The sequence below is a fragment of the Heloderma suspectum genome, chromosome 2 (genome assembly GCF_057233095.1).
Source record: "Heloderma suspectum isolate Gila_16-S chromosome 2, 16-S_ref, whole genome shotgun sequence".
In the NCBI taxonomy this organism is placed as follows: domain Eukaryota; kingdom Metazoa; phylum Chordata; class Lepidosauria; order Squamata; family Helodermatidae; genus Heloderma; species Heloderma suspectum.
In genome coordinates, this window is record NC_139459.1 from 173,833,225 (window position 1) to 174,058,855 (window position 225,631).

General features: G+C 47.9%; 8 protein-coding genes and 2 long non-coding RNA genes across 18 annotated transcripts; 4 read left to right on the forward strand and 6 right to left on the reverse strand.

The window, feature by feature from the left end:
* Window positions 1-5,649: 5,649 nt before the first annotated feature.
* Window positions 5,650-20,776, forward strand: LOC146353302 (uncharacterized). The gene is made up of 4 exons (XR_014788033.1): window positions 5,650-6,283; window positions 11,091-11,162; window positions 15,144-15,275; window positions 18,117-20,776. It is a non-coding gene; the product is annotated as an uncharacterized LOC146353302 (long non-coding RNA).
* Window positions 10,743-20,704, reverse strand: CDK20 (cyclin dependent kinase 20). 2 transcript variants are annotated; one of them, XM_084836179.1, is made up of 9 exons: window positions 20,531-20,704; window positions 18,331-18,413; window positions 18,090-18,203; window positions 16,146-16,334; window positions 15,872-15,993; window positions 15,539-15,601; window positions 13,855-13,978; window positions 13,563-13,718; window positions 10,743-11,855 (listed from the first exon to the last, which is right to left on the reverse strand). In XM_084836179.1, exons 1-9 carry the CDS (start codon window positions 20,595-20,597, stop codon window positions 11,667-11,669), a joined length of 1,107 nt encoding a protein of 368 aa, XP_084692305.1. In that variant the 5' UTR covers window positions 20,598-20,704; the 3' UTR covers window positions 10,743-11,666. The 2 variants fall into 2 exon arrangements, with proteins under 2 accessions (XP_084692305.1, XP_084692307.1); XM_084836181.1 differs by having other exon boundaries at window positions 18,331-18,482.
* A 1,863-nt stretch (window positions 20,777-22,639) lies between the features above and the next one.
* On the forward strand, window positions 22,640-33,342 carry LOC146353304 (chemokine-like protein TAFA-1). The gene is made up of 6 exons (XM_084829713.1): window positions 22,640-22,712; window positions 26,569-26,719; window positions 30,035-30,189; window positions 31,059-31,199; window positions 31,946-32,070; window positions 32,276-33,342. The coding sequence occupies exons 1-6, from the start codon at window positions 22,640-22,642 to the stop codon at window positions 32,291-32,293; spliced, it is 663 nt and encodes a 220-aa protein (XP_084685839.1). The 3' UTR covers window positions 32,294-33,342.
* Window positions 33,343-33,520: 178 nt separating this feature from the next.
* On the reverse strand, window positions 33,521-43,936 carry TIMM17B (translocase of inner mitochondrial membrane 17B). Its single transcript, XM_084836186.1, has 6 exons — window positions 43,889-43,936; window positions 38,199-38,298; window positions 36,363-36,426; window positions 35,759-35,887; window positions 35,537-35,647; window positions 33,521-34,033 (listed from the first exon to the last, which is right to left on the reverse strand). Exons 1-6 carry the CDS (start codon window positions 43,912-43,914, stop codon window positions 33,945-33,947), a joined length of 519 nt encoding a protein of 172 aa, XP_084692312.1. The 5' UTR covers window positions 43,915-43,936; the 3' UTR covers window positions 33,521-33,944.
* An 83-nt stretch (window positions 43,937-44,019) lies between these two features.
* PQBP1 (polyglutamine binding protein 1) lies at window positions 44,020-52,875 on the forward strand. 4 transcript variants are annotated; one of them, XM_084836185.1, is made up of 7 exons: window positions 44,020-44,500; window positions 46,022-46,148; window positions 46,539-46,650; window positions 48,086-48,195; window positions 50,915-51,025; window positions 51,205-51,265; window positions 52,200-52,875. In XM_084836185.1, the coding sequence occupies exons 2-7, from the start codon at window positions 46,082-46,084 to the stop codon at window positions 52,354-52,356; spliced, it is 618 nt and encodes a 205-aa protein (XP_084692311.1). In that variant the 5' UTR covers window positions 44,020-44,500; window positions 46,022-46,081; the 3' UTR covers window positions 52,357-52,875. The 4 variants fall into 4 exon arrangements, with proteins under 4 accessions (XP_084692311.1, XP_084692310.1, XP_084692309.1 ...); XM_084836184.1 differs by lacking the exon at window positions 44,020-44,500 and adding an exon at window positions 44,626-44,755; XM_084836183.1 differs by lacking the exon at window positions 44,020-44,500 and adding an exon at window positions 44,626-44,656.
* Window positions 49,216-68,742, reverse strand: SLC35A2 (solute carrier family 35 member A2). 3 transcript variants are annotated; one of them, XM_084836177.1, is made up of 5 exons: window positions 68,632-68,742; window positions 66,664-66,846; window positions 65,652-65,803; window positions 63,760-64,481; window positions 49,216-54,997 (listed from the first exon to the last, which is right to left on the reverse strand). In XM_084836177.1, exons 1-5 carry the CDS (start codon window positions 68,684-68,686, stop codon window positions 54,970-54,972), a joined length of 1,140 nt encoding a protein of 379 aa, XP_084692303.1. In that variant the 5' UTR covers window positions 68,687-68,742; the 3' UTR covers window positions 49,216-54,969. The 3 variants fall into 3 exon arrangements, 2 of the variants coding, with proteins under 2 accessions (XP_084692303.1, XP_084692304.1); XM_084836178.1 differs by having other exon boundaries at window positions 66,664-67,527; XR_014788032.1 differs by lacking the exon at window positions 49,216-54,997 and adding an exon at window positions 55,016-62,167 and having other exon boundaries at window positions 62,368-64,481.
* A 6,274-nt stretch (window positions 68,743-75,016) lies between these two features.
* On the reverse strand, window positions 75,017-86,706 carry PIM2 (Pim-2 proto-oncogene, serine/threonine kinase). The gene is made up of 6 exons (XM_084836190.1): window positions 86,471-86,706; window positions 81,499-81,605; window positions 80,262-80,312; window positions 79,174-79,546; window positions 77,694-77,870; window positions 75,017-76,823 (listed from the first exon to the last, which is right to left on the reverse strand). Exons 1-6 carry the CDS (start codon window positions 86,508-86,510, stop codon window positions 76,663-76,665), a joined length of 909 nt encoding a protein of 302 aa, XP_084692316.1. The 5' UTR covers window positions 86,511-86,706; the 3' UTR covers window positions 75,017-76,662.
* A 109-nt stretch (window positions 86,707-86,815) lies between these two features.
* Window positions 86,816-102,633, forward strand: LOC146353309 (uncharacterized). Of its 2 annotated transcripts, none has more exons than XR_014788034.1 (4): window positions 86,816-87,069; window positions 95,766-95,980; window positions 100,702-100,788; window positions 102,422-102,633. It is a non-coding gene; the product is annotated as an uncharacterized LOC146353309 (long non-coding RNA). The 2 variants fall into 2 exon arrangements; XR_014788035.1 differs by lacking the exon at window positions 86,816-87,069 and adding an exon at window positions 87,427-87,724.
* Window positions 95,150-145,763, reverse strand: OTUD5 (OTU deubiquitinase 5). Of its 2 annotated transcripts, none has more exons than XM_084836188.1 (9): window positions 145,007-145,763; window positions 135,735-135,828; window positions 105,095-105,159; window positions 104,163-104,319; window positions 103,831-103,979; window positions 101,799-101,984; window positions 101,399-101,609; window positions 99,523-99,636; window positions 95,150-97,673 (listed from the first exon to the last, which is right to left on the reverse strand). In XM_084836188.1, the coding sequence occupies exons 1-9, from the start codon at window positions 145,586-145,588 to the stop codon at window positions 97,552-97,554; spliced, it is 1,680 nt and encodes a 559-aa protein (XP_084692314.1). In that variant the 5' UTR covers window positions 145,589-145,763; the 3' UTR covers window positions 95,150-97,551. The 2 variants fall into 2 exon arrangements, with proteins under 2 accessions (XP_084692314.1, XP_084692313.1); XM_084836187.1 differs by having other exon boundaries at window positions 135,735-135,825; window positions 145,007-145,688.
* Window positions 145,764-158,150: 12,387 nt separating this feature from the next.
* On the reverse strand, window positions 158,151-217,970 carry KCND1 (potassium voltage-gated channel subfamily D member 1). Its single transcript, XM_084832213.1, has 7 exons — window positions 217,610-217,970; window positions 214,685-216,505; window positions 177,257-177,419; window positions 177,045-177,128; window positions 173,969-174,064; window positions 169,177-169,424; window positions 158,151-159,904 (listed from the first exon to the last, which is right to left on the reverse strand). Exons 2-7 carry the CDS (start codon window positions 215,797-215,799, stop codon window positions 159,688-159,690), a joined length of 1,923 nt encoding a protein of 640 aa, XP_084688339.1. The 5' UTR covers window positions 215,800-216,505; window positions 217,610-217,970; the 3' UTR covers window positions 158,151-159,687.
* Between the last annotated feature and the right edge of the window lie 7,661 nt (window positions 217,971-225,631).

Here is a 225,631-nt window from a genome sequence, read left to right on the forward strand (position 1 = left end):
TGGGAGCTGGGGGTTGCGCCAAAGGCCTGGCAGACAAGATGGGCTTTGAGGAGGGATCGGAAGTAAGAGGGGAGGCAGGCATCACGCAGGGTTTCTGGATGGGAGCTCCAAGCATAAAGGGCAGCAAGGGAGAAAGGGCAGAGCCTTTTGAGGGAGCTTGAGACATTCAGTCTGCTGAGGCTGCTGGAGCAAAGATCATAGCCGGGGATGCATTGTGATATAAGAACAGCGAGATATGGGGTGAGGAGGCCATGGAGGGCTTTGAAGGTAAGGATGTGAAGCTTGTGCTCATCTGGCAAAGTGACTATTCAGAGCATATAAAGGGGAGATTACTAAAACGTGAAATCAGAAGTTCTCCGGAATCCAAATTTGGAACGTAGAGAAAAGAAAGGGCTCTTCTTATTTATTGATTTGTTTATTACATGTCTAATCCACCCAACAATTTATGTTCTTTGGGCAGATTACAAACAGTAACCCTGTGGCCATGCATGCTCCTTCTTGGCATATAAAGCAATAATGTCTCTCGTGCCAGCACTTAGAGGGCCAAGAAGGACCACTCCCCTTTGATGCAATGGTATTCCTGGTCTGTGATAATCTGATTGTCTCCTGCCTCAAAGCGAAGTAATCCTACTACCTCATGAGTCAGAGGGGACCAAAAGACCACCCAGTTCAACCACAAATGATGCAAGCCCCTCACAAGCCAAGTCATACATTCCAGACCAAAGGCAGAGCCCAGTTGCACCACAGAAGCACACCTGCACTGTCAATCAATTCAGATGACTCAGGCAAGTGAGTCAAGTTACATTCTGCAGTAAAAGGCCAACACCCGCACCGCACAAATAAAATTCAGTGTCTCTAGTCAACCTGATCCAGGGAAAATCCCTTCCTTTTCCAAGTATGGATAGCATTCAGACCTTGAGCAAAAAACTATCTGGCATCATCGAGAAGAACATTTTATTGGGTGCAACCCTATATACTGTGACTATTGCCTCTGATGCACCAAAGGAATTTATATGCGTGGGGGGGGGGAAGAGTGAGCAATGAGAAGGAACCGCTTCTTGAACCCAATGCCACAAATGAGGCATTAACATGGAAATTTGAAATAAATATTTTGTAAAGGCGTTTTGGGGAGAAAGATATATCATTTTAAAGTGCGTGTGGTGGGGAAGTGAGTTCTGGCCTGTGAAATTTAAAGAAATCTCCATAATGATTTCTAAATTTACATATATAGCTATAAATTAACATATGCAGATTTTAGGTCGATTTGTGTTTTATAGGCCTGGGCCCCAAATCTAGTCTAGCAACATCCCTTTTGGAGAGGTTAATGGAAATTGAATAGGCAGTGGGGGGCGGGGTTCCTTTGATAAAAGAAACTGCAATGAGTGGAAAAGAATTACTTGAAGGGCCACCTGGCTTCATATGTACCTTTTGTTGTTGTTGAGTTGTTCAGTCGTGTCCGACTCTTCGTGACCCCATGGACCATAGCACGCCAGGCCTTCCTGTCCTCCGCTCTCTCCCGGAGCGTGCTCAAGTCCATATTCATTGCATCGGTGATGCTATCTAGCCATCTCATCCTCTGCCGTCCCCTTCTCCTTTTGCCTTCAATCTTTCCCAGCATCAGGGTCTTTTCCGGTGACTTTTCTCTTCGCATTAGGTGGCCAGAATATTTGAGCTTCAGCTTCAGTATCTGCCCTTCCAATGAGCAGTCAGGGTTGATTTCCTTTAGGATGGACTGATTTGACCTCCTTGCAGTCTTCTCCAGCACCACAGTTCGAAAGCATTGATTCTTCGGCGCTCAGCCTTCCTTATAGTCCAGCTCTCACAGCCATATGTTGCTATTGGGAAAAACATAGCTTTGATTATATGGACCTTTGTCAGCAAGGTGATGTCTCTGCTTCTTGCTATGCTGTCTAGGTTTGCCATAGCTTTCCTCCCAAGGAGCAAGCATCTTTTAATTTCATGGCTACAGTCACCGTCTGCGGTGAACTTGGAGCCCAAGAAAATAAAATCTGTCACTGCTTCCATTTCTTCTAGGGCTGGGCGAAAGTCCCTTACCTGTCCTCGAAGCTTGCTTGGCGGTGGGGGGGAGGCGCTTCGCTTCTCCCCCCGAAGTTCATGCGAGGGGGGGGAGGCGCCCCGCCTCGCCCAGCCAAAATTCAGGCCAGGGGGGAGGCGCCCCATCCCTCGCCAGCGAAATTCAGGCCAGGTAGAAGCGCCCCGTCTACCCGGCTGCGAAAAAAAAGTAAAAAAAAACCAAAACACCCCCGTGATAGGCTACGTAACGATTTACGTAGCCTATCACGGCTAGATTTCCAAAGTCAGCCGTGATAGGCTACGTAAATCGTCACGTAGCCTATCACGGGTGACTTTGGGGGAAAAAAAAAAGCGCGTACGCAAATGGCGGCCCTCATGGGGTGCCGCCATTTGCGTTCCTTATTTGGTCCCTGTAGTCTACGTAAAGATTTACGTAGACTACGGTGAAAATAAAGGCAACGCTATTTGCGTTAATCGTTACGTAGCCTATCACGGGGGTGTTTTTTTTTTAAATTTCACTTGTAATGGCGGCGGCAGCAACCGGTCGAAAGACCGGCTGCCACCCCCGCCCCTGACGAAAACCTGCCGAACCGCCGCCGGGACCCGCTGCCGGGAGGGACATTCATCAAAGGTAAGTCCCATCCCGGGGGGGGGCAGGGGGGCGGAGAATTTCACCGCCGATTTCGGGGGGCCGAATGCGTTGGCAGTTGGCCCCCCGAAGTTTTGGGGAGAAATTCTCCCCCATCCCTAATTTCTTCCCCTTCTATATGCCAGGAAGTGATGGGGCCAGATGCCATGATCTTAGTTTTTTTAATGTTGAGTTTCAAACCAGCTTTTGCACTCTCCACTTTCACCCTCAACTAGAGGCTCTTTAGATCCTCTTCACTTTCTGCCATTAGGGTGGTATCGTCTGCGTATCGGAGGTTGTTGATAATTCTCCCGGCAATCTTAATTCCAACCTGTGATTCATCCAACCCGGCATTTCTCATGATGTACTCTGCATATAAGTTAAATAAGCAGGGCGACAATATGCAGCCTTGTCGTACTCCTTTCCCAATTTTGAATCAGTCGGTTGTTCCATGTCCGGTTCTTACTGTTGCTTCTTGACCCTCATACAGGTTTCTCAGGAGACAGGTAAGGTGGTCTGGTACTCCCATCTCTTTCAGAATTTGCCAGAGTTTGTTGTGATCCACACAATCAAAGGCTTTAGCGTAGTCAATGAAGCAGAAATAGACATTTTTCTGGAATTCACTTGTTTTCTCCATGATCCAGCAAATGTTGGCGATTTGATCTCTAGTTCCTCTGCCTCTTCGAAACCCAGCTTGTACTTACGGTTGTTCTTGGTTCACATGCTGCTGAAGCCTAGCTTGTAGGATTTTGAGCATAACCTTGCTGGCATATGAAATGAGCACAATTGTGCGGTAGTTTGAACACTCTTTGGCATTGCCCTTCTTTGGAATTGGAATGTAAACTGGCCTTTTCCAGTCTTGTGGCCACTGCTGAGTGTTCCAGATTGTTGACATATTGAGTGCAGCACTTTAATAGCATCATCTTTTAGGATTTTAAATAGCTCAGCTGGAATACTGTCATCTCCGCTAGCTTTGTTGTTAGTAATGCTTCCTAAGGCCCACTTGACTTCACTCTCTAGGATGTCCGGCTCAAGTTCAGTGACCGCACTATCATGGCTATCAGGGACATTATGATCTTTCCTGTATAGTTCTTCTGTGTATTCTTTCCACCTCTTCTTAATCTTATCTGCTTCTGTTAGGTCCCTGCCTTCTTTGTCCTTTATCATGCCCGTCTTTGCACAAAACGTTCCCTTGAGATCTCCGATTTTCTTGAAAAGATCTCTAGTCTTTCCCATTCTATTGTTTTCCTCAATTTCTTTGCATTGTTCATTTAAGAAGGCCTTCTTGTCTCTCCTTGCTGTTCTCTGGAAATCTGCATTCCGTTGGATATATCTTCCCCTTTCTCCCTTGCTTTTCGCTTACCTTCTTTCCTCAGCTACTTGTAAACCCTCATCAGATAGCCACTTTGCTTTCTTGCATTTCTTTTTCTTTGGGATGGATTTAGTTGCTGCTTCCTGAACAATGTTATGGATCTCCGTCCATAGTTCCTCAGGCACTCTGTCTATCATGTCTAATCCCTGAAATCTATTCCTCACCTCCACTGTATATTCATAAGGGATATGATTTAGGTCATACCTGAATGGTTTAGTGGTTTTCCCTACGTTCTTCAATTTAAGCTGAATTTTTGCAAGAAGAAGCTCATGATCTGAGCCACAGTCAGCTCCAGGTCTTGTTTTTACTGACTGTATAGAGCTTCTCCATCTTTGGCTGCAAAGGACATAATCAATCTGATTTCGATATTGACCATCTGCTGATGTCCATGTGTAGAGTCACCTCTTGTGCTGTTGGAAAAGCGTGTTTGCTATGATCAGTGTGTTCTCTTGGCAAAACTCTATTAGCCTTTGTCCTGCTTCATTTTGTACACCAAGGCTATGCTTGCCTGTTATCCTGGTGATTTCTTGACTTCCTACTTTAGCATTCCAATCCCCTATGATGAAAAGGACATCTTTTTTTGGTGTTAGTTCTAGAAGATGTTGTAGGTCTTCATAGAACCAATCAACCTCAGCTTCTTCGGCCTCAGTGGTTGGGGCATAGACTTGAATTACTGTGATGTTGAATGGTTTGCCTTGGATTCGTACTGAGATCATTCTATCATTTTTGAGATTGTACCCCAGGACTGCTTTTCCCACCCTTTTGTTGACTATGAGTGCTACTCCATTTCTTCTAAGGGATTCTTGCCCACAGTAGTAGATATAATGGTCACCTGAATTAAATTCGCCCATGCCTGTCCATTTTAGTTCGCTGATTCCCAAGATGTCGATGTTCAGTCTTGCCATCTCATGTTTGACCACCTCCAGCTTACCTTGATTCATTGATCTGACATTCCAGGTTCCTAAACAATCTTGTTCTTTACAGCATCAGATTTTCTTTTCACCACCAGACACATCCACAGCTGAGTGTCCTTTCGGCTTTGGCCCAGCTGCTTCACTCTTTCTGGCGCTACTTGGAAATACCCTCTGCTCTTCCCCAGTAGTATATTGGACACCTTCCAACCTGAGGGGCTCATCTTCCGGCATCATATCTTTTAGCCTTGTGATACGTTCCATGGGGTTTTCTTGGTACATTAAGATCTGCAGTGGAAGGCCTCCTGCAGGCACCCCCACTATCTGAGGTGAGGCAGGTGGCTATCACAGAGAGGGCCTTCTTAGTGGTGGCATCCCAATTGTGGAACGCTGTCCCCAGAGAGGTCCAGCACTTACTTGATTGTCCATTTGGTGTCAAGCAAAGACCTATATATTTCCTTGTTCTTTTAAGACACCATTTTAGTCTTGCTGACTGTTTTATGTGGCTTTTATGATTGTGTGGCCTTTTACTTTGTTGCATTTATATTTTAATTGTTTATTCTTTCTTGTGAACTGCCTTGAGAATATGAGGTAACAGCGGTATATGTTTTTTAAAAGCAACAATAACTATTGTTGTTGTCCTCCTTTGTTTCCTCAAGCCGCCCTCCATATTCATCACATAGGGCTTTTAACCTTTCAGATGAGACGGAAGAGCTGTGTTTGAACCAGGCCACCGGAAATGGCAGCTCATATGTCTCCATGTCTGCCTCCTCTTGAAGATCTGCTGGAGACTAAGCTCTCCTCCACGTCCCTTCAACATCTGAGTTAAAATTGTTTGGCATGCAGGAGATGAGGAAAGCCTTCTTGGTGGCCGCCCCTTGGCTGAGAGACTCCGTGCCTAAGGAAGCCTGCCTCCTCTCCTTGATGGCCTTCTACTCTATCATGAACATTGTTTTATTTCAGCAGGCATTTGGCTTGCTGAGATGTTGATTAGGAACATGGGAAGGTGCCTTATAGCGAGGCAGACCATTAATCCATCTAGTTCAATATTGCCTGTGGCTAGACACTGTGCCACTCTGGCTTTCTTGGGCAGGGATAGGTCATCTGTTGACATGGCTGGGGAGAGACACCCCCCATGCAGGGCCAGGAATCAAGGGTGATAAGCACAAGTGAAGCTGGATTTGGGCTCCACTTGCTCTCTCTCCTTCCTTCTGTGCCAAGGTCATTAGCTTCTCTCCAGTCCTTTATCATGACAAATGTTAATTAAAACAGCACCACGGTCAATGGGTGCTCCCAGACAGACGGCTCGGAACACTACCAAGCAGAAGGCATTATGAGGTTAGTCCCTCTTTAATTGTGTGTGTGCGTGTGTGGAAAGAAAGAGAGACAGAGGATTCGTACAAATGGAAGACAAGTGCCTGGACTCTCCCTTAAAATTCCATGAATGAGGCAGGGCCATTTCACAGCAAAAGCCTCCTCTGGAAGCACCCAGTGTCTTCATGCCAATCATTATGTCTCCACCCGCCTAGCTTGACTTTTAAATGAAGAAGCCCCATTGATTTCAACAGGACTTGGGCAAGATTAACTCGCTCTGGATCAGAGTCATCATCCCTTCCCTCTTTCTGTTGTTTTCTCTTGCAGTTGTGCCACGACTCCTGTGTTTAAGTTTTTACATAATAGAAGGGCTACCTTTTAGACGACCAGTGGCAGCGACAGGGGGAAAAAAGTGTGGGTTACAGAAGAGGCAGAGTACATTTGGTGTGTGTGTGTGGGGGGGGTAAGCTTTGTATCAGAAGTTAGATTTGGGAAAGAGAAAAAACAGTATATTTCACATTAATGATCCCATCCTAAGCATATTTCCTGTGAACTAAGCCCTATTGAGTTTAATGGTTTTAACTTTCAAATAAACAGACTTTGGATTGCACGTTATTTTAATATCATTTGTGATCCCATTATAATTCGTATGTGAAAAGTGCCTTTCCCTTAAGTAAACGCAGGGATCCAACAATGGAGGAGTGTATTGGGGGGAGGCCAAGAACTGTTTGTAAGGGAGGGGGATGCTCCCCCCGCCCATACCGCCTATGTAGACGACAACATTCAGTCTGTGAGACACACCACTCTGTGACAACCAGAAAACGATAAATAAGGTGCAGAGACCAGGAGGAAGACCCTTGGATGATAATTAGCATGTGGATGCCAACACCAGCCAAAACAAAACCATGAGAAGAGTTGCAATGAATGACTGCAAGCAAGAAAGAGAAACCGTCCAGGAATGCCCTGCCTCTGCCCGCCTGGCGCCCTCAGGCCCCACCCATTGTGCTAGAAACAAGCAGCTAGTCCATGATGAAGCACAATGGGGAGGGAGAGATAAAGTTATCTCCAGGGGCCAGGCAGCAGCGCTGGTGGTGGAAAAGGCTGTGGGGCCTGTCATATGCCCTTTCTCTGCACAGCGGCAGCTGGGCAGCCTCAGTTAGGATCCCAGATGCTTCTTAAGGAGGAAAAACTTTTTGCCCCCATGGCTGAGGAAACTTGAAAAGTTGTTGCCACAATCTAGGAGCACACTAGTGCGCACATCATAGGGACTCCAATGTGTGCATGGAACTTTTTTGGGGGGTGCATACGCATCACACACACACACACTCACTCACTCACTCACTCACTCTGTCTTGTTGTTTGCTGTGACTGAGAAGATGCTTTACAACCACACTGTGGATCCCCTCTTGTGTGCACAGGCTGTCCTGCAATATGGAATCGGATCCATGGAGCTCCTGTACGTACAAGGCTCTGCACACATGTGGAGCTCTGTGCAAAGATGAGAGCCCCACAGAGGTCCCGATTGTAGCCAATATTCACTGAAGGCTCAGAGTCTAGACAGGGCCCTGGGAAGAGGTTCTAATGGGGTCAGGGCATTTGATTCTTCTCTGTTCCAAGCCCTTCTCCGCAGATTCCGTAGCCCCTTTTCTTTGATTGTTTCATGATGCCCTGTTTTGCAGTTAGGCCCAACTGAGCCCACGGAGTGCCGATGCCTCAGATAAATTGTTGCTGCTTCCGTCGAATGAAACTTGCTTCTGAAACGTCGAACGCAAATGACTACGTAGATCAAATCATCAAACCACATTCTTTTGAGTAACTTGCACATTCCTCCTCTCCCCCCCCCCCCCCCGATGAACTGGCAGATTTTGAGTTACTGGGTTGGGGAAGGCCATTTTCACCTCCAGTAGGATGGGCAAAGTTGAGCTGACCCCAAGCCCAGTCAAAAGAAAAAAGCCTGAACCTCTCCAGGGGGAGCTAAGAGAATGTCAGAAAATTGTTTGGAAGAGTGATCTCATAAACTCTGGCATGGGCCCAAGCCGTTGGGAAGAAGCAGAAGCTCAAGGAGTACATTCAGGCAATCTACTGGTGAACCAGTAACCAATTTCTGGTGGGCCACCTAGTGCAAGGGCGCAGAAGCTCAGGCCCGGGGGCCAAATCCAGCTTTCCGGAGGTTCCCCAGATGGTCCCCCCTTTTCCCCCAAACCGCCAATTATTTCACGATTTCCCAGCTTTTGCACAGCACCCCCCCCCTCCATTCTAAAAGGTTGAAATGACTCACTTTAAGCTAAAATAGGCTGGTACTTTTTGGTAATTCGGCCCTGCCTACTACTAAAATGCAGCCCCCAAGAGCTTCTCCAAAATGGAAGCTGGCTTTCAGGCTGAAAGAGGCTCCACACCCCTGACCTCCTGCTGGCTGGATTCTTGCAAGCAACAACAAAATGCTGGTGCTTCCAGACGAGGCTTTTATTGTGCAATTGCCCTGCCTCAAACATGGAATGTTAAGGGGAGTACAGACACTGTCTTCTGTGGGAGTACAGAAGGAAGGGAGGGAGGGAGTACAGAACCCTCTTCTGTTTTCCCACCACTTCTTCTGCCTTTTTTCATACCACAAAAAATCCACGAAGGAACATAAGAAGAGCCCTGCTGGGTCAGACCAAGGGTCCATTTAAGTCCAGCACTCTGTTCACACCGTAGCCAGCCAGCTGTTGACTGGGAACCCACAAGCAGGGCATGGGTGCAACAGCACCCTCCCACCCATGTTCCCCAGAAACTGGCGTACACAGGCTCACTGCCTCTGGTACGGGAGGTAGCACATGGCCCTCAAGGAGAGAAAGACGGAAGAGCTGCGGATTGTCTTTTGAGTGACAGCGCTAAGAGGGGCCCCCCCCCCAATACTTGGGATTTCTTAACAGATATTTATTACGCTTTTAACTGTTGAGAAATTCTGTGTATGAACCCTTCCTTTGTACATGTAAAGAAATCAAAGTCTACTAAAGAAAATAAAAGGAGGCCACAGCAATCAGCCCATCCCCACTCCCCTTTGCGGGCCCTAACACGGCCACTCCAAACAAAACAAATCTGGGTGGGGGGGAGCAGGGTGAAGTGGTAAATGGTTCTACGAGGGAACCTCTTTCAGCCCGAGGGCTGAATCCAATTTCTGAGAAGCTCTCAGGGGCCACATTCCAGTGTCAAGTGGGGCCAGAAATACAAAAATGACCAGCATATTGTAGCTTAAAGGTCTTCCTGCCAGTAAGCAAGCCACAGGAGAGGCATTTCAACCTTTCAGAATGAGGAAGAAACTGCACAAAAGCCAGAAAACCACCAAATGATTGGGGGAAAGCAGCTGGGGCCAGAAGAAGGGGTGTGGTGGGCTGGGGAAGCATGGAAGACCAGATTTACTCCCCCCTCGGCCACCCCTGGGCCTGAGGCTCCCCACTCCTGTACTGGGGGAGGCACATTAGTGCCCATTTTATACTAACCAAGAGGGTGAAGCGGCAAATCCAATCCAAACGTGCACAGATTCCTGACTTCAGCTAGCAGCTTTTCTGCACCACTTTAGAACAAGGGTGGGCAGAGTAGCAGGATGTACTTTGATTTTTTTTTTTCTAGAACCCTGAGATCCACCAGCTGTAAACAGATGCAAAATAGTGGCTCAGGTGGGCAGCCATACATTACAGAACAGAGTGCCTCTGAGCACATGCTCAGCCAGGAATTTATGAATGGTACTGTAACCAAGTAAACAAGTCCTTCAAACACAGAAATCCACTCTTATCCCCCCCGCCAAACATTCGTTTTTTGGCAATCTAATTGGGGGAGGGGGCAGGATTTTCAGATTTTGCTATTGTTAAAACAATTGGCAGGCATAAACTCTTGCCAATCTACTGCAAAATATGCAGGGATCTACAGGAGATCCTGACCTACCTTCTGCCAATCCCTGCTTTAGAAGATGCCCACATCACATGCGAGATCATTTCATGCACAGGAATTGCACCTGAACAAGAACCCTTGAACTACCCGTTGCATTTGCAATCAGGGAAGCCAAAGAGCAGTGAGGACAGATTTCGTTCTCAATGCATAAAGTGCGTGATTAGGAATTAAATAAGGATTTTGCAATAGCAACTGCGAACCTGGAATTTGGGGGCATGAGGAAGTCATTATCCTGTTGGAAGAGTGAGAACATCTACTCCCTTCCCCTCTCCCCCGCAAAATCTCTGCCCCATCAGCAACAGAGCTTACACGTAGCGCAGAGCTCTAAACCAGGGATGTTGAACCTCTTTCGGATCAAGGGCTGAATCCCGCTTTGGAGAAGCTCTTGGGTTCCACATTCCAGTGGTGAGTGAGGCCAAAGGCGAAAGGGGTGGGGCCAAAACATAAAAAAGTACCAGCACATTGTAGCTCACGGCTCCTACTGCCAGCAACTGAGCCTTACAAGAGGCATTTCAACCTTTTAGAATGAGGAAAAAAACTGTATGAAAGTCAGGAAACCACCCAGTGATCAGTGGTTGAGGGAAAGGGGGTGAGGAGAAGGAAAAGGGGCGTGGCCATCTGGGAAACCCTGGGGGGGGTGGATTGGGAGCACAGTCAGGACGGTTTTGGCCCACGGTTGTGCATCCCTGTTCTGAGCCATGCCAAAACTGGGAAGCCTTCAGCACAGAATTTGATAAGAGCGGCATCAACACACAAGAATGCCCTTAACGGCAAACACCTCCCCACTAGATACCATATTCCTGACAAAGCTAGCCTTGGTCCCCCGAGTTCAGAGCGTCAGATCCAAGAAAGAGGTCAGGAGTTTGGTTCACTGTCATGACTGTTTAATTACAAAACCTCACAGAGCTGCTGCATGACTGCGCCACCGCCAAACATCCGATGAGCTGCAGAGAGCGAAGACAGCCCCAAAGCCCTGGTAGGAAAGGCGCAAAACGGTGGGGGTAGAAGCTGGCAAGGGGGGCCTCCCCAGCACCTTTTTGCACCTGCTTCAGAGGAATGAGGAACTGGCTCCCCAGGATACCTTTTGTCTCGTTGTGCTGTCAATGGGCAGCAAGCGTGGCCATGTCTCTTTAGCAGGGTCAAGGGAGACTTTGGGCTGGAGCAGCTCCCCTTATCGCTACTGCTGTGGCAGCAGCTACACCTGCACCAGTTCTCTTTTTTGCCATCCCCGGCACACCCGCTCAGCTCACTAGCTCCCCTTCGGGCGGCGGTGGGCAACTTGTGGCCCTCCGGAGGTTTTGGCTACAGCTCCTCTCATCCCTCACCACTGGCTATGCTGGATAGGGCTGCTAGGAGTTGTAGGCCAAAACATCTGGAGGGCCGCAAATGGCCCGCCCTTGCCTTAGGGCATCAGCTAGCCCTCCTGACCGGGAAGAGCACAAAAGCTGGAGCCTCATCGAGAGCCGGAGAGATGCCCCCATCACACGTCAATCACATACGGTGCCACAAGCTCCAGGTCCACAGTAGACTCTTCCAGCGGCTGCTCCACATGGAAGTCACGCTGGTGCTGGGGCCCCTGACAGGCCTTCTTGCCCCCACGCTGGGGAATGGGCAGCTCCGAGTGGTGGGCCGGCAGCGGGGGGGTGAAGAAATATGGGTGCAACAGCGCCTGGAGAGGAAAAAGGAAGTGGAATGGTCTTACTGGATCAGGCCGAGGGCTCAGTATCCTGTCTTCAGCAGTGGCCAGCTAGAGGCCTCTGAAAGCTCACAGGCAGGAAGGCGATGTTAGTTTTCCCTTTGTTGTCCCCCAGCACATGGTATTCAGAGGTATATCATGTCTATACATGTCAGTTGGACAGCATCCTGTACAAACATTGTGTATACGTCTTTCTTCCTCACACGTGCGTGCACATAGAACCATTTCCTATTATCTCAGCTTCAATTCCCAATTGACAATTGTGTGTGTAAATAAATAGTCACACTCAAACAAGGAGTAAGTTGCCTTTTCTCTCGCTCCCCCTCTCACACGCATGCACAAACACACACGCGCGCCTGCACTTGAAGTCATAAATGTCCACTGTCAAACAGCAACACAGCCTGGAGCACCCCCTGGTGGCAGTCTAGCGCATCAGACTCTTCCATTCCATTCTGAGTTAAGAACATAAAAGTCATGCTTGATCAAAGTCCAGAATTCTCTTCACATAGTTTCAAGAACCTTTCAATGTGATCTGCTCATTGCAGGGGTAGGCAACCCAGTGTCCTCCAGCTGCTTGGGATTATGACTTTCATAAGCCCCTGTCAGCATGGCCCAATGATCAGGGTGATGGGAGTTGTATTCCAAAACATCTGGAGAGCACCACAGTGCCTACCCCTGGCCTACTGTGACCCACAGCAGTATGCAGGTGTTTAAAAGGGGGATGCCTGCAATCTAATTTTTAATCAGCCTTCAGAGCCCTTATCCAGCACACCTGAATTGCACTTGGTTCGACAAACGGGACCGCCTTCTGTTAGTGTGCGGAAGTCCCCTGCACACCTTGCCCATTTCCCCAACTATGGCTTCCCTACTTTGTGCTAAGCTAAACCATGGGAGAGGGAGAGGAAGGGTGTCCCCAACTGGCCAAGCACAAAGGAACCATGAGGCACGGGCAACCCAAGGGCAGGCACCAACACTACCCTTGCATCTATCTATAGCGCAGATCAATTTTGCAGCTGATGTTAACCAACCCATGAGAATGGTGCTCGCTCCTTAGCTCAGGTCTGCACAACTTGCAGCCTGCCATGGGTTCCATAACCCCCTGCATGTGCTGCTTGCCTGGAAATGCAAGAACAGGTGATTTAACAAACCGCTGGTGGGGTGTCAGACATGGGATGCCGTGGGGCTAGGAGCGTCACACGTTGCCCGCCTTAACGAGTAAATAGCATTTGAGCCAGGGGTGTTGAACCTCAGGCCTGCAGGCCAAACACGGCCCATCTGGGTTCCCTAAAAGGCCAAGCCCACTCGCCTTTGCCCCACCTCCTTTCCTCCAACCGCCTGATGGTTTCCCAGCTTTTGCACGTTTTCCCCAATTCCAAAAGGCTGAAATGCATCCCCTACAGCTTAGGTACCAGCAGTAAGGGCTTTAAGGTAAAACAGGCTAGCATTTTGGCCCCGTCCCCACTGGAATGCACGCGTGCATGAACAAGCTTCTTCAAAACGGAACCCAGCCTTGGGCCGACACAGGTTCAGCCCCGCTGATTTAAGCAATCTGATTGAACTATGTGTCCATATGACTGCCAACCGTCACAGTGTGCCCCTCTGCCTCCTGAGGCCATTCTGGTGTCCGCAAGGCCAGTCTATGAACCTCCGCCGGTTCCCCCTCCATACTCTGCCCCTTACCTGTGCTGCCTGCACCCGCTGCTTGGACGGGTAGACCAGGAACTGCTTCAGGAGCTGCACGGCTTGCGGGGAGGCATCAGGCGCCACCTGCTCCAGAGGAATGGGCAGCTTCTCTTTGAAGGAGATCTTGTTGTAATCGGGCAGCTCCGTGATCTCCTGTCCCAACAAAAGGGAACCAGGATTGAAAGTGGGAAAATGGCTCTTGGCTTCTTCACGTGTAAAGTCCCCCTTCCTCCCACAGACAAAGGCAGGTCCCAGGCCCTGCGGCCCACCTAATCAGTACTAGACCCACCGGCCAGATCTTCTGGTTAGGTGTCCCAAGCACTCGGAGGACGCAACACAGCTGCTCAATGTCGTTCTCTCCAGGAAAGAGCGGGGAATTGTTGAGAAGTTCCGCAAAGATGCAGCCCACAGCCCTGGTTGAAGGAGAGAGGGTGGGTAGCAGAACCAGGGGACAAGGGTCCAAGGGGGAGGTGAAACATCGGAGCCCCAGAATCTAGCCAAGCCCTTGTTTGGAGGTTCTACACTCCGAATTCAAAACTGGCGTGGAAGTGGATCTTGTGTTGTGGCTTCCCCAGAGAACAGCAGAGGGTGCTAAGAAATCTAGGCTCCTTTTCCAGGAATACTAGGTTGAGAGCTTTGGCAGTCAAACAGGCTTCATGCTGGCTTGCAGCAAGGGTGGGCAGAAGGTAGATCTCCAGATGTTTTGGACTTCAACTCCTAGAAGCCTCTGCCAGCATGGCCAGTGGTGAGGAATGCTGGGAGTTGAAATCCCAAATGTCTAGAGATCTGCTTTCTGCCCACCTCTGGATAGCATAGATGCCCTCAGAGAAGTAAAGTGATCGTTTCCAGTGCAAACAACATTTCCAAGGATCTAGGCATGTCTACTTTACAAACCGAGAGTGGCTTCAGTGTTGTGGCTTCCCCCACACCATTGAATGTATCTTGAAAACAGTCGGCATGCTCACAGAACCACATCTCCCAGGGTGCCTTGCAGGGAAGCTACTGTGGTGAAACCAGTTTACCTTGGTAGAGTACATTTGCCCCAAGGCTCTTCTCGGGCTCCAATAAAACTTTTGCTTGCTCTTTGCAAAAGAGGCTGATCCCCACACTGGCCCAAATTCATACATGTCTAGGGAGCCTATGACGCCCAGGAATGGGAGAAGAGTGTGGTTAGCTGCCAAGTGTTTGCATGTTCAGAGTCCCAAGCTCTGGTGGTGGGCAGGGCCAACGGGGCAGGACCAAAATGACAAACCATACCAACATACCGTAGGTTAAAGCTCTTCCTGCTAGTAACGAACCCTTCAGGGAGGCATTTCAACCTTATAGAATGGCGGGGGGAAGCTGTGCAAAAGTTGGAAAACCACCAAATGATTGACAGCTGGGGGAAAGGAGAAGGGTGTGTGGCCATCCGGCAAATCCCAGAGGGTCGGATTTGGCCCCCTGGTGGGCTGAATTTGGCCCACGGGCCTGAGGTTTAACATCTCTGCACTACTGCAAGCCCCATACTGCACTATTACTGGTTACACCCAGGAAACCTATTGCAATTGCTTATGAACTGCACGACTCACTACTTTTCAGGTCTTCCCAGAAAGGCTGCAAGTCTGTCTTGCAGGCCACCTGAGCAACAGCCTTGACCCCAGGAGGCTCTTCACAGCTGGGTGCTGGACTGCAGAGTCTTTTACAGAGGAGTTGACATCTCACTTCTCCGAGGTAACGTTGCTCTCCCAGAGAAAAGCAGAGTCACAGAATGCTGGTAATACCCCCCCCCCCCCCCGGCCAACCCATGTACTTAAGTATACATGGAATCCAGAACCACTGGGGGAATCTAGGTGTTTTTGTCCGAGCTCTGTGCTAATCACTGCTATTTCCAATGGGGTGGGATGAATCTCTTAGAAGGGAGATCCATAAAATAGCACGGGGTGGATGGGAGAATCCAAACCCTTAACAGCAAAAGACATGACAAAAATGCTCACCACAGATCCACACCTTCGTCATACTTCCGAGCGCCATACAGGAGTTCGGGGGCCCGATACCACCTAGTGGCGAAGATCATGCAAGTCATACCTTTGAGGATATCCCAATCCATTCAGCCCTGGCTCCAACCACCTACGGGGCTCAACCTTTCTCACACCACCTGAATCACAGTTCCTGGCAATCTCCTGCCCTGATGCCAGTGGACACCACAGCCTTCTAACATCGATGCCACCCCTCAAGAGACTTGGAATAAAGTGTGGGGGTTTGGGGGTGGGGGTTCTCCCTTCCTTGGCTTAATGCACCACCTGCACCCCTTGCCCACCCCTATTCACCTGGTGGCCACTTGGTGGCTATACAGCCTCTCTCCATCGCTGGTGAATACCCTGGCCAGGCCAAAGTCAGCAATTTTCAGTTGGCCCGTGGAGCTGATCAGCAAATTTGCCGGCTTCAGATCCTGAAAACGACAGACGGCAATTCAAACATATCTGCAGGTATGGAGGAAGAATCAAGGGGTGAAGACAGGCGGCGCCAGCAGGTCAGAGGAGGCGAGAGGGGGGTCTCGGGGAGGAGGGCATGATCTCGTGGTCAGACTGGAGCAGGCCTCACCCGGTGCATGATGGAGTTGGCATGGCAGAAGGCCACCCCCTTGAGCAGCATGAGCATGTAGCCCTTCACTTGGGCCTCCAGGAGAGGCTGTTCGGAGTTGCGAATCACCTCCGACAGGTCAGACAGCATGTACTCGAACACCAGCACAAACCCCGTGCCGTGGGGGAAGACATCCTTCAGCTTCACCACCTGGGAAGAGAGAAGACGCAGCCTGGCATGAGCCTTGTAACCTCTAAATGGGGAGTAGCAAAGAGGCCGACTTACAAATCAAGAAGTCCCTGGTTCAAATCCCAGCTCCGCCACATACGAAGCAGGTCGCCTTAGCTCAAGGATGTAGAACCGCAGGCCATATCCGGTACTCCTCGGGGCCATATCTGGCACTCCGGGATTCCCCAGAAGGCCCTGGCCTCACCCCACTTTCTCCCAACCACCAATGGTTTGCTTTGTCTCCCTGATGCGACCCCCCCCCCCCATTTCTACTGGCAGAGAGAGCTTTAAGCTACAATATGCTGGTGTTTTGGCCCCACCCTTTTTTGCCTCCAGCCCCGCCCACCACTAGAATGTGGCCCCCAAAGCTTCTCCAAAATGGAATTTGGCCCTTCTGCCTTAGGTGAGCCACTGTCCAGCATCAGCCCTCCTACCATCGCCAATATCACAGGGTTGTTTTACCACAAGATAATGTACGTAATACACTTGAAGGTTTATTATCAGCCCCCTTTAAAATGATTGATGGTTTCCAAAATAAACCCTGAAATTTTACAACTGGAATAACTTCTGCACACTGGCCAAATGTGGCTTAATTTAAATGTTTTGTCCAATTTGGTTTTGGACAGCTCCTGTTCTTTCATTGCAGAGTTTGGAACAGAGGGGAGCAGTTCACTGACAAGCGTGGGGCCAGGGCAGGATGAGTGTCAAAACTTAATGGCTCCAGTGCACACATGGAGAAAGCTGCTCACATGAAACTCCACATGTCCAAGGGAGCCCCGTGACATGCTTGTTTGAATGATGGGCGAGTCTACAGGAAGAAATCCAAGCTCTTGAACCCAGAAATTTCCCCGCCCCACTTCATTCCCCAACAGTCACTATTTCTCCTATTTTTAGGGGAAACTGCTAGCATGTTTGCAGGTTTTGCTGTAGAATAGAAACTGGATTAAAAAAAAATGGTTCAGAGCTTTTCAGGAATAATGCATAAGCTGCATGGTTGTGACTGTACTACAAAGTATAGTCTCTAATGTGGAATCCAAGGAAATTTGAGCTTTTAAAAAAGTTTCTAGCCCTCATGTTTACAAAGAAATAGCTTAAAACAGAGAGGTTCTGGGTGAACTTTCTGCTGATGTAGGAGAGGGGCACCTTCCTTCATCATAGCCATCAACCACTGCCTATTGACATCCACCATTTTCCATTTCCCTATCTTTATAAAACCTATTCCTGTCATTGTATCTCTTCTTTTTCCAGGTCTGGAGAGAATCCCATACAGTTCAACAAATGTTTTAAAATGTAAACATGCAAACTGCAAACCCCACACAAACTCAAGCAGATGCATGCAGTTGTGTCCACTTCTACACAATTAGATTTGCATCATATTGTGCTAGTGTTGCATTCCAAAACCCCCGGGCTTAAAAAAAAATGTATATGAAAGGATTGTAACTTCAGCCATTTAACACAGCTTGTTTCCAAGGCTTAACAAAACCTTCTCCAAACCACAGCTTCATCTCCCCTCAATCTCATGCAGGGATGAGCAACTTGTGGCCTTCCAAATGTTTTGGCTTACAACTCCCATCATCCACTGGCTATGCTGGCTAGGGCTGATGAGAGATATAGGCCAAAAATCTGAAGGGCCACAAGTTGCTGACCCCTGATCTAATGCAACTCATCTCCCCCCCCACCCCACCCCCACACTCTCTCTCTCTCTCTCTCTCTCTCTCTCTTCAACAGAGGACTCACATGCTGATTTTCCTCAATCTCTTGCAGGGCTTTGATCTCCCGAAGTGCTTGGTTGGGGATCCCATCCTCCAGCTTGCGGAGAGCCACCTTCTTCAGGGCTACTGTCTCTCCAGTCTACAGAGGAAAAGGGTACAGTGAAAACCAGAAGTAGGTGTTCTCACCCTCCACTTCCCTCCCCCAGAACATAAGAAACCAGGAGCTTACAGCGACAGCCTCCAGTAGCAAGAGGGATCCCACTTACTTCTATGTTCTTAGCTTTGAAAACAATGCCATGGGCCCCTTCTCCAATGCGGCCTAGGATGCTATATTGGTCCATGGTGGCCCCTATGAGCGGGAACGGAATCACAGGACGTTCTCAGTGGTGTGACTCGTCTTGGAGCCCATGCATGATTACTATGAAACAGTATGGAACACAAGAGTTCAGCTTTCATCATGGATGCTACACTCCTCCAAGGCGGCAGGTTTCTATAGCTGTGTATGCACTACCCATTTAAACTGATTTGAAACTGGAGTAACTGTCATGGCTCCCAGCAAACGAACTGTAGGCTCTATGAAGGAATGCAAACAAGACATTCATAATGTCATCACCAAATGACAATTGCTAGATTATTTGCAGGAAGCTGTAACAGTTAGATCTGTTTTAAAAACCCTCTGAATAAAGGGGTGGGGGGAATCAGCACTAAAGCTCACTGTGGGATACAGACTACAGTAATAGAAATACACTATAATGCAGGGGTGGAGAACATGTGGCCCTCCAGATGGGGTCAGATTACAACTCCTACTATGCTGGCTGGGGCTGATAGGAGTTAGAGTCCAGTATCATGGTGAGGGCCACAGGTTCCCCACCCCAGTATAATGCATTGCACCCTTTCTCCATCATGGGCTCCAACAGGATTCTTGCATATCATATCGAGGCTGCAGTCCTATGCTCACCTACCTGAAAGTGGGTCCCATTGAACCCAATGGAGCTTACTTCTGAGTAGACATGTACAGGATTGCAGTGTAAGATACTGAAGGGGGCAAAATTGGGCCTTAATGGATTTCTTTAAGGTTCGTACATATTCCTTTTTCAGATATAAAAAAAGAATGCAAACAAAACAAAAAAACAAAAAAGAAGCCAAGACACAAAACCTCAGTTAACTGGGAACAAAAGAACAGAGTTACAAACAGTATACAGGAAAATATATTAGTGTAGGATGGAAGCAGCATTTCCTGATGGCAATTTAGCATAAAAGTGAAATTCAAGACAAAACTATAATGAACTATTCTTTCCTCAAGAATGGAGATAAATGCATGCCTTTTTGCTGAACATTTGCCTTGTTTGCAATAAAGGACACAATGTAGAACCATCACTCCCCCACCCCCTCCCGGAAAAAAAAGTCTCTGTGAGTTCTTCCTACTACATCCTTGGTGAGAGAAGTTATTTTATTGATAATCAGGGCTTTGTCTGAGCCATGATACAGCTCTGAAACACATTGCATAAAAGGGTACAAGCCTTTCTTCACACAGGATGTACTAAAATGTAAAGTGTAATACCTGTATTAGGCCAACCAAAAAGATGACAAAAATGTGCAAGCTTCTGAGATCTCCAGATCTCTTCATCAGGCAAGATGTTACTAAAAGCAGGGGGTGGGGGGGAGATGGGGAAGAGAAAACCCCTGACTTGATGGTGAAGTCACAGTGTTTGCATGTTCAGAGTCCCAAGATGGGGGTTGGGGGTGGGGAGAGGAGTCTACAAGTCTTGCGATGGTTACAAGGGTGGACCTGGAACTGCCCTTAGGGCTGCTGAGAACAGCTGGACTTTATATTTCCGAAATAGGTGATCCAATATTTCCCCTCCCTTGTTCCCAGTAACCCTAGGGCCAACTCCCCCAGTTCTAGTATTATGAAAGAGGGAGGGGGGGCATCTCTGCCCACTTTTTCAATTGTTGTTGTTGTTGTTGTTCAGTCGTTCAGTCGTGTCCGACTCTTCGTGACCCCCTGGACCATAGCACGCCAGGCCTTCCTGTCCTGCGCTCTCTCCCGGAGCGTGCTCAAGTCCATATTCATTGCATCGGTGATGCTATCCAGCCATCTCATCCTCTGCCGTCCCCTTCTCCTTTGGCCTTCAGTCTTTCCCAGCATCAGGGTCTTTTCATCATTTTATACCCCTCTGCCATGTCCCCCCATTAGCCACCCTTCCCCACGCCCTTAACTACAAAGGCTCCAATGATTCGCCTTTCCTCGCACACAAGGCTCTCCATCCTCTGATAATTTCGGATGCCCTTTTCTGAACCTTTTCCCAATAAAGAAAAGAGCTACATCTGTTGAATTTCTACCCACCGCACAGCTGTTAAAGGCACAGAGCCTCTTGTAAGGAGGAAAAAGGTGGCAACTCTAGCAGGAACAGTCAAAGGGCACCCCCCATCGCCTGAACCCCAATCTTACTCCACCATACGCACTCAGGATCCTGGGAGACGCGCACTCAGTGCTGCTCAGCTCTTCAAAGGGCTCCCGGCACAGCTCCATCCAGCCCGCATTTCCTCCGGCTGGGCGCCTTTAAATATTGGCAAGTCGCGCCTGAGAAGAGCCCATGGAACGCAACCGAATGCTACCGCCTCTTCCCATCATGCACCGCTCTCTTGGCCGCCGCCGCCGCCTCCAGAATCTAGGGTCGAGTCTTAATGGTCCCGCAAGCCATGACTTCAGGTTCTCTATTGCAGTTTGTACAATCCTCCATGCGCGGGCCTAACTCGGTGGAAATGAGGAGGCAGACTTAAGAGACACCTTCTCGTTACCTCGCTTTTGAAAAAAACGAAGCTACGCCAGGATGACGTCTTTTCCTAGCACCGTTTGCAGAATGCCTACGTGACAAGCAATTTCTAGAGGGGCAGTGCCCCCTGTTAGTCTGTTGCAACAAAAACAGCGAAGAGTCTTGTGGCACCTTAAAAGACTCAGGCTACAATCCTGTACACATGTACTTGGGAATAAGCCCCACTGGACCCCATAGGACTTACTTCTGAGTAGACATGCATAAGACTGGACTATAACAGGTTTATTATGGCATATGCTTTCAAGAGGCAGTGGTGAGAGAAGCTTCCCCTATCAAAAGTCCACCTGTCGTCTAGGTTTCAAACTTTAATACCTAGAGCAGGGGTCCCTAACCTTTTGGGGTCAGTAGGAACATTTGGAATTTTTTGAGTGTTGTGTGTGCTCTCACAAAATGGCTGCCACAGGGTGTTTTTGTTGTTGTTCAGTCGTGTCCGACTCTTCGTGACCCCATGGACCATAGCACGCCAGGCCTTCCTGTCCTGCGCTCTCTCCCGGAGCGTGCTCAAGTCCATATTCATTGCATCAGTGATGCTATCTAGCCATCTCATCCTCTGCCGTCCCCTTCTCCTTTTGCCTTCAGTCTTTCCCAGCATCAGGGTCTTTTCCAGAGAGTTTTCTCTTCGCATTAGGTGGCCAAAATATTTGAGCTTCAGCTTCAGTATCTGTCCTTCCAATGAGCAGTCAGGGTTGATTTCCTTGAGGATGGACTGATTTGACCTCCTTGCAGTCCAGGGGACTCGTAAGAGTCTTCTCCAGCACCACAGTTCGAAAGCATCAATTCTTCGGCGCTCAGCCTTCCTTACAGTCCAGCTCTCACAGCCATACGTTGCTACTGGGAAAACCACAGCTTTGATTATACAAATCTTTGTCTGCAAGGTGGTGTCTCTGCTTCTTACTATGCTGTCTAGGTTTGCCATAGCTTTCCTCCCAAGGAGCAAGCGTCTTTTAATTTCATGGCTACAGTCACCATCTGGCCATCCATAAAATGGCTGCCATGGTGGGCATGGCCAGTCAGAAAACACATTTCCCAGAAAGCAAACCAGTGAGACTAAAAGATGCGTAACTTTCCGAAGAGCCTAAGTACAAGGCAGAGGCGAGGGCTGAGCTCCAAAACACAAAGCCTCTCTGTTGAACCCAAATGAAGATGGTGCTGGAGAGCTGGACTTTGCTCTGAAGCATGCCAACCTTGCAGGGTTTTTTTTTTAAAAAAAAAATAACATCTTAAGGAAATAAAATAAAAATCAGGAGGGGCAGGAAGCCTGGCCAACACCAAGAGAGATGTCCATGGGTGCATTGGTCCCCATGAGCACCATGTTGGGGACGCCAGCCCTAGAAGAACAGGCATGTAACTGGCATGCCCCCCTCTTGTCCTGGTGCTCTGAAAACATCACATCTCTATTCCCAGCCTTCCCAAAAGGCAACGTAGAAAAATTGCTATATAGAATTGAAAAATGATATCCGGGCCAAATAAAAAGCTCTCATACCTTTAACAGCTGTGCGATAATAGGCAGAATTCCCCCAGTTGCAACATTTCCCATTATGGAGACACTGCAACGAAAAAGACCCTTTGACCCAAACCTGTTTTATTTAAAGGTTGCCTTCCCCAACCTGGTGCCCTCCAGATGTATTAGACTACAACCTCCAGCATCCCCTGGACAACATGGCTGGAGGGCAGCAGCTGGGGAAGGGCGGTTTACATTCTTTTCCTCGTAGCTACTTCTGCCCTTCTTGGCTCACGCATGGCGGATGCCAATCGGAACCGGAAGTGGTGGCTGCGCGGGGAGCTTTTTAAATATCTCTTTGGGCTTGGCGGTACGCTTGCCTTATACTGGCCTCGTTGCCTAGCAACCCATCTCCAACGCTTCCCCGATGCTGCAGGTCAGCCTGTCTGTCATCTGAACAGGCTTCTGCCCTTAAAGGGACCAGCGATAGTTTATAAACCTGATGGCAGGTCCTGGGCCTGTCTCTGTTTTCGGTGGGTGTGAGCTGCTTTGGGAGGCAATAATTCTCTGGACAGCAGGATAAACATTCAGTAAAAATAAATATCCCCATGTGGGAAAGAGCCACCGAACTCCTCAGTTCACTTTGAAAGTGTGGCTGTGGGTTGCCCCACTTCCCCCCCAGCTGCCTGGCAGGGTTCCCTCTGGCCTTTAACACCTTTCTCAACGCATAGTAGTTCAACTGGTGATGTTTTCCCCGTTTCTCCACCTCCATGCTAGGTGTGCTTCACCTATTACATATCTGCCTGTCAGATATTAGAGCAACAGCAGCCCTGTCCGAAAGAAAAGTGGCAGCCGTAGGGTTGACTTGGGGAACTTAACATGCAACAGCGAAGGAACTCCTCTTCCCCCTAGAGGTCCATCAAAATCAGAGCTTGAATACATTGTTTGAGTTGACATTCATCAACCAGTTGTAAGCAGGCACAGTATGCGATTTTAATTTCTGCATAATTTCTATGTTAATTTGAATATGTTCTCCTTTCTCTCACTTCTTATACTGTGATTTAAAAAAAAAAAAACTAAACCTCCTCACTGGAGGACAATTCCTTGCACTAGTTCTGGGACTGGTGTAAAGTTGCACCATTGACGGGGTTGTGGCCTGGAGAAGTAAAGGATATGGAGTAAGTGTGGTCCTCCCCTGAGTCAGCCCCTCCCACCTAAAACTCTGCCACATTTTAGCTGTTGTTCCAGGGTATCTTTGCCACTAGAACAGCTGCACTGGAAGAGTGTTCCACGTGTGTACCTGAGCTGTTCCGCTGCTGTAACAAGCCCAAACAAAAATCTTTTTTCCCTCCCTTCTTGGACATGTCCCTGACCAGGGAACATCTCTATAGGTACAGAAATCTGCATTACTACAACCACCTATCGTTTGGTGGCTTCCCAGCTTTAGTGTGATTTCTTACCCATGCTAAAAGGTTAAAATGCCTCTCCCAAGGCTTGGTTACTGGCAATAACAGCTTTAAGATAAAATATGCTTGTATTTTTGGCCCCACCCCTTTTGCCTTTGGCCCCACCCACCACTAGAATGCAGCCCCTGAGAGCTTCTGGGAAATGGAATTTGGCCCTCTGGCTGAAAGAAGTTCTGCACCCCTGATGTATAGCCTGCCATTTCTGTAACCAGCCTTCATACATCTGTTATTAGAAGACAAGACTTCCGCACTTTTGAGGTGGCAGTTTTACCTTCTAATCCCAGATGGGCAGGGGCTGGCTGTTGTTATTCAGTGAAATTCTGCCCTCTACCTATCTGCTCAGAGGCGAAATATTCATTGTTATTGCCTCAAGTCATGTATTCAAAAACAGGTTGAGGGGCTGAAAGAACAGAGCGCAAATTCAACTGTGGCTAAGACAAGCCAGCTTCCCCTGGGCTTTTTGAAGCCATGACACTTATCTATTTCTGGCTCCCACACCAGGAAGAGTTTGTGGTTTTCAGCAATCAGCCTGTTTTCTTCATGAGACACACACTTCACAAGCCCTCATTAAGCAAATGAACTGCCTTTGTGTATTCGGCTGTGGCCTAGTTTATAAACGGTGCATCGCCCCTCCCCTTTCTCTCACTGTTCTCACTTCAGAAATGTTGGGTCAGGAGCAGACCTCAATTTGAGCTAAGAGGACTCACACACTCATCCTCTCACACCCTCATTTTTAATTGATGCCAGGGCCTCTGCTGACAATTATGATTTATATTGTGGCCATCAGTGGAAATGACAACTTACAGCAGAAGCAAAAAGACAGGCTCCATACCCCTTAAAAAATAATTCATGCAGAAATAGGTTACAAACTACCACCATGCATTCTATGTGCAGAAGTTGACCAGATGGGCAGTTGAATCTTATGTCAACACTGATAATGGTAAAATGACCTCCACCACACCTGGGAGCAGCAGACACAGCTCTGTCCTCCAACCTTGCCACTGGTCACTACCCCTCAGCTCTGCCTAATGATAGGGCTGGCCCTGGGTAGACTAAAGGAAGGGGATCCACAGTTGCTCATCTCCCTTCATCACTAACTTCTGCAACCTCCACCCCACACTGGAAGGGGGAACGGCACTGACTGGCACATTGGGGGGGGATCATGGCTGAGATGGAACAAAACAGAGGAATGTTTGGCAGCACTGGGCGTTGGGGCACAGGATGGGAAAACTAAGAGATGTGAGCAATGATATATTAGAAATTACAGCTTTGTACTCATATGTCCCATGATGTAACTGCATAGGCATATCGCAGTCCTGCACATGTGCATTCATACAGAACAAATCAAGAGTATGTCATGTTATATTTTAAAACATAGGGTAAGCTTCTTGTCCTCATTGCCCTAGAACAGAGGTGAGTGAGGAAGCTCTGGCCCATGAGCTTCTTTTGCAGGCCCCGCCCTTTCTCCCTTCAGCTCTGTGTAGAAACCCCCACTCTTATCTCCAATCAGTGATTGGAGATAAGAGCTGGGATTTCCTTGTTGAGTTCTGAAGGCAGCCTTTTTCAGCCCAGTGCAGGGAAACTCAGATAGGAGCTTTAAAGGCATTTAAACTTCAAATAACCTGCTCTTTAAATTTAAAAGGCATTTAAAGAGCAAGGGGGTGGATCTGCCTTTCTATCAGTGCAAGGGCAGTGCTTGCATAACAGGACTTCTGCATCCTCTCCTCTCCCACTGCACCCTCCAGAACTGCTCCTGTGGACACTCTGAGACAGATTTGGAGGGCATGCTGGTGGGATGAGGGCTGCTACAGCAGGAGGAGGGGACAGAGAAGTTCCATTCTACAAGTGGTATCTGGATCCAACCCAAGGTATTTAAAGCAGTCCTGCAAGGAGAAGGTGTGGAAACACAAGAGGCTTGTGTTTTAAAAGTCTCTTTCTGTGGCTTATGTCTGAACCCCATTTCTGTGGCTTACTCCTGAGTAGACATGCATAGAACTAAGCTTTGGCTTGTATGTCTGAAAGCTGTTGCTTACTCATGGGTAGACACACAAAGTACGGCACTGTCTAGGAAAAACAAATGTAACCTTGAAAATGTGTGCCACCGGCCCTGGCACAGCAAAATGGCTGCAAGCACAAATTAGATGCCTTTCTGGTCAGCACGGAGTATTCCAATGGGTTCTTTTAACTTGGGAGACTCTAGCAGAGTTTATGCTTTGGGATATCAAACTAAAACAGCTACAGAGATCTGTGGTTGCCTGCCTGCCTGCCTGCCTGCCAAATATAATCTTTTGTGGCTCCAACATTTAACACGTCATCCCAAAGTGAGAAACAGTGAAGGCAAGAAAAAAGAAACTGGCAAAGTTCTATCCTGGGCTCATCTCCCAGGGAGAGCGGGGCTGGGATGCCAAGTCTGTAGGAGGAGGCCTTGCGTGGGTGTGTTAGGAGGGCTGTTTGGACACGGAGTATACGGGAAAAGCACAAAGAGAGCCAGTCTGGATAACTAACACACACACACCCTTGTACACCCAGATCAGTCAAACTCAGAAGCTGAAGAATAGGCAGATTCAAAAGCTCACACAAATACTGAGACATCTGCTGGGTTACAGAAGGAGGGCCAGGAGCCAGGACGTTTGGTTCCATCCCCAAATGTGGATGGGAGAGCAGTTTAATTGCTAGATTATAAGGGGTGGGGGTGGGGTGTGATCAGGGCAGATCAAAGCTGCCAGAACTGTTACTTTGGTTCCAGGACTTTGTGCTCAGTGCTTCTCCATCCGCCCTCCCACCAAAACCCTCCCCTGAGTAAGGGAACAGACAGTCAGAACAAAGAGGAAGATGCTTCAGGACTCGAGGAATCCCTCCATGGCTGGGACAGAGAGGTGAGAAAACTTCAGCACTACGGACAGGGTCACAGGTAAGACTCTTCTTTGCACTCTATGAGAAATAGGGGGTTTGAGAGGTTGGGGAACTGGCTCAGAAGGGGACCAAGGGAAGCTACTTCAGTTTTTCAAGACTTTGGCACCAGAGGACATCTGTCAGTATCTCGGTAACAGAAACAGAAGGCAAATAAAAAATATGCACCTCTTACTGAAGGTACTAGTCATTTTCTATATTATTAAAATTTTCAAAACTAAAATGCCATATAGTGTGGTTACTTTTGCTCCCAACACCTAGCGTTAAAGGAGCTCTCAAAAGTCTGAAAGCTTATGTTTTAGTAAGCGATCTCTTCACCTATTCTATCCCTCTCAACTCTTTGGTACTTGCATCCATCTTCATTTGGGGTGTATCAATCCTATGCAGAGTGGTGGATGGACAGGGTATTGAGTTGGATGAAGAACCAGGATCAAACCTGATACCCCTAGTGCACAGGCACAAAGGTTTCTGGTTAGGACTGAGGGCACAATCCTAACCAGAACTTCACAGGCTTGTTGGGCATTGATGAAAGGAGAGGACAGAGCTATATGGAAGCACATCATGGATCTCTGGGATAATGCAAAATATAAAGTATTTAAAACATTTCTAACTATTATTTCTATAGCACCATTTACGTCCATGATGTTTTACTGAGTAACATCATTTTAAAAAAAAAGATCCCTGGTCCAAGGAGCTTACAGTGCAAGTCTTGACTTTAGGGGAAACAGTAGAGTGGGAGGAGGGGAAAACAGATGGGGAAAGGTAAGAGTAACGGGATGCATTTTCCTCACAAAATTGCGCATGATTTTACTTTGATGGTAACTAGTTTGTTCCCGATTCATTCTCATGCTGATTGCACCAATTCCTCTTTCTGCCTGACATGCAAGGCATAGCTATCCCACAGCTCCTTGCAGAAAGTAATGGAACATGGTTGGACACTGGATTATGCACAATAAAGACATATAATTGCTCTAATTGCTGGAACTTTTGCATTCTACAGTAATCAGGCAGTTTTGTATGGTCTAATTTTCTTTTCTTTTCACAAATCCCCATAATCCATCAATGTGTTTTTTAATATTTACAAAGCAAAGTTCAGGATCTCTTAAGTAACAACTAATGTGTGTCAAGTGATCCTGAGCATGCACAGTTGCTTAAGATTTGCTTTAATTATCCTTTACTATTTAAAAGGAAAAGGTTACAGAATCCAAACATATATTCATAAATAGGAGGGGGGGAAATAAGTCAATGAAGTCATAAGAAAAAAGGAAAAGAGGGATCTAATTTAAAATTTAAACAATACAAATCTGTGCTTGAAGATGTAGAACTACTTAATCTATAGTCGAAAGCCTGCATTCTTGATTTAGAACATAAGTGTATTACGAATCAGAGAAGTGTGAATATTACAAATAGTAGAGGCTGTATTCATAGCGGCAAAGTACTAGTGCAAAATACTCTATTGCTCACTATCAGAGCAGAAAAGACCAAGGAAGCATTGTCTAGTCTTGTCTTCTTAGTGGGGGCAGCTAAAGGGTAAAAAACAAGGATGTTTGGCAACAATCCCTCTTAGTAAGGTTGATTTGCATTTGGCAGCATCCCAACAGTTGAAAACAAGGGGCTAAGTACCCCCTCTGTGGTCTGCTGCAAAAATCCTGGGCAATGATTGGAGCATTAACCTTGCTGCATCTGCCCCATGGGTGCCAAGGGAGTCACAACATCCCCATTCCCTTGCTGTGTGGGAAGCCTCTAAGGAATGGGAGATTGGTGGACCACACCCTGGGAATGTCTCAGGCTGCATTACTCTCCCCTCTCATGTACTTCCAGGACAGACCTGAAATCTGCTGGAGAGCAATGAGTCCTGGACTGGTTTCCTTAAAAAAATTTTTAAAAGCGGGGGAAGCATTTGTGTAAGAAACTCAAGCATACACTATCTCATGTGATGAGTTTTGCATATGTGGGTTGTTTTTTTACTGCACAGACAAATGGCAGAAAGCCACCAACTACTTCCCATAATACACGTGTGCGTGCACTTACAATGGTGCACAAGTGATCTATTTGTCCCTACATAGACATGCTATCCAGGTAGGAATTCACATGGGCCCTCTGAGTTATCAAAATCGGGTTTGTCTTTTCTGATGGGGCATATGGAGTTATCAGGGGAAATGTGAGATCTTCCTTCACATGCGTACATATTCATTCATTCCTGTGAGGATGGGGACAGAAAATAAAAGTACTGCCATGTTCATAAACCTCCAACACCAGTGTACTCTGGAAAGGATTTTGTTTTTAGGCATCTAAGCAAGCGTCTCATGTCTGTGTGGTCATGTTTCCCTAGAGCCCAAGACACGGAGACCTGTCAGCCAAGCTTTTAGGGAGCTAATTCAGACTTTCAGAATGACCACTTAATACAGTCCAGAAGGGGCTTTACCACTTCCAAATGCAAGTGGAGGAAATGGCATGTTGGAATGGCCCCTTGCATTAAAAACTCCTCTGCTCACAGCAAATTAGCTCAAGACTACATGATACTGACACATCCAGGAAAGTGTCCTCTTCCAACTGGCATCGAGTCATGTCCAGCTCAAAACCTTTTCTAGGTACAGCCCACCATATCACTAATAGCAAAAATAGGTACAAAACAAGGAACCAGAGCTATGCACCCTATAAGGGGTTTCCTCTACCAAACAGCACTCGGGCGTGTATGGTTTGGAGTGGCCCAAAGCTTGTTATGGGATGGAGAGCCCCAGTTCCTTATTTTCTACCTATTTGGCAGCATAATTGGCATGGGACAGCATGCTTAACAGTGTCCTGCACACTTTTAAAGCTTTGGGCCAGACATGACACAATGCTATCTTGTACAGGACTCTCTCCTGGACATGTGGGTCTATCATTTAAGGTGGCACAGAACTTATTATGGGATTCACACCTCCATTTCTTTATTTGCAATTCTCATCTGGGATCGCCATGCTTTAACATGCATTGCTCAAAAATGAAAGTTTTGATTTGAGAGAATTGTTTATCTTGAAGGGGATGGTCTCCCAGTCGTTAAAATATATGATATAGGGTAGTCATAAGCTTAGTTTGGGGTGCAGGGGCATATCACAGGCTAGTCCTTTTTCAGTTTACTGACAAAGCTGTTTCAGAGTTTTGTACACATAAGGGACTGGGAACTAGTAACCAACATTAGCATCACCTATGAGATCTTTCTCCCCAGTGGAGCAGCTCTTTTTTTTTTGTAGAGGATGAATGAGCACTAGGAGGTAAATTAACAGGATTTTATCCCCATCTCTCTCTTCCCACCCCTTCTTGCTCCCCTCTACAGACATACCACAATGTGCCATTCTGCAGCACTAATCTTAATTTGTGCCACCCTTCTGTGTCAAGGCATCGGTGCTCAGGAGTTCCCCATTCACACGCAACAGCACCATCATGATCAGTACTGGTACCAGACTGCACTGGATCAAATCCCAGTGATCAGTAAGTTGCTTCTCTTCTATGGAAAGGGTTTTGAGCACACAAGCAAAACGTACCTCATTAAGCTGACCTAAGCTGAAGTCCAGCCACATTACTAGGAAAGGGCAGGCCATACATTTGCTGTTTGACACCACTGTGCTTTGCTTACTGGGCAGTTCCAGTACAGATAATTATAACATACATACACACACATATATATATATATATACACGCACGCGCACACACACACACACCCCTCAGTGGTAACAGCACCTGTTTTGCATGCAAAAGGTCCCGAGTTCAATCCTCAGCATCTCCAGGCAGGGCTAGGAAAGAATTATGCCTGCAACACTGGAGAGCCATTTCTGCCAGCCAGTGTCAACAGTACTAGGCTATATGGACCAAGGGTCTGACTCATATAGCGGCTTCCAACAGTCCTATGTAAACTCCTATATACTTCTTGTAGGTCCTCTGTTCTCAAAGTGTGAGCAAGGCCTTCCTTCAGAGGAGCAAGCAGTTGTCAGAATAAAAGCAAGCCTTTCCTTGGGGGTCCCACAGGGCAGGACTGCTTACACTGAAACACCACACAAATGGGAGTACACACAAAATACAGTATTGGGAACAGATCTCAGGCAGCCGATGCTCAGATGTGGTGGGGAAAGATGCTACAGTTTGCTTGTAGTGGCCACCTGCCAATGAGGGAGACAGAGCATGGGGGAGGACCAGAAGGTGCCATTGCGGCGCTGGGGCCAGAAATGTTGCTCTCGCAGACCTTAGAAGTAGCTGACAAAAGTGGAGCACGCAGAACCTTGATGCTGGGTTCCAAAAGAAAAAGGGGGTCTCGATGGCTTCCTCCTCTCCAGCCTCTCCTCTCTACTTGCTCCCCACCCAAGGTGGAGGCACTTGCAAGGTGATTGCTGTCCGCCGCTGCTGCAACCGCAACCACATTGAAGAGCGGTCCCAAACCATCCAGTGTTCCTGCCTCCCAGGGAAAGTAGCTGGGACAACCCGCGGCAAACCTTCTTGCGTAGACAGTAAGTGGTGGGAGCTCAGGCCACCTCCTTGCAACCCCCCAGGAAAGAGGGAAATCCAAGAGGATCAAGGAAGAGCCAGGAACCAAGACACCTGGGGAGGGAAGAGAATGGAGGAGATATTGGAGAGGGGATGAGAATACTGAAGAAGTGTGAAGGTGCCCATTTCCTTTTAGAGGGACAGATCAGGATGCTGGTGGGGGTAAAGATAATCAAGCAAGAGAATGCAGGGAAGGAAGATTAAAGAGGTTGAAACTACAGGTCATTTTATGAGAGATGAGGATACAGGGGCAGTAAGAGAAACTGAACTTTGTAGAGAGTCCCTTGGGCAAGATGCAAGGGAATAAGGGATGGCTACTGAAAGCCAGTATTTGCTTTAATGGTATGCTTAAGGCATGCTATTTTTATACTCTAATCGGCCTCAAGTCTTTAGGAAAGAGCAGGATACAAATCTTACTTTAAAATAGCCTGGTTCACACATGGCATCAGATTGTACAGCCTGTGGCCCAGGAAGAAGTTCAGGGTCCTTGCACCTGCTCCTGGCCTATAACGTCCCCCATCCCAAAGGGTCTGGATGGACTGCAGAGGCTATCCACTTTGAGACCAAATGAAACATGAACCCCCACGCTCCAGAAACCTAGTGAAGCGCCTAAACCATTTGATTCCCCACGTGGGGCAAGCTAAAGAAGGCAGTGAATAGCCAAAAAAACAAGCAGCAGCAGAGACAGATGCTTATCTCTTCTCTGCAGCCTCCATCGTAACAGGGAAGTGGTGGTGCGACATGGAGCCCTGCCTGGCCGACGAGGAGTGCAAAGCGTTGCCAGACAATTCAGGCTGGATGTGCTCCCAAGGAAATCGTGTCAAAACTACCAAGGTACTATAGCCCCTCACATCCCCTCACCCTGCCCCCCAGGTGAAGCCCATGTTAGGCAAATATGTACACTGCCTCGTTTACTGCCTCCCAGCTGCCTACCCCACTTTACAGGCCTGTGCTCTGTTTTATTAAGCAGCTCTCGTGGACAGCTGGATGAGGCCTACTCCAATCTCAATTTGACAACTTGTGTTGGTTTCCTTTCCAGATCCATCCCAGGCACTGAAGCTTGAAGCCCATCTCCCAAGTGGCCAAGGCAGATATCTAATCATGGGCAAGGGCTTTGCTATGAGTGCTTGCTCCCACACTCAGGGAGGATGATGCAGCAGGCAAAGGACATGGAGAAAGCCACAATGCTCAAATGACTGCTATGGGGAAGATCTAGTGACCCAGGCTTGGGCTTGGATGCCTTTTCAAAGGGAGCTGCTGCTCTTGTGGGTAGCTGGGAAATGGAATCAAAGACCTGCCACTTTTATCGGAGGAAAGGCTCAAGTCTATTCCGCTTCATTAGCAGCATGTCAGCTCAAGCCCTTCTGTCCATCCAGCAATGCCTCCTCATACGAGGCACGCATCTGCTCGCACTCTCCCACCCCACCCAGCTGCTTTGGCAGACATCTAAACTGTCCAGGACAGAAGCCAAATAGCCAGTTTGTATTTACACCTGCAACACATAATACATACAATCTTTCTTTTAAAAGATCTTAAAATACAAGTAACCCAAAGATCAGGGGATTTGTAGTCTGGAAAGTAGGCTGTATCGGGCCCAGCTCTATGAAGCAGGTCAGCACCCCATTCTAATAAGCATCACAGCAAATGCACTTTAAAAGAAAAGTAGGATTTTTTTTTAAAACAAATCCCAGGTTAATAGGCTTTTGTACTAACAACGGGGGCAGATAGCCCACTGGGACCCAGCATCCTAAGCACATAAAAGTGCAACCAAAGTTCTCTTTGAGGATCAGAGGCAGTTTAGCTTACATGTGGTAGGTGACATCAACCTGGATGAACTTCCGATCATTCTGCACCCACAGGATGCTGGGTGGAAACTGCACGTGGACAAGAGGCTCCATAACTCACTCTCTCTGCCCCTCCAACCTGCCTTGGTAAGAAACTTTAAAGATGCTGGAGGTAGGTGTGCCACATTATCAGGATAAACCTTGGCTCCAGGGCAGGCCTGCACAACCTGTGACCCTCCAAGACAAATGCTGCCCACCAATCATGTTATTACTGTGGCCTGCAGGGCTGTATTTGGCTTAGTAGTTCAAGAACCATGAAGGTCTGGCTTAGGGCAAAAAGATACAGATCACCAGATATCCCCATCTCAGGGACACATTTCTGTGCTTCTTGCTACACTGGCATAGCTTCTGCTGGCTACAATCGCACCTCCTTACCTAACATACAAGGCCTGTGAAAGCAAGGGACAGACTGCTTTGCCTACCGATTTTTGCATGCTAACCAGGGAGGGACTCTCCAACATAACAGAGAAAGCAGGAGGAAACCCCACCACCACCACCACCAAACCAGAAAGCCAGGAAAACAGCCCTTCTGAAGTCTTTTATCACAGTCAATTCATCACCACCACACCCCGAGAACCTACATGCTGAGAAATGTCATCCGAGGATCTGGAATCGTTCACCCTGGGTAGGCTCTGGCTTCCCCAGATCATGTAGAACTAATTCTGGGGCACATCATTCCACGACCCGAAGCCCCCCACAGAGAGGTAGATATTACAGCCCACCCACCCATTTACGAAAATTCGAGGAATCAAATCCCTTGCATGCTGTTTGTTTGTGCTGTTGGGTGATGGTATTGAGTAGCTTCAAGGGGAAATTCCTGCCCCATCCCTGCAAAAACAGAAGGATCCCTGGGCCCAAAGGGCTTCACTGATAGTGTCCATAGCTTGGGTATCCTGGAGGTGGTGAGCCATCCTTGGGAGGCAGCTGACTGGGATCTTCTCCAAAGGGGTTGGCTAACAAGTAAAGAAGAATGAACAGTTAGTGACAAGCTGAAGATGGGGGTGCAATCACTTATGGGGCTTGAGCAGTTGAGTACACCTCTTTTGGAGGATGGAAAACAGCGGAGCATGCTGCCAGGAGGAGAGATGTGGGTTTCGGTGAGGGTGACTCATTAAATAAAGTGAAAAATCCCAACTTTTGTTGCAAGAAAATTCAGAACAGGTTGAAATGCAAACCTGTAAAAAAAAAAGAAGGGGTGGGTGCCAGACGTTGTGGGAAGGGAGTGCAACTTCTACATGCATTTATAGAACCACTAGCAAAATGCCCAAGGCTACGAAACAAGTGGTGGGTGTGGAAGGTCTTGATTTTGCAGTGGGGGTGAGGAATGACAAGCACCCATGCCCATTATAGCACCAACCTCACTGTAAAGGCTGGAGGCAGGGTTTGCCTCACAGCAACACTGTCTGTCACCAAAGGTGGCCTTTTATGTTCCTCTGTATGACAGAATGGCAGCCACAAACTTGCAAGGGAAAAATTAAAGGGGTGCAGAGGCAGGAGTTGAGTTAGAGGTGCTCTCTGCCCCTGATAAAAGAGAATCTGGGAAGCTCATCAGGCTTTGCTTTATCCCTGGTGGGTTCCCAACTTAATCTTATTTATTTTGCCCTACAGAACTCAGTGCAAGCTATTGAGAACTTGGTCCACCCCTTAATGTGTATGGAAACCAGGGGGAGACTTGTGTATGATTGTGATGCTAGAACAGCCTTCCCCAACCTGGTGTGCTCCAGATGTTTTGGCCTACAATTCCCATCACCCCGATAATTGGCTATGTTGACTGAGGCTGATGGGAGTTGTAGTCCAACACATCTGGGGGGCACCAGGTTGGGGAAAGCTGTGGCAGAATGCAATGGAATCCTGGGAACATCCTTTTAAGAAGACAAGACTGGAAAGGTAGGACCCCCGCTCCCCCTGCCAGCCCCAAAGCAGGATCCCACCAATTCCCACCCACCACAAAGGGATCAGTCCGCATAATCCTCACTACCACTGAGCCATAAGCAGACAACAGGGGCGGATAAGAAGCTCTGTGTCAGTGTGCCTGCCCAGCAAAGAAGCCCTCCAAATGCATCCTTCTTGGACAGGGTGGGGAACCTCTTTCAGCCCGAGAGTCGAACTCAATTCTGGAGAAGCTCTCGGGGGCCGCATTCCAGTGGTGGGTGGGTCCAAAGACAAAACAAGTAGGGCCAAAAATACCAGCATATTGTAGCTTAAAGCTCTTACTTAAGGAGAGGCATTTCAACCTTTTAGAGTAAGAACTGCAAAGAAGTCAAGAAAACACTAAACTATCAGTGGTTGGGGAAAGGGGCCGTGACCATCTGGGGAGCCCTGTAGGGATGGATTGGGACCCCAAAAGGGCTGGATTTGGCCCAAGCCTACTGTTTCCCCACCCCTGTTCTAGGAGAATTCTCGGTGCCCTGGCCTTCTGCCTTGCGGGCACCCCAAGACCTGACATTAGAACTTACGATTCTGGAACTGCTGGGCTGTGTACCTGGTCAGCAAAATCCCAACGCCTTCTATTAGGGCAAGCAAGATGCCTCCCATCATAGCTGAGCCTACCATGGCTAATGGACCACCTAAGGGGGAAAAACAGCCAGTTACAAACCCCTGGTTCAGCATTCGGCCACAGAAGATGAAGTGAAAGGGCAGCGATGCTATGTTTTGCAAGGTGAAGGACTACCACTTACTGCGTGACGCTAGCACAGCCCCAGTGAGTGCCCCACTGGTGATGGAGTTCCAAGGATCCTCCTTGCCCCGCATCTTCACCAGGCCGCAGTCAATGGTGGAGAACAGCCCGCCCCACACTGCAAAGCTGCCTGTGTGGAGAATGAGGGAGAGCATTCGCAGTCACCAGCTGAACACAGAGCTGTTCATAATTGGCACCAAAAGAGCTTTTAACATTCTGCTCCAAGCAAACCCAACTCCTTGGTTTATATCGTATCAATTTATTCTGTGCACAGGCTGAACTGGATTGATACAGGGCAGAATCTGAAACCCGTTGGCAAAGAACGTGGCTGCGTTAGGGGGAGAAATTTTACCCTGAGTAAGTTAGGCTGAAAGATAAGAGACTGGTCCAGTGTCACCCAGTGAGTTTCCAAGGCAGAGAGGGGACTTGAACTTGGTCTTCCTAGTCCTCATTCAACACTTTAACCACAACTCTGGCTCTCCTTGAAAATGAAACGAATTCCCAACTCCCTCACCCCACAATGTGATCCATCTATGGATACACACACACACACACACACACACACACACACACACCCCGCTCAAGAGCCAGGACCTTTCTCTTACCTCCAATCTGTGGCGCTCTGACTCTGATCGCATTCATGCTGCCTTTGAACCGATGTCTGACACCCTAGACAAGAAGAAACCACAGGCTCCTCTACTCAGACAGGGGCATTCAGAAAGTCAAATCACTGCAGATGGAGGGAGAAAACCTCATCCTGAAGAACTCCCAGTTTAGGATACAGAAGGTTGCAAAGAGAAGAAACAGAAGAGAGCCAAGACAGCCCAACACAACAGTATCATGATCTCCAAGCCCTGTGACACCCCTCCCACACACATACACACTACTGGGGAGCCAGAAACCACAGCAATCCATGGAAGGTAGATAGGCTTAGAGTGTCTCTGCCAGTTTTCCACCAAAACCACCTGATCTCAGTTTCAGCTGCCCAGTGCAATAATTTCCCCCTTTACCCCAGGTTCCCCTTTCCTGTGTTTCATGCCAGGAATGGCTATCCTATGCTAAGTGCCCCTGCCAAATGAATTGGAACAGGTAACTACCAGGGAGAAGGCATCTTCAGCAGTGGCATCCAAGTTATGAAACAGCCTTCCCAGAGAGGCTCACCTGGTGCCATCCCTGCAGTCTTTTCAGCACCAGGTGAAGACATTTTATGCAGGCCTATTAAAGTAATTCAGGCCTCTCAGTTTTAAAGCCAGTGTTTTTCTTTTGGAATTGCTGCAAATTTTACTTCTTGTATTTTGTGTTGATTTTGATTTTAGAGCTTTATGTTCTGTTTTGTATCTAAATTGTTTTTATGATTGTTTATGAGTGGCATACAAATGCTGTAAATAAGTAAAAAATGAATAAATATCCCCTACCCCATGCAGCAAGCAAAGGGCAGTGGAAAGATGCTAGTGTTAGCAAGGATCATCTACGGTTTTGCAGGACGACTGAAGTAGTTATGGTGAGTCCTGAAACCCATACCATGAGCCTTTTGACACTAGTCCTGTTGAGATGCAGATTTCTGCAATTAGCTGTGTATTTAAAGTAGGGGTTAGCAACTTGTGGCCGTCCAGATGTTTTGGCTTACAACTCTCATCAGCCCTAGCCAGCATAGCCAATGGTGAAGAATGGTGGGAGTAGCAGGCCACAAGTTGCCCACCCCTGATTTAAAGTTTCTCTTTCCCCAACATATGAATCTGGGATATAAAACATGGTCCAAGAAGAGCACGCTTAGGGCCAAACTAGATGAGACATTAGGAAATCAGTGACTGGATCTCCTGTGTTTCTCCTGCCCCCCGCTCAAAGTTAAAGTTATCCCTCCAAGCAGGGATAAGCTTGGAGCTGGCTGGGAAGGAAGGTGTTCCACTCAGAGTCCAGAGCCCAGCTCTGGAAAATGCTGGTAGTTGCCAGAACTACAAATATAGCGGCCACTTTTGTGGAATCCTGCCTCCTGCCCATATCTTTTCTTACCTAATGTCTGGCCCCCACTGACAATCAGAAATGTTGCAATTAGATCACCCTCCATCTCAAGTGAGCAAGCCCACAGGCAAAAGCTACAGAAAAAGTAAAAAATCCCCAGTATCATTGACTACCCTAACTTAAGGTAAAATTCCTTCAAGGCCCCCTATATGCACTAGCACCTTCACAACTACTTTTATTATTTCTAAAGCATTTGCAAAACAAAATGTTGCACAATACATACAAATTAAAGACAAGCCCTGCCCCCACGGTTACAACACAATGGACAGCGAAAGGGAAGGGACATAAGTATGGAACAATTTTAGGATGGATCCATTAACAGGAGCCAATCTGAACTAGGGTTCTTCTGCAGTCCACCCACCACACATCCAGTCACTTACAGCTCAAAGGAAAGAGAAGGGGAGAGAAGTGTTGGGACTCACCACTGGAGCATTGCGGAAGCCCTTGACAGCCTGGAAGACGCCCCCGCCAATCATCCCCATGGTGAAGGCGCCACCGCAGTCATCCACAATCCTCCACGGGCTGCCAGACGGATAGAGAAGGGAAGTTAGTGCCGGTTGCTCCTGCAGAAATCCCTGGAAATGGTGAGCCAAGAACAGGCTCACCAGTAATATGGGGGCAGGGGGGAGAGGTGTTGTGTCAAAAAGGGCCTTAAGAGATCTTAGGGAAAAAACGTAATTACTTCAGAGATACGGTAATCCATGCCCCTGAACTTTTAATGGTTTGGTTCCCATTCTTGGAATATGCCAGCATGGTCTATCTCAGCTTTCTCCAAACTAGTGACCTCCAGATGTGTTGCGATTACAACTTCCACTGAGCCAAGCTAGCTGGCTGGAAATGGTGGGAATTGTAGTTCAATGTCTGGAGGCCACCAGGCTAAGTATGGCTAGTCTATCCTACGGCCAATAAATACAATTCAATAAATCTAAATAAGAGTTTTTTGTTACATTTTTAGTTACCTCACTTTAAAAAGACCCAAGATGACTTGCAACAAAATTATTAAAACATACAAAACCTATAATAGCAAAAAATAATTTCTACTAAAAATACTAAAACGTAAGAAAACTAAACATCAGTACACCACAACCAAAACAACTGATGCATAAAAATCCCATCATATGCCTCCAAATGCCTGAGAGTAAAGTCTTGACCTGGCACTTTAAAGATGACAAGGTTGGTGACAGGCGGGCCTCACTGGGGAGACTGTTCCACAGTTGGGAATGACCACTGAAAAGCTTCCTCCCCCTTGCTGCCATCCTCCAGACTTCCTTTGGGGGAAGCACACTTACCATCTTTGATGCAACTCTGATCTATTTTTTTCTACTGTTTAAATGTATCTTTGCAATTTGATTTCAAGGAGGATGGAGGAGGGTTTGAAAGGATTTTATTTTGCTTCTTTGCTTGTGAGAAGTATTGTTTACATGAAAATAAATAAATAAATCTTAAAATAATAATAATAATAATAATAATGCCACACACAAACCCCGGCAACCAGAATACAGTGAGGATCAGGTAAGCAGGTGATGAGAACATATTTGAAATAGTCAGTCAAATCATTTTTTTCTTTACAAACTGCACAGACACTAGAAGCAGCTCCACACTTAAAAGAAATTGCATTCTCTATGGGTATATTGGTGTTGCACATATAGCTCCCCAACATATGCACACAAGCACTGAAGGGGCTTCATGTATTTGCTGGAGGAAACACCAGTGTTACAACTGCCACATAAAGTGTGGTGTGAGCCACTCTGACTGAAGGGAACTAGGTGTTCTGACATAGCGAAAACTATGGCCATGAAGACATCCAGCAACTATCTCAATCAGGAGCTGACCAGCAAGCTCCTGAATGAGAGTTTGCATGGAGATGGAGGTTTACAAACTCCAGGCTAAAGACGCTCAAAAAGGCTCAAACAATTAAGCAGAAGATTCAGTGCATGGAGACAGCAGAAAGCCAGATGTGCAGGAAATGGGATGCACTTGGGTTAAGTAGTTCTGGGCGCAAAATACCCACTCACTCAGCCACAAAGCTCACAGGGGGAATCTCATGTCAGTTTATTATCTCTCAGCATTGTTGATGAGGAGCTCTGTTAAATTCAAAACTTGCTTGCTTCTTTGTACTTTTCTGTTGGGCCTCCTACAGTGGAACCCTATACATGTCTACTCAGAAGTAAGTCCCACTGAGCACAATGGGGTTTACACCCTTCATGGATCACTGCCTTGTTGTGGCGAAGGGGCTTGCGTAACTCAGTGAAGCCATAAGCTATGCCGTGCAGGGCCACCCAAGACGGACAGGTCATGGCAGAGAGTTCTGACAAAATGTGGTCCACTGGAGAAGGAAATGGCAACCCACTCCAGTATTCTTGCCAAGAAAACGCCATGGAACGTATCACAAGGCTAAAAGATATGACGCCGGAAGATGAGCCCCTCAGGTCGGAAGGTGTCCAATATGCTACTGGGGAAGAGCAGAGGGTATTTCCAAGTAGTGCCAGAAAGAGTGAAGCGGCTGGGCCAAAGCCGAAAGGACACTCAGCTGTGGATGTGTCTGGTGGTGAAAAGAAAATCCGATGCTGTAAAGAACAATATTGTTTAGGAACCTGGAATGTCAGATCAATGAATCAAGGTAAGCTGGAGGTGGTCAAACATGAGATGGCAAGATTGAACATCAACATCTTGGGAATCAGCGAACTCAAACGGACAGGCATGGGCGAATTTAATTCAGGTGACCATCATATCTACTATTGTGGGCAAGAATCCCTTAGAAGAAATGGAGTAGCACTCATAGTCAACAAAAGGGTGGGAAAAGCAGTACTGGGGTACAGGGGTACAATCTTACTAAAAAGTACTGGGGTACAATCTTAAAAATGATAGAATGATCTCAGTACGAATCCAAGGCAAACCATTCAACATCACAGTAATTCAAGTCTATGCCCCAACCACTGAGGCCGAAGAAGCTGAGGTTGATCGGTTCTATGAAGACCTACAACACCTTCTAGAACTAACACCAAAAAAAGATGTCCTTTTCATCATAGGGGATTGGAATGCTAAAGTAGGAAGTCAAGAAATCACCGGGATAACAGGCAGGCATGGCCTTGGTGTACAAAACGAAGCAGGACAAAAGCTAATAGAGTTTTGCCAAGAGAACATGCTGATCATAGCAAACACTCTTTTCTAACAGCACAAGAGGCGACTCTACACATGGAGATCACCAGATGGTCAATATCGAAATCAGATTGATTATGTACTTTGCAGCCAAAGATGGAGAAGCTCCATACAGTCAGTAAAAACAAGACCTGGAGCTGACTGTGGCTCAGATCATGAGCTGCTTCTTGCAAAATTTCAGCTTAAATTGAAGAACATAGGGAAAACCACTAAACCGTTCAGGTATGACCTAAATCATATCCCTTATGAATATACAGTGGAGGTGACGAATAGATTTCAGGGATTAGACCTGATAGACAGAGTGCCTGAGGAACTATGGATGGAGGTCCGTAACATTGTTCAGGAGGCAGCAACGAAATCCATCCCAAAGAAAAAGAAATGCAAGAAAGCAAAGTGGCTGTCTGATGAGGCTTTACAAGTAGCTCACGAAAGAAGGGCAGTGAAAAGCAAGGGAGAAAGGGGAAGATATATCCAACTGAATGCAGAGTTCCAGAGAATAGCAAGGAGAGACAAGAAGGCCTTCTTAAATGAACAATGCAAAGAAATCGAGGAAAACAACAGAATGGGAAAGACTAGAGATCTCTTCAAGAAAATTGGAGATCTCAAGGGAACGTTTTGTGCAAAGACGGGCATGATAAAGGACAAAGAAGGCAGGGACCTAACAGAAGCAGATGAGATTAAGAAGAGGTGGCAAGAATACACAGAAGAACTATACAGGAAAGATCTGAATGTCCCTGATAGCCATGATAGTGCGGTCACTGAACTTGAGCCGGACATCCTAGAGAGTGAAGTCAAGTGGGCCTTAGGAAGCATTAGTAACAACAAAGCTAGCAGAGATGACAGTCTTCCAGCTGAGCTATTTAAAATCCTAAAAGATGATGCTGTTAAAGTGCTGCATTCAATATGCCAACAAATCTGGAACACTCAACAGTGGCCACAAGACTGGAAAAGGTCAGTTTACATTCCAATTCCAAAGAAGGGCAATGCCAAAGAGTGTTCAAACTACCGCACAATTGCGCTCATTTCACATGCCAGCAAGGTGATGCTCAAAATCCTACAAGCTAGGCTTCAGCAGTATGCGAACCGAGAACTACCGGAAGTACAAGCTGGGTTTCGAAGAGGCAGAGGAACTAGAGATCAAATCGCCAACATTCGCTGCATCATGGAGAAAGCAAGAGAAATCCAGAAAAACGTCTATTTCTGCTTCATTGACTATGCTAAAGCCTTTGATTGTGTGGATCACAACAAACTCTGGCAAATTCTTAAAGTGATGGGAGTACCAGACCACCTTACCTGTCTCCTGAGAAACCTGTACGAGGGTCAAGAAGCAACAGTAAGAACCAGAGCTGGAACAACCGATTGGTTCAAAATTGGGAAAGGAGTACGACAAGGCTGCATATTGTCGCCCTGCTTATTTAACTTATATGCAGAGTACATCATGAGAAATGCCGGGTTGGATGAATCAGAGGTCGGAATTAAGATTGCTGGGAGAATTATCAACAACCTCCGATATGCGGACGATACCACCCTAATGGCAGAAAGCGAAGAGGATCTCAAGAGCCTCTTGTTGAGAGTGAAAGAGGAGAGTGCAAAAGCTGGTTTGAAACTCAACATTAAAAAAACTAAGATCATGGCATCTGGCCCCATCACTTCCTGGCATATAGAAGGGGAAGAAATGGAAGCAGTGACAGATTTTACTTTCTTGGGCTCCAAGATCACCACAGACGGTGACTGTAGCTATGAAATTAAAAGACGCTTGCTCCTTGGGAGGAAAGCTATGGCAAACCTAGACAGCATAGTAAGAAGCAGAGACATCACCTTGCCGACAAAGGTCCGTCTAATCAAAGCTATGGTTTTCCCAGTAGTAATGTATGGCTGTGAGAGCTGGACTATAAGGAAGGCTGAGCGCCGAAGAATTGATGCTTTCGAACTGTGGTGCTGGAGAAGACTCTTACGAGTCCCCTGGACTGCGAGGAGGTCAAATCAGTCCATCCTAAAGGAAATCAACCCTGAGTGCTCATTGGAAGGACAGATACTGAAGCTGAAGCTCCAATATTTTGGCCACCTAATGCGAAGAGAAAACTCCCTGGAAAAGACCCTGATGCTGGGAAAGACTGAAGGCAAAAGGAGAAGGGGACGGCAGAGGATGAGATGGCTAGATAGCATCACGGATGCAATGAATATGAACTTGAGCACGCTCCGGGAGAGAGCGCAGGACAGGAAGGCCTGGCGTGCTATGGTCCATGGGGTCACGAGGAGTCGGACACGACTGAACGACTGAACAACAACAACAAGTAGACATAGGACTGCAGCCATACAAAGCCATTCTACTCCTGTTTTGTTTGTTTTTCCTTAGGGGAGGGGGAGAGAAGGGCAAGGTTGAAAAAAGCCAGCGTGGCATAGCAGCAACCATCAGACTTAGACTGGAGAGACCCAGGTTCAAATCCTGTTTCAGCCACCAAGCTCAACGGTCAGACTTGGGGCCAGTTGCTCCCCCTCAACCGACCTTACCCTACCCCACAGGGTTGCCGTGGCAGTGATAAAATGGGATAAACCAGCCTTCCCCAACCTGGCGCCCTCCAGATTTTCGGACCACAACTGCCAGCATGCTAGCTGAAGGGACGCTGGGAGCTGTAGTCCAACGCATCTGGGGGGCACCAGGTTGGGGAAGGCTGCAGGTTGGGAAGGCTGGCCGATAACCCCTCCCCATTCATGTCGGCCTGAATCCTTGGAGGGCAGGGCGAGATACAAACGTGCCACTGAATTACTTAGCCAGGCAGCCGGTGCATTAGCACGAGGGCCGCCCCTCCCGCCACAGAGGGGGCCTGGCATTAACCTCGCCCCGCCCAGAGCCCCGGAGAAGCGAACGCCGGTTAGCACCGGCCACGGCCAACCCCTCCCCGTGAGGCCAGGGCGGGGAACCCCAGCCAGTCCCTCCGCCCTCCCCGGTTACCAGGGCTCCCGGGCATATTCCTCCATAGCGCTCAGCCGCAGGCTCCACGGGTCATGTGACGGGGGGAAACGATCGGCCCGGGTCACGTGCTGAACGGTGATTGGCCGTCTGGAGGCACGTGAAAGGGGCTCAGCGAGCCCTTGTTTTAAACCCAAACGGAAGGGCCTTATGTGGTTTCTTCCCATCCTAGAGATAGTAAAGATGTAGAGCGGACACGCGTTCCGGCTAAAAGAAACAAAAGCAAGCAGTGATTAGGAGTAAAGTGCCCCTTGGCAACCCGTGGGGGAAACCTTTGATACTCTGCCTTAAGAGCTACGGGGAGGAAACCTGCTTCGTTCCAGGCCCGAAGTTCAAATAAGGACTTTGGCAGTCTCAAAATCTAAACCTTTCCTATCTCTATGGTTCTTCTAACGCTGCGGTTCCCCCCCCCCCCCGCCTTAGCCATAAATTGGCCAATCGAGACGCAAGGGGAGGCGCGAGTCTCCTCGATTTGTGTAATTCCTATCGGAAAAGCAAACTCGTCTCTGATTGGCTAAGAGTAGTTTAAGGGGTGGAGCCACTTGAGATACCTTGCTTGGGATTGGTGTCCCCCCCCCCCAACAATCGAATACGGTAAGGAGGGGGAGGGTGTGTGGAAAGTGTTCTGTTAGGCTATGATTGTGGATTGGTTGAAAGGTGTCACGTGCGAGTGTGATGGGGGCGCGGCTTGATAATTCTGCGGGGACGGTGGCTTCGAAGGATCAACCGGCCTGCGTTGAGTCGGGTAAGGTAAATGTTGGGTGGGGTGCTTGGTAGATAAGGTATTCCAAAGCGGGAGGGAAGGAAGGAAAGAAAGAGCGAGCCTTGGCAGAGAGAGGGAGAGTGTAGGTGTGGCCTCCTTCAAGCGATGAGAAGTTAAGGCTAGGGGATATCTTCGCAGCGGGGATATGGAGACGAGCCCTCAGTGCGTCGATAAATGTTTTGTAATCCCTGCGCATAGAAATCTAGCCTGTCAGGGAGGCTAGGCAGGAGCCCTTCTCCCTGATATGCTAGCTTTTTGTGTGCAAGGAGCTTTCCTGGGGTGTGGAGGACGAGCATTTGGCCCCCACGTCTAGCCCAGAGACAGGTTTACCAGCTTGGTGAGAATTAGACCTAGGAAATTACCAAGGTACAAGCTAGCTGAACCAATGAAATTATAATGGAGTTACGCACATGACCTCTAATGAACTACATCTAGCAGCGTTTAACCACGTGTGTATGTGTGTGCCCAGTTTATACCTGGCTTGTCTTTCTCAGCAGACACTCAATGGCAGGTAGCATCGAACAGCAAAAACACAATGAAAAAAAATTGAATGAAAAGTGTACTTTAGCAAATAATACTAAATCCAGCTCAAGCTAATTAAAATAAGATCAGAGCCCTTGTTAAACATGAATTGTAATATGCCTTCTGAAATAATATTTAGCATTACGGGGCTGCTAGGCAGTGCACAGGGCACAAAAGAAGATGAAGGCCTTGCTTGTTGGGCTTGTGATTGCATTTGATGGACAAGACAGGGAAGCGGTTGGAGCTAAGTACTAGTGATGTGAGAACAGGCTTAAGAGAACCGAGAGGCAATGGAGGTGGTTGTAGACCCAAGGGGCTGGAAGAAGGAGAAACCACTTAACAAAATTGGCAAAAGAAGGTTAAGAGGAATGGCAATGAGAAAGGAGAACAGGAGAAAGTACAGATCCTAACAGCAATGAGGGGAGACTAAGAAGATTGGCCTGTAGGCAAACGCATAGACAACCATCTTTGCAGACAATTTTCTTCTGCATGTCTTCCCCAAGACTCTTTCCTGTACTCATGCACACAAGCTCATATTAGTTGCTAAGTTCTCCAAGAAAGCATGTCAAGAAGCTGCAGCTGCCACCCAGCTCCAAGTGTGTTGGTGGATGGCACTGCAAGGTGGGAGTCAGAAATGCTGTTAAAGGCTTTGTGTGGAACTGTGGAGGGAGACTTATAGAGACATACCGTCAGGAAGAGAATGAATGAGGAAAGGCCATGGAAATGGTGGCAGGCTTACTTCTAGAAAGTAGGAAGGAGGTCCTACTCAATGCTCAGATCTAGTGACCAGAACAAAATGTAATGTGTGATGTTCTTCCCCCTCTGCTAAGGACCAGGGAAGTGGGTGTGGAGGAGAGCTTTGTCCATCTGCCCCAGGTTGAAGTGCCCTGATGCCACTGCCAGTGGCGCTTCAGTCCCGCCTGGCCAGGCGAGGCCTGCTGAAACATGTAGAGCCTGGTAAGTACAGAAATGTCCTTTGGTCGCAAGAAGGTGCTTGTAAAGGCAATGCTCTGTCTAGGCGTAACCCAAGGATGCCCAATCTACAGTCCAGACCATCCTCTCCCAGCCTGGCACCCTCCAGATGTGTTGGACTGCAATGCCCATTACTCCCCAGCCAGCATGGCCAATGTTGGTCCAGACAGTAATCTGGTTGTTAGAGGAAAAAAATCAGACAGTTTCAGCAAAGGAAGGGGGGCTCATTGCTACATATTTGCAGGAAGACAAAAACCCCTGAAGATGGAATTGTATTTCCAAAATACATTGGGTGGAATAAATGTTTCAGGCACTTTGGGAATTATTTCTTTATTGTCTTTTGGCCTATTTCTCACTGGTCATCTTTTCCATCAGAGCCAGAGGAGGAAATCATCGCAGAAGATTATGACGATGACCACATTGATTATGAAGCCACTAGGATGGAGAACCTGCCACCAAACTGGTACAAAGTCATCGACCCCGTCTGGTAAGTGCATAGAGGATGTCCGGAGCTCAGTGTCCCTGCCTCCCACAAAAGATTGTGCGGCTGATTGTGTTTCCATTGGGACCTTTCTAGTCTGGGCTTGCAGGGTGGGTGCTTGTCTTCAGTAATGTGGAAGCACCAAAGTTAGGAAAAGAAGCCAAGATGAAGCTGACTTTTGTTAGGCTACTGCTTCTGGCTCTAGCAACAGGCCTTTGCTGAGCCCAAAGGAGGAAAGGTTTTGGGCTGCTCAGAATCTCCCGCAGTGGCCGGAGGACAATGTGGGAACCACACTGCGAGGATGAGTAAGGGAACCACGGTGCTCTGTGTGGTTCCACGGTCGTGTATGTTGTGATTCACTTACTCCTCCTTGCAGTGTACTTCCCCTCCCCACCCTCGGTGATCATGTGAATGGGCTGTCTGTCTTTCAGCATGTTTCAAGGGAAGGAACAGGAAGCACGGAAAATCCAGGGAGCCCGTTTCTTTAACATTGTTGATGCTAAGTGGACTTACCAGTGCCTGGATGGGAGACCACTGAGAATCCATTTAAGGGCACAATCCTATGTGTGTTTAGACAGAATGCTGGGAGTTGTAGGACTTTTTTCCTGTCTCAGCACATACGATTGTACCCTAAGCCACTTAAAGCGTGCATGCGTATCTATGTAACAAGCCAAGGTAGAGGTCAACTAAATAATAACAAGCCAAGATGGAGGTCAACTAAATAATAAAGCAAGAACACTGACTTCCAGAAGGTACATTTGTCCAGGGACACAATTGGAGGTTGTGCGAGCATTCAACTCCCCATCTCACCCCCACTGGCTGCTCCCAATGGCCTGGGAAATCCTAGCTCAACAGCCATGACAGTCGCTGGGGACAACTAACAGTATGGCTGTGGCCCTTACGTGAGCACTGCAGAGGCGTATGGCTGCTGTTGGAGGCAGAATGCTGGATCTGATGGACTCTTCGCCTGATCACTAGTTGGCCATATTTAGTTTGGAGAAGAGACTGTTACAAGGCAATACAATAGCTATCTTTAAATATTTGAAGGGCGGTCATGTGGATGATGGAGCAATTTTTTTTCTTGCTCCAGAGGATACGACCTGAACCAATGGGTTTAAATTGCAAGGGAAAACATTTTGACTGAAAATGTTGTGACTAAACATTTTGGAAAGACTTCCTGATGGGACGAGCTGTTTGACTGGCTGCTTTGGGAGGGAGCGGCCTCCCTTTCGTTAGAGCAGAAGCTGGATGGTCACTTATCAGGGATGTCAATGCAGTGGATTTCCTTCATAGATTGACCTTTGAGATCTCTTTGGTTGATTCTGTGATCCAGCAAGATCACAGGCATGGATGGCTACACTGAGGATGAGGTAGCTCTTGGTCTGGAAATGCTGGCTTCGGCTATGGATGCAAATGAATGAAAATCCTCTTATCTTCATAGCGGCCTCCCTTACTACTGGAACATGGAGACTGATCTGGTTTCGTGGCTCTCGCCCAATGATCCCAGCTCTGTGGTGACTAAAGCAGCCAAGAAACTGAAGAACAATTTTGGTGAGGTTGTGTGCGTTTGCATTTGGGTGGCATGTGCCAGTTGGAGCGAGTTGTAGTCAGGGAGAAGGGAACCATTGCTGGGGCAGGGTTGGAAGTCTAGCTTTCTGGACAGGATAGAAGACTTGGTTCTAAGTGAGCTGGTCTTCGGTGGCTAGAGTTAATGCATGTCTGAGCCTATCAAGCATATTTTATATTTGTCTCCATTATCTGCATTGAGCCATACAAAGGGATAAGATGAGCTATACTTTTTGTTTGGAACAATAGTAGACTGGTGTGGGCAAATTGTGGCCCTCCGGATGTTTTGGCCTACAATTTCCATCAGCCCTAGCCAGCATAATGGTGAGGGATGGTGGGAGTTAATGGGTGAGTTCACACGTCACGCTAACCCATGGGGGTTGGCGAGCCACGCAGGGTGGGTTGTTTTACGCACAACCCACCGTGGGTGGCTAGCACACCCACCACACGATAGGTCGAAGAATCCACTGTGGGTGGGTTGTTTGCTGTTAGTTCCCCTCCCTCCCCCAGTCTGCATCCCAGGGAACTTGATTGCAGACAAGATGGGTCTGCCGCCAAGTCCCTCTTCCTGACTCCAATCGCTATTGGGGTTGGGTCCCTTTTTTATGTTCCCGGTCTTGTTTTTGCACAAAAATGGGACAGAAATATTTCCTGCACTCCCCCATAACTGGGGAATGCCCGCAAAGGGGGGCTCTTTTTTAAACGTGCCCTGTGCAGAAAATTGGGGGGGGGGAATCCAAGCCCCCCAAGGTCTGTGTTGCCCCAACATTCCAGGGAGGGGGCTTGGATTTGGCCCACCCACCCCTGATTTTTCTCACAGGGCACCTTTAAAAATCCATTGGAAGCCTATGGAGATCGTTGCCTGTAGGCTTCCATTGGATTTTCAAAGCGCCCCTCCCAAAAATTGGATGCGGGGGGATCCCCCAGCCATGGATACCCCCCATCCAATTTCCAGGAGGGACACTATTTATTTTATTTCCCCAGCCCCATTTTGCGCAAAACAAGGCTGCGGACATCTTTAAAAGCCAAAAATTGGCGTGGGGGGGAATCCAAGCCCCCCTGCAAGGACTGTGGGGGCAACACAGTCCTTGGATGGCTTGGATTTTGCCCCCGTGCCCCTGATTTTCTGCACAGGGCACCTTTAAAAAATAAAAAGAGCCCCCATTTGTGCACATTCCCCAGTTATGGGGAAATGCAGGAAATATTTCTCTGTCCCATTTTTGTGCAACATCCAGCAACATAAAATGGGACCAGAGGTTCACTGCCTCTGCTTTGCTGCTGTCAGCTGTCAAAATTGACAGCTGTCAAAACCAAGACAGAGACAGCCATCCCTATGGGGAGTGGATGCCCAAGGGGGGGGGGCACCTTGGGATGCCCCCCCACCCCAGCATGAAGGAGGATCCCTCTGGTAAGTTGGTGTTTAAGACTCATTCTCTGTTCCCCCAGCCTGCAGGGTAGGGGAATGGAGAACGGGTCTTAAACAGTGACTTACTGAAGGGCTCCCTGTTTGTGCCGGGGTGAGTCAGCACCCTAGGGGGCTCCCCCAACTGGGTATCCACTCCTCCCACACCTCCTTTCTCCAAAAAAGGCATTTCCCCCAGTGCGGGGGAAGGATCCTTCTCGCAGTTTGCCTTTTAAAAAGGATCCTTCCCCCACACTGGGGGTAAAGGCCATTTTCTCGGTGTGGGCAAATAGGGAGCCCCATTTGCGGACTTGGGAAAAATTACCATGGGAAGCGCAAGGAAGTTTCCTGGTCCTATTTTTACGCAAAAACAGGACTGGGAATATTTAAAGAAAACAAGGGACCCGACCCCAGTCACAATCGAAGCTGGGAAAGGGTGTATGGGCAGCGGCTTGGGAGTGATCACGGCCCCACTGGACAAGAGCATCCGGAGTTTGTGCTGCTCTTGCCAAGCGGCTCACTGCCCTTTACCCCCAGTGGGCTGGCAGACGTCATGCCAAGTCATCATGGGAAAAACAACACACTCTGCAGACCGTGGCTTCTCAGAATGGGTGGTTTGGGGGGGAAGCAAGCCGCTGTGGGTGGCAAAAACAGTTTACAGATGACGCGTTAACCCATCATGGGTTGCTGCAGAAAACAACCACTTGTGGGTTAGCATGTTGTTTGAACCCAGTCCAAGGGCCCCACAAGTTGCCCACCCCTCCAGTAGACCTTAAGACGGATTTGGGGTTGAGGATGGCTAGAAGGGTGGCTCCTGGGCATTCTGGTAGCTGCAAGGCATTGATCTGTGTGCTGTCTTTGCATTTAAAAACAAATGGTTGGCTGGTTCTCCTCTTCGTAAGACCTTGGGGGAAGAAATCAGACCGGGTCGTTGGCTGACAAAAGGTTCTTGATCTGAAGACTTTCAAGGTGTGCCGGGTACCAATCTGCCAGTGCCAGGGCAACTTGTAACCCTCCACTTGCTGGTGGACTGCAGCTCCCATCAGCCCTACCCAACAGAGCCAGTGGTGAGGGATGATGGGAGTTGCAGGCCATCAACATCCAGAAGGCTGCCCATGCCCTGTCCCTGGCCTGGGCTCTGGCAATTCTCAAGACCAGCGACAAATCTCAGTCTGTGCTTTCACCATGTTAACAAGAAGAAAAAAAAGCCCGTGTGAATCTGCTCCAAGTCAGTTGGGTTGAGGCGAAGCGGAAGGCCGGGATTTGAGCATTGTACTGCCAACTTGCACGTATCTCCTCCAGACGCTGAGGAAAAAAACGAGCGCCCACACGAGAAGGTGGAGCGTGATGAGGTGAAGGAACGTCGCTACCACCGACGGGAGGAGCTGGCCCCCTACCCCAAGAGCAAGAAATGTAAGTGCAGCTCCCTTTCCATGACGGGAGGATGCTCCCAGCCTGCTCAGAGCCCATCGGCTGCTCTTTGGGCATGCCCTGTCTTTGAGGTGGGGTTTCTGAGCCCCCGTTGTAGCGGGGAGGGGAAGTTTGAGTGATGGCAAAGAAGTCCTGCCAGTCGTCTCATCTGTCCCCCACAGCGAGCCGGAAGGATGAAGAACTTGATCCCATGGACCCCAGCGCTTACTCCGATGCTCCCCGGTGAGTCTCCTCTGAAGGGAAGGGTGGAAAGCTCAGCACTGCGGCTTCAGGCTACCTCCTCAAGCTGGGTGCCGCAGTGGGGAAAAGGACTAGAGGGTGGTCTGGAAGGTCACAGGCACAGGTAGGTGTCTCCAGTTCATCGATAAGAGCTTATGCTTTGAATGCGTATGGTCTCGGGTTCAACCCCTGACACCTCAAGGTAAAGAATCCCCACTAGCAGGAAAGGTCCTTCCCTGTGGTCAGGCCGTTCCCCGCCGCTCAGAGAAAACTACATTGGGCGAGATGGCTCAGTGGGCTGACTTCTTCCATGGCAGCTTCACATGTTCATATAGTCTAGGGGTGGGGGAACGTGTGGCCTTCTGGATGTTGTTGGACTGCAATTCCCATCAGCCCTAGCAAGCATAGCCTGTGGTGAAGGATGGTGGGTTGTAGTCCATCATCTGCCACATGTCCCCCATCCCCGATATTTGCAGTGTCTGCCAGACCTAACAGTGACATGTGTTCAGGGACCTCAGCCTATCTTGTCCTTCCTCGATTTTAGTGGGCCTTCTGAGATTTTAGCAAGCATGGGTGGTACACTTTCAAGCACACCTTTACAACCATCAGGGGCTAGAAACAGGTGTGTTCTTAAAACGACAGCTCAGGTTGTTTTGAAGTTGACCCTTGCCCCCCAGATCTCATTCTGTTCTGTAAAATTGTATCACACACGCAGGCCTGAGTGTTGCTCGTTGTTCGTAGAATTTGGGACATTTGGCGGCACCTCGAGGTGTCTTACAGTCCAGGAGCTGACAAGTAGAGGGATGGATGTCTTGCCATCCAGGCAGGGACGGCTAGGAGAAGCTCAAGCCAAATATGTATGAAGTTAGACTAAGGAAGAGGCAACAGGCAGGCGTGTTGGGGCCAATATTGTTTTTAACACCCTCTCTTACTCAAGGGGGACCTGGTCCACCGGGCTGCCCAAGCGCAATGAGGCCAAGACTGGTGCGGATACCACAGCAGCCGGCCCGCTATTCCAGCAGCGCCCTTACCCAAGCCCTGGTGCTGTTCTGCGGGCTAATGCTGAAGCTTCCCGGGCTAAGCAGCAGGACTGAGACCCCCATTCCTCCCTTCCCCTAATGTATTTGTTAATAAAGCTAGCAAAAACACGTTCGGAGTAGCTGTGCTTTGTGTTGTAATAATTGAATTCATCATGGACTGAAGAAGCTCTACAGCAGTACCTGTCTCTTGTGAGTGCGGCCTGCAGGAGGCACTGTGGCACTGCAAGAGAAGACAATGGAAAGGGTAGCAAGGGATACCATTGTGTTTTGTCCCCTGTGCTCTTTTGCTGACTTCCTACAGCTGCCTCCATTTCCTCCTGCAATTCTCCTCTTCCCCGTCACATTTCCAGCCCCCCCAAAGCTGCTGTGCTGGTGTCTTTCTAGAGCAGCCGCAAGGGCGTCTTTCCCTCAGCAATGGTGTCTTTCTAGAGCTATAAGTGATGAACTGAGCCCTGCTTTTCTCAGGTCCCTCTATCTGAGCATCATTGGGCCAACAGACCCACAAGGAAAAGAGCTTCTGCTGGCTCATACTTGTGCTGATCCCATCCTTGAATGTTTTTTGTTCTAGACAAGGCTGGGAGAAAAACCTCTGCCCCACGGTGTCCACGTCCGCACTCTGTCCACATCAAAAGGCTTAGGTAGCCTTGGAATAGCCATCCCCAAACTGGTGCCCTCCAGTTTCCGTCAGTCCTAGCCAGCATAGCCAAAGGTCTGGAATCTTGGGGGTTGTCATCCAAAGGAATCCTGGGCATTGTAGTGCAGAGCCCCAGGTTGGGGAAGGCTGCCTCAGCAAATGTACATCTCCGCTGCCAGATCCATTTGCCTGGCGCCAGGCATGGAATTGCAGCTACTTGGCCCCGAGTAAATGACCACTCTGGGCCCAGCCAGTTTGCTTACAAATCTGTATTAGTTTCTGCAGTAATAAATACGTGTGGGAAAAGCAGCACAGTGAGTCTTTATGATATAATACACTGGCTCCAAGCACAGAACTCTTTAAGCAATGTCCCTAGAATAAAATTAATACTGAGCGTGATGCTACAGCCCTGCATGGCAAAGGGGAAAAGCTAGGCCTGTAGGTCCTACATAAGGGATAACACAGGGCACCCTCCCTCCTCATAGAGTGTGAGGGGAGAACTAGGCAGAGATGGTGAGGGAGGAGAAGCAGGAACGTTAATACCCTAGGGTCACACGCCACACCTAGGGTCTTCTCACTGACACTGAAAGAGAGTCAAAGTCTGCCCCCTCCCATCTCCTACAAGGCCTGGATTTACTCAGGCCAAGCAATGCATGGGCCATGCTTTCAAATACTTAGCTGCAGACGGCAGTCCAAGCAGTAGAGCGAGGGCAGGGATGGGGAATGTGTGGTCCTACAGATGTTTTGGCCTACAACTCCCAGCATGCCTTACTGTTGGCTATGCTGACTAGGGCTGATGGGAGGTTGCAGTCCAACCCCATCTGGAAGTCCACATGTTCTCTGCCCTTCAGGAAGGGCTTAGTTTGATCATTTTGGCTTTGAGCTCAACATGGGAAGCAAAGTCTAAGTCAAGGTTTTGGCACAAAGTTAAATCTGGTGATGTTCTCTGTGCTTCAAAGGAAAATAAAGCCATTTGGCATGAGACCCCATGCACAAGAGCCAGGCGCAATCGTCCTATAGGCACACTGCATGGTTCCCAGCCCCGGGGCTGGTTCACACCTGGATATATTCTTCACATGATGAGTGCAACATCAAACATCAACTTGGATTCGTGAATGAGCCACCACAGATACCATTCATACCTTCTCTAAACACAATGCTGTTCAGTGTCACCCTTGCCTGTCACAAAGCATACGCCGTAATAAAGTGTAACAGATGTGTGTGTGAACCTGCCTTTGATGACTGGCATCTGCAGCTTTGATCGGAGAGCATTGTGTTTGAGATTATGTGAAGTCTTGTCCGTGGCATTACATCTGTGATGGCTACACCAATTGTAAATAGCCATGTTGGTCGGGGAGAGGGGGCGGGAATCCCCTTTATCAGGACCAACCAAAATGTTGAAAGTTGTGAGCAAGCTCCCCAGTTTACCAGAAGTCTTAGCCAGGTGGATATTAAACAAATGGAAGCAGGGGGAAATGGTCCTGGTGTTGCCACCAAATGCTGCTGCTTGTAACAATCTTAAGATGGAGTGCAGGAGGAGTTCTGCAGCTCTAATTGGAGCAGTCTCTTGCTAGGTCCATGTTAGAGTTCAGGATGTACCCAAGGCTACCGGGACAAAGAATCAATCATGGCCATTCCCCCATTTTTGAAGATGTAAAATCTAGAAGTAATTGGGGTCCTCTGTGATGGTCCAATCACATGTGGCAAGTCATTGCTTGATGTCATAACAACCATCACGGTTGAATTGTGCATATGTGAATGAGGCTTTAAAGAAAAGCCCATTTGAATGGAAAGGGCATGGCTTTACGAATCCATGCTGGTTTGTCACCTGGCATTGTCAAATACACCAGGCCACCAAAAAGTTGCCATCACAAGGCTGGTCCTGCTGTCCTTGTAAATACAACGAAGCCACGAATTCTTCAGCCACTTGGAAGCATAGAGGCAGAATCAGAACCAGGCTCTCTTCAGCCTGGGGTGGTGGTGCCAGAGCCAAAACACTACCCAAGGTCTTGCAGGTTGTTTCCTCGGATGCTTTAAGAGCCTTTTTCTTTCGCCGAGATCCTGGAAGAAAGTAGGAAAAAACAAAATGGTTGACTGTCGAGAGGAATGGGACTGGGGGATTGGTCACCTGCCAGGAAATGCCAACTGCCTCTAAGCTGATTGGTTATATATCAAGAGACTTTGTTTAGAATTAAAATGCAGCCTCCAGCCCGGGTTGAGCACACCTGCTGATAATACAGGTCTCTGGGCCTGAATGTGGGTGACAGACCACCACCCAGCCCTGAGAGCCAGGGTGGTGTAGGATTTAGTGACTTTGGACAGATACTATCTCTCAGCCTAACCTACCTCACAGGTTTGTTGTGAAGATAGGGGGAAGAACTATCTACCACAACCTTGAGCTCCTTGGAGGAAAGGTGGTTATAAATGTAAGAACTACTACTACCAAGAAGAAAGAAAGAAAGAAAGAAAGAAAGGAAGGAAGGAAGGAAGGAAGAAAAAGAGAGTGAGCTGTTGTTCTGAAACACAGAGCCAGTGAGAATTCTGCTTGGCATTTGCAGACCGCAATCCTTGCCAGAAATCAGGAATCAAGATAATAAAAGTACGTATTATTTCTCTGGATTAATGAATCCAGGCATCCCAACCTAACCCCAGTTTCATTAACCCCATGGATTAGAATCCCAATTAGATTAGATCTTCCACTATACCAATAAGCAAGCATGGATATACTGGAACAATCCCCTCTCCCATTTTGCCAGTCTTTAACCATGCTATAGGATGGTTAAAGTGGGTTAAGGGGTCCCTCATCTTTGTTATGTGATCATGGGTATGTGCCTAAACAAAAGCAGGGGTACATGTTGTTCTGTGATTGTGGAATTTGGTGTTGGGTGCAGAATCTAGCACTCTCAGAACTGCAGCTTTCATTAAGAAAAGAAAAGAAAAAAAAGAGAAGAGAAGAGAAGAGAAGAGAAGAGAAGAGAAGAGAAGAGAAGAGAAGAAGCAGAAAGTTCCTAGCCCTTATGGATGCAAGGATAGGCTTGACAATGGGTTGGATCCAGATTTAATCATAGAGTAGACCCACTGAAATCAATGGGACGTAGGTTAGCCATGACTCCCATTGATTTCAGTGGGTCTCCTCTAAGTATGATTCGTCTGGATCCAACCCAGTGTGTGGGCAATGCATTGCCTAGTAGTGAAGTTTCAAGCGCAACAACAGGCATTGAGCAAGACTTCCCGTAAGTAAGACTGGAGTTGCAGTGCCTGGGTAACTCTTTGTCCCTTTCCATGGCTACAACAAACAGAATGCATTATGCAACAAAGGCAAACTCATGCAACGTTTGTTTAATATGAATAAGGTTTGCGGGTAACAGATTTCAGCGGTGCTTAATGCAAACTATTAAAGCATGGAGCCCTGTGCAGAAACACATGGGTAGCTGTGTGGAAGGTACCTGTTTTCGCACAGAGGGCCACTGGAATGGCCTAATTTTTGAGCTTGCACCAGGCTTGGTCCACCGTACATAAACTTCTCTATAATCATGAGAGCTAGAAACACCCTTCATTCTCTGTTGAAATGGGAGATTCTGGTGGATAACAACAACAATAAAGGATAAGCGTGCCATTAGACTGATTTAGGGCAGTCCAACCCACCTGGAGGGCACCAGGTTCGGGAAGGCCGGACTATATCATAAACTTTGCACAAATGGTACAGTCCATGACGAGGAGTGTTTCACAATGCCCCACGCAATGCGGTATCACCCATTTCTACATATTGCTTCTTACCTCTCCAGGTTACTGGCATAAACACACCAAACTAGTAATAATGGCTTTTAAAAAGGAAGCCCAAGAACAAATGTTCGATTTGACCAGATGGTTACGATAAGGCAGCCAGTGTCTGGGGCACTGATCCTTGCAATGCTGCACCTACCCACTGCTCACCTCTTTTTCTCCCTGCTGCCAGTTCTATAAATGCAGCGGAATGAACAGTTACAGGTCTGTACTGCTTCAGACTGAGGGGGGGAATTATTTTTGAATAATTCATTATTCCATGTAATACGCCCCCTGCAAGTAGAAAACTAGCACATTGGGGAGAAAGATCTGGCTCAAGTGCTCTCCTTGCTGTGCTGGCTTTTTACTTTCAGGGAGTTTTCCCTTGTTGTAGTAGTTAATATAAGACAGTGTTAACAAAAATGTGCATCCCTCAATTGGGAGTCTGAACAGACTGTAATCGGTACAATCTGGAATTCTGCCACCTCATTCTACATAATATATGGAACAACTCTGTTATGAGCTCCTTCCCTTCTCCATCAAAAGAGGGGAGCAGCATCAGCTCTGCCTTCATTGGCACTAAATCCCAGCCTCTGGATCAGGATTTGCAAACAGGTGTGGTTCAGACTGAAACTATCCTCAGTGATCCTGGCCTTTTCCTGTCCCATCCACCTCTGGAAGAGGTGGGCAGCCATATCCCAAAGCCCTGGACAGGCCCCACCCACCCTTTTAAAAGAGCAGTAGTTTAATCCAAGCTGGTGCCCTCCAGATGTTTTGGCCCACAACTCCCATTCACCCCAGTCAGCAGGGCCAATGGTCAGGGATGATGCAAGTTGTAGACCAAAACATCTTGAGTATAGGAAAGGCTGGGTTAGTCCCATGTTAGATTTAGGCGATTAAGTACATCTGGATTGTTCAACACATACAACCCCTTCCCTTAGAACCGCCAAGATAGCAGCCATGCTGCATCCCTTTGCATTGAGTGTGTGAGTAAATATGGAGGAGACTGCCTTTGAAAAGAGCAACTTGTGGCCTTCCAGATGTTTTGGCCTCCAACTCCCATCAGCCCTACGCAGCATAGCCAATGGTGAGGGATGATGGGAGCTGAAGGCCAAAAACTCTGCAGGGTCACAAGTTGCCCACCCCTGCTCTATATCTGTCTATTTCTGCCCAGGAGGACTGAGGCAGCCACACCCTCCTTCTGAAGCATCCACACCGTCTCTTTCAAGCAACTTAGGGCAGAAATAACTGCAAACAACTGCTGGATCAGTCACAGCAGCAGTGCACGTGTTTTTAACCAAAACTACCAGTGCTCAAATGTGAAACCTCCTAAGGTAAGACAAACAGACAGTAAATTAGCAGTGTGATCTCAAGCACAAGGCAGCAGAAAGGTGAAATCCCTGCTGGGGGTGGGGAGGGGGGAGGAATCAGAACCTGAAAACAGGCTGCAGACTCAGCCCCATCTCTTCACATGCAGAAGGCCCTGCTAGCCCAGCAGGATCCTGCACAGCACCTGCCCTATTTAGGCAAATAAGAATCAACATAGGAGGGCATCCCTGCAACATTCAGCTCTAGCTTGGCAATGGAAGTTAGATTTGGCTCAGAGATCTCCAGCTGCTGATCCACGGCCTATACAGTCAAGCCAGAGTTAAACAGGGAAGGAGAAAGGGTTAATACCACCATCGGCAGTTCTGAATACTCTGGAGCCAAAAGAAATCTGCAGCCTCTCAATTATGAGCGAAAAGAAATCAATTCTGCAACAATGATCAACTATGCAATCCACGTTTAAATTAAATTAAAGCGCCTCAACTGTTTTTAAAGCAGAGAGAAGCAATTTATAAAGACTAGAATAAATACACCAATTAAGCAAATGTGCATAGTTTTGCTTATTTTCCACGATTTATTGACCTTCTGCTACTAGTCCTATGGAGGAGTAGAGTTATTAGAGGCCACAGACACTTGGCTCCGTGGATCTTTGAAAATTCTGGCCAGCTCGCTCTGTTTTTTAAAATTTCATGCACTGTTGCCCACACCTTTTAGAGCTTTAGCAATCATAAAGACTAAAACCTTACTTTAAAAAAAAAAGTTGGGGGGAGGCAGCTGTAATTCTTGGGATGGTGGATTCTGCAACCAACAACCTTTTTTGTATTTACACAGTGCTGTTGTATTTACATTGCCATGAGCACGGGAGGGAATTAGTAACTATTTTGTACCACAGCAAATTATTTCTGGGCCTTGGGACCAGACTGTGTGTATAATATTCACATTCCAAACCAGGAAAGCTCATATTCTGCACACAAGATATATCAGTATTCATCTCTCCTTTTGCAGAATTTATCCTGACTTTAAGGCTGAAGGTGTCAAAGAATCTGGCATTTAGGATGCAATCCTATCCCCACTTACCTGGGAGTAAGCTCCATTGAACTCAATGGGACTTACTTCTGAATAGACATGTATAGGATTACATTATTAGGTAAAGACTGCAACAGATATGACTAGGAATGAGACTGGAGATAGAGAAAAGCATCACGTCTGACAGCCTTCTCCAACCTAGCATCCTCCAAATGTTTCGGACTACAACTCCCATCAATTGGCCATGCTAACTGGTGCTGATGGGAGCTGTCATTCAAAACAACTGGACGGTGTCAGGTTGGGAAAGGATGAAATAAGAAGCTGTCTCAAGGAACTTATCACTAGAAGTCCCCTTTCATCTCTAGACACGGCCCATCATGCACTTCTAGACTTTTGCCTCCACCATGAGGGCTAGAAACTCATTTAAAAATAAAAAAAATAAAAAGCTGAGGTCATAATATCAAATACTACACAAGCAGCTACTGTGTATACGTGTGGCTAGTACACTTATTGTCAAAATGCACACATCCCCGATGCTTGAAAACCCAGAAATAATATGGCCAGAGTTTAAAATGCTTGAAGACTGGGCCAGGTAGGTGTGCATGCGCAGTGCAATCTGTTTTTGCTTTTCTGCCATGGTTGCTAGCAAAGCTCATACTGACAACAGCTGGAAAACAAGGCATGAGATGCTGATGCTTCTCTGCTAAGGAGATGTCTTCCCACAATTGGAAATAAGAGCAGCAATTTCAAACATCCATGCTTTGTGCATTATCTCCCCCCTCCCACTAAGGGGATTTGGCTCCAGCTCCCATTTTGCTCTTGGCCTTTCCCAACTGAAGCAGCCAGCCTGGACAGGCAGCTTCAAGTTAATCTATTCATTGCACGTAGGCTTAGACCACACAAAACAGCAAAGGAATTGGTAGTCTGCGCTTTTGCCTCTGTTTTGTAGATTGTTTTATTTGACTGATTAGGTGGCAGCTTGTTTTAATGTGTGATTGTGAATTGCCATGGGGGGTGGGGGGGGCATGAGGGTCTGAAAATATCTCAATAACCACTGTTACTGGACTTTTCGCCCTTAATTCCTATATATACAAAACTAGTCGGAGCTGCTTTATATCAAGTCAGACCAGCTCACTCCATATTGTCTATACTGGCAGTAGCTCTCCAAACTTTCAGACAGGGTCTTTCACAGCCCTACCTGGAGATCCCAGAGATTGAACCTGGGACCTCCGACATGCAAAACATATGCTCTGCCGCTGAGCTACAATCCTTCCCTGGCAGAAGGCTAGGCTACAACTCGTGACATCTCGTTTTCTATGAGCAGGGAGTCCCTGACATAAGAACACTCAACCACACAATTCTGCTGTCTGCAGCCTGAAGTGGTAGAGCCTGGGCTGCAGACAGAATTCGACATTGGGCCCGGCAAAGTATGCAATTTGCATTCAGCCCCGAGGACTGTGCATCCTGAGGATCTAACAGAGCTCTAGATTGCGCTCTCTGCAATAACATCCCCTTCAGTATTTCACAGGTCGTAACAGAGGCACGCTTGGTAACTCACCTGTTTGTTTTTTCGCAAGGACCTGTCAGTTCTCCCTTCTCCTCCCCTATTAAACGTTGCTTCAGGTTCTCTCCTCCCTACAGCACCTTCTTAAGAATGACTAACGGTGCAATCCTATGCATGTTTAGACCAAAAAACCATCCTACAACTCCTGCCATTCCCCAGTCATTATTCCCCAGCATGGCTGGCTGGGGAACGCCGAGTCTCATAGGATTTTTTTCCTGTCTAAACATGCATAGGATTGCATTCTTAGTAAACTGACCAGAGCAGTTTCCTTTGCTGAGAATCTGGCCGTACTTGTCAAATAGCTGCAGCTCAAACATCCAGCAACGCTGTAGGAATAGGCAGCTGTGGATGGGGAGGGGGCAGGGGAGGGATTTTGTGCTTGTAGGTGTGCGTTTAGATGTATGAGCTCTCAGGACAAGACGTGCCATCTGCCATCATGTCGTACTCCCAGGTTTCTTTTTAAATAAAATGTTGCTAACATCAAAACCTCTGCTCTAGGGCTACAATTTGTGTTCGATTAAATACACCTCGATTAAAAGGGTAGCCTCAATTAATGTGGCAGATTAAAAAATACACACACAATCCAATGCCTTTTAATTGAAGTATGCGCAAAAACCTAAGATGGTAGGCCCCATCTTAGAAAAGGCATTCCTTCTTTTCTCACAGACACGAAGCAAGGGATGTCTCTACTAAGATGGGGCCTGCTGCACTATGCACCATCCTAAAAACAAATGGTGCCTTCCCCCCCTTCAGAACAATTCTTTTAATATGCAAATGCATTTACATTTACTTGAGCAACCAATGAATCTGCATTTATTTAATCAGTGGACAGTCCAATGTATTCTGAGTACTCCATGTGATGGAGGAAAAGCAGTTTGAACCCAGCCCGCAGCAACTCCCTTTATTATTCCTTTTTGTGTTGCAAAGATAGAATCCCCCTCTGAATGCAGGGGTTTAATTTAGGGTCTTGGCTCAACATACAGTCTGCCTGCCTGGCTGCCTTGAACCCAAACTTGCAAGCAGGGAAAATCCCCCTCTCCTGCCGCAACCCAGCCACCTCCCAGTGTTAATATGGGTTAGCATGCAGTGAGTGAGACAAAGACCTGTCCTTCCCGAGGCTTCCTCAATCATTAAGCAATAAGGCTAAATAAATACACTCTCTTTATTAATCTGTGGTTTATGTACATTGGCAAACAGTACAGGCTTTCTTTTCTTTTTTTCCTTAAAAAAGCAGGATTCATAGAAAATGATCAGCAATCTAAAAACCGTATATACATATACACATACACACCCCGTGTTACTTTTGATTATCTTCCCACCCCATCCCAACACAAAACCCAACCCGCGCTCCTAACACCCAAAGCCCCTCTTTAGAGTTAGTGCCCCTCCCCTCCGCACAACACACAGCCCCAGTCAGCACAGAATCCACCATGGTTTTGAAAAAGGCAGGCCAAATCCCACCGACCCTCACCCTGCCATTAATAGGCAAACTGAGGCCCTAACTTGCCTGCCCACCTTTAGGCTCAAGCCTGCACAAGGTGTGACCCACCAAGCTGAATACAGCGCAGCAGCCATGCATGGCAGCTCACAAGGGGGTTTCTACATTGGCCACCTATTTAGAGCTGCAGTGTCAGGGAGATTTACAAGGACCTGGCAGGCCACAAATACATGGCTGCATTCAGCTTGGTGGGTCATCATGCATGGTGCGTGCATGCAAGGTGGACAGGAATCCTGGCTGCAATTTAGACCCCACCACCACCCGTTTCCACCCTGCAGCATATTTGAAAGAAATGGAATGGTGCTGGTTCTCAGCTTCTTGACACCCCAGGAGATGCCATTTGGTTCCAGAGGGGGAGGCCTCAAGTCTTGGTTTCCTAGTACCTCCACTCAGCAGCAGCATTAAGATGGTTGTTTAAAGATTTCCTGCCTCATTTAGATCTCCAGTTGATGCAAGCCTATTTGCTTATACACCGACCGTACCTGGTGGCCCTACCTGAACATCCTGTTTCTTCACGATTGTTGCTATTTCAAGCTAAGTGTGTCCCTTATGTTAAGTGAGACAATCAGCTTGCAATTCAATTCTGCGACGTCCTCCTCAACCCCACAGTGAAATCTTAATTAGTAACGAGTCATTCCTGTTCCCCCTCTGTTTGTCCAGGAATCCTCAAAACACTATAGACACCACGTATGCCTAGAAACCAGCTCCCATCCCAGTATGACTCAATAGTTCCTGCAACCTACCCAGAACTGAACCAGGACTCCCAGCAGTCTGCATTCTCATGACCAGCTTCTCTACCCAGCAGTCCCATTATCCCCACCCCAGGGCTGGTTCTGCCACACAGTCCTACCTAACACTCAAACCCCTTCTCATATAATTCTCATCTGCCACAGTAGATAAATTGGAGAAATCCCCGATGACCAGCTGAAAACAAGCAAATTCCTACCACTTCCAGAAGGATGGTATTTAAAAAAAAACGCACTCCAAACCCAGAACATTTGTATGTTCCAAAATGGCAGATGAGGTCTCCTTCCACCTTTCTCTGCTTATGTACAGCTGAGAACTTGGCAACAAGTACGCCCCTTTCTGCGGCCATATTTGATCCATCATTAAAAGTGTTCATATAAAAATACACTTCGTTGTAAATTTTCTCCCTGCTGGCCAAAGAGGAGGGAGCTTTATGGGTCTCAGGGTAAAGGACACAGGTGACAGGTTGCCCCTTAGCTGCTTCTGCTGGGGAAGGAACTGTCCTCAAACAGGAACAGTGGAGAAATAGACATAAAATTTAAGAGTCAGAGAGAATATGGGCCACTTGAGTTGGCAATGACAGAAGCAGGTTTGGGGGTGGGGGGCAGTAAATGAGTTATACACTGCAGGGCCAGTCAACAAGAGGAGACCAATTAATTAGGTTACCAAAAGGGTATTGAATGGGCAGGGGGCGGGTGGAAGGAAGGAAAGAGAATATGCCCGGGCCAGCATGAGGTCAAGAAAAAAGGGACAAGAAGGTGACAGGAAGGATCAGAGAAAACATGGGGCGGGAGAGAATCAGAGGTGGAAAAAGTAGAAATTGTAGTGTTGTGGAGACTTCACAAGAAACAGCTGACAGGTATGAAGGATGTGGTCTGTTCTCAATTGACCAGCACTGACTTGGACAGGAAGCCATCTGTAGTCACGGAAGGAAGTTCCTTGCTCTGTGCAGCATGGCCCTGCTGCTGTGTAACCGTCCCCACTAGGGACCGGCTGGCCAAAGATCCCTTGGGCAAGCTGTATAGATAGACCGCCCCTATGACCAGCCCTGCTCCTAGCGCAAAGAGCAGGTTGAGGTGGAAGTCAAAGAGGTAGATGGACGCCACGGTGGACACCACGATGGAGAAGGATGTGGCAAAGCCCTTGAGGATGTTGTCGGCATATTTCACAACTACAGCCACCAGGAGGCCGCCAAAGGCCTGGTTCAGGATCACTGCCCACACCAGCGGGGTGTAGCCAAAGAAGAATCCATGCTGAGACACGGCTGCCCCCTCTGCAGACCACATGCCCAGCAGCCCCAGCAAGGTCCCGAAGATGCCCAGCTGGACGTTACGGAGCCAGACCGAGGCCGCACTTCCCTTGAGGATCTTTTCAAAATAGACCCCAGCAAAGCCAGACGAAAGGCATGACACCACCACAGCCACAAGCCCCACGATGTAGCTTTGTTGCATGCCCTCGCCCCCGGGGATGGGTCTGCCCCCCGCCTGCTGCTGCTCCACCTGGACAATGGCTACACCGGCAAAAAGGAGCAGGAGGGACAGCCACTGGAGACGGGAGAGGCTCTTGCGGAGCATCAGCACAGAGAAGACAGCAGTAGTGAGGATCTTCAGTTGGTAGGTGACCTGAGAAAGGCAGCGCAGTTTAGTAAGCACCCCAGCAGGCTATGTGATGGGAGATGGCCAGCCAGGGCGGGGCCCACAGCTTTGGCCCTACCCCCATCCTCCGGTTAGCTACACAGGTTCACATCCTTGCCACTGAAAACAGGTTACTGCATCAGAAGCAGGAGTGCGGTCTAGCACCGCAATCCCATTTCAGAGCACATCTTGTTCTTGGTGTGCCAAATTAGGATAAGCTCTCAAATGGTGTGGCATTGACTTAAAGAATCCATAACAAACCCACTTTAACCCCTTAACCTCGCCCAGAGGAGAAAAAAAGACAACTGAAGTGGTCAAGGATCAGAAGCACGCAGCCAAGACTGTGTGCACCCCATGATTCCAACAGAAGTGGGGGAAAGTCCAGAAGGTGGTATCGAATGGACAATTTAGCTTTCTGATCATCTCAACTTTCATTTTAATAAAGGGAGCAGATTTCTAACCCTTATGATAGAGAATGTGGACAATTCCTGCTAAGATCTTAGAACCCAAAAGGGCAGCTTGCTCTTCCCCCCGACTAACAGAACCAGAATAAATTATGAAGAATTTAAACATTGCAGAACTATGCACAGCAAGCAAAAAATGGTTGATTTGCTTGATTTGCATAATTTATAGATGACATACTTTCTGTGCACAGAACACACATCACCCCTGTATGCATCCCTCTTAAAAGACAACATATTCCTGCCCCTTAACTGATTTTGTCAAGTTAGCTGCATAAGTCCTTCCCAGGGTTCCTCTGTCTGCCAGAGAAAAGGGTGACTACTTCCTCTCCAATGAACAACTCTCTACTGAAAACACTTCCAACATAGGGATAGGGGTGTGTTGTCAATGAAAGCTTGTGAAATAAATCAGTACGTATGGAAAACACGGCAGAAGACATTTCAGAACACCTTCATGTGACTTCACCAACAGCGGCTGTAGGAGTTTTAGGGAATTATTGGAGCCCAACTCAGGATACCCCATCATTTGACATGTGAAGGGGGTGGGGGGAAAGTATGGGACGTGTGCACCTTTCAGTATTAAAGGAATGAAAAAACTGAAAGGGGACACTCTCTCATGAATAATGTGCATGGGCATGTCTAAGACTGCCTGGGTAAACACCACCTTAGAAGCACAGACCCAGAGCTGGTGTCTCACCTGGAAGGTGGCTGCAGGCAGGTTGGAGATGGCCACATACTGGAGGTTGTTTTGGAGGGTGTAAATGAGAGAAGGCACTGCTAGTTTGAGCGTGTCCAGGTACTGCACCACAATGGAGTCATACAGGGAAGCAGCAAACTGTTTCAAATTACCTGGAAAAGGAGAGACAGACAGACAACCAGGTTACCGACTACGATGGCAACTAGTTTTTAGCAAGGGCCTTATTTTTAACTGAGGAGGCGTTGGAAGGGCCAGCAGAGCACACACAGAATCTCTCTCAAACGGTTCTTTAACCCTTTCCTCTCTAGCGCGAACAGCAATGGCAGCATGGCCAGATCCCTCTCATTGTTACACACTCAGCCACTTACTCCTATCTGCCTGTGCCTTGGTGAACACACAGGAGCAAAGGTCCAGATAGACAGAGCTGCTGCTACTGTTCATACTGAAAGGGTGTGAAAGAGTCATTTTGCCAGTGTCTTGGGCTCAGGAAAAAGCAGCTGAGGTTCATAACGGGAAAGGGAAACCTCTTGAGAGTTACCTTCCAATCAATCCCTTTATAAAGGAATTTATGTTAGCAGACAGCACACATCTTAAAGCAATCAGTTCTGTAAGTACATTGTATGTTGTGTGACCAAAGATTTCCTTTTGTTTTAAATCTGCGGCCTGTTTGTTTCAGTGCATGACTCAGTTTTTATGTCTTGATAGAGAGGGAATATTGTTCTTATTTGTTCTCACCATTGTAATATATATTTATTTAACAAACATATTGCGTGTTCATGTTTATGGCAATAGCATTCAAATCATAGTAAGCCACATCCCGATATAAAGGGCAATAAGTTAAAGAAATGGCTAAACGTAAGAGAAATTCAAGATTTTCAAGCTAGCCACTAGACCTCATAAAGGCAAACACTCAAAGATCAATCCTGCAAGCCTTCTGGTGAACATAGAACAATGCACTCAGAACAGAGTGTTTCTGGCAGGGTCTTCATTCCCAGAGGCACAGCATCCCCACCTTTCTTCTGAATGAAGATGAGCAGCAGGCAGGTGACCCCCTTAAGGATTTCAGCCATGACCACAGCTGAAGTGGCAAAGAATCGGTCCCCAGGCAGTGTACGCACATAGCGGATGCTGAGGATAAGAGAAGCATTCTGCACCACCAAGACGGCTAAGCTGATGTACTTCAACTGTCGGTTACCTGGGAAAGGAAGAATTTGGAATCAGCTAAATATCTCAGCCTTCAGAAGCAAGCTGCAACCCAGCCTTGAATGAACTAGACATGAGACCAGGGAAACATCACCTCTTCCAGCAACAGAGCAGAGGATGTCTGAGGAACAACATGACAATTCCCACACAATGGATTCAGCAGGGTTCCATGGATCAGAAACCACTAAGATAGACATCAGTAACTGAATTCAATTCAACCCCAATGCCAAGCACAACAACAGGTAGTGAGTTTTAGGATGGACACAAGGCCAACATTTATGAGAGCTTATATTTTCCTGGACCACCTGTTACTGGAGGCACACCCAGTAGCCTTGTTGCTTGATGCCAAGTGGGAATAATAAAGCTTCTTCCCAATCTAATTGGCAAATAGAATTACTACAAGAGATTGAAATAAACACCCAGGCTGACCCATCATGTGCATAGAACCTTCTTAGCTACTGATCCAGTTTTCAGAACTCCAGTGATATGGAAAACAACACTGTCCAGGATTTCTATCTCACCGTCCTGACGTTTGAACAGGATCCTAGCATCCTGCTCTGTTTGGCTCTGCAAACTTGCACTTACCATTGCAGGCACTCACCAAACAGGAAGTGGGGACAGCCACATCTTTTTGAACTACATTCTATTCCTAGGAATAGTAGCCACCTGTTACCTAGAACAGAAAGCCAGGCTACAAGATGCTGAATGCAAACAAAACAGAGAAAATGCTTACAGTAAATAGCTGTGCAGGCATTCTCCAACTCAGAGCCAGGATTCAGCTTCTATCTCTGAGATTCTAACAGGGGCCTTTCTCCACACTAGTTTCGAAATTTACCTACCTTTGGATTGTAGAAGCAGATATTAAGAACAGCAGCCTGACTCTACCATATCAAAGACTGATTTAGATTTAATGACAGCAACCAGCCTCTCACACTGGCTAGCCAAGTGCTCTGGGAAGCTTACATGGCTGGCACGGCAATGACTGTGATCTCCTAAAGTCTATCCCCAACATCTGGTAATTAAAGATATACTGCCTCTGAAAACAGAGGCACCTCTTTTACCATGTAACAAATAACAGTTGGTAGACCTATCCCTCAACTTTGGGTTGTTGTTTTTTTTAAAAAACAACAACAACACTAAGCTAGTGGCTATCACTGCATGCTCTGCTTTGTATCTGATGGGTTTGTGAGTGTACAATAAACTTCGATTTGAGAAGGCCATCAACACTTTTAATAGCAATAAGTTCTGTTATCATGAATTACACTGGAGATTACCACCAACATGGGGATGTAACGCCAATCTCTGGCTCGCCAAAGCTACCTAGGATTTCCTCCCAAAGTTTTGTTGCTCTCGTTTGCAAAAATCAAGGAGGCACATAATGTAGGGGGCCCGGAGCGAGGAGGCAGGCTTTCCTGCAGGCGTCCACAGCCGTGTCACCACGGCGTCAGTGAACCCGACTGAAGCAGCTAGGGCTCCGTCTCCACCCGCGACGCGCACGCAGCACGATTCCCGTGTGGCTCGCCTGACACCCGCGCTAAAAAAACAGGCTCCGCTATGGGGCTGGTTGTCACGGGCACGGGGCCCCAAGAAACCCCCTGCGCAGGAGGCGGCCACGCGGTGCGTGGACGTGCAGCGGGGAGGGGGGCGCTGAAGCGCGCCCGCCTGAAAGTACGCGGGAGTTGGCGCCTGCACGAGCAGAGCGCCCCCGAGCAGGGGAACTTTCTCCTGACCCAGCCCCACCGCAGGCTGCGGTGCCCCCGCTCCCTTCAGCGCTCACCTCCTGCAGCCACCGGGCTCCCGCCGTCGCTCCCCGGGCCCCCAGCTGCTGCCATGGTGGCAACCGCCGGGCAACGGAGCTTCCCCGCCGCAGCCGACACTTCCGCATCCCGGTTGCCAACTCGCTTCCGCTTCCGAGGGAAGCGCTGGGAGCCATAGAGACGGAGCGGAACGCACGGCGGCGCACGTCAGAGCGGGCAAAGCGCCTCTGTCCCATAGAGACTTCGCTCCCTAGATCGTCAGAGGCTTAGCGGAGGAGGGTGGGACCATAGGGAAGCGCGGGAACCGCGATAGACTAAAACGAGGGTAGACTGGCACCCGCGGCCCCACCTCCGGGTGGATACAGACTCTTCACTTCGACGCTTTTGCTAAAAGGAGCGGCAGTGCATCTTCGTGCAAGTCAACGGAAGCCAATATTCCAGTAAAGATAAGGCTGAACTTTAAGACAATTGCAAAATAAATTACTTTCTGATAGAACAGTCAGACTTATTTATTTATTTATTATTTAATTTATTACTCGCCCATCTGGCTGGTCACCCAGCAACTCTGAGCGATGTACAACATACAATAAAAAAATAAAATTCTACAATAAAAACATTTTTTAAAATACCCTAACCCACCCCAAATGCCTGCCTGAACAGCCACGTTTTTAATGCACGACGGAAGCTCGTTAAAGAGGGGGCATGACGGAGTTCCCTGGGGAGGGAGTTCCACAGAGTGGGGGCCACCACAGAAAAGGCCCTCTCCCTCGTCCCCACCAGTCTAGCTGTCCTGGCTGATGGGACAGAGAGAAGGCCATCCGAGGCTGATCTTGTTAAGCGGCCTGTCTGGTGCTGCTGGAGGCGCTCCTTAAGATAGGCTGGGCCGGAACCATATCGGGTTTTAAAGGTCAAAACCAACACCTTGAATTTGGCCCGGAAAACAACTGGTAACCAGTGCAACTCCTTCAGCACTGGAATGGTGTGATCTCACCGGCGGCTGCCTTTAATCAGGCGCGCCGCCGCATTCTAGTGTAAGAAACATACTAAAAGTTGCAGTATCCAACCTGTGCAAAACGGGTTTTTGCTTTACCGCTTCTTCATGGAAATGGCTGAAAAGTCATAGTCACTTGACAATATAACAGCTGCTTCTAGCCTCCTTTCCCAACCCGTGCCCTCCATATATATTGGACTATAACCCCCATCATCCCCAGCCAGCCTGGCCATTGGTGCAAGGTTGTGGAAGGTTGTGGGCTCAGAGGGAAATTAGCTTTTCAAACATCTGAAGCAGAAGCAGGCAACTTGTCCCCCCCGCAGATGTTTTGGCCAACAACTCCCAGCATCCTTCACTATTGGCTATGCTAGCTTGGGCTGATAGCAGTTGTAGGCCAAAACATCTGGAGGGCCACAGGCTGCTCACCCCTGATCTAAACATTCAAACATTTGATAGAGGCATTTGTATCTCTTTAGTATCAGCACAATAATCATGAAATAAAAAACATGCCTTAATACTTCTAAACCAAACCTTGTAAATTTCTTTGCCATACCAGCACTAGCACCTGTTGATGTTAACAGTCACTGTCATAATCTCGCATAGGGCTGCATCCAGCCCAACACTTTGGGCAGAAGTCACAGTCAAGCATGGTACCCCCATGCTGATAATAGCCAACTTGGGTAGAAATTAATAGGGAACTGGGGGAAAGACCACGATGTGGGCCAGGCCATCCCAAATATGTAAAACTGTTTTATGTTCAAAACAAGTGCTGGGCCAGATGCAATTCTATGCCATCTCATCGAGTGCACAGTCCTGACGGTGCAGGTGTATGATTTGAGATGGCCCAAAGCTTATCATGGGGTGTATATCCCCAGTTCCTTATTCATTTCTGTATACATTGGCTATTATTGGCACAGGGACTGTATATCTGCTAGTATCTTGCACAAAACAAAGCATTGGGCTGGATGCAATTCTATGCCACCTCATAGAGTACACTCCCCTGGAGGTTTTGTTGCATGATTAATAAACCAGCCACGGTTTAATAAATTCGACCTTATTGGGATTTGTCTTTAAAAAAATGTTTTAACTGTTTTAACCTGATGTTTTATACTGTTGCCTTTGTTGTCCACCGCTCCAGAATCTTCTGATGTGGAACAGTATATAAATATTGTAAATAAATAAATAAATTTGGGGTGGTGCAGAGCATATCATGGGGTGCACACACCCCAGTTCCTTATTCCTTATACATTGGCTGTTTTGGCATGGGGGCACCATGCTTGACAGTGTTTTACACTGTCAGCGGGTCACTTCCTGTTTGGCTGGAGCATGGCTCCTCAGAGCTTGGGAAGAGGCCTCAGCAGCCACCTGGGGCTTCTGAAGACCCCATAGGAGGGTGGCCTGCAGTGCCTGGAGTTGCCGCCCCTTTCTGCCCTGTAAAAAGGCTAGTCTGACAACAGGGGTTGAAAAAAAAACACCACATTTTGCATTGAACTAGAATAGACATTGCAACTTTTAGTATGTTGTTTCTTATGCTGGTCTGATTGTTGCCTCAAAAATATTTTCTTTTTGAATTGTTTTAAAGTGTGCATGTATTTTTCACTGCCTTTACTGGACTACCAAGGCTTCTGCATGGAACTGAGCACTGAGGGAAGTGATTTCAAGACTCTGGATAAACTTTGTGTTATAGTGTAGAGTAGTTGTAAAATACTCTCAAGCTCAGCACCACCTCTAGACTGCAATGTTAACAGTGGACTACATCACAAGGTTGTTGTAAGCCACTTTCAGCCACAGTTCTCAAACTTTCTATATGAGGAAGCAACAGGCATTTGAAAGAACAGTGTAATATCTTTGCTGTTCTACTTTTGGGGGGGGGGGCAGCAGCAGGGTAACAACACACTGCTTCTAATCACAGCTGTGATAAAGGCCAGGATTTCTCTGTTGTCCCCGATGACATTTTTAACCCTTCTAGCAAGGGAAAATAATAGTATCAAAAATAACCTGGAAGGGTGGTCTCGAGACAAAGGAATCATAGATGTTTTTTACTTCTTTTCATTAAAAAGTACTTTATTTCCAAGAGTCTTGTGGTATCCTAAAAATGTGTAGCACTGTCCTATAGGAATCCCACTGCAGTCCTATACACCTGGGAATAAGTGCCCTTGAACTCAAGAGGGCTTACTTCTGAATAGACCTGCATAGGATTGCACTGCTATTCATCAACTGTGACATAAGCTTTCATGGACTAGTCCAGGGGTGGGAAGCTTGTGGCCTTCCAGATGTTTTGGCTTACAACTCCCATCACCCCTAGCCAGCATAGCCAGTCATGATGGATCATGGAAGTTCGAGGCCAACACATCTGGAGGGCCACAAATTGCCCACCCCTGGACTAGAGCCTCCTTTGCCAGATACATGAAAATATAAATGCATGACACTTGGTTGTTTTTTTCCTTCTACAGGCTAACACAGCGAGCCCTGTGGAATGTGTTAATGATAGTAATTAGCATTTATATAGTACCACACATACATTATTTCAGTAATCCTGAAAACAGCCCTGTAATTTACAGCACAATGCAATGCATGTTTACTCAGAAATGAGTCCCATGGGGTTCCACAGGGTTTTATCCCCAGTCACATATTACGTCCATATCGCAGGTGCGGGGAGAGTGGAGGCTGAGAAATGCAGAGCTTTACAATAGCCTTAGACTGTAAGGGAACATTTGCTGAAATTTACACTGTAAAGTACTGGGCATGCTGGCTGGGGTTGATGGGAGCTGTAGTCCAAGACATTGGGAGGTCGCCAGGTTTGGGAAAGCTGATGTATATCGATAGTCCTATAATAATAGATCAGTTGTTTCCAGTCATTCCCTTCCTTACCTGGCTTTGGAACAAGGCCTCTTCCTTGAAGCTTGGCTTTCTGCCTGTTCCAAAGCCACCTGTCACCCAGTTCCCCGGCCCTGCTACTAATGTCTATGACTGAATCTTCCTACACAAGGTGTTGCAAGTGGGAAGGGCAGGTACACAAATATGAAGGCACGAAGAGGCATACAGGTGGATGGCGCAGGCTTGTCTGGGCATGGCAGGTAAGTGTATACAAGGGAGGGAAAGTCAACAGTAGAGTGATGCGGGCGGGAGTCATGCGTCACTCCACTCCTTGATCCTGGTTGGCATTCCCGGACTGACATCCCTGAGGGTGGGATTTACAGGAACTTGTCCTGCTGTGTTCATAAGCCAAGCATTCTCCCCTGGATTGGAATGTTCTGTTTCTAGCGAAGGGAGTGGCAGGTGTAGATTAACTTCCTCCCTCTAGGAGTTGAGTCTAATGCGGGGGTAGGGAACCTGTGGTCTTCCAGATGTTGTTGAACTCCAGCTCCCATTGGCCCCAGGCAGCATGGCCAGTGGTCAAGGATGATGGGAGTTGGAATCCAACATCTGGGAGGCCACACGTCACGTCCCCCCCGCCCGGTCTAGTGCAGCCAAAAAGGATGGAAAGGAAGGGGAACATGCCTCAGTCCCAAACAAACACCCCTCCTCCCTCTATATCTATATGATGTATGTGTATGTGTATAAACAATAGATCCCTAGTAACAAGCTTAGTGGAGATATTAGCATGGATAATTGCCACCTACTTGGAACATGTGAGACTGTGCAAAGTATCTTTTGCATCTGTGATCACTGAGAGGGGCTTACAATAAATGCTAGCAACTCTCATAAAAGTAAGAAGCTCAAGGGACTTGAAGGTATGTGGGCCCAAGTTTTACCATCTTTTTCATTGTTTCTTTTTTACTCACCTTTGTTGTTGCAGGTTGAAATTCCTTAGTGTTATATTGTATACTAAGTGTACTGTGATTTTAAATATTTGTTTGTAAACCACTTAGAGATTTTATATTAAACAGTATACACGTTGTACAAATAATAAAGTGCACTATTGGGTGAGATTCAAATTTCCTAGGAATATTGAGAAGACGCTGCTATAGCACAATCCTATATACATCTATTCAGAAGTGAGTCCCATTGACTTCAGTGAGGCTTATTCCCAGGCAAGCGGGTATAAAAGTTGCAGTTTTATCGTACCTGAACTTCTAACAAGGTGACATGGACAGAGACAGTTCTCTGTTATTCCTGGTATATTAATCCTAAGGACTATGCTTATAACCGGCTTTTAAACAACGAAAAATTAAGGAAGCTTAAAATAAAAGAATAGGATACATGGCAAAACCAGTATAAAGCATCCATTCAAATTGGAAGTCATTGTAGAAATACACAAAAACAGGAGGCAACACTTAATGCCAACTAGAATGCTAATGGCCTAAGGCTCCAATGCGTGGCAGACTAAAAACAGGGCAGCAATGTGGATCTCCTTTTGGAGGGAATTCCACAGAATTCCTACAAAAAGGGTCAGCCCGCATATTACACAGCAACAAATCCAGCATATATTCAACAGGAAGCTGTAGCCAAGCTGTATTCTACATGCGTTTGTCACCAAATTTCCACTTAATATTTTCAGGCAAACCCCTTAAAAGTGTTGTGCGAAGATGATGCCTGGGTCTCTCTAGTTCTCAACTTTGTTTATTAAAAAAAACTTTGGTTTAAAGTAGGGGTGGGGAACGAATGCCCCCACAGATGTTCTCCGACTCCCACCAGCCCTAACCAGCATAGCCAGTGGTCAGGTATGATGGGAGCTGCAGTCCAACAACATCTGGAGGGCCACCCATTCCCTGCTGCTGGCTGAAAAGAAGTTGTAGTGCTGACAGATTTACTAATGTGCCAAAATGCATGGAAATTGAAATTTACGGGATCCAAGCTTAACTTCTGCATCATGTAAGCAGTCAGCACATCCTACGATATCACATATTGTGCTTGCTTACAACTTAGCCTTTCAGCCCCAATTCTGTTCGTCCAGAAACTGGAGGACCATTGAAGCTCAGGACGTTATGCGGGCCGTTGCCACTTAACTGCACAATGACCCTTTGCTTTCATTTGGGTTATAGAGAGAGTCTGTGGTATATGCAACAAAATGTTGCAGTGTGGAATGCTCCTCTTCTGGGTTCCTGCCAGCCATCCTTTCCACAATACTCCCTTCTATTGTCCCTCCCGCTGAATTTCCATTCCCTCCCACAACAGTCAGCCAGCATTCTGTGCCCACTCAGCATGTTCAGTCCTCAATAGGCTGTTGCATTGGGGGGGGGGTGCGTGCTTAGGGTGATTCCCCCCCCAATATTTTTTTTTTGTACTTCTGCAATTGGGGCTTATCTGGGCCTGCTCATAACTCCCTCTTGTGTATGGATGGTGACATTTGGGCTACATAAAGATCAGCACTCAAGAGAATGATTTTGCTATTAGGATGATTGCATATGTTAGTAGTGAAAGGCTGTATGTGGGGGCAGGAAAGGTTGATAGAGGGAGGACACAGAGCATTTCCAGACAAGGCTTTTATTATGCAACTGCATCACGGAATTTTACAGGGGCTCTGGACGACACCATCTTCCATTTGTAACCCTCCTGTTTTCCCACCCACCTCTATTTTTCTTACCAGAAAAAAACCATTAAACAAGACAGAACAGTTTAGTGCTGGGGTCTCCAACATGGTGCCTCCGTGTCTGACCTATCTGGCTTAACTTTACAGGCACGCTTGTGCCTCTGCATCGCATCTACCCATCACACATCTGATCACGTAGGTTAGAGAACAAAAGCCGAACACTCTGTCCCCACTTCAAGCACCATTAAAGCCATTTGTCTCCAAAACCATTTTGATACACAGTACTAGGAGGCAGCTGCTTCAAGCAGCAAATTTAGGGTGGGAGACAGACAGGTTAGGATTTTCTACCTCAGGTGCCAAAATGTGTTAGGCCAGCCCTGACAGCCTTCAGAAAGCAAGCCACTCTGGCCACCGTTCGTGTCATCTGAATGTCGTTAAAATAGGATAGACCACCATGGGAGAAATGTAACGTACGTTCTAACCAATTTAGGTTTGACTTTGATATTGGCTGTGTGCACACGTAACACTAAACCATGGTTTATATTAACCATGGTTTGTTGCTTTAACCATTAACTGTTTTACAGGTGAACAAACCAACCACAACTTTCCCTACTTCTGGTTTGTTTCTCTCCTGCCCACTTTCCCAACCATCAGAGCAGTTTTATTTTCAGCTGATGTTGCTGAGCACCTCTGTCTCAGGGTGCACAAACAACCCAGGGATAAGCGATGGTTCTGGGTTCAAACGTCACAAGCCATGGTTTAAACAAGCCAGACTTCATAAGCCAACAACAAACCATTGCTTCTGTTTGTTGTTTATAGCTGATTAACAAACCATGATTTGTTGCAGGGATGGGTGCAGAAACAATGACAAGCCAAATTCCAACAAACTTCATTATGGCTTACCATTATGTACAAATCTTAGATGTAAATGTACTGAGGCAGATGTAAATGTAAAAAATGTAAATGTACGGAGGAAGAACAATTCTTCAACCTTAGAGGGAGCGGGGGGGGGGGGGGGAGAGAGAATGAATCAGGAACCAGGATTCAGTTTCATAAGGTTGTATTTTTTTTATTAAATAGATATCCATGCAGATTTTCCTGCTGGATGGAATTTCTCTTCACAAAACTTCCTTTAAAAAAGGACACATACGCACATACACACACACACACACACACACACACACACAGATTCAGCCTGCTGGTTAACCCCAGAAGGTTTGGAAATAGTTGCGGGGGAGGTAGAGATCCACCCCATATTCCTTTTCTTCCCAGAGGCTGGGGACACCCTGGCAAATAGCAATACACAAGTATTTACATTTATGGAGATGTCTGGTCCCTGGGCAGGCCAGAATTCAAACATCATTTGGGTAGTTGAGAGCACTTCCAGCTCAGAGGTCTGGATCCCCTCCTGTGATTAGTTCAGTTTGTAGAAGGGGGGGGGGGACAACCTGTAGAACCAGGTTAACTCTTTCTCAGCCAGTGACTGAGCCTGGCTGGTTGAGGTTCCATCGGTACCATCAGCACCGCTGCCACCGCCCCCATTGCTGAAGGGGAGGAGGCAACAAAAAAAACCCAAGGTTCAGTCTCTCAGCTGCTGTTGCAAGCTGTAGCCCTGGAGGATGCTGTGTTCTGCAGTTCTTCAGGCTGAAGGGGGTCAAGTTTTAGCCACGGATGCAAGAGCACTTGCTCCAGCGTTGGCCGCTCAGAAGGCTCTGGAGATAAGCACCACTGGATGAGATCTCTGCAGTCTGGGATGCAAGAGTCAAAGTTAGAAAGAATCCAGAAGTCCTGGCTCCAAAACCATTCCCCCCATTCTCTGTTAGGCTTTTCTAATCTGAATTCAGAATTACAGTGACTCAGTACTGGGTAAAGAACATACCATCTTGAGAAACTCAGCTTTCCCTTATAAAAAGGCACAAAAGTTGCTAGTCCTTAAGACAGCATTCTCCAACCTGGTGTCCTCCAAATGTTTTGGACTACAGTTCCCAGCATTCCTGACCATTGGCCATGCTGGCTTGGGCTGTTGGGAGCTGAAGTCCAAAACATCTGGAGGCCACCAGATTTGGGAAGGCTGCTTTAAGGCTTGGTGCAGCCTCAGAATGAAGGGGAGCCGGGGAGCCTGAGCAGCATGGCTGCTACATCTGTGTGGCTGCTTACTGCAGATGTTACTGGAACAGTATGGGAAGCACACTGGTTCCAACGTGGGCAGGCTAATGTACGAACTGGTAAAATTCAACTCTCTTGTTCTCCCCAGTTTAATAATACTATGTACTGATTCTTACTTGGGGCACGCCCAAAACATTTTGCTGCCTGAGGCAAAGGACAAGATGGCACCCCTTCCCATTCCATGGACAGAAGTCAGCTGGATTGGCAGCTGAATCTTCCTTCGATACTGCCAAGGGAACAGCATCCTCCACCACACCCCAAGGCAGCAGGCTAGCTTAGGGGGTGCAGGGCTGGCTGCATGGCCCACAGCCCTCTCCTCCAACACTTTGCTGCCGCCTCCCAGTATCTGCCGCCTGAGGTGAATGCCTCACTTTGCCTAATGGTAGAGCCAGCCCTGCCCATACAGGCTACCCAGGAAGACAAGCAGCAGAGAACCACAGGCGGATGCTCACCAGCAGAGACAGGGGTGCGGAACTCCACGCTGGCAGCCACGATCTCATCGTCCCGTTCAAAGGGGATGTCACCACACATCATGTCATACAGCAGGATTCCCAGGGACCAGATAGTGGCTGGGAGAGCATGGTACTGCTGGGATTCCACCCACTCCGGTGGGCTGTACACACGTGTGCCTGAGAAAGAGAGGTGGGGGGAACAAACAGGTTACTATCAACATGTAACATCTTAAAGGAGTATTTTCCCCAAAAAGTCAAATAGCACCTACAAACAGCTTAGACCACTTTTCTAGAAAGAAAGCGGTCACAGCGGTGTACAAATTAAACCCAGAAAACTAGAAACAGTACATTAAAAGTCAATTCAGCAGCAAGTAAACACCAACAAAGCAGCAAGAGATCAGGGAACAAATAACCAGAACCCAGTTTTAAAACATAACATTGCCAATAATGTGCTGAAAAACAGGAAAGTCTCTGCTGTTCCCTAAAATTCACAGAAGATTTGGCTAGGCAGGCCTTTCTAGGCAATTCATACTATAATTGTGGTGCCATGACTGAGAAGGCCCTGCTTTGAGCACCTGTGGATCATCCTCATGCAAGGCCTCCTGAAAGATCTTCATGTGGAGTTCAGATGGGAATTCATAGAATCATAGAATGGTAGGGTTGGAAGGGGCCTACTAGGCCATCGAGTCCAACCCCCTGCTCAATGCAGGAGTTGGCTGCTGTGTGTCTGTGTGTGTTTTTTAAAAGCAACAGCTAGCCTTGCTCAGATTATTTTGGGCCTGAAAGAACATAGCCAACATGTAAAGCAAGCTCAGAAGCAGACTGGAAGCTAGAGACACTGAGCCAGAATGGGAGTGCTAGGCACCAGATAACCACAAAACTCGGGGTGTCCGGGTGTCCTACTTTACAGAGGATAGTCCTCTATTGGAAGGCTGCCCAGTCCAAGTCCGGTTTAGAGATAAAGAACCATAAGAAGGGAGAGGCCTTGAGGCTGCCTGTCCACAGTTAGCACCTAGTTAGTGGAACGAGCAAGGCCGAAGTCTTCCCCACTAGAGTGAGATGGATTTTGTTTCTATTTTAATGACAGCCATTAATCCTAAATCTGCATCTATACACCAAAAATAGCACATGTGAATTTTATGGAAGTCTCCGGCCTCTTTCGTCCCCTTTTTTGATGATACATTTCCTCTGTTTCGGTAATGAGTACATGGCACCCTTCTTCCAGACCAGGGTCCCAACTGTCTCCAAGGGGATCTGAGCAGCCTTTGAGCTTTGCAACATCAGGGGAGGCCAAAGCACGATCCAAGGTGCCCAGGGAGCTTTTGGAGCAGCGTGGGTCTTTGAACCTGGTTCCTCCTTCGCCCGACCCACTTTCAAACACCGCACCGGTTCTCAGCAGTGCCACCTCTCGGCTTACTGCCCCTGGAACCAGCAGCCCTCTCTTCCCTGGGAGAAAACACTCGGCTCTCTCGACACTCACCGTCAAACTCTGTGTAGACAGAATCCCTCAGCAGGGCCCCAGAACCAAAGTCAATGAGCTTGAGGTTGCCCGTGCGCACATCAACCAGGATGTTCTCGTCCTTGATGTCCCGGTGGACCACTCCCTGGGCATGGCAGTGGCACACCGCTTCCACCACCTGGCGGAAGAATCGCCGGCTGAGCTTCTCGGGCAGGGGGCCCCGCTCCGTCACGTAGTCAAAGAGGTCCTGGCAGTGCTCTGGCCTCTCCAGCACCAGGAAGAAGCCCTCGGGGGCTTCATACCAATCCAAGAGCCGGACCACGCTGCGGTGCCCAGCTCCCGAGCACACCAGCTTCATCAGCGCCACCTCGAGAGGAGCCAGCGTCCCATTAGGCTGCAGAGGAAGACGGGGAAGGGCTCAGCGCAAGGAGCTCAGGGCAGCACCCACATCGGAAAGGAGCAAAGAGTGAAAGCTCGAGGGGGGGAGGCATCGCCCCAAGGCCTGCGCCATTGAGGGCCCCTTCTAGAACCAGGCCGGAATAAAACCCGCATCTATACAGCCATCTCAGACTGGGGCAAAACCCTTGTGGCTTCCTCTAAAACACAGATGGGAAACAAGGGGCCCTCTGGAGGTTTGTTGGACTCTAGCTCCCCTCGGCCCCAACCAACATGGCCCGGGAAGATGGGAGTTGTAGTCCATCATTCTCTTGAGGGCTACAGGTTCCCCACCCCTACTGCTCTAAAGAATCCAGGGCATTGTGCTCAAAATTTCTTCACAGGACCGGCCCTACCACAAGGCAGCGTGCGGCAACCACCTCAGGCAGCAAACATTGTCTGCCGTGAAAGGGCTGCAAATTATTCATTATTTTATTGTTGTAGTTTTACTGCCATGGAAGGGGAGAGGAGCTTGTGGAATTTTCTGCCACAAATGCTGAAATAATTAGATCAGCCTTGGGCATTATCCACCTTGATTTGGGTGGGATGGGGGTGGGGGCACCATTTGCTGTTGTGCTTCAGAGAGCAAAATGTCTTGAACCAGCCCTGTTACTCAGGGGGTGAAACAGATAAATTACTGGAGTACAGAGGGGAAGATTGAGCTTCAGACTCACCAGCTCTGCCCACTCAGCAACCCTGTTCCTGGCAACATGTTTGATTGCAACCTGTTGAGCAAAAGACAGAGAAATAAGAGCCTAAATCACGGTAGTGATATGAAGCCAAATCAGGGCCAGCTTTTCCCTAGATGCTGCCATCTGTTCCTCTCAGCCCTCCTATCTGCCCCAGTAAAGGACACGCTGTTACATACTTGTGTTTTAACATGTACCCATAAAACATTTAATGTGTACCTATTAAAAACAAGATGGGCATACGCATGTGCCAGTCAAATAAAAATTAAAAGATGGCAACCTCTCTTGTTTTGGGCAACACGAACATGAACAGGGCAAGCGGATGCAAAGGCAGACTGTGGGGCCCTGGCCTCTTTTCAAGAGCTGTGTGCAGAAAAGGGCATCTGAGCAGTTCCACCATCCTTTACCCCTGCAGAACGAGCAGCACTTGCCAATCTTCTCTAAGAAGATTCATGATCCAGCCCTTCCACACAAAAATCCACCCCTGATCTCTCACCCAGCTTTCTTAATTTCAGCAGGATAATGGAGTGGGGAGTCATTTGGTTGTTGCCAAACAACTGGAAATCAGACATCCTTGCCGACCCAGAGATCTACCGGTAGATCCTGATCTACCTTCTGCCCACCCCCAGTCTGGAGCACTCCTTGTGGTCTGAACCCTCCTTTCCTAGCCCCCCCCCCTCCTTCCCTGGCTCTGTTATTTATTTTAAGCCCTTGCCTGCTCATCTCACTGTCCTTCCTTAGCTTAAGAGAAGCTCAGCCAATGGTGGCCAGAGGCCCTCTCCCAGCCCTTCCATGACACCAGGGCAGTTCAACCAATCACTGCCAGAGGCTTCATTGCCATCACCACTGCCACCACAAAAAACTCCCCAAGGGCATTACAATAGAGATCTGGGAGCTCTGCGATCCTTGGGTTTATACTCCCCCCAGCCCCCATACACACATACACAGTGGCAAACCCAACACTTGCTCAGTGGAGGCTGGGGATTCCTATTTCAGTGGGGCTCTGCATCTGCTCCGAGTTTCAGTCGCAACCAGTAAGAACCCTAAAAGAGCTATCCAATGTGCAGGGTTCAGCACCTTGGATAGCTCCTTTAGAGTTTTGGCTGAAACCCAGAGCGGATTCACAGCCCCACTGAAATAGGAGCCACCAGCCTCCGCTGCACTTGCTGCCACGTGGCCTGTGCAGTGGCCCTGTGGCAACCACCCCATCGCACTGTCTCACCTGTAGTCCATCAGCAATCCTGTGCCCAGCATACACCGTGCCAAAGCCGCCCTTGCCCAACAAGCCCCCTCGCTTATACAGAGCTTCAAACGATTCTTTGTCTTTGCCTGGAACAAGCAGAGCAGAAACAACAACGTTACTTCGGGAGGACTTGCGTGAAGACACGGCCACGGTTCATCACCGGTTAGTTATCAAATTAGTGTTTCAAGCTCCCTCTTGTAGCTCTGTGTGTATTATCTATCTGTGCACATCTTCTCAATGTGGTAAAACACAATTGATTTGAATAACACACAATTGAAGCGTGTTGCGAGCCATGAATATTTTACCACTTTGGAACTATGGCTGTGTGCACGCATTTCTAATAAGCACACGTCTCACACACACAAACTGCTTGCCCAATAGCTGTATTTCTATCACAGCAACTCAGTTCACACTTTGCATCACATGAAGGTTCACTGCAAATCAGTTTCAGCTATCCAACAGCAGGGGGAGGCAACTTGTAGGCCAGAAAAAACATCTGGAGAGGCACAACTCCTATGATCCCTCACTGCTGGCTATACTGACTAGGGATGATGCAGGTTGTAGGCCAAATATTTGGAGGCCCACAAGCTGCCTGCCCCTGTCCTAGAGGCACTGGAGCAAGCTGGAAAAGCTAGCGAAATTGACCAGGGAAAGCAACATTTTCTAAGGTTTTATTTATTTATCCTCAGCCTGCAAGGGCTGGTACACAGGAAATGTGAGTCAATGGCAAAGCCACCCAGATCCTTGTAGTGACTCACAGAAACGACATCTGCTCTCCCTCCCTGCAGGAACCAGCTTCCCCTGGTGTTCCTGGTTAAATATCTCTCTCAGCCCAGCTTTAGAATAAACAGAGGAGGACAAAGATACCCGGGTGCATTGTTGACATATTGTTTTTATGAATGGAGGTTCTTTGCCTTTAACAGCCGAGTCACAGGCAGAAGTCAACATGTTGCTCTCTCCAGAAAGGAAATGCAGGAGTGGAGGAAGACTGCATCTGCTTTTGTTATTATTCAGAACTGGGCTACTTTTATTGGGAAAACCAAACCACTTCTCATCATCTGATTTGACAGGTGTCTTCCGATTCTTGTAAGATTAAATACATTGTTAGCCATGAAATAGTAGCACTGGCCTTAAAGACCTGTTTAGACAGGCTGTTTTATGGTGTTTTTAAAAAATTTATTAAAAATTATACAACATGTTACAAACTCATCACATAAAAATATAAAATGCAATGCACGCTCACAGAAAATAATCAGATTTCAGCTTTGGAGCTTGAAGATATTCTATGGTACCAAGAAGTTCAATAAACTAAATCTCTCCAAAAGGACTTCTGGGTCTCCAGGGACATGTATTTAGGGATACTTCTATTCACAAGCGCAAAGAAGGGAGACCAAATTTCAGTAAAACAGTCCCTTTTGCCAAGTCATCAAAGTCATCAGCTCTGATTCAGCGGAATCTCTGCCAGAGCTATTTGCTTCATTAGCCAACCTTGTAAAGTAAAACCTGCAGCTGACTTCCAATGCTGAGTAATTTCTAAACGGGCCAGTGCTAACAAGATCTTTCAACAAGTCCTTATAGATTATTTTTCTACCAACATTGTCATAAATCGATAATAAAGGAAGTAGTGGGTCAGGACTAACAGGTTGAGATATAATGTCTGAGATTATTCCAAAAATCTGAGACCGGAACACATAGACCCTGAGCATTCCCACCACATGGGCATCCAAGAGCCTGCAGTGTTGCAACTTCACCAACAATTAGGAGATAAAGTGGGGTACCTACGATGCAATCTAAGTGGGGCATATAGTAACACCTATGGACAGCTTTAACTGCATTCTCTCTGAGCCTGGCAGAAATGGTGCGGAATGGGAAATGTGACCACAGCACTTTCCAGCTTGCATCAGATACTGAAGACACCAAATCTGCCTCCCAAACAGATTTTACACCACACAGGTCCCATGCGGCAGAACGAAGCATCATAGAGTATAGTTTTGGTAGGATCCCATTCCCGAACTCTTGATTGAACACACAGTTCTTCAGATTCCATCAGGGCACAGGAAGTCTCCCCTTTAGCAACTACATGTCTAGAAAGGGACAGTCTCCAAAATTTTTGTAGCCAAGAGGGACGAATCTCCTCCAGGCAGTCAAGCAATTCCCTTTCTGTAATTGGCTGCCCTCCAACCACCAGGTCTCTCATCCAGTATGTAGACCGCATCTGCTTGAGGCATAGATCCTTTATTTATTTATTTATTTATTTATTTATTGCATTTATACCCCGCCTTTCTCCCTCTCGCAAGGAACTCAAGGCGGCTTACATTATCCTCCTCCTCACCGTTGTATCCTCACAAATTATCCTCTGTCCATCATTGACAGATAGGGGCAATTTTAAATTGTAAAGCTACCATTTACCTGTAGCAGAGCACCAACATATTTGCTCATCTGACCAGATGCTAAAACAACAACAACAACAACTAGAGAGGGCTGTCACCTCCCCACACCTCTCCATTTCAAAGCTTATGACAGGAATGTAACTAGTGAGCTTCAGTTTCCTGGCACAGAGAGGAGGAAAACACCACCTGCTGAACTTTTTCCCACTACATAAATGTTAAAGGCACAGGTGTCTTGCCAGGAAAAAAAAAGAATCAGCAATTGTAACCAAGAATACCCATGTTTCTCTTCTTTACCCTGAAACCCACACCATAGTCAGCTTTGTAAGTTAGCCATTCTTGTTAAGCCACCATCGCTTTGTTAGGCAGACTGAAGGTTGATAGTAGTCTAGGATGAATAGTTGATGTTTCACCTATGGGAGCTAATGGTGAGGAGCCGGTCTCTTGATGGCTAGGAGCCTCTCTTTGTTTTTGAATGAGATACCCACCAGGGCTTGGAGGTGATAGCCCTCCAGCTGAGGGGAGGGGAAAAGGTGTAGGGTGTGTGTGTGAGTGAGTGAGTGAGTGAATGAATGAATGAATGAATGGCAATTGGCAGTTTTGAAGAGAAAATTGAGAGTTTCTAGCTTGACTGAAATAAAACTAGGTATTGAGTATCTCCCTTGCAGGAATGCCTATTTGCCTCCACCCATACAAACAGAGCATATGTTTGTAAATTAAGCAATTATTGCAAAGTTGCCACAAGTCTCTGCCCTCTCATCTAATAGAAAAGTAAATCCAGTTGTGCACCAATTGCTCACCCAATCTCCCACTCTTTGGGGGTGGGAAACAGGGAGCACCCTAACACTTTTTGAACCGACTGGCATATGTGCACTCCGTCCAGGAGAGGGCAGCACAGAGTCGCACTCGCCATTTCCCCGAAACCAGTTCCAAGCCTTTAAAGCGCACCGCTTTATCGGACAACTATAACTGTCCTGCCCTCTGTATCCTTTCACCACCCCCATGTTGTATGCATGGCATGCGGGAGTCCTGTGATCCCTGCGTAGCAAGATAGTTACACCCAACGTGAGTAGATGCAACAGAGAAACAGGGCTCCCGGGCCTCAAAAACATAATTTTAAACGAGTGTTCAAAAGAGATTTTCAACAGGTGCAGTTCCTCAGGTCAGTGTTGCAAAGGCAAAAAATCTGGGCAATCTGTTTTGCTCATGGAGCCGTACTGCCTCTTATGTTTCCGTCGTCTTTCTTAGAAGAGAACTCACGTTAGTAAGCCCCCCGCACATTATACATCACCATTGCACAGCAGCCAAAACCCAGAAATCACCTCAGCTGCACCACCTATTTCAGTGCCGGTCAAAGCCAGGGTGGCTGGTTGTAAGAGAAAATAGGGAGGGTGTGTGTGTAATCATGGTGTAAAAAGGGGGGCGGGCTTTGAGTAGGAGCGCCGTCTACCGCTTTAGGGCAAGCGGTGTGCGCGCCCGCGCAGACAAGAGCGAGCGATTGACTCTCACAAGCATGAACAGGGTGATCAGAAGCAAAAGGGAAGACTCCCGTAATATCATTATTACTCATTCATACTAAGCATAAACAGGGGGATCACAAGCAAATGAGAAGACTCCTGCATTATTTTTTATTATTATTAATTTACGAGGTATCCAATATTGTTGCACCCCTAATAGCTGAGTAGAAGTGGAAAAGTCCAACAGGTGCAGCTTACACTGACACGACAGAAAACTGACACCTTTGGGGGTTTCCCCCCTCTTCCCAGCCGTTCGAAATAACAAGGAGGCGGCAGTCACAGCTGGCCACCCTGTTTTGACTTAACCCTTCCTAAAAGCGAACCGCGTTGCCACTGTTTTGTTTTTACTCGGCCCGAGCTTCTTGTGCCTTTAAAAGCATCCCTGCACGCAAAACGTTGCGCGCGGGGAGCGTTTCCTGACGTGCGGAGGCAGCGATGAGAAACTCCTCGCGTGGCCACGATTCTGGGCGTTTAAAAGCACCTGAGCAGAAACTCTTCATAAGCGCACTCCATTCCGGCGCGCCGTAGAGTACACTTCAAAGGACAGAGCTGTGTCCAACGTTAGTCCTACTTAGAGTAGGTCCATTGAAACGACGGCGATTTATGTACTACACTTCTTTCAGGATATAAATCCTACCCAGGCAGCTTCCAAGTAACAAAAACAAGAAACTTACAAGGACAACCATTAACTATCTTTTAAAAAGAAAAGTTCGGCTAACATTGGATGCAACATTGGATACATTCAGGCGCGCGTCTAAATACATGCGTTGTGTCCAGCGTTAGCCGAACTTTTTTTCTTAATAAAAGAACATCTAAATATAGATATTTAGACGAAACATCTGGGAGACGCAACCTTTGAGCAAAGCAAGCGATCTGATGGCTGGAAAAACGGGCATCGCACCAGCAACCAAGCTCAGAAGCCGGGACTACCGGAACTTCTGCCTGGAGCATCTCCCCCGTCGCACACCCAAGTTTGTTGCTGCGTCCTCCGAGAAGCCCCCGCGCGCCGCGAGAAGGAGAAAAGCCCGACCACCCTCCCCAGCTTACCGGCCCGGCTCCACGCCACTTCGCTCCGTTCGGGGACCATCTTCCTCCTCCCCAAGGCTGGATAGGGCGAGCCCCTCGGTTCGGATCTGGAGCCAGGCGAGAGGCCTGCTCAGAGCCGGCGAGGCGCGGGCGAGCCCCGGCGCTGCATAGTTGCCCTCTGCTATCAACAGCGAGAGGATCCCAGCCCCCGCCGGCAACCTCTTCTCCTCTGCCAGCCCGCTGCACGCTCCTTCTGCGCCCAGCTCCGGACCGATCAGGTAACCCAGGTCATTTGCATCGCTCCGCCCACAACCCATCAACGGCGGCGGCTTTATGCAAACGACGAGACAGATATAGCCAGAGGAGGAAGTGGAAGGCTGGGAGATCCCCCCGCCGTCGCCGATTGGGAAGGTCTTGCGCAATATTTTCACGCTCGTTACGTTGCGGAAACCGAGCTGCGCACCCACTCGGGTCAGGGCAACGTGAAACCCAGTTGGCTCCGATCCAGCTGGCATGAGCCACGATGAGGGGCATCGCTCGATCCACTTGCTGCATCTTGGCTTCCGAGCGACGTTCGGCTGGATTCTAGAGCAAGCCTTCCCCAAGCTAGTGCCCTCCAGGTGTGTTGGACTGCAACTCCCATTGTCCCTGAGCCAGCATAGCCACTGGCTGAGGATCATGGGCACGCCTGGAGGGCACCAGAGGTTGGGTGAAGCTGCTCTAGAAAAAAACAACATTTTTTCCTGGTGTGTATTCAACCAAAAGAACAAATAACCCTTTTGAATCATCTGGCTAGACCCAGGTGCTTGCAAACTTGATTCTTTCTTGGTTGTCTAAGCATCAAACACCAGAGTGCTGCTTCTTTTCTGTCTCCCCCCCCCCCCCCGCCATAATAATATTTGTTATTCTTATTATTTTTTACTTTTATATCCTGCCTTTTTTCCTCTTGGGAGGAACCCAAGGCAGCTTACATAGTCATTCTCTTCTCCATTTTATCTTCCCAACAACCCTGTGAGGTAGGTTGGGCTGAGAGTCAGGGACTGGCCCAAAGTAACCCAGTGAGCGTGATGGCTGAGTGGGGATTAGAACCCTGGTCTCTTGAGTCCCAGTCCAACACTCTAACCACTTGCAACACACCAGCTCTGGGTAGTAAATGTTACTGAACGTGCTGAACTGAAACTATTCAATAATAACAGTCAGATCTACTTTGAGATGGAATGCTCTCCTGAGTATTAAATTTAAAACAAGGAAACCCACTGACATCTACGTGAAAAGGTGAGTCATGACTTAGTTCCCATTGAAGTCAAAGGGACTTGAGTGCAACGCCTTAGTCTGGCTCAAACCCAGACTTCAGCCTAATGCTTCAGCCATGTGCATTACGGAGGGCAGGGGTGGCTTGGGCAGGGACCCTGAGTGGGAGCATTATGAATACACAAGTGTGTCCCTATTTTTATCTGCGAAAGGTTGGAGACCGCAACTAACGCAACCATCTTGCGGCACCAGATCTGTTGGAGCAGCATAAAGATTTCATGGACTGCGGTCTGCTCCAGCTTTCCCGAATCTGGTGCTCTCCAGGTATTTTCAGCTACAACTCCCAGCATTCCTGATCATTGGCTGTGCAGGCTGGGGCTGATGGGAGTTGAAGTCAGAAACATCTGGAGGGCACCCGATGCAGGCTTGGAAGGGCCAGCTGCACACAACAGGAGTGAATAAATGGTTCATGGAGTGGCTGCTGCATGAAGGGAAAATTAGGATTCAGTAAGGACTTGTGGAGAATTTGACGGGTGAGGCAACAGCGGGGTGTTCAAGGGAACTGCTCCATGAAGGAGCAGATGCATTGCTCTGAGCAAGGCCTGTGATGTTTCAGCAGCAAATGCTGAGCTGTACTAAGCATGTGGGTTCACTAAGTGCTGGAAGCTTGTCCTTCAGGTTTGGCTGCTTGCATGCCCCTGCTGCGCAGGTGAGTGACTCAGTCCCGAAGGATCTGGTCCGACTGGCTTTGCATCAGGACCAACGCAAAGAAGTGGCGGATTCCTTTCCAGGCCTTTTCCTCATGCCTCCCATCTCCACCCCAGGAAAAGGAGATGGGGCAGGAGATGATTAACCTTTGGGACTCACTGCTGTGGGAATTGTTTGCCGAGAAAATGTCAAAATGAAGAGCTGGAGGCTGTTATGACAAAAAGCTCTGTCCTGCGCTTTCTACTGACAGTGAAAGGAACGTTGAGCTCTGGCTAAGATTCCACAGGCCTGACCTATACTCTTCTTGCCACAGCTGGGGGTTTTAAGACTGGGCTTTCCCCCCATTTCTCCCTAATGCATCCTATCTTCAGCATTAACTTGCAGGCTCGGCTTCCCATTATTTTATTATGATTTTTTTTTTTTTTTACTGAATCGTCTTGCAGAGCAAGCTTTTGATCTCCCACCCTGGCTGCTTATAAATGTAATCAAAATCCAGATGTCGTCATCGTCTCAACTTGTGATCTTGTTTACATGAACAAGGAACTAGGCTTGCCTGTGGCCACCGTTGCGTCTAGAGCAGGGGTGGGCAACCTACGGTCCTTGATCAGTGGAGGCCGGTGGCTCTGATTTCGGTGATGCTGTGAATCCACTCTGGGTTTCAGTCAGAACCAGCCAGAACTCTAAAGGAGCTATCAAAGGTGCTGGACCTATTTTGGGTGCTGAACCCACCGAAATCAGAGCCACCAGCCTCCACTGCTTGAGATGTAGGCCTCTAACTCCCTGGAGTGCAACATCTGGAGGGATGTCAGTTGCCCACACCTGGTCTAGAGAGTGGCCAGTGGACCAATGGCACTTGCGCCTTAGGGCTATGGACTGTGACACAGTTCAGGGTACTGGGGCTGTTGGATACTTTACTTTAAAAATGCAAAGCTTCTAATTCAGCACCAAGAAATGCTGGAGTCTGTGATCTGTATAAACTGCAGAAATTAGTCATGGTAGAGGGATATGGATCTGTAAAGAGTAGCAGGGCACCAATCCAATTCCTGCCACAACATAGCTGTGACAGAGCAGCAATATGTTGCATTAGATCAGGGGTCGCCAACCTTTTGTGGTTGGTGGGCACATCTGGAATTTTGAGAGTTTCATGGGCGCTCTTGCAAAATGGCTGCCATGGGATGGGGGCTTGCCCATTCATAAGATGGCCTCCAGGGTGGGCATGGGCAGATACAAAACCCTCATTTCCCAGAAGGCAAACAGGTGAGACTAAAAGAAAAATAACTTGCCTGAGAACCTCAGTACAAGGTAGAGGTGGGGATCCGAGTTCCAAAACACAAAACCATTCTTTTGAAACCAAATGAAGATGGCACTTTGCAGCATGCCAGCCTCCCAATAATGGCGGGGGGGGGAGGAATTTTTTAAAAAATAAAATAAAGATCAGCAGCAGGAGGGCACCAAGGGAGGTATTGTGGCCATCACACTGGAGACCCCAGCACTGCATGCAGGCCTACCCAAGGCAAGTGGAGGTGACCTGCCTCAGGTGGCAGATTATGGTGTACTGTTAAAGGGTGGCAAACGAAAGCTATAATCAATGGATTATTCTATGTTTACCACCACATGGGCTGCTGTTTGGAGTTTTTGCCTTGGGCCCCAAAATGGCTTGGGGCTGCCTGGTTTGATAGGACAACTGTTCTCAATCCATGTTTGGGCAAAGACTGGGGCTTCTTGGAAATCTATCAGGGGAACCTCAATAAGGTATTAACATTCAAAGCCCTAAATTGCTTAGCGCCAGGTTACCTGAAGAATCATCTCCTCCCATATGTACCTGCCTGGACCCTAAGATCATCTTCAGCAGCTCTTCTCTGAGAGCTCCTGCCAAAGGAAGTGAGGCAGGTGGCTACCAGGAAAAGACCCTTTCTGCTGTGGCACCCTGGTTGTGGAATGAGCTTCCCAGAGAGGTTCACCTGGCACCTACATTGTGCTCTTTCTGGAGCCAGGTGAAGACCTTCTTAGGGCACAATCCTATGTTGACAGTTGGCAGCCTCTGAAGTCAGAGGCTGCCAAGTATCCTACTGCAGGGGGGCTGGAGCATGGAGGTGATCCTCGCCTCTGTGCTCTGTCCACCCTATATTTTTGCTAGATGGGTGATTTTGCCTATCTAGCCGTGGCACTTTGGAGGGGGAGGGAAGGAGGCTGGGGTGAACATAGGAAGCTGCGCAAAGCAGCTTCCCTGGTCTCCTCCCCTGGGACCACCCCTTTTCCCTGTCCCCCGCTCAGGTTTCTGAGCACGGAGACATAGCTGGCACAGTTCTCTCCATGGGGTAGGGGAAGGGGGCCGGGAGCGCAGTCAGAAGCCTGTCCTATGTCTAGGAGACATAGGATTGCTCCCTTATTTTCCCAAGCATCTTGGTCTTTTAGTTCTGTTGTTTTAAATTTGTTATTGTATTTTAAATCTCTGCATTGCTGCTAGTTTTTTTTTAACTTTTAGATTGTAGTTTTAAACTTTTAAATTCCATATTGTATTTTATGCTGTATTTTGTGGTTTGACTTGTTGTGAACTGCCCAGAGAGCAGCTATTGGCGGGAGGTGGGGGGATAGAAATGCAATCAATTAATTAAAGGGGAGACGACATCCTAGTCAGACGGCAGGCCCACTTCTGTTCTTGCTAGCCACAGCCTGAGTGCGGTGTTTGATGTGTTCCCAGGTGCCAACTCAATTCATATGAGGCAACCATGAGGTGCAACCCAGGTCTAGCCCGTGTTTTTCATGGATAGGGAGCGGACGCCCTCTAGAAAAGGCCCCAGGCCTCTCTGCAGTCTGCAGGGGACTCTGTAAGAGACAGAGACAGTGTGGGAAGTCTTCTCTGCAGGTTTAAAAACCACCAAGGGGCACAAGGAAACCAGTTCAGCTGCCTGGGTGTAGCTGATCAGGGTGGGCAGACTTCAGGTTTGTTGAATCTACTTTGTTTCTGCTAGATCCACCAACCAGAGCCAAGCGCAAAACACACACTTAGAATGACAGAAAAGGGTGCTTCTGAGTCAAGGAATTTTTCTAGTACCAGAACTGAAGTGTGCTCCCAGTCCTTTAACATAAAAGTCCAGTGCTAGCTATCCCACACTTCCTTAATTTTGCCATGCCTAATTTAGGTGGGGAAAGTCATGTTCCTGCTGTTAAACAAACGGGAGAGAGGACCCCTTGCTGATCTAACGCAAGTCACCCAGAGATCTACCAATAGATCCCAATCTATCTTCTGCCGGCCTGCATAGCAGATGGCCAACAATAAGCCTGTGAATTGCGCTAGCAAGCAGAGGAGCTGTGGCTCAGTGGACGAGCGCCTGTTTTGCATGCAGAAGGTCCCAGGTTCGATTCCTGGAATCTCCAAGTAGGGCGAGGAAAGAATCCTGCTTGAACCCCTAGAGAGCTGCTACCAGTCGGTGTCGGAAGTACTGGGCTAGATGGACCAATGGTCTTGACTCAGTGTAAGGCAGCTTCCCAAGTTCCTCTACGCCTTTGTCTGGAAGTATTCTTACTGAATCCAGAATTAATGGTAGGTCAAATAGGATTGGTTAAAGGACCTGAGCAGGGCCAGTGTCAAGGACAGGCTTGGTCGGGCACCTGCCAGGGGCCCACTTCCTAGCAGGGGCCCCTGCCAAGAGCCCCCTGGACTTGCTCCTCCTCTTCACCCTTGCAGCCTGCTTGTTCGCCTGCCTCTCGCTCTGGCCTGGACAACGGTGGTGGCGAGGAGGAGCAGGAGATGCCGCTGCCTGCTTGCTCCCTGGCTCTCTGCCTGTCAAACAAGCGAGGGGCAGCAGTGAGGAGAAAGCGCAGCTGGTGACCATGGCGGCGAGGAGGGAGCCTCACTGTGGGAGGGGGCCTTGCCCACGGACTGAGCTGGCGCTGGCCCAGAGCACCTCCTAATCCATCACAGTTACCTAGTCTGAAACTGGACAAGACAGAACTAGAATGTTACCATGGTCAGGAGGTAGTTGCATCCTAACTCTGGGGGATACTTCCATTCCTTTCCTGAAAATGGCCTTCTCCCATCTCAGGGTCTCTTTCTGCCATCGTCTTTTGTGGTGTGTGGCACGTGCCCCTCCACCACAGATGTTCTGTGTCAGCAGGGTGGAGACCTGCTACAGTTATTTCCCATCACTCCAGCCTCATTGTTCTGGTTTCCCCAAGACCTGGAAGCACACTGGTGTTGGGAGGAGCAGAGCTGTGAGACCCTCCTCCACGGCCCCGGTCCATTGATGTTATCAAAGTGGTATGGGGGGGTGCCATTCCGGAGGGGTTCTACCCCTCAAAAATTAATGTGGGACGGGGCCCTGGGATCGGCAGGAAAAAAGTCGCAATGCAACCTCTTGACATCAAGAGGATGGGATGGGATAGGGTGAGGCATTCACCCACATACTGCTGAATGGTATAAAGGAACCCAGTTGTACCTTGTATTGTTCAAGCAGAGAGGAACTTTACATTCGACTGGGCAAAAGGCCACACTGCAGGGTAAGCTTACACATAGCAGAATGAAGTAGTGGAATCCTGAGTGGCTGTGTGGACCATACCAGTGCAGGCTGAAGGGTTTGGGTTTCGTTTTTTCCCTGTTTTTGATCATTTTTCTATGTACCAAGCTGCCTGAAAAAACAAAACTAGCACACTAGGACAAATGTTCTACTCCCTTTGGTGCTAGTTTTCTGCTTGCAGTTTTTGTTTTTTTAAAACACAGGGAAGCATCCCCTCCCCGCTATCCTGAAACAGTCTGTTCTACCGCCTCATGCTCTTTCTGCTACATGTATAGACCAGGCCGGACACACAGCTGTAGCATGTTCTGGCCCAGCCCCAGTTCTGGAAAATGGCTGTAGGTGCATCTCTAAAACAGGATTGCTCATCGACCTAGAAACAGCAGGGTTGTATCCAATGTTAGTCAGTTATAACTAAGTCCCATTCATTTCATTGTGCTTGCTCTAAACAAGACTAACACTGGATACCTCAGCATGTCCCCCTGACCACTCTGCTCCCGTTTTCCTCTGAAATGCAGTTGTCCAAGTCAGGACTTTCAGCTGTAATTCAAGGCGTTTGACAAAAGTGGGGCACCAAAAATTCAGGAAGGACAGCCAGTGGCATACACACACACCCATCGTTGGGGGCTCATATGTAATGGAACAAACCAAAATCCTTTCAAACTGAAGGATCACCTTTAATACCTGGATGAAAATCCTTTGCAGTCAATGACTGCCTGAAGTCTGGAACCCACGGACATGGCCCAATGCTGAGTTTCCTCCCTCGAGATGCTTTGCCAGGCCTTTACTGCAGCTGCCTTCAGCTGCTGCTTGTTTGTGGGTCTTTCTGCCTTCAGTCTTGTCTTCCCTAAGTGAAAAGCATGCTCTATTGGGTGGGGATCAGGTGGCTGACGTGGCCATTGAAGAACATCCCACTTCTTTGCCTTCAGAAACTCTGGGGTAACGATGGGGGGGGGGTGTATGCCACTGGCTGTCCTTCCTGAATGGTTAGTGCCTCACTTTTGCCACACCCCTTGAATTACAGCTGAAAGTCCTGACTTTGCTCCCATCTGGGTGTGTTTCCTTTCAACTTCAATGTGGTGGTGTACAGAGGCCAACTGCCAAAACAGTTGTCCTTGTTCCAATATTTCTGGACCTGACTGTATTTGGGGGCTTGGGGTGGGTGGGAACTCTTTGGATGTTAGTGCATATTATTTCCCTTACTTCAAAATATGGTAAGCCAGCCCTGCTGTGTTTGCAGCCCCTTCTGCTCATGCTTGTGAGTGCTGCCCAGACAGCAGAACTGAACTTATTTGGCAAATGTAGAGACAATCAGAGATCCCTAACTTTTTTTGGATCAGTGGGCACATTTTGAAATTTGAGTCATGGGCACTCTCAGAAATTCTCTGCTATGTTGGGGGAGAGGGGGAAGCTTGCTCGTTCATAAAATGGCTGCCATGGTGAATGAGGCCAGTCATAAAACACTCATCTCCCAGAAGACAAACTGGTAAGTCTGAAGCAAAAGTAAACTGCCCAAGAACTTAAGTACAAGGTAGAGTTAGGGTTTGAGTTCCAAAACACAGAAGCACTCTATTAAACCCAAATGAAGATGGCACTGGAGGGTAGCACATTGCTTTACATCATGCCAGCCTCCCAGTTAATTTTTTTAAAATTAAAACAAATCTTAAGATATAAAGTAAAAAGCAGGAGGGGCAGTGATCTGAGGGGGGGACGACACAGAGAGGTGTCTGTAGGTACATTGGTGCCCATGGGCACCAAGTTGAATACCCAGGCAATAGGTCAACTGGCTCTAGAAACTGCTTGATGTCTATGGCTTGGCTCCTGTAAAGTCTCTTCAATGCTTCTGGAAAACTGGACTGTTGGTTATAGGACAGACTTTCCCAAGGATCTGGACTGGCCCAGCAATGAAATAGATGCAGTACAAGATTTGTCTCAAGAGCGAGCTAGCTTGGAAATGGTGTACGGCTGGTGTTTCCTACACCTGAATATTCAGTGCTACCTATTAGCTAGTCACACAGTTGAACACACATATCTAACTCCTTGTATCAGAAACGAGATTGAAGGCCATTCCTGGCTGCCACGTGTCAGTTAAAACCCTGTTCTCCCCTAGAGGTTGTAAGCCAGCCATTCTAATGATGGGTCACAGAAACCTTCAGAGTCTCAGCAGGAGAAAAGCAGTAGACAGCGGAGATAAAGTGGCAAGTGAGGAATGAGGTCCAGATCAAAGGACAGATCAACCAGAGATAGTGTATATTTGTCCAACTCGTCTTCTCTCCCTCCACCTCCCTGCCCCAATACATAACCGAAGTCCCATGAGCAGCAGGGACATGGGCTTATTGCATGACTGCCATCTGAACCTGATTTCAAAAGCATAGAGGCCATCAGGCTGCTAAGAACCTTAGATTTCTTTTTAAAGTAAGTCGGCAGCTCTCCTGGCAGTGATTTCAAAAGCTGAAAAGCATCAATGAGACTTCAGGTGGCTACGGTACAACCCAATTATTCTGGTACAACCCAGTTATTACAACCTCTGACCTTCCCAGCTGCCTGTGCAATCCTCTGTGAGGTGTGGCCAAAGGAACGGTTACCAGTGATGCCAAGTGTGCATATCCTCCATTTAATGTATCTCGAATCTGATTGCTTTACTAGATCAAACAAAGTAATATTTACATGATTTACTCTGCTTTTACCAATCTTGCAGAATTTGGTATTTCTTGTCAAGGAATTTTAGTTATGGACTGGCAGTAAACCAGCACCTGGGTGGGACGCAGGGTACTTCTGAAAGGGCCCCATGCAGCATTCAGTTCCGAACAGATGATAACCAGTGGCTGTTTTCACACTTAAAGGTGATCCTGGGATTCGACCACAAGGGACACACGAGAAAGCAATGAAGAGCTGCACTATTCCCCTCCAGTGGTCTAGTTTCCTTGAAACTAGAAAGCACAGCAAATCTATCATTCGAAGAAACAGGCTTGGACGTTTCGTTCTCATGGACTACAAGTCACCTGTTCCAACTTCTGTTTCTCCATCTGTACAGGGGAGCCACTCATCCATCCCACAGGTGAAAAGTGGGGAGAGGGAGAGAGAGAGAAGTAAAGTGCAGGTGGTCAACTCTGCCCATACTTTATTTCAGGCACCAAATACCACTTTTAAACCAGTCATCCATGGAGTCTCCTGGATCAGTTTTTCCTAAAGCAGCAGACTACCCCCTCTCCTCCCCCCTTTTCAAAGGTGCCACTTTTGAGCCACAGAAGGGGCAGGGATTTCAGCAAATTCCACCTTTCCATGGATTTTGGACTCCTGTGTGAAGATGCAGGAGTAGCTGAGCACATTGTGCCCTTACATGAAAGTGGCAGTCAGAAACATCTGTTCAGACCCCAGGCTTAGAGAGTAAATATGGCCACGATGGGTTAACTATAGCAGTAGCGAGGAAGACACCACACCTGGAAAAGGGCAGGTTACCAGAGATCCTTACTTTCTCAGAGTCATAGACCTTGAAGTCAGCCCACCAGCGTCAGGCCAACAGTCCAGGACCTGACCCTGTTTCCACTGGCCCTTGCCCTGGGATTCAAGGTGTACTTTTGCCATGAGAGAGCCTGGCACCTTCCCACCACTGTTGCCGCTGCCGCCATCTGTCAAGAGTCCATTTTGTTACCCACACTGCCTCGGCACGACTCTACTAAGGCCAGGCCCCGTCCTATGGAAGTACTGACAGTGAATGGCGAGCGATACTACCCTCCCCCTGCTGCTAGGCACAGGGTATAAAGCAGAAGAGGCAGCAACAGGAGAGACAAAGAAGGCCAACGAGCACAGTACTAGGGAGACCACAGAGATGGGCAAACTGTCGGAGCCAGGGGAGTGGTGATACCTGCTGGGGCGTCAGGAGAAGAGCCACATGTGAACAAACCGGAAATTACACACGGGTGAAAAGAGAGAGAGGCAATCACATGGAGAAAGGAGAGACAGTAATTCAGGTGGTTCTATAAACGGGCAAGAGGCAGAGCGGTTCCTCAGAGATGAAGCTGGAGCAATCCAAATGGCTGCAGGCTCAGGGACCGCTCCAGTGAAGTCCCTTCAGGCAGAAGGCAGGGCACCAGGGTGAAGAGGGCAGGGAAAACAGTAGCGCACTGTCAATCTCTCTCTCCATGTCTGAAAATGACTCTGCCCCAGCATCCAGGATGAGGGAAGCTGGCAGGCCGTACAGCCAACTCTGCTTCTGCAGAAGCTGTTAAGCTTCTTTCCGGTCCCCTAAATCCAACCTCAGGCCACCTTCCCTCGTCCCCCATATGCAAACAGTACCCCCACTCCTATCCCAAAGTGGGGAGGGCTCACTGAGGACCAGATCAATTATTTCTTTTAATAATGAAAGAACGGCTGGTGAAGGGGGAAGCCCAGCATGCCCCAGTTTGTGCGTGTCCCAGCTCCTTGCAGGAGGTCCTGTCCCTCTCTTGCTTCTCCCCCAACACACTGGGGGTCAGAGGCAGAGAGCCAAAGTCAGGGAGCAAAAGGACAGCCGAAGGAGCGTTGATCAGCAGCAGCGGAGGAGGGGAGGGGTCCCAGGTATTATCATCCTTCCTGCCAAAACATGCACCTAAGGGGTGTCAGATGAGCACAGGAGCTGCGAGCGAGTTATCAACTCTTGTCGGAACCACTGTCTCTGTGCAGGGCGCTCTTCTTCATGCTTTCCAAGTACTCCTGTTGCGACACCGCCAGCACCGAAGCCAGGATCTCGTCGTCATCCCAGTCGCTCAGGCCTGGCGGAGGAGACAAGAGGGTGAAGGGGTCATTGATGGAGCCTCAGGTTCCTCTCGAGCAGAGGGACCCTTGGCCCACCAGATGCTGTCAGGCTCCATCAGCCCCAGCCAGCACAGGGATGATGGGAGTTGAGGCCAACAACATCTAGAAGGTCACAGGTTCCACACCCCTGCTCTGTCCTCTCACATCAGCCATTCTCCTTCCTCCCCACGCCCTGAGCCCTTTTCACGCTGCTGCCCTGCCATGCTCAGCCTCTCCCACCACTTCAGTTCCATCTCCTGCCCAGGCTGCACCACCACAGTGCCCTGTGCGCCAAACTGGACTGCAATATGGCTGCTTTCACATCAACTACCTCTACACCTGCAACAAGACGCCACAAGAAAAGTCGAAACAAGTATTAACATTCAAAGCCCTAAACAGCTTGGGACCGGGTTATCTGAAGGATCACCTCCTTCCATATGTGCCTGCCCAGACCCTAAGGACCTCAGGGTCTTTCTCTGGGAGCCCCTGCCAAAGGAAGTGAGGCGGGTGGCTACCAGGAAGAAGGCCTTTTCTGTTGTGGCCCCCAGCTGTGGAATGAGTTCCCTAGACAGGTTCACCTGGCGCCTACATTGTTCTCATTCCAGTGCCAGGTCAAGACCTTTTTATCCTCCAAGTATTTTAGCTTCCTAATCTTTTAGCTCTGGTGTTTTAAACCTGTATTTTAAATCTCTGCATTGCTGCTAGGTTTTATTATGGTTGTACTGTTATATTGTGGTTTTAAGCTTTCGTATTTTATATTGTTTTATGCTGCACTCTGTGGTTTTAATTTTTGTGAACCTCCCAGAGAGCTTCGGCTATTTGGAAGAACAGAAATGAAATAAATAAGTACATAAGTAAATAAGTAAGAAATAAATAAATAAATAAATACATAAATACATAAATTTCGGTTGGGTGAAGACTTCCCAAATGCAAAGCGCCAAACATTCCAGTTTCAGAATTTGTAGGCTTGGGACTCTGGCACCCAACCCAGTTCATACAAAAATCCACCCCCACCTGCCCCAACCAGCCTTCCCATTCTGGAACTTGAAATACGTCGTTGGAAATTCCAAATTACAATTTCACATAATTTAAGAAGCAAATTGAGAATGAAACTCCTTTCTGTTCCACCTACAGGGCCCTATTATCCATGGTCCTTCTCACAATGTTTCCGTTCTTTCCTTCGTCTTCCTCATGTCCATTGCCTACAGCAAGAGATGAGTTCAGCCAGCCTTCCCCAACCTAGCGCCCTCCAGATGTTCTAGACTACAATCCCATCATCCCTGACCATTGGCCATGCTGGCTGGGACTGATGGGAGTTGTAGTCCAAAACATGTGGAGGGCATCATGCTGAGGCAGGCTGAATTAGGAGATGCATATTAGGCTACAAGAGGCTTTAAGTAATCTCTTTCGCATAAAGGGGTCAACTCTCTCCTAAGACAGCATGCAAGCGACATAGAAAAGTTGAGAATCAGTTGCCCTGAAAATCTGCATGGCTGCAATCATGCCATATTATATGGAGTATGCCATCAATTGTGGAATCTAGGTGTTCGAGCAGAATCTCAAGGAGTAGAGCATAAATCTTTAAAATAAGTTTCTAGTCCACTTGATTGTAGATAAAAACTTGGAAGTGTGTTGGCAGGCAACAACTGGCCCACTTGAGACCAGCTACTGAATTTAGGATTCTGCACTGGAGAAGCGAAGAGACTTCAGCTATAGCACAGAAGTACCTGAAAAGCTGGCTCTAACCTCAGAATAGTTGATGGGCTGGAACCAGCTCTGTGAGATTCCTCCCATGTCCTGGCTCTTGGCACATGGGAGGGCACTTACCGAATGCTGTGGGTGACATTTGTTGCATTATTGCCCGGCACTCCAGGGCTGGATACAATGACACTAAGGGAGGGGTTGCTCGGCCACCACCTGCAGAAAGCTGGCTGCTTGTACCTGTGTAGAGGTGGATATTTAGGGGGGAAGGGTTAGATATGCCAAAATATGCTCAGGCTAATTCACATTTCAGGATTCAGAATCTGTTATCTATCACAGGAGACCATCTGAAGACTTGTAAGTTTAAACTGTCTCAGCTAGAAATTCTTGTTGTCTTGTGTGTTGCTGAGGTATGCAGAGAACTGACCCTTGTGAGATCTGCATCCCCTTCAAATGCAAATAATTTTCAGGGCTCCCCTTGGCAGGAACTAACAGCAGATAAAATATGTGGATTCTGCCGTGGCACAACAGTTTGGAATTCTGACATGAATTCAACATCCTGGTAATCTCTGCAATAAAGCGATGCAAGGAGTCACCCTAGAGCAGGGATGCAGAACCTCTTTCAGGCCGAGGTCCAAATTCCATTTCGGAGAAGCTCTCAGGGGCTGCATTCCAGAGGTGGGCAGGGCCAATATCACAACATATTGTAGCTTAAAGCTCTTATTGCCAGTATCACAGCCTTAGGAGAGGCACGTCAATCTTTTAAAATGGGGAAGAAATTGCGCAAAAGCCGGGAAGCCACCACACCCTCACACTCTAGATGGCTGGGTGGGGGGGGGGGAGGAACCACTTGGTGATGTGGGGAAGGGGGTATGGCCACCTGGGGAACCCCAGAGGGCCAGATGGGGACCCGGGCCTGAGGTTCAACACCCCTGCCCTAGACAGAGAGGAAGATCATTAGTCTGCATTGGCCCATCCTCAAAAGAACGCTGCCACCATTCTCCTTCCTCTAGGTCAGAGAATGGAGGTGAGGCTCATGTGAGGACTCAAATCCTTCTCTGCTGTGGTTAGGTTATTAATCCAGAATCAGGTGTAATTATTGTGGCCCTGCTCTGCTTTTCCTGCTCCTTTTTTACTCCTGTGAACCTCCTCCCCTTGCTTTGGGGTCTTCCAGGTCTGCAAATTCACTTCCCCATTTCAGTTGAGTCCATTTGTACTTCACAGTGAGATCCCTTGCCTGAAGAGGACTTGGCTTCTGATGGTATAGAATGATGAAGTATTGTCATTTTATCTTTTTATCCTGAGGTCGTGGCTTGTTTGTTTTCAACACACACTCCGTGTGAACACCCCCAGGCATCGCAACTGGAAAGGCAGTCCACCACGTGCGTAAAGGCAAGTTCCTGGTCCTCTCTCCTCACACTCTGCGCCCCCGCTGCCGGCTAGGTGCTCTGCCCTGCCTCCCCGACAGCCCTTGAAAATGGCGGCAAGGATGCAGCCAACCAGCCAGGAAGGGATATCCCACAATGCTGTGGGATAGCGACATCGCCGGTGGCTCTTCCATTCTCCCTTCTACTCTTAAAAAGGGGAGGCGTGGCTTCCACAGGACTGCGCTAGGTCAGAGCAGAAGAGCATGATGGTGTCTGCAGGTGTGGCTTTACCCCTGCTGTACAAGCGGCTTGGCTCAGGGATGCAGAGCCCGGGGCAACCGCTTCCTGTCTAGGCAGGAAAGTGGCAAATGGCACATCCATGCCCTGTCATGTGGGCTACCAGAATGGGCACAGAGACGCCCACATGGCTTGCAAGCATTTGCCATGCTGAAAGAACATGCTGGCAGAAGCAGGGGACCTGTATGGCCTGCCTGCGTCCCAAGCAATGGCCACGTCTGTCTCCCCATTTGCCTTCCCGCTGCATGGCGTCCCGGAAACCACCTCCCTTGGCCCCTGGCGCCACACATGCCCTTCCCCAACGTGGTGCTTCCCGCGCTGCCCCGTGCAGCACTCACCAGGAGCACATGGCGAGGGGGGCTTAGTAAGTGCTAGGGCCGCGGTGCTTCCTGGGGAAGGTGGCTTGGCCGCATTCAGCTCGTTGTGCAGGTCTGGGTGCTCCGGGGATGACGCTGAACTGCGCTGACGTGGAGAGCGGCCGCTCCACTCTTCCAAACCGCTGGCTGCGGCCGCCGTGGCAGAGCTGCAGGTGGCGCTGGCTTTGCGGGGCTGTGGGGAGAAGGGAGTGGGGATGCTGCGATTCAGGGCCACAGGCCCAGTCCCTTGCTTGCCTGGAGCCAGTCTGACATTACAGCCCATTCCTGCTGGAGGAATGAGGCCCAGAGCACCAGTCTGCAGCGACCCCTGAGACATCCTGAGAGCCCTCATTCCCCACACAGGGAAAGAAGTAAGCCAAACCTGTCTGGCCTGCTTTTCCTGGTCGCGCAGCCACTGCAAATAAGACTCCCTGGCAACCTGCTCCTCAATGGCCTCGTTGGTTGCTTCCCAGTCAGTCGCTCGCTTCTTGTCCTCCAGCATTTGCTGCTCGATCCATGACTCCTCTGACGTCTTGATTGCGTTCTTCATCAAGGACTGCTCTGCGTACTACAAAGAGAAGGGAGGCTTAGCAAACTCACAGGACCCCCAGGCCCATCCAAAGCCCCACTGCCCACTTTAAAAAAATCTAAATAGCAGAAAAAAGAGAAGAGACAAGTCCTGTCAATCATGAGTATAATATAATATATTAGTATAATTTAGACGTTGGGGCAGAGTGAGAAGTGCCTGCCACCTAAGAACAGCACCTCTATTCACTTTCTCCCCAGCAAAGAAGAAGGGATGAGGTTAGTTTGTTATGAATGTTGCTGCAGCAGCCCTGGACAAATGGCTGGTTTGCCAGCTCCAGGGGAAGAAGTTGGTGATAATTCCCTAGCAGCCAGTGGATATGTTTCTCCTGCCTCTTCAAAGTTGGCTTGGAAGTGGCAGAGGAGGGCACCATCCCAGAGCTGCTAATCTCAATGTGCTTCCTTGCTCTGCTTTGTCAGAACCGCCAGATGGTAACACCTAGAGAGCGGCAGTGGCAAGAATGTGATTGGCAGGCAGAAACCAACACTCTGGACAGACTCTCCTGCCCAGGGCTCGTCCTTCCCTGGCTCATTCACCAGATCAAGACAAACATCTAGCAGACTTCAGGGGCCTTTCTGATGTCAGAAAGGTGGGATATATTTTATAAACAATAAAAAATAAGAACACTCTGGTCAACTATTCCCTTCCTCTAGTGCAGGGGTGCAGAACCTCTTTCAGCCCGAGGGCAAAATGTCATTCGGAGAGGTGGGGGGGCACATTCTAGTGATGGGTGGGGCCAATGGCAAAAGGGGGCAGGGCCAAAACGGCTCTTACTGCCAGGAAATAGGTTTTAAGAGAGGCATTTCAACCCTTTAGAGTGGGGGAAACACGCACACAAAAGCCAGGAATGCCCCAAAGAATTGGTCGTTGTGGGGAAAGGGGGCAGGGCCACCTGAGGAACCCCAGAGGGCAAGACTGGGACCCCAGGAGGGCTGGATTTGGCCCCCAGGGCTGAGGTTCCCCACCCCTGCTCCAGCAAATGCACAGTAGGTTACATCATCAGGCACACCTCTTAGCAAGCCATCTTTCTCTCCTCCCTGTCTTTGTCCATCAAACCACTCCTTGCCATGTTCCAACCCGGCCTACTCCCAGAACACTCCTCATTTTAGCTGCTCTTTTAGTTTTTATCCTGTTAGGCAGGGATGGGGAACCTCCAAGCCATGGCCCTAACCTGGCCCACGGAGGCTCAGTCTGCAGAGGCTCAGGCTCCCTCCATGGGACCCTCCCCCTATGCCTCGCCAAGCCCCACCCCCTGAAGGTTACTGGGGTTTGGGGAGTAGGTGGGGAGAGGAATTCCCATGGCTGTCTTTGACTAGGAGGGCGAGCAGTGCGCTAAGTCCTTCTCTGGCCAAATGTGCCTCCACCTGGCACCTCAGCCAGGAAGGCTTTGGTATGCATGTGCTCTGCTTTGCTCTGCCTGGGCTTTCCCTGGCTAGGGAAAGTCTGGGCAGAATAACGGCGAGCTGGCTCAGTTTTGCCTTCCCCAGATACTCCCCAATGGGAGAAGGCATGGGGGCAGGCAAAGCTTCAGATGGAGCAGCCTCGCTGCACGCAGGTCTTTCTCAATGGGGGAAGCCCACGTGCAGCGAAGCCACGTCCCTGGATGAAGTGCTGAGAAGATGACCCACCCTATGCCTTGACCGGGGACCAAATGACATCATGGGGTGCGTTCCCGCACACGCACACATCCCGATGTCATCTGGCCCACAGAGGGCTGGGTGGGTGGTCATCCATCCCCTCACCCCTGCTGGAAGGGATATTGACCTCCAAGCTCTTCCTCTGGCCAAGACGCCCTCCCCTCCCCAGAACTCACCCAGGAAAGACTCACCCCTGGCTTGAAGGAGGGCAGCCCCAGTCCCACCCCAATGGTAGCTTTGTTGGGGTTCACCACGGAGTTGTAATGGATGTTGCGGTGATAGCTCACCCGGATGGGTTCATCCTCATTCTGATGGATGCCATGGAAAGTGTTGATGGGCTCTGGAAGGGAGAGACAGCAGCTCAGAATGATGCGTAACACAAACCCGCTCCCACTTTGCCCAAGCATTCTTGAGGCCATTGTCCCCCTTGGTTGGGACAGATGGGAAGCTACTATCTCCAAGCCAAAGGTCAGCATCAGCAAGGATTGGAGGGCAGGAGTTGAATGCTGGGAGCTGTGCGTACCCGTGCCATACTGGTAAACCTCCACAGGTCGGTTGTACATCTCTGCCATGGCCTGCATCTCGATATGGTTGCCATGGCAGTTGTTTTTCCGCTTACGGTTGATATAAGTGGTGAAATCTTCCGTCACGTAATTGGAGAAGTAATCGGCGTTCTTCATCTGCAATGTGGAAGGGGCCTTGAGATTAGAGGGTGGAGAAAGACTCCCAATATGGAACAAAGTAGCGGGATGGCCAGAGGGAAGAACGTTTCCAGGAAAGGGCTCCCCGTGCAAAGCTGCAAGAGAGCTGCCCCTTAGCTGCACTGGAGGTGCCTTGTTATGGGCAGCTTCCACATGTCTGGAGCGACAACTCAACCACACGGGGTCACTTGGGGCAATGTTTAAATGGCCGCAACCATGAAATTAGGTCACTCAGCATTAGCTCACCCCCATGGGAGCTGTTCAGGGAAAACAGCAGCTCCCACAGAGCCGGGATAATGCAGAATCACTCCCTCAGTGCTAATGTAATCCTACAGGGCCAGGGTTGGCCAGAGCGCTCTCAAGCAATTTGGATGGCTCCCGAAATGGCAGTTTTAAAAAGAGAGGTTCCTTGATACAGAGATTTGCCTGTGACTCCTAATCTTTTCTCCCAGAGTCAGATCTGGACATGGGGGGCATGCATGTGCGCGCAGAGGAGAGAGAAAGTAGCAGTGTGCACAAGTTGTAGGGCTGCAAGTGTGAGGACAGGAGATTAGGATGATTTCTGGGCAGGGAGGAGGTGCTTACTACTCAGAAGAAACTGTTGGAGAAGGAATTGCCAGGGACCTCGCCTGATAAACCGGCATGCCTTATGGGCTGCCTATATTCATAGAACACAGAATCTCTGGAAACTGCAGTCCTGGATGAGAGGCAGTGGTGGAAGCCCACCCTCATCGGGAAGCCCACCCTCACTCACCAGGTAGTCCATACAGTGTTTCCTGACCACTTCATGCATGTCTTGGTCACCATACACCTGGTCAGCTGCAAAAAGAAAATGGGAGTTTATCATCGACGCAACCCAGTGAACGCTTAAGGGGAAAGAGAAGGTAGGGACAAAAGCCCCAACAAAACTCTGTTTTCCCCACATCTAGCAGGGCTGCACAAGTGGCGTTACCAATTCAAAATATCTAGGCATCTCCAGCCAAGGCAGGCCTCTGATCAGCTTCTTAAAAGTGAGATGGAAATTTAGCCCCGCTGATTTCCATGAGCCTCCAAGGGAGGGAGGAGGGCACGTTTAGCCTCCCTGTTGCATAAAGGCCTCAGGTGCCTTTCCTTCACAGTACAACAAGCCACGCAGATGCAGGAGTTGAAACTGGCACAGAAGGTTCCATCCCCTCTCCTCCCCTCCCGCCTCCGCTCCAAACCCAACAACACCAATGAATGTTTGGCTTCCAAGCCTCAAATACTTACTTGGAAGCAAGCAGCACTGATTCCATCCTGAAGGACCTGATTGATCAGGTAGTTGGGGTCAGGAAGGTTTCCTCGCAAGACAGGCTAGTTAATGGCTGGAGATAGGGCTTGTCCTTAGAGCATCTAACTTTACTCTGTAAGCACCTTCTTCAACACACCTACTTTCTTGCTTGTACTACACTGTCAACTGAACTATGATGATTGGGTATCTTGCCACAAATTTCATCAGAAAAATTGAACTGGTTTTAAGGTTGGAAAAGGAATGAGCCTATTAGGAAATTCAGTCTTCTTGACAGATTTTTTTCCTCCTCAGTTTTGTATTTGGTGCTATTTTCTTCAATAGCCTCCCCTTCCTCCCCACCATCTCACACATATCTTTCTGCTCACACTTCACAGGTTGGTCAACAAAAGCTTTAGTTGAGTAATCTAGCAATTAAAAGTTGGGAGTACTAGTTCCATTATTTGTCAGCTCAGCCACAACAAGGCAGTAAACGAAACTGACCACAGCCAGCACTGAAACCAACAGGTGGGGTGAAAAGCAAGATCTCACAGGTTTCTCAACATCAAAGAAAGTCTTTGCAGATGGGCAACTATCTATAGGACCGAGTTGGGGGAAAAGCAACCTAATGCCAGATTTGGGAGAGTCACAGAAAGACAGCGCAGAACCAAACATTGCTGGAAAACAGTTTACCTGGGAGGCAAACTGACCAAGGATAGTCACAGCCTACCATTAGTGAATTACAGAGAAGTGCCAGAATTCCTTGCTATTTCAACCTGCTTATATGGCCTGTATTCCCAAATCCTGCTGCAACAAATTCAAGAGAACTAGGATTTAATCTGCAGTACCACAGGGATCCTGAAGCTTTACCAAACCCTCACCTAATGTGGTGCCCTTCAGATGTTTTGGACTTCAGGTCCCATCAGCCCCAGCTAGCATTGCCAATGGCCAAGAATGCTGGAAGTTGTCGTTCAAAACTTCTGGAGGGCGCCAGGTTGGGGAAAGGCTGCTTTACTACATTCAGACACCCTGAATTGAGATTCAAGTGTCAATTCTCACTCAGGTGTCATGCACTGAAATCAGCCAACCCATCTGCATGGTTTGGTCCAAGCTTATCTATGACTCGGGGGCAGCCAAACCAAAAGAAAGAGGGAAGGAGTCCAGCCATACTCCGTCAGGGAGAAGAAATCCCAGGCACAGGGATTGTCCACTCATTAGGCACAAACCCAGACAACTGCCACAAGGCAAGGGCGGGGTGGGGGGGGCAGGGAGGAGGAGAACAGCCTGCTGTATTGGGAAAGGGTTGGGATGGGTTGATGTTTAGGAAGCAGCTGGAAGAGGCGCCGGTTGTGCAAGAAGTGACAAAATGACCAAGAAAGCTACGCATACAACCAACGCCTTTTCTCGTTAAATTCGAGGGAATCTGGGCACGGAGCTCACTGAAAAGACTCCACTGAGCCACACGCACCAGTGGATCGTGCTCGTGTCTCCTGCTGCAACTGCCAACACATTGGGCTCGTGGTCCAATCAAATTGTGAAAATTGGGGGGAGGGAGGGGGAAGAAAAGCCTGCCCTGGAATGCTTGTCAGCAGCCCTCATCACGGACGGTATTTCAGGCAGGCACAGTCTGGCAGCGGTGAACACAGCCCAAGCGCACTGCTGCCCTGAAAGGAGCGAGAGGGTGGTGGAGAAATGCCTGGTAGGAAAGGGGAACAGAGGCCTGTGACAGCCATGCAGAGCCACTAGTCCAGGAGACAGCACGTGAGGGGAAAGATGAGCGAGGCAAAGGGCACTGTGGAGGAGACAAGCCACTGAATGGAGAGACAGGCTTGCAATTGGGAATCAGGTTCGTATCTCCTGGACAACTCTCTGTGCCCCTCGAGCAAGGCCTGCCTCTCACCTCTGAAGACCCTGGAGGAGCCACCAGACACGCACAAAGGGGATCTCACAAGCTTGGGGATGAAGCCAGATGCGTCCAGGCATAAAACCTTTGACAATGAAGGGGTCTGGCTAACAGGGGTCCCCAACCCTTTTTTGGTTGGTGGGCACAGTTGGAATTTTGAGGAAGTGTCATGGGTGCTCTCACAAAATGGCTGCCACAGGGGGCTTGCTGTTTTATAAAATGGCTGCCGTGGTGGGCATGGCCAGTCACAAAACACTCATTCCCCAGAAGGCAAACTGATGATTCTAAAGCAAAAGTAACTTGCCCAAGAACCTAAGTACAAGGGAGAGGTGGGTTCTGCGCTCCGAAAGACAAAACTATCCCTTTGAACCCAAATGGCACCGGAGGGCAGTGCTTCTCTGTGCAGCGTGCCACCCAGAACGCTTCAGCTATTGGGTGGTATAGAAATGTAATAAATAAATAAAAATAATGCCAGCCTCCCACTTTTAAGTTTTTTAAAAATCTGAAATAAAATAAAAATCAGGAGGGGCAGGGACCCCAGACAGTGCCAAGAAAGGTGTCTGTGGGACACAATGTTGGAGACCCCAGAGCTGGTAGAATATATCAACCCCAACCCCTGCCATCCCACAGACAGCCACTCTAAACTAGATATTGCACTATCTGCCAAGCTCAGCAGCAGTACATCTAGCTCCCCCTTCACCTCCATAACATGTGATACCGCTCAACTCATGCCATGTTGTTGCGAAGTACCATGTTTCCCCTACTCTTCTTTATTGGCAGCTGCTGGCAGGAGTGAGGAAATCTGGCATAACCTGATGTTTCTGGGGTGAGGGGCTGACGATATGGTGCAGTTTTCACCGGCAGCCACACCAGGATTCACCATTAGCCCAGGGTCAGTTGTCTCAGGACGTAAGAGTCACCTCACTCCCGCAAATGCAGTACAAGACAGTTTAATGAAGTGATGGAAGAAGAGTATTCCCTTTCAAGAGCAAGGAATGCAGAAGGTGAAATAAATGAGAACAGTTCGTAGGTGCCAACGTTGAATTTCAGGTGTGCGGGTGTTGCTGCTTTTCTGGCACACTATGTGGATTAACTCACGCAAGAGCTGGTGTGGCACAGTAGTGGTTAAGAGAGTTAGGAGCGCCACAGTTCGAATCTCCTCCCCACCCCCCACGCACAAAATCATGAAGCGGCCCCAGGCAATCCCTCATGTCTCAGCCTCAGGCCCTGCACATGCAGAATGGGGACAGCAATGTACTGGCGTGCACCTCACAGGCTTGACAGAATGAAGCATGTGAAGGGAACAAGTGAGATGGAAGGTACATAAATGATACTACCAGCCAGGAGGATAAAAGGTACCGAGGATCGTTTCCTCAGTAGGGCTTCCTCCCAAGTAAGGCTGCTTTTACATTTTTCTCCTGTGACTCGTTTCAGTGGTTCAGTGCAAGAGCAATCCATGGGAAATTGAAGTTGGGAAGCAGTTTGGGTACATCAGAGAGAGGCTGGCAACCCCGCTACCAGTTTGCCTCCTTCTCACTCCCCAATAGTTCTCCAAACACCTAAAAAAAAAAAAGAGGCGTTGAGGCAGACTGGCACCTGCAACCAAGAGAAGACGTCTTCATGCTGGCTGCACGCTCTATTTCCATTCACGTTCCCAGGAAAAAGGAGGGCAAGAATCTGTGCACTGAGATCTCTACAGCACGGCTGGGGCACTTGGCCCGCCAAATGTTTTGGCCTACAACTCCTATGATTACTCACCACTGGCTATGCTGGCTAGGGCTGATGGGAGCTGCTGGCCAAAACAGCTGGAGTAGCTCCTGTCCTCTGCAGGGACAAGAGCTACTTTAACTCAGAGGGGAGAGAGCCCTACCCTCATCCCTCACCGGCATTATTCCAGATGAGTTGGACTACAATCCCCATCACCCGACAGCATGCTCAAAGGCTGCATTGGTTGGGAATGATGGGCATTGCAATCCAAGACATCTGGAGGACATCTGGTTGAGGAAGGCCAGGTAGCAAAGAAGGGAGGAGGGGTGTCCAGAGTTAGTAGTTGGCTGGTGGCGAGAGGGGGAATTCGACTTATTGCGCCTCCCCATTCAGTGGGGCCTGCTGATAAAAGAAAGCTGCAAACCAGGGCACAGAAGGCAGGGCAGGGTGAGGGGGCCAAAGTTCCCGAGCCAAAGAGTAACGCAAACTTTGCACAACCAAGACCTTCAAGGTAAAACCTCTACTGCTTCTCCAACCAAAACAACTTCCTCAGCAGCTTGTTTCCCCTCTCTGCCCAAACCTTTGCAGCGGCGATTCTTTCATCTTCTTCCTCGGCTTCCCTCCCAGGCATGCTTTTCGGTCCTTTTCCACCTTGTCTTCTCTCCCATCCCCTCTGCTGCACCTTCCTTGCACCTCCACAGCTTGTCCACAGCTGCCACCTCTTGTGCTTCAGGAACTGGAAAGCTTTCCCTGCACATTTCGTGCACATGAACCCTAGGATGGCTCCCTTCCAAGCTGCCCGGGAGACACAAAGAACTCACAGGTAACCCCTGGAAACTAAGAGCAATACTCCAGTCAACCTGGACACTGGGCTGCAGTACAGTTATTGACAGGAGGCTCAGTGTGGGGAGCACAGTGGGTGCTGTTCCTGTATCATTGGAAGGACCAGCCCAAGGCAATTTGGTGCCAGAGGCAAAAACCCCCAGGGCCGCCTTTCCCAACCTGGTACCCACCAGATGTGTCGCAGCTGGGAGTTGTAGTCTAATATATCTGGAGGGCACCAGGCTGGAGAAGGCTGCCCCAAGGCATCCCCTATGCACCCATGAGCTAAATTAAGGCAGAGGCACAAGCCCCATCAAAAATTCTTCATGCGGCTCCCAGTCATTTCAAAGGGGAGCGCCCAGGAGAACTCCTCAGTGGACTGTGCCAGTGGAGAGTCGAACCCATTGGTCTTGCACCTGTCGCTTTTAACGGCACCCCAGACCTGTCACCTGCTGCAGTGGCTGCTTCGCCTTGCCTCAGAAGCGGACGATTTCAGGATGGACTCGAAATGGGCAAGACAGAAAAGAGATTGCTTGTCTGGCAGTCTTCGCATGCACAGGGAAGGAGGAGCCAAACAATGAGAAGAGCACATGGGGTGAGGTAAGCACAGGGATCCCCGTGGTTGTTAATCAGTCCACAAATTCTCTTCTAAACAGCGCCTTGCCAGTAATTTGATGGGACCTTCTACAACAGCGGAGGGTGGATATACATCCGTTATTTGACCCCTTCCCTATCAAGAGCCCTGAGGGTGGTCTCACAGTTTTACTCACTAGATACGTTGTCTCAATAGATCACTACCCCCGAGAGGCTAACTCTGTGCCTCCCCACTGTCAATAGCAGGGGCAGCAAAGCAAGACAAGAGAGGCAGACATGGCTCAAGAGCTGTTTGGCGGGCTGTGCACTGCATCACGGGAGCAGGTGATTCATCTCTAAACCTCCATGTAAACAAGGATGTGGGTTTTGGTGTGGGGAAGTTGAGATGGCAGTTCCAGCAAGTCACATGGGGCATGGGCTTTTCTCCGAAACTTGTTGTGGTCACCACTCCCTTTATGTTGATGAGCTCTGCGCGGGTGCGTAGACGCACACGCCCCCCCTGCCCCTCCCGGACGCAAATAGGAATCATAGCTCCCACTCTAGAACATACTCCAGGCAGAACTGGGGCTATGATTTAACTTTGGGTTGGATATGAGAAGCTACAGGTACAGCCAGGAACTAGGATTCCCTGTCTGTATTCCAGGCCAATCAACTGTTCTTCTTAGAACAGAGGTGTAAAACAGATCATGTTCTTCTGCAGCCTTCTCCCTCAAAATCCCAGGGGTGGGGGAAAGAGCTTTAAAAAAAGGTTTATCGTTTCAGGGCCTCACGGCTCCATCAAAAAAAAAATCTGTAGCAAAAACATGAGATAAAAAGTTCCAGTTCATTTTATTTTCCAGCTGTCATGACTTCTAAGAATCCCTACCAAGGTTGTTCAAGGACTGACACACGCTTGCGTGATTGAGAGCGTTTCCGAATACACGTAGATTAGGCATAAGTGAAAAACAGTCTGCTGGGCACAGCTCAGCACCTGCCCCATTCAAGGTATCTTAACTGTGTATGACTAGAACAGCCCAGGGTTTTTTTTTTAGAACTAGCTAAGGGCCTGCCAGTAAAGCAGGCCTTGCATGTCCTTGAACCTCCTAGATGACTTCGCCTCACTTATCTTCAATCTCAAAACTGTTGAAATTCACAGAATTTCAGAAGTATCGCTGCTGATTAATCGCTCCCATAGAACTGCCAACAATCATCCTTAACCCTTTCTGCCCAAAAGGTCATAACACCATGCCACCATGTTTAAAGGACTGGAAGTAGTTATGGTGTAAATGGCACTTCTCGTGCTCTTACCCCGCCACGCAAGTGCCTATAAGACAATAAATATTATTAGCTAATTCAGTACATTTGGCACCTGCAACAGGCCATTCAGTCTCACAGCAGGCCTTTGCTCTCAGGAAAATTAATCAGTTGCTCAACAGTCAAGCCATCTGGCTGCCACTGGCTTGACTAATCTGATGTCACATCCAGCAATGTAATCATGAACCCAGCCAGTCAGGGCAATTTTGCTTCATCAATCAATGGAAGTTCGTATTTATGTCAAGCAATGTTGAATGCTGGCACAGATCGGTAGCGTGGTCTCTGAGAACAGTCTGCTTCTGTTGTGAAGGTATTACTACAGGGGCTCCCTCTATTTCTGATGTTCAGAGGTGAGTTTTGTTGCTTATGCAGCCAAAACCTGCATACAAAATGGAGATATCAGCAAGCTTGGGAGAACCCCAAAGGTTTGCAGAATTAGGAAAAGAAAGAAAAAAGGGGGAGGAAATTCCAAAACAACCCAATGAGGACTGAGTGTATTCAATAATGGAATCCTGACTGGTTTTTGGAGGGAGGGAGATGAATAACCAGGAAGGAGGGGGAATGGAATTGAGTATCCTGAACAGAAGCACCCTGCACTACCACATTTTGTTGCAGGACCTTCTATTACCAAAGTAGACAGATTTTACTGCAGGAGCTGAATTCCATTTGGAGATGGAAAGTGGTTGCAAATGACTGAAGAAAAGGTGAACTACAGAACATGAGGCAGAAACCTGAGGTTCTTGCTACTGACAAAATTCCCAGTCTGTTGAAAAACCCCAAACAAAATGCACTGGGGGAATACCAGTTAGAATTAGACAAGAGAAGAACTGGACTGGAATAGACAGACAAAGGCAAGAGGCAGTACAAGCTAAGATATCTTGGCCACACGAACCAGGAATGAAGAGTTACTGGGTTGTTAACAAAAGGAAGGAGACTGCAAAAAAAGGGAAAGGGGGGAAAAAAGAAAAAAGGGAAAGCAGTAGTGATGACTGTGTGTCAGAGGATTAGCAGTTAGATGGGCTGGTGGACAAATCTAGGGCAGAGCACCGCGGTGACAGGTGCAATCATTCCGTTCCTGAAAAGCTACCTCCACCCCAGAAGGATTTTCAAAACCACCTCACAGACCAAGCTGCACAGCTCACTCACTGAACACTGTCTGGAATCCTCCATTTCTCCCAGCCTCCCACACACATGCCCCAAGTTGGAGAAGTCAAGCTCTACCTACGTTCAAGAATAGGCCAAACTGTCTTTAGAGATCACTGTCACTCCTCATATAGGCAGGGGTTGAATGTTCAGTGGCCGAACACACATGGCTTTGCATGCAGAAGGTCCAGGATTCAACCCTTGATGTCTCTAGGCAAAGGCTTTCAGACTGAAAGGCTGGGAAAAACCTCTGTCTGAAAAGAACTGTCAGTGTAGGCAGCTCTGAACTAGTGCTCAGACGCTCTATAAAGGCAGCTTCATATGTATATCAACTGAGGGTACCCAACACAAGCCACGTCTTCAGGAATGGATCAGTGCCACAAGTCTTGATCAAGCTATCCTGCCATACCTCCAGACCTGTTATGATCTCAACCAGTTCTCTTTCTCTCAGTCTACTACCCCCTTCATCATTACTCTCCCTCTCCCTCCACCAAAATCCACACAAGCTCTCTCTCAGGTCCAGCAGTCTTCAGTAGCTTAGCAAATCCCTTGAGGACATGGCAACACTGGAGGGAGAAGCTCATTTCAGATATCTTCAGGAGAAATAAGATCCTGTAAGTCACGAGAAGATACACCCTGCTGCCTCCCCCACAAGTACAACTCAGTCTTTTTCTTCCAGCGGGTGTGCTCACTAGCTGCGCATAGCTGAACACACATGCTATGCACATTCAAATGGCTAGAGGAGAACTACCCTCTTCCCCCCAACCTGTATTAATGACAAAATAGCCACACCATTCTTTAGCTAGTCTCCTCAAGGTGGTGCTGCCATGTGGGTGCCCCCCACCCTGCCCTCTCTAGGAAACCTGCCTTCCTCTTTTTCTTTAGCTCTTTTCTAATAGTTTTTTAGGATGGGATGTAGCAATGTTACTGAGGTGGGATGAGATAGCGAGGACGGCCAGTGGCGACAGCAGCCACAATAGCAGTTGTAGGAAAACCTGAAAATGCGCTGGCCTTTTCCGCTAAACAGTTTAGAAATACAGCTTAGTGTTAACCACATTTGCACTTGTTTTCCTCACAGCAAAACTGCAAGACTCCACAGCTACCTTTCTTCCTCCCCCAGCCTTTACTGGCCTATTCTCCACTTCCCCCAAGTTCACCCTCATCATTTGATTTCAAAGTGGCAAATTTTACAAAATACAACATGAGATAAGGGCTGGATGTGCCTGAGCTCGTAAGCTAAGCAGGGTCAGCCCTGGTTAGTACTTGGATGGGAGACCGCCTGGGAATCAGGCTTCCTGCATTGAGCAGGGGGTTGGACACGATGGTCTTGTAGGCCCCTTCCAACCCTATGATTCTAAGAATGACTGCCTGTAATTCAGCAGTTGTCTGGGACTCCAACTCTCATCAGCTCTGGTCACTGGCCAAGCTGGCTGAGGCTGATGGGAGTTGCAGTCCAACACATCTGGAGGGCACCAGGCTCGGGAAAGCTGTTCTATCTGTTGGCCTCACGCTGTCCACACTGAGGGGTGGTGGTTGTGGTGGCTGTAACCTCGTTGCCTCCTGCCTGCCTGGATTCCACTTCTTTATCTTGCTCTCTCTCCCTTTCCCCCGCCCTCCGCAAGAGGCTCATGCCATTTTGCAGTGGAGTATGCGAATAAGCCCTGGGAATTCCATTTTCAAAGTGCTAATGCTAAGTTACCTATGACCAACAGTTTCAGTTTCTATCAAAACACACTCAGATTTCCCCCTACTGTTCTTCAGCGTGGGATCGTTCATCCCCCAGGCTTTCAAATTCCCTCCTTTTGTGGCTTTCAACTCCCACACCTTATTTCTGAAGTGTTTCATGACAGCCCCAATAGCCTATTGGCAATTTGAGATCTTCTAAACTTCACTGGGTATCTCCCGTTATTTCTCAGAAAGAGGCCACCTCAAAGAGGTGTGCACTTGTAAATGCCTGAGGAAAACCAGTTGTCAGGGGAAAGCCGATAGGGCAGGGGTGGGCAACTTGTGGCCCTCCAAATGTTGTTGGACTGCAACTCTCATCATCCATCACAGCTGGCTATGCTGGCTAGGACTGACAAGAGTTATAGGCCAACAACATCTGGAGGGTGTTTCCCTTGTGAAATGAGGTGGTACAAAGGCAGAATGAGGGCACCCACTCCATGGGGCTCATGCATACTGCTCTTTTACTGAAGACCTCCACAGAACGCTGCTGTCTGGAACTCTATTTCATCCATATTGTTTAAAGAATAGCAAAACATGAAAAGGAAGGCTGGAAGGGAGCCAAACAGCCCAGATGCTCCAGAGCAGTGGGAAGAACATCTTAGATATTCCTGAATTCTCCAATGTGGCATAGGTTGGCTGAAAATTGGATTTGGCACTTAATAATGTGATTCCCCCCACACCTGCCCTGAAGAATATCATTATAGAGGCGCCTTTACGGCAGCAGGGGGTCCTTGGGGCCAGTTCCCCCCCTAATTCAATATCTCTATTCAAAGGCTGGTCCTGGGACAGCTCCTTAGCCTGGTCAGTTTCTCTGTCATCATTCAGTTTCATTTACCCTCTCTGGAGTAGGGCTTTCTCCTCAGCTGCAGGAGGAAGAGAAACATGGTTGTGTTTAAAAATACCCAAGCAGGCAGGAAAACATGACACTGGGACCACAAAAACTGGTGGGTGGGGCAGGGCAAGTGGAAAGCATGACTGATATCTTTTATAAAAAAAATTGGTGGCATTTTGTCAAAACAGGAAAGCATGAAAAAGCCAGTTGTCATCTTCCTGGATGTCAAAATTTACACGAGGTCATGGAGCCATGGTCATTTTAAATAATGTTGACTGCAGACTGGATGTTAACCATTCAGCTTGAGAAACCTGGTCCTTTCAAGATGGCTCTCTGTGAGAATTTAAACATCAGGAGCATACTGATATCTGCTCCACTTTAAACTCTCATGTGCATGCATTCGCCACACAATTGAAAACTCCAGCAACCTCCTTGCAAATGCAAATTACCAGCATGGGAAAGATGGGATGTATCCAATGTTAGTCCTACTTAGAGAAGACCCACTGAAATGAATGGGGCTTAAGTCAGACAAACACTGGAAACAACTCCACGTGTAAGACTCTCAGACTTGCATATCTGTCCAACTTGGGGGGTTTTGGCACAGAATTCTAGAGCCACTGACTCTACTGGCCAGGATCAAAGAACCTCACGACGAATTCCATGCACCCAAGTTGGGGTGAGCTTGGCTCCACTTCCCCAACACCATATGGCAAGCTGCTTTTGAAACTGATGGGGCTTTCAAAAACAGCATGCTGTGGCATAGCATGGGAATTAATAGAGCAAAGGAATAAATTGTTTTGAAGAGAAGCCCACTGGGCACGCCTAAAGTCTTGCGCATCACCAAAAGTAGCTCTTCAGATCCTAGCCCATAATGTATACAGAACAGGGACTGATATGGAAGAAGCTCTGTGCTATGGTGTTAAAACTGTGAAAGCTGGGTGTTTCGGCTTGAAATGGTAATTCCTTATCATAGAATAGTAGGGTTGGAAGGGGCCTATAAGGCCATCGAGTCCAACCCCCTGCTCAATGCAGGAATCTAAGTCAAAGCATCCCTGACAGATGGCTGTCCAGCCTCATCTTGAATGCCTCCAGTGTGGAAGAGCCCACTACCTCTGTAGGTCATTGTCGTATTGCTCTAACAGTCTGGAAGTTTTTCCTGATGTTCAGCTGGAATCTGGCTTCCTGTAACTTGAGCCCATTATTCTGTGTCCTGCACTCTGGGATGATCGAGAAGAGATGCTGGCCTTCCTCTCTGTGACAATCTTTCAAGTATTTGAAGAGCGCTATTATATCTCCCCTCAGTCTCCTCTTCTCTTCTCAAGGCTAAACATGCCCAGTTCTTTCAGTCTCTCCTCATAGGGCTTTGTTTCCAGTCCCCTGATCATCTTCGCTGCCCTCCTCTGAACCCTCTCCAGTTTGTCTGCATCCTTCTTAAAGTGTGGTGCCTGGAACTGGACACAGTACTCCAGATGAGGCCTAACCAGTGCTGAGTTAAGGAACTAGTAATTCATGAGATTTGGAAGCTATTCTTGTAGTAATGCAGCCCCAAATAGCATTTGCCTTTTTTGCAGCCACATCACATTGTTGGCTCATATTCAGCTTGTGATCTACAACAATTCCAAGATCCTTCTCACTTGTGCATTTGGTTTCTTTTTCCTAGGTGCAGAACTTGGCATTGATCCCTATGAAACGTCATTCTGTTGTTTTCTGCCCAGCACTCCAGTCTATCAAGATCACTTGTTCCTCTCTTCCAGGGTATTTGTGTCATCTGCAAATCTGATCAGCATTCCCTGCACCTCCTCCTCCAAGTCATTAATAAAAATGTGGAAGAGCACTGGGCCCAGGACTGAGCCCTGTGGTACCCCGTTCATTACTGCTCCCCAGTTTGAGAAGATCCTTTTGATAAGCACTCTTTGAGTCCGATTCTGTAGCCAACTGTGGATCCACCTGATAAGTTGTTTCATCTAGCCCACTGATTAGCAATCTAGCTAGTTTGCTAATCAGGATATCATGGGGCACTTTGTCGAAAGCTTTACTGAAGTCGAGGTATATTATGTCCACAGCATTCCCACAGTCCACAAGGGAGGTTACCTGATCAACAAATGAGATCATATGCGTCTGGCAGGACTTGTTCTTGACAAATCCATGCTGGCTTCGAGTAATCACTGCGTTGTTTTCAAGGTGCTTCCAGATGGATTGCTTTATGATCTGCTCCAGAATTTTCCCAGGGATTGATGTCAGACTGACTGGTCTGTAGTTCCCAGGTTCCTCCTTTTTACCCTTTTTGAAGATAGGGACAATGTTAGCCTTCCTCCAATCATCTGGCACTTCACCCGTCCTCCATGATTTCTCAAAGATAATAGACAGTGGTTCTGAGAGTTCTTCTGCCAGTTCCTTTATTACTCTAGGATGCAGTTGATCTGGCCTGGAGATTTGAACTCATTCAAAGTAATTAGGTGTTCCTTGACCATATGCCTATCAATCTCAAGCTGCAATCCTGCCCCTTCAGCCTGTACTTTGTCTTTGTCAGGAAGCTCATAGACCCTCTTCTGGGAGAAGACTGAGCCAAAGTAGGAATTGAGCACTTCTGCCTTTTCCTTGTCATCTGTTCTCATTTTGCCATCCTTCTTTAATAGCTGAACAACCATTTCTTTCCTCTGTCTTTTGCTATGCACATATCTGAAGAAAGACTTTTTGTTGCTTTTAGCATCCCTCGCTAACCTCAGCTTGTTCTCAGCTTTAGCCTTCCTGATGCCATCCCTGCAATTCTGTGCTATCTGCCTGTACTCTTCCGATGTTGCTTTGCCTTCCTTCCACTTTCTGTATGTGTCCTTTTTTGTTTTCAGGTCATCTCTAAGCTTTTTGTGAAGCCACATTGGCTTCTCTTGTTGTCTTCCACCATTTTTCTTGTTGGAATTGTTTGTAATTGTGCCTTGAGAATTTCCTTTTTTAAAAACTCCCACCCATCTTGGACTCTTTTTCTTGTTAGAGTCGTTTGCCATGGGACCTTACTTATCACTGTTCTGAGTTTATTAAAATCGGCCTTCCTAAAATCCAGGGTACGCATTTGGCTGCACTCAGCTTTTGCTTCCTTTAGAACCAAGAACTCAAGTATAACATGGTCACTTTCCCCCAGAGTTCCTGTAACTGCTACTTTATTCACTAAGTCATCTCTGTTGGTTAGGATCAAGTCAAGGATAGCCAATCCTCTAGTTCCTTCCTCTCCTTTCTGTAGGAGGAAATTATCAGCAATACAAGTCAGGAATCTCTTGGAGGGGCCATGTTTTGCAGAATTTGTCTCCCAACAAGTATTGGGGAAACTGAAGTCCCCTATTACTACTACATCATGCTTCCTTAAAACACTGGCAATTTGCTTTTCAAAAGTTTCATCACCTTGTCAGACTAATATGCAGACTGCAAGTAAGGCTGACCCACTATCCGTCTGGACTACTGTAACGCACTAGACAGGGCTGTTTTTGAAAACTATTCAGAAACTTCAGCTGGGCCAGAATGCTGCAGCCAGACTGTTAACTGGGGCCAGTTACAGGGAGCAGGTGACCCCCTTGTTACAACAGTTTCACTGGCTACCAGTCTGCTTCTAGGCAGAATTCAAAGTGTTGCTTATGACCTATGAAGCCCTATACGGCTTGGGACTGGGCTACTTAAAAGACCACCTTCTCCTGTACAAACCTGCCCAGGTTTTGAAATCTTCAGGGGTGGCCCTTTTCTCAGTACCACCACCATTGGAGGCATGTTTGATGTGGATGTGGATGTGGAACTGCCCACCAAGGGAGGCTAGGTTGGCCCCCTCCCTGTGGCCTTCCTCCAGCAGGCAAAATGTTTTTATTCAGGCAGGCCTTTGACATATAAACTGGTCAGTTGCTGTAGAGATTTTTAATTGGTTGGTGCTGTTTATTTCTTTTACTGTTGTGTTTTTAATTGTGTTCTAATGTATTTGTTTTTAAACAATACTTTAATTAAGGTTTTGTTTTTAATCTGGATTTTATTGTTAGCAAGCTTGAGCACCATTTTTTTGGCAGAAAGGTGGGATATAAATTAAATAAATAAATTACAAATAAATATCCTTTTCCTCCCAAACTCATCAAGAATTGGAAAAGGTGGGGATAGTTAAAGCCCTATAGCTCCCTTGCCAAATGGACGCTTCTTACCTTACTGTTAGCTTATACATGGATTTCTACTTCATTGGCAACAAGTTATGCTCAGTACTTACCAAAAAAACCAGATTCAGGGATGGGAACAGAGATATGAAGGCGCAGGGGAAGTAAAATCTGGGGGGAAATGGGTGTTCTCCATTTTTTTGGTTTGTTTCCCCAATTTTCCCAACAGAAAAAATGGAAATTTCAAGGAACACTTAAAAAAACAACTCATACGAAATATTTTCTCTTTAGGAATGAATGACATGGTTTTTAAGAAAAGGTTTTACTCACTCCGAAGGTGCGTAACACAAAGATATTTATGTAAGAATCTACCAAAGCATTAGAGAATGGTAATTCCTGTGTACACCATAGCCATATAGAACACTCAAATCCAAGATGCATTTCTGCACCTCCTAGAGGGTGCTGCTGTCTTCATGAGAGGCGCATACAGGGCCTTCAGTTTCTTGTGAATCTTGCCTTCTTCCGGTGACCTTTGGCAATACTAGAAGCAAACATCATGCATCTGCTGTGCTTTTACTCTTTTTTCCCTGGCTCTCATTTTGGAGCAGCATGTCAACTTCCTTTTTTAATTTAACTTCATTTCCAAAGAGTGAGAGAAACCACAGGCCCTGTGGTGAAGACTCGTCTAAGGAAATGTTCCCTTAAGACAGGAAAAAAAATACTATCGCAAGAGTGGAAGTGACGGCAGTAGGCAAAACTGTCAATGGTAACAGTCATGCTTAAATGGGAACATCTTGTACGAACGGACGCTATGGACATAGAGGGTTGAATCCGAAGTTGCGTGAGTGGACTTCCCCTGGCACAATCGGACTTCTGTGTCCTCTTCACTGCAGCCCCCTCACATCTGCTCTCTAACCCTCCAGAGCAGGTTTGGGACAGCACACAGGGGGCTGCAGGGGAGTGAAGAAATCCATTCTGCTAGTGTGGGGATGGGTAACTGTGGGAAGTCAGGGGGCCATTTTTACTCCCTGGATCCCCTGCAGGCCACACTGAGAGGGGGGATTTTTTAAAATTGCCACTCCAAACTGCTTCATAGTACTCCACAGTGCTAAAACAGACACATTTAGCACCATTTTGTTCTTGTTTGATTCATTTTGGGGTGTGGCGGGGGGCGCACGGGGCCTGAGAGACACGTTACCCACCCCCTGTGCTAGCAGATGGCCAACGTTGGATCCTGCACAGAAATATGACAGGAGGACTCAAGACAATACTAGCTGCACGGACCAGAAATAAGAACACCCTTGGTCACATCTAGCATTGCACTGATACCGACTTTGAGACTGCTCACCCCAAAAAGAGACTAACGTAACACATGTAGTAATAGCTCAGCTGCAACGAACACAGCTGGGGGTCATGCCCGCCTGGAAGTCGAGCCTCTGTTCGAGAAGCTCTTACACAGATCTGTAACTGCCAATAGTTACACAACCAGGAGGCACTCTGTTTTTACTTTACAACACTGAAAATAGATTCAGGAATAAAACTGTGTTGAGCTCAAGATCGGGGTTACATTTTACATGGTTTTGGTGCATGAATTTAGTGCTTGGAATTTCCAGCATCTTGGTATGTTTTAGATTTACTTTAAAGCATGTTTCTAGCCCTCAGGGCAGTAGTGTAGTAATTCAGGCCAATTCTAGCCCTATGGAATTGTCCAAATGACCCCACCCCCTTTCCCCCACCACTGATTGTTTGGTGGTTTCCTGGCTTTTCTTCCCATTCTACAAGGTTGAAATGCCTCCCCTTAGTTATTGCCCTTAAGAGCTTCAAGTTAAAATATGCTCGTGTCTTGGCCCCACCTTGTTTTGTCTTTGGCCCTGCCCACCACTGGGATGTGGCCTGAGCACTTCTCCAAAATTGAATTCCATCCTCAAGTTAAAAGAGGATCCAACTCTTGCTTGAGGAGTTAATAGAAAAGGTTGAACTCACTTGGACAATGTCTAACAAAACCTCAAAAGCCAGATCTGGAAGAGGAAGGCTTCAAGTACTTGGGGACCAGGAGTTGCGGAGCCCCACACAGTTTGTCCTTCCTCCATGGCCCTGTATCAAATCTCTACAATCTTTTCCTACTTTCATTTCCCAAGTATTTTCCAAGTTCTCTGTTAATATCTTATTCTTAGAACATAAACCAAGCATATTTATGTGTATTCTGAATCAAGTTTTCATTATTTATCTCTACCACAGAGGCAAACCCAAGGGTACGTTTGGCAAGGGGCTGGAGCTCCCTGGTGAGCATGCTGGCGTGACACACATTTCCAACCACATCTTTGTCACACTCACACTTCACATTTTTCGATGTGCACTTAAAATTGAGTTAATTTTTTCTCATATTTCAATCCTGCTTCTTATGTCAGAAGGTTGCCAAGGCACCTGGGTGTACATCTCAAACGTGTGATGTGCAAAATGGCCTTCAAACACAAGAGGTTCTCACCTTGGACTCCAGCCGCTGAAGCAGCATTGAGAGCCCATTCAGGTTGGCAAATCTTTCAAGCAGACACCATCATATGTGTTCAAAATTTCTCTGAATGCTAAAGGACAAAGCGTTCCTCTGAAAATAAAGCCAAGGTTCTCAGAAAGCCAACGGCTGCATCAGAATCTAGAATCCTTGCTCGCGTACATTGCTGATAATGCTGAATACAAACAGTCTTCAGCACATGGGGAGGAAACAGCCTCTACCCAGATGGACAGAGAGGGAAAGATAAAGAAAGAGAAGTTGCGAGTTAAGACACTGAGTCAAACCACCCACCAGGGTTGTCAGGACAGAGTCCTAAAAGCTGCCCCCAATGTACAACCAGGTACATGAATTTGTAGCACGTCCAAAGAAGAATTCCATGAGGCAGGCTGCACTCACAGAAACATGACTGAACAGCGCTAGGCACACGTGCGGGGATTATTCAGTGGACTATGTCCTAGTCCTGTACTGTTCACATACATTTTAAGAACAGGAGTCCTCAATACAGCCTTCCCCCACCTGGTGCGTTCTAGGCGTCTTGGACTACAACTCCCAGCATTCCAACCACTGGCCATGCTAGTCAGGGCTGATGGAAGTTGTAGTCCAACAACCTGGAGGGCAACCGGTGGGGAAAGGCTCTGTTTAATAGGTTTCTTTCCTGAGAAGATCACATCCATGAGTCATGCGAGGACCTCCCAGAGCGCTTACAGCCTCTTCCATAGTGCTTAGTAGTCAGCAGAGGACAGAAGTATCCTGGGAAAGGAAGCAAAGCACACCCAATACCTGTAAGAAACAAATGAGCAAACAGCACAGAGACTGAAGGCATTATACTCTGCAGAGATACTCCTGTCCCATCCTTGCTTCCACTCCATTCTCACGGAGAAAAACAAAGGAGTTAAAGAATGTGAAGGGATGACAAGTGTGCCTGTGTGAACAGGGCCCCGGAAATTCAAGTGCAGCATGGGCCCTGGGAAAGTCAATGATGTACATGCTGTTCTGTCTAAACATGAAATCCAACTGGATTTCTTTCGCACAAATCCCATGCAGCAGAAGAACTCAACATTTACACTGTGATTCCACCAGGGCCACATCGCTGACAGAGCCCCTGCTTTGCATGCAGAAAGCCCCACCTTCCACCCCCACTAACTCCAGGAACGGCTGGGGAAGACTCCTGCCTGAAACCCTGGATAGCTGTTGCCAGTCAGTCTAGGCCATACCGAGCTAGATGGACATGGTATGAGGCAGCTTTCTATGTGCCTGAGTCAAAAGGCTCTGCCTGAGATGCCAAAAAGGCAAGTAGTAAAAAGGAAGGAGGGGTGAGAGTGCAAATAATGAGTAGTTAAGGGAAGGTAGGAAATGGGCTTATGGGGAAGGATGGGGAGAAGAGTTTCCTAAATTATCAAGGCTTGACTCCTACCTACCTGAAGCCCATCCCATACTGAGAGTAAAGGCACTGGCCCTTTAAAGCTTCGCACTACTGATCATGAGGGCCAGAAATTCTCTTCGCTCAAAAAAGTGGGGTTTGTCAGTAGCAGAACAAATGCACCAGAAAGCCACATTCTGCAATTATGACACAAATGAGGCAGTGAACTATAGCACTTGCAAATAACTGACCCAGTTCGGTGCAGGGGTGGAAAGTGAAGAAGCATTCACAGCTGTACCAGCATTTCAGAATCAAGGTCTGGGCCAAGAGACCAAGGCCAAGCACTCAGGAGAGGCCTGCCAAGTGACGCACCTATCCACTGCTAGTTCGTTTTTCCACTGAACCAATCAACATGATCGTTTTTCCACTGAACCAATTGCCATGAAGATGCCAACTCTGATCCACAACAAGGTTTTCAGCACCACGCCACAAATAACATATACAAAAGTATTAGAAGGCCATGCAGGACATACAAACATAATGAATTAAATAGCTAAATAGCAGTGTGTAGGAGCAGCAAGAAACTGTAGGGGTTGGCATGAGTGGAGAACAGAACCGGGCTAGGAAGGGACCATCAGGCTGCTTAAGGCAGGCGTGGAGAGAAAGTAGATCCCTACATATTTTGGATGTCAACTCCCAGCATTCCTGACTATTGGCCATGCTGGCAGGGCTTCTGGGAGTTAAAGTTCAAAACATCCGGAGTCCAAAACACCTTCTGCCCAACCCTGGCTTAGGGTGTATTGAGAACCCAGGACTGTGAGAACAAGAGGTTGTAGGGCTGCAATTGACACAGAGGCCTTGCTCTCAAAAATGATTCGGTTTAATAAATGATCAACATACTTTGACAGTACCCTTTCCATCACAAAGAGGAGTCGGAGCACATAAACAAAGAGGTAAGTACTGTTCAACCACCCCATGAAAAGTCCCCCCCCCCGTTCTACCTGTTACACTGACTGCTTCCCAATGTAATGGGGGCAACTATTTTCTGAGACAGCTGTTTCTATTGTCTGGTAATGAATAACAGCATGACAGGTGAAGACTTGCAAAGAATTAAAAGGAAACCCTCACAGGATATTCCCAGGTGACTTCACTAAACCCCACCTTCTGCATGGTGAAAAGTACTCCTGCACACAAATCATCACACAAACTCTACAGCAGGGGAGGGGAACCTTTTTTCTGTTGGGGGCCCACATCCCTGTGGTGGGCTGGGCTGGAGCCAACAATGGGCGGGGCCATCCCTTTCTCTCTGCCCAGCTGGCTGCTGGGGAGGGATAGATAGCTCTTGCCAGAGGCCTGAACTGATCACTTGCAGAGAGCTTTTGAAATTAGGCCAAGGACTGCATGAAGTTAGTCCATGGGCTGCAGGTTGCCCACCCTTGTTCTACAGAAAGCCTGTCAAGAGGCAGAACTAGGGGGTGGGCCAAGAGAGGGGGAATCACAGAGCTTTGGAAAACCAGAACTGAGCCTATGGCTTTGGCAAGAGAACAGGCTATGAGAAATAGTGGCTAGTGCAAAAAAAAAAGAAAAAAAAAAGAACATTTATCTGGTGGGGGCAGAAAACATAATGGGCTCAGCAGAGACTTCCTAGAATCCTGAACCCTACATTCCTTAGCACAACAATGATCAAATCACACAATAGCCAAGATGGGATAAGGGGTGTGTGAAAGGTGGCATTTTACAATGCTGACTTTCGATATGACAAGCCTCGAGTCCCTACCCTGAAGGAGCCAGAGACTCTCATAACGTCAGCTTCTGGTCCCGCCTGTGAGCTTCTGCAACGCAGGAACTGGACTGAAGGACAGTGGCTTGCTTGGATTAGGCATGAAATGCTTGAAAGCACATTTCAGTGCTCATGCCATCCCGCATCCCAGCCACCCTCCAGGAAACTAAGATAAGCACTGGCAGGCTGAGCCAAGTATTAGAAGGCGCACATCGCCTTGTTGTTTCCTCCAATTCTGCACCTACAAGGTTCTGCTGGCAATTTGGCTCCTAGAGAACATATAGCTATTTCATCATGAAAGTCACCGGGAGCCTCCATGATCAGAAGCAGCATACCTCTGAATACCAGATGCCAGGGACAAACAACAGAGGGGTGCTGTTGCCTTTCTTGCCTTTCCTGAAAGCATCTGGCTGGTCAGGGCTGAAAATGGGATCCTGGATTGAAACTGGATCTAATGATGCCCAGCAATATTGCTGTTTCATTACTGCTAGTGGTGGTGGGAAAACCACTCTCTCAGAAGTGCAGGAGGGGGGAGTGTCTCTGAGGGTTGGCAGATCCCCCAGCAAACCCCAGCGAGATCACTGTCCTGGCGCTGCTAATAACAGTGCCAGAACAGCAATCCCCCCCCCCCAAGTCCAGCTGAGTGGCAGAGGAAAGTCTTTCGGGGTCCCCACAGCAACATGCAGCTCGTGGGCCATGGGTTGTGTACCTCTGGCTGAAACAGAGCATAGCTCTTATGGATTTAGAATCTTGAGAATCTGCCTTTTGGAAAAAGCACAACTTTCATCCTAAGGATTGTGGAGATGCATTTGAAACGTGCAAGGCCACCTCTCCCTCCACATCAAAGTCATGTTTTCTTATCCATTCAGTCAAGGGTCCTTTTTGGGGTCCCCAAAAAACCCCACTCCTTACATTCAATCTGTATTAAAAAAAAAATACAAGCTCCATGATTATGCTGTTCTTCAGAAGAGCAGTTTTTGCAGCTCGACTAAAAAGAGGTTTAGCAGCACACACTTCCCAACTGCTATTACCTAAAATTGAGCTCTCAGAGGGAAGCCAGGATGGGACCCCTTGTCAAAGAGGGCACCCTGCAGCCTGTTAGCTTGCCTCAACACTCTCCGCACTCATTTCTCTCCTCCTGCTACAAACTACTCTCTATGTGCCTCAAATCCTGATAAACCTCAAGTATCAGTTAAGAATAAAGCATGCTGACTCTGTGGGTTTATGTAAATTAAGCATATCTGCCGCCGCAATACTAATTTGTTATTTCTAAAAGCACAAAAACACTTGGGGTTGAAATGGAAAACTGGGGATGCTCCAGAGGCAGAGAGCATCAAGGGCTCTGCCCTTAGAGCAAACTATTTGGGCTTCAATCTCTGGTCACCTTCTGCAGCCTCCAGTTCTGGATTCCCCTCTTCATGGGGCTTGTTGTGTATTTGGAAAGGTTTCAGTGAGCCTCAGGGCTTCCCCACAGTTGGGGACTCAGCTGGGGAACTGCATGGCAAAGGTTGCAAAGGCAGCATGTGAGAAAACAGTGGGGAGGCCAAGACAGAGGAGAGCGGAACTCAGTGTGACCTGAGAGAGGGCTTAAGTGCATTCTCCTGCATTCAGGTCTCCCGCGTTTCTGGAAATTAAAGCAATGTGTACGTACACACACACACACACACACATTTTGCTCATTATGCTTCTGCTAGTCACAGGGAGGAAATGGGGAGCTATGCAAAACACAAACTTGGCAGCGTTCTTGAGATTTCATAAGGCCTTGCCCACAGGCTCTTAGGCCTACCTTTGCAACCCTTAAGGCAGTCTTCTCCAACCACGTGCGCCCTCCAGATGTTTTGGACTTCAACTCCCATCAGCCTCAGCCAGCATGGCCAATGGTGAGGAATCCTAGGAGCTGTCAGGAGGGCACCAGGTTGGGGAAAGCTGCCTTATGTACTAAAAGCTACCTTTCAAGAAAAAAAAGGGGGGGGCTGATTCTTTGTATGCTGTATTCTGCACGCAATATTAAAGACACTTCCTTGCAGTGACAGAACTGCAGGACATATACAAAGCTACCCCCGCCCCCACCCCGGTGCAGACCCAGGGTGATACCTTGGATCAGACTGTATTGGCACAGTGCTGTCAGCCCACAGAAGGGAGCACCCATTGTTAGCTTCCAAGGGTGTGCTGAAAGGCAAACTTGCCCCCTGGAAGGGTATCCGTCACTGGAATTCCTCAAGGATTATTCTAGGGACTCATTCTTTATTCAGTATTTGCTGGCGGCCTTGGGAGGGAAGGAGAAGTAAACTGAGATGCATTGTTGATGCAGATATGGATTTGGAAATTACGTAGGATGAACAGGATGACCTCAGGTGCTAGAGTTAAGGAATCATTCAGTAGGGCAAAGGGCAAGGAGACGCATTCAGGGGATGCAGGGCGAGTCTGTCTGGGGACACCAGAGGGAAACAGGAGAGGTACTATAGGACCCTTATTGTTCATAATAAGCCACAGGTAAGGTAGCTGCAGAAAGCAGCCGATGCAATTCTCAGGTGCATCAGGCAAGGCATTTCCAGGAGAACGGGGGGGGGGGGATGTATCCTAAACACAGTTTATACAGGGTATTGGCTTTGCAAGAGAATCCAATTTTCATCTCTCATGTTCACAAAGGAATCCATTCAAACCGGATCAAAGTCAAAGAAGACACAGTGAGGCTGGCTACAGATATGGAGAATGTCTTTCACATGATGAGGTGGAGAAAGATGGATCTTTTCAGTTTGGAAAAATGGGCATGATGAGTCATGATACTCACACCTACTAGAAAGCAGGAAACCAGCATTTGGGCTGCAACTACCCAGGAAAGATTTAGGATCAGTGGAAAGCTCAATAAAACCATCAGTGACATGGCATTACGGCAGTGAAAGTGGAAAATCACTGTTTGGAATTATTAGGAAAGAGAGAGAAAGGTAACATAGCAAGTATCATGACTATTATAGAAACCCACGGTATGCTGACAAAAGAACATCAGAAGAGCCTTCCTGGATCTGACCACGGGTCCATCTAGTCCAGCATTCTGTTCACACAGTGCCTAACCAGCTGTTGACCAGGAAAACACAAGCAGGACATGAGCACAACAGCACCTTCCTGCCCATGTTCCCCAGCAACTGGTATACAACAGCAGCAACACCAACAACTGGTGTACAACTGGAGTGTCGTACATAGGTGCACTGCCTCTGGTACTGGAGGTAGCACATAGCCACCAAGCCTGGTAGCCATTGATAGACTTCTCCTCCAGGAATTTGTCTATCCCCCTTTAAAGCCATCTACGTGGGTGGCCATCATTACATCTTGTGGTAGCAAATTTCATAGTTTAACTATGTGCTGTGTGACAAGTCCTTCCTTTTATCTGTCCTGAATCTCCCACCAATCAGCTTCATGGGATGGCCCCAGGCTCTAGTGTTATGACAGAGGGAGAAAAAAGTCTCCCTCTCCACATTCTCCACACCATGCATAATTCTGTAGACCTCTGTCATGTCTCCCCTTACTCTCTTTTTTTCCCCAGGCTAAACAATCCCAACAGTTGTAATAAATAAATAAACAAACAAATAAATAAACACATAAGAAAGTAAGTAAAGTTACATTTATATCCAGCCTTTTTTCCTCCTTAAGGAACCTGAGATGGCATACATAATCCTCCTCCTTCCCTCACAGGGGAGATGCTCCAGCCCCTTGATCATTTTAGTTGCCCTTCTCTGCACTTTTTCCAGCTCTACAATATCTTTTTTAGGTGTGGTGATCAGAACTGCACACAGTATGCCAAGTGTGGTCGCACCAGAGATTTGTATAAGGGGAGTATGATATTGGCAGTTTTATTCTCAATTCCCTTCCTAATTATGCCTAACATGGAGTTTGCCTTTTTTTACAGCAACCGCACACTGGGTTACCATTTTCATCAAGCTCTCCACCCACAACCCCAAGATCTCTTTCTTGGTCAATCACCACTAGCTCAGATCCCATCAGGTTACACTTGAAGTTGGGATTTTTTGCCCCAACATTTATCACTTTACACTTGCTTACACTGAACCGCATTTGGCATGCTGTGATCCTCTGGTTAGCCCATCTACAAGAAGATGCCGTAGAGCTGCACAATTGATCGAAAAGGACAACTAAAATGATCAGGGAACAGTTGGTGGTGTGTCTTTTCTATGAAGAAAGGCTTAAAAAGTATCTTTTCAGTTCACAGAAGACAATGACAAGAGATTTACAAGTTTATGAATAAGGTGAAGCAGGAATATAGGGAGGTTGTTCTCTCAAGATATTAACATTCTTGGTCACCCCATGAAGCAGATGGGTAATACGCTGAGGAAGGATACAAAGCATATAGTTAACGCATGGAACCTATTTCTACAAAATGGGGCAATGGCCACTAGATGGCTTTAAAAAGGAGAGTAAGAAATTAATGGAAGACAGAATTGTGAGTGACTAATTACTCTGGATAATGAAAAATGGGCGGACATGCAGGCTCACTCATACCTGGCCCCTGATGGCAACAGATTTGTTGTTCTATAAGGACTTCTGCTCTGATCCAGCCAAGCAGCCCTTATTCTCCAAGCAATTCCTTCAGCCAGGAAGGTGCTTGTGTGTGGCATGGGTTCTGCTTGCTCAGGGCGAGATGGGGTGTGTGCCTATGCATGGCGTGTGGCGCAGCAGGGAGTAATGTGCATGGGTGTAAATGGATTAGCCTGTTTTGGAAAGGACGTCGGACGAGATGAGCATCAGATCCATTCCAACACTGCAATTCTATGGACACCGTTATCCCACTGCAGCAAACACACATTGGCTTCCTTGTGCACCGAACCTGGCAGCACATAAGCGCTGTGTTCACACAGACCGTCAAAGTGGGCATGGAATGGGTTGAAGCCACAGATGAGATTATTTTATGTTTGCCTGACCCAGCCTGGCTATCCCTATCAAATTACGTATCCTACGCATGGAGGGGGTTTTCCTTGTAATTGTAGCGGGTTTTGTGGCCTTCTTTTGCGCAACTCCTCCACCCGATATTGTCACAGTTCGGTAGACTCAAAGCCAGATGTTTCTGGCCATTTGTCCTGTGACGCTGCACTTTTCTCAAAAGTGCCGTGTCACGGGACAACTTGCAGAATCATGTTTTTCGCCATGAGCTCTGGCCTGCTGAGTCAGAAAAAGCAGGGCGTGTTCACACAAGACCTCTATGGCATGTCTTATCTCCAGGCGGCAGCTGAAGGTAAGCTGCAAACCTCATGCTGCCCTCTGTAGAGCATAGCTGAGAACTACTACACACTTAAGGAAGCAAATACTTCAGGAAAATAAAGGGAGAGCCTAGAGGGGAAATAAAACCTCATTAATCCTCATTAAAAACAATACAAAAAGGTACACCTTGAGAGGAGATCAATGACAAGAGCAGCTGCTTAGGCTGACACTAGTTCAGTGGAATTCTTTATTATTTTCCTTTGTAGCAGGACCATTCCCCATCCCATGTCCTATCACAAGAGCATTTGAAATGTCTCCCTTTTTCAAAAGCAACTTGCCCATAAGGCATGGGGGCAGGGGAAGAGGAAGAGGTGTGCTGTCCAAACCTTCATCTCCTCTACAACTCTAGACCCAAACAAAAAGTGCTATATAAGGCAGCAAGGGAGATCCCAGGACCATTCAGGCGTAAGAAATTATAGCACCATTGCTTTTATTTTCAATTTAAGTCTTCCCATGCTCACATGAGTGTAGCCAAAACCACCACCACCACCACCCACATACAAGAGGGAGGGATGAGCAGGCTCGAGGTAACCCTAAGGTTTTTGCAACAAAAAAATCTTAAGAAAAAACCCTAAGGGGGAGGGGAAAACCCTCAAACAGTCCAATGATAAGTCAATGGCATGGAATATTGACAGAAAAAGATGACAAACGGATGGAAGGGTGAATGGAATGAAATGGCTGGACAAGGCAGAGGGAGGAAAATACATGAAGATATAAAAACGGTAGACAGAACTATCTAATTGACAGGTAATCTCTTGGTTCAAACTAGAATTTTAAGATGTCCCCCCAGGAACAGAAGTGAGAGCCACCCAAAGACGCCAATGGAGAAATCCAGGATTTTAATGTAACAGGGATTGGGCACAAGTATGTCCCTCACCGAAAAATACTCCAAAATGGAAACAAAACCCAAATAAAGGGGGGAAACACTCAGATGAGGACTGAGCAAGCTCAGTGGGAAAGGAATGCTAAATGCTTTTGGAAGAAAAGCAGGGAAAAAAGGAAAATGAGGGGGGAGGGGGAATGGAACAGAGTGACTGGAACCCTGAACAGAAGCACTCCATGCTGTAACATTCTGGATGAAAAGCTGCTTCATTGTTTCTGCAAGAGAAGCAGCACGTACCGGGCAGGATAGGCTCAGAACAGCCTGTGCAGTGATGTCACACATCCCACTCCAAGAGCAGGAAGGCACTGTGAAAGGAAAGACCACATAAGTCCATATGCTTTAATTTAGAAATAAAGAAGGAAAGCGCAAGTATGAGTGTTGCCTTCTATACCAGGAGAATATTATCTTTGTGATCTATTAATCAACACATTCTCTAGGGAAGGCAGTCATTCAGCACTTTTTTGATGCAACAAGGGCTTCAGAATCTTTCCTGTCTGAACCCCACATTATGGTGAGAGGTCATCACTGTCCTTTCATTTCTTGAAATTTCTAGCTTGCACCATCACGAAGGTAAGAAAGCTTCAATTAAGAAATTACTCGGGCTCCCTTTAGACATCGCAGCAGCTGCTGCAGCACTTCCATAGGTTCATCCGCAGAGCTCCTCTGAAACTTAAGGGCCCCCTCCACGTGGGAAGGAGGGGGCCAGCAACAGAGCTCCTTACTACCTAACTGTCTTCCGATCCTGGTTGGGCAACGATTAAGTGGCAAGGACCCCCAGCAGCAAGACTTTAAACATTACAGAAGCTTAGTGGGATGAACCCATGGGAAATCAGTTCCCACTAATGCTCAGGATCTGACTGCCTTTATTTAAGGCAGGGGTGGGCAACTTGTGGCCCGCCAGATGTCTTGATGTACAACTTCCATCATCCCTCACCACTGGCTAAGGCTGATGGGAAATGTAGAGCAAAACATCTGGAGAGCCACACTTTGCCCACCCCTGACTTAAGGCCAGGTAGGAAATCCCCCCACACACACACACCCCTCCCCATCATACTAGTAAGTGGTGGAGGGGTTTCCCTTCCTTTGCAACTTAGCTCACTTGCAAGACTCATCTGGAACTTCGTTGTTGTTTCCTGTGTACTTTTGGGGGAGAATTCATAGCTTAACGTTAGAGAATATGCTCTGCATGTAAAGGTCCCAGATTCAGTCTCTGGCATCTCCACTTCTGAAGGAGGTCAGGTAGCAAATGCTGGGAAAGACTTCAGCCCGAGACCTTGGGGAGCTGACTGACAGAGTAGACAATACTGGGCTAGGCAAACCAAACCAATGGCTTGACAGCAGAAGAAAGGTTATTTGAGGGGAGGGGGCTGTGGGTGCAGGGTCCTGCCTTGCAGCACAGAATTGGCTAAAGGACCTTTTGATCCCTTCCAACACCATGATTCTAAACACAACATATAAAATATGTATTTAACAAATCAACCATCTGAAGGGTGTCAGCTGTGAAATGTGGCGACAAATCTGGTAACTAATATGTGCTCTTGAGCGCACATTGCATCAGTGTCCAAGTCTGCATTTTCCAGGCAGAACTAAAAGAGCTTGAGATACTGTGGAGAGTGGCATGGAACAAGGGATTCCTGAGGGCTATTCCTCAGCTGATCCAGAGCCACATGTGGTTTATTATACCAGGACTCCTGGCTGATCGTTACCCTCCAGCATGGCCAGTGAGTCAAGAACGCAGCGAAGCTGAAGCTATAGACAACGGAGTTTGGTAGATGGTAAACTTCATTTCAGGTGCACAGCCATGCTGCAATCTGAATCCAAGTTCACAATTTTTCAACTCAAAGAGTGCCTAGTCCTGGATGAATCTCTTCATTGGCTTTGCTGGAATGGCACCCTGCTCTGGATTTAACTGTACTGCAGTTAGGCTAATGTCTATTATGGAGCTTCTTATTTTGTGCAGGGAGAGATAGAGGGAGTGTGTATGTATATGTACATATTTATTTATACTCACGTGCACACACAATTCTTTAGGCCACCATTAAGGCTGCCATACTTAAAAAAAACCCAAGAGGGGCCGGGCTTCCATTATTTGACACATTTCTCCTTGCTACGCATGGAGCTCAAATCAGGCTCAACTCTTTCTAGGTATAAATTAGGTTTTACTGAGAAAACTCAGATCATGAGCAGCAAAGTGGTCATCACCCTCACCACTGCTACCTAGCCAGAAACTTATTCTGGAGTCTACTTCTTGTAAGAGCAACTGGGTCAGCATCCCTTCTAGTAAGTGCATTTCAGCTGCAGGAAAGAGGAGCAAAAAGGAGGATTTCCTCCTTACCAAAGGGTAGCCCCCAGGAAGGAAGTTTCAAACCTCAGACGTCTACAAGAACCAGAGCTGTGCTAAGAATCGCAAAAGGGCTGCTTCAGAAAGCATTTCAGACAGTCCCATAATCCCCCCCACACACTTTTGGGGGTAAATAATTACTTAGTATTTACATAGCACCATCTAGGTACACATTAATGTACACGGTAACATAAGAAAAATGAATGATTCCTGCCCTGATGAACTTAAAGTCTAGGTTTCAACCAGACTGGTGCAGAGTGCGAGGGACAGATAGACACAGAGGCAAAAGTGACAGAGGAAGAATGTATATGAATGCAGTAGCCAAAGGGTTAAGGGTTAAGCCAAAGGCTTTACAGGAAAGGTGTTTTGAAAAGGGAAATAGCATCACACAGATATTTTGGGAAGGAGCTCCAGGCCCAAGGGAACTACCAAATCCAGAGGCGTCTACTCAGTCCTCATCCTCCTCAAGCTTTCTGCCATCTTTGATATAGCTGATCTTCTCTCTGCTTTATTTGCTTTATGCCCTAGGGCTCTGTGATTCTGTCCTTAACTGGTCTTCTTCCTACCTGTCTAATCATTCTTTTGGTGTCTCCATAGGGGGACACTCTTCCTCTGCTTTCCCTCTCTTCACTGGGGTCCCTCAGGCCAGAGATGACAACACCTTTAACTCTGCCCAGCCATCATCTAAATCAGCCTTCCCCAACCTGCTGCCCTCCAGATGTGTTGGACTGCGATTCCAACATGGTGGGTATGGGAATTGCAGTCCAACACATCTGGGGAGCAGCAGATTGGGGAAGGCTGATCTAAAATAGGGACTTCTTAGAAGCCCATGTTCTAAGCACTTCTGCCTGCCACCACCACATCTCATTCCAATCCTGTATCGTTTCACCTCACAGGAACCTCACCCAGTGACCTCTGTAGCTCCATCTGCCCACAAGCCTTCCTGCTTTTTCCACCCTGATCTTCTGATGTGGCAAACTTATTGTATCTGCTCATTTCAAAATGAAAACCTCGGATGCTAACAACGCAGGTGTCCTTCACAGACAGATATCCAACGCCAGGTTTCAAGTACCAAAATGGCATTCAATTACCAATTTCATCAAGCAGGGATACAATGGAGGCGGGGGGACTTGGGAGTCACCAACATTGTTTAGGAGCCAGATGGGTGGGAGACCTGAGCTTGCCAGAGCGAGGAGCAGTCTCATCCTCATGGGTGGATTTGGTGCTCAAATTCCAGTCCAGTCCAAGACGAGGCCCCTGCTTCTGGCTGGCAGGCTACCTACACCTCAGCCTGACTGCACATAAACCAGGTATGGGGAACATGTGGACCTCCAGATGTTGTTGGACTGCAACTCCCATCAGTCCTAGCCAGCATTGCCAATGGTGAGGAAGGCTGGGTGTTGCAGTCCAGCAACATCTGGAGGGCCACACAATCCCCATCCATGATGTACACCGAAGCGCACTGAAAGCAAGATGGGAAAGGAGTGGCCTACAGAAGAAATGAGTAAAAGGTGGCAGCAACCAGGACCGACAAAGAGCAGCACCCGCAGCAGGAGGAGGATGCTTCCAACGTGCCAGTCGCCAGGCCCAATTTTCATGTGCCTTTACTGGGCATTCAAATCCCCATGCTCCTGCTGCAGGCATCCCAATAGTCATCAAGGACTAAATACTAGCCATCGGGTCAGTGGTCACCTCTTAATCAATGAGGTCTAGTGTCATGTGTCAAATACTACACTCCACATTCTGCAAATTTTTGGTCTTAACATCTGCAGGGCTTCCGAGGAGAATGGGTGGCGGGGATTTGTTTCAGCTCTAGTGCCGCCTGCTGCCCAATCTCTAAAAGGAAGACCCGTCAGCAGGCAGGACTTACCCACAGCCCGGAACAAGCAGGCCCCATCTTCCTTCATCTGTTTTATGATGAACCCTTTCTTCTCTCTCAGCGCCTTCTCGAACCTGTGTTCCTGCTGGTGACAGGAGGGGCAGATGTCAGCAAGTTAGACAGCATCCCCATCCCACAAACTAGGGAGGGCAACAGATCCTCTTTTCTCTCCAGTTCCACACATGACAACCCCACAAATGGAGTCCCAAGCTTGAAATTCCACACTGGAGGAGAAAGGGATTTCCCCATGCATGGCTCCACTGCCCCCTAGAGGCTGATCCGTGTAAATAAATGACCATTATTGCAGACTCTGAGCTTATCAATGGAGACACACCACAGGTTGATTCCTGGCAGCGATCCAACTGTGGCAGGTTTTAAGTGTGGGATGACACTGGAGGGCTGCTTGACTCCCATGACCACATCATGAATCATTGAAAAGGGCTCTTCATCTTCTGTGACTCTGCACAGAGGATGTTGCTGGGTAGCAAGCAGAAACTAAATACCTGAGGAACTCATACAGCATAAAGCCATGTCTCCAACCCTCCTGATTAGAAATACACAGTTGGTCATTTGCCCAGTGCTTTAAGAGCAGCACGTTCATGCCTGGCTGCACGCACCTCTTCCACATTCCCCTACCCAGGTATCCCACACACCTGTTCTCCCATGTCAGTGCTCTTGACCAAATGCACATCAAATCTTGCAACTCCAACCATGACTAGAAGTTTGTTTTATGAAACAAAAACCCCAAACCACATTTCTGGGGATTCTCAGTTCTCTGTGTACCAGGCATCAGGACAGATCAGACTACATCAACAGCATGGAAGCAGGTGCATTTGGTCATCTAGGAGGTGAATTCTAGAATTCTGCATTACAACACCTGCTTCAAGAACATCAGGTAATAACTTCATTTCAATGGGCTTGCTCAGAAGAAGGCATCCCAAGTGGACCATGGCATCCTAGAAAGCTTACGGTCAGCCCTCTTCAGCAGGCTACTAGATCAGCAGAGAACTCACTTGAGGGAACTTCTGTATAGTTTTCTTTTGAACTCCCTGCCTTTGAGTTTGTGGCTCAAATGGTTGTGCTGCCATCTTCTGGCAGCAGAGGGAACAGACAAGTTTTCAGGTTGCCAAGTTTTTCTTCCAAAGTTTGCTTTCTTAGCAATTTCTATCTTTCACTGACCCCCACACCACAATTTTTATACTCAACTTGAATAATTGGGGTGAGAAAACCATAGATTTGTGGAGGCAATGGGAGACACACTTGGGGGCATGAAAATGGACTAGAACAGCTGTCCCCAAGCCGATGCTCTTCAGATATTTTGGACTAGAACTCCCAGCATTCCTGTCCATTGGCCATGCTACCTGGGGCTGATGTGAGTTGAAGTCCAAAACATCTAGAGGGCACCAGGGTGGGGAAGGCTGGACTGGAATCTGTGCTAGATGATTTTCCAGCTTGTGGTATTGGAAGTAACCTTCTAACCATTTTGTACAGGGTGGACAGTACAACCTTGTTAATTAGGATCACTTGACAATATCCAGAAAACCAAAGAGTAAGGAGACAAGGAAGGGGCATCTAATCCAAGACAATGCTTTCTACAGGAGCTTCACAGACCAGATTGCTGAACAAGGTACCAAGATAATGTAAAACAGGCTAGTAATTATAGTCACCACCAAATTACAAATGGAGGACTGAGACTTAGGGACCATGTTTTGTCTAAGGCCACTTAGTGGTTTCACAGCTGAGGCTAGATTTGAATTGAAGGTTCATTCTATTAACTGCTCCATTAGCAGCCAAGATCTAGCCTACATTGCCCCCCTCCCAATGCAGACCACAGTGAGCAAATGCACTGCAGAAATAGGCAAACAGGCCCAGATTGCTCCTGCACCAGCAATACATCTTTTGCCTCTTTAGTGGGGCCATGCCTGTGTTAGCTCAGTTTTCAGCATGATACTTAAGTCATACATCACTGCCTTACAAAGTGAGTAGAGCCATAAAGCAGAACAACCTTCGAGCACAAACAAATTGGCATGGGCCATTTCACAACAGCTGTGCTCATCTTACAGATGAATTTGGCTACTCACGATGGTGGGAGGCAGGATATTGAAAGATGCAGCTCAACAGGTTGCACACTCCATGCAGGTTATGTGTTGCCATTCCCCCACCCCACCCCCAATGCCCAATTTAGCAACCTCAGCCACAGGACCTAAAACACGCTTTTTCAAAAGAAAGAAAAAAGAACCATGTTTAATGTAAACTATGTTTCACCTCACAACTATGACAGCTAAAAGGTTACTCTTAAAAGATGAATGTACAGATACTTAGGACAGTGTCAGTGAAAATATTCTCTATCTTGTAGTATGAATCACAGCCCTATCTCTCCTCTTCCCAGCCACCCAGTCTAGGACACAAACAGACTGCAAAAAGTTTGCAGGAGGAGACAACAGCTAGCGTACAGTTTTCCCCAACCTGCTGCTCTCAAAATACTTTGGAATACAGCTCCCATCTTCTCTGGCCACTGCTCATGCTGGCTGTGGCTGATGGGAGTTTTACTCCAACACATCTGGAGAGCATCAGGTTTGGGACGGCTGATGTACATATTCATCTGTACAGTGATCTTCTTATGACTTTGCAAAAGCTCATAATATACATCCTGAACACTTAAAGGGCATTCTGCTACTAAAATATAGCACAATAGTGCTAGATGCTGTGAAGAAATTACAAGGTCCCAGTCTAGAGGGCTTACAATCTGATGGACAAGGCGGGGACACAGTGACCCTGATACTGCCCAATTTGTTTGAAACCTACTTAGGAGGTCTGGCAACATGAGAAAGTTGTGGTGTTGACTTAATCATATAGGTAAAGTGCATTATAATTATATCAGGGTATGGGAACCATAAACCCAGCCTTGTAAACAAGTCCACAAAAGTTACTAGCCTGCAAAAAAAAAATCACTAGCCTGCTGGGAGCTGGCAGAAGAACGGAGCACTCCACCCTTCCAGCACCAACCCACTGCATTTCTATGCTTAGGGCAGAGGAGCGGCAGAGATCTCCAGCTCTCCTCCGCCAGCCTGCTCACTCACCTGCACACAATGTCTTCTCACCTATGGAGACAAGGCTAGGGCTCAAATATGAGGCTGCATAAACCCTTGCTCTGATTTGCAGAACAAAAGACAGAAACTCAATGTTTTGAAAATGGATGAGCAAAGAGAGAGAGAGAGATAGAAGACACTCTGTGCTGCTACAGGCTCCTGTCTTTGTGGGGACAGGAACTACTTTTAGACTTCTTCATTCTGGCTTCCACAACAGCATCTGCTCATTCATTCACACACAGTACATTTCTATCCACTGCCACCCTCCCCAATCCTGAGCAAGGCACCACTAGTTTACAGAATCAGTCAGCAGCTGCTCCAGACATCTTACTACGCGGATGCAACAGTCTTCTTCATATTATTTTTCTCACACCCAGGCCCAATCATCAGAAAGGTAGTAGAAAAAGATGCTATGATTTCTTCCATAAAACCTTTCCTGGACCATACTGTCCTTTCCTGCTCCAGTTCATTTTCAGTACCCCCTATTGGAAGGGTGGGAGGAACATGCGGTGGACTGTAACTCCCATCAGCCCTAGCCAGCATTGCCAATGCTGAGAGACAATGGGAGCTGCAGTCCAACAACATCTGGGAGGGCCAGAAGTTCCCCATCCCTAGTCTACCTAAACCATCCCTGCTATTCTTTTACCAAGTTTTGCCTTCTCAGCCCACCTTTTGTCCTGTCCAATTTATGCCATCTGCATTTTCCCAATCAAAGGGGGTCTGAATTTGATTTTCTACTGGGACTATTTAGACATGAGTGCCTATAGGATTTTAGACTCCTGGGTTCTTGATCCTCTCCTATTGATGAGTGTAGGGAGGGAGATGCCAGCCTTGGTCATGACCACTGCCAGCCCAGGACACACCCACCACTGCATGTGGCCCTTGGCGGCAAAAAGGTTGTCCAGCCATTGTGGGTTTTATGGATCTCCTACAATCACACACACATATTCCATGCTGGAAACTCATGCACACACACTAGAAAGCCCCAGTTGGCCATCACATGAATGCAGTCATCACATATTATGACCTACTACATTCAAATGCTTTCAGTACAGGACATATGTAGTATGTGGAGCAATCCTACCATTTGGACTGACATCTGGTGACCAGGATTCACCAGGCAGGGAGCTATTTTCAAGTGAGAACACATTGGCCAGCCCTCAAAACTTCCAGTGCCCACCCCTTAACTACCTATCACACTCTCTTCCTCAGCCCTACAACAGTCAAGGAATTCCTTACCCAAAGCTATACAACGCACTGTCATGCAGCAATTCCTGGCAAAAAGTAGGAAAGGTAAACCATTTCCCCATATCCTAAATGGGGGGGGGGGAGCACAAGTGCTCATCTGTTTTGAATCACATGACACCATAGCCCACTGCAGGTTGGGTTATGGAACTGTTAACCCAATTGTGCCAGCCATATGTCAGGCATGTTATAATCAAGGCGCAATCTCTGCCCAAGTACATTCCAGTTTACCTTGCAACCATCTTCTTGGAAAAGCATAGCAAGGCCTTGCCTAGGAACAGTCCAACAAATCCCCTCCTGGGCAAACCCCAATTTTTACAAGGAATACCCTACACATGACAACTCAATCCACTTAGTGTAGCAGCTTGTACTAGTGTGCATATACAGGCTGACCTTGGAACACTGTGCACAATCATGTGGGCTGAGACAAGAAAACTTCCCACACACCCACCTAATGGGCATGCAAGAGCTGATGGTTTGAGCTCTCAGATGGCTTACTCTCTCAGAGAATAAACTGTGAGCTGGGGACAAACACTTTCTTGCATAGCGGTAAGACGGAGCTTGACTGAATTCTACACAGAACTGTAAATAGCTGCCCACGGAGTCACCTGTGGTAAATATATATATATATATGCATGGGTGCTGGGGCTACCAAAACATGTTGTTGGGATAGTAACTGCTGAGGACTTCTTTGCCAAAGCTACTTCTACAACAAAGGGAAATGTCACGGCGAGTCATCATTTCCTCAAGAGAACTTTTGAAGCCCAGCACTGCCCAAGAGTATCTCCGTCTGGTAGATTAAAAAGAAGAAGACTGGAACGTCCCCATGTCTGTGGAGACACTGAATTCCACTGGTTTAGAATAAGAAGTACAATTAGAGACTACTACAGCTTGGTTTCTTGGTGTTCTGCTTTCCCAAGCACACTCCATGTTCCAAGAAGCCAATGGAAAACTCACACATCTGCAATACATTTAGCCTTTTTATCGCCTCCCTCTGAATGACACTGCTTGCTCAGCTGGGCAGGATACTAAAACAGGGCATGTATGAAGCACCTGATGGGCTGCAGCACATGGTCTGAAGAACAATGTGTTGGAGGCCTCAGAGGCAGGCCTGCTCTTCTGTGTGTCCCATCAGAACTGTTGGTGGACCAAAGACATCCTTGCAGCAATTTCTAGGCCAGGAGTAGGCAACATGGTGCCCAAATACAATTCTCGGTGCCCACCAAGGTGCCCTACCCCTCCCACTATTTTTTTTTAATTAAACAAATTCCTTACCAGCAGCAGGGACTGCTGTGAAATAGATTTCTGTTGCTGCTGAAAACTGTGGGTTCAAAGGACCCACTGTGGGTCCTTTGAAACTGTGAGTTTCGTGTGTTGGGGCTCGGCCCCCACCTCTACCTTGTACTCAGTCTTTGGGGCAGGTTACTTGTGACAAGCCATCCTCCCATGGCAGCCATTTTGTGGCAGTGCCCAGGATGGTTTCTCAAATTGCCAAATGTGTCCATGGCCCAAACAGGTTGCCCACCCCTGTTGTAGGTGCTATATTAAAATGGCAAGAGAACACCAAGCCATTCATATAGGCTGTCCTATAACTCGGAACTCCTTTCTCTGAAGAAGCTGCCAGAGACAAAGCGTTTTTCAGAGTCACACATGCCCATTTGCTCGAAAATGTAGCTGTTGAGTGAGAATGACCTGCATGTGCGAAATCACCATCCCACATCAAAAACCACAGAACAGAGATTACCAGCCCCCCTGAAACAACCTCAAGCACAATGCTCTCCAAATGAGGCAGTGCACACATTCAGCTGCAAAATATCAACAGATGCAAATCCACCCTGAACTTGACTTTTGGTAGCCATGGGCTAACTATGTATGACCCTATCCTGAGGCCACACTGCACACGGCTCCACCCACCCCCACATCTCTCCACTGCTCACAGTGGTTTCCAACATCCGACTCACAAGTATCATAAGGAAACATAACAACTAGGATCTGGCATGCCAGCCACAACCACCAGGATAGGAAGGGAGGCCCAAATTGGCTAGGCTCATGATTTAATTGAATCTATTTGGGTGCCTTTTAAATGAATATTTATAATAGTTTTCTATTTGACATTTTTCATGTGATTATAAACCATTTACTTGCCCCGAGCTTTTGGATAGAGCAACGAACATTTACAACAAGCAGAAACATTTAGTGGGCTTCTTCGGAACACAAAACTCTGCAGCTTTCCTAAGCAACTTGCTTTGTTGCCCAATTCTTATATTTAAGACATTTCCCCCCAATATTCAGGCCAAATCCACACAGTGCTGCAATTTAAAACAGCTGCCTTGTCTTTTCTCTCTCTCTAGCAGTGGAAACTGGTTTTTCAATTTCTTTATTGCTGCTTCTGGCAGAACCTCAAGCTAAATTCCAAACTGTCAAGAATTCTGTTTCAACCATTCGACATCTGGATTTCACATCATTTCCAAAAAAAGCCTAGGATGGTGCTGCTAGCTATTCCAGCTCTGACAACTCTCATTTGCCACGTTAATATCAGACTGATCTGAATCTCACTTACTAGGTTAGACTACTAGGTCAAACATACATTTAGAAGACTTTAATGGATGAAATAGTTCTGCCTTACTGAGTGGGCAGTCTAGAATATGTCCCACAGTCCTCTGCAATACAGAGGGATTCTGTAGGGGTGGGAAGTGTTCCCTGCAGTTAGAAAATTTGCCCCAGAGCCACCAAAATTTCAATAGTCTCAAGCTAGTTTCCAGAAGCATTTTAGTGCAGTGGGATTAAGAGGGGATTCCCTTGTGCTTAGCTGCTCTGATTCATCTGAAATATTTCTATCTCTCACTCCTTCCTTGCAAGCCTGGGAACATCACCTTGTGGGACACAGCAGCAGCTTAATATAAAAGATCTGCCTTGGTCTTGCAAGCACATTCCACAATATGGTGTTTCTACTGAGCGGACTAAGGAGGCCCTTTGCCTCAAGTAATTTAACAGGATGAGGCTACCCAGCAGCAAAACACACAATATATCCACCAACAAATGAGAGCACTCTGCAGAAAAAGGGTGAACCTAAGTCATACTTAATAATGAGCCGCAATGAGAAACTATCAGGATGATTTATAAACCCTCCTACACAGAATAGTTATGTACCTACACTGGAAAAGGCTCACAATTTAGCAATCATGCACAAGATCCTAAATTCAATCCCCAGTATTTCCAATTAAGACCTCAAGATCCTTCCAATTAAAGAACCCAAGACTCTGGAGAGCAGTTGCCACAGAAGAAGAAACAGTCTGGGGCTAGATGCAAACTCAAAATAAGCCAGCTTCATATAATCACAAATAGAGTAGGGCCTCTTGTAGGAGACCCTTTCCTCCATCACACTTATTTGCTCAGTCTCTCCCATTAACAAAACACAGGTCCTTTTCCCCATCGGCATCTCCATATTTCTTTACAGTTTATGAGTGAAGAACTTAATAATCAAGCACGGAGGCCCTCCAAAACTGCAGGGAAACCCCCATGCCACATCTTTGGTGAACCTTTTGTTGCCTTCTAAAATGGTTCCTATTCACACCTACCCTGCTTACCATCCCTTTCCCACTAAACAATTGTCTCCATTTTCCTTACAGAAGCACGTTTTTCTCAAGCAGTGTCCATGCTTCTTTCTAAATAAAGTGCTTCCATTTTCATTACTAAAAGACTAGAGTCACAGGGAGAAAGACGCTATTTTGGTTGACACAGAGGGACCAATCACCTTTTATCTTCAAAGCGGACCTCAGGTGTCACTAGCTCAAGCTGAAGAGCTGTTCTCTTCTCTCATTGCAAGATGGTAATGTATAGATACATTCCTATAGAAAACGGTTCCTTCTTTCCCTCTTGCATCACATGCCAGATCCAGACTTGATATTCATTCCACAAGGATTTCCACCCACCAACCATAAGACAAAGGTTCCTACCATACCTTGTTGCTTTGAATGAGTTCTCTTTATCCTTCCCTGAACAGACAGGAAAGATAACTTCATATTCTATGAAGGATTATGTATTTTCTTAACATGAGGTCACCAAAACCTTTCTCCATTGGCCAGGAAAACAGGAAATAATCCTTTCCTTCACACCCATTTCCTCTATTACTTCTGTCCTAGCTTTAAGGATGATACCACTCCCCTCCAGCACTGGAATAAGATCTCTTTGCAGTTGTCAGAAGAGGTGTCTGTTCCCCTTCGCAATCAAAGAGGCGACCATTCCTTTATTGATTAAATGGCAAGGTATCTATAACACCATACAGAACGGTTTTATAGGCTCCTTTCAACCTCCTATTCTATTCTTTGATTTTACTTTCCTATGATACAGGCCTCACAATTTAACAAGCAATTCCAACCACATTTCTGCCAACACAGTGAATTTCCTTCCAAAAGGATACCCCAAATTAAACATTACCAGAAAAATGGTCTAACTCTTCAACTGATCAGCCTTTTAGATTCTGTTCCCAGGAGTCCCCCGGGGTTATTTCTAACAAATGAGCCTACGAAACCCAGCACAAGTTCCCCCAGCAACCCTAGTCTAATGAAGGCATCAAGTGCTCCCAGACTTTGGGGGCAGCATGCCTGACAGCCAGTTCGCATGACATCCTTAGGTGTAAACATGGGTGTTATCTGTAAACCAAAACATGGGAAGTGGCAAACACGTGTATGATGTGGGTGAACTAATTAGGAAGCCCTGGGCAAACCCAGGTTTGCGTCTGCTTTATGCCTGAACAGGCATCTCTGTCTACAGTGTGAATTAAGCGATCCTTGTTTTATACCATCCTACAGACCAGAGACGCGCCGAGTCTCTGCACGAACGATCACACTCAAACGAGCTTCTGACGTGCCACACGATCGCCCCCCCCCCCGACTTCATCGTCCTCTCGCCACCCCACGAGCGAGGTACCTGCTCCACGGTGGCCGGGTCCATGCTCTCGATGCGAGCCGCCGCCGTCTCGTACTCGTCCTCGCTGTTGTAGCCTGCGCCGGCCTCATCTTGTACGGGACTGTTGCCTCCCCCTCCGCCGGGCCCCGCCGCCCCCAGCCCCCCGCCAGGTCCCCCCTGCCGCCGCCTCTTGCTGTGGCCGGGCCCGGAGCAGCAGCCTCCCCCGACCCCGCCCCGCGCCTCGGCCACGCCGGGGTCCAGCAGGCCGAGGCTGGGCCCGTCGCCACCGGCTCCGGCCCCGGGATTGGGCGGCGGAGGGGACCCGGCGGGGGGCAGCCCCCAGCGGGGCGGCGGGGGAGGAGGCGAGGCCCGGGGTCGGGCTCCGCCGCGCCCGGAATGCGGGTCCCCGGGGCCGACCCCTCCTCCGACGCCTCCGCCGGGGCCCCGCGGGTGGGAGTCGGCGCCGGAGCAGCCTCGGGGGTCCGGGCCCCCAACGCTGCCGGGGCCTCCGGGGCCCCCCGGGCCTCCCCCTCGAGAGCCAGGCTGGTCCCGGTCTCCGTCCCCTGCAGCCGGGCAAGCCTTCTTCTTGGGCAGAATAGTCATGGCAAGAGCGGGGGGGGGGAGGGGAGGGGCGGGGCGGGCGGGGGGGAGAAGAGGAGAAAGAAGGCTTCTGGGGGGAGCGCAGGGGGGCAAGTACCCGGATGAAGAGGGTAAGGAATGGCAGTTACCCAAACGCACAGGGACGGGGGGGGGGGCTTGGAAAGTACCCGTATGGAAGGGCTAATGTGGGTCAGGTACGGGAGGAGCGAGGGTGGGGGAGGAGGGGGAAAGAACAGCAAGATACCCGAGAGGGAGCCGAAGGGTAAACACCGGGAGGAAGAGGGCCAAGGAGCAAGCGGGCACCCGGATGAAGAGGGCTAAGAAATAAGCACGTTACCCGGATGAAGAGGGCTAAGGGAGGAAGGGCAACTAGGCGGGCAAGGAGCCGAAGGGGATGGTAAATACTCCTTCAGAGTGGGTAAAAGGGGGAAGGCGGAGACAAGTGCCCGGATGACAGGATCAATCACAATGTATCGCTTTCCCCACCGCAGCTCAGCGCAGCTCAGCAGGGAGGCGGAAGAGGGCGAATCAATCAATCCCCAGGAGGCGCCCGAGAGGGAAGCAGTTATCCAGAGCAGCCCGGATCCACCAAATCGGCTTCTTCCCTCTCTCTTCTACCGCTTTCGGGGTCTCCTGACAGCGGCGTCCACTACGGCCCGTCTGCGGGCCGGGCCTAGTGTCAACATCAACACAGCCGGCCTCTGACCCCGGCGAGCTCAACTTCCGTTTCCACGCCCCTTAGCAACAGGTGAGGCGGTCCCCAGGCAGGCCGTAGCAACCGCGCCGCTCTCAATGGCTGAGGGGCACGTGACTGCGCGCTCATTGGCTGAGAGTGACGGAAGTCCTTTGCCGAGTGGCCAGCATCGCTGCCGGTTAGGTAGCGTCCCGCCTCTTTCAATTCCCCTCCTCACCCTCTGCTACTGTTAGAAAGAGAGAGGGAGAGGGAGAGAGGGAGCATAAGCTCTCTCAGCAGCAGATTTCATTCCGATAGGACAGTGAAAGTAGTTAGGTTCTCTTAATTCGCCGACAGATGCATCCCTGATTTATGATTGGCTGAAATGGGCCGATTATCTCTAATTGGCTGTTAGTATTCCCGGGCGTGGAAACTGATAGGTTGGGATACAAGTTCCTACGGCTGGCTGGCATTTAGAACCCCTCGTATCTGATTGGCTGGTACACTCCTCTGAATGTGCTGAATCGTAAACCTCCCATACTAAGCGTGTGAGACAGGTAACTGTGGTCTCTTCAATGCTTTTGCCAGTTCCTAGCATTTCTATGGCGCATTTCAAGTGTTCAAAGCGTTTTACGTGCATTATCTCAGGAAGCTATACAACAGCTCCAAAGGCGGGCTATGTCCCTTCTCCAACCTGCTGCCTTCCAGATCTGTTGGACTACAATCCCCATGATCCCTGGCTGAGGGTTATGGGATTTGTAGTCCGACACGTCTGGAGATCGCCAGGTTGGGGAAGGCTGATGCAGAGAGAAAAACTATTAGTTTCTTTGGCCTCTTTTATTTCCCCTGGTAGTCCCTTTGAGCACACTCCGGGAGAGTGCAGAGGACAGGAAGGCCTGGCGTGCTATGGTCCATGGGGTCACGAAGAGTCGGTCACGACTTAACGACTGAACAACAACAAGGGAGCAAAACTCTGTACCATTTTCTGAGTTCATAGAGTACAGTGGGCTGGATAAATAAATAACCTATTGTAATGCAGAACGCTATTTGTGATGCTGCTGATGAACAGTGGCTTTAAAGGGGGATCAGACAAATTCTCCAATAAGTGGGCTCTTAATGGGCATTGCTAAATGGAGTCTCCGTGGCTCCAGGCAGCGAGTGAATGACAGCAGACAGGGTGCAGCAGCCCTTCATGCCTGCTGATGTGCTTCCTGGAAGCATCAACCCAGCCATTCTCAGCATATGGAGAAGGCAGAGCCTGCCCCAAATATTTTGCTACCTGAGGCAAAGGACGAGATGGTACCAGCAGCTGACTGGACTGGCAATTGAGCCTTACTTCAACAATGGCAATGGCAGAGCATCCCCCACCGTACTGAGGGCAGCAGACTAGTTTAGGGGGTGCACGATGGGCTGTGTGGCACACAGAACGCTGTCCTCGTAGAATAGAGAGGGGAATGGCCAGGGGGCTGCCACCTTTGCTCCCCAGTACTGGCTGCCTGAGGCAGTTGCTTCACTCTGCCTCATAGTAAAGCTGGCCCTGAGAGTCCTAGCCTCACCACTGAATCTCTCACAGAACAGATGGGGGGGGGGGACCTAGGGCAAGCTTACAGGAAGAACAGCCGCAATACCCCCAAGTTTTAATACAAGCACTGCTTTTATTTCAACCATTAGCTCAGTAGCTCTACGAAACAGGCTGCCTTTTATTTGATAGGTGAGCAACTGAAGCTGAATGCCTTCAAGGCCACTCCACGGTAAGATCCGAACTTGGCTCTCTTGGGTCCAAATCATGCAACGCATACACTGGGGGAGATAGCATGTCTTGAGCTTGCCCAGCCAAAGGGCCTTGCAGTGATGTATGCACAGGATTCTCTAAAGTCTTGGTTCAGGTATTGGCTGGCTGCTGTTCCTTCAGCACTGGGCCCAGGGTGCCTGATCCTGTGCTCTGCCATGCTCTGCAAAGCAGAAAGTCAGCAAGTCTAAAGTATATATGTAACATTTCTAGATCTTTACATTTTCAGAATGGGTAAATATTTGTTACATTAAACCATCTCAAAAAATAATTATATCGTTTTTGTTCACTTTTAAAGGTGTTTGGTTGTTTCTTTTTCTTAAGCAACTGAATGCTAATGTTCCCCAATCATAGACTCATTAATATCAATCCACGAATCTTCTCCAAATGTATTTGTAGGTATCAATGTAATTCCCAATAGCGATGGTTTATTAAAAGGGCCCAATCTTAGGCCCCATTCAAGCCATGCCTTGAGTAATCCATTTTATTTAATGGGATGTAGACTATTTGGGTATCCCACTACCACTTGGTTAGAAAACTGTTAATGTAATTGTCAAGAACTCCATTTTCTTTTTGTGCTCTGTTTGTAAGACTCCATTTGGGCAGGCTGAAGTGGCACGTAGTGATGTAACCAGCTGTGTATCTGTTATCTCAAGATGTCTCTAATTTCAAGGCCAGAGTAAGACTTAGTTAATTGGATTGGATTATCTCAGCTGTATTCTTGTGGGAATTTTTAACACACAGACCCCTTCTAGGGGTTTAGGAATGTTGTTCCAGTCAGTCTGTGACTGGCTAATACAGATCATCCTTGAGTTGTTAGAGGCTTGAGCATAAAAAGAGGTGGCTGGAGCCACCCATTGTCTTAGTCTTCATACATCATCTTGTTTTGGAGCTTGTGATTCCTCAGATCCTGGATTGGGCCCTGTCCTATTGGAAGACCCGTGCTTAGGTAATGTAAAGGGTGGGTTTAGGTAACGTTTGTTATTTTTTTTTGCCTGGAGTGTTGTTTTCAAGGGTTGCTCTAGTTCTTGTATGCCTTATTACTCTTTTTCCCCCTTTACCATTATAAATAAACTTAACATCTACCTCAAGAGATGTGCGTGCTTCCTTCCAAGTTAGCCTTAGCAGTAAATCCAGAGCCTTCTGCTTGGTTAAATTTCTACTGTTTAACATTTCAGGCTTGAGAATAGGCTGTGGTAACTGAACCCCTATTCCCTAAGCCTCAAGAGTGTCTTGTAAGGTCTGAGAGCCAGAGCCCCCTGGCTCAGGCTGAGGTGGACGTAAGGGAGCGTAGCAGCCTACTTTGGTAATTGTTTGCCCTGCCTATGCTGACCCCCTCCCTCCCTTCACATTAATAATAATTATAATAATGTGCAAGTGATTTTTTTAACAAGCATGGAATTGGTAGGCTCAGGACTCCTATACTTCTTACATCCAGCCCCCAGTTCCCCAGAAAACACATCAACAACCCAGAATAAGAATAGGGCATGTGACTGTTGTTTGAGCTTTCAACCAAGTTTGTTTATTGGCACAAAACTACAGCGTCCGCCTTCTCTAAGCAGCTCTTCTCTCCAACACCTTCTCTCCCAGGATACCTAAGTGATGATGCTCATCCACACACATACCCATCCCTCCAAATACACTTGACATTCATTCTTTCTCCCACTTCATGCACACACTCTTCACACAAATCTCTCCAGGTCAGTTTTATTCTCCCTGTTTGTACACAAACAGGAACCTGAGTTGAAGTGACTTGACCAAGGTCACACACAGCACATTTGCAGGTAGCCTGGGACTGGAGAGTCTTCTTTTCCAGCCCTACCACCTTTCTCTGTCACTGGAGGTCAGAGCTCCCACTCTCGTCATGGTGAAGGCCCAAGTCCAATCTAACTGATACAATGAACAGAACTGAAGGTTTTCCTGGACTGTACCACTCCAGATTGCAGATGTTTTGGCTTGCACATTTAAATCCTGTCTTATAGGAAGAAGAAAAACACTTCTTGCATGCAAAAAATTTACAAGTCAGGGAGAAGTGGTTCAACCTCATCTCTTTGGCATACTACTTTTCTACATGCAGGGCGGCTCCCTCTCCTCCCCACCCCTGCCCCACAGAGGAGCATTCAAATGGACATTACCACTACAGTACTCTTGCAGCATGAAGTTATGCAGCCCAGAAAAAGTTTTACCACTTGATTCTGATGCAGTGTTACCAGACATACAAGAATGTTCATCCATGCACAAGAATTAATGGTCTCCATTCGAGGTAGACTATCCTTTGCTCTCTTGTACGCAATCATAGCAGAATTTAAAATTGGGCAGTGCAGCAGTAGCTGGATGGAATCAGTTCCTAGTGTGGCCATCAGATCTCAAGCAATAAAATGAGTGAGAGAATGTCTCCCCACCATTTTCTGTTGGTGTCCCGGTCAGGGGCAATGGAGAGTTCTAATCATGCAACCCATGGGTGGGCAACTAGTGGCCCTCCAGAAGTTTTGGCTTCCAACTCCCATCAGCCCTAGCTAATGCTGAGGGATCATGGAAGTTGCAGGCCAAAACACCCGGAGGGCCATAAGTTGTCCACCCCTGTTTTAGGCTTAGAGTAAAAAAATTAATAACAGCTCCCCTACCCCCAAAATCTCAATTTGAATTCAGGGTAAGCCATTTAACATTACAGTGATCCAAATATACGCCCCAACCACAGATGCTGAAAAAGCAGAAGTAGATCAGTTCTATGAGGATCTGCAGCACCTACTGGATAGTATGCCAAAAAAAGATGTTATTTTCATTACAGGAGACTGGAATGCTAAGGTGGGTAGTCAAACGACACCTGGAATTACAGGCAAGCATGGTCTGGGAGAACAAAATGAAGCGGGACATAGGCTGATAGAATTTTGCCAAGACAACTCACTGTGCATAACAAACACTCTCTTCCAACAACCTAAGAGACGACTTTATACATGGACTTCACCAGACGGTCGACACCAACATCAGATTGACTACATCCTTTGTAGCCAAAGGTGGCGGACATCTATGCAGTCGGTAAAAACAAGAACTGGAGCTGATTGTAGTTCAGATCATGAACTTCTTATTGCACAATTTAGAATCAGACTAAAGAGAATAGGGAAGACCCACAGATCAGTTAGATATGAGCTCACTAATATTCCTAATGAATATGCAGTGGAGGTGAAGAATAGATTTAAGGGACTAGATTTAGTAGATAGGGTCCCGGAAGAACTATGGACAGAAGTTCGCAACATTGTTCAGGAGGCGGCAACAAAAAACGTCCCAAAGAAAAAGAAAACCAAGAAGGCAAGATGGCTGTCTGCTGAGACACTGGAAGCAGCCCAAGAAAGAAGGAAAGCAAAAGGCAACAGTGATAGGGGGAGATATGCCCAATTAAATGCAAAATTCCAGAGGTTAGCCAGAAGAGATAAGGAATTATTTTTAAACAAGCAGTGCGCGGAAGAAGATAATAGAATAGGAAGGACAAGAGACCTCTTCCAGAAAATTAGAAACATCGGAGGTAAATTTCAGGCAAAAATGGGTATGATCAAAAACAAAGATGGCAAGGACCTAACAGAAGCAGAAGAGATCAAGAAAAGGTGGCAAGAATATATGGAAGATCTGTATAGGAAGGATAATAATATCGGGGATAGATTTGACGGTGTGGTCAGTGAGCTAGAGCCAGACATCCTGAAGAGTGAGGTGGAATGGGCCTTAAGAAGCATTGCTAATAACAAGGCAGCAGGAGACGACGGTATCCCAGCTGAACTGTTTAAAATCTTGCAAGATGATGCTGTCAAGGTGATGCATGCCATATGCCAGCAAATTTGGAAAACACAAGAATGGCCAACAGATTGGAAAAAATCAACTTACATCCCCATACCAAAAAAGGGAAGCACCAAAGAATGTTCAAACTATTGAACAGTGGCACTTATTTCACGTGCCAGTAAGGTAATGCTCAAGATCTTGCAAGGTAGACTCCAGCAATTCATGGAACGAGAATTGCCAGATGTACAAGCTGGGTTTAGAAAAGGCAGAGGAACTAGAGACCAAATTGCCAATATCTGCTGGATAATGGAGAAAGCCAGGGAGTTTCAGAAAAACATCTATTTCTGTTCTATTGACTATTCTAAAGCCTTTGACTGTGTGGATCATAACAAATTGTGGTAAGTTCTTGGTGGTATGGGGATACCAAGTCATCTTGTCTGCCTCCTGAGGAATCTGTATAACGACCAAGTAGCAACCGTAAGAACAGTCCGTGGAACAATGGACTGGTTTAAGATTGGGAAAGGAGTACGGCAGGGTTGTATACTCTCACCCTACCTATTCAACTTGTACGCAGAACACATCATGCGACGTGCTGGGCTTGATGAAGCCAAGGCTGGAGTTAAAATCGCTGGAAGAAACATTAACAATCTCCGATATGCAGATGATACCACTTTGATGGCTGAAAGTGAGGAGGAGCTGAGGAACCTCATGATGAGGGTGAAAGAAGAAAGTGCAAAGGCTGGGTTGCAGTTAAACCTCAAAAAAGCCAAGATTATGGCAACCAGCTTGATTGATAACTAGCAAATAGAGGGAGAAAATGTGGAGGCAGTGACAGACTTTGTCTTTCTAGGCGCAAAGATTACTGCAGACACTGACTGCAGCCAGGAAATCAGAAGATGTTTACTTCTTGGGAGGACAGCAATGACAAATCTTTATAAAATAGTGAAGAGCAGAGACATCACACTGACAACAAGGGTCTGCATAGTTAAAGCAATGGTATTCCCCGTAGTAGCCTATGGCTGCGAGAGCTGGACCATAAGGAAGGCTGAGCGAAGGAAGATAGATGCTTTTGAACTGTGGTGCTGGAGGAAAATTCTGAGAGTGCCTTGGACTGCAAGAAGATCAAACCAGTCCATACTCCAGGAAATAAAGCCAGACTGCTCACTTGAGGGAAGGATATTAAAGGCAAAACTGAAGTACTTTGGCCACATAATGAGAAGACAGGACACCCTGGAGAAGGTGCTGATGCTGGGGAAAGTGGAAGGCAAAAGGAAGAGGGGCCGACCAAGGGCAAGATGGATGGATGATATTCTGGAGGTGACGGACTCGACCTTGGGGGAGCTGGGGGTGGCAACGGCTGACAGGAAGCTCTGGCGTGGGCTGGTCCATGAAGTCACGTAGAGTCGGAAGCGACTGAATGAATAAACAACCCCCCAAACCCGGTGGGGTACACAGTGATATAACCCCTCCACCCCCTTCTCCCTAGGAGCAGCACCTGTAGCAGCTTCCTTCTTTCTCTTACTTCTCGGTTTGTCTGAGGCTGCAATCCTATGCACACTTACCTATGAGTAAGTCCCATTAAACTCAGTGGGACTTACTTCTGAGTAGATGCCTTTAGGATTGTGTTGTATGTGATTACAGGCAGTGCCCTTTTAATTAGAAAAGGCTGAGATTTTTTTTTTTTCAAGAGTATATGAGAAGAAGTAAAGGGCAGTTCCTGAAGAAGAATGCAGGAGGAGGCTACAGGTGGAGTTCCTATCACCCTCCTCTGTATGAGAAGACTCTGCAATGAGGATTTCAAATTAATAATCCAGCAACAGGCTGAGACTGGGCCTATGTTATAGTGAAAAGGTTGGTGTGTTGAGAAAGTTGACAGAATAGATAAGTGAAGAGACATTGGCGATGTGATTGTGTTAATTTTTTTTGTCATAAAAGTTTGGAAAATGCCTCCTGTTTTCTTTGCCAACACCGAGCTGCTGAAAGTGGGCAGTAGCTGCAGTACATAGTAAATCAGCCTTGCACAGGCCCACAAATATTAGCCACACATATCTGTTGGCCGGATGTGGCCTAAGGGGAGATGAGAAAAACTGTTAAAGCTTTCTGGTCTGATCACCTGGAGGAGATTTCAACTTGTCCTAGGTGAGCAACTATTTAGAAGCGTAAATAGGCAAAATGAGTTGTGTGCATGTGTTTGAGCTAATCGCAGAAACTGTTTACCACACATTGAACTCTGAATGGATCCACTGACCTGGCACACCTTCCCAACATACTGATTTGCTTGTGTGAATTTGGCCTCTTCAGCCTCCCCGAGTATAGAAACAAATGCATGGCACTTCCCCCAAGTATAATTAAATGACTGCAACTTGGCTTGCAAGTACAGAGCCAGGAAGTCCCCAGACTAAACTAAACTAATATAAAGGGAGGGAGTGGCGTGTTCTAAGGTTTTCAAGACAGGGAGCCCAGGGAATAACACCTTCCCCATGCAAAAATTTAGGGAGATGCTTTGCTGACCATAACATCTAGGACCGGTTGAAGGTAATTTGGTGTCTGAAAGCCAAAAGGTACCCCCCTGCCCCCCGCCACCACAAATTAATATGAGGCACAATCCACTGAGAAATCCCTGTGAAAAACATTGAAATGAATAGGAGCTGCACATGGACATCAAGAAGGGCCTTGCTGGATCAGACCAAGGGCCTAGTTCAGCCTTCTCCAACCTGGTGCCCTCCAGATGGTTTGGACTTCAACTCTCAGCATCCCCCGGCCAAGCATAAAGCCAGCAGTCCTTCTACTGTTTGCCCCAAGTATCAAGTCTAATATTGCCTGTCAACACAGTGGTTCATTAGCTAGCGTAATCAATACCTGTTCATACACTACACTTCTCCTTGATTTTGTCTTATCCTTTTAAATAGCCACCTGGGCTAGTGGTCATTGCTACATCTTGTGGCAGGGAATTCCTTAAGTTAATTAGGATGCAATCCTATGCATGTTTAGACAGAAAAAAAGGCCTACAACTCCCAGCATGCCCTGTGGCATGCTGGGAGTTGCTGGCCCCTTTTTTCTGTCTAAATATGCATAAGATTGCAACTGTAGGCATTGCGTGAAGAAGTACTTTCAGGAAAAAATAGAATCATGTCTTTCTTCACTCCCCGTACCTTTCATAATGTTTAACCCTCTTATCGTGTCCCTCCTTCCCTTCTATACAGGGATTACGCCCATTGAACTCAGTGGTGTTTACCTCTGAGTTGAATCCAACATTCATCAGTCCTACTTAGCACAGGGCCAGCCCTACCATTAAGCAGAGTGAGGTAACTGCCTCAGACAGCAGATGGTAGGGGGCAGTAGGGGCAGCCGCCCAAACGTTCTTCCTGAGCATCCCCCCCACTTTCTGCTCTGTTGGAGGATAGAGCTGTGTGCCACGTATCCTGTCCTGCGCCTCTTAAAGTAGCCTGTTGCCCTTGGGTGCAGTGAAGCATGCTGTCCTGGTGTACGTGGAATGGGTGGTGGCGGCGATGTGTGGTTTCCTTGCCCTTTGCCTCAGTTAGCAAAACACCTTGGGCCAGCCCCTTAGACCCACTGAAATGAATGGGTCTGAAGTCAGTCGTGACTAACTTATGCCCCATTCAGTTCAACGGGTCTACTCTAACTAGGCCTAACACTGGATTCGATCCATGACTTTTTTCTTTTTAGGTTTGTTTCTCAGAGAACACATGGGCGGCTCCTTCTGTAACGGAGGGGAGGGGAAATATCTCTAGATTTTTCCAGCCACAGAAGTAGCTGCTCCTATCTTCCAGGTGTGTTCCTATTTTCAGACATTAACAGTGCTCATGTGAGTAGCACTATGTTTGTGTGGGCAGTTTATTGACAGGGATTAGCGCTGGCTCTTAAGGACATTTGGAATTGACCACCTCAGGCAGCTTGCCTCACGGTAGGGCCACCTCTCCCCGCAATGTCCTTTAGCACAAGGCAGGGCAGGGCCAGCCCCACCATGAGGCAGAATGAGACAGCTGCTTCAGGCGGCGTATGCTGAGGAGTGGCGTAGCAGACAGAGCTGCGTGTGCCAGTTGCCTGCCCTGTGCCCCCTAAGCTATCCTACTGCCATTAGGATGTAGGATGCTGTCCCATAGCTGGTGTCGATATAAGATTCAACTGCCAGCTTTGGTACATGGAATGGGGGAAGGTGCCATCTTGCTGCCTCAAGCAGCAAAGTGTTTTGGGCCAGCCCTGGTTCACGGAGAGAGGCACAGTGCTGGGAAATGTAGAAGCAGGAGAAGGCAACTAGACCTTCTTCCTAGTCTAGTCAGGATGCACACTATAATAGAGTGTGCATGGGAGCTGGGGGGGCCTCCATGTCACCTGGCAACAGCTCAAGTCTGCTTAAGGAGGCCTACTTTTAAGAAAACCCTGGATACACACACATTACACACACCAAGCCTAGGTTGCCACCTTTTCCCCTGTCAGAAGTTGTGTGCAAATTATAATGGGGGGGGGGGGAATCCACCAGGTGCAGATTTCCCCAACATGAAGATGTAGTTACTGGTGGTAGTGTGAAACTTTGCCTATTGGATTTCTGCCTGTTAAGTTAGAGAACCTTTGTCGGACAAAGGCGGCAGCCCTACCTGGGGCAGAACCCAGAAAGTCTGGATACCGAATGTATCCCACTGAGCAACTTGGGACTGCGACTGGGAAGGAAGTGCAACTGCTCCTACAGAAACCCACTTTGTCCTGGTTACCCTAAATCAGGGGTGCAGAGCCTCTTTCAACCCAGGCTGTTTATCTGAAAATTTCATTTCAGAGAAGCTCTTGGGAGCCACGCATTCCAGTGGTGGGTGGGGCTGAAGGCAAAGGGGGAGGGGCCAAAACCCAGCATATTTAGTTTAGGGCTCTTCCTGTCAGTAATAAAGCCTTAGGGGAGCTATGTCAACCTTTTAAAATGGGGGAGGGAACTGCACACAAGCCAAGTGATTGGGACCCCTGGGGGGCTGGATTTGGCCCCCATGCCCTAATTGAAAGAGGGCACTGTTTGTCCTTTGTCTATATTGAAACTGGGGAATATTGCTCCATTTCATAAGGCTGGAGGACTCCTGTTAGGCCTTGATGGGCTTTGAGGAAGTTAGACTTTGGGGTGCTGCCCTCTTAGTGCTATACTTAGAGGGGAAAATAGAGTAGGATTCAGAAGAATGGAAATAGTTACACTATACTCCAAATTGTCAAGTTGAGAGTAGTTACACTCTACTCAGCATTGTCTCTTTCAAGCATCCCATTTGTGTGGCAAGGAAAACATCAGTAAACTATAAGGCTGATCTTCCTGGAGTAATTTCACATCAAACTACTGGAAGTCAAGAGTGAATCCTGCAGTGTTTAGGGTAGTTCCAGAAGGAAAACAGTAGCAAACAGCCAGAATTAATATATCCCAAGTTCTCTGCTTAAACGAATCTACTTGGATATTTCTTTCCCAGTTCTGGGACTGGAACCAAGCCAGACTAACAGCCTATGCAAATTTACTTGGAAATATGTTCCACTCTATAGAGCTTGCTCTCAAATCAGTACATGTCCTACTGATTTGACAGAGGTCCCTAGGACAGAATGATTCCCACATTTTTTTTCCGGTACAGAAGTACAAAATAGAATGTTCTAACCTAAGAGACTGTGCTTTGCTTTCTCTTTACACCTCACTGCCTTTGAGTGAGCCCTTAGGAGACACTTTCACTTCCTTCAGTGCCATTCATTCATTCTCTATGGTTTTGTTCAAAGTGCATTAGAGTGAATTGATCGACACTAGAGTGTACTGAAGTAATGTGTTGGCATTTCTTTTAACCATCCAGCAGATGGAGCTGTTGCTTTATGTGTTATAAGGAAAGCTCTAACCGCAACCCTGGTGAGAAAAAGGAGGTGATGGTTTATATTTAACGTGGGCCTGTCCAAGGATGCTAGATTTAAACATCCACTTAGATCCCACTCACCACCCTTTTGCCAGAGCTGGGGACTGAACCTAAGAATATGGTCCCCATGCATCACACTCCATTCTCACTCACCAGTATGCTGCTACTTTCCCCAACAAAGAAGTGAACACTCTCCCAGGCTTCCCTTTTAGCCCACCAGACCAGGCTTCCCCAACCTCGTGCCCCCCAGATGTCTTGGACTACATCTTCCATCACCCCTCGCCAGCATGTAGAAGGCTGTACTAGAGCATACTTCTCTACGTGGTGACTTAAATCACTGGTGACTCTTGACTACTGCTGTTCTAAAAACAGGCCATGCTTACTCCTCCACTCATAGCCAGGAGAGAGAATCCAAGACACTTTGCAAGAGAAAAAAGACCAAGAGGGACAGCAGATCAAAACAAAAAGGCTTTTCCTGGACGCTGAGAGCTGGCCAATTTGATGCATGCTACAGGACTGTGTTTCGCCTGATACCTAGAACGGTATCCATCATCTCACCAAAGTTCTTTTTCTGCTTTACTGCCATGTTCAAGTTCCTTCTCCGGTTACAATGAAAGGTATAAGGTTAGCTTCAACAGTCAATCTCTCCATTTGTAGTAAGATTTGGAAAATGTGTCTGGAGGAGGAGGACTGCACAGACCACCTCCCTGCTCTGCAGGTGCGGTTCAGTTCTTCACAGCGTATCTTCAGTCAGGGTGGGTGGGACACAGCTACGCATGCATCTGATGCGTTGCAGCTGTGGACTCGGGATCCCACTCTTGGAGGTATAATACACATGCACAGTCTCGATGCTACGCAGTAGGGGTGCAGTTGTGTGTGGGTGGCGGCGGCGTTGGTGGTAGGGGCCGTGATGCATGAGGTGTAGTGTTTTGGTGCAATAGATTTTTGTTTTGTTTTTTAAAGTGCAGATTCCAAGAGACAAAATAGGTATTGGGAGGGAGAGAAAGGAAGGAGTAGAGAGAGAGGGAGAGAGAAAGGCTTATAAGCTCTACCCGTCCCAGTTACATAATGGCTCAGCCAAAACAGGCAAAAGATAGAAAAATTATTGGAAGCTTAGTGAATTCTATTTCTTTCCCCCTTTTCCTCTGCCCCTCAGGCTACCTCAGCCTTAGCTGGAGTAAACTCTAGAGTCCCCTGCTCTAATCACCAGGCAATATTTCCCTTTCAGTGCTGGGGATGGAAACCTTGGTTCTCAGAGCCCTCCTTTCCTTCTGCAAATTTAATCTATAGCACATCACCCGGTCCTGGGCCACACTAACACAAGAGTCTTGTAATCCCACCCTTAGGCTCTTCTTCCCTTCCAAAGCTGTGGCTAGAACCTCAAAGTCCTTGTTCCCTACCCCGCTGCTCCAAAGCCCCAAACCCTGTTTCAGAGCTGGAGGGCAAAACGCAGGAATTTTAGCTCACGCTAAGCCCTGTTCCCAACTTGGGGAGAATAGGTTTGGTATAGCGAAACAGTCTTCAGCATATGTTCCCCCTCTGTTGGGATATGTTCCCTATTTACTTCGGTGGTCCACCTATTGGGTCCTAGATTTCCTTGCATCACTCCGCCCCTCTGCAATTGCATAGCATCTGTGACCCACTTCCCCTCCTATATGGCTTTGATTGCAGGGCAGCTGTGTGTGCGTATGCGTGTGTGTGTGTGTGTGTGTGAGAGAGAGAGACTGAGAGAGAGAGAGTGCGCTGGGCAGGCATCAAAAGCCCTTGTGCACCAGCTCCCCCTGTGGGTGGCCACCGATATCACCTCTACAAAAAGAATGGCGACACCGCCCCCCAGTGATCTCCTCCAGTTTGCAGCTAAAGGCTGGGGTGGGCGGCTCGTGCAGAGGAGACGGCCGCCAGCTCATAAACAAGACCCAGGTGGCCAGCAGAGACTCTGGGTAGAGAAAGGAGGAAGGACAAGCACCCCACCCCACCCCATCCCAGTCTCCTCTTACAAGGAGGAGATCTTGACAGTCTCATGGAGTATGTATGGCATGGAGAGGCTGGAATTACGTAGGGGTCCGCTGGGGCCTCCAGGTGAGGGGGGCTGGCTCTCGTCAGGGGTGTTGGCAGGAGGGGTGGGGATACAGATGATGGCTGCTGTGAAGTCTGTGGTGTCACAGTTCAGCTTCAAGGTGTCATGAGTCTTGGCATTCAGGTTGGAGCGGCTGGGAAGGGGGAAAGACAGAGGAAGACAGATTATAAAAGTTGCTTGGGCATACTGGCTTAGTTGTCTCCTCCCCCACACACCCCGCCACAAGGCTCAATCTTGGAACCAGTTTTGGAATCAGTACATGGACCTAGAACTTTTCTACATGAGGCTGTTAATCGCTGTATCCTCTTTTGGTTTCATCACAAAATTGAGATTGAAGCTCTACACACAAAGTGTTTCCTTTCCTGCTTTTCTGCTATATAACCTCTAGGTGGCACTGTGCTATGGCAGAATATTGCAATTATACAAGTAGGAAAAATACTCTTTCTTTTGCTTTCTGAAATAATACCCAATTTTCCCGCTGTTAAAAAAAAAAGTGCTCTAAAAAAAACAGAAGCAAAACTGGAGGATCACGACATTGTCTAAAGGACCTGTAAACAACCGTGACTAAGAAATCACAAATGCACAATAAATGCCTTGTGTAGTCCTGGACTACATGAGATAATTTTAAAAGGGTGCCTTTGATCATATGCAGAGTGTATCTCTTGCACAACCAAGTGACCCTCAGCTATTCTTCACATAGCTGGAATAATGAAGGGCATATACATCAGAGCACTTCCCAGGAGGTTGGCAAGCCAGAACTTCTTTTGTTTTGAAAGGAATAGTTCCCTATCCCGTTCTTTGTTCTCTGTCCCATCTCTCTATGACACACTGCACACATGGGCAGTTTCCTCAGTGGTCACTGCCCATCAGCAAAAGTTTGGTGGTACATTTAGCAGCACATATTTAGTGGTAAGTATATGCTATATTTCACATGCATAGTCCAAAAGTCGAGTTGTTCTAGCGCCAGTTTGTTTTGTATCCCAACATTGTTCTCATGCTACAAGAAATGATGCTGTTGGAGAACATAGTCTTGAGCAGGGGTGGGGAACCTCAGGCCCAGGAGCCAAATCCGGCCCTCTTGGGGTCCCCAGGCCATGCCCCTTCCCCTGGGTCCACCCCCTTTTCTCCAACCACCAATCGCTTGGTGGTTTCCTGGCTTTTGTGCAGTCCCCTTCCCCTTCTAAAAGGTTGAAACTAAGGCTTAGTTGCAGGCAGTAAGAGCTTTAAATTAAAATATGCTTGTATTTTTGGCCCTTTTCCCCTATTGCATTTGGCCCCATTCACCACTGGAATGTGGCCCCCGAGAGCTTCTCCAAACTGAATTCGGCCCTCAGGCTGAAAAGGCTGCCCAACTGTGGTCTAGAGTAAGGAAATTTCTAACCTAAAGATGAAAGTGATGTGGAGTAGAAGTATCTGCAGGAAGAGCTCACTTTCTTGGCAGCTCACTTTAGGCAATGGAAGTTATGGCCAGAGCAGCTCCAGGTTTGAAGGGGGCTCTTGACAAAGCATCCTCTGGGTACCCCCTCCTGCATTGGTGGCCCTCTGGCCACAGGCTTGCAGTAGCAAGCAACTAGGAGGTACTATTTCAAATTTCCCAGAATGCCCCAGAATGATGCTACATCAGGCATTCCAGGGCATTGTGAGAAATTTAAAATGGCGGCCTGTAGCTGCCTGCCACCTGGTGTGTGTGCATGTGTGGGTGGCAGATGGGTCCTGATGGGGCACTAGAGCCCCAGCAACTGCCTGAGTGCCAGGCACTGACGCCGCACCTGGCTATGCTGCTGTTCTCCCACATCATCAACATCCTCTTCTCAAAGTGGCACCTCAGAAAAACTCATTGGTGTCCACATGTACAGACTGAACACGGAAACATATGGACCGCCATGACCTATAACAGGCACTCAGAAATGCAATTGGACATGGTGAATACTATTATTGTAGTTTTTAAATTGTTTTTAATGGTGTATTTTAGATATATTTATTTTGTTGGTACAGTTGAAATTGTTTTTAGTAGTGTTTTAATATTGTATTTAAATATGATTTTTTAAAACATTGGTGTGTGAACTGCTTGGAGATTGTTAATATTAAGTGGTATAATATTAAGCAGTATATACAGTGAGATGGCTAGATAGCATCACTGATGCAATGAATATGGACTTGAGCATGCTCCGGGAGAGAGCGCAGGACAGGAAGGCCTGGCGTGCTATGGTCCATGGGGTCATGAAGAGTCAGACACAACTGAACAACAACAACAACAGTCAGGGCCAGAAATATTGGAACAAGGATAACTGTTTTGGCGGTTGGTCTCTGTACACCACCACATTGAAGTTGAAAGGAAACACACCCAGATGGGAGCGAAGTCAGGACTTTCAGCTGTAATTCAAGGGGTTTGACAAAAGTGGGGCACCAATCCTTCAGGAAGTACAGCCAGTGGCATACACCCCCCCCCCATCATTGGTGGCTCATAAGGAATGGAACAAACCAAAATCATTTCAAAAAGCCTGGATATAAATGTCATAATACATAAATAAGGAGAGCTAATTGTCTCTATAGGCATGAGAATTCCAATTAATGCGAAGAGAAAACTCTCTGGAAAAGACCCTGATGCTGGGAAAGACTGAAGGCAAAAGGAGAAGGGGACGGCAGAGGATGAGATGGCTAGATAGCATCACCGATGCAATGAATATGAACTTGAGCACGCTCCGGGAGAGAGCGCAGGACAGAAAGGCCTGGCGTGCTATGGTCCATGGGGTCACGAAGAGTCGGACACGACTCAACGACTGAACAACAACAACGAACAACAACTATTTAGTGGAGGGGTGATGTGTTTGGTTGGTTATAAACATGCATGCAACTCTACTTGAGCCAAAGAGTGGTGGAAGAGACTGACCTGTGTAGCAGGCTCAGTGCTGTTCTGTGCATGTATGACCATGTTCTATTCTCCTTGGGAGGAGCATTTATTTTAGAACAATGCCCAATTACCATCTCCTTGTAGCTATTTCCCAAAAACCTTCCAGCTGGCCACCTTTGAATCAGTGCCATCTTCACCTAGCTCTCGCCCTGGCAAGAGGCAGAGTTCTTCCAAACTTTTAAACTTTGGCTTAGCTATTACACAATCATTCGTATAAAAATAGGAGTCCAGCTTGACCTTCCAAAGGGCTTAAAGAAGCATCGCCCATTAAATGTGTGTCGCCCACCTGCTTTCAATGCCCAGGTTAAACTCTGGAATGCAGGAAGTTAAAAAAAGGAAAAAAAGGAAAAAAGAGCCACCTCAGTCCAGTACAGAGATCCATCTGCGTGAGCAGGCTTTTGTGCATGTATTGCTTGCTGGATCGGGAACCACAGGTTTAAACAGAATGCAGTCCTGGCTATGGATACTTCCCCCTGTCTGTATTGCATTCCTTTCAAAGCACGACTAGAGCTGGGGGTGAGGGCCTTTGAGCAGGCGCAGAGTGCCGTTCCCTCATCACCCCTATAACCAGACCACACACATCTGAGGTTAGGGGAAAGAGCTTCTAGGTCAAATAATGTGGCTTCCGGAGGGCGGACGAGCCCTAGTACCTAAAACTAGTTGCTCCTTCACGTCACTGGTGTTTGGGGGATAGTAGGCAACAAACTGAACTGAGGCAGAGTCTCTTTCTGTATATGCTGCTGGTCTCAGGCGGAGTCTCTTTCTGTATATGCTGCTGGTCTCAGGCGGAGTCTCTTTCTATATATGCTGCTGGTGTACCTTACCACTAAAAAAATGCAGGCACTGACCCTGGCAGGGTACAGGTGAGTAGGCCACATCTGTGGTTCTCAATTGATGAAGCCAACGCGCTGTTGTTACTAGGCCCGGCGTCAAGGGTAGGTATGGTCAGGCACCTGCCCAGGGCCCACGCCCCAGCAGGGGCCCACTGCCAAGAGCCCCCTGGACTTGCTTCTCCATTTCACCACTGCAGCCTGCTTGTTCACCTGCCTCTCGCTCTGGCCTGTACAACGGTGGTGGCGAGGAGGAGCAGGACATGCCGCTGCCTGCTTGCTCCCTGGCTCTCTGCCTGTCAAGCAAGCGAGGGGCAGCAGTGAGGAGAAAGCGCAGCTGGTGACCATGGCGGCGAGGAGGAAGACTCACTAAGGGAGGGGCCCGTTGAGGGGCCAAGGGCCCTCAAGAACCTGGAACCGGCACTGGTTGCTATAATAAAGGTCTAACTCTGGGGCATTTGTGTGGTGCCACTGCAGCTCTTGTCCCAGCAGGTGGCAGCAGATTCCACGCTTCCACAAGGGCACTCTAACAAAATGTGCCCTGGAGAAATAACAGAGGCGGGAAACCGTTTAATTCAGTGGCGCTAGAGACCTGCAGCCTAAAATTGCCTTATTATTTTCCAGTATGTTAAATTCAGCCCTGCTCTGCCTGGTTCCTCTGCCTCCTTTGCATAGCTACGTCCGTCCCTGGGTCCTATGAGGGCTTCACTTCCCCTCTCTCTCCTGCTTTTCCTCAGCTCTCTCCCTCGTCTGCCTGTCACCTTTTCAGTTCCCGGCCAACCGGTCCCCCTTCCTTCAGCCAACCTGTCCCCTACGCTCCCTTCTTTCTTGCTCCGCTTCTCAACCCTCAGGACCCCTGGACTTCTGTCTCTCTTACAGCTGAACGCACAGGTCCTCCCGTCCGGGGACACAACACGAGGTTTTGTTCGCCAGCCGCTGCCTTCTCACGTCCTTTGCAACAACATTTCCTCCACGTTCTATGACATGACGAACCCTTCCCCCACAACGGCTAGGGCGAACATCCAGCGGCATCACTCAGCAGCTCGGTCAATTAGTTTGGGAGGGCCAGCGGAGGGCTTGCAACAGCCAGCCCCTCACCAATTATGTCATTCTGTTTCTGCTGGAGGGCTTGGCATAAGTGGCACAAACTGATCGCAGCGCTGTAATGGACTCAAAGGTCATGTGGTCCAAACCACAGGACTCCTCAGACTTAAATTATCCCCAGTGGATGCTTCTCCAGCCTCTCCAGTGTGTGCCGTCAACCATCTGTTCTTGCAGCTCAGAAACAGTTCCAGATGCCCAGGCAACGCCTGCTTTGCAGCAACTGGTTCTTATCCTTCCCTAAGGGACACCGATAAGCAGTCAGTCATTTCCCCCTCTTCGCTGACACTTCTCTCAGAGATTTGAAAGAGCTTCCATGATTTCCCCCTAATCTTCTTTTCTCTGAGCTCGTCATGTCCTGCAGCCATCACTCATTCAGAACCTTCTGCCATCTCGGTTCCCCTCAGCATCATTCTCGACATGTGGACACACATTTAAATCTACACTACAGTGAGGCTTATCATGGCCCCCACCCCACCCCTGCTAGATCCAAACTAGCCTGCTTTTGTCAACACCGCAATCCAAAATAGCATTTGCCTTCTTTCCCTTGCAACAGCATTGCATTGCTGACTCACTGAATTCATGATGTAAGACAGTCTTACATCTGTCTGTGGTCCTCAAAATTGGAGGTGGGGCTTCCCAAGGGAAAGTTGTTTTGTAAACTACAATGCAGAGGGCAATCTCGTTTGTCACGCCCACTCTGAAAACTGACATGTCCGTATAGAAAAATCACAACCATTGAGAGTTATCAGATGTGGCTGTAGAATGGTTAGACTGTCAGACGTGAACTGGAGAGACCCAAAATGAAATCAGTTCAGCCATGAAACTCACTGGGTAGCCTTGGACCAGTCACTATCTCTTATCCTAAGCTACCTCACAGGGGTCCTCATGGGCGAGGGAGAACCATGTACATCACCCTGAGGTCTTTGGAGGACAGGCAGGGGTATCTGTCAGGGTGGAAACTGAGCCGATAGAACCCCGGAGCAGTTCTGATTCTGAGGAGGAACAGCAATCCATGGGAGAGGAACCAGCTCATCTCTCATAGGCACAGCAGCTGGCAGAGATTCCTCCCGCCGGCATTCCTGTGATACATAGTGACCCTGGCAGTGAGAGAGTGCGGGAGGGGGGCTTGCTGGACGCTCGATGCCGACACCGGGAGTGACGACAGCTGGAGGGTGCGGAAAGGAGGTGTAGCACTCGTTTGGTGCGCAAGCAACGATCGCGTCCTGAGGACCCAAGGGAAAGAGGGAGGAACTCTCCCTAGCCCATAAGTTCAGGATCTTCCCATGATTCTCCTTCAAACGGGGACCAACTGCCTAACCTGGAGCTTAGGCCACTCTGCTGTTCCTTGCTTAGTCGCTGGTGATTAGTATCTGAAAGAGTAATTAAGTTGTAAAAGGATTAAAGCCTTGAAAAGAATCCTTTTGTCTGTGTCTTGAGTTAGCTATTGAAGTAGACTGAAAGAGGCCGCCAGGGCGCTCCTGACAGTATCAAGGAAATAAATAAATAGCTCCACATTTCATAATGAAAAGAATTAAAAGCAGTATAAAAACATATTTTCCCAAGAAATACGCAGCAGTTGCAACAAGATCTTTGGAATACTGCTAATCTTCGCCCCGCTGGTGTACTGAAAAAGCAGGCTGTTTTATAATTTGTCTGGCTAAAGACATTTCCCTACCCCAGCCTATTTACTAAGGAGCAGCAAGCATGCGTCTAACTGCTGCTGTCCTAATACCCCATAAGGCCCTTCCCCTGGCCCCACCCGTTTCCCCTGAGAACTGATCATTTGGTGGTTTCCTGGCTTTTGTGCAGTTTCCCCCACCCCACATTCTAAAAGGCTGAAATGCCTCTCCTAAGGCGGCGGCGGCACTGGCAGTAAGAGCTCTAAGCTACAATATGCTGGTATTATTAGCCCCACCCCTTTTGCCTTCAGCCCCGCCCACCACTGGAATGTGCTCCACCCACCCCACCCCCCTGCCCAGCTTCTTCAAAATGGAATTCAGCCCCTTTGCCTCTGGCCCCACCTCACCACAGGGATGCAGCAAGGGAGAGCTTCTCTGAAATGTATTTGGTCCTGGGACTGAAAGAGGTTCAACACCCCTGGCCTAGAGGAAGGCCCAAAACCTCCAAGCTTGAGAGGCCATCTGACCTGTCGGGATAGTTTTTACAAGAATTGTACAGGCTGGGCTTGATTTGGCAGCCAAGCCCCACAGGCTGGGGAAGCCGCCTGTACCGCTTCTCCGGCAACGGTAGGCAAAAAGTGCAGTCAGTGCCTGGGTACCACGTCCGTATCCACCAACGTTTCACAGATGGAAACAGGGGTCTTTCTTATATACTTAGAGAACATCCATATTCCAGTGGAGGCTGGTGGTTCTGCTCTGGGTTTCAGTCAGAACCAGTCAGAACTCCAAAGCAGCCATCCAAGGTGCTGAACCCCATCCCTAAAATAGGTTTAGCACCTTGGATAGCTCCTTCAGAGTTCTGGCTGGTTCTGTCTGAAACCCAGAGCAGATTCACAGCCCCACTGAAATCAGAGCCACCAGCCTCCACTGCCATATTCTCACACCAAGGATCGCGACCTGAGCCTCTCAGCATCACTACGACACACTGTGGATGGCTCTTCTCTGCCTGCTCTATGTTCTCATTGACTCTGTAATAGCCTGTCCTGCTACTGCACAACCAAAACAGGTTTTGTTAGTCAATCGGCCAAAAATTTCCCTTTTTCAAATTAAGCCCAAGCATGTTTAATAGGTGTGGCTGACCTTACAGCATAGCTGCACTGTAAGTACAACCAGATCCATTCTGTGATTAAACAAATCTGGTAACATTTACTACCTGGGTAAGCAGTTATAGAAGAGAGAGCGAAGGGAAGCCGTGAACTGGCATTTGATCATCATCACCATCATTGCCGATCAGTGTTAAGGGGGCATGATGTGGATTTAATCTGATGGTATATTATTGCGTTGGTGGTGGTGGTGATGTTATTATGAACTCTTGTACACCACCTCGGGGAGGGCAATTCTGCCCTGAAAGGTGGTTTATAAATCACTGGATGAATAAAGAAATGTATTGACATACATGTGTTCACTGGTCTTTAGGTGATGCATCAGTTGGGGCCCATTAATGGGCCACAGCCTGCACTACCACCATCAAAAATATATGGTAAATATATATATATATATATACACACACACACACACATACACACACACACACACACACACAAAATAAGAAGTTGGTCCCCAAATATGTTTTTAGGCTAAACACAGCTCCTCCCAGTTCTGAAAAGGTCAAAGACTAGGCCTCCATCCCTTGGTGGTACTAAAGAAATACAGACTGACAGACAGACAAGACAGAAAGAATTGACAGCAACTCTGGCTGTTGTGCACACACAAATATTTAGAAGCCATCCCTAACATCTCCCCCAAAGAAAAGGCAAATTCAGTCAAAATGGGGACAATGTTTTACCAGAGACCAGTACCAGAAACCAGGGAACTGTCCTTGGTAAATAAGGATAAGTGGATTCCCTCAGGCCAAGGGCTGAGGTGGGCCCAGTTAGACAAAGCCAGATCAGAGCCAAAGGCCAAGGTCAGCCGGGAACCTGTTGGAAGAGGCAAAGGCAGGGCCTCCTGCGAACAGGGAAGAGTAGAAGGGAATAGGCATGCTGCTCCACGCATGTACAAACAAAGTGTGAGCACCCTCTGAGAGGAAAGGATTCACACTGCCTCCATCTCTTCCGTCTCAGATGTACGAGGCTGTTGGACCTAGAAAATACGGGGGCGACAGCAGTGTGAGTCACATCCGCATGGCAGGGGGACCCACTGAAGTGTAGGCAGCAGTGGGCAGATGGACCACAGCTCTGCCCACCCCATCTGAGGCTGTTCTTCCTCATTTCCTTTTCTGCCCAAGCATTACCTTTTTTCTCTCCTCCATTCTCAGGACCAGGACAACTCTGGGCTGTGGATGGTGCCAGTGTCCTGGCTCGACCTGACTGCAGTTGCCTCCTCTGACCAGAGGCTTGCTTAATGCAGGGAGCAAGGCAACCTTCCCATATCTGGTGCCCTCCGGATGTGTTGGACTACCCTTATAATTATGGGAGTTGTAGCCCAAGACAACTAGAGGGCACGAAGCTGGGGGAGGCTGGAGTAAGAAACTGGTGCCTGACCTGCAAGACTCCTAGTTTTCCTGCTGCGGTGCCTGATGGGAGTGGAGGAGAAAACCTTCTGGACCCCATGTGCCAAAAAAAGTGCCTTACACTTATCTGTCCTGCCTCACATAAAGCCATATTCTCTCTTCATGCAATCGTTCCAGAAAGACTGTTCCAGAATTTGACACCTCTACTAGTTTAAAAATAATTCCCAATATCTAACCTAATTCTGCTAAAGCCCAGCTTGTAGTGGCTGGTTTTTGGTTCTTGTCTTTCATGGACATTATTTATCTCCCTCTTCTGTAACAGACCTGGTGAAAACTCATCCTCTGCCCTGGGAAAGGAACCTACCCAAACATAAAGCGGCCTTCCTTCCCCACCAGCAGGGCATGACAGGATGCAGACATAACCCTTACCTCTGGGGGGCAGCACTCTTCTGAATGTGCAACGTATCCAGCTCCTGAGCACTGGCACGGCTCACGGACATTGTGGAGTTGGTCAGGCGGGTGGTGCGGCGCTTGTTGCGGCGGGGGCAGCAGGAGGTGCTGAGACCCCCCTTGCCTCCTTGCTGCGAGGAGAGGGAAGTGCTGCGGCTGGTGCGGTAGCCCAGGGGTTCGCTCAGGCAGAACTCGCTGTAGGAGTGTTCGTCGGTAAACTCATGACTCTACGTGTGGGGGAAAATATGTGGATTTCGGGGGGGGAGAGAAATAAAACACTGTTAGGGTGTTTGTACGAGGACGCCCACTCTTACAGCCTGTCTGCATTCCACACACTGGGGTGCAGAACCTCAGGCCTAGGGTCTCGAGCTGGCCCTCTAAGATTCCCCAGATGACCTGCCCGCTTCCCCTGCCCCCCCCATTTCCCCGAGCACTGATTGGTGTTTTCCCAGCTTTTGTGCAGTTTTTTCCCCATTCTAAAAGGCTGAAATGCCTTTCCCGAGGCTTAGTTATGGGCAGTAGAAGCTTTAAGCTAAAATATGCTGATATTTTTGGGCCCGCCCCTTTTGCCTTTGGCCCCACCCCCCACTGGAATGCGGCCCCTGAATGCTTCTCTTGAATGGAATTTGGCCCTCAGGCTGAAAGAGGTTCTACATCCCTACCACACGCATTCATAACATAGTTAAGGGTACAGTCAGGGCCTTGTAGGCTATAGCCAGGATTTGATTAGAAGTAGCCTGGAAGGGCTTGGGCCTATTCAGCCTCTGGAATGTCAGACTGTGTGAGCTTATCTCTGTCAGTGTTCTCAGAGCAGAGCCAGGGGGAGTCACCCAACTCCCTGTCCACCTGCTGGTCTGGCCTTGGCAGGCAGGGAGGCTGGAAGCTGTCTGTGAGAACCTGACAGAGGTGGGGCGGGGTTTGCAGAAAGAGCACGCAGTTTGAAGCATCGCTGCTGGAGGGCTGAGCAGTGTCGCCCTGTTTAGACAGCAGCCTTGCTGAAAGGCTAAAGGCCCTTGTCTGTCAAGGGATCTGGAGGGGGTGTCCTACAGTCACGCTGTCCCTTTTAAGCTGATGCAAAGGTGAAGAGCCTTTGCTGGGAACATCTCGTCTTCATTGCCCAAAGCCTTCTCTGTTTGGATCCATCATCGTCTGGGCTTTTGGAGGCACTTGCTCATAGACTGGAACTTTGGATTGTTAAAGACTTGCCATGAAAAGTACTGTGAGGCTTTGCATAGACTTGAACTCTCGTTGCTGTGGATTGTGTGTCTGTGTTTGTAGTCAGCTCAGTGTACGGCAGGCTGGGTTTGATCTACGACTTTTGGACTTCCCTCTGCCAGAACTCATGCAGCGTGGAGTTGCCAATGCAAAAGCGGTGGCCTGGAACTCCTGGCATGTGTGGGTATGCCCTTCCCTTGATCTTGGTGGGCCTTGACCTTGTAGCCTAGAGTTATCAACAAAAGATTCAGAGTTGGTCTGTCTATGGGTGTGGGTTGTTAGGCCTTTCAAGAAGTTACCCCCTGATTGCCTGATGGGTTCATTCCAGGAATCATTCCCTTTCCATGTCCAGGGTTGGAACCCTGTGAAAGGATTGCCTGGGTTAGGTACCCAGGAATCCAGAGTCCCTTCCCTTGAGTTCAGAAATGTGGAGATGGCAACGGAGAAACCACGTTGATGAGGATCACAGTCACAGTAGTAGTGTTTAGCTTTGGACTGTTCTGGAATTACATAGCGCCTATAGCTACTGACCATCAGCTATATGATTTCTGAAGAGTGTAACCATTAAGCTTTTGCCATAGGATTTCCTGCAATAAAGAAATCTCACTGATTTGGGTGTCTGGTGTCAGATTGCCTGAGCGTGTGAGCTGGGGGGAATCAGGAAACCTGACTGGTACCATCATGACTGTGCATATTCTGTGGGACTACCATTGCATCACACAAACAATGAATATTGAATCTGCTGCAGAATTCATTACTCCAAGAATATCAGCTTAAATTCTTCTTTATAAAACGAAAGAAAAAAAAGACACATTTGTAGTCCTTAGGGCTGCAGAGATACACTTGAAGTCATGTAGGCCGTGCTTGGGGAAATCTAATAAGCAGGAGGAAAGGTGTTCCAAACTTGCAGTGATCAAGGGGTGAGACTTAAGAACGTAAGAAGAGCCCTGTTGGATCAAAGCAAACGCTTTTTTGGTCCACCAAACAGCTGCCTATGGAAAGCTCACAATCAGGGCACGTCACTGCTCACCTTTATTTTATTTATGGGCACTATAGCACTCTTCCCCAGTCATGTTCTCCAGCAACTGGTGTTCAGAAACATACTACATCTGATACTGGAGGTAATATATAGTCACCGTGGCTAGTAGCCATTGATAGTCTTATTCTCCATACATTTGTCCAATCCCATTTTAAAGCCTTTGATGGCCATGACTACATCTTGGGGTCGCAAATTCCACAGTTTAAGTATGAGCAGTGTGAAGACGACCTTTTGTCTGTCCTGACTCTCCCACCACTTGGCTTCATTGGATGACCCTGGATTCTAGTATTATGACAGAGTGGTGGGGAAACCCCTATCCACTTTCTCCACACTGGGCATAATTGTATATACCTCTATCATGTCTCCCCTTACTTGCCTTTTTTCTAAGCTTAAAAAGCTCCAAACCTTTCCTCATAGGGGAGTTGCTGCAGCCCCTAATTTTGATTGCCCTTTTCTACACATCCTCCAGCTCTCCTTTTGGAGATGTGGTGACTGGAACTGTACAAAGTATTTCTAGTGTGGTCACACTATAGATTTGTATAACAACATCATGATATTGGCTGTTTTATTTTTCAGTTTCGTTCTGGATGACCCCCAACATGGAATTTGCCTTTTTTCACACTGTTGACATTTTTATTGAGCTATTCACCACAACCACAACTCCAAGTTCCCCTTCCTGTCAGTCACTGCCAGCTCAGAACCAATCAGTGGATGTGTGAAGTTAGGATTTTTTTGTCTTAATGTACATCACTTTGCACTTGTTTACACTGAACTGCATTTTCCATTTTACTTCCTATTTGCCCAGTTTGGAGAGGTCCTTTTGGCGCTCTTTGCTATCCCTTTTTGTTTTAACCCCCGCTAAATCATTTGGTGTCATTAGCAAATTTGAACATGTCACTGCTCACCTTTAACTCAAGATCATTTATCTTTGTCCTGCGCAAAGATATACATGTTTCTATAATTTGTTCAGATTGCAGAATCTAGCTTTTACAGGCACTGAATTTATGTCACCCTGGTGTAAAATTTGGATTTTATTTTGTTTTTTTAATGGAGAGTATATTTATATTCAGCCCTGGTGGTGTCCCATTCTGTAGGCACTTGAGGTTTGCAAGGGAAGCCAGTAGCACCTGACCGAGTCAAATCAAGGCAGGCAAAGTCTGGTCAACGTAGGCAAAGTCAAGTCATGGCAGGCAAGGTTAGATCAAGTGGGAAAATCCCAGTCAAAGTACAGTCAGGTCATGGTTAGCAAAGTCAAGGGAAAAGCCCTCTTATGCAAAGGACAGATGAAAACAGGACCTTGGACAGCTGCAAGTGAGCCCTACTAGCTGAAGCTCTCCTACTAGGACAACTATAGGAGGATGTTGTCTCAGCAGGGAGCAAAAACCAACTGAAGCCTTATATAGGCTGACAAAACCTGTAGTGTGGCTAGCTCTGCCCTCCCTCCACCTCAGAGCTTCTGAGTGGATTGTTAAAGGGCCCTCACCTGATTTTGCAGCTTTTATTTCTACGAGGCTGAGGAGGTGGCGCTTCTGCCAGGAACTCATCCTCTGAGACAGAAGATGGTGGCAGAGCTGTGTCTTCTGCCTGGGAGGGCTCTGAACGAAGTACTAACTGTCCTTTCCCCTGAGAAAGCAACCTAAGCCTTGTCTTCATCAGAGTCCTCCGCCATGCACTGTTAAGTCTGAGGGCTGGGGATTATGACACCTGGCCACAACATCCTTAGCTTTGCATTTCCTTGCTGTTTGGCACTTCAGTTCTCCCAGCTGTGGGAAACCACATGCAGCAGTACTGTGGCAAGTGAAGAATTCGTATTTGTAAGACAGGCCATCTGCCTTCCAGAGGCAACGTGGCAAGAGAACCCCCTGATGTTGCTACTGTTAAGATGGCTGACTGTAGTTAGAGGCTCTAGACCTCAACTGCATTTGCTACTAAAACAAATATTTTAAGTCCATCCATAAGAAACTGTGCCTGTTCTTAGTGGAAGCCAGAGAGCACCACTGAATCTCTATTACAACACTCACTTTATGCCTTGAAACTTTAACAATGCAATCCTGTGTATGTTTACAAGGAAGTAAGTCCCACTGTGTTCAGTGAGGCTTGCTCTCAGATAAGCATGCATAAGACTGCAGCTTTAATGGACTGAATACAATGCACTGTATACAATGGTCATGATGAACATGTTATATGGCATGGGTGGGGGGGAACGTGTCCAGGATACAGGACAGGAAAATCACTTTTTAAAACTATCTAGGCTAGCCTTCCCCAACCTGGTGCCCTCCTGATGTGTTGGATTACAACTCCCAGCATCCTCCAGCCAGCCATGCCTGGTTGGGGGATGCTGGAAGTTGTAGCCCAACACATCTGTAAGGCACCTGGTTGGGGAAGGCTGATCCAGGCAGTATTGGATGGAAAGCAGATCCCATTGCCTACCCAAAAGGCCCCTCCCAATGGCCAGAACCCATCCCACTCATTCTTCCAGAACCTCTCCCTTGTTTTGCCCTCTGTCTTGCTACTCACGGTTGTTTTCTCCAGGCAATGCAACAGGTGATGGTGTTGCTGTTCAAAGGCTGATCGGTTGCGCACAGCCAAGACATGTGCATCAGGATCTCTGTCCTGTGGAAGAAAGGAGATGAGTGCAGATGGATTGAAGCAGACATCACACACACACACACACACACACACACACTCAATTTCTACAGCTGAATGCTCCACTTTGAATACCAATGTGCCTATGCATCAGTGCACAAGTACACAAATGAAAACACACATATGTATGCCAACATTACAGCCAATCAACACATTCAGAATAATCCGTTAGGATGGTACAACTTCAGACTGTTGGTGGGTGATGGGATGTTTGAGTGCTTTCCTACTTAAAATAAATTCCCTGCATACAGAAAACTAGCGCATCAGGGCTGGGGCTTGGCTAGAACTGTCCTTCCTGTTGTGCAACTTTTCGAAGTACAGGGTGTTGCTATTTTTGTAACCCAGGGAGCATTCAAACATGTAATCCTCAATCTGCAGTATGAACTAGAAGGCCTGGAAACTAAGAGTTGTATCCAACAGTGTCATTCTGCTGACTGAAGCAGTTCTGTTAATAGAACCAGGAAGGGGGTGATTCCCACTGCCCCCCACATGCCCCCAAACTCTGTTCTGGTGGGCTGGGAAACCTTCTGGAGCGGATCTTGGGGCAGCACAGAGGGTTACGGGGGGGAGGAGAGAGGGAGAAAGTTGGTCAGGCTAGTGGACTACTGCTAGCATGACACTGGATTTAACCCTAAAGTACATTTGCAACTGGTACATTGTTCAGAAAATTTGGGGAATAACAGGTTAGACATCTATTTTTAAATATTTATATATTGCCCTTCATAAAATATATTACAGTGGTTTACAACATTAAATTTAAAACAGTACAAAAACCCAATTCATTAAATCCAGACAAGAAAAATGACACAGCAAAGTAACTATAATACAACTTGTTAACTTATTTCCAAAGGCTAGTTAGAATAGATAGGGGCTATATCCCTCTGTGACAAACCAGCGGGGTGGAGGCAGTACAAAAGAAGTTCCCTTGGAAAGGAGTTCTACAGTACTGGGGCTGTGACATAAAAGGCCCTGCGCCTGGTGGAGGCCAGCTTAGCCAGAGCAGGAGCTGATCAGAAGACTTTAAGTGTTGGAGAGGCTCCTATGGGAGAAAGTAGTCCCTGAATTAAGCGGGACCCAAGCTATATAGGGCTTTAAAAGGTAAGGATCAGCACTTTGAATTGTTCCTGGAAATGATCCGGCAGCTCAAGTTAGATGTTTCAAAACAGGTGATACAAGTGAGTATCGATCGGTCCATGTCTGTTAACAAGTGGGCCCCTGCATCTTGCAGTAGCTATTTCCAAACCACCTTCAAGGACAGTCCCATGTAGTGCCCCTGACAGCAGTCTAATCTGGAGGTCACCAAAGCATGAATAATAGTGGGGCAGGTCTTTATCTTCTGGCAGGGAGGGAGGGAGGGCATAGCCTGCAAATCAGCTGAAGCCCATTAAAGCAGGAGTGGAGAAACCCCTTCAGCCAGAGGGCCAGCCCGGTTTGATTTCGGAGAAGCTCCTGGGCAGGAGTGGGCGGGCCAAAGGCAAAATGGGGTGGGGCCAAAACCACAGCAGACCCCAAATACCAGCCTATTTTAGCTTAAAGCTTTTACTGCCAGTAACTAAGTCTTGGGGGGGGGGGCGTTTCAACCTTTTAGAATGGGGGTGGGGGGACTCCAAAAGCTGGGAAACCACCAACCGATAGGCAGACAATCAGTGGTCAGGGGAAAGGGGGCAGGGGCTGGGCCATCTGGAGAACCCCAAGGGCTGGATTGGGACCCCAGGAGGGGTGGATTTGGCCTGTGGGCCTGAGGTTCTCCACCCCTGAATTAAAGGCACCCCAGGTCACAGGTACCACCTGGGAGTCCAGAAGCAATGCCAAATCCAGCAGCAATCCCAAGCTGTGAACCTGATCTTTGGAGGGGAGTCGGACCCCATTCAGAGCAAGCATTTCTTCAGCCAGCCATTTCAGCTCTATATTATCTGGAGTGAGTTTCAGTTTAGTCACTCTCATCCAGTCCACTCCTGATTGCGGGCTTGAGTTGAAGGACCTCACTGCCTCACCTGGGTTTGATGAAGAGGAGAAACAGAGCTGGATGCCATCTGCGTACAGAGGTCATTAAGCTCCATAATCTCTCCAAGTGTTTTCACAGAGATACTGAACACTACGGGAGATAATACTGAACCCTGAGGAATCCCACAGGAACCATTCCCCTGGAAAGGAACAACAGCATCTCAGCACCACTTCCTGGAATCTACCTCCCAGGAAGGAGTGGAACCATTGCAAAGCGGTGCCTCTAACCTCTAGTCCAGAGTTGGGCAACCTATGGCCCTAAAACGCTTGTGGTGCTCGGTTTAATTCCAAAAGCCCTCTGCAAGTGATCAGTTCAGACCTCTGGCAAGAGGTGGCAAAAAGAGAGAGGAGGGTGGCAGAATGACAGAGAGAGAAAGAAAGGGTGGAAGAAAGAGAGAGGAAGGTGGCAGAGAAAGAGAAAAGGGGTGACCCTGTCCAATTTGGGTCTGGCCATGCCTATTGCTGATTTTGGTCCCACCCATTGCCTCCATGTAGGCCCCAACAGATTATCTCTGAGGCCAAGGGAATGTGGCCCTCAACAGAAAAAAGATTCCCCATCCCTGTTCTAGTCACCCTAGAGGACCAGAGACTTGGCCTAGCAGGGGTAAAGAACCTGTGGCCCTCCAGATGTTGATGAACTACTTCTCCCATCATCTGTCACCATTGGCCAGGGTGGTTAGGACTGATAGGAATTAAAGTCCAACAACATCTGGAGGCCCACAAGTGCCCCAGCTAGGGGGCTAGGGGCTGATACCTTGGTTTGCTGCAACAGATTGTGGTTTGTGAGCATGTTGGCCCGGGGAGAAAGAAGACTTTTCCTTTCATGTTTATATCTTGTTTTTCCTTTCCCAGGAAAAACCAAAGTGGCAAAACAGTCAATACAATGGTTCCCAAGGGGCCTCATCTGCAGGAAGGCAAGTGTGCCAAGATGAATAGTCCATACCTCAAGGCCTCCATTCTGCTTGTACTGAAGGAAAGCGTTGGTAGTGCCACTCTTGGCCAGCCGGATCCGGGCCAGGCGAACTTTCTGCAAGTGGGGGGAGACATGGAGAACCGTGTCTGGAATGAAAGAGAGATGAACCCCCCCCACACTGTGCCTCTGACCCAGTGCCCTTTCTCTCCTCCCCACCCCCCGCTTCCCCCACTCACAGCTACCTGCTGAGCTCGCCGCTTATCTGCCCGCTGGTTCTGGTGGTAGATGCGGCTGAAGTTGGAAACGATGACGGGGACAGGGAGAGCGATGACCAGCACCCCACTTAGAGAGCAGATGGAGCCAAAGATCTTCCCTGCAATGGTGCTTGGGACCATGTCACCGTAGCTGGAAGGGATACGGCAGTTACTGCAGCCCTGTCTTTGCCTACCTTGCACCGCTCCACGATTGCCCCTACAGCACACGGTTGACTCCTAGTCCCACCGCACGCAGAGCTCAACACCTTCCTGGTCACTCTTGAAGCGCAGCTGCCGTCATGCCAGTCCCCCACAGCCACGCTCCCGAGGAGGGCCCAAAGATTCAGGCAGCTGTGTCGATCCACAACAGCAAACCAGGTCTAGCAGTTTTCATCTCCGCCAGGAGCGGGTCTTTTATAAAGCTACTGGGTCTTAATTGCTCATTCAGGACCAAGCCACCCCCAAATACTTTGCATGACAACAGGGATAGCTCACCACTATATAGTACTGCTGAGAAAATTCATTCCCCCACCCACTGCCCCACTCAGCTACCGTGAGGATTGCAGCTAAGCTCAGAACGAACAGGGAATTCTGAGCGGAGTGGCAAGTGACATCAGCGTCCCTGCTAATCAAAAAGTGCCGGGGCTGCGTTCCTGAGAGCCCTGTCTCCACTACACCGCTGTTCCTGGGACAACTTTACACCGGGGCTGGGGAAGGACTGGCTGGCTACCCAGAGCGTAATGGAAGGAGGGGTGAGTTGGCATCAGCTTTTTCAGGTTGCCTGATGGCTATGTATTGTGGTGGGGCATCTTCTTGCCTCTTCTCTGCCTTTAGCAAATGAGAACATTAATAGGCTGTGATCGCTGATTTATTTGTTACTAACGTTTATGTAGCATCTTATCTGCTAAAAAGCCATCAAGGTGGTGTACAATTTAAAACCATAAAACCTTGAAACAATAAAAACAAAGACAGTAAACACACACACACACACCAGCCAAGCTACGTATTTTAGACGGTCATCTTTATATCGTCATTATAGTTGGGGGGGGGTGTAATTCTGGGATGTGATATTTTTCCCCACTGGCCCTCCTCCTGTACCTTTAACAGCTGCTTGACACGAGGAATGAAGTGAGTGAGGATTTCCCGATCTCTTTATTTCCATGCTGTGAAAATCTTTACCTGCATGGCAGGTTGCCATTAAAGACATAGGAGGAGGATCAATATTAAGTCATGGCGACCCTATCAGATAGTTTGTATTTCATGTGTTGCTCAAGGGTTGCATAAGCATAGAATTGTACATTTAGCCCATCATTGAGCGAGCTGGCTTGCTTGCTTCCTTCACTGGGTGCGCAAGTATGTGAGCAATGCCTAGAGAAATCACAGAAACCAGGGCAGGTCTGAGCGGGACTTTCAGCCAGTGAAGGCTGGTGGCTTCGATTTCAGTAGGGCTATGCAGGGCTATGCATCCATTTGGGGTTTCAGTCAGAACCAGCCAGAACTCCAAAGGAGTTATCCAAGGTGCTGAACCCCATCCCTAAAATACAATCGGCACCTTGGAGAGCTCCTTTAGAGTTCTGGCTGGTTCTGACTGAAACCCAGAGTGGATTCACAGCCCCACCGAAATCAGAGCCACCAGCCTCCGCTGCAGTGGGTAGAGCACCGTGTTCGACAGAAGCCTGATCTGCAAACACAAACAGGTGTCAGCGTTCATCACCATGCCGCGAAACACTTCACTTGTTGATTTTGCACATCACGGTGCTGCTGTTAACGCCCGCTAGCGTAGGTTGTGGGGAGGGTTGTTTTCAGCTGGCTATCCTACTTCTTTCCAGGACCTATGACTCTAAGAAAATATTAGAATTTCTGTCTCTTTTATGCAGGGGAGGGAAGTGAGATCCTTACCCTCAAGTCTGGACAGACAATGGTTTAAACCGGGGGTGGGCAGAAACTAGATCTCCAGATGTTTTGGACTTCAGCTCCCAGCATTCCTGACCGTTGGCCATTTCTGGCAGGGGCTTCAAGGAGATGAAGTCCAAAACATGTGGAGATCTACCTTCTGCCCGCTCTTGGTCTAAATAACAATAGGATCTCATTGGAGGCAGCACACCTGCCTGAATCAATAGACAGCCTGATTCTGGGGTCTCCAATGTAGTGCCCATGGGCACCAATGTGCATGCAGACATCTCCCTTCAGGCCTCTCTGTCCCTCCTGATTTTTTAAAAAATATTTTAAAGCGTATTTTAATTCATTAACAAAAACTGGGAGATTGGCATGTTGCAAAGTGACAGACCAGCCTCCAGCACTATCTTTTATTACTGTCTTTATTATGTGGGCCCCAGAGGTAACCTTAGAAAATAAAAAATGGTGGGCTGCTGTAGCCCACACTTCATTTTGAAGCAAGGCCAGAAAAAACAAAGGTACGCTGGGGGGCAGGGGATCCAGGAGGGGCTAGAGGGAGGAGGAGCGAGGGGTATGTGTATGCTTTGCCAGGATTGCATGTGTTGTCAGACCCCCAACTCTGCTTTACATATTTTTAATGTTATTTATTATTAAATGTATATCCCACATTTTTTCCTCTTGCAAGGAATCCAAGGCAGCTTATATGGTTCTCCTCTTCTCCATTTTATCCTCACAACAACCCTGAGAAGTAGGTTAGGCTGAGAATCCGTGACTGGCCCAAAGTCACCCAGTGAGCTTCGTGGCCGAGGTGGGACTAGAACCTGGATCTCCCGAGTCTCAGTCCAACACTCTAACCACTATAACACACCAGTTCATGTGTGTGTGCGTCTACATTCAGCTTTTTGGCCAAGTTGCTTGTCTCTGAGCCTCATCACTCAATTTGCCTTCTGGGAAATGGGTGTTTTTGACTGGCGATGTCCACTGTGGCAGCCATTTTGTGAGAGCAGCCACAAAACGCTCTTAAAATTGGAAATGTGCCCACTGGTTCAAAAAAGTCGGAGGCTCCTGGGCCCCAATTCAATCCCTATGAGAAATTTGGAGAAAATGTTCTGCAAAGAAAACCCAAATCAGGTAACCGCATTGGCCCATAAAAACAAAATTCACATGGACTGTAAAATAATATCTCTATTAAGACCAACCAATCTTCACAATGAAGTTTGTGAGGTTTTATGTTAAATTTTCTTGAATATCCAGCCCAAACAGGAGGACTATGTAACTAAAAAAGAAAATCACTGCACTTTGAACGCTGCTTAGTCCTAACAGATATTATTTTTCTAACTCTATGAATTCTCCCCAGCACTTGCTCCGCCCTGCCCCCTGAAAAAAGAACAAAGAAAAAGCCCGAGCGGGGTGTTTCAAAATAGCAATTAATTTTTATTTGAAGATTGCCCAACTCATTTTGAAAATCATATCCCTCAAGGACAAAGGGTCTTTGTGTATCTTCGTTTGGTACATCAGTTAAAACACTTCACTCAGGCTGTATTCCCTGGTGTTCCAGACTAAAGCTAGCGGACCCTAAGGAAGATAATTTTTGAAGCACGTCGAACAAGCTTCAAATCATAATTGCTATTTTCAAGCACCAGGCTGCAGCTTTGCCTCTTCCCCGGGTTTTAGGTGCTGCCACTCTTTCTTTTTCTCTTGCCTGTTAATCATCAAAGACAGGCATGGCCGGGCACCTGCCAGGGGCCCACGCACCAGCAGGGGCCCACTGCCCAGAGCTCCCTGGACTCGCTCCTCCTCTTCACCATGGCAACCTGCTTGTTCACCTGCCTCTTGCTCTGCCCAGGCAATGATGGTGGTGAGAAGAAACAGCAGTAGATGCTACATCCAACATCTTTCTGCCTGGAAAGCAAGCAAGTGGTAGCATCCGCAGAGAGGGAAGAGACCAAGTTCGGTAATGGGTTTCTAACTGTCTTTGCTTCAATTTTCGCCCCCGCCACCCCCATCCAGATAGGCAGAGGCTAAAGGCTGAACAGTGCAAAGTGGAAGCCTGTTGCTCTGGAGGTTGGGATGGTCACTACTTAGTAATACAGCGTCACGTTAAGGTTGGCCCAAGACATTTTGGTTTTGAAATCCACCCTGTGCCGAGTGCAGGGCCAACATCAAGGGTGGGCACTGTTGGTCACCTGCCGAGGGCGCACACCCCAGCAGGGGGCCCCTGACAAGAACCCTCTGGAGTTGCTCCTCCTCTTTGCCATTGCAACCTGCTTGTTCGCCTGCCTCTCTCTCCAGCCCAAACAACGGTGGTGGTGAGAAGGAGGAGCAGAAGATTCCCCTGCTGGTTTGCTCACTGGCTGTCAAGATTCCCCTGCAGAAGAAGATTCCCCTGCCTGTTTGAGATTTCCCTGCTTGTTTTTCCCCTACAGAAGGTTCCCCTGCCTGTTTGAGATTTCCCTGCTTGTTTTTCCCCTACAGAAGGTTCCCCTGCCTGTTTTTCCCCTGCAGAAGCAGAAGATTCCCATGCCTGTTTGCTCATCGGCTGTCATCTGCCTGTCAAGCAAGCAAGCCGCAGCAATGACGAGAAAGAGGAAGCGGAGCAAGAGCAGCTGGTGAGAACGCAGTGAGAAGGTGGACTCACTGCAGAAGGGGGCCCCATTGAGGGGTTCTTGCCCAAGGGTCCTCCAAAACCTGGAGCTGGCACTGCTGTGAATGCTCCAAAATGTAGTATTACCTGCCTGAACCTGCAGAGAGAACCCTGGCCCCCCGCCACACCCCCCACAGCCCCACACTAAACGTTCCTGGTGGTGTGGCTTCATTAGGGGGCAGGGTGCCCGGCCACATGACACACCGCTTCCCAAGAATCTGTGGCCATAGGCTTGTTCCCACAGCGCTTGATCCTCCTTCCCTAAGACAACTTCCAAAGTTGCAGTCGCCAGCATATGGTGGAGCAAGCCGCATGCAACAAGTAAGCTGACTTATGGGCTGGGGATGTACAGCTCCTGTAGGGGAACAGCAGGTTCCAGGAATTATAGCCTTAATAACTCCTTGGTTCTTTCTGACAGACAGGCCCATGGGAGATCATTAATGGGAGCAATGCTGGGCAAGGGAGATGGGGAAGCAGGTAATTGAATATTAAGACACAGCAGGGGCTGGAATGAATGGATGAATGAACGAAGGAATGAATGGATGAATGAACGAAGGAATGAATGGATGAATGCTGGAGATCTCATCCATTTGCATATAGCACCTGAAGTTATTTTAGTAGTTAGCAGCATGCACAATGCATTCCTCTTCTGCTGGAAAGAGGGAAGGGGGTGGAAAAATGCAGCACTCCATTTGAGCCCTGGATTTAAGTGCTTTTTCTCACAAGGAGCTGGATCCAGACTTAGTCATACTGAGAGTAGACCTACTGAAATCAATGGGAGTTAAATTGGCTGCGAGTCAGTTCAGTTCCATTGATTTCAGTGGGCCTACTCTAAGTATGACTAAATCTGGATCCAACCCAAGATATTTTTTACTTGAGTGCAAATAAAGTACAGAGTACACATGTGTTGCATCAGGCATGAAGGGTACATATGGGGTTTCAAACATTAAGCACTGACTTGCTGAATCAGATCAAAGGTGCATCTCACCTAGCATTCTGTTTCCAGCAGCAACAGCATCCAGCTAGCTGGATGCCTCCTTGTCCCCAAGTCTGGTACATATAGGTATACTGCCTCTGAACACAAAGGTTCCATTTAGTTAGATATCATGGCTAATGGCAACTGAAAGATCTACTCTCCAAGGATGCATCTAATCCTTTGATAACGGCCATCTGAATGTGCCTTTTCCCTTTCAAAATACACACAGCTGGGAGGTGTGTGTGTGTGTGTGTGTAAGGTGGCCACGTGACCTCTTTTACAGAGGGCAGTCCTCTATTTTGGAGGCCTCTGGTCAAAGTCCATTTCTAAATCTGTGTCTATATGTATAAATTAGCGCATGCAATTCTTATGCAGATCAGTGCCCTCTTTTGCTCCAGGCTGAGTCCTAGCATTGCGAAGAAATGCCAGGACCGAGCCTTAGAAAGCTCTAGGTCACAATAAGCCCTAGCCGGAGAGCATAAGGCCTACATCCTTTCCTGGTCCCCTGCTTAAATAGTCTGTGCCCCACTGAGTAGTGCTGTGGTCATATATGATCAGCCCTAGATCTTGCCTCTGTATCTCTTTTTGTGTATTGGAAAACAATTAGAAGCTTTCCCTCTTTCCCTTCTCGCCTCATTGCTAAACAAGAACTCTTCTTTCATCCTTTCCCCACGAGTGCTGCTTTCTAAATCCTTCATCATCTCTGCAGCTTTCCTCTGATCTCCAGTTCATTTACATCTCTCTTTAAACTGAGTTCACCAGAACTGCTCACCTCAAATCCAGCGGGGGCTAAACAGGTACAGGCCCAGCCCTCCCCCAGTTAACAAATGGGGTAACATGCTGGACCTGCAGGAGAAGCCATGTAGCTAACTGCCAGACGTCTTCGGCAACTACAGCCCCTGACCACGGTGCTCCAACCCTGGTAATTTTGATAGTTCTTGGGTAGAGTTGCCAAATTCTATCAGGGGCAGGGCTCCTGTGCTTTGACTAGAAGCCTCACCCACTTTCCTCCAACTACCAGTTGTTTGGTTGTTTCCCGGCATTTGCACAGTTTTTTCTCCTTTCTAAAAGGTTGAAGTGTCTATCGTATGGCTTAGTTACTGGCAGTAAGGGCTTTAAGCTAAAATATGCGGGTACTGTTTAAATTTTGGGCCCTGCCCCCTTTGCAGAGCTTCTCTGAAATTGAACTCAGCCCCAGAGCTGAAAGTTTCCCAGGCCTGCCTCTAGGTATTTTGGTGCCCTAGGCAAGGTGGCATTTTGGTGCCCCGGTGGACAAGCTACCCCGACACCCCTCTTCTCTCCCCGCATCCCCTGGCATGTCCCTCTCTTCTCTCCTCCCCACCCGGCCACAGCTGCCACCGCCACTTGCTCCGACCTCCTCTTCCCCTTCCGCCACCACCATCCTCTTCCCCCTCCTGACTCTCCCTGCCACTTGCCTCCCTCTTGACGATGCACTTAGAAGGATCCTTCCTTAAAGTGAAGCACTGTGGGTGAGATGGCATTGGGTATTGCCTGCGCTGTGGCAGCACAGGCAGCCTTCATAGTCCTCTCACCCAGAATGCCTCGCTTAAAGGAAGGACCTCTCAAAACACAGCATTTGGACCTGGCCAGCTCTCTGGAGAGCCCATCTGCCTGCCTGTCCGATCAATCTCTTGCTCTGGGAGAGTCCTCAGAGTAAGAGATTGGGCGGGCATGCAGGATCTCTGGGTGGTACAGACGGGGGCGGCTGGAATGGGGGAGGAGCTGGAGCACCACCGCCATGTTCAGGGGATTATTTTGGCACTCCCCGAATTTGGCACCCAAGGCAGCCACCCTGTTTGCCCCCACAAAGAAATGTCCTTGGAGGTTCCCCACCCCTGGAATAGGAGGGTTTTCAGCAGCTGTCACTTCTGCCTTCACAACAGGGCAAACAGCACTTGCTGAAATTCTCCCTTCTGTGCAACTGTTAAAAGCACAGGGGCCATGATCCACGGAATCTGACAACGGCAGTCTAGGAGAGAAGCAGGCTGGGATAACCAACGGACTCCAGAGGGTGCTCTCATTATGCTGATTATTTATATTATTTATACAACCCCATCAACATACATGGTGGCTTCTAGCATAAGCAAAACAGGCAGGCCTCCTTTTCCAAGGCACTTACAATCTAAGGATTGATGGTGGGGCGAAAAGAGAGGGAAGGGGAAGAGAGGCCATGGTAACAAGGAATGAATACAATAAAACGCAGTTACACATACTAAAGCCCAGTTTATAGGAAGCTGCTTTATACCAGGTCAGACTGTTTTTCCATCTAGCCCAGTACTGATGGGGTAGGGCAGACTTCAGGCTTGCAGGATCTACTTTGTTTTTTATGAGAAGCCAGCAAGCCACCAACTAGAGCCTGCTGCAAAAGACATACGTCAAATTAAAGAGTTCTGAGCCCAGGAATTTGTTTTGAGTACCTGACCTGAATGGAATTCACTATCTTTTCGCACAAAAATCCATTTCTAGTTACTTCAAGCTCTCTTCATGTCAGCAGTATAATTTAGTAGGGCATGTGTGTGTCATTTTGTTGCTACTGTTGTTAAACAACTGGGAGTCAGAAATCCTTTCCAATCTACTGCAAATCACCCAGAGATCTACCAGTACATCCAGAACTACCTTTTGCTCACCCCTTTTTCTGGCAGTGGCTCTCCACAGTTTCAGGCAGAGGTTTTTCACATCACCTGCTACCTGATCTTTCTTTTCTTTTCTTTTTTTAACTAAAGAAGGCAGCAATTGAACCTGGGACCTTCTTTTTTGTGTGGAGGGGCATTCAGTCATATGAGACCCAGCCTGCACTCTGAAGTGGCATGGTCCAGACCACCTCATCAGCTGTTTATAAGAACCAGACCTATGACCCACTGTAACCAATCAAACAAGTTAGTCGCTGGTTACTCCTATTGTTTTTAATGAGAAGTCATGGCTAACGTTAGCTGGATTGGGGCATACATCTTTTAGGTTTGTACCAAATTCCTACTTGTTCTCAGCTTCCTGTGCTAAGGCAAAGCTACCAGTCAAAATATGTAATGACATTACATTAAAAGTACGTTTATATCCCATTTGAATCCATAGATTCTTCTGCCTCAAATCAGTTGCCCTCCTAATATGTCTTTCTTGAACCTGTTCTCAAGAGTCAGGATACAATCCTTGGGCCAGTCATTGTCTCTTAGCCTAACCTACCCCACAAGACTGTTGTAAGGATAAAATGTGTGTGTGTGGGGGGGCAGAATCATGTATGCTGCTACCCTGGGCTCCTTGGATGAAAAGCAGGATATAAATATAATAATAAACAAATAAGCCACATTAAAGAAAGATACCTCCAAACATTGGCAGAATACATTTCCCTTACCACACAATGTTCTTCTTTACTAATTATATCTCAACCTTCCTTCAAGAAGTTCAGGGTAATGTATATTGTTCTCCCATCCTCTCTTTTTTGCTCTCACAACAACCCTTTGAGATAGGCTAGGATGAGAGATAGTGACTGGCCCAAAGTCACCCAGTGAGCTTCAGGGTTGAGTGGGGAACTGAACCTAGGTCTCCCTAGGCCTAGTCTGACATGCTAACCAGTACACAACACTGCCTCTCTGGGAGTGAGAGTCAGGGCTTCTTACCAAAAGGGTACAGCTTCTAGGTGGGCTTGAGACCCAGCACCTCCTTTTGTTAAAAAAAAAAAAAAAAAAAGGAATCAAATACTGTTGATTTCCTTTTCAACATGTAGCTTTCTTTCTGTTCTTTTCTTTTTTTCTTCTTTTCAACATGTCTTTTGGCTTTGCTTTCCACACAGCACTTTATATTAATCTCGCCCTGGATTTCATCTTCTTGATGACAAGGCTGACTCGTCAATCCATCCAGACTCATTCTGGATTCTAATCCTGACCTCCAAAATGTAATGCAATCAATGCCAGCTTTGTGATGGCTGTGCATTTGATAAGGCTCTTCTCTGCTCCTTCATCCGAGTCCTTCACAAAAACAGAACACTGAACAGCACTAGACTGCAACGAACCTCTTATGCAGGATCTCTTGGGGTCTCCTCCTTGCTGGTTTACTATCCTACTGATACTTACTTTGGAGGTGTGATTTCCCCATAATTTTTCTAGTTATGTTGGTGAGCCAACATAACAAGGGACCATTTAGTGCCAACTGGCTGCTGAGATTCTTGCAAAGAATACTGGTGTAGGAGGATCTCCATCTGATCGAGTATGGTTCTTTTTATTTATTATTACATTTATATCCCACCTTTTTTCCTCCTGCAAGGAACCCAAGGTGGCTTACATGGTCATCCTCCTCTCCATTTTATCCTCATAACAACCCTGTGAGGTAGGTTACACTGAGAGTCAGTGACTGGCCCCAAATCACCCAGTGAGCTTCAGGGACGAGTGGGGACTAGAACCCAGATCTCCTGAGTCCCAGCCCAACACTCTAACCACTACACCACACTGGCTGTTCTTATCTTCTTAAGCAAGAGGGCATTTTCAGGACCACTCAGTAGAGATTAGCTTTCCCCAAAGGGGTGCCCTACAGATGTGTTGGGCTGTAACTCCCATCATCCCAGCCACGATGGGACGTGAAATCCAACACATCTTGGTGGGGGGCACCAAGTTCCGAAGGCTGGCACAGATGATCCCTTAACAAACGTTAAAAGGATCCTGGGTATGCTCTCTTGCTTCATGGACCAGTAAGAGCTAGTAAAAAAGAAAAGGAAAAATAAACATGCAAGACTGAAATCAAGCCGCCCCAGTCGGAAATGCAAACCATTTGTACAAAGCAGCTGTCCACCCAGGTTTGCCCACTTTCACCATAACAACACATATAGAGGCAGCTTCCCCATGCAAGTCAGCTCACTGTGCCACTTGGATCCTTCATGTTTTGTGCTGTAGTGATGGGCAAGCTGTGTGGAGAGCAGTTTCAGAGAAATGGCTTGCCCCATGGAAATGGCTCCCACATTATGCAATGAATGTGTGAATTGGACAACAGAGGTGACAGTCATCACATCTTGGCCAATCCCTTCTTTTCCTAGGGTTTTTTTTTTTGTTCTTGCTTTCGCCGTAAACTCATAAAACCTACACATAATGAGCAAGACAAATTATGCAAGTCATTACAGCAGTCGCAGAAGACATTATTGAACTAAAGTGTTTTGTATTTCAGAGATACATTATGGATTTAACTGCAGTAATACTTGGAGTATCAAAATGCTTCTTGGTGAAAGCAATTGTATTTCATTCTTTAATTAATCAAAGAATGCATTTAACCTCCAACTAAGCTCTGGAGCCGACATCCACTCCCTGCCCCATTCCACCAGATACCCTGCAATGGTGTTCCTCGATACCAAAGAACATAAGAAGAGCCCTGCAGGCGCACCCAAGGGTGTATGTAGTTCAGCATCCCACCCACAGTCAGTGGTGCAGCTAGGTAATTTTAGATTCTGGACTTAATGGTCTTGGGAGGGGGTGGGGGTGGCTTAGACAGCCATGTGTATTACATCTGTTGTGAAGGACACAACTAACACATCTCTTCTCTCCCTCCCCTCGCTGCCATTCTGTGTTTTATAACTGCTTCCACATTCCAGATATATTATAGTAAACAAACAGATTGCAAAACTTGATAAAAGAAAGACTCTGAACATGTGCAGTTTCACATTTTAAACTCACTTCAAGCATAGCAGCATGATGACTACAGGAATAAAAATGGAGTTTGCTTCTGCTGCCCTGATGCTAAACACATTTGTTGGAGAATACTCCCCACCCTTGTGGTAAAAAAGGGTAATGTATTTGGGCACCTGTAACCATATAGGGCTGGCCACCCCCAAGTGCTGATACTAGGCCTGATTGCCACTCCTGTAACACCTGGTGGGGGGGGGGCTGAGGCTCTAGACTTTGGCCCAAGCTGCACCACTGCTCAGAGTGGCCAACCAGATGTCTCTGGGAAGCAGGCCATGAGGGCAATAGCCATCTCCTGCTGCCTCTGAACCTATAGCCATCATGACTAGTAGCCATTGATAGCCTTACCCTTGTTGCCTGACTCAGCTGTTCTAATCCCCACACAATTAGAATTGCAAGAGGGAGAGAGGGGAGAAGGGCCCTGCCCTGCCCTGCCCTCTCCGTTGCTGCCTTTGTCCTCCTCCACAAGTCAGAGGGAAAACGTCTGCTGTGGGAAGCCTGCTCGGCTTTTGTGTTTTGGGACCCACTGTTCAGCTTCATTGGATGACCTGGGGTCCTAGTAGCATGAGTGATTTCGTGGATAAAGTAGCAGTTACAGGAACTCTGGGGGAAAGCGACCATGTTGTACTTGAGTTCTTGGTTCTAAGGGAAGCAAAAGCCGAGTGTAGTCAAACGCATACCCTGGATTTTAGGAAAGCTGATTTTAATAAACTCAGAACAATTATCAGTAAGGTCAAGCGACGCTAATGAGAAAAGGAGTCCAAGATGCGTGGGAGCTTTTAAAAAAGGAAATTCTCAAGGCACAATTACAAACAATTCCAACAAGAAAAAAAGGTGGAAGACAACAGAAGAAGCCAGTATGGCTTCACAAAAAGCTTAGAGATGACCTGAAAACAAAAAACCACACATATAGGAAGTGGAAAGAAGGCCAAGCAACAAAGGAAGAGTACAAGCAGGTAGCACAGAATTGCAGGGATGGCATCAGGAAGGCTAAAGATGAGAACGAGCTGAGGTTAGCGAGGGATGCTAAAAGCAACAAAAAGGCTTTCTTCAGCTATGTGCATAGTAAAAGGCAGAGGAAAAAAATGGTGGTTCAGCTATTAAATAAGGATGGCAAAATGAGAACAGATGACAAAAAAAAGGCAGAGGTGCTCAATTCCTACTTTGGCTCAGTCTTCTCCCAAAAAAGGGTCTATGAGCCCCCTGGCAAAGGCGAAGTACAGGCTGAAGGGGCAGGATTGCAGCTTGAGATTGATAGGCATATGGTCAAGGAACACCTAATTACTTTGAAGAAGTTCAAATCTCCAGGGCCAGATGAACTGCATCCTAGAGTAATAAAGGAACTGGCAGAAGAACTCTCAGAACCACTGTCTATTCCCTTTGAGAAATGAGGAGGGCTAATGTTATCCCTATCTTCAAAAAGGGTAAAAAGGAGGAACCTGGGAACTACCAGTCTGAAATCAATCCCTGGGAAAATTCTGGAGCAGATGATAAAGCAATCCATCTGTAAGCACCTTGAAAACAATGCAGTGATTACTTGAAGCCAACATGGATTTGTCAAGAACAAGTCCTGCCAGACGAATATGATCTAATTTTTTGATCAAGTAACCTCCCTTGTGGACCGTGGGAATGCTGTAGACATCATATACCTCGACTTCAGCAAAGCTTTCAACAAAGTGCCCCATGATATCCTGATGAGAAAACTAGCTCAAAGTGGGCTAGATGAAGCAACGATGGATCCACAGTTGGCTACAGAATCGGACTCAAAGAGTGCATATCAATGGGACCTTCTCCAACTGGGGAGAGGTAATGAGTGGGGTACCTCAGGGCTCAGTCCTGGGCCCAGTGCTCTTCCACATTTTTATTAATGACTTGGAGGAGGAGGTGTAGGGAATGCTGATCAAATCTGCAGATGACACAAAATTGGGCGGGGTAGCTAATACTTTGGAAGACAGAAACAAAATTCAAAGTGATCTTGATAGATTGGAGCACTGGGCAGAAAACAACAGAATGACATTTCATAGGGATAAATGCCAAGTTCTGCACCTAGGAAAAAGAAACCAAATGCACAGTTACAAGATGGGGGATACGTGGCTCAACAACACTACAAGCGAGAAGGATCTTGGAATTGTTGTCGATCACAAGCTGAATATGAGCCAACAATGTGATGTGGCTGAAAAAAGGGCAAATGCTATTTGGGGCTGCATTAATAGAAGCATAGCTTCCAAATCCCGGGAAGTACTAGTTCCCCTCTACTCAGCACTGGTTAGGCCTCATCTGGAGTACTGTGTCCAGTTCTGGGCACCACACTTTAAGAAGGATGCAGACAAACTGGAGAGGGTTCAGAGGAGGGCAACAAAGCCCTATGAGGAGAGACTGAAAGAACTGGACATGTTTAGCCTTGAGAAGAGAAGACTGAGGGGAGATATGATAGTGCTCTTCAAGTACTTGAAAGGTTGTCACAGAGAGGAAGGCCAGCATCTCTTCTCGATTCTCCCAGAGTGCAGGACACGGAATAATGGGCTCACGTTACAGGAAGCCAGATTCCGGCTGAACATCAGGAAAAACTTCCTGACTGTTAAGAGCAATATGACAATGGAACCAATGACCTAGGGAGGTGGTGGGCTCTCCCACACTGGAGGCCTTCAAGACGAGGCTGGACAGCCACCTGTCAGGGATGCTCAGACTTGGATTCCTGCATTGAGCAGGGGGTTGGACTTGATGGCCTTGTAGGCCCCTTCCAACCCTACCATTCTATGATTCTATGAGTGTAGGAGGAGCGTGGTTGCCCTCCTCTCAATTCAACTGGGAATTTAAAAGCACTAGCAGAATCTCTGGGTTGGGACCTGGCCATTCTGGAACATAGGACGCTGCCTTATATTGACTCAGACCATGGGTCATCTAGCCCACTATTGTCAACACTGACTGGCAGCAGCTCTCCAGGGTTTCAGGTAGGAGTTTTTCTTGCCCCACCTGGAGATGCCAGGGATCGAACTGGGACCCTCTGTGTGCAAAACGGGGGGTCTGCCACTGAGTACAGCCCCTCCCCTTGTGAATAGCTGCTGCAACAGCCAAACCTTTCCTTATTGTTCCAGTGAGGCCCACCTTGGAGGACCGCTTTCAGGCTGGAAGCAAGGTGAAATCACAGAAGGGTCCCTGGCTAGTCGGATCTTTGCAACCAACTAGCCAGGGACCATTTCCTCAGCTTTGGATTGGAACCTGGATCCCTTTCTCAAAGGTGATACTGGATCCTCCATCTTAAGAATCTCCATTTTCATAAATGACTTCCCCTCTGCCACTGCCCACCCCCCAAGTTTCTAGCCCTTATGGCTGTGGAATATAACTTGGAGAAAGTATGGGCAGCAGTTGCTGAGACAATTCAGCAACTCAGAGAGAATGCTGAGAAGGGCTCCGGCAGTCTGGGGTGTGGTTTAAGTATTCTGCATCTATCCTTGGCACCAGTCCTCATGAGTCACAGAAGCAGACATGCAGCCTGATCCTGTGTGTGTTTACTTGGCACCAAGCTCCACTTTATTCCATGGGGCTTTCGTCTGAGGAAGTGCAGACAAGGACTGCAAACTAAGCAAACTTCTGTCAGTTTGCTTACTGCGCAAAACGGAAGTCACAGAGTATGGCTTTATTTGGGTTACCGTGACAAAGGATCTGGATTTGTTTTAGCAGAGTTTAAACGCCATTGATATGTACCATACACAGCCTGGTTTGTAGTTCACCCAGATGGAGGAAGCAGAAGTAGAGTGCTCTGAGCCATCCAGACAGTCATGTTTGATTATTGTAACAGTCCCTCGAAATCTATCAATCACTATTGCTCAAAGCACATTTGTAGCTGTGCGTCAGGCACTATATCAAATCTGAACACTAGTGCCGATATTATTTTAGGTCAAAAAATATTAGAGAGGAGAGAACCATGGATGGCCCTTAGCCAGGGATTGTTAGCATATAACCTTATGCTCAAGGGTTCTTGGTCAGGGTACTGCTAAGGGGATGGGGGGCGCCCAGGCTGGCTTCAGGTGCAGCCCCAGGTGATCCATCTATTCATCCACAGTTCTGGGAGTGAGAAAATCTTACGCTCAAAAGGCGAGCAAGTATTCTTGACTAAGGAGAGGAGGGGCAGTCTGGAAAGCTGGGGAGATCGGGACACCATATAGGGAGGGCGGAAGGGATGACACACACACATACCTGCATTTCAGACCACATGATGTTTTTATCCCTGAGGACTGACCCGTATGTCTGGGCAAATTCACTGATTCTACACACCAACGTTCCAGAGAGTAGGACAGGTGCTGCAGGACCTGGGAGAGCTCTCTGCCCCTTAGCCTGGATCAACAGAAGGCCCCGGACGTTTCTGTGCTCTGCTGCCCCTTGAGGTCAGCCACACAGCCACGCAGATCAAAGAGTTCCAGGGTTATATGACATCCTCCCAACCTCTTGCGGCGCCTCTGTCCACTCAAGCGCTCAGTGGGTCTCTCCTAACCTCGTAGGGTGATAAAAGCTTCCAAGTCCAACCTGGGTTTTCCCCAAGAAACAGGCTGCCATTCTTCTAACCACTGCACTGCACTGGCTGTACCATCAGTAGGGCAGGGGGAGCAGACCATCTTGTGGCTGCATAAGTGTGGCTGAGTGGTTAAGGTGCTGTACAGGGAGAGCAGGGAAGCTGCGTTCTGTCCCACCCACTGCCTAAACACATTGGTTTCTCCCACTGCCCATATGGTTCTCTATTCCAAATTGTTTTTAATAATAATAGCTACACGCCAACAAAAAGCCACTACTTTCATACCCAGAGACTGAGCATTGTTCAAAAAGGCCTTGGTCAAATCCAGCAAGGCAGTTCTTAGCCTTGAAATACAAATTGCTAATACAATTGCAACCAGCCTTTGTGCGCCACAACATCATGGTGTTGACTCATATTCAGTGGTAGCCCATAAATCTTTCCTGTATCCTCAGTTTTTTCCTCTTCCCTCTCCATCCCTTTTTCCTTTGTTGTCATGTCTCTTAGACTAAGTCTAAATTGTTTTTATTCATCATATGTATGCTACTCTGGGAGCCTTTCATGATGTTCTAACTAACTAACTAACTAACTAACTAACTAACTAACTAACTAAGGGAGCAATCCTATGGCTGCTAGTTAGCGGCTAGACGGCCACAGGATATCTGGTTTTCCAGGAACTGACTTTCCCCCACTTCCGTGCTGCCTGAAAAGCCCCATACTCCGCGTTCACAAGAGAAGCGTGGAGCAGCCAAAATGGGATGTTCCCGGGGGGCGTTCTGGGGCGGGGAGGATGGAAATGCCTGTATGACAGATCCAATGTGTCATATGGCAGCCTCCTCCCCCGCTCTGCCCTCCCACAGCTAGACAGCTGCAATCGGCTCTCTAGCCGAAAACGCAGGGCAGGAAAAGCGCAGAGGGAATGATCCCCTCTGTGCTTCTCCTTCCCTGTATTGGATAGGCGGTCGCCTCCGAGTTCGGAGGCGGACACCTATCTGCATAGGATTGCTCCCTAAGTAGCTAACTGCTTTAACTAACTAATATCCCTTATGTATTTGGCTCTTCTGTTCTAATGTGTAACATCCTATGTTTGTCCTTTGCCCTCTTCAGACTTTCCCATGATATGCTGACTGAATGTCGGGAGGGGGATCAAACTCACTGGCTTTGCTCCCCAACTTCTGTGTCATGTTCAGCTGAAGATCTGAAAGGTGCTTCTTGAGCACATAAAAGCCCTTTTCAGACCTTCAGCTGGACATGGGGTTGGTGTGGGGACATGACCCTGCTAATGCTCCACACAGTCAACACATGTAAGGAAAGTCTGAAGAAAACTCTTGTGGAATTTAATTAGGATAAACACTTCTTTACAAGACACATTGTAAGTCAATGGAACTCATTGCCACAGGATACTGCAGGATTTGTAAGTCTATAGGATAAATGCTTTCTTTAAAAGATTTAGAAAACATGGAGATAGGCCTACTGGTGGTTACTAGACATAGTAGCCAAAAGGCCAACCTTCTTTTTCGCAGGCAATCAATCTTGCCATCATTATTTCTTGCTCATGGACCTCCTAGAGACCTCTGTCTGTTCACTGTCAGCAGACCTGATGCTTGATGAGACGGAAGAATGGTCTGACCCACAACCAGTATTTGTAACAGCCAATTCCTGGGACATGGTCACATTAAAGTGTGACCAAGGCTATGCAGATAGAGTCTGCCTCTGTTCTTGAGCGCTCCCATTTAATTCTACTTGGGATTCAAGGGGGTAAAATCCAACATAAGTCCTACTTAGAGTAGACCCATTGAAATGAATGGGACTTAAGTTAGTCATGACTAACTTAAGTCCCATTCATTTCAATGGGTCTATTCTAAGTAGGACTTATGTTGGATTTTACCCAGGGTTTTCTGGGTTGTTTTTGTTTTTTTGCAGAGCAGGGAGACCTGTCCTCTACCCCAGAGGAAAGATTTGGCACCCCCTGCCTGCCCACCCCTTTTCAACCCACCTCCCCTCCAGCCCATCACCACCGCTGCTAATCTGCTGTACAACTGCTTGGCACAGCCCGTGTTTGAAGGTGGAGGTCTGCCGCTTTCACATCTAGTTCTGCCCTCAGAAACAGGACACTGGCCTGAAGGAGAATTGATCTGACCGAAGCTGGCAGTCCTTTTTGTTCTTCAGTGAGCAGGCAAGGCCCCTTCTCTTGGGACAGGGACTGGTGCTAGAAGATTGCAGAAAGCTAAATAGCTTATATAGCAACATCATTAATCTAACTAAAGTGATCTGCTATTATGTAATAAAATACGCTCAGAAATGACATTACTAATTTAATGGGAGCAGGGATAAATCAAATGCTCATAAGTGGAAGAGAACCAGCAAAGCCAGCACATCCCCAGCAAGGAGAAGCCCCACTTTGATTAAAGATACTCAAGGCCGCTTGGGAAACAGAGGCCTCTCTGGCATAACCATGCCACAGGGCCACACTGGAGGAAGGGGCCAGGACAGCTTTCTCCACCCCGGGGCCTTTCAGACGTGTGGGACAACACCAGCTTGGAGAAGGTTGGACTAGGAGGCAGGGCTTTGTTTGCCTCTGGAAGCCGACATAGGCTACCAACTTTTCAAACAGCCTCTGCTGACCTCCATGCCACAAAAAGCTTCACCTGCTCATTCCTGCACATCAAGCTGCCGTTCAAGACACAAAAACAGAGCAGCCTGGTCATTTGGCAACACTAAGTTCAATCACTGTGGGCTGATATGGTTGGAAAACTCTTTCTCTGGAACACCATATTCATACTAAGCATTATGCCCTGAGGAGCTTACAATATAAACATCAACAGCAACAGAGGCAACAAAGGCGAGGAAAGGAAAGCAGAGGGGCAAGTGTTAACAAGGGATGAATGTGAGCAAACCAATGAATGCCATGTACATTACGGCCAAGGCTGGGACAAAATGCTGCATTGCCTGAAGCATTCCTCACCCCCGCTTCTTTTCTTTTCTTTTCTTTTTTGCTACTGTGTTAGTGGTGGCAGAACAGGTGATATTGCGACCTAATTCTAAGGGATCCTCAGAGGGAGGCATGGTGGATGAGTGACCATGGAGACTGCCTGTGCCGCCACACACAGGCAGCCTTTGTGGCTATCTCACCCACAATGCCTCACTCTGAGGAAGGATCCTTCAGGACAAGGCATTGGGCCTGTTGGCCAATTTGCTGAGCTTCACTGATCACTTTTCTGCCCCAGCAGGAAAGCAGCTGGTTGGGCTCTTCAGAGCGGCTGCCCAATATTTCACACCGAGGACCCTCAGAGCAAGACACTCAGGGACCAAGGGGGCAGTCTGTGGAGGGCAAACAGCACCACATCAGCATCCATAGCCAGCCAGGGAAAGGTGGCTGGATGCAGTGGGGGCAGGCAGCCCTTCAGGCTGTGGATGGGGCAGGCACACCATCTGCCACCCCTCCCAATCTGCTGTTTGAGGCAAGGGCCTTACCCTGCCTCATGGGAGGGCCAGCCCTGATCGGGGGTGGGTAGATGGTAGACTGGGGTCTACAAGTAGATCTCTGGGTGATCTGCAGTAGATCAGCAAAGTTTGTTGGCTTCCAATCATTTAACAATAGAAGCAACAAAAAGGTTGCTGTCCTAAGCACATCACTGTCTATATCCACAGGCAAACTGTATATCTCCAAGCCTCAATGTTCCCTGCCTACAAAATGGGACGGGATGCTTCAGACGAGTGCTGACACACACAACATGCTGTTCCTGAAAATTGCAAATGAAAAAAAATCTCTGCTGTGGTTGGCCTTGTGCAAAACACTTGTCTCTCTGCCTCATATTTTGCAGATAAGGAGGAACAGTGAGGCTGAGAAACAAAGTGTAAAGCACAAGGCCTGGCCAGCCACAGTCTTTGTGTAGCTCCACTGGCCGGTTTGTGTTGGAATCCTCCATCTGTACTAATTCTGATGTCCATTTTGTACTTGTACATGAAGGTTATCCGAGTGCATGGCTCAGCTGATGCAGTAGATAATGGGCTCCACCCCCTTAGCCACGGTTTTGCATCAGGCTCCACCCCCTGAGCTACCATTTTGCACCTGCCTCTGGTTGGTAGACCTTGGAGCTCTAGTAAAAAATAAAGTAGATCATACAAGACTGACGTCTACTCACCCCTGATGTACATCAACGTTACTATACAAATGGATAAAATAAACATCATTGTCAGAATAATTTTTTAGAATTCTGGAATTTCGAAGACCCAAAGGTCACCTAGTCCAGCCCTCGTCCCACAGCCTGCCCCCTGCATAGGAGCCCATGCAATCCAGACCACCAGTTGCCACAATCAGAGAATCAGCACAATGCAGAAAAGTACTTTCAAGCCTGAGATCTCCAGCTAACTCGAGGAAGTTAGCCAAGCCGCATGCTGAAGGGGGACAGATGAAGCGGGGCGGGGAAAGCTGCAGGATTAGTAATCAGTTATTCCTCAGGAAAATTCCTTCTTAAACCTAAACATTGTCATCATGGAACCCTGAGCAAGATCAAAATATATACCAAATAAGATAATTTAAAAAAAATATATTGGGCAAAATGCTGTGTTGATAACCACCTTGTCTGAAGTTGTGCTCCAGAGAAAGGGCAAATTCTCCACCCCTCAAAATCATATCCAAGAAGAAATCTCGCTCTCACACCCCTCTTTCCTGAACTAAACAGGCCACCCACCATTCACCCATCAGACTAGAAATGGTAAGATTCATAGAATCATAGAATAGTAGGGTTGGAAGGGGCCTAAAAGACTATCGAGTCCGACCCCCTGCTCAATGCCCTACAAGACCATCGAGTCCAACCCCCTGCTCATTCCCTTCCTAAATGTATCCATCTCTTTCTTGAACCCATGAGGCTTTTTTCCCCCCGGAACAGTTTCCAGGCAGAACAATCTCTCTAACTGTGAAGGGAGGAAAAAAACCCTTCTACTGCTTTCCAAGCAAAATTTGCCAGTGCTTAATATGCTGTTAGTGTTCTTGCTTCGTTCCCTAATTTGTTTATACAATTAAGAGAGGCTTTTCACAGAAGCTTCAGTGAGAGTGGAGGAAAGAGTCTCTGGAAAATGAAGGGCCCTTGAATCATATTGGTTTTGAATTGCAAGCAGCATGGCCTTAAGACACAGTGGTGTCTTGCTATGTATCCTCTCCTCGCCTTCCCCCTACACCCCATGGTACCTTCCTGCTATCATAAATGCTTCAGCCCTGGTCCTCAGTCCAGGATCTCCCCCCGCCCCCCCAGACTTGGAAAATGGTACTCTAGGAGAATCAGTTGAGGTTGCTGGTCACCTATACTTAGAGTGAGCTAGTATAGTGTAGAACAGCCTTCTCCATCCTCGCAACCTCCAGATGGGTCGGATTACAACCCCCATCACCCCCAGCCAGAGTGGCCATTGGACACATTGGCTGAGGTGATGGGAGCTGTAGTCCAAGCCATCTGGAGGGCGCCAGGATGGAGAAGACCGGGTTAGACTAGAAATGGGGAGCTCTATTTTCATTTCTATTTATTACATTTCTATAGTGCCCCACAGCCGAAGCTCTCTGGGCAGTTTTGTTGTTGTTGTTCAGTCGTTAAGTCATGTCTGACTCTTCATGACCCCATGAAAACATAAAAAACACATAAGTGGACAGTATACACAGAGAACATATATCTAAAAACAACTTTGAGCAATCAGCCAAACCATAAAACAAATCCAGGATCAATTAAAATTCATCACATGCTGCCAAATGCCTGGGAAAAGAGAAAAGTCTTGACCTAGCACTGAAAAGATAACGATATTGGCACCAGGCGGGCCTCATCTGGAAGATCATTCCATAACTGGGGGGCCACCACAGAGAAGGCCCTCTCCCTTGTTGCTGTCTTCCGAGCCTCTCTCGGAGCAGGCACCCAGAGAAGAACATTAGATGTTGAGCGTAGTGTACAGGTATGTTCGAGCTAGGAGCGGCGCTTTGTCAGGTATTGTGGGCTTGAGCTGCGAAAGGCTTTATAGGTTAAAACTAGCACCTTGAATCAGGCTCGGAAACATATAGGCAGCTCTGGGTTCTAGTCCCTACTCAGCTATCAAGCTCACTGAGTGGCCCTCCATTAGTCCCTATTTCATAGCCTAGCCTACCTCACAGGGTTACTGTGGGGACAAAATTAATGGAGGAATGAAGGACCATGCACACCAGCTGCCCCGAGTTCCTTAGGCGAATGGCTGGGATATAAATGCAATAAATAATAAATAAATACCATTTATTCAGAGGAGGAAAAAGGGCATCAGAAGGCCACTTCTTACATGCTCTTGTCACAGCTTGGTGACATGGTTATGTAAAGGCACCAAATGATGGCTGCTTATGTCCAGAGGGCAGGTGGAACACAATCAGTATGTTCCGAGAGCCAGTTGTGGTGCAGTGGTGAAAGTGTTGGACTCGGGCTCAGGAGATCCGGGTTCTAGTCCCCACTTGGCCATGAGGCTCACTGGGTGACTTTGGGCCAGTCACTGACTCTCAGCCTAACCTATAACCTATAGGGTTGTTGTGAGGATAAAATGGAGAGGAGGAGGAGGGCTATGTAAGCCATCTTGGGTTCCTTGCAAGAGGAAAAAAGGCAAGATATAAATGTAATAATAAATAATAATTAAGAAATCATTGTGTGATCCACTTTAATTTTTGACTGCATATATCCCCCGGTCTCTTCTTTTTATCTCCTTTTCTCTGTGTCTTTGTCTGGGCATATCTGCACTGCAGACAAACTGGTTTAATCGTCATCCCTCCTCCCAAGGGAACCCTAGGAATTGGAACGGTAGTCCAGTGTGTGTGTGTGTGTGTAGGAGGAGGAGGAGAGATCTTGAACATAATTCTTAGCCCTTGCATCACACTGCAAGTCCCAAGCTTATTTGGGGTGGGGTGGGGTGGGAAGCCATGACATTTTAACTAATATAGAACTAGCATTAAATTTGTAATGTAGAAATACTATTCTACATCTTTCCCTAGCCCACCATCTTTCCACTCCTCCTTTTAAAAAAGAAAAGAAGAAAGAAAAGCAAATGGGATGCCAAAAAGTGTGACCCACCTTAGGCCAGGCTCAGAGCCAGTGTCAGCAGTCGGCATCACTGGGCCCCTGCCGAGGCCCACTCCACAGCAGGGGCTGACTGCCATCCCCCAGAGCCCTGCCTCTGATCCGGCTCTTCCTTGGTGCTGCTGCCTGTGAGCAGAAGAAACAGCAGCCTCCACTTGACCTGCCCTTTCCCTCTAGGTGCTGGTGCAAATTGGGCCCAGAAGAGCAGATGGGCAGTGGTGACAGGGGCAAGGAGGTGGTGGATCCACTCAAGAAAGGGGAACCACAGAAGGTATCTTGCCCAAGGGCCCCCCAACACCTTGAGCCAGCATCGATCAGGTTACAACTCATGTGGGTCTCAACCCATTCGCTGAATACCAATGCTCTAGAACAGGAGTGTTGCTGGACTACAGCTCCCACCATCCCTAGCCTTTGGCCATGCTGGCCGAGGCTGATAGGAGCTAGAGTCCAGTGACATCTGGAGGGCCACAGGGTCTCCACCGCTGCTCTAGAAGGCTCTAGAAGGTCTCCAGTTCTTGAGACCTTTCATTTGAATGGCTTCTACATTGCCCCCAGCAGGAGCATTCTGCAACGAGCACTGTCTCTGAAAGAAGCGCTCCAAGTATGGGGATACCCCCCAGTATAGAACTGCTGCCCCTGAGGTGGTACGGACCCCTGACTGCACAACCAACCCCACCTGCACAGCCAACTGGAAATATTTTAGGGGGCATCAACAAAATAGTTTGCAATCTAAGATCTTTTGTAATGTTGCAGAGGATGCTGGGATGCGACAAACTGCATGCGCCTCTTGGTTCCTAGGTGTACCCTTTGGGTCACTCAGCACCAGCTCCAAGTTTTGGAGGGCCCTTGGGCAAGACCCCCTCAATAGGCCACCTCTCTCGGTGACTCTACTTTCTTACCACCAATGTAACCAGCTGCTCTTCCTCCTCCTCCTCTTTCCCATCATTGCTTCTCCTCGCTTGCTTGACGGGCAGAGAGCCAGGGAGCAGGCAGGCGGGGGAATCTTCTGCTCCTCCTTCTCACCACCACCGTTGTCTGGGCCGGAGCGAGAGGCAGGTGAGCAAGCAGGTTGCAATGGCGAAGAGGAGGAACAACTTCAGCGGGCTCTTGTCAGGGGCACCCTGCTGGGGTGTGGGCCCTTGGGTGCCCAACAGTGCCCACCCTTGACGTTGGCCCTGCAGTCAGCACAGAGTGGGTTTCAACAACAAAATGTCTTGGGCCGACCTTAACATGACCCCTTATTACTAAGTAGTGACCATCCCCAATCTCCAGAGCAACAGGCTTCCACTTTGCACTGTTCAGCCTTTAGCCTCTGCCTATCTGGATGGGGGTGGTGGGGGCGAAAATCGAAGCAAAGGCAAATTGGCAGTTAGAAACCCCTTACTGAACTTGGTCTCGTCCACCTCTGCGGATGTCAAGGAGAAGAGTTTTGCAGGGGTTCGGAAACGGGAGTGACAACAGGGCTATAAAATAAACACCACAAATGCCTCCTCTCTGCATTGGAGAAGGATATATTTTGCTGGCACAGATTATAAATACGGATGGCATGAAATATTCATATAATCCCCAGGTACCAACTCACAGCATTTCCGCTCCAGTGGAAAGAGGCTGCAGTAACCTTGTGTTGCAGATTGCCATAGCACAGGGGGTGAAGTACAGTGGGTGGGGCAGGGGATTCTGGACGGACAGGATCACCTCGCCAGATCGGACAGGATCACCTGGCCAGATCGGGGCCAAGGAGGTGGGAGGGGCCTTCGAGACAAGCTGGTTTGGATGTGTCATTTGCATGCACACTGGCTGGGCCCATGACCCAGGGGCTGGGGAAGTCAATAACCCCTGCTGGATTTGTAGCAGCAGCGTCCACCACCAGGAACTCAGATTTGGGGCAGCACGTTTGAATATGTGTAGAGATGATTTGGTCTGCCAGTGTGTGTCTCCCTCATGGTGGAAGCACTCCACAGATATTTCAGAAAGACTCAGCCTTCCTGCATCTTTGCAGAAGGGAAGGATGAGTCAGAAACATACCAGCTGCCCAGGACCCAGTGGCGGCGGCGGCGTGGCAAAGCACTTTTGAGACTATTCTGGGTTGGCAAGTAGGAAGGCCTGCAGGTCTTAATGGACTTAATCTGCAGATCAATCCACTAAAACTTGAGTTGATTAGCTGGCAGAGGCCAATTTTAACAAGTAGTGCTGAGAGTTAATGGCACCCTTCTTTAATACAGGGGTTATTTATTGTTGTGTTAGTGTAACTGAGGAAGGGCTATATATGGCACAATTCTATGGGCATGCAGGAAAAGTTCAAAAAGTGGTGGTAGAGAGAGAATACAGCTTCCTGAGAATTGTAGCTCTGACTTAATTTTTTTTTAACTCGAGTTTCTATCCCTTCGGACTGTGTGTGAAGATATGCTTTCCAGTGGCTAGGGGGAAAGACACCTGTGCCTTTCTAAGCATTATGCCCCTCCCCATGACTAGCAAAAGCGGAATCACTTATACAAAATATGAGAAATATTTCCCAATGTGCTCAGTTTGCATAATTTCTTCTGGGCCGCAGAATTTGATTTTTTGTGTGACACAGCATGGGTTGCAGAATTTGGATTTTTTAAAAAGAAATATAATAAACGTGAATTGCTTAAAAGGCAGGGGATTAATCAATTACCACTTTTTGTAATTGGTTGATTCCCTAGTTATACAGAAACTACCCCTACCTGGGGCAACTCTTGTGAGAATCTATATCAAAAGTTCAGAAGCAGGTGAGCATCCAAATTAGACCCACAAATAGAAGAGAAACATCTCAGGATGCTGGAACAAATATTTTATTTGTTTAAAAGCCCAACGTGTTTCAGCCTATTTGTATTTTAAAGCCTTCTTCAGGGGGTTATATAAACATCTGCAAAAATTCTTATAATAAATATCTCTTACTAAAATTCACTGGTGAGAATCCATATCAAACTCTATCATTTTAGGATGGGCTGGAATGAATACAAAATCCTAGATTTCCCATTTACCAGTGGCCTCCACTTCCCTCCCCCTTCTCTGTTGCCCCCCCTTATATCTTTGTTTACATTGTAAATCCCTTGGGCATTTGTGAAGTGCCCTCTGCATAGATGGCACTTAAACAACCAACCAAAATGCTGCAGGCCAACGAGTTGGCTGCTGAAATCAAACCAATGTGTGAAATTATTTTTTTACCTCACTGCCTAGTTTGACCCAGGAGTGTTGCTAGGCATGTGGCCCAGGTCTGTAAGACACAAATCTGCATAAAATCTGTATATGCTAGTTTATATCTATATATGCAAATTTGGAAATAATTACGAGGAATTATTTAAATTTCACAGGAGGCAAAGCCAGCCAATTAATTTCTCATCCAGATCATTTCAAATAAAATAAATTATTCAGTAAATTTGCATCCTGCCCAAAGCAACAGAAAAAGTTATTTTTCTAAGCTTAGTTGCCATGCAGGAGTAGATTTTTAGGGGGTGTTGCAGCATCTGGGGAGGGGAGAGTTCACCCTCCCCTCCCCACCTGCAATCTGGCAATTAAGCAGAGAAAAAAACCTTTTCTGCTGGCATCAATGGACACCCAGAACTCTGCGGAATAGATTCAGGGCCCTGCGCTGTGGGATTTACTTCTGAGTGGACATGCATAGGATGGTTCTGTAAGACATTTTGCCTCTAGACTTTGAGTTGTTCTTCTCAAGGCTAGCCTCAGTTTGAACCAGAAGGCGTGTGGACAAGACATTGGTCCCCAGCTCTTTGTATCAGCAGCACGCCTACTTAGAGGAGGGAACTATAGCCCATAATTCTCTTGGCCTGGAAGGTCAGGTGAAACTAAACGACCAATCCCAGGTCCCACATCTTGGCAACTTATTTCTGAGGGAGTTTCTCTATGTCCTTGCCTGACAGAGGGGTAAGCCCCCTTGAACTCAGTGGGAATTACTTCTGAGTAAACATGCATAGCACTGTGCTTTGATGGAGTTGGACAGTACTGGCCTGAGTAGTATTTAACAGCTCAGCTGTACAAGTCACCCAAGTGTCCGCTGGCAGTATTTTTTTGCGTGCTAAGCAAGCAAGACATGGTCGGAGACAGCCTTACCCAACCTGGTGCTCTCCAGAGGTGTTGGACTGCAACTACCATAATTCCCAGCCAGCATAATTGAGCTGTCCTTCCCAAGGCTAGGGTGGCCATCTATCTTATTTTACAGAGGACAGTCCTCTATTTGAAGGGCTGCCAGAGGACTCTGCTCTATTTTGAAGGTGTCCTCTTTTGGAAGGTCTGTCCAGTCCAAGCCTGGTTTAAAGATAAAGAACCATCAGAAGGAAGAGCTGGACACTTGAAGCTGCCCATCGACAGCACCTGGACAGCAGACTGAGCAAGGCACACAGGTCACCTGATGAGTCTTCCTCACTACGGTGAGATGTATCATATTTATATTTAAATTGAAGTAGTTATTTCTATTTATACATATCTGTTAGCATATGCAAACGGATGCCCTCTGTTTTGGTGTTGCAAATCCTCTTTTTTTGTCAATTCGCAGGTGGTCAGCTGGGGGGGAGGGGGCAGAAATATGATCAGAGGGAGTGGGAGGTAATGATCCATTCATATTTGGAATATGATGTTCTGGGGCTCAGGCTCAGCCCTGGGTCCATACATATAGGTTTTGCTTAGGCCAAGCCCTGTCAGAGCTCACTGATAAAATACATGTGCTGTAGCGTTGTCAAGGGCCACGGGTTCAGAGTCCCCGCACTGGCCGTTCCAGCTGCCGTGCCAGGAAAGATTTCTGAAAGTACTGGATCATGATGAGCTATTGGTTTGGCTCGATGTAAAAATGGCTACCTATGCAGAACTCAGGAATCTTGCCTGCTGCTGCCACAACCTGGCAGCCGACACAGCATCCAAAGAATGACAGGGTTAGTGATTCAGCAAACACCATCAAGCTTCAGGGTAGCCTAAGGCCAGACTAAAGGGAACTAATCTCTTTTTTCCGGGTTGGCTGCCGCCACCACCCTTCACCTCATCCCTAAACCACAAGCCCTCGTGATGCCTGCTCACTCAGAGATTATAAATTCTCTCTTCCATGTAAACCCGTGATATTCCCAGTTAAGAGCTCTTGACCTTAATATCTGGCATCATACATCAAGGATGCACATTCTCAATAGCAGGCCCATAATTATGACATTCTCTCACAATTGTCACAATTATGTCACAATTGCAACATTCTCTCAGAGATTAATTTTTAAACAGAGAGGTGCCAGGGCTCAAATTTGCTAGTCAGGGCTGGGTATATTCCTTGATTTGGTGGGAGTACAGAAAAGCCAAAAAAATGTGGTTCTGAGCATAGAGTTCCGCTTTCTGAGGGTCTCCAGCCTTCATTACAAAATAAAAAAAAATTCTGGCCCTTATGGTTACAAGGTGTGTGGTTAATGCCTGGTGAATCTCAGATGCCAATGGGGTAGCTAGGTAAGATTTCCAGGGATCTAAGGTCAGGGGCTTCAGTGCCCCATGTCACTCCAAGCTCCCTATGATTTGCAGGAGTAAAATATATTATGCAAAATAAGAAAAATAATGCAAATTTGGTCGGTGTAAATAATTTTGTACAAAAAATGGGCCTAGTTTTTGTGGTGCAGAATGTGGGTTACCTTGCTATAGCAAGGATGAGAAACATGTTGTCCTCCAGATGTTGGTGGACTCCAACCCCATCAAGCTCTAGCTAGCACAGCCAATAGTGAAGGATGAGGGGAGTTGCAGTCCAACAACATCCAGAATGTCACATGTCCCCCACCTAAGTACTATAGAATATTTACTTATTTTGCCACACAGCATACACACAGCCCAGACAATAGTCAGATCCTCATATCTGGAAGCCTTCCACACTGGATATGAATGGCTGTGGCTACTGAGTGGAATGTACCTTCCACATACTCAGAAACCCTCTCATCTTTCTTATTCGCATGTGCCCTAGCACTGAAAGCAAGATCTGGGGTTTGTTCTCAAATGTTGCAGAATCCAGGCTTCTCACCAGCATTTGCAGGTCACCAGCATTTTCTTTAAAAAATACTGGCTCTGTAAGGGGAGCTAGTGCAGCCAAGGCCTGACAGAATGGAGCTATGAAAGAATCTGGAGGGTAGAGATGGAGTCAGGGCAAAATCTAGGCACATTAGGGGTGGAACTGGCAGGATCTCGAATTTACTCGCTTTTAAAGGCCCCGATACTGGTTACCTGTCTGAACATGGTTCTTCTCCCTGTCTCCTCCCAAAGTCCCCAGTAGCATCCAGGCTGGGGGGTGTGGCTTGGGGAGGGGAGTGGGCAGGGCCCACAGATGGAGCCCAGGCCTCCACAGGCCAGATTAAGTTTATGGGCCAAAGGTTGCCCACCCATGGTTTAAATGAGCCAACCAGTAAAGCTGCCTAGTTGGCAATTTTAGTCCTGCTTCATCCCGGCCCAACGGCTCCCCGATTCCAACCCTGCCAGTGTACCTCACTCTGTTCCCAGTCCACTCCCCACCCTCAGCCAGTCCTGTACATTGCAAGGGTTTGATCAGAATTCTGTTTCAGTGGCAGCAGGTTCTCTTCCTCTCTCTCCCTGGCCCTGCCATAAATAATTCAATTCCTACGGACGCTCCTTTGCTGCCTGGAAATTTATTTATTTCATTCCCCTCCCTTTGGTTACACATTAAGTGACTTAGCCCGTAAAGAGAAATTACTCAGCAACAACAATAAAAGCTTGGAATTGCTGACCTGGCTGCATCTGGATTGAGGGAAGCCCAATGCTGGAAATGCCCCCAGCTGAAGTGGCCAAGCAGCCAAAAAAGATTCCCTTGCAATCCTCAGATGAAAGGGAAAAAACAGGGCTGGGGGCATTGCTAGAGGCTGTTGTTTGGGACTGAGGTGCAGCTATGGGCGGGGGGCAGGATCAGCCAGCAGCTTTGTATTCATGGAAGCCTTTCCCAGAACTTATGCTGATGTAGCCAGCTCTGAGGCAAGGCACCTGTTTACGCAGGAAGGTGCAGCACAGTAGGGCCGTTTTTAATTTCTACTGTCATGCATAAAGGGATTTTGTGACATCCTCGGCACCAGTTAGCTGAGCAAACAGGACGACTGAGGCCTTGAAAGCAGAGTGGAAAGTGGTCTACCAGGAGGTAGAGGTTAAGGGTCAAGACATCCAGAGGGAAAGGAGCTGACAGAAAAGGGCAAAGTACACAGGGGACTAGAGGAGAGGGAAGAGGAAGTAGAGGAGACAGGAAACTGAGAAAAGAGGTGGTCGGTGAATAGTGGGTGCCCTTACAACTTCATTCTTCTAAAGACAAGAGAGGCTGAATGACAGAGTTGGGGAACATGTAGCCCTCCATAGATTGGGGGACTGTACTTCTTATCAGCCCTAGCCAGCATCGCCAATGGTGAGGGATGATAGGAGTTCCTGTCCAACAAAAACAGGAGGGCCACATGTTCCCCATTCCTGCTGTATGCTGTTGGCAGGGTGGTGAGGGGGAATCAGGAATGTTGCCCAGGAGTTGTGGTGGTTAGCAGTGAAGGATGTGGGATGGTCTGAAAAGCGGACACCTGAGGAAGCTATCTGTGATGGAAGTGAAAGGAGGGAGCATGGTGAATATTAAGGCTAAACAAAGTTTCACATAGGGCAGCCTTAACCCAATCTCCATATGTGTTTGACTGCAACTCTCATCATCCCAACCAGCACAGACAATGGGGTGATGGGAGTCGTAGTCCCACACTTCTGGAAAACACCAGGTTGGGATAGAAAAGGCTGTGTGCTATTGGCAGGAAGGAAATGGACAGGCACGGCAAGGGAGTTTGGAGACTGTGGGCCAAGAAGGCATAGAAATGCCTGTCTGGATCTTGAGAGGGGTCCCATGACTTTAAGAGGCACACAGAAGGGTATCCAGAAGGGAGAATTCTGCCAAATGTGGCTTCTCTCACTACAGCAGCACTGTGACTTGACATTCAGGTGGGCAGCACAGCCTAGAAATAGCAGATAGGCATCACATATTAATTTAAATTAACCAGTCCATTGTTTGGCTGTAGGTGGTACATGTAAATGCTTTACATTCTTTATTGTATAATAATTAATAATTATGTATTATAATCATATCAAAGATTAACAGTAATCCTGTGAGGTAATTCAGTGCTGCATCCATTTTACGTATGGAGAACAGAGGCGACGAGATAGTGACTTGCCCAGGGCAGTGATTCCATGATTGTGGTGGGTTTTGAACCCAGATCTCCTATTTCCTTAAGCTAACACACTAGGCCATGGCAGCCCTCCTACAAGGCCCACTGAAGGTAGCATTTTGCAGGGGGCAGAGCTGGAGAGAAGCACATTGATGTGTGAACCAATCACAGCTGGGGGCTTACTGTAAAGCTAAGGGTACAGGAAGATGGGGACAGACAGTAGCCTCACAGATGAGGAAGCAGGAAGTGACACTGCCAGGCCAAAGGAGCTCCCTGTGGTTGTCGTGGTGATAGTGAGCCAGTGTTAATATTCTGCTGCTTAAGGTACCAGACGGCTAAAGCCCAGTCCACGTTCACCACCCAGCATAAAGGGGAAGAGAGCTGCATGAGGGCAGTTGGAGAACAGCCAACAAGGATTTTAGTGAGAAACAAGAGAGACTTTATTCTGGCTAGAGAGGGAGGGCTACATTGAATAGGAAGCCCAGGACCAGGGCCGGCCTTAGGGGTGGGCGAGCTGGGTGATCGCCTGGGGTGCCGAGATGAGAGGGGGCGCCAAGCTGAGCTCAGTGGCTGTGTTTTTTTACTGTACTGTCTGCAGCGAGCCAGGGTGGCAAAAAGCAAGTGTCTGTAACCTTTGTTTCAAGGTTCTATGGGTTGTTTGGATACTAACTACAAAAGTGATCTTTCAATTAGCTTTAAAGTATGTTTCTTTTTGAATGCCATTTGTGCTAGGTAAAAATCAGTGGGACACAGCTTTACTCTGAGGCAATGTCACTGAATATTTAGCACTTCAAATACAGTCCATGCATGCAATAATTCTCACATGTGGCCCCCAGCTTTGTACACATATGCATGGGTCCTTGTAGGGGGCAGCAGCAGGGCTCCCAACATCACACCTGCACCAGGCCCCGTAAACCCTCTGGGTGGCCCTGCAAAGCTGACTACGGGGGGAGGGGGCACTAAAGGTACTCCTCGCCCAGGGCGCTATTTATCCTAGGGCCAGCCCTGCCCAAGACCCCTGCCTTTCTGGCCCAGGTCCGTTGGGGGGAAGTGGCTAGGACACCATTACGCCCCTTTATGTGGAAAACGAAACATCAACAGAGGCAGAAGCCACTGTTGATTAATGCGCTTCAGGGTGTATTTGCATGGGCAGCTCATCAATGCCGGGAACTTGGGGGTAGTTTGCCGACAGCGGGTGCCTCCCTGGCACATGCACAGGCAAGTTATTAAAACTTAATTGAGCAGATGGGAACAGGGCAGGTAATTAAGCTTCCCAATAATGGGAACTGCTGGATTCAGGAGAGGAGGGTGAAGGTGGAATGGGAAGCAGGTCTCCTGAGTCCAATACCCCAGCCCCGAGGCCTGGGGAAGGAGTTGGGAATGGTGGCTTGGATTTATTGGGGATTGTAGTTCTCAGTGGTGGCTGGGGAGGTGAGGAGTGGAGCGGGGGATGGGGGGAAGGCAGGAGTTCTTGCTGGCTCAGCTGCTGACACTGGGGAAATGTTATAGCAACCAGTGGATTCTCATTAAGTTTGGACAGGGCAATGTGTAAAAGAAAGATGATTCCTTTTTCTGTCCTAACCAGTCGCCACCTGTTTATCTGCCATCTCTTCCTCCTCTTCTGTGGGCTCCCGTCAATCCTGATCCACAGTTCCAGCCTTCAGTCGCAACCCTGGATTACTTTCCCTCCCCACAACTAGTTCCACTATATCCCAAACCAAGCCCGGGTCTGCCTCAGCTCTTGAGGGACCAACTTCCCTTCAATGATTTGAAATCTGCTGATAAGACCACTGCAGAACGATGCTGGCTTATCGGAAGGGGGTGGTGGAAGCATCTGCCACAGTGTCTCCTACCATGTCTGCCCTATAGACCCATAGTAGTATTTCTGGCTGTCCCATTCTTCACTGAACCACAGTGTCCCTGTTTGGGTGTGGAAGACTGGAAGTCACTTCTCCCAACAGTTTCCTCAGCCAATCCATCATCCAGACTCTCAGCCTTAAGCAAGACCAGCAGTTCCAATTGGTAGGATAATAAATAGCCCCCTCCCATTTCTCCAGTGATCTGAGAAATTGGTCATTCATCCCCTGATCAGAGACAGGCCAGAAAACATACACAAAGGCTAGCTGGTACTCTGCTAAATCCTGATCTTGCCCTCCTCCTTGCAGAGAAATTCAGAGTCAGAGTTCACCATAGCCTGTACCTAGTACCTGTTTGGAATAGCAGAACTGATTTCTGGCACGTGTGAAGTAGTACAGAAGGTGTCCCTGAGCATGTGCAAAGTACCTTTCCCTTTCCCTCACTGAATACCCACACACATATTGGAATACATATGTGTATTCCAGATATGTCAGAGGCAGTGGCTTTCAGGGAGGTTTGCACCCCAGGACTTCTGTCTTAGAAATTAACAACTCAACAACCTCATAGGACTGCTCTAGACAACCTGGACCCCTGAAACCTATCCCAATACACCTGGTCCAGTTCTCTTGATTCTCCTTGACACTTGCCTATGGATCTGAACCAGCTCTCTCCCTCTTACCTGCTCTTTGGGAGGGGTCATAGCTCAGTGGTAGAGCCCAGGCTTAACATGCAGGTGGTCCCAGGTTCAATCACCAGCATCTGCAGGTAGGGCTGGAAAAATTCCTGCCTGAAACCCTGCAGAGCCCACTGCTGCCAGTCAGTGTCAACAGTACTGGGCTAGATGGACCAAGGCAGCTTCCTATGATGGTCTTTGGACACTGGGGCACAACAGGTCAAAGGCAGAGAGGGGGTTACCCAGCCACTGTTTTGATTCTCAAAAACAGCAGACGAGAGGGTAAAAAGGCTTCATAACATAACAGGGATAGGAAATGTGTGGCCGTCCAGATTTGTTGGACTGCAGCTCCCATCAGCCCTCACTGTTGACTATACTGGCTAGGGCTGGTGGGACTAGCAGTCCACCAACATCTGGAGGGCCACATGTTCCCCACCCTTGCCATAGAGAGACAAGGTACACACACAGACACACATGCACAGTGTAATGCACACACATATATAAAGGGTTATGTATGAAATATGGAGACTTGGTAGGGCAGACTTGATTCTGTATACAGGAAGACAAGGTAGGACAAAGGGCTTGCTGCTATTTAGGGAGGCAAGGAATGGTCAGGCAACAGACAAGAGATTTGAGGGCAGAGTGGTGGTGGTGGGAGCAACAAGGAATGCAATGGGTTGACAGCTATGTGAGATATGGATAAGTGAGTAGCAGCCCATCAAGATCTGGAGGCAGGGCTGACCAACCTTGAAAGCTGCTGGAGGCCCCAGCACAGCCTCCCCCCCCCCCGCTCCCATGGCTTGCTGTATGGACTCTCTGATTGCCCCTTCTCCTACATGGTGATGCATTGTGGTGCAACCACCTTTCCCATGCTGCAGTCCTGGAGCCCTTGCTTCCATCATGCTGCCTGTTCCGGGGATTGTGCCTCATGTCCAGATGCAGAGTTAGCAGTTATGTGGTACACATTGTTCTGGGACCATGCCTGCATGAGGGGTCAGGGGGCCTAACTCAGAGGTGCAGAGGGGGATCCTGAGGCAGGAGCCTGCGAGCTCAGGGGTTGTGCGTGTTGGATCAAGGACGGAGTTGGGTGGGGGAGGTCTAGAAGTGCCTGGCAGGGGCTTGCAGGTAGTGGAATGGGCAGCAAAATCTGCCAGTGTGTGGCAAGTTTGGTATGGCACCTAATGGACAAAGTGCCAGTCCCTGTCTAACTTTCTTGAATCCACATCCCATTTCTTCCTGATCTGGAGACAGAGAGTGCTTCCAGACATAAGGCTCCTAGTACTAACAATCAAAAGGCATTGTGCAGTGATTCTGTCTTTTCTTCTTTAACAGTTTTTTTTTCTGATAAGAAAAAAAGGATGGAAGGAGAACTGGGAAAACATGGGAGGACTACCAATGGAAGATATTGTTGACTGGACTCCCTATAAAATTTTGTGAATGAAGCAGTGCAATTCTAGAAGCACCCAGAATGGGGCATAATAAACCCCATTTTAAGCAGAAGTTGTAGCTTATTGCCTCCTTTCTCTTTTGGTCAAGATCTGCCCCCCACACACACACACCCCTCACTCCTTTCTTGAAACAGAACTGAGACTCTCTCAAGCCATTATGGTGTGTAGGGGTTAGAGCAGTGTTCCCCAAGCTGTGTGTGTGTGTGTGTGTGGAATTGGAATACAACTCCCAGGGTTCCTGACCATTGGCCATTTTGGCTGGTGCCGATGGGAGTTGATGTCCAAAACATCTGGAGGCCACCAGGTTGGGGAAGGCAGGGTTAGAGTGTTGATGCCAGATTGTGGAAACCTGAGATTATATCCCTGCTTGCCAAGAAGCTCACCTTGGACCAGTTGTACAGTCTCAGCCTAAGCCTACCTCACAGGGTTGTTGTAAGGATAAATGGGGTTTAAAAAAAAACCCACACACCAACCTTGACGCTTCATGAAGGAAGGGTGAGAAATAAATAAAGCTCCAGGCCTCCCACAGTCTCAGTGCACTTTTATATCCTCTCCCAGATGGAAGCTGATGGATTTTAAGTCTCGTCAACTTTGATTCAACACTAATCTCCCGCAGCACCCTGACAGTTTCCAATAGCAATAACACATCCTAATTCAGCTGGGAATCCACTTGCAGGCCCTACAGAAATTGACGCCACAAATAATGATTCATTAATATAAGGGGGATACAAAGGCCCTTTGTTATTAATCCTGGGTTGCATAGCCCAAGACTATTTGGAGTGAAGGAAGGGATGCTTTGGAAAGTTTGGAGTGTTGGGTTTGCAGTCAGTGTTTTTGTAGGGTCTGCAGGAAAACACTGACTGCAAACCCAGCACTCCAAACTTTCCAAAGCATCCCTTCCTTCACTCCTGCATTTGCTTACAGTCATCCCTTCTCAACGTTTTCTTTTACTCCCCTCCTTCTGTTATCCCCTGAAACTGTCCACATTTATATTGTAAATGCTTTGGGGTAGGGATTTTGTTTATGGTAGTCTATAAGGCACCATGTGCACAGATAACACTATATAAATATGATGATGATGATTGTGCCCTACAGGAGCCTCATGGGGGAATATGGTCCCAGGGAGCCCTGAAATAAACTGGAATTGAAACATTCAGAAATCTGATGAGCTACCAGATTTTCTACATTTGTTCTGATGTGGATGATATCCAGCAGGGTCCTGACAAAAAGAGTTAGTCGGTTGGCCCAGGAAACAAAACCCTGGAGCCAGCCAACATTCTGACAAACCAGAATTCCAACAGAGATGTGAACACACACATATCAGCATTTGATTTCCAGCAGGAAGATGCAATCCTAACATTAATATATCTGAATTCAGGATTCCTGAGTGACGCTGGAACAGGGGATATCAGTGCTACAAAATAACGTAGCAAATGCTTGCAGTCTAAGCATATCGGACACCTTGAAAGAAGGAGATCTGAGCAGTGCACTGGAGGAAATGTTAATCTGGGGAAGGGTGGGATAAAGTTCCCACTCATACTAGACATGTTTCTGTTTCCTGGAAAAATGCTCCATAAATTCCCACATCTTTCCTAAAACCCTAACTCTTCCTCTTTCCCCTGCCACCCTGTCCTCATTTCTGTTTGCAGCTCCTGCTCATTTGGCACCAACAGGCCCCACCTCAATCCTTGCTACTTTGCTTCTGGGTGCCTCCCCACCTTGCCCCAAAGCTCACAACAGCTTTTGCAGAGCTCCCTTCAAGAAAATGCCGCAAAGCTCTCTGAATCATCCAGATGTGAGGGGACATGTTCCCTCTTCCCTGTTTGGCAGTGCTGCTCTGCTGCCATTCACTTTAAGGGTGCTTGATGCCTGGGGCATAGGCAGCAGGGCCAATTTGCAGGAGACTTGGCTTTAAAGTCAAGGGATGGAGATAGGAAGAGCACCCTACACCCAGCTGAACATGGCCCTGCTTTCCCAGCATAGGAACATGTACAAGCTCAGTTCTTATCCGTCTCCTAGCCCAAGAATGGGGCATCTGTGGCCCTCCAGATGCTGTTGGACTGCAGCTCCTATCATCCCCAACCATTGGCCACACTGGCTGGGGCTGATGGAGTTGGAGACTAACAGCATCTGGAGGGCTGCAGGTTCCCCACCCCTGTCCTAGCCAGTTGGAGGCTATTTCCAACATGGAAACAGAGAAGATCCCATTGTCTCATGAAACAGAAAGCATGAACAGCCCTATAAGGGAAAAGCCCTTAAACACCACTACTCATTATCTGGAACCAGTCTGGCCCAGGGTGCTTTGGATGAGAGGAAACCGGAATGCCAGCAGGTAAAACAGTAAGATGGAGTTGGGGATCTGGAAATCTGACCCTGCTGAGGAAACATGGCTGGAGGAGGCCTCTGGGAGGGAGAATCTGGTAGCAGTGAGGAGGGGAGGGCAAGCCTCTTGGGGGTATGTCATGGATGTGCACAACTCACCCAAGTGTGGTCATGGTGACAATCGTGTACCAGAAGGCAGCGGGGATGCTGGTGAAGTTGGTCTTCGCAGTGCCCTTCTCAGCGTAGAACATGACGGTAGCAAAGATGATGATGGCCATGGTGAGCGAGAAGAGGAGGAAGCCCAGCTCTGAGGCACAGCTCTTGAGGGTATAGCCCAGGATCCGCAGCCCCTGTGAGTGGCGCGAGAACTTGAAGATGCGGAAGACCCGGAAGACCCTCAGCGTCACGAAGGCCCCGCTGACGTTTTCGTTTTCGGGCATCACCAGCCCAATGTAATAAGGCATGATAGCCACCACATCAATGATGCTCATCACGCTCTTCATGAACTTGAACCGACTCGGGGCAGCAAAGAGCCGCATGAGATACTCAAAGGTGAAGATGAGGACACAGGCAGTGTCCATGCAGAAGAAAGCGTTGGGAAAACGTTCCCCACAGGGCTGGTTTCTCTTCCTGCCCGGAGGGGGCTGGCACGGGATGGTCTCCACCACGTTGGCAATGACAGACACGGCAATGAAGAACCCCGTCACATAATAGAAGACCAAAGCCATGGTGCTGGTGTGGGGGTTCTCAAAGGCCCTCCAGAGCCGCTGGCGGAATGTGCTATCCGGCGGCAAAGCGGTGTCAGTGGCTATCTCAGCTTCTTCGTCCTCGGCAAGGCGCTCGGCGTTCTCTTTCTTACGGTCACGGTATTCCTCCAAGCAGCAGTCTCCAATCAGCTCAGGGATGATGCCATAGAATGACAGCTCTTCATCAAAGGCCTGTATGCACTCTTGGCGGGGGTAATGGAGCCTGCCTGTGCGGTAGAAGTTGAGGACATGACGGAACATCTCTGGGTCACGGTCAAAGAAGTACTCCTTGCTGTCTTCATCATAGAAGAATTCCTTCTCTGAGCTGCCTAACAAGGTATCTGGGTAACGGTCCAGGGTATTCTTCCAAGTCTGGAAGCGTTTCCCACTGACATTGACCACCAAGATCTCATCGTTGCGGCGTTTCTTGTCGGCAGGAGGCTTGGGCATAGGCTTCTTGGCCAGTGGAAGCCAGCCCACGGCTGCCGCCCGGGCAAAAGGCAGCCACGCGGCCACTCCTGCAGCCATACTGTACAGAGTTAGCAGGGAAGAGAACCTTTACTAAAATGTGTCACCATCCAAACCCAACTATGATCCAAGGATTGTCCTAGCAAAGACTTGGTAAAGAGAGATGGTCAAAAGGAAGGGTGCCTGAAAGATTTCAGCTGGCTGTTACTTTGCTCAGTTGTGATAAAGAGTCTGTGGATCAGAGGGTCCCAGCGAAGGCAGGGCCATCCAGCCTACTTCCGTCTCAGACATTAACATCCATGTATACCCAGGTCTTATCCCAAAAAGGAAGGGTGTGTTTTTCCCCTCCCCAGCACAGTAATATCCAGGCTCCTTTCATTGGATGTTAACAAGGCTGGATGTACCCAGAGGTCTCCCAACCAAGCAATGCCCAGCTTTACATTCAAGTTAAGATACCACACTGTCAGTACTGTGCTAGGAGTTGCGGGCAGAGGTCAAAGAAAGGTAATGCAGATAAGAGTGATGCTCTCCATGGTTCCTCTGGTGCCAGATGAATTAGTCCATGTGGCTCTAAGCAATGTGAGCAAGAGTGGAAACTCCTCTTTGGAAAACTGCAATGTATTGCTGTATTCCTCTGCTGCCCTTCCTCCTCTGATTCTTTCTTCCAAATGGGAGAGGATATCGATGGGAGGATGCAATGGGAGAGGGGGAAGAGAAAGAGGGCTCAGCTGGTATGGTCACTTTTACAGGGACAGATTACACATCACTGTGGGAATGGGGGAAAGAGAGAGAGTGGTAGAGAGAAGGAGAGAAAAAGAGAGAAAGGCAAAACTATGAGACAGAAACAATAGTGTGCAAGTAAGGCTTGCAATTTTTAGAGTGAATGCGGCAGTTCTGAAGTTATAAACTAGCCAAGTTTTTAAAGCTGAAAACCAGAAATATTGTATGGATAACATGGTCTACTGGGCTGGGCAATATAAGCTTGGGATCCAGAACTCCCCCAATTCTGGGAGGAAATGGGGATCTAGAGGTTGGGCAGGGTGATGGGATCTAAGATTACTGTGAATCTTACAGCTATCAGAACAGGGCAGCTTGGGATCAACCCCTAGGTAATCTTTCCCCAGCTAGACTGATTTCTAGTGACCTGGAGGCTGGGTTGCTGGAGGAGCCAGAGGGGCTTGTTTCATACTGGGAGAGGAGTCAAAAGGCAGATTTAAGGATGATGACCATTAATAATTTTGTGTCCAAGGTGTGGAGTGCAGAGGTTTTGTCAAGAAGGAGTTTGGCAAAGCCAATGGGATGCATTTTGTTCCAGGGTACTAGGACAGAAGAACATCTCTTTCTCTGTGGGTAAGCAAAAAGCCCCGGGAGAAATGGAGCGGGGAGAAGAGAGAACACGTGTCGTGTCGAGAAACACAGTCAGGGTCCAAACAAACTTTCCCATTAACTCCTTGTCTCCTAGATTTCCTTCTTTCTCTCTACAACTGGGGAGGGGGGTGGAAAGCAAAATGCACCCCGCGTAGATAAAAACACTGTGGAATAAAAAGAGAACAGCGCCCCTCCACTCACCCCCCCCCCAATATCTGGGAAAGCTGGGAAGAGTGGAATGGGAATTAAGAAAGGGCCAGGGCAAATCTCTGGCGGGAGGCAGAGGGGACTGAGGGAAATGGGGAGAAGAGGGAAGTTAAGCGCTGGGGAGAGCAAATCGGGGGGGGGGGTAGGGAGGGGCAAATTTGGAGAAAGAGAAGATCCGTGGGATGGCGGCAAACGCACGGGGTAACGGGTCACATCTGAGACACAGAGAGGCACCATCCATGGAGCGTGCGGGGCGATCTGAGTCGGGGGCAGGGGCTGAACGCGGTGTTCTTACCTCCTGGGTGCTGGATCTGTCCGGGAAGCAGCCAGCAGCGGCGGAGCGGCCGCAGCGCCCGGGGTGGGCTAGGGGGCGTCCGAATGGGGGGCCGGCGGGCTGCCCCCCGTGCGTGGCGGGCGAGCGGGCTCCCGTTGCCCCCGGCGGCGCCGATCCTCATCGCTCCCCTCGGCTCGCCCGTCCGGCTGTGCCGCGCTCCCTGCCTGCCTGCCTGCCGGCGCCGGGTGTGTGTATGGGCGGCGTGTGAGTGTGTGAGCTGCATGCGGTAGGGAGGGGGCCGGGAGGGCGGTTGGCAGCAGCGAGGGCTGCATCGCAGGCGGCGGAGGCGCGCGCCCCAGGCAGCGCACGGGCCGGCCGGGGAGCAGGAGGGAGGCGCAGGCTGGGTGGGGGGGGGGTGGCTTGGCGGGGGGGGGAGGGAACAGCCGGGCGGGAGGGACCGACAGGAACGGAGAGGCTGAGGGAGAGAGGATGGATGGGTAAGAGTTCAACAGGAGAATACCGAAAGGAGTAAAGATGGGTGGCGAGGAAAAGGTAGCGGGTGGACAGGGGAGAAAGCGACCATCAGGGAGCGAGAGCGCGCGCTGAGCAGCGGAGTGGAGAAAGGAAAATATAAAGAAAATATCTCCGCGAGCAGAAAGGCAAGGATGTATCTAGACTGGTAGACAAGAGCGGGGGGTGGGGTGGGGTGCTGCAGAAAAAGATAAATGAAAATGAAAGGAGAGAGAGGGGAAGAGAACGGGAAGAGTGAGCAGAAGGGTCGAGAGAAATGGATGGATGGATGGATGGGAAAGAGAGAAAACAACCGATCAACAGATAGAGCTAGATGTACGGAAAAGTGCAGAAAGGGAGACAGGAGAAGATGGGGAGGAAGGGAGGGAGAGAAAGATTTGTGCATGAATGGAGAAGGGAAAGAAACAGAGGGGTGGGCAGAAAAACAGGCTAGAGAGCGTGGGTTCCTGGAGATCTGAGAAGCAGAAAAGAGGGGACGGCCTTTCAAGGACTAGAGGCAGTGAGGAACCCAGGCGTCCTGCCTACGTGCCCATTTTCACCCCCCCCCCTTTTGCAGGAGTCTTCCTGCTTCCCAGTCACACCCTTCAAGCTCCTTCCACTTGCGGGGCTTTAGAACCGGGATTTCCCTTTGCGCAGCTGAGGCGACTTGCACTGTGCACAGCTGGTGTTTTACATTTATGAGCCTCAGCAGGAATTTCAAATTTGGTGCCACTCGATTAGAAGAAGAGGGGAGGAGGAGGATCGGAGGAGGAGCGGGGGGGGGGGAGAATCATCACGACACAGCGGGAGGGGCAACGGCCTCCCTTCCCTTAACATCCTTCTCGCCCCTCCTGCTCTGCATCCTTCTGCACTGCACTTTAGGAGTATCCTGGACTCATAATCAGAGCTCACTTGGGTACCACCGCTTGCAGTGCAGCGCCCCTGCTGGATCCCCAGCACTATTCTCTGCAGAGCAGCGTCCCATTCCTATACAGAGGGCCAGTTTAACGTATATAGATTAAGCAGCACCCAAGTGTTGACGGTGTCACTCTGACTGCTGCTAAATCTATATAACACTTCTTGGTGGTGGCAGTGCAGGAGTGGGGGGGTGGGGGTGGCGGCGCGCAGCGATGTTCCATGTTCCACCACCAAAAATCTCCACCCTGCTCACAGAAAAACAGCATGCCATAGAGAAAGGCTAGCCTGAATCTTTCACCCTGACGTGCTAGTTTTCTATGTGCAAGTTTTAATTCTCATATCAGAGCATTCAACTTCTTATTTGCAGTCTGAACTGGTACAATTCAAGAGGGGAAAGGTTTTACTACTTGATCCTCCTGAATGTATAAATTGGGCCCAGAGTCATAACCTGAACTAATAAATAATCTGAACTAACTTTATGTAATAACAAGAGGAGCAATGTTTTTGTTTCTTTGCTCACTGGCTTTATAGTTATTGTGGTATTTTTTATGATTTTAAGTTTTGCAGCTTTATTGGTTTTATGTTTTTAATTGATGTATGTTTCTCTAAGTACCTTCTGGCAGAAACAGCTACTTGCAAAGATTATCAATCAATATATCACCATCAATGTACATCATGCCTTACAACATAACTGTAGAAAAGAAGGGAGGCCTCTGTCCCAAGAAGCTTACAATTGAAGTAATTGTCATACCCTGGTTCTCTGCACTCACAATCACTAGCATGATTTACAATGTCCACATCAGCTCTAAGCTCCCAACTACTGGGATTGCCAATTTTTTCTTTTGGTAAGGCTCTTGAGCCTTTGATGGGTGTAAAGCAGGCAAATAAATACATCAGCAGATGAGTTGCTTCCTGGTCACTGCATCTCCATGTTAGGAAAAGTAACCAGATGAATTACTGCCTGTCACACTACTTTTAAAGACATATCAGTCCAGGAAGAAGAAAAAAGAAAACATGGCAACCCTAATTAAGACTGATATCAGGAGCATTGTTGCACACCTTTGCTACACATTGGGTTCTCCACATGCATTGCTCCGCCACCACGGAAACACTGGTTCCTAGGGGCTGGATTAAAGTAGTTCCTTCTTTATCTGAGAAAATTCTGGCTGGACCATGCCAGCCAAGGCAAACATCTCTAAAGGCAAAGATAATGGCTTGCCTGGACTTTGGTTTCCTTCTGCAGAGAGCTAAAATGTGAACTGGTGGGAACAAGGGGAGGAGGAGATGGACACTGGATCATGCTGGACAGATCATTGTGCCAGCAGAAATGTAGAGGGAGGAAAAGACAACCACATTGCCAACCCCAGAAACTAGGAGATCTTATTTTAAAAGCTAATAAGGTATGGGGAGAGAAGGGTTTTGTCAGCGGAATGTGATGCACGGTATACTTGAGAGTATGCTCAGTTAATAAAATAACATTAATAAACATGCAAAATATTGTTATTTAAGTATCTTTTGAGTGTTCAGAGTGCTGCACGTATATTCTCTCAGTCATCCTTACACTGACCCTGCAAGGTCTGTAAGGTAGATCAGTATTATTATCTTCACCCTGAAGGTGAAGGTATAGAATCATAGAATAGTAGGGCTGAAAGGGGCCTACAAGGCCATCGAGTCCAACCCCCTGCTCATTGCAGGAATCCAAGTCAGAGCATCCCTGACAAATGGCTGTCCAGCCTCGTCTTGAAGGCCTCCAGTGTGGGAGAGCCCACCACCTCCCCAGGTAATTGGTTCCATTGTCGTATTGCGCTTACAGTCAGGAAGTTTTTCCTGATATTCAGCCGGTCTCTGGCTTCCTGTAACTTGAGCCCATTAGTCCTGCACTCTGGGATGATCAAGAAGAGATCCTGGCCTTCTTCTCTGTGACAACCTTTCAAGTACTTGAAGACTGCTATCATATCTCCCCTCAGTCTTCTCTTCTCAAGGCTAAACATGCCCAGTTCTTTTAGTCTCTCTTCATAGAGCTTTGTTTCCAGTCCCCTGATCATATTTGTTGCCCTCCTCTGAACCCTCTCCAGTTTGTCTGCATCCTTCTTAAAGTGTGGTGCCCAGAACTGGACACAGTACTCCAGATGAGGCCTAACCAGTGCTGAGTAGAGGGGAACTAGTACTTCCCGGGATTTGGAAGCTATGCTTCTATTAATGCAGCCCCAAATAGCATTTGCCTTTTTTGCAGCCACATCACATTGTTGGCTCATATTCAGCTTGTGATCTACAACAATTCCAAGATCCATCTCGCTTGTAGTGTTGTTGAGCCACGTATCCCCCATCTTGTAACTGTGCATTTGGTTTCTTTTTCCTAGGTGCAGAACTTGGCATTTATCCCTATTAAATGTCATTGTTGTTTTCTGCCCAGCGCTCCAGTCTCTCCAGGTAGGAGAATAGTGGCTTACCTAATGCTATCCAGGGAGTTTGTGGCTGAATGGTGGTAGGATCTGAATTGGGGACTTCCAGGATTACACTCTTAAGCTACTTTGCTGCACCAGCCTGGCTCAGCACCACCCGAGCCTAGAGAGCATGACCGGACACTCTCTGTATCTCTGTTTAAGCATTTTGAGTGTGAATGGGGCAAGGAGGGAAGGGCATACATGCGACTCAAAAGAGTAGCTATTTAACCCATGGGAGGTATGGCCAAACTATGGCGCATTGTGAGCCACAACATGATATATAGCACATAAGTAATCCAGATAGTGGCATTTGTGAACAGAAACTAAACAAAACTACATGAAAAAAGTAGAGCATCTAAGCTGGTGCAATGAAGATTTGAGCTTTCCCCTCACTAGGAACACAGTAAAATAAATGACAGAGAAGGCCATAGGCATGGAATACTTTCTGAATGGCCACTAGAATGCATTCAGGGTGACAGGTTGCACAAAGAGCAGGGGGAGTTTCCCACCCCCATGGGGAGAGTGTTTGATCATGCACTTTCCCTCCACCTCCAGCTTAAAGTGGTAAGGGCCAGGAAAAGCTTTACCATTCAATTCTGAGGACTCTATAAACTGATCAAGAGTCATCATAAGCAGAAAGGGAGCAAGTGAGAGCCAGTGTGGTGTAGTGGTTAGAGTGTCAGACTGGTACTAGGGGGACCCAGGTTCAAGTCTCCACTTGGCCATGAAGCTCACCGGGTGAGTTTCAGCCAGTCTGACTCTCAGCCTAACTTATCTCATAGGCTTGTGGTGAGGATAGAACGAGGAGGAAAATCATGTATCCCAGCTTGGGCTCCTTGGAGGAAAAGGTGAAATATAAATGTAACAAATAAATAAGAAATAAAAGTGGTGGGAGCAGCAGCTGTGCAGTCTGCAAGCTGGAGTTCCTGGAGATGGTGGGCCAGAGTTGGGTGGACCCACCATCTGAAGGAGGCTGTTCAGGGGAAAGAGAACCAGCAGTGCAGAGGCTGCAGGCCCCGTGGTTGTCAGCTGTACAAAGATTTTTATATGGATCCAGGGAGAGCTGGATGATGAATGCCAAAAGACCACCTGGTCAGGCCACTGTTGGAGCAGAACTGGATGCATCTGCTTATATTGTCACATGCAGTCTGGTCCATTGTTCTCCTCCACTACAAATCAGGACAGATGCTCCACTTACTAGGCATGCACAGACAGGTTTGGGACAGGGGCTCATCCCTCTTAAGTAAGGAAGTCCTAGTGATGCCACCAATTGGAGGCCCGTTTGTGCAAACTCACTGATGCCCGAGAGACCCCCTTCTTATGTGACTGCAGTGACGTGGGAGCTGCTCCAGGGTAGCTTTGTCCTTTGCCACTGGGCTAACACAAGGAGCCTCACACCAGGGCATGTGGTAAGAGCGGAGGCTGGCTGCATGTCGGCTGGCAATGACGGAAGCTGTAGTCCAAGTTCAACACATCTGGTCTAAGGGCAGGATTCTTGCTTTTGCTGTGAGAGGTCCTGTTGGGTGCATTTCCCAGACAAACCCATGATCCAGTGGTCAAGGGCATGCTTTGGATGCAGAAAGTCCCTGGTAGAATCCCTGGTATTTCCAGTTAAAAGGCTCAGGTAGCAGGTGATGGGAAAGCTGCTGCTGGTCAGAGTCGAGAGTATTGGGCTGGATGGACAAATAGACTGACCTGGTAAAATGAAACTTCCTCTGTTCCTCTCTACTATCCATTTCCAGGGGGTAGCCATGTTCATCTATTGCAGCACAAGCAACAAAGAGTCTTGTGGCACCTTAAAGACTAACACATTAATTCTGGCACAAGCTATCCTGGGCTATAGTCCATGATAGCTTGTGCCAGAATTTGTTAGTCTTTAAGTTGCCACAAGACTCTTTGTTGTTTTGCTTCTATCTATGTGATTTATGTAAATGTGTAAAAGACTGACATTTGTGCCTTTAAATAGCTGCATGACAGCCAGAAATCAACAGGTACAGCTTTTTCTTGGCATGGAAAAATCCATTACCTGTTGGTTTTTGCCTGTTACACAGCTGTTAAAGGCATAGAAACTCTGTCCATAAAAAAGGTGGCAACCTCAGCCCTCCAGTACTAAAGATTCCATTATAGGGTTGCCAACTGACCAGGCAAAGACAGCCTGCTGGCCGGCTTTTATGCCCTTAACAGCTTGGTCTGCAGAAATCTGCATGTGAAATGTTTCATGCTCCAAAATAAACATCACTTGCTGATGTCTGACTGCAAGTCATCACACTGCTGTTAAAGACATAGGAGCAGGGACTGCATAAAAAGTTGGTAACCGTAATCCTATATCTACATTGTACCAGAGCCTAACATATAAACCAGAGCCTAACATATAAACTTGGGCAACTTGTGGCCCTCCTGGGGTTTTGGCCTACAACTCCTATCAGCCCTGGCCACAATAGCCAATGGTGAGGGATGGAGGGAGTTGTAGGCCAAAATCTCAGGAGGGTCACAAGTTGCCCACCCCTGATATAAACAAACAAAGAAAACGAAGAAGGAAGCAGCTGTCCCACAAGAATTGAAACCCGCAAAGGTGAAAACCCTCAGAAACAATGATGGACTTCAGTATTTAAGTAAGGTACAAAATTAGGACAGATTTATAATATACAAAGACTTAATGCGCAGGATTGTTAAGAATAATTTTAGTACAAAGTCACACAATGTCCACATGAAAAACTCTGGTTACTCTGCTTCCTGCCAACTAACAAAGAGATTTGGAATGTATCCACTTAATTCAATGAAGACTGAGCTCCATGATGGCTGATGGGTGGCCAGTCACTGAACCCATTTCCAGCTTTCCACAAAATCTTCATCAGGAGCCAAGTTAGAAGTGGACCTCTGGAGTCTATACAAGTCTACACTAAGGTTGCCATTTTTTGTAGGGGCAGGAGAGATAGAGATTTCAGGTGGTGGTGAGGAGATTCTCAGCAAGGATGAAAGGATACATGCAAGATTAAACTGGTATATGATAAAAACAAATACATTTAACAACTGCGATAACAATCCTGTCATTCCTAGGTGCGGGTAATAGTATCTTTTAAGCTGGCAGCCAAAACATAAAGCTTCCATGAGCAAGAATCAGTAATTTAAACGCTTTCCACAAAGTTGGGAGCACCAATATACCAGGTTCTTCATATTAGCTGGGGAGTGGGGTTTAGTTCTGGAGGAACTGTTTTATTGCAGGTTTTCACCTTTGGGGGTTTCAGGATCCTAATATATGGAATTATTTTGCCTTAGGCAAAATTTCCAGGGAGGGGCATAACTAGCAGAAGCACATTTGCTGTTCTGTGGGTTTGGAGTGAGCTTTGTGCCTTCATGTCCTAATAGGGAATACCAGAATTCTCCCTTCTCCTCTCCCATTAAGCACCCTTACTATGCCCCAGAAACAGCCTGGAAACACTCTTTAGGCCATATCAAATCAACTTTCCTTGTAAGGTTGCCATCATTTTATTAGCCCACAATTCTTCCCCAATAACCCCAAGCCATCCATAGGATTGCTACCTTTCTTTCGGTCTTTCCAGGCTTTTGTGCTTTTTAGCAGCTGCATGGCAAGCAGAAATTCAGCAGGCAACGCTCTTCTTGGCTGGAGATAAAGACACAGTTTACACATCATGCTGCAATTCCTGGGTTGTTTAACCCAGGAATTGCTGCCTCCCACACATTTGTCGTTTCCACTTTCAATTAACAACAAAGCATTGTTGAGTTAACTTTGGGTTGTTTAACTTTAACCCACAAATAACCCAGAGTTTCTGGGTTCACATGCCATGAAACAACCCAGGAGTGGGGTGTTCCTGGGTTGTTAATTGAAAGTGGAAATGAGTTTGCAGGAGGCATAGGGAAAGCCTTCACTTGCTTAATTTCTGCATATCAGGCTGCTAATCAAAGTACAGGAGCGGGGTATTAAAAACACGCTTCCTTGCCCTCCAACAGCAACAGCTACAATCATCTGTAGCCCTTCCAACTGTCCTGAAAAACTGTGGATCACTTGAATTCTGTCTACTAAACTAAGATCCAGATCTGGATCTCCTGGTTGGGTGATTTAGAGTAGATCAGCAAGGATTTCTGACTCCCAGGCCACATCTATATGGCACTGCTTTGACCCCCCACCCTGTTGCAACTGCGCAGCAATGCA

What these genes read in the sequence shown, in the direction of transcription:
- TIMM17B (XM_084836186.1), bottom strand. Translation starts at nt 43,914, where the DNA reads ATGGAGGAATATGCCCGGGAGCCCTG. An exon ending in GCTTCCGCAATGCTCCAGTG is followed by an intron (nt 36,427 to 38,198) that starts GTGAGTCCCAAC and finishes CTTCTTGTCTAG; the next exon opens with GGTGTCAGACATCGGTTCAA. An exon ending in AGCCCAGCAGTTCCAGAATC is followed by an intron (nt 34,034 to 35,536) that starts GTAAGTTCTAAT and finishes TTTACTTGTTAG; the next exon opens with CCAACCCCTTTGGAGAAGAT.
- CDK20 (XM_084836179.1), bottom strand. Translation starts at nt 20,597, where the DNA reads ATGGAGCTGTGCCGGGAGCCCTTTGAAGAGCTGAGCAGCACTGAGTGC. An exon ending in TCAAAGCTAAGAACATAGAA is followed by an intron (nt 18,204 to 18,330) that starts GTAAGTGGGATC and finishes TTTCCTCTGTAG; the next exon opens with ACTGGAGAGACAGTAGCCCT. An exon ending in CCAACTCCATCATGCACCGG is followed by an intron (nt 15,994 to 16,145) that starts GTGAGGCCTGCT and finishes TGTCGTTTTCAG; the next exon opens with GATCTGAAGCCGGCAAATTT.
- LOC146353304 (XM_084829713.1), top strand. Translation starts at nt 22,640, where the DNA reads ATGGCGGATGCCAATCGGAACCGGAAGTGGTGGCTGCGCGGGGAGCTT. An exon ending in ATATCTCTTTGGGCTTGGCG is followed by an intron (nt 22,713 to 26,568) that starts GTACGCTTGCCT and finishes CTTTGTGCTCAG; the next exon opens with TGCTTCTCCATCCGCCCTCC. An exon ending in CACTACGGACAGGGTCACAG is followed by an intron (nt 26,720 to 30,034) that starts GTAAGACTCTTC and finishes TCCCCTCTACAG; the next exon opens with ACATACCACAATGTGCCATT.
- PIM2 (XM_084836190.1), bottom strand. Translation starts at nt 86,510, where the DNA reads ATGGTCCCCGAACGGAGCGAAGTGGCGTGGAGCCGGGCCG. An exon ending in GGATTGCTGATGGACTACAG is followed by an intron (nt 80,313 to 81,498) that starts GTGAGACAGTGC and finishes TTTGCTCAACAG; the next exon opens with GTTGCAATCAAACATGTTGC. An exon ending in CCGCACCCCTGTCTCTGCTG is followed by an intron (nt 76,824 to 77,693) that starts GTGAGCATCCGC and finishes CTTGCATCCCAG; the next exon opens with ACTGCAGAGATCTCATCCAG.
- SLC35A2 (XM_084836177.1), bottom strand. Translation starts at nt 68,686, where the DNA reads ATGGCAGCAGCTGGGGGCCCGGGGAGCGACGGCGGGAGCCCGGTGGCT. An exon ending in GAGCCCGGTGGCTGCAGGAG is followed by an intron (nt 66,847 to 68,631) that starts GTGAGCGCTGAA and finishes TTCCTTTCCCAG; the next exon opens with GTAACCGACAGTTGAAGTAC. An exon ending in CATCTTCATTCAGAAGAAAG is followed by an intron (nt 65,804 to 66,663) that starts GTGGGGATGCTG and finishes CTCCTTTTCCAG; the next exon opens with GTAATTTGAAACAGTTTGCT.
- OTUD5 (XM_084836188.1), bottom strand. Translation starts at nt 145,588, where the DNA reads ATGACTATTCTGCCCAAGAAGAAGGCTTGCCCGGCTGCAGGGGACGGA. An exon ending in AACACTGTATGGACTACCTG is followed by an intron (nt 104,320 to 105,094) that starts GTGAGTGAGGGT and finishes TCCACATTGCAG; the next exon opens with ATGAAGAACGCCGATTACTT. An exon ending in GGTTTACCAGTATGGCACGG is followed by an intron (nt 103,980 to 104,162) that starts GTACGCACAGCT and finishes TCTCCCTTCCAG; the next exon opens with AGCCCATCAACACTTTCCAT.
- KCND1 (XM_084832213.1), bottom strand. Translation starts at nt 215,799, where the DNA reads ATGGCTGCAGGAGTGGCCGCGTGGCTGCCTTTTGCCCGGGCGGCAGCC. An exon ending in GTCACCATGACCACACTTGG is followed by an intron (nt 177,420 to 214,684) that starts GTGAGTTGTGCA and finishes TATCCCTTCCAG; the next exon opens with CTACGGTGACATGGTCCCAA. An exon ending in AAGAGTGCTGCCCCCCAGAG is followed by an intron (nt 159,905 to 169,176) that starts GTAAGGGTTATG and finishes CCCCCTTCCCAG; the next exon opens with CCGCTCCAACCTGAATGCCA.
- PQBP1 (XM_084836185.1), top strand. Translation starts at nt 46,082, where the DNA reads ATGCCACTGCCAGTGGCGCTTCAGTCCCGCCTGGCCAGGCGAGGCCTG. An exon ending in GAAACTGAAGAACAATTTTG is followed by an intron (nt 48,196 to 50,914) that starts GTGAGGTTGTGT and finishes TATCTCCTCCAG; the next exon opens with ACGCTGAGGAAAAAAACGAG. An exon ending in GCTTACTCCGATGCTCCCCG is followed by an intron (nt 51,266 to 52,199) that starts GTGAGTCTCCTC and finishes CTCTTACTCAAG; the next exon opens with GGGGACCTGGTCCACCGGGC.